This window comes from Lepidochelys kempii, chromosome 10 (genome assembly GCF_965140265.1).
Source record: "Lepidochelys kempii isolate rLepKem1 chromosome 10, rLepKem1.hap2, whole genome shotgun sequence".
In the NCBI taxonomy this organism is placed as follows: domain Eukaryota; kingdom Metazoa; phylum Chordata; order Testudines; family Cheloniidae; genus Lepidochelys; species Lepidochelys kempii.
In genome coordinates, this window is record NC_133265.1 from 69,135,870 (window position 1) to 69,365,722 (window position 229,853).

A 229,853-nucleotide genomic window follows, 5' to 3' on the forward strand; every position below is an offset into this window, starting at 1 on the left:
CTAATCTGACTAAACCAACAAGAACGTGGATTATATTACCCCTTCAAACGAATATCATTTAAAACCAAATCAGTGCTACTGCGGTACTATAGGAAAATCGAACCACACCAGAATCCGCTTGCTTACCCATTCATTCCAAGTACTCCATTCATCATGCCTCTGCTCGAAAATGATTAATAGTGGAATGTTCAAAAGCACTTAAGGGGCTTTGGGTTCCAACTCCCGTTGGTGCCTAATTCTCTTAGATGCTTTCAAAAATTCCACCCTAAATCCATTACTAACACTTCCTGAGCAAACAGTCCTCACATGCATAAATAAAAGTCCTGACGGAGGGAAGCCAAGAACACAAGCAAAGAACTTCCACTAACAGGAAAATACCTGTTGCAAGTTTCCTTTTCAGGCACTTCTATTTGTTAAGAATTATGTAACCCCATTAAGAAATGACAGTAGGTGATGTAATGCACTGAGCAAACATTTTTTGATGTGTGAATTTCGCACTCATGAGAGGTCCCCTATTGACACTTCTTCCCCAGAACAGCTATAAACCGGCAGTGGCAATGCAAGCTTCCCCTTCTCTATGCTGACTCACCAACATGCCCCAGCCCTCGCATGGGATGACCACCCAAGTGGTGAGAGGGTAATTCAGTCTGTATCCACTTCTTGTTTTCTCTGGTGGGCCAAAGGGCCAGGCAATGACAGTTGTGGTTGAGATGTTTGGACACTGGCTCACTGGGTACTGTACTGAGATCACCAAACTCATTTCACAAAGCCCGCTGAACAGCCATTTGATGGTCACGACTTTTGCTCATTATAATGCTGACCTGAACTGCTATAGCACTAGTGACTCAGAGATAGATATAAGTTTCTGTAACCCGCGATTACCAATCTCCCGAGCCATCTCATCCTCTTAGACAAAAATGAGCATCAAATGATTTTCGAAAAGTTCATGACTGCATTAACTCACTGCTCAGCTCCCTCGTGCCATCAATGCACAAACAAACTCTGAGCCTTGCTTAACCAATCTGTTCATAAAGAAAGTGAATAGACAATGGGAGACTGAAGTATGTATACACACAAAGGGCTGGATTAATTTCACACTGGTGCGGGGTCCCTTGCAATAGAAAGTCCTCTATGAAAGTTGCAGCAGCTTAAGGGGAACAAAAATAGAACAGGTTGAAAAATGTAGTTTTTGGCCAAAATTTATGTAAGGAAGACATGCTTAAGTCTTCTTGATCTAGGATTATGAAATGTGTTTCTATACTGAGCATTATAAAACTAAGATCTGATTTGTAAGCATGAATATCAAAGCTCCAGATGTAACATAGCATTCTGTTTGTGCCAGCAGGTATCCCAATTACTTATATAATGACATGAATTAATAACAGCTCATGACAGTTTTATTTTAATGAAATTTAAAAAGGCAGTTATTAGATATACATACACACAACTGATTCGGTAACTGTTAGTCATAAATATAGAACATTCAGAAGTACAAAATACACTTTATCCACAGCACAATTTCACAGCAATATAAACAGTTTAAACAGATAAGTAACCAAGTGCCTAACTTGACAACAGAAGCCATTTTTTTGGCATTTATTATTTTTAAAAAAGAGCACGACTCTAAGCAAACTGGTCCATATCTATGCAGCTGTCAACCCATGAAAATGTGCTCAAAGTTTGGAGCAGGAGGAGAGTGACCCCATAAACGTCATAGACTCATAGACTTTAAATCATGGTACGCCCTCCCTTTTTTTTCCCCCTCCTTTTCCCCATTTTGGAGGACCTTCTCCTCATGCACCTCCCTCTCCACCATTGGCAACAGTGAAAACTGGGGTTACAGCACAATCCCCTATACCCCAATTTGAGCACTGCTATGAAAATGAAAATATCTGACCTAAAAATTAACCCACTGGACACCTTGCAAACCAACCAACCGAAGAGCAACAGCATTATGACACTGATAAGGCATTAATGATTAAGTGGCTGTATTACTCTTGAAAAAGAGTATGCCTATGTATAAAAATATATGTTATAGCAATTGGGTAAATCCAACACTATATAACACTGTGCCAAAAGTAATTAGGAGTTAAAAAAGGCAGTACTGCAAGAAGTATTTACAGTTTCAGACTGGGCTTCAAGAAAAAGAAGGCAACAAAGCTAGTTATGGACACATCTGGTTAAAGTATAATTGTTGGCACTGTCATTAGTGCCTTTAACAAGTTATGCAATACAATCAATCCTGTAAAATACTTAATGTCAGGAAACAGGATTGATTATATGAACAAGTAAATACCTCAGCATATGAAAATGGTCCCAGTCTATAAGCTTACTCATTGAAGTAACTTCCTCAGCTTGTTACATTATCATTTGTAGCTTCTTGCACACTTGGTTTAAAAAGCAGAATGCTTCAGTTATGTATTTCCCACTGTTTTCAGAAACACTGTTTGCAATACAGTCTGGTCAGAAAACACAACTCTGCAGGTAGAAAAAAATCTGCATGTAAAATCTGCAAACTCTGGCAGCTGACCTACCACAGGCGTTATGTTAACTGCACAAATAAAAAGAGGACAGTTTTCAAATGCAGTTAGCAACTTCAGTCATTATACATGTAAGTTGTTTTATTACCATCAAGACACACAACAAAGATTATAGCTCCACTTATGCTAAAACAGCCTTTGCTGCCACAAGAATTAGAATGAGGAAGAGATTTCAAAAGAGTCAGCCAGGGGCATTGAGGCAGCACATACTGGACAGGAGCCCTAGGAGCACTATTCACTTGGTCTCAGGAATAAGGTTGCCAACCATAATGCTCTTTAAGAGCTCCCTTCTTGCTGGCGTGAAACTAACAGCACCCTCAGAAAAGATCACCCACATCTTCCCTTCCAACGCAGGGAAAGCAATGTAAAGATACTGTGTGGGGGATCAGCTGAAGGGGAGCTTAGGGAGAATGGAGAAACAGGGAGAAAGATAGGCTCAGGATATCAGAATATAAACAGGGGCATACTGTGGCCCAAAGTGAAGTGGATGAAAGCCTTGCACTCTTCTAGACTGGCCTTTAACACTACAGTAATTCCCTTTTATGGCCACAAGGATGGGGAGGAAGAAGACAAGAAACAGACCTTGCACTGATGCCTTGGGCACTAGTAATACTGTATTTTAAAAAAATAGACATGCTTGAATATCTTTTAACAAAGAACTTCAAACTGTACTACCAAATACTGACTGATAAGCCCACTTCTACACACCGATAGCATAAAAAGACAGTGATATGTAGAGAAACTTTTCTGGGCTGGAAAAAACAGGTTTTCATAAACACATTATTTTAGACTGAATTCAGGAACAACAAGTAAAGTATACATACACGCAGAGCAACCGGTCAGGTAGACTGCAACATAGGAACACCATTTTCCAATCCATTTTTCACTTTACAGAAATTCTCATTTTTATATTTTAAAAAATCCTGAATGTATCACATCCAGTGCAGTATATAAAGAGCTATAAATTGCTGGGCCACTCCCTTCTTCCCCCGTTGTTAGACCTGTCACAGAATCAGGATCATCCATCTCTCCTTTTACTATTATTCCCTTTCACCCAGATGTCTCAACTCACCCACACAGGCATCTTTTAGGGGGGTCAGTGAATTCCACGGACATGCTAACTACAGGGAGCAGAGCTTTTCTAGACTCACTCACTGATCAGTTCTTTGTCCATGCAGTGTGCGCGCAATGGGAGTGAAGGGTAGCAGGGGCAGCTTCAAGAGAATCAATATCCAGGTATTAAAATAAATATAGTTTAAGTGCATGGTTTCCTCAGCTAGCTGAGTATTCTCCTCATCCCCTGGGGCAGGGGAAGAGGTGCCCATTTTTAAAACAGGATGACTCTGCTGAGACAAGTACAGTCCAGAGATCTGAGGCCTCTGCAGTTCTTTATCTAGCTTTGAACTAGATTCAGTTTTCATTAAAAAATACAAGCAAAAGACACATATACACAAACCATCCCTCCAATGGCACGTAGGGCTAGGGACTGGCCCTGGAAAATGAAGCGAAGAGACAAATGGCAGGCGAGACTCTCACTAAACACTGAAGACCACTTACCCCACTCTGTGACCTGCCAGAAAGCAGAGTAGGGTGAGAAAAGCCCCAGTCACACGATTGGGGTTGGGAGCAGTGTGTCTGTGGCCTGCTAGCTTTGGTTTGCCAGCCTGTGGAAGTCTCTCTGGATGAGACCCACATGGTCAGAGCAGGCCATGAGTTAGGGAGATGGCTGCTCTCAATGGAGTCATCCACCCAAGGAACCCCCAGTGATTACCCACATAAGACAATGCTGACACAGTGCATGCCAATAGTCCTCCCTGCTGGAAGACACCTCTGAATTCAGAGGTAGCTTCAAGTAGCCAGGCAATGGCAGCATGTAGGTTGGCAATATGTAGAGACACTGGGCCTCTGGGTGTGTGGCCCTGGCTTCTTGTAGGTGTCCAGAGATTTGCATGGATCCCAGGGCATCCACAGGTTTAGGCAGCTGGACCCTCTTCCCCTTTTTCAAGGGGGCTGAGCTGCAACCTTCACAGGATTTCAAAGAAGCTCAGCAAGTGGGAATTTTGAGTTTCTTGTCCATGGGTGATTTTCCCCCCAAGCAGGGACTATTTGGCCCTAAATCTTCATTTTATATCAGATCTCTGTAACTCAACTAATGTGATAAAAGAAATAAAGGAACAGAAATTCTAGAAGTTTCTGATGGAGAAGCCAGGCAGCAAGACTCCGAGCCATGGAAAAGCATGCACCCTTCTGGACGGCCCGAGTCTCCAAAATGCCCAATGAACTGAAACCCTTATACAGCGGGTTTAAACAGAAGTAGGTGGATGCTCAGCAATTTAGCATGCAAGCAAAAATTCAAGTTAACACCACTGTGTTTTTGGCAGACAACGGCTTGACTGGCTGTTTCCTATTACAAATTAGTTTTAACAACATTGTTTGGCACATGAAACAAACTAGCTCACTTCTCTCAGTAAATGAGCCTTGATGATTCTGTTGTAACAGGGCACCTCTTTTAACTGTCAAAATGTAATGTTGCACAAGATATAACAAAGGGGTTCACAGACAGGAAATGCAACTGGTGCTGAAACAGTGTTCTTGATATGTTGTACAGTAATTTTATAAAAGATCTTTTGGGGGATGTAATAATAGACGGCAAAAAATAAAATAAAACCAGGTAGTGAGAAAATTAGAGACATATAGGTCTTACTTAATAAATTCAATGAAAAAAAGAACAACAGCTTGCGTAAGTAAATATATGGCATAAATCAGAATGACCAGAATTAACCAATTAGTGTTATTTCTAAGTAAAGTGATGCATAATCCTGCAATATCTAAGTTCTGCGATACATTATCACCCCTTTCGGTACACTCTGGACTGGACTCATTTCATATGTTAAAAAAAAAAACAAACCCTACCAATACAGGAAATCACATCATACAGCACAAGATATACATACAGTACTAAAATGTACACATATTCAAGTTTAACTGGGTTAAGAGAGGGGAAAAAAGGTGCTGAATCTTCTGGTCAGAGAGGACTATATTATGCTGTATAATCTCACATTCAAACTGACCTAAAATTCTCAAGAATCCAAGAAATCAGAATACTGAATCTGTTTTCAGAGAACGAAAGCTTATGCTCAAATAAATGTGTTAGTCTCTAAGGTGCCACAAGTCCTCCTTTTCTTTTTGCGGATACAGACTAACACGGCTGCTACTCTGAAACCTAAGATTAGAGCAAGACATTGAAACTGAACAGTAGACCCTGTAACTGGATGTCACCTTACCTTTTCTCTGTTAGTCTTTGTTACTTCATTATCTATTTTAAATTTACCATTCAAAGGGAGCATTAGGAATTGTTCACATTGAGATATTTAGGACTCAGAGATTTTTCACAATCAAGCAAAAGTTTTTCATCTCTGAGGTAGATGACAAGAAAATACAAAATGGATCTGTCAATGACCACCACCAAGTGGTGTAACTTCTTCTTCAGCACTCACACACCAGAAGGAAGAGAGATCAAACTCCTATTATCACTATCCAAAATATGAGAAACATGATTTCTTGTTAGTAGATTCTACGGTTATGCAATACAGGAAAAGCAGAACCAAAACCACACTGAAATGGTTTTGTTGAACTTCATTTCACTGGGTTTGTTTGTGTTGTAGATTACTCAGAAAATGGTGGAAACATGCCCAGATCGGCAAAATCTTCAATGTTGTAATTGCCAGTGCCCTGTGTTGGATCCCCCGGCATAGGCAGCATGTCCTGTATGAGGAAAATCAAAGTGAAGTGTTACTTTATATGCTATTGAGAGACAAACTTTTTTTTGGTTCATCTTTTTAGCTTAAGACCAGAAAAGGCCAAAGACTGGAAAAATAAAGTGAAATTCACCCCATGCAGATGGCTAGCCTGAGCCCTCTGCACTGTTTAAAGTCTCACATGTCCTCTTTCAAGGACTGAACCTGGACTTAAGCAGTGTGTAGGCTTTGTGCTGGCCTCTGCACAGGTCTGACTGTCCCCCATACTGCACATTCTTCACTGATCTAAACATACACCATTTGTTACAGAGGGTGGTTTGTGATAATATGCTAAGACACAGGATCAGCAACTGCTGAGAGACAATCATAGCACCTACTGCAAGGATGCCGTTGGGAGTAGCAGTTGCTTCCTTGTGGCTGTTGACAGCAACAAGTTAGACATTTCAAACCAAATCAGAGAGTACACACTAAGGCATGTGCTGCTCTGCCTTTCCTGGTGATGCTTCCTCAGCGTAGGTAGCATACATCCCTTCATGAAACCAAGACATGGCGGGTTTTAAAGTGTTGGTGGGTTCTATCTACATGTCTCAGTTATTCTTCAGTGTGCCATGAAGGAAAATCAACTAAGGGCCTTTATACAGATGATGGGAATGTGTGTTGTGGAACAGAAAGACATTCCGAGACCCTTCTGAGAAGGGCAGAGCACCCTCATCCCTCACTGACGTCAACTGCAGTTGCAGAAGCTCAACACTGCTAAGGAGGTGTTCAGCCCTCCACAGGCTCATCACCCTTCCGCCCTTCGTACAACCTAGGCAGCCAAGGAACTGATGAGCAAGCAGTGGCCATTAAGCATCATGTGATTTGTGTGTCTCTTAATATGACTCAGCCCCCTTTAATTTGGATCATGCCCCTTTTCTGACATGCTATGCTGGGAGCATTGGAGGGAGTCTCGCCATCAGAGTTCTGTTGTTATGTAGCTGGTACCAGCACACATTTGTGGAGGATCCACTTCCTCCTGAACAGCATGCTGTAAGCAGGGGCTACGTTTATTCTGACTGCACCTCTGCTGAAGAATCCTGGAGGTCTTTCCTCCAGGTCAGTGAGCCTCCTTGTATTTCAGAAAAGGGAGTGGAAGTCGATAGCATTTCTCTGGTATAAGAGGAGTTCATGATAACTGCTCCAAAATCTGCTGAGTCACAGGTGGTCCCTGCAGGAGGCATAGGGAGTACTGAACCTCCTTTTCCCAGTCAGGGACAAAGCCTGGGGAAGAGGTATCCCCTGTTGGGAAAACGATCATGCTGTCCTTTCAGCTCTTACAATAACAAGCTCTGGCAGAACTTGATTTTGTAGCAAGAGAGGGACCATAATAATACAAAATCTAAATAGCAAACAAGAAACATGATAACCTATTGGCTCAAAGCATCTGCCCTCAAGAGGGTGAACTACCCTCATCTAAGAGCAGCATAATGAGGATTTACTCCAGGAGAGGGCAAGCTTTAAATCTAACTGAGGACTTGCGGGATCCATTAGAGTGGAGATAGATGATGGGATGGACTGAAGAAGCACACTTCCCGCCTGCCTTGGCCAGCCCTGTGTTCCTGGTCAATGCTGCACATTTCTAATAAAAACATTTCCTGGTCAATGCTGCACTTGCCACCCGCGGGGCTCTTTCATCCCCCATTGCCACCCAGAGAAGGAGAAGTTGAAGCTGTCTTGTGCTGCTGAAATCTCCATCCCCTTTGGGGAACTTCTGCTGTTGAGGCCCTGCGCCAGAGATTACACTGGTGAAGACCTTGCAATGAATCTGGCCCTTTTCATTTACTTATGTCTTTCCCTTTTCCCTTGCATACAACTATCCACCCTCCTCTTTTGTTGGTTGGGTTCTTGATCTAATTTAAATGATAAACAGATTATAAAGGGCTAAAGGACCATATCAACTTGCTTGCTTGTAAAGTGCCATGCTCATCTACCATGAATAGTTATAACAGTAATTAATACTGCAAAATAACTAACATAACTGAAGATGATTATTTGCCACTCACATGGCTTCTCAATAGTTGGAGTATTTTAAAAAAAATCGTTAGTTAGTATCTTCTCTAAAGAAACAGCCTACTCTCCTCCCTGACTTTTCAAGCGGAATTAGACCGAAGTTTAACTGACTGGATTTATAGATCTGGACCAGGGTATGAGGAGGGACTTCTAGCCAGGACTGTCTACCTACTGATTTCTCCCTAAAATGCATAGCCCTTGTGCTGTGGAAGCAGGAAGGAGAAAACATTTCAAAACACAGAAGTTTTTGTGTTCTGGCAGAAAAAATGCTTTGAGTTCTAGCGAAGACTATCCTAATCCCAGCAAACATCACTATAAACACCAGGGCAGCATATCTCAAACTGAAGGTTGGTGCTTGTCATGCACAGTTTCCACACTGGGCATGATTGGCAAAGGTTGTTGTTTGGGTAAGAAGACTGACTTTCTTGTGACAACTGTAGACACAATGAATCTTTGACTCTACTCACTTGGAAGACTTCAGTCTGACTGGGCTGCTGGTGAGAATGCTGGTCACTGCTTTGCTGATTATGATGCTGGCTTTGCCACTGGGACCAGACCTCCGAAGGTCTCCCTTGGAATTGTCCACTGCTTTGGCCACTCTCAGCTGAAAGATTTAGATTTACACAGACAGTTCCTTTAAAAGGCACAGATATGTTTTTTGAGACTATTTCTAAGAACTCTGATGTTCAGAAGTAAATTTTATAGCACAGATACTCAGCAAGGACCAGTTCCGATGGGAGTGAAGTCAAGGGGAGTTTTGACACTGCTCTCAAGGGAACAAGATAGTGACCAAAGAGAGCAAGGTGAATTACTGTGGCTGCACCAATATGATAGGGACAACACGCTTACTTACAGTAAAGAACAAACTGAAATAATGAAGAGTGTAATGAAACCTAATCTGGCCACGCCAGGGTTTTCTCCAGTCCCGCCTCTCTTTAATAGTGAGGAAGTACCAGCCATTTCACTTAAAAACAGAATGACAAGATAGGCATTTTAATGCACTTCCTCTTTAATAAACTCTTGGAGCAAGAGCTGGACCAGAAGGAGCACTGTCATCTGATGGATTATATAATTCAAAGGCAGCATGTCAGCACCCCATTTACAAAATCTGTTGTTTCATGACCTTTTAAATAGTAAGATAAACAGGTGCCAGCCTTGCTGTCTTATTTAAGCGTAAAAGTCATGTGTTTAGAATACTGGTTGGTGAGCTGCTTTGTCCTCTGTTATTATAGGTATATAGCAGCTATTTACTTCATGCGGCTCTAGTCTCAGAACTGCAGAATTGCTCTGTTCACATGGTGCCAACGGTTCCCTAAGAGTGCGGGTCCACTTGGGTTTTGAAGGAATAAAGAGGTTTAATGTTAAGAAGACTAATGTTGTCAGAATGACCATTTCAGGATTATGGATCTCTCTGCTGGTACTTCAATTTATATCACATTCTGCATCTGTTAGCTACTTCACCTTTTACGAGTATGTTCATGGATTATGTTTACCAACTGAAGTCAACTGGATTTCTCTTTGTACTTTGGTAGGCAGAATTTAGCCCTAAATATATAAGATATCACCCAGAAGATTTTCCTTTTGCATTGGAACCAACAAACTGGCTGTTTGTGGACTCTCTTTCCAAGATTTTCATCTTTCATAATATTTTGGAGAGTTTCTGGCTGGTGCTGCCAAGCCAGGAAATGCAAAATTTATCATTATGCTATGGTGTTTGAACCACTGCTTGCGCTCCCACAGCACAGCACCATTGCTTTCCTTAGGCTGAGATAGGAAAGGGAAAGTGCATCTCCAGTGAATAGCTCCAGTGGATAGCTCATGTCTCAGTGAATAGCCCAATACACATATTTATTTTCAGTAGTGGGTGTTGCATGTCTTGTTCTGTGAATTAAAAATGTTTCTAGCACACCTGAGAACCATTTTTCCCAAAACACTTCCCTTTTATTGCTTCTGTTTTTGCCTTTTTTCCTTCAGACACACAAATCCAAAATTTGGGGGTCACTGGTAGATCAGGTTACTGCAGGTCAGAACCACTGGCCAACTTCCTAGCCATTACTGCAGAAGCACGCGGTTCTGCATGCCACGTTGCGTTAGACTCCTGACAACCACAAACCAAAATTTCCACACAGAAAAATGGAAAGAATGGCAAATGGAAGTAGCCAAAATGCCTGACTCCACAGTTTGTCATTGCTCCATAACGTACAAGATCGCAAACGCCGCCACTTTGACTCCAGTCTCTCTCTACTATCAGCTACAAACAGTAAGCAGTTTCCCAGAAGACTGATGAACTGCAATGGCATGCTTCTGTCACATCTGGGCTGGAGAATTACTACTCCCTTGCTGACTGTTACAAATAATTCAGCTGACTCAGAAATTCTGCAGTCACACTATTGGTCACAACAAAGTTCATTTAAGTTACCCCTTAAAAGAAAGCTGCACCAGTTTTGCTCAGTACGGTATGCCAAAATTTACTCAGTGAGGCAAATGAGCCTTCTGCTCAGCAAGACAGAGGTTGCCAGCAGAAGGTTCAGGCTGCTCCTTTCAGGAATAACTGTATTTATTAATAGAATTCAAACTGATGTAGATCAGGAAATATTTTCCACCAGATGAACAGTCATTGCCAAGTAGTTTGGGTCTCCAGTGCAGGTCTTATAAACAAACGTACAAAGCCCAGTGGAATAAACTCAACGAGAAGTTAGCCATTTTAGTGTACACATCCCGATGCACTGCTGCTGAGTCCAGGCAAGGCAGCATAATGCTAGTGAATGAGGCCTAAAGACTGAAAAGGGCTTGAAATGAAACTGGTCTAATTTCATTCACAATGTTGAGTGAAAAGCAAAGAGTGAGTAAATTAGCATTAAGGGCAAAAAGAAAAATTAGTGTTTTAACATTCCACCCGTGGTAGTGATGATAACCTAGGTAAGGGGAAGCAGCTATTCCTGCTTCCTGACATATCTGCAAGGGGTGGCCAAAGTTAAGTTCAGTGGAATACAAGCCATTATTTTTATTTTGTTCCTCCAACAGTCAGAACACGGTGCTGAGGAAACCGAGTGGAACTTTCTTTAAACTCACTGCATTAATGGCTTGATCCAAAGCCCACGGAAGTCAGTGGAAAGACCCCTTCACTGACTTCAGTAGGCTTTGGATCAGTTCCTAATGTAAACAAGGTACTGACTATGATCACCATGTGATTTTAAATCTTTTGCTTAGTGTGTATACAAAACTTTATATGACCTTGGCCAAGGATAGCTGAGTGCTCTTTCTTCACCTTTTGTTCCTGGCAGCCTACCTCACACTTCTGCAGCTGATTCACTGACTATCCTGAACTACCAGCATGTCACGCTGGCTTTAGGAATGTTGCTGTTACATTTGCTGGCTGTAGAATTCCTTAACTCAAGCCTCAGCATCCATCCAAATTTTATATTCTCTCTAATTGCCACAGCTGACTACATACATTCTTATAGGCAGATTACTATTGAGGTCACTGTTTTAGAGGTTTGTGCTGATGTATAGGTCGAAGGGAATAGGGAAGCGTTTGTATTTCATTATTTGTGCTCTCATTTCACTTATTGGATTTTTTTTTCTGTTCAAGCACTCCCTCAGGAACAGCTCATACTAATGGCATAACCTGAAGACACTGTGAACAGCACAATTATCCTGAACCATTCTACTTAACTATCTATGGAGTAATGTAAGCAACTGTGGAGTTTCACACACTCCAAGTATGATCATGATGAGGCTCAAGTCTGAGGGCTTCCAGCCACCAGTAAGTACGTCCGTAAAATTGGGACTGAACCCATGACCCTTGTGAAGGAAATAGCATAAATCAGTGAACAATAACATTGCTGGATAGCTCCCCAAAATATCAAAAAGTTGATTTTGCTGTGCTGTTGAGCAGTTCCAAAACACTCCTAAAGTTTTGCATGCTATAAATTTGTATGGGCACTGGCCCTTTCAAAGACACTGCTAATGCTACTCATGTTCCTGAAGTAGGATGTATAATGTGCACTTGGATTTTTTCAGATTTAATTTTTTACAAAGTATAAAATATATCTGAGGCCTCAGATTATCAGCATGCATGATTACAGGCTGCATTACCTTCTTAAAATTACAGATAGAGAGCCTTCCAGGCATTCCATAACAGGTAGCGTACTGTACAACAATGTAGTGAGTTTTGAGAAAGGATTGGCATTAATATCTTTATTCATTCTTTTTTATTTGTTTTTAAATATAAAGACACCAATTCTGCCTTCCATCTGTGTCATGCAACTCCACTCCACTGACTGTATATAACCATAGCTTTGGGAGATGACCAAATGTACAATAAAGTGCTTCTAATTCTCCATTATAATCAAAAAGAATCAAACTGCAACAGGTACAGAGAAGGGTTAGTAAAATGATCAGGGGATTGGAGAGTCATGATAGGAGACTAAAGGAGCTGGGCCTATTTAGCCTAGCAAAACGAAGGCTGAGAGGGGATACAACTGCTCTCTATAAATACATTGGAGTAAGCACCAAGCAGGGACAAGAGCTATCTCAGCTAAACAACAATGTTGGCACAAGAATAAAGAGGTCTACGCTGGCCATAAGTGAATTTCGGTAGAAATTAGAAGAAGGTTACTAATCATCAGAGTTGTGAGATTCTGGAACCATCTCCCAACAGGTGAGTGGGGGCAAGAAACCTAACTGGTTTTAAGATGGAGCTAGATCAGTTTATGAATGGGTTATATGATGCCGTTGCCTGTGAGGGTAGGGGGCTAGACTTGATGACCGAGGAGACTGCTTCCAGTTCTACGTTCTTAATTAGTAATTAAAACAACAACAAGAAATTGTTGTTATTGAAATAGAAAAGGCTGGTTTTTTTTGTTTTAATGAATCAACATCTGTCTCATGATGATATAATCCTGTCCAGGCAGAATTTGAGGTGCCCTTGCTATCCCTGTTCTCTAATACACATTCCAAAGCTATGGTCATAACTTAGCTCCTGAACATATCCCATAGGGCCAAGTCCTAATGTCTCTAACTCAATTCTTACCCATGCCTTACTCGGAGGGGAAAGAAATATACTGATTTAACTTGAAAGCTTGAAATCACTGGAGCATTGCCTGGGTAAATAGAAGTAATGAGTGAAGACATTAGGATTTGACCTTTAATAGATTACTATCTCCTGCGACAGTAAAAACAAGAAATGGACTATTGCCATGTTCTGCTTTAGACAGTAGCTGAGAAAATTCACATTAATATTAGTCTTAGTGAATGTAAAGTGTTCTGCTCAGAAACACACTGAAACACCCCCAGCTGTTTAAAAAGCGAATTGTTTAACCTCACAGTAGGAATAGCAAAGGTAATTGTCTGCGTGTGACTGAGAGTGAGGGTGACAGAGGTTATCTGCACAGAATGAGAAATGATTAAGTATCCTGGGAGAGGAGCAGTTGACACGGCAGTGACAGGACACAATTTCTCACATTCAGGTTGGCTTAAAAAAAGTCCCTGTTCTGGATTGTGCCATTTTGGGACTCTTCTGAGTCAGAGTAGAGTGGAGCTGAGCCACTCAAAAGGAAGTTTGGGAGGGATTCTACCTCAGGAAGGGAGTGCAGTGCATCCATCCTTTAGGATGCTGGAGGTGGAGCATGGAGGGAGGGGTCCCTGAACTCATCTCAGTCCATTGCGTCAAGTAGTAAGAAGCTTTGCTTCCTCTCTTTTGCCCTCTCGGCAATCCCTACACACCCACACAAGGGCAGAGACAATCTCAACCTTGGCATACATTCAGAATAGAGGAGCAGGTCCGAAGAATTAAAATACACTTAGCATTTCACTTTCATGTTCACTTGTGAGATACATAATCTGAAACCTACCAAACCCTGCACCTCTGTTTGCTAGGCTAGAGTAGGCATTTCCACTTGGGGAAGAAGTGGCTGGGCTAGAGAGAGGGCTGTACGATGATGGATCAGCTGGATAGGTATGACTGGTTCCAATTCCAAAGGGTGACGATTGAGTCTTGCCAGATTGTGATGGGATTTGCTGAGGTGAGGGGGAGAAAAAGAAGAAGTTATTTTCATTGCTGGCATAACAGCAGAGCAGCATGATAGACCCAAGTTTTAAAAGTGTAAAATCAACTGCTAAATAAAAACTGCCAATGAGATTAGGCATATTATCCCTGTCTCAGCCATATTCAATTTCCATCAACATGGATTTATGGCTATTTAAGTTAATGAAAGCAACAGATTATAACTGAAAATATAACAGCTCTCCTGATGATTAATATCCTCCATGCATTCAGAAAGAGAATCACTATTGTTCATTACCTGATGGTTTTCCCCCACCTCTATTAGGGCATAGAAACTAGGAGCAAAGATTAAAAACGTACAAAAATGAATCTTTATTTGCCAGATGCCCTGTTTTTAATACTACCCCAGTTATCTGAATGCCTTGTAGGATATACCTCATACCTTCAGATAATAGGGATTTTCAATAATTGGGAGAGCTGGCACAAGAGGCTTCCAAGTGAATATTCTGGATCTCCGCACAGGTTGGAAAGCCTGCTGGGTTTTCTCGCCTGATTTTAGAGTATGAAAACCAGCTTGCCCAATGGATACGTGAAACACAATGGATATGTTCTATCTTGCCTTAAGCAAGCAGTCAGCAATTGCATGAGAGACTTGGTGGGGATGCCCAGCACTACTACTGCAGGGGAAAAATAACCAAACTTTGCTTAAAGGGGATGGTTCAGCTAAATCAAGAACAATAACACTTTACACTTCTATAATGACTTCAAAGGATCTCAAAGTATGTTACAAATAATTAAATAGTACAACACCCCTGTGAGATAGTTAAAATGAGACAAGAAGTGGGTAAGTGTCTCGCTCAAAGTAACAAAATACACTAGCAGATAGCGCCAGTAATCAAACCCACTTACCAACAATGTAGTCCCTTTTCCCCTATCAACCAGCCCAGCAGCTCTACAGAAGACTGGTATTTAACAAGTTCTGCTGTTTGAAATTAAAAGCAGTAACTTCTCTAGATACATTTAATGGTGTGCATCTTATAGGCAATCAATGCACTGAAGTGCAGCTATTCTCTTATGCAAATGAGGGGGGGGGAAATAGATCCCAACAGGCAAACAACATGATGAAAATACAAGTCTTCAGTTTACTTACTAGCTAAGAAGTAACTTAGCTTTGAAGGTCCCCATTATGACAATGAAAGCAGTCTTCAGTAAGACTTTATTGATTTTTTTAAGATGGTAAAACACATTCTGAGTTCCCTAAATTTGTACTCTGGTGATGCAGACTTGACCAGGCTGATCGTTTAGGTTAAGGGGAGATGTCACATTTTTGATCAGTAATCATTAATGTCCTTTCTATTCAGCATACAAATGAAAATGTGTCAAAATATTATTTCAAGTTGATTTCTTTAGGATATGGAATAGATATGGCAGAGTAACTGATGCAAACTGAGGACTGGTCAGCCTGTGTGTGAAACTAGGAAACTAATATGGAAATAATTAAGCTGCTGGTAAAATGATTGAGTGCATACCTTAAAGTGCCTTTATAGACTATATAAGAAAATTGAATGCAAACAATTATTATTAAAATAGTATTAATACTAGTCTTATTTAAACAGATTAAAACAAGAGCATTTAATGATTGGGTTGCTACTCAGTACTTAACACACTGGCTTCTGCATCGTACTGTATTCAGATCACTTGTCATTCTCAGTATGTACTACAGGCTGTATATGGCAGAGTTGGGCAAATTGGTATGCCTGTATTTTAACTGGGAGTCTCCCAGCCTGCGTAAACAGACTCATGCTAGCTCCACTTGAGCTAGCATGCTAAAAACGGTGGTGTGGACTGTGGTTTGGGTGGCACGTTGGGCTCTCAAGCCCACCTGGCCCCTAGGTCTGAGTTCAGTGGCTAGCCCGAGTCTTTGTCTGAGTTGCAACATCCACACTACTATTTTTAGTGTGCTAGCTTGAGCAAAGATAGCGTGAGTTTGTCTACTTGGGCTGGGAGGCTTGCTCCCAGAGGTAGTGTAGACATGCCCGTTTAGGCCTCTGTCCAGCAGAAACTTAAAGCCCAAGCTTAACTGTGCATAGTCCTGTTGATTTCACTTAAAACACACATCTATACAGGAATGAGGATTAAACTGGGATTTCTGTGGGGGCCATGTATGTATACATAGGGTGACTAGATGTCCCAATTTTATCGGGACAGTCCTGATTTTTGGGGCTTTTTCTCATATAGGCACTTATTACCCCCTACCCCCGTCCTGATTTTTCACCCTTGTTGTCTGTCTGTATATATATATATATATATATATATATATATACACACACAAAAATATTTGCCCAAATAACCCTGTTTTTCCTTCAGAATTATGCAAAGGAGCATCCAACCTTGAGCTTTTTTATTTTGACCAGGTAAATCAGAAACGGAGGAACTGATTTCATTACCATTTTTTAAAAAAAATAACATAAAAGGTACATTTTACCAAATTTTAATCAAGGAGTTTGATTTGTTCTTTTGTAAAATCTGCTTAACTAGAATGCCCCTAAAAACTTCTTAATCAAACACACACCTGTCCTGGAAATGGTGGACGACTCCCTGTCCAGGTGACTTGACTCTGATTTAACTGACGAGAGATCTGTGTCAAATTTTGGCCTGTTGAAGAAGAGGACTGGATATCATTCACACCAGGCACATGTACCACAGATGAGCTAAAGGGGAAAGAACAGAAAATGGCTTGTAGGTGATAATACAATATTTATGACGCATAAATTGTATGCCAGATACTGAAATTTTGTTAATCAACCCATTAAGGCAAGTTATTCCAGACTGTCTGCATAAGGACTAAATGAAAATGACATGACTTCAGTATTAAAACTATCAGGTATTTTGAAATTCTAAAATATCAGACTGATTATGCAGACACAGTGCGCCAAATTCTTCTTAGTTAGATCCATGCAATCTCATCCAAAGGGCTTGCATGAATACAACCAAGGGGAGGATTTTAGAAAGATGTGTAATTAAATTATTTTCCATATTGGTTTGGCCCCCAATTCAGGAAAGTAGCTCTCCTCAGGACCACACTTAAGTATGTACTTAACTTTAAACATGTGCTTAAAGTCAGTGGTACTTAAGCACATGCTTAAATGCTGTCCTGAATCGAGGCTTCTGAAAGGATGCTGTTCATAAATATTCTTTAACCTGTTTCTTGTCAGTGTTGCATTCTTTCTGTAAAAAGAAGAAAATATGTGTTATGTAACAAAGATGTATGTTTGATTAGCTGCTTTTAATTCTTGTTTTCTCCCAGTGGTGCTAAAAGATATCACAGTTACAAATCAAACGAACTAGTGTTTTGAGCCCTGGAACAAAAAAGCAGAAAAATACAAATAGGAAAAAATGATTCCTAACAGAATTTATGTAAGTTACAATTTATTGTTTCCCAGATCTTGAAATATTTTAACCTTATAATGAAAATTATACTTTTTTTTGTTCAGTGTTCTTTGTATGGAAATCTTTGGACCTAGTGACTATACTAGCTATAAAACACATATTGATACATAAACTTAAATATACGTCCATGAATCCCAATATTTTATCTGAAAGAACATGTTCTGGATCTCATATATGGACTGCACTTCATAAGTGATTTGTTGTTGGGTTTTGCCCAGGGGTGGAAAGGGGGAGCCTCTGTAGTAATTTTTTATCTTTGCCTTTACTCTTTCTGTGTTAAATTATTGAATAATTTACAAAAACGAATAGATTGCTGTTATGGATTCATGTATGTCTGTATCAAACTACAACCTCCATTTTGCTTTTGTGAATGTCATTTTGATTATAAAACTGTTTTTTACTCCATCTTGGACTGGGATTCCAAGAAGTGTCTAACAATACAGAGCAATCAAGGGTTGTTTCCCATTCACATGCAAGCACCCTAAGACAATGAGTTAGCTGCAGCCAAAGGAATCAGTTCAACTAGATAAGCTGGTAACCACAAAGTCTCTGATAAGGGACTTGAAGTCACTGAGGAAAGTTACCTGACAAACAGGACTGCAGCTATTTTAGATGGGGAAAGGAGGGACAGGGAGCAGACCCAGGACCAGAAGGAGTCAAGGCTGAGTAGGATGAAGTGAGGAGGAATTCTGGATTCCCTGAAAAGATACCGACCAAATCGCAAAGGGCTCTTGGAGTGGTAGAGAAATTGAGGCAGGGATTTGTATGCTGGGTTTATTGTTTTTTTGTACATCTGAATATCTCTTGTGCTACCTCAATGTAACGTGTGTGTGTTTAGAAATTCCTTTGCAGAGTCTGTATTACTTGCTTTCGCTCTCATATAGTCCCTGAAGAGGGAAATAGGAAACCGGAGGGTTCACAGCTTCAGTGGATCTATAGACGCATGCAACTATTTGGGAGTCTGGTGCTAGTTTCTGGGCCTAAGCAACTATCCGATGGCGTCCCCACTGCCAAGAGGGGTGTCAGGCATGGGGTCTGCACCTGGAGTATGAGAGTAGAGGCCCAGAGCCATAGAGGCAGTGTGCCACAACTCTGCCCAGCCCCCAAAGGCCAAGAGCACGTGGGATATAAAAAAATAAGAATGGCCATACTGGGTCAGATCAATGGTCCATCTAGTCCAGTATCCTGTCTTCCAACAGTGGCCAATGCCAGGTGCTTCAAAGGAAATGAACAGAAGGCTAGGGGCAACCAGAGATTGTATCCTTGCCCATGTTAGCTAACAGCCATTGATGCACCTATCGTCCATGAAGTTATCTAATTCTTTTTTGAACCCCATTATAGTTTTGACCTTCACAACATCCCCTGGCTATGAGATTCACAGGTTGACTGCGTGTTGTGTGAAAAAGTACTTATTCACTTTCTCCACACCATTCATGATTGTATAGATCTCTATCATACCTCCCCTTACTTATCTCTATTCCATGCTGAAATGTCCCAGTCTTTGAAATCTCTCCTCATATGGAAGCTGTTCCATACCCTTAATCATTTTTGTTGCCTTTCTCTGTACCTTTTCCAATTCGAATATATCTTTTCTGAGATGGGGCAACAGAACTGCACCAGACTGCTATACTGGATCCAAAGTTGGGTGTCCCAGTAGGGGAGCTCATCAAGGCATTTGTCTTTGTGCCACTGGTTAGTGGGGCAGATTACAAGCTACAATGAAGCTACAGTTAAATTTCCAAGAAACCCAACAAAATAAAAACAACAAAACATGCCACACATCAAGATGGCTACTGACAATTTACATGTTGAAATATCATATAAGATCTAATTAAAGAAAACTTGTGATATCATTGCCAATTACAAGGTTAAGAACACATTGAATTCTATAAAATTATAGCATGTATTAAATTTCTAATTCATAGACCTCATAACCAACAGTTATTGCATTTGAATGGTTGTTCCTTCATTTAGACCAAAGTATTAACCTAACGACAAACTCATTTACAACAGCTACCTGCATGCATAGCTTGGGATTTCATTAAATAGAGTTCATTACAATATAGTTGCTCAAGACAGTTTCTCTTCGGTCACTTTAAGCACCAGGAGAACAAAGAGGAACAGATTAGCCTTCAAGCAGGTAGGCTTCATTAACAGCTAGGCCATTCAGTGAACAGTCATAAATCTTCTTTACTAAAACAGGACTAATACTAAAGTAAATCTAACCACAATGGCTACAGAAATCTCAAGGGTGTGCCAATTCCTAAACTTCAAGTAGTCTGTCAAACCTATAGTATCAGCTAGTAGACTAAAAAATATTTCAGAAGCTACTCACACACCCAAATTATACACGTTTGAAAATGACCTACAATAGGTCTTGCCTACAGTCTGATTCTTCCCGATGAACTTTTGTGTGGGAGCCAAGCTGACACAAAGGAAGAATGATTCACGCTGTACAGGAAATGTGTTAGCGTTACCTGTATTCTGCCTCCACAGAATCAAAATGTCATTCCCTTTCGTGTATGGAAGCTATTGGTGCTGCCCCAGGTACTGTACCTGAAAGCCTTTCCTGAATGCCCTGGCTGGAATGGGCTCCCCTGAGAGTAAAGCTGTTGGTTTCCTGCTGGGGACGCAGAGGCCATCATTTTTTTATCCGCTATAAAAAAAACAAACCATCAAAGAAACTCTTAGGAGAGGACGAAATAAATTAACAATCTGTTCACCAGAAAATAACATGTATACAAACTACATGGTGTGAGTAACATTCTCCTTTTTAATCCCTTATGGGAAGGCCCTATGGAACCCAGTATGGATGAAACCAATAGGGCTGTATGGAAATTAAACCAAGGTCAAAAGGTGCTTTCTATGGAATTTTTAAATCAGTCCATAGGATGTAATAATGAACTCTCTCTCTGCTACAGAATGCAACAGGTTGGCTTAAAAATTCTACAGAAAGGTAACCATTTTCTATTAATTCCATTAACTCTTTTCCAGAAGAGACTGAATTAATGTTAATGGAGGTTACACATTTGCCTTGGGAAGAGACTATATCCTTCTGGATGCAAACAGATATTTCTTTGTCATTCGGGCTTACTCAGTGTGGTCTAAGGTTACATCAGCATTGAAAAATCTGTTCCTGACTTGCAGAACTAACAAATCTGTAGTAACAGTGACTGGAGGCTTATTTCTTGTATGGGAGAGCTATTTTTATTATTTATTTTTTAAACAGTCTTCGAAAGAAAAGGCCTCCTCAGTTTTTTATAGCGGGGTGCACAGGTCTTGGATAATCTGCCGGGCGTGAGACAACACTACTATTGTTGTTAATATAGTATTAACTATTTGTATTGCTATAGCAGCTAAGACTAATTTGTGTTCGGCACTGTACAACCAGAACAAAAAGCTGTACCTTCCCCAAAGAGCTTACAATCTACTCCCCTCAGCAGTAGCGGGAATTATAGTCCTGGTTCTTCCAGGCACTATGGTGGAATTTTGCTCACAAATCAGGATGATCTGTAGCCCCTTAAATACAGATTAATCCCACTTTACTCAGTAGGAATTTTGTCTCTGTGAGGTCTGCAGATCAGATATGTAAGCAGTAATTTAAGGCAAAACTGAGTCTCTCGGGGACACAGTGAAGCTTACTTTCTTTACTCTGACAACAAACTGGCTTGAGCAGGCCACGATCTAGGCTGTGTCCCAATGGAATTAAAGATTAACATAATCATACAAAGGCACTGTAAATGAGACGCATACAGAGATGCCATTGACTTTTATATTCTGTTCTTACACTGTAAATAAACACATTTACTCTTGTGATCAGTCTCTTCATTTGCTAAAACAATGCAGGGCAAACATGGCCATTCACTTTTTTAATAGGAAGTTCTCTTGTGTAATTCTAACAGCTGACACACCAGGGATTGAACCAGGGACCTCCAGAACTAAAGGCATGAGCTGCTAAAGCCTGAGCTAAAAAATATCTCCCCGCCCCAGTGGGGAGATGTAAGAACTCATATCCTCTGCAGATCAGCACAGAGGCAGCCCTCTAACATACACACTCACCAGTAGATTTCTTAATAGTACCATGACTGGGATAAAGCATGAATCAACTTTGAATTTATATTTTGTTAACTATCTCGGCTGGTACTTTGAGAAGGAACAGAAGCTCTCTGCTCTGAGAATCCACTAAGAGATCTGAAAATCTCAGTAAACCTCCCCTCTGCAATGCTTGTTTATACAGCTACAACTGCCAAAGGTACTGGCAACCCTCAATTCCCCTTTAACAACGTAAAGGCCCTGCTCCACCTTTCCTCCTCCACCTCCTATCTTCCCTCATCACCTTTAAGTGCAAAAAACTGCTGATCTTTTCATGACTGTCTGCTGCCACACACCTCCGATAACGCTATAAACCAGGGAGGCCCCTCCTTTTCCTCTGATTTCACTTGATCCTCTCTTGGTGATCATCCTCTCTGTATTTAGAAAGAGTGGGTCAGATGGATCCCAGGATATGCTGCAGCAGCTCTGCAATATGAAGCTGCTCTAGATACTCTAGAACTGGCTGACCTCAGCCAGCTGGAGGATTCCCTCTCTGAAGGGGAATTCCTCAGGTGTCACAGAATTGCACAAGAGAGTGATACAGGGGATGGCCAAGGTATCCCTATGCTCCTGCTATCACCAGCTGCCAAAACAGCTTCTGGGGACCACTGGCAGAAGATGCAGTTAAAAGTAGCTTCCAGGTGCCAAGCTACTGAGGACTGGGAGTGGTTTAAACAGAAACTTTGCTCCCTCCTGAACTCTGCTGAGTACTCTAGTCACACCTCAGAATCCAGCCCTCCGCTTCTTGCCTTTTCCCCCTCTGCCTCTCAGCTCTTCCCTTATAGCACAGCAATAAACACACCCTTGCTGTCCACTGGTATTTTGCCAGGTGCCCTCTAGTCTGCTAGGCTCAAAATCCCCCTACTTTCTATCCCCATACCCTCACTAGTTACTCATTTACTCTTCCCCAACCAGGGCCTACACCCCCCTTCTTGACTCCTGCAATACCCAGACCGCCAGAGGCGCAGCACGCAGTGGCAGGGCACTGCCCCACCAAAGTAGGGAAGCCGACACAGCCTGTTTGTTTAATATATAACGTGAGAGTGAGAGAGAGAGAGAAAGGGAGAGAGACTAAATCCAAATCACAAACACAGCAAATCTCGGGCAGCCTGCTGCAGATTTGCGGCGTTCGTAATCTGGATTTAGCAGCAGGGCATTTTTCTCCTCCGCCTCTGTGGCGGATGTGCAGCCTGTGCAGCCAAGGCCTGGCCGGAGGTGAGGCAGCAGCGGTTCCCTGTGGCAACCGTAGAGTGCTCTCAAGTGCTGGGCTCTACCTGCACCATACAGACCATGCTGGTAAACCAGGTACCTTTTAGAGCACACCAGCAGGGTTTACATGGGGCAGCTGAGCGCAACACATTAGGGCACTCTACACCTTACACTTCTGGCCAACCCCTGGCACAGACTCCAGGGGCACAATGGACGGGAGGGGGGAGGGGGCGGAGAGAGAGGCAGGCCCTCCTTGGCCACAGTGGGAGCGAAGGGGGAGAGGTCTCACCTAGTCCCAGCCCCTCCAGGGGGCGGAGAGCATGGGGCAGGGAGAGGAAGAGATCCTACCATGAACTCTTACTCCTTCCACTGGAGAGGCCAGGATTGGCTAGGATCTCTCCCTCCCTTCCACTCCCCTCCTAGCAGAAATGGGACCTCTCCCCTTCCCCCCCACTGCTGCTGGGACCGGTGGGGGTGGCTCCATGGCAGATCAGCACAGAGGGAGCTGGGATGCGGCAACTGGGACCGGGCAGTGGAGATTGGGGCCAAAGCCACTGACAGCCTGGAGTAGAGTAGCCTGGACAGTGGAGCTTCCCACAGGAAGCAGGAGGGAAGCACAGGTAGGGGGAGGTAGGGACGGGATGGGACGTCTTTTCCCTGCTTCTCTCCACTGAGTGGGTAAATTGCTCACTAGCGATCAACGGTGGCACCACATTAAACAGTGCTGTATCTCAAAATGGCTACTGCTCAGAAGGCATGGATGGGTAAAGCATGAGGTCTTTTATTTTAATAAAACATGTAGCTGATGTAGTGCGACAGATGCAGGGCACCCAAAAATCCTGTGTTTGTCAGCGCTAAACTATTTTTATAAGCCAAACTGGAGAAAGAAGTCTAGTATCAGTACAAAGCAAGTGTCTGCAAGCAGCATGCAAGTTTGTCAATATTGTTTTTGGACACTTTAGCACACCTCTAACTGAGAGCCCTCCCTTTTTATCATTAAAAGGGTCGCTGATCATGGCTCCCATGAGATACTCACATAGGGAGCACATCCGAAAAAAAGCACAGCTTGTAAATTGATAAAAATGAAAAGTGAAATGGCATTTCCAAGAACACAACTCCTGAGCTCACCTCACAGCTTGCTACACCCTTAACCCTGACCTAGTCACACAAACAGTTCAGAGCTGTTTGAGTATTAGCCAATAAAGCAGCCAGAAAGCAAGATGTTCTCGCTTGGAAAACATTGTTCCGGTGTTTAGGGTTGGAGTCTTGCTACCTTCCAGCAGACCCCCTTTATGGCCCCAGATACTGACTTCACTCTAAGAGTAAACAGACAAGGATGAACAGGAATAGCATAAGTCTCAGCAACAAAGAGACAGAATATCAAGTCTATATTGAAGTTACAGTGACTTCACAGTTTGAAAAGGTCAAGCTGTACATAAGAAACTCATACAGTGAGGTCATCTCCTTATACCCCTGTAGTTAAACACAATGGGTCATTTCCTCCCTCACTCCAAGACACTTGCGCATTGATTTATTTAAAACAAAAATAAAACTTCTTCACTCTGGGGGAAGTGGGGAAGGTTAAGAACAGCGAACACTTAAAAAACAAACAAGGAAAAATATTACACCTAACATTATCTACAAAAATAGATTTTTTTTTTAAATTGTAAGCCAATATTACACAGTCTTCATAGCATTGCTACTCCAATCCGTCTCAATGAGCCACACTGTCATATACTGTCTGAGAAAGACGGTTACTTCCAATTTTAGAAGCTGGAAGATCTATTAAACGTGTTTACATCCTTTTATGAGTTGCATTGAGAAGTGTGCCTTTGAAAAAAGGTTTCAGATTAGCAGCCGTGTTAGTCTGTACTCGCAAAAAGAAAAGGAGGACTTGTGGCACCTTAGAGACTAACACATTTATTTGAGCATGAGCTTTCGTGAGCTACAGCTCACTTCATCGGATGCATAAAGTGGAAAGTACAGTGAGGAGATTTTATATATACACACAGACCATGAAAAAATATACATTGTAAGGAGAGTGATCACTTAAGATGAGCTATTACCAGCAGGAGAGTGGGGTGGGGGGAGAGAAAACCTTCTGATCTCAAAGTGAGTATCCTTCAACAAAAAAACTTTGAAAACAGACTCCAACGAGAGACTGCTGAATTGGAATTAATTTGCAAATTGGATACAATTAACTTAGGCTTGAATAGAGACTGGGAGTGGTTGAGTCATTATACTAAGTGAAACTATTTCCCCTTGTTTATTCTGCCACCCCCCCACACCCTCACTGTTCCTCAGACGTTTTTGTTAACTCCTGGAAATGTGCTGGAAATGGCCCACCTTGATTATCACTTCAAAAGGTTTTCTCTCCCCCCACCCCACTCTCCTGCTGGTAATAGCTCATCTTAAGTGATCACTCTCCTTACAATGTATATTTTTTCATGGTCTGTGTGTATATATAAAATCTCCTCACTGTACTTTCCACTTTATGCATCTGATGAAGTGAGCTGTAGCTCACGAAAGCTTATGCTCAAATAAATTGCTTAGTCTCAAAGGTGCCACAAGTACTCCTTTTCTTTTTGAAAAAAGGATGGCTACTTCAAAACTGCATGGGAAAGATGTGGCTACTAAGTGAGAATAGAGGGTGGCTTCTAAGTGGAGCTGGACAGTGTATCAGCCTGTCCTCAAATCTTCTGAGTTTCGTTCAGCTTCCTTTTTGGGGGAAATATCTATTTCCAACAAATTCTACGCATCGTTCTTTGAGACTCACCTGCCTAGTGACTTCTCTGCCACAATGCTTTTTTTTGTTCTTTCAAAACAGTTTAATATTATTAGGGCCCTTCATTTTCAGTTTTTATTTTATTTAATTTTCCCTGGGAATTTATCAGTGTTTATTATCACAACAACAAAAACAGGTGAAAATCAGTGCAAAAAACTGTTAATTTTTCTGGGTAAATATCTGGGTTTATTTTTGTGGATGGAAAGACAGGGAATTCTGTTCATCAATGTGGTTTTCTGCAGAACTAAAACAGAACCCAAAACACAATGCCACCTTTGAGTTTAAGAAAACAATACATCTCTAATCCCCAAATGAAACTTTTCATTTGAATAAATAAATAGTTTATTGCTGTAAACTTAGAACTATTCACCTATCATAGAATCATAGACTATCAGGGTTGGAAGGGACCTCAGGAGGTCATCTAGTCCAACCCCCTAATCAAAGCAGGACCAATCCCCAATTTTTGCCCCAGATCCCTAAATGGCCCCCTCAAGGATTGAACTCACAACCCTGGGTTTAGCAGGCCACTGCTCAAACCACTGAGCTATCCCTCCCCCCTATAAATATATTTACATTTAATATTTGGGCCGCACCGCTTGCAGCGCATACACTCAGCTTTATCCTTTTCTCCTGCTTTTGTCTTCTTAAAACTTTAGAATACTTTGTGTTCTGAAATGTATAGATTTGTGTTTTCTTCCCATTGTAGCGTGTCAAATCTTTAAACCATTACCTGCTAATATCTTGGAATGTGTATGTGGGTGGGCGTGAGATTCATCAGTACGTTCAGATGTGCACGTACTTCAGAACTTGCGTGCATGCCTGTTTGTTTATTGTGTGTATCTTGTAGACTAATACATAGCCTTCCTTTAACAGGCAGCTTTGTATATACACAGAGACTAATGTATTATCGTAATACACATATCTCATGCAACGGATTGTATTTTCCTAACCAAACAACGTTTTTAAAAAAATATATTTGAATGACAGAAAAGTAGAAAATCAGAAAAAAATGGAAAACTACTTTTTGTAAAACCCAGGAATTTTTCGGTAAAAATAGGTTTAAACTGGAAATGAAGGGGGGCTTGCATGTTACGTAATCGTACTTAAGGTCATGACTACAGCTTACAAAGACAGTATTAAAAATTAAATACCAGAGGCTCTCACTTACAAGCAGTTATTCCTGCAAACATCTCAGCAAACCTAGGATTCTGCTCCTGGGAGAAGATAGCGTCTGGCTTCTCCACTGGCTTTCCACCCTCATGAACGTTAGCTGGTATATTTGGAACAGGTACCTGTTGTTGACACATGCAAAGAATGTAATTCTCCCATTCCATATTTGACACAATGAGCTCAAGTATAGCCACAGTGTCTTTTTGTTTTGTTTAGATTCTTAATCACTTTGTGTTTCAAAGATCAGAGAAACCAGTAAAAAAACCAAAAACCAAAAACCACCCAGAGATATCACCTGAGATAAGTCATAGGAGGACAACCCATCTCTCTGATGTACTTCAAGCTCGGCTTGCTGTTGCTGAAGCTGTCTGCAAATTCGAGAGGAAATGACAAGAGTTACAAAAAATATAATTAAGAAACTGAGAAGGAGGCTTGGCTCGCTCCTTTAAATTCCCATAGCAAATGTAGCCGCTTTCAGAGTCTTTGTTGACAAGCCATTTCCTGCAAAGCCAAAATATTTTTAAAGATTTCTTACTGAGAAAACCTCAAAACACAGTACTGTTCTTGCTGAGCATAACAGGATCAACAATGCCTTGCACACCAAAACTTCCATTGACTTCCAAGGAGTTCTGGGCTGTATCCTGCATTCCTTACACACCCAACTTCTTCATAAATGTCATTTATTTTTAAAATGCCAATTAGACTTCTTTAATCTGCGAAGAGCAATACGCATGGCCTGTTCCTGGACTTGCTGAAGTCAATATTAAAGTGCCCACTGGCTTGAATGGGAGCAGCATCGGGCCCACAGCAATCAACAGGTGGGAAAATTATTTCCTCGTTTTATAATCTCGTAGATTCCTGTGCAGATTATGGCAATATTATGGCAAAATAATAATAATAAAATACTACTACTACTACTACTTATATAACTCTCATAGTTTGAGAACTACTGATGAAAAGCACGATTTCGCCCATAACAAGTATTTGGATTTGGTCTGAGGTGAAGGACCTGAGTAGTCTCAGGGCAGTTCTGTTTTAACCATTCGCCTCTTAAAGACGGGAGAGGAACATTTGTGAATGACACCAAATGTTGCAGGCTGAAAACCGTCCATAAATCAATACTGTTTCTACAGAGTATCAGCATTTATCTGATTTTTTTGGCTTCTGATGGCTTAAGACAATTAGAGGCAAATTTGGCTTGTACTAGTTCTGCTAATGGTTCCTTTCTGTCTCTTGGTCACATCTAGTGATGCTATTTATGGCATGAGGGGCTCAAAGGCAGCTGACCCATCCACTGTGGTCTAACCCTTACTATGACCTATACCCAGCGACCAGGGATATTTTTCACAGGAAGACAGACACCAAGGCTGTGAGATAGAGGTGACAGCAAGACCAGAATTGGATTGATAGGAAAGTAGGCCACCTGTAAATAAGATCCAGTGTTTTGGTGGTAGCATGCCCCTGGCCTCCTCCTGAAGAAGAATGAGGCTTCACAGACAGGAATTGCAAACCACTGGGCCTTTTTCCTCAAGCTGGAAGATATTACAGATGGATGGGGTAGTAGTGGTGGAAAAAAATGGGGTTCAAGATACCAGGGAGATGGACCTCAACTATCTGGATAAATTCTGGGCTATGGCCCAAAAAGTTAGATCCTTATCAAAACCATATTTTAAAGCTGTCCATTACTATCAAGAACTTGAATCAGAGATTCAAATCCCAAACAGCTGGAGACATACACTATATAATAAAGAATCATTTTTGTACCAAGTGGCGCAAACAGAAAAGGTATTTCCCAAGTATTCCTTGGACCATGGGTTTTCATTAATAGTTTATCAAATAGAAAATGAGTACGTCTAAAAAAATCCACTACTGTATGCAAAGGGATTATTTATTTAGTAAGCAAATATATGCTTTTCCAACAAAACTCCAGGAAGCAATTTAATCACTGAAAATATATGGGGAAATTTTTCCAAACACCATTCTTTGGACGATAAAAACCCATTAAATTGTGTTGTTAACGTGAAAGCTAATTCCATTGTTTCAAATGTTTTTATTACTGACTATATGGTGCGTGTGTCAATAAACAGTACTTTAGGTCTCTTCTATTAAGTATAAAGTGTGTTCTCTTGATTCAGCCATAGATACACAAATGAGTCAAACAAAATAGCATACTTAATTAGCTCTGTTTGTTTGCCAGCACTTGTCTAACCTGGAACTCCTCTGCCTGTCTCTATTTGAAGATACTCATCAGTAGCATTTGTTAACCTACACTACAGAATAAGTACCAGACTAGATCAATATTTGCTTACAAGGCAAACTGTACAAAATCCAACTAACTATAAAGAACAAATATTTAAATGCATCTTCTCTGCATTGCATTGTATTGTACTAAGTTCATTGAACTGTACTACTCAGTTCTAATTTAATTTTAAAAGTGGGTTGGGTTTCTCATTTTTAGCAAGTATTAATATGAAATGTGGTTTTAGCTCTTTAAGAAAATATGCAATGTTTCAGAGAACAGCCAAACTAGGCACAGTTGAATCTTGTTGTTGGGATTGGTTTAGATACTCTTTCACCTGCTGCCCTTTTGAATGGATGATTATTACATATAGATCCCTTTAGTCATTAGATTTCCAGATCAGATGTGTAACAATGGGACAAGCCAGGATGGTTTTGGAAAAATTCAATCCTCTTGTTTTGGTTTGCAAGTGAAAGCCAAAACTGACCCTGCTTTTGATTTTAGGATCCACGGCTTAGAGGAAGCCATGAAAGACGAATTTTCTGGTTCAAAAGATGATATCCTACACAGCAAGTGGAATACTGTCTGGGTCAACTGAGAATTCCCCAGGTAACTGCTAGAATTCCTGGCTCATGATGGGAGTCCCTGTGAAAACCTCTCACTGTGCTTATCTAACCAAATACTGGAATAAAAGACTCTATACAAGTTTCCTTTTGAAACTGGAAAATTTTCTAGTTGAATACCGGTGTCTCGCTGCATAAACTCTGGAGTCACCAACTTATTGTCCTGGCTTCAAATTGGTCAAGAAGAATTCAAACTTTAGAGTGGGCAGTTTTCTTGTTGGGGAGAAATGAGTAGATGCAGACTTGAGATATCACCCCTAGTCCATTTTTATTAGTAACAGATGGACATTGTCCCAGTTATTACTTTGAAAATAAGGTTTTGCTATCTTCACTATCATGGGATAGAATCTCACTGAAACAGCTGATTTCACAACTGGTCTACTCTACTGCACCTTAATCAGAGGCAGTAATCAACCAGAGCTGTCCATTGATTCAGCCAGAATTCTGCCTCTGGTAGCAACCTGCACCAGATCCTTCGGAGGACTGCAACTCTACCACTAGAATATTTCAAGACCAACAGAAGTCCTGGATTCATCAATACACACAATAATCCAATCAGGCTCATGAAAAATGAAAACATCAAGATCTCTAAAGGTTAGGAAACAACCCATTTCTTCTCTCTGTGCATACAAAATTAAGAAACTGTTCATCCATCTCAGGGTAGACGGGCTCATTCAAAGGCACCTCAACCTGTGTGTAAAATAAATGTTAGTCAATTTTTTCTGGAACTCGAAGAGGAAGATGATGTGGTGAGGTGACGTGTGGCGGTCTCCTTTTCAGCTGAACACAGTACAAATGCTAAACATTAAATACTTCATTTTGGATGATTATATCCAAAAGAAACCAAGCTAATTTTTTGGCAAGGTACTAAACACAGAAAAGAAGTTGGGAAAGTCAACTGCTTCAAGTTCCAAAACAATATTCTAAAAAACAACCATGACCACCACTGCCCTCTACAGTCCTCTTTGAAAAACAAACTGCATTCACTGGGAAACACAAAATGAAACCTTTCTAATAATAGAGATCACTGGCAGGCAAAACAGACTTCTCTGAATTCAATTGATAGCTATTTATCAACATATATCTATATATCAAATCAAACGTATTATCATAGCATCAGTCTCAGGTCAGAGTGCCTGTAAGATAAATACATGGTTTAAAACTAACACAGCTCAGTAAAATGAATATCAATTTTAAAATGAAAAAAAAAAAAAAGAAAAGAAAAAAAAGCCTCACAAGATAAACCCTTCCTCCAAGAGCTTTAAAATTATCACCCTAAAACAAATTCTAAAAATAAAACAACAAGGGTTAGAAATATACTATTTAAGCTAAGTCACACACTTTTTTCTTGTTTCTGTGGCTGAGTAGGCAAACAGGGCCACAGCACAGACCATCAAAACATTTTCACTGCATAACCAGTATTCTAGTTTTTAAGCTGGTGAGGTAAAAGGCATGTGAGCCAGGAATGGGGCTAATCACTTATTTTTCAGGTGACCACAGAGGTTTTAAGAAAGTAGAGCATGTATAAATCTTCAATCTGGCCAGACCTACATAGACAAAGACAATTATGTCTCACAATACTCGCATACCTCCTTGCCAGGTAAGCCATCTGCATAGTTTGAAAATGCAGAGTTGTAAAGGCCCTTTTAACCTATTATTATTCAACATTTCCAGATATTCTTTAAATGAGAAAGCCGGGGGGCATATTTGTTGCGTGGACAACTGCCATATCCAGTTGCGTAAAGATACAGACAGACAGACATAGAAAATAGGATTTTAAAAGGGATATTGTCGAAATATAGAATAGAATTAAACATATGTTTACCTGGTCCCTTGTCTCAAATAAATACTTGTGGCCAAATTTTTAAGCAATCTTGAGCCAATATACTATGGTGCTAGATGCATTATAAAATGTATACACAAATCAAAACCTGTTTCTGATTTTGCATACACAGTTGACTGCATCTGTAAAAGAGAATATGCACCCCCTGTGTCTTCAAGTAAATCAGCCTGTTGGGCCCAGTGTCCATTTGCAAATTAACCATCTGTGCATGCAAGAGATGAACCTCCACTGATTCAGTTACAATTAGACATGCAAAAAATGGGCATGCAAATCAGAGGCTAATTCTGAAAAGCTGCCCTTCAGAAGGTGAGCGTCATATACATACACAAATGGCAAGGGAGCAGAAGTCGGTAGAGCTGTGACTATTTACTCAAGCTGAGACTCTTCCCCAAAGTATCCAGAAAATAATATATCCATACACAGGTGAAGCATAGCAATAGCTAGTGAGCCATAACAGTAAGAATTGCACTGTGCATGTGTGTAGGAAGGAGAGAAGAAATGGGAAAAGAAAAAATAAGTCAGTTGAACAAAACCTAGATAGATGTTCTGTTCCTTCTAATCTAGTACTTAAATTTACAAGCTTTTTTTTTTTAAAAAAAACCCCAAACCAACAGACTTTTTTTTATTGTGTCACAGCTCTCCAAAGAAGGAGGGAAGGCAAAACATATTTAGCAATTTCATTTTGTATAAGAAATAACGTGGAAATACCATCTGTCGAACTAACAGCATCCAATCTCCTTATTAGGGAAACATCTCTGGTTTGTTTTTAAAACCAAGTAAGGATAGATATGACAGGATCCAGATACTAGCACAGTTTTATTCATCCCAGTCTGTGCTAGGGAGCCAAGGTATCTTGAAAAGGAAAATATGGCACAATAGTCAACACTACTTAATTTATAGGTCAAAATTTAGATCTCTGGACTCTGGAAATAAAAGCCAATTATTTCAGTTGGCATCCAGTTATCAGCAATTGTCTCTAATTTTGCACGCTTGTTTTTATGTATGCAAATGATTACGTGCAAAAGTATGGGTGTGCATCTTTTCCACCCCCATACATAAATATTTGGGTGTGCAAATGAGGCAGCTGAATAACCAGCTCCCTGATTTCAATAAACAAGATTTATTTGCTCCAAATGGGTAGAATGTCCTTTTTTTCAGGCACGGTTGATATGTTACCAATAAGGGTTTTAGTTGGCAACTAAAAAGAGACCTCAGAGCCAATTCTAACCATTTATTTTAAGTAGTGTTAGGTCAGTGCATAGCAGAACAGTGCATACCTCAATCTGTAAAAAAAAAAACCTTTTGCAGCCTGATCACAAACAACTTACACTGTTTGACATCGTTCTGAAGTTAGCTTACAATTTGGTACATTTATAGGACTTTGTATATTTTCACTGTAACTTATGTCCTCTTTTTTCACAGAGGAATTTATTTTTAAACAACATTATTTTTGCCCATAAATTTCCAGGACATTTGAACATCTGTTTATCTGTCTGGCACATCAGATTTTTGCTGACTTAAGTGAACATTATAGTTGTTTGTTAGGACACTACAAAAACAGTATTCTTTCCTGAACAATTCTTGTAAAGGTTACATCTTTCTGGTAATTCTTAGCAAACTAGATTTTTTCTTCTCAGCATGATTCCCAGGGCACTGTGGGAGTTTAACTCATAACCAAGTTACAAGCCTTATAAACTCTGGTGCATAGGCTAACAGGTAGGATATGCAAAAATGGGCATATTGAGGGTGAGGCTGGGTTTCAAGTGACCCTTAGTGTCCAAGTCTGTGTCATTGTCAAAACGCTCTCCTAAGCAACAAAATAGAATATAGGGTGATAGTTGAAACAGAGGAAGAACACTTACCATTTTTATAAAATGCAAAGCCAGAGGAGAGTTGGTTGTGATAGTGAAATTATCAGTGCCCATCTACATTAATTAAGTGCCTGTTTGAGATCTCCATAACACATTCTAACAGGACTGTAACATAGATCTCAACTTTCCCTTTGAGTTTTAAACTTGTTAAAAAAAACCCACCCAGCTTAGTCCAAAGCACTTTTTAAAATATCAGATTATTATTTTGTTGGGAAAAGATCCATAACAGAAGAAAACATCTCACATTAGCTTCTGCAGCTGCTGGCTCTGATAGTCTGTGTTATGAGGTTATGCGGTGAATTAGGCTGCACTGGATTCTTAGGAGAACTTCTTTGGAAGCAGCTCTACAATACCAGTTTGGGGATTAAACATCTTAAACCTCTCTCATGGGTATAGTCACAGCTTGTGCCCAGAATAATTTAGACTCACAGTTATTTGAGCACATGGCTCTAAAGGACCGGGGAGGCATTAAGATGCCAACCTAACATAAGCTGCTGATGTGAGCCTGCCAAAGAAAACAATCAAAGGAGCTGTTCATCTTTGTAACCTTTACCCCCAACACCAAGTAAGTGCCAGTCTTCTCCTACCATGGTCTGTTCAGGAGTTACTCTAGCAAACTGCCACTGGCTGCAAGGTCATAGGGATGAGTCAAGGAGAGGAGGAACAGGTCTAGGACATGTACACAGTTATAGCACACAAGAGGCAGGAAACTTGTTTATGTGAGCTTGCCATTCCTTTAAGCAACTCTGCAGCTTTCCCTTTGGGCTTATGAACTGGGCTAACTTTTCTCCAGTCTCACAACTGAATTGAACTGGATTTGGACTAGATACCAAGAGGTGAAAATCGCCAACCCTTATTATTAATTCTCTAAGCTATCCTGCTCTTGGCAGATATTGTGCTGCTGGAGGCCTTGTCCTAGCCTTCAATGGAGGCTGGATCAAGCCTGTTGGGCTTTTCTGATTTCATGAGTTATAGTTATTTGTTTTAATCTGTGCTGCACCCATATGCTAATGACACATAATATATGGCAATATATGTTAAAGAGAAACATTTATTTGTGAGAACTTGTATTGTAGACAACCCGACTATAGTTTGGGGGTAAGGATAAATGAATGCAACTGGAAATAAGCCACCACGAGAACCTGACCTTGAGTTTTTACATTGGTTTTAACTGCATGTTTTTAGATTAAATTCTTTAAAAAAAAAGCATTTCAAACTCCATGAAAAGCACATACTTAACGTTAGTGTTGGTGCAAATGATGTATTCAATCTCATCAGAATAAGGATTCTGAAAAGTGAAGCTGCTGGTCCTGATTAACATCCACTCCCGGTTTTTGGTACGAAAACGATACATCACTGACAGGACTTGGCCCTTCAGTTTAACAACCTAAAAAAGTTTTTGTAAAGGTTAGAGACAGCTGACTGATACCTGATGTAGAAACAAATAATACACCACCAATAACTAGTAGATTTCATACTGAAACTGTGCAAAGATACAGATGCAATTTGGATGTATTCTTTATATAAACCCAACAACCCAAATCCATTCTGTATTTTCAATTAGCCTCTAAGGACAAAACTGACATGTCCTGGATTACAAAATAATCTCTTCCAATTTACATATAAAGACCAATGGACTGTGTCTTTATCCCAATGGGAAGGCATTACAACAAGGCTACAACGTGGAACATATGTCAAAATATATTATGAGAGAAATAAAACCACAGCATCTTTTATCAGATGAATGTTTAGAAATAATCAGAAAACAAACTTTACAAAATGTACAAAACAAATGCCAAGAGAAAACATTAATTTTCATTAGGTTGTCTGACTACTTACAATTCCACTTGGCTGCATGGCTACCTGTTATATTTGCACTGCACCACTCACACTTTAGCATCACAGCTAAGCAAAAACTCTGAGGAAGGGATACTTAGGAAATGTAATTTGCTTTTCTTCAAACATGCTAGAACTCAGACACGCTTCCATTGCAATGTTTAAGATTTTCTGTCAGCCGTGGCATGCCAAAGCATCTGATTCTGAAGCACCTCTGTCTGAATGTGTGTCTATGGCCATTTAAATTCCTGAATGTCCACCTCCCATATCCCCCTGGGTAAAGTCTATCAATATATCCTTAGGCTACATCCTTTCTCCTTGGATGTTTTTAAAAGACAGCACAGTCAAAGCAGCTGGGAGCTCATACAACTGTTCATTACAGTCATGTCTTTTGATGTCTGGACAGTCAAGGCATATCTGCCTATCTTCGGGGTTGGAAGATTCTTTGTTCTCATGTTCACGTGTTCGGACACAATCTATCTATAGGCTCCAAACACATTATATAATCCCTCTTGCAATACCTATGAACATCACCACACAAATATAAGGTTCTTCAAAAATCTATTCCCTCTCTCAAGAAGCGCCCATTCTTATCTCAACATGTGAGGAAGTCACATGCGTAAATCCTTGAGCACCGAGAAAGAGCATACCACAGGGACTTATGAACACATAGCCACAGGGCCTTTGGTCACTTTTTAAGCTGGAAAATCAACTGAAGTCAACTGAACTTTAGGGCATTTTTAAGTCTCCTTTGTTCTGCTCATTAGCTGGGGCCGAGGATCTGGCTCTGCTCCTGTATTCCTTGTATAGCCAAATCTTCCGTTGGACTTTCTTTCACTCATTCTTAGCAGTGATAGTGAATGTTTTTAAATTTTGCCTATTTCTTATTATCTCTTTCCTGCATATAGGTAGGCAAAAAAAATATTAGTTTATTTCAGGTTTTGTCTCCATTGTACCATCATTTTTACAAAGAAAGAAAGAAAAAAAAAGTGGTATAGAACAGCACTGAATTTATGCAGCTTTTTAAACTCCCATATAACATAACAATTCTCCAATAAATGATTAAGAGCTTTGAAGAAATCCCAAGAGGAAGAATTCAAACACAGATCTCATGAATAAGCACTGGCAGGAAAATATTGGCCAGGATAAAGATGATGAAATTCCACAGTCACCCCACTAAACAGGTGAGACTATTTCCAGAGGGCGGAAAAAGAAACAAACGAGATTTGAATGCAGAAATAAAATGTACTCTTTAAACCTGCACAAAGTAATAGAAATAAAGCTGAGATTAGAAATCAGGAAGAACATTACAAAACTTTACCAAGAAAACCCTTGAGTAAGAAATCCAGCACTAAGAACAAAAACTACAGAGAGGAAAACGTTTAACTGAAGATCCAGAAAAAGACAGGAAGGACGTGACGGGGACAAGATAAAATAATCACAGAAAAGTGAAAGACAGAGACAAAAAAACACGAGGAGGTATAGGGTGAGCACACTGCCCTGACTGGTACTGCTGCAGGGAAAAATGTCTGTCTCTGGTGTGCTAGGCATGAACAACTGAGAGGAAAATATGTCTGCAACCGCTCGAAGAAGAAATATAGCTTCACTGGGTTTTGGTATGACTTGCATCTTATGACGAGACTTGGAAACAAACAAACAGGCAAAACAATAAATCAAGACAAAAGACATCTCTAAGACTGAATAATTGGCATGGTAATGTGCCAACAATTTCACAAGGAGGAGGGGTGGAAGACAGGCTATGCTTATAGTGGATCGACCACCATGAATACGTGCTCTATTATAATACAACTTAAGGCATTTGTGATGAAGACAGAGTAACAAGTTAATAGTTTGTAGGGCCTACATGCTTATATCTAAACCAGAATTGGGATGTTTGGTAATATAGGACCAAATTCTACCCTTGATTGCACAAGTTCCACTGAAGTCAGTGGTAGTTGTGTGTGTGTGTGTGTGTGTGTGTGTACTAAAGGAAGAATTTGTCACAAGAGTGGAACTTTGTCCTACAGGGGACACAATGAGGCTTTGATGATGAAACAACAGATGATCCCAGAATGGATCATCAGATCCCAGATCCCAACCCCATGAACTCTCTCGAAAGCTCGGATCTGGATCCAAATTTTTGGCTTGGGCCCATCTCTCAATGTGACATGTACAACTGACTTTTAAACAGAAATAAACTAGACAAATAAGGTCTAAAGCAGTGGTTCTCAACCAGGGGTCCGGGGCCCCCTGGGGGGCTGTGAGCAGGTTTCGGGGGGCCACCAAGCAGGGCTGGCATTAGACTCGCTAGGGCCCAGCGCAGAAAGCCAAAGCCCTACCACACAGGTCTGCAGCTTGGAGCTCTGAGCCCCACCACGTGGGACTGAAGTCAAAGCCTGGGCAACTTAGCTTTGCGATGCCCCCTGTGGCATGGGGCTCTGGCTTTTATATGCAGAAAAACAGTTGTTGTGGCAAAGCTAAGCTGTGGAATTTTTATAGCATGTTGGAGGCGGTGGGGGGGCGGGTGGGCGCGGGCGGCGGACTCAGAAAGGAAAAGGTTGAGAACCCCTGGTCTAAAGAACCTTTCCTCACATAGCTACACTGTGATCATGTTATGTCTTGTCCATTATCTGATGGTCTGGGTCTAATTCAGAAGAAATGTTATGTTTCTTGAGATCTGGCTAAGGCATTCAGCTGAAACTTACCTGGGCCACATGCAATTAGTTTCTGCTGTTTTACAGCAGGCTAGGTCATGTAATGCCTCAGGAAGGAAGGAGAAGATTCTGTGCAAATAAACGCTGCACTCCATAGCGGAATCCTAATCCTCACCCATTCGGATTGGTCTATTTATTAGTAGTCTGTAGCCTGACTTTGCTAACAGGAGTTATCCTGGAAGAAACCTGGTGTTTACTCCATGTAGCTGCTGACAAGCAGTTGCAGAGGAGAATTGCTCTAATCTGACCTTTTCAAAAAGTTCTATTTTAAATTGATCCACTGGATCCCAGGTTACATAGACAGAACATAAAGAAGAGACACAAGCTTCAGTAATGCCCAGAATAATAAAACCTATTCATCCTACTGAAAGTTCAGGGTTAATGTTTTACTTAAAACACATCCTTTTGTAGTTTCAATCCAATAAACCATATCCTTTTATCAACAAATGTTCTACCACCACACCCACTGTAAAGAATACAGAAATTGTGTTAGCGTCCATTCTGAACGTTTTCCTAGTGGATATTAGATAGCTGTCCTCTGGAACCTTCTGATACAGAACTCTATTTGTTGTTCTTGGCCTTGAGAACATATCATTCTGGCTTAATTTTCCCACCCTGATGAATGAATTTATCTTCTCAAGGAAGTAAAGGCTCTGAGATGGATTCTGGCAATCAACCAACAACTGCAAATCCCTCTGACTCTGCTATGCACCAACCTGCTTTTGACAGCATCAGCAATTTAAAAATGTCAACTTTACCGAGGATTTTAAACAAAGTTCACTGGAAATAATAGTTACCATTTTAATAAAAAAAATTCTTAAGGCCAAACTACCAATAACAAAACAAACTGTAATGATCTATTGCTCTGCGATCTGAAATAAGCAAATATTAACTTTGTAATAATATATAAAGCATGGAAGTCTTTGGTGGGAAAAACCTGAACTGTCTTAAAACAGTGCACACAAACACGATAACACAAGAAGATTCAAAGCTAATGTTTAACCTCTATCAAAAAACAAAAAGATTCTTCGGAAATGAAAACCATCTGGTGTACAGATAACTTGTTTAATTGTCTTTTAGTCATTGATGGAAATAGCCTGGATTGCATTGCTACTGTACTGAATATTCAAAGAAGGAATTCTCCACCGAAGATAGAGGCAAAATGATTTAGTGGATTGAACCTGGGATGCAAGGCCTATAACTCCACACTTTTAATCTCTGGCTCTTCCAACAGCTTGCTGTGTGAACCCGGAACAAGACACTTAGGTCTTGATCCATCAAAATACTTAAAACTAATGAATAACCATAAGCACATGGAGTCAATGGAGTCAATGACAGAACTCCCACTGACTTCAACAGTGCAGCATCAGGAGACCCTTTTGGCCTGATCTAACTCCCACTGAAGTCACTGAGTGCCTATTCATTAACTTCCATAGCAGCTGGATTGGGTGTCTCGGGATATGCTTACACTGCAGTCAAGATGTGCGGCTGTTTACAGTATGTGTAGACACACCCAAGATAGCTTTGATCTAGCTCGCTTGCTAAAAATAGCAGAGAAACTGCAGCAGCACAAGCAGCAGCATGGGCTAGCCATCCAAGTATGTACCCAGGGTCCTGGGCAGGCTTGTACTTGGGAGGCTAGCCCATGATGCTGTGACTTCTCAGCTGTTTTTAGCAAGCTCGCTAGATCAAAGCTAGCCCAGGTATATCTACACATGCTGCAATCACACTCCTGATTGCAGCACAGACATAATCTCTGAGTTGCAGATTTACAGTTTATAAAATGGGAATAATATTGTATGAATTATCTTCCTCATACAGGTTTTATGGGGTTTAATTAGTTTTGTGCCATGCTTTAAATAGATAATCATCTATATAAATCCACGGCTAACCTGAATCCAGACTGAGAACCTATTCCATATGTTGTGTGCCTTTTATTACTTTATTCTGTATTTAATTTCTTTAAATGATTTATACAGGGCCAAATTCATAGCTGGGTAAAACTGGGACTGTTCCACTGAAGTTTATGGAGTGGTGCCAATTTACACCAGTGGAGAATTTAGACCACAGGATCTATTACAGATGGGATTTTCAAAAGCACTCAGCGCTGGCCTGTGTGTATTCCCGTAGAAGTCAATGGTAACATTCCCAGTTGGGACCGGAGTTAGGCCAGCCCTGAGTGTATGTGACAATTCCTCTCTCTGGATGTGTGTGTGCCTGTATCTGATTTGCTGTTTTAATGTTTTCCTCTTAAATATTTGGTTTAAAAAAAAAAAACAAACACCACGGGAATGGAGCCGGTTTCAACTCAAAATACCATATTCTTGCTGAAGACAACCAACCCCTTGTGGTACCCATTGACGTCAGTGGGCTCTAGGCAGGCAAGTCCGGAGCCACACTATGGCTCTAAACATGCCCTGAATATTCATTTATATTTTAGAAATAAGAATGAAAAGAACATGTAAAACAATGCTATTTTTCTGAAAATATAGCACCTTGAAGATGTGTGTATAATCCAGTTTAAACTACTGGATTTACAGACATTAATATTAATAGGAATTACCCCATGAGATTCACCCTCAACTTGTAGATATCAGACCTGACCCCTGGTATTGAGAAATGTTAGGTTCTGCATAGAAACTAGAAAAAAAAAATGTAGGACAGTACCTGTTGGAAACTCTCTCTCAAATGGCTTTGATCTTCCGGATGGCAGAATTCTAAAATGTCTTTTCCCAGAAGATCCTAGGAAAGCACAATATAAAACTGTAAAAATACAAACCTGTGTGCTGATCCTACAAGGTTTTAGTTTAGAGAGTAATCCTTGCTCACACACACAGTCACATTACCTTCAATTGAACTACTCACCTGAGCGAGGGTTTGCAGGATTGGTGCCCTACATTGCCTTTAGGCTGTTGCAAAGACATATATCTTTCCTTTAAAAACAGTTTTAAGTGAATTTTTAATGCTTGTTAAAAGGTGCCAGGTTGATAGCCCTGAGGACACTGAAATCCTCTATTAATCCAGCTACATTCACTTTAATATACTGTTTTGTTTGATAAATTTACAGTAAAGCTAATTCAAATCAATATGAAAGTAAATTGATCAGATAAGGACAAAATGTCTTGCCTGCGAACAATTGTTTACATATGGAAACTATTTTCTTTGAGATTAAAAGATAACATGCTGTTATCTGTGAGAAAGCCATCACATAGAGATCATTTAGTATCCAATTATATTACCTTAATATTTATTCAAAGGAGCAGACATGAGCCTCAAGGAAAATAAGCTTCATAATGGAGGTCTGCTTGTTGTTCGATAAACTGGTAGAGAAGTTAAAATCGACAACTGTAACAATCTCTCAAAGCAGAATTTATATTGCTTTAAGAGAAATGTCTTAATTTGAAAAATAAAATTTGAAAGCTGCCTAGGATTTGAACCAGTTCAGTGCTAAAAACCAATAAATCCAAAAAGGATACAATGAAATCCCCTGTAATTAAGGGGAAAGCTCTTAATGCTAAGGACGTGTGCACAGTATGGCAAAATAAATGACACAACATCAGACTGTGATAAGGTATAGAATACAGACAGCTGGAGATCAGCTGAACTGTTGCATCTTTTGGAAGTTACGTTTTTATTTGCAAACACAGAGAGAGAATTTCCTTAATTAGTTCTCACCAATCTCTCAGTCTTAAAACTAGCAACTGACCTGTGGTTGGTAGCCAATCACACTGATACATCTTGGATCAACAAATGTGATTATTCCATCGGAGTTGTGTCTAGACAAGAACTCGGTAGGAACAGACATTCCATTCATGTCCATGCACACAGGTGAGCTAGTTACCTAGGACAAACAATCAGATAAATATTATTCGGAAAAGGAACAGTCACCATAAGTAGAGGTTGCTTTTTCATTTAAAACAACACAATCTGTTTATTGTCAACTATTTAAAGGGTTCATAAAGAAAACAAGGACACAAATAAAATGAAACTGAAATGGCTTCAGTCTAGTCCACAGCACAAAAACATCGCTCCATTACATGCACACTGGACTCACCGAACAATACGAAAACAAGCCCATCGAAGATGCCTCACAAAGAAGGTTCTAACAGCTAACTCAAGTAAGTTCCCAAAGAACTGTGACATAGGTCTCTCCCATTGGACTCTTAGGGTATGTCTACACTGCAAGAGGTGTGATTGTAGCACAGGTATTCCTCCCCATGCTACAATCACACCTTCACTTTCAGCACAGACATAACGTTAAGGGCATAATGCTAGCACAGCAGATATCACCGTTGAAAGAAAAACAGAGATTTTCTGTAAATTTTCATCAAGGTTCTTCAGAAAGAATGAAACATTTCCAGGTTCCTACTTGAGATCTATGCAGCCAGCCAAGTTAATCTACTTCTATCCATTTCTACATGGGCTAAGAGTGAGAAAAGTCTTTGCTTTGACTTTCTCTTTCATCCTAAACAACCAGGTCTGTCAAAGAGGCACAAGGCAATCTGTACAAAATCTCTTTTTGCTCTCTGCTCTGTAGCACAATAGCATCAAAACACCAGTTAATAGAGCAGGGAGGTGATTAGCTGTCACTTTATGGCTTACTGTTTGGAGTGCACAGTTCTAAAATTTGTACACCTTGATTTCTTTGTGATTAAACTTGTCCCCTGAGCCACTGCTTGCTTGATCTTGCCTTCACTCACAGAAGGCCTGCTGGCTATTCTCTTATGGAACAGATGTTTTGATGCTCCACAAGTTATTAATGGGATTTCTGGGCAAGAGTCTATTTTGGCAGCTGTAACATCTGCAAACTCCGTAATTTCCTTCTGTCCACCACTTAGGTATTTTATCTTTGAACGTAAGTGTGATTAAGTGAAAAATGTCATAGCAATGCCACAAAAATATTGCATCACACAGGAGACACTATTTGCAGAAGCGGTAACGTTTCCAGTATGATGCTCATCTGAACGGATATTGGTTTGGCAGCTACACTCCAATGACACTGTCATTCTGCCATTAAGAGTGAACAATGCCATCCTAACAGATGGGCATGAGTGAAGGCCAACAAGAAACCATGCATTAGGATCAAACGTTTTTACTAATGGCATGATTCCCAGACAGGAACATAAAAATGGCTTCCTTATTATGATTGAAAAGGTTCACCACTGCTACTCCAGCTCCAGATCAATACTCTGATCCACTAGGACTCCATTAGCAAGGGATGAAGGGAGGAAAAATACAGTACACATAGAATGCCTCAAATTTGGATGTTTTGATCAAATGAGATGTAAAATCTTATTTACACTACTTTCAATGGACTTCTGTGCATGGATCTGCCATATAATATTTCAGCAATATTAAGTGTTTGTGTGTGTAGTTATGCTTTGTAAAGCATTTAAGTACTTAGGCCCTCTTGACTGCATTAATTTTATTGTTTTCATACGAGCCTTTGCAACTACAGGTTTTCCAGCCAGTTAATTAGCCTTTTAAATCAGCAACTGGAGAAAATCTATTCACAACAATTTCCACCCCCTAATGTTTCCCTCGTCAGGTACCCAGGAAACTTCCAGAAATAATCATTTCTGCAGCCCATCCAACTCCACTTGACTGGGCACAGACACCATAGCCTTGTGCTTTTTGTGGCATGGTACAGACCCATATCTTCTAACCAGACCCTGTCAGAATCTGATATAAAACTGTACTACAACATTGACTAACATTTTCAGCAGCAGTGGATGTAATAAAGGAGCGTCTTTACCTGAAGCCTCCCTATTGCCACAAGGCAATATTTGCTACCTTGACCCACATCTGTATCTTCTTCTGGTATAGTCATTCCTAAAATAAACAACAACAACAACACCACCATTGTTACTGCTAGGAAAGGTGAAAAAACAGAATCACTTGCCTTTTTTCATAGATGGTTTCAATTTCACAAACAAAACTAGTCACTATCTTCTGGCTTCAGTTAGACAAAGGGAAACATACACAACAGCCGCTAGACTCTGATGCCGGCAATAATATTTTGAGTAATATTTCTTTTCAGGTTATTACTGCAAGATGTAATTTATGCATTTTTCTTTGGTATAGCATACACCAAATATCAGCTTTAAAAGAAAGGTACAATGTGGATTACACACCAACTTCAACATTTAGACTGGTCACTTGCCTCTGAATTAAATGGATTCGTTTCCTTTATTATAAAATATCCAGCATACTTTGTTATGCTAAAAGGAAACAGGAGATTGAAAAACATAGGGATTTCATTAAACTCTATTTGTTTTCAGTTTTTCAATGGGATTAACTATTACAGACGTGAATAAAATCAAAGCATACGGGTAGGCTATTTTCCACTCGTGTTACACAAACAGAAATGCTCTTTACATGAGTGTTGTTTAGATATTATTTGGTTAAGCCTTTAGTAAGTAGATTTCTCAATCTAAGTTTTGAGTTATCCACTTCCTGTGATACATTTTAGAAAAACTCTTCTATTGGTAACACAGTTGATTTATTTTAAACTATTTACAAGCTCTCTTCCCAATGTTTCTTGGCATTAAGACACAACAGAGAATGAATTACTTAAAAAGCAGTTTAATGTGTTAGTGAAGTTAATTGCAAAGTCAGCTACCAGTTATGAAGCAACGATCATGTTTAGAGATTATTATCCTCTGACATTTATACTTCCTAATACAAGTCAATCACACTGCAAGGAATCTTGAACTGTTTAGAGGAGAACCAGATATAGCTTTTTAAACATGATGCACATGGGATAAAAACCCTAAAACACTGGTAATTTTAGTGACGAGGTTTTCCAGATAAACTGTTCCTATAATAAGAAGTGTTATTTGATCACACAGTTTTTGAACATTACACAGTATTTTCCACTTTCCCACAGTTATAAGATATAGTAAACTATAAATGAATATGCAAGAAAATAATGAGCATTTTGTGCAATGTACTCAGTCGTCATCTTGTTCATTGCTCATAGCAAAGGTTACATTCCGAGGCCCAAATTCTGACTCTCAGATAATTATAATTAGCTCTGATTTCACCTGTAGATTTCAAAGGAACTTTACAGTAGAGAAAAAGATTTATTGTTCCCCTTCAACAGACGGTGAAAGTGAGGCAAAAGTGATTTGCCCAAAGTTACACAAGTTAAAGAGACAACGTGGGTGAGGTAATAATTTTTATTGGACCAACTTCTCTTGGTGAGAAGGAGAGCGCGACAGAACTGTGTAGCTCAAAAGCTTGTCTCTCTCACCAGCAGAAGTTGGTCCAATAAAAGACATGATCTCACCCACCTTGTGTCTCTAATACCCAGGAACGGACACGGCTACAGCACCTCATACAAGAAGTTGAAAGCAGAGCTGGGAATAGAACCCACATCTCCTACCCAATGTGGCGCCCTTCCTCTTAATGCATGCAAAGTTCCTAATTTGGCCCTTAACGAGCTTCTTTACATGTAAAGCTCTTTGATGTCCCTGCATAAAAGCCACACACTTCCTTTGGCCCATGCACAGTCCAAGCTAGTATATGAACTTAAGGGTAAATTTTAAAGGAATCACACATTAAATATAGAGTTTTAAAATACATGGAGTTCCATACTATTTTTCAAATAAATTGTTTAGTTTGCAGACTTGGAAAAGGTGATCCCTGGATAATTCAGGATTTGAGTCTCATTTTCACTAAGGATCCTTACACAACTCTGGCAAAGTAGAGAACTCTTAACGTGAACATAAATTACAGTTACACCTCCTTCAAGGCCCCTTTCCATTCTCGGAATTCAAAGGGGTCTTGATGTTAGTAAGAATCAGGCCCATAAAACAGTTAAGTTAAAAAGTAATACCTTTAGTAGAACAAATATGACTACCAACTATAACAAATATAATTACACTCTCTGTTCTATTACAACTACACATCCCATGCTGCGTAAAGAATATTTATCTCTGTACATAAATGAAAGACACTAACACACGAATGCATCAAGGATAAAATAAAGCACCAATACAGAAAGAACTACGGAGGCATGGTGTAGGGTTTTTGTTTTTGTTTTCACTGCTGTGTTTATGCACAGTGGAAGTCTTTCTCAAGTACTGAATTTAGTCGTCATCTGAAGGCATAAAGCAGCTTAAAAATACACACAGGGACAAAATCTGGCTACCTGTTGTGAAAATGGAGGTAACTGCATCGTGAAAAAGGAGGACCAAGCATATGTACTTAAAGCTTTGTACACTGACAAATAAAATTCTGGAATCAGGCTATTAGTTGAGGCCACGCTCCAAAAACATATAAAAATCCTTTGCATGTGCACACTGTATTTCCTCACAGATGCAAAAAGTAGTCCACCTGTGGATTGTGTGCAATCCGCAGAGATGTTAAGCACAATCCATTATCCTCTCCCCCATAATGCTGTGAACAATAATCTGAAAATAGAATTGTATACAGGAAAAACAAATGTAAAAGCCATGATGGACAAAGAAAGAAATATAAATAGCAAGAGGAGCTATTGGTCTCAACAATTATTATTAATACAACAATGTCACTTATTTTGAGCTGCATGCCCCCCCGCCAATACTTTTAAAAATATAATGAGGCACCTCTGCCTTGAGGTGTTTAGGGGATTAATTTTCAGAGATGCTGAGGACCCGCTTTTCCCCACTGACTTCAATGGGATTTAAGTGCGCTTAGCTCCTCTGACAACTTTTATTTTTGGCCTAAATATGTATTTAAGCTCTTAAATTTAGGCGTCAGGTTGGATAATGTTAGCTGAAGGGTCTCATTTTTATAATGGTGTTTTCAATCTAAAAACAACATTTTTAAGGTATTTTCCTTCAGTTTCACTGAGCTTTCTTACAGTTTCCTTAAAGACACAATATACCACAAAAGAAGGCAAAAGCTAAGCAGCTGGATGGTTTCCATTTCTCATAATCTTTTTGCTGATGTGTTCAATAACACTTTCCCTTTTTGGAACTTGGTTCAGGTCCACAACTGCCCAAATAAACCCAAAGCAACATAAACAATCTCCAGAATTAAACCTAGCAAAGAAATGCCATTCCTCACTGAGCTCAGGGTTGGCCAGGGGAGCTGTTGTTCCAAAATTCACTTTTTTTGTTTTTTGTTTGCGAGGTGGATTACATTAAGTCCATGCAACACAGTGGAAACTTTATTAGCTGGGTTATCCCACAAGACACACTATGCATAAAAATCTCACTGCCTGGAATTAATCAGTACATGACCCAGTGAATTGCTAACCCTTCCCAAAGCTTCTAGAGCAAAAAATATGCCAAAATGATTACCTGCTTGCCTGCTCAAAGTAATTTAGGTGCTATTATTGGAAGGATTCCATGCAGCCTATTTTTGTTCTGAATGGAAATTGTTTTCCATATTCTCTTGCTGATGGTTATAAAGATGCTATTTTACACTGCGGTGAATGTGCATAGGGGATCTGTACTTCCCCTATAATATATTCCCTATTAAATGTACTTAGATTTCATAAGGACAGGTAAACAAGATCTATGCACTGGTACTATCGTTACTTCATCTAACTCTTAACACAATGTGATTTGTTAGAATCTGCAGTTGCCTAAAAATTAGTAATTCCAAAAGCGTTCCAAAAATTTGTACCCAGGAGAAAGGCTATGAAACTGGCCTATTAATAACTTCAACAGAATAAAAACACATTATTCACATTCTTGCATGTAGCCAGTAGAAAACTTTATTTCTCAACACCAAAACATACGCTACTACTAATAAACAAATGTAGCACTACGTTTGTCCCGATTAACATCAACAGAGCTAAACATGAAAATGAACCACAAACAGAACACTGTGCAACCAGAGGCCATGTTTAATTTAACAGTATCACTGTGTGCTAACAAGCAGTTTCCCATAAGGTAAAGGCATGTGTTTAAGTGGACATAAGGAAGTGACTTTCTAAACAGTCCCTGATGAATTTCCAACTTGGTCCTAACAACAGAATGCCATTATCTCCTGTCCTTCTGCAACCCCTCAATCCTGTACTTCATGTGTATGTATAGGTGCAGAATAATGACTTTGTGGATTTTGTGGTTTCACTATATCAGGGGTTCTCAAACTTCGTTGTACCATGACCCCCTTCTGACAACAAAAATTACTACAGGACCCCAGGATGGGGGACCGAAGCCTGAGCCCGCTCACACCCTGCCACCCCAGAGGTGGGCCAAACCAAAGCCCCACCTCCCCAGGCCAGGGATCTAAAGCCAAAGGGCTTCAGCCTCAGACAGGGGGCCTGTAACCTGAGCCCTGCTGCCCAGGGCTGAAGCCCTCGGGCTTGGGCTTTGACCCTGGGCCTCAGCAAGTCTCAACCGGCCCTAGTGATCCCATTTTACCTGTCCTGACCCACAGTTTGAGAACTGCTGCAACTATATTAAACTGCAAAATAGATATTTTATGATTGTTCATAAAAGTGGAATTAAAACGTACATGATGTACCATTGCATGGCTACACATTATTTTATACCTCCATCAATTATTATTACCTGTACAGTACCATTCATGTGCATGGCACTTTAAAAGATCATAATACCTCTTGAATAGGTGTATGCAGGAATCTAAGTCCTCAAAAAATAAGGACCAAAAAAAATTTCAGTGGGTCTTAAAATGGGGGGGCGGGGGGAAGAAGTACTTGTAAAAAATTCCAAAGAAGAGGGAGTCATTTTTTTAATAAGCATTAACAATTACAGTGCTGTAAAGAGTATTCAAGCAACTATTTTTTGTTTTGTTAAAAGGAACAGTTTTGCACAAACTTTTTGATTCAGGCCAAAATTTTAAAATAACCTAACTACTCTGGCATTTTGTGGCTAAACACTTACTGTAAGTCTGACTTGGAAGACTAGAAATGAATCAATAATTGCAAGACAAAAAGCTAAAGACAAAACCAAAACAACTCCCCACAAAAAAATCACCCAAAAGAAATACAGAATTCTGTATTATTTGAAACTTTGTTTACTAGGATTTTCAATCTTCAAGTGCCCTAAGGTACCCATCTATTTGACCCTTCTGATGACAATGACTTCCCTGTAGTTTCCCTTTGGAAAAAACATTGGCCTTGGATTTGATTTATTCTTTGCAAAACCAGTAACATGCTGACATACTGTAGTTTCTCTCAACTAAATATTTCCATCCACTGCTATGTGATGAATAAAACTATTACGAAAACATCACGTGGACTGCATAAAACTCATTTCCTTCCAGGAATATGATGCTTTAATTGAAAAAAGGCAAATACTTGTTTTAAATTAAATTTTAAAATAACAGATTGGAAAAAAGTAGAATTGGTATATTTTGTACGTTTGGTTATTAGTTACAACACTTCTCATGCAATCAGAAGCACAGGTTCTTCTAGCCAGTTGGCAGCAGACAAAACAAATGTAGGATCAAAGTCTGGAATGGGCACTCAGCTAGTTTCAAATAGTGAGTCTTTTCCCCATATTGAAAATATTTTAGCACTGTATTTCATTGTTTAATAAAACATCATCACATACAATAAGCAAATAATATAACTCCCTGGAAGAGAGTCTGGATTTTCCAAAACCAACTTTTTCATTTAGTTTTTGACAAATGAATAGTTTTGAGAAATCCACCCCCTGTGCAGACAGTCTGCACAAGGCCAATATTCCACTTGCTCCTAAAAACAGATCCACATTTCCCCTACAGTTACTTACCCAGAAGCAAAGCCTGATGGCCAGGTTATGTACTTTGTGATCCTACCCAGTTTAGGGGTGGTGTGGTGCTGCATTGCCCCATGGGGAGCTCTAGTTAGGACTACCATGTTCCCCCCTACCCCCAGAGAGCACATGGAGTTTGCAAGCTGCTCCACACTTTGAGACTGTACAGCCTGCACCTCCTAATGTGCCTGGCCACCTTTCCAAGAGAGTGTGAAGAGGGTGGATGTAGGGCCATAGCTTTGCCTTCTCCTGGAAGTGCCCACATGCAAGGACTACGGAAGTCCCCAGCTCTTGTGTGGGGTACAGTGGGTACACCTCCTTTTCTCTTCCCACACCCATGTAAGGGCTAGGGACAGTCTGACCCTGAGAGAATATGTAAGTCTAACTGTTCTTTGAAAGTAAAAAAAAGATTTGGGGTCTGACAGAACATATAGGCACAAGAAGAATATAGTTATTTCATGTTGGAAATCAACACTTGAGGGTCAGTCCTGCAGTCCTTATTTAGATAAAACACCCCATTAACTTGAGCGGCGAGCTTTGCTCGAATGAAAACTGAAGAAGCAGGTCTCGTTATCAGAATTTCCTTTATACTTTACATGGTGTCAAGTATCAGGGGGTAGCCGTGTTAGTCTGTATCCACAAAAACAACAAGGAGTCCGGTGGCACCTTAAAGACTAACAGATTTATTTGAGCATAAGCTTTCATGGGTAAAAACCCCACTTCTTCAGATGCATGGAGTGAAAATTACAGATGCAGACATAAATATACTGGCACATGAAGAGAAGGGAGTTATCTCACAAGTCTGCTGACAGGGCCAATTCGATCAGGGTGGATACAGTCCTCTCCCAATAACAGATGAGGAGGTGTCAATCCCAGGAGAGGCAAAGCTGCTTTTGTAACAAGCTAGCCACTCCCGGTCCCTATTCAAGCCCAAATTAATGGTGTTAAATTTGCAAATGAATTTTAGTTCTTCTGTTTCTCTTTGAAGTCTGTTTTTGAAGTTTTTTTGTTCAAGTAGAGCTACTTTCTAATCTGTTATAGAATGTCCAGGAAGACTGAAGTGTTCTCCTACTGGCTTTTGCATGTTACTATTCTTGATGTCTGATTTGTGTCCATTTATTCTTTTACGTAGGGACTGTCCGGTTTGGCCAATGTACATGGCAGAGAGGAATTGCTGGCACATGATGGCATATATAACATTAGTAGATGTGAATGAGCCTCTGATGGTGTGGCTGATGTGGTTGGGTCCTCTGATGGCATCGCTACAGTAGATATGGGGACAGAGTAGGCAACAAGGTTTGCTACAGGGATTGGTTCCTGGTTTAGTGTTTCTGTGGTGTGGTGTATAGTTGCTGGTGAGTATTTGCTTCAGGTTGGGGGGGCTGCCTGTAAGCGAGGACTGGCCTGCCTCCCAAGGTCTGGGAGGGTGAGGGATCGTTTTCCAGGATAGGTTGTAGATTGTTGATAATGTGTTGGAGAGGTTTTAGCTGGGGGCTGTAAGTGATGGCCAGCAGTGTTCTGTTATTTTCCTTGTTGGGCCTGTCCTGTAGTAGGTAATTTCTAGGTACCCGTCTCGCTCTGTCAATGTGTTTCCTCTCTTCCCCAGGTGGGTATTGTAGTTTTAAGAATGCTTGATAAAGATCTTGTAGGTGTTTGTCTCTTCTGAGGGACTGGAGCAAATTCGGTTGTATCTTAGGGCTTGGCTGTAGACAATGGATTGTGTGATGTGTCCTGGATGGAAGCTGGAGGCATGTATAGCGGTCAGCAGGTTTCCGGTATAGGGTGGCCTACTTTTGTCATCTCCAACTTAAGGAATATTTTCAACACACAACTGAACAGTGCACTGAGCCACAGGAACCCTTCTACCAACACTACAAGAAGAAGAATTCTGCGTGGTCTCCTCCTGATGGTTGAAATGACAGACTGGACTTCTACATGGAGTGCTTCCGCAGGCGTGCACAGGCTGAATTGTGAACAAACAGCATCACTTGCCCCATAACCTCAGCAGTACAGAACACATTGTTGTTAGGTTACTTTAAGCCTTGTACTGCATTTGCCTGTATTTTGCTCCATTGACTCTGCTTTCATTCCATGTTACCACTGTGGTCCACTTCAATGAGCGTTTTTCACCAGTGTACGGTCTGCCGTGATGGGTGCCAATTAACCATCTTTACCACCCAAGTAACCCATTAAGCATGACTAGGTGTACTTCTCTGGGTATCCATTTTGCATATGACCATTTAATTCACTTGCATTTGAAAGTATCAGGAGAAAAACTCTAAAAATTGAACTTTGCTTAAAGTAAAAAAGTACATTTTGTTACAGGACTTATAACCTCTGTTTACTCTGTCTGGAGATAAAAATGACTGAAACATTTTGAGAGTTACAGTACACTAATTTAAATTGTATGAGCTTTAGCAATCTTATTACCAGCCGTTAGGAATGCAAAGAGGGACTTTTACACTTCTTTGTGGTTCCAAAGTACAGGCAGATGACATGTGGTCTGAATTATACTTGTCTGAAGGCTGATAAAATTCCAAAAGGATGCATCATTTTAATTTTTGTAGGTATCTCTCTCTCTCTGTGTGAGAGAGTGAGATAATTATATAACCTTTGAAAATATAAATCTGCACAGAATCAATAAGGAATATAAAGCTGCATGTTAAAATCTGCACAAACAAACAATGTACAGATTTAGTGTAATGGGATTTTTGGCACTCCTAATCCCTGGAGTAGCCTGAATAATGTTTGTGGTATACTCAGTCTATAACCACAAAAGGGCAAGACCTCTTGTTCAACAGGAATTGACATACTAAAAAGAATATTAAAATATTCAACTTCTGCAAATGCTAAGGCCAGTCAAACTATCCCTTCATGATGTTGGACTGGTCTCCATTTAGTCTCCCTTTGTGTTCAGACTCTTCCCATCTGTAAATATTCTCATTTGTAATACTGAATTACAGTAGGTGAGTTGTTTTTTCATTGCTGTTCAAAGTAGCATGTAAAGACTTATTTCCCAAAATCCCACATTCAAAACAAAATAACTTAATCAAGATGCAGAGATAGCAATATTCTCCACTCAGTAAATTACTTGTAAGTGAGTATACCGTTACCTAAACTGAAGCCAAAATTTTCAAACATGGGTGTCTAAAAATAGGCACTGGCTTTGGCCAGTTTTTCAGAGGTGCTGAGTACCTGCTGCTTCCACCGCTTCAATGAGAGCTGCAGGTCCTCAAAACCTCTGAAAATCAAGCCATTTTTATTTAGGCACCTAAGTTTGAAAATTGTGGACTACACTTCTGTAGTCATATGGTACCCTCATTCTGAGAGTGCAACTCTTGTAGATGACAGTTGATACTCTGCCAGTGTACATCAATGGCTGTCGTATGTGGAGAACCAGGGCAGTATATTGAAAGACTGAGGAGAATATGGATGCGCATTAAAAGTGACGCTGACTGACTTTCTGATTTACAGGAAAATGTACATGGACTAACCAGCTGAAATCAGTCAGAGTGTGATCAGTTTTTCTGTACCTCTCAGCAATGCTAACTTTAGAATATCATAATACAACCACATGCACTAGGGCATCACCTGCACATCACAGGGAGCAAATTTGGTCAGGTGTTTTATGGGTTCTTTCCACCTTCCTCTGAAACATCGAGTGTAGGAAACAGGGTACTGATGGCCCATTGGCCAGATCTGGTACGCCAAACCGAGCAAGTAAATAAATAGTAAATAAAAGTTGCACAGTCGAGTTGAACACAACGAGCTACCTGGCTGAGATTATCAGTTTATCAGACTGAGGCTGGGATTTTCAAAGGAGCCTGGGGGAGATAGGTACATAAATCACACTGCACTTAGGCTCCTAACTCCCTTTGTCTCCTTTGAAAATCCAGCCACAGATGTCTAACTAGCAAGTTGGTCAATAGATTCTAAAGATCAGTTTGGTCTTGTACATAGTACTATCTATATTGCCCTTAATGGAACTTTTACCTGCTGGTGGCCAGGCCTTGATATATCCAGTGCAGTGGACTACTGCATACTGTGCTTCTCCTTCTTTTACTGGGCCTAGGCCATTCCTATATGAGAATAAACAATACTATTAACAAAATGTTTGATAGCCAATAGAATTTTGTACTAGTACCAATTTTTAATACAAATTTACCAATTACACTAGTAATAATACTTAATACAGCTCTTACATAATGTTCAACAGCTCAAGTGCTGTATAAGCCATATCTAATTATAGGTAAGTATCATTTTACAGATGAGGTACACCCTAAGGAGTCAGTGACAGAGGCAGGATTAGAACTCAGTGATGAGCTCCCAATGCTGTGCTCACTCCACTCTGATGGGATCTCATGCTATTTGTGAAGCGTGAGTCAGATTCTGATATACAAAGACTTGTTCGGGTAAAACTGGGAAATTTAGCGCTAGTGAAATGGACAACTAGAAAAGTTCATTATGATATACTGTAGTGGCAACTGAAACAAACTCACCTGTATCTTTTTCGCATGGTGGTTATTCTGTTCAGAGGTAAATGATCCAAAGGGGCATTTCCACACCTAAAAACAAGCCAGCATTTGAAAGATAATATAAATGCCTGGGGAAAAAAATCCAATTTGAACCCCATTTAAGGATATATATTCAAGTAATATTGCGTTGGTTTTTGATTGCGTGTCTTAGAAAAGTATTTTCTGAGGGCTTGTCTACACTTACTAGGGGATTGACGTGCAGTGATCAATGCATCGGCAATCGATTTAGCGGGTCTAGTGAAGACACACTAAAATCGACCGCAGATCGCTCTCCGGTCGACTCCAGCACTCCACCTGAATGAAAAGCGCAAGGGGAGTCACTGGGAGAACGATCGGAGGTCGACATTGCATAGTGTGGACCCTGCGGTAAGTAGATCTAAGTACGTTGACTTCAGTTACATTATTCACATAGCAGAAGTTGTGTAACTTAGATCGATCTCCCCCCCTACTGTAAACAAGGCCTGAGAAGTTGCTACTACTATAACCCCCACATTGGTTTTTGTTTGTTTGTTTTACTTTTTAGTGCCCCAACTATTTTCAAGATGTAAATAATAAAACAAACACTAAGAAAACTACTGACTCACAAAAGAAAATCCTACAGTTAACATAAGGCTAAACAAGAAATACAAGAAGAAAACACAGCCCGAAGCAGAGAATCCCAGGATTGGTTTAAGCAGAAACGGGCTGCAGCAGATCACAAACACTTTAAAAACAAATACGAAAACTAGACAAACATACGATTTTGGCCCTCAGCTAAACCATCCAAAAATAATTCCAGCTTCCAGAGGATTTATTAGCACAGAGAATTCGCATACTATATACTTGTGTATTCACCAATTATTTATGTATTAGTCATTAGTCATTTGTATGTACACCCATATATAACAATGCTGACCCACATTTGGTATAACCCTTTCTATTGGAATATATGATAGATACATCAAATATCTACAAACCCTAAACTACTTATGTACTATCCATGTAATGTCACAGAAATTTGTATAAAGAAAAGGAGGACTTGTGACACCTTAGAGACTAACAAATTTATCTGAGCATTTGTTAGTCTCTAAGGTGCCACAAGTCCTCCTTTTCTTTTTGCAGATACAGACTAACATGGCTGCTACTCTGAAACCAGAAATTTGTACATATATATTGGCCCAATATCTGACTACCTGCTACTTGTGTTCCAAACAGAGCTAAGCAGAAAAAGATTCTCTCATCCCACAAAACTTTTTGAGATTTCAAAGTTTCTCCCTGTTCTGCATTGGGATGAAACTGACTTTTCAAAAATCTCAAACATCAAAGAGACACCCTCCTCTCTGCCAAGAATAGGCAATAGGCCAGTGGTTAGGTCACTCACCTTAGATGTGGGAGACCCCAGGACTTGAAGCTGGGTTTTAGATGTGAATGTTTTGAACACTGGGCTAGTGTGTCAACCTCTTTCTCTGGCCCAATGAATTATTTCATTACTTATACAGAATGGAACAGTTCCAACATGAAAGACAGGAAGATCCAATTGCCCGTTGGTTAGGGCGCTAACCTGGAATATGGGAGAGTCAGGTTCAATTCCCTGCTCCAAATCAGGCAGAGCAGGGTCTAGAACAGGGATCGGCAACCTTTGGCATGCGGCCCATTAGGCAAATCTGCTGCTGGGCTGGGACGGTTTGTTTACCTGCAGCGTCCACAGGTTCGGCAGATCGCAGCTCCCGCTGGCTGCAGTTCACCGTTCCAGCCCAATGGGGGCTGTGGGAAGCGGCGCAGGCCACGGGATGTGGACGCTGCAGGTAAACAAACCATCTCGGCCTGCTAGCCGATTTCCCTGGCGGGCGGCAAGCCAAAGGTTGCCGATCCCTAGTTTAGAACCTTGGTCTCCCACATCCCAGAGGAGTGTCCTAACTACTGGGATAGTAACTATTCTGGTCTGTGGCTGGCACCCTCTGCCTCTCCCTCTCCCCCTAACATTCCATCCTGGACTTGAGAAACTTGACAGAAGTTTTATCAAAACTAGAACATTCCTACAGAAAGCTTTGGTATTGATGAACTGGAATTTTCCAATGAAAAAACATTTTGTTGGAAAACTCCTGACCATATCTAGTTCCAGCTGACTTGTACTGAAGTCAGCTTTGACTACCTAATACCTGGCTAACAGCTATTAATGATACCAAGTAACTTTCTGTTTACAACTTTGATTTGCATACCAGAGTATATTTATTTGTATTTCCAATTATGAGTCTAACTGCATTTTAATCGTGCATCCATATGCAATTATCCCTTTGAAGCCAAATAAATGGTTTGAAAAGACAAAACTGAGTTTATTTTCATTAAAGAGGAGGAACTATATGGCAAAGAAAGAAGAAATCATGCAGCAAACATTGCAACCTCAAATAATTCACAATATTTGAGGATGTATTGGGGTTCAGGTACGAAGACTCCTTCCTCACTAAGATTTTTTACTAGTCACTGCCAGGAAGTAGGAAGAGAAAGAAATAGTAAAAAAAAAAGTTTAGAATTAGACACACAATGGGACTACACATGCGTGTAAGGTTACTCACACACATTAGTGTTTGCAGGATCAGGGCCTTATAAGTAACTGTGATTTGGATGGCTGTTTCGAAAAGCTGGGGAACAATTGTAAACTGGATATTAGGTCTGGCTCCTGTCTGATCAAAGACCTCATCACATGATCGGTAAACATGGGCCAGAAGATAAAGAGGTGCATCCTAAATGACTAACAGCAGACTGAATACTCTTACTGAGTCAATATTTGCCTGAATTAATGAATTTTATGTAGCTACAAATTAATAATAGAAGAAAATATTCTTGGAGTACATGAGAGGATATGGGTAGGATACTGGTTTCATGATTCCAAAGCACAAATGTAATTCCTGTTGCTTAGCCCTATAACCATGGGGCTAAGTTGCAGCTTGGAGCATTGTGGAGCACTGGGAGAAGCTGGTATGACAGTGCCTTAAAGGAAACACGCAGGGGTTTTGCTATACTGAAAGGAATGCTGGAACCTGCTCTTCCTCCTTGCTGAGCAGCCTCCTGTCCTATCACTCTGTTGCCATGCTGACATTTGCCCCTTGTTTGGACAGTGCTACCACCACAGCTAGAGTCTCCCTGTTGTGCTTCTCAATGCGAGTAGCCAAATTAGAGCTGCCGCCTCTGTAGATCAGCAGGGGTGCTAGTGTTTCTTCACCCCTCCGTAGGACCCATGTAAGGCCAGCCATAATATTGCCTAAAGTAAGTAAGCAACTGTTACATTTATACCACCACTACTATGACACTTCCAAAGCACCCTCAGATTGAAGGCTCTCAAGCAGCTTCACACACTTGAATTGATTAGATTTAATAATTATATTGAATTAGGATGTGTGTCACTTTGTGTGTTCAAAACATTATGCACATACAAATTAATCAGACAGGCTGGTCTTGGGCTTGATTTGACCTTCAAACCTTTTGGTTTGTTTGTGTTTTTGCATAATTTATTCTCAGCATACAAATTGGAAACAGGAAACAAATGCGACAGTGTGCTTGTCCCCCTCAAAGTCACATTGATGGACCTTTCACCACATTATATCTACTTAATGTTGCTATTACAACTATTCATTTCTCTTACAGGGACACCAAGAGGCCACATTCAGGATCAGGCTCCCTTGTGCAGGTGGCTCCTGTTAATCACTTTCTTGCATGTTATTTGGCAAACAAACATCAGAACAGTCACAGAAACTTACCAGAAGTTTGAAAATTGTGAAATAACTCCCACCTCCTCAGCCCCCCCCAGATCTAACGTTTACTCATGTATTTAGAATTAACTAGTTGATCACTGATTAATTCTCACATAGCTGGCTAACTCCATAACTAAATTCCTGCTCGTCTTCAACCTATTTTTAGTATTACTGGTTTGTTGGGGAAAAAAACAAAAAAAAAAATGACCCCACAGAGCCAAGTTTCCAGTCTACTTTTGAAGGCTTCTTTCCAGAAGCTTTGATTTAAATAATCAAATTTTAAGAGACAACGGCTTACACTCCAGTGGTTAAGATGGTCTGAGGCTCTCTGGAAAAGCGTACAATATAGCACACTAGTACAGCTATGATTTAATGACTTACTTGTTAATTACAGGCATTGCAGATTGCAAATTGATGCTAGATACAAAAGCAAGCACACTGGAAATGTCTAATCAGCATATGACAGTACATCTCAGATTTTTAAACGAGGTGACAAAATGGGCCAAAATCTTGAGGTCTGAGACGGGATAAGAGTATTGAAGGAATAGAGAATTGTGTACCTCATTCTGCAAATGAAGGAACGCCTTGATCCCATGCACATCCTCATTGAGGACTGCTGACCTTCCTTCTTTACTGTTCCGGTCTTCAAGTCCAAAATTCGCCCTAGAAAAACCAAGGAGAGCAATTCATGATTTTGCCTTTTGCTTGCTAAGAACTGACACAAATTAATTTTACATGGGCCCCAAAATCGCCACCCGATAGGTAAAAAATTCTGGAAATTATTAACACAATGTGAAAATGAACCAGCGATCTGGATAAGAAATGCTTCATATAGCATTAAGCAAGACCCTCTTCCCTCTAAGTTTTTTCAATGAGAACAGTAGCTTTCACTAATACAGGCTATATAATTTTAATAGAGAGGCTATTTTTTTAAAATCAACATTTTTTTTTGGTATAGTGTAGCAACAAACCTAGTTAGCGTAAAATAAGATGCAGCTCAGTTGGCATTAAAATGAATGGAAAACCTAGAATATAAAAAACTCTCCCCATAAATACACAATGACTTAGTTTGGAAATAAATTTATTCCCACAAATTAAGCCCTGAAATTACTGTCAGATATTTAGATTCACAGAATAATTTTATTCCCATGGGGAACAGGAATTAATTGAAGACATGCACATCCTTGAATGGGAGTAAAATCTTTACAAAACATTTTAAAATTGAATATTTTAAAAACAGAACTAAGTAGCAAAGAGAATTCCCTTTTGACTATCAAAGGTTTTTGGTGCTGTAGGAATGTTATTCTTACTAACCAAGGGCTGGACTGTGCCTTCACAGCCTTGAGCAAGGGGTGGTACATAAACCACACTAGCCCAGATGTACTCCTGGGAGGCATTGTTATTTGGAGACACCCCTCTAAGGCACAATTTCCTCTCAGTTCCTGCGGTGGTCACAGGGTGCAGGTCTGTGCTACCAGCAAGTTATGACACCATCTCCCCCAGCTCAGCTGTGCTGGCCAATGTGCTAGAGGGATTGGCAAAGGCTCAACCACTCTCCACAGTCCAGGTAGCTTGCAGAGGGATATAAGTGGGGATAGTCTCTCACTTCTCCATTCTTTCTGCACTGGCCTATTTTCCTAGGGCCCCCCCAAAATTAATAACTAAAGTTTAGAGGGGAAAAAATCATTATACAAGAGTCAAGTTGATTCACAGATGAAAAAACAATACATGAGAGTGCAGATAATTAATTTTAGATACTGTAGAGAACATGTGAATACGAGAACAATTTCCCATCCATTTCATCAGACAAATCAAGTTAAGCAACTTTAGGATTTTTTTGCCTTCATAGCAAAACACTTCCCTGTACACGAAAAGGAGGAGAAAAGTTGCTTTCAAGGAAAAGAATATTTTTTAAACTGAAATAGCCAATATAAATTCCTGCAGTGAAGCTTTTCGTAAAAACCAGGAATAAAAATGTTTTTCAAAAAAGTAATAGAAATATTTCTGCTTTTATCACTAAGCAGCATACCAAAAATATATAAGCACCCTCTACAGTACTGTTAGATAGCTACTAACTTTAAAATTGCCCATATGTGTTCCTTTGGCACTGAACGCTTTGACAAAGCATGCTACCTGAAAGTCACAATTTTAAGAGTAGCGTTTCACTTTGTAATGTCTTAAGAAGATGTGTCAGATAATATTTAATGGGCCATATAGTGCCCTGACTTACATCCCATGTAACCTCAGTGACACGCATGGGGAGTGAGTCAGAAAATTATTTTGAGCAATAGATATTATGACATAGCTCTCAAACAGTTTGTTTCAATTGTCACTCAAATGTTTATTAGCTTTTGCGTAGTTGGAACAATGTTTATTGTTACAGTTTATGAATAAATATATAATATTAAAATAAAGGGGAAGGGGGTGTTAATACTAATTAAACAGATAAAAGGCCAAGTTTTCCGCTGCGCTTCAACTAGTTTCCAGCATTGTGCTCATAAATATAGACTCTCTGGGGGCAAGAACTGTCTCCTACAGGACTGGGTCCTCTAGGGACTGCTGTAATACAAATAAAATAATCATCATTATAGCGATGTTAGAGCTGCAGAGTATGCATGACTGTAAACTGGGCAGATGCCTCCCTACCCAGCCTGCACATACCAATGTGTTTGTACACACAAGCAGTGGTGCAGGAACATCTGTGGACACAAGTTTAGAGGCTAGTTTTAAAAACATGAACCATGTAGCATTTGGAGCCCCCCGTGTACTATATATGTTGACAGTACTACACAGACACCATTAGTACAATTATAAGAGGGAGGTCCTGATTTCTAATGGTGCCAATTATGATACATGCATCTCAGATTGCCACTGATGTAAACCTAAGACTGTAAAAGAGGCTGGAAGATAGAATGATGTGTGTAGCAAAATGTATTTTTCAAGGGCACTAGAGGAAATAAAAACAGGCTTTCAGCCTTTATCTGCACTCCTAATGAGGTCTGGAAAGCCACAAAATGCTGATCTAATGCTGTATCACAATGTCTGTCATGATATTTTATCAGTGTGATGACACAGGACTGCATCAACACAACATCACCAGGTACCAATGCCACATTACAGCCTCATCCCCTTCTCTCTCACCACTCCATTCCTGACTACGTGGATTGCTCCATTCCTAACTTCATTGGGTTAAGAAATGAGGGTCCTGGCATTTTTTACATTGTTGGATCCAGTTGCTCGGCACTCCCCACTTCGTCTGGCACACACTTATCAGGCAGCTTGGATAGATCACCAGTCACTGTTGCTACACCTGGGAGCAAGTACCTATCAGAAGTATGAATCTCTCATAGTCACATGTAGGACTCTGAAGATCTGCTCATGGCTCGAGGATCAGTGACACAGACGGACATCTGCTTTATCATCTCCAGAACTACAGTTTGCTACAGCTGCTCAAGTGGTGGACCCTGGAGTATGCCAAATTACAATCAAGCACAGAGCAAATAAATCACAGCTGCATGCCATATGAGCAGCTAAGATCTATATCCTGATGATAATTCTGTCATAAGATCATAAAATATTCATCCCTCTGTGTGCTTCTGCATCCGTTACACTAATACCATTTCGCTGGTGATATATGTTCATTTAAAATCTCTCCACAGGAAACACATGTGCAAAACACATTTGATTCTGATGCCAGCAACAATATTCTGATTAATAAGAACATTTTGTGGAATAGTAATACAAATTACTGTAATATAATACTATACACATTATGTGCATCTTCTTTTTTTCTAGTATATTCCATAGATCAGTCCTAAGAGAAAAGGTCCAAAACAGGTAACACATCAACATTACCATCTGAATTACTGATCAGCTTTGGCAGTAAACTGATTATTTTGTGCGTAGTTTATTTTAGTTTTAAACTAAATCCTTCCCCTGCTCCAGATTTAGCAAGCACAGTGCCCACTTCCCAGCCACAACACTGCTCTGAATGACACTTGGGCCTCATCATCATTCTAGTATCTGCAGAGCTTAAATTATACTGTAGTTTGCTTTGCAGAGGAAGAATGAATGAAAAATTGAGCAGAATACCGAAAGGTGAACCACAATACAATCCAGGCTCCTGATGTCAGCTACTATTGCTGTTAGATGCTGCCAAAGTCAATAAGCATGATGAAGGACAGGGTTCAGAAGATTAATTATCTGTGTAAAATTAGAAAGAGCCATGCAAGGATCTCACCACTAATAAGAATGGCAAGTAACCAATCCAAAACAGTGATGATACAGGCCACAGACGCTCCTATACTGTGACAAATTTTCAATCAGGTTCTAAAAATGTTCCCATAATGATCACAGGTGCATCTGTATACAAGTACAAAAACCTGACCCTTGCATGTGCAAATGGGTATTTGTGTATGTAGCAGCTCATTTTCCATTTTGATACTCCAATCCTTTTTTCACAACAGAATATCTGAGATGGACCTACACCATAAAGTTCAGACCCAAGTCTGGAGTTTCTCAATGTTCATTGGGTTTCCAAGCTGGGATTTTGGCTCAAGCCTATCTTTATGAAATAGCTGCAGACCTTTCAAAAATTTGGCCCTCTGTGTTTAAAGATTGCATGCAAAATTTTATAAGCAGATAATCAGACACAACCTATGCTTTCTTACTTTTTTCCCATTCTTTCTTTGGTGAATTTGATTCCCCCTAGAGAGAGAGACAAGGTGGTTGAGGTAATATCTTTTATTAGACCAACTTCTGTTTGAGAGACAGATAAGATTCCCACTAGACAGCTAAACCTAATTTCTAATTCCATAGCAAGCTCTTTTCCTCTGTTTGATTCCTCACTCCTACAGTGTCTCTTCCTACAGGCAGTAATTTAAGGACAAAAAAGAATGGTATGGCAGGGTAGACAGTTACAGCTTTACTTCTTCAGGAATCCTCCCTACAGAGCGTCCTTCAAGTCCAGTTTCCTTCCAAATGCCCTTCTTCCCAAAGATAAAATTATCACCATCAGACAACATTATTTTCACAATGACCAACTTAGAGACTGGGGTCTGCTGCATGGCAGTGTAATACCCCTCTTGAGAAACAAAAGACCTCCTGTTCTCTAAGCCTGGAGAGATTTCGTTTGTACAATTGGCAAGGTACATAATGGGGCTTTCTACCTAACTCTGAAACATCAGGGATAGGCTGATGCAAGAGGCAGAATCTTGGACTTCATAGAACAATGGTCGGATCTGGTAGTAAATCTTACATTCCCTTGGACATCATCACTAACAGCAAATATCAAGCTTCACATAGTAGGCCACAGAGTCTCATTTTTAAAGGACAAAGTTAGCATTTTTACAATTAATCTCAGGCCCTTTATTTTCTAAATATTCTTTTTTTTCCCCTGTAAAGATAAAATAAATGACAAAATTAAAAGTTTGGTTTGGCCAACATAACAAAAGACGACTTTGTGCTCCTTGAAAATACTCCACATGCTGCTCAGGGAAGACAAATAGAACACAGGAATAGTGCACCAAAGGAATCCTTAAGAAAACCCACAACATCTTTATTGTGGTATAATAAAAAGGAGCAAACCAGGATAGGGATGCAGGAAAACAAGAGGAAATGATTAACAATGAAAGCAAACTAATGGTCAAGTGACTGATGCTATCTGATGTGGTTCCAAATATAAGCTGACCGCTGAATTTAAGGGTCACTGGACAAAAGACTATTCTACAATGATGCGAGTCATTAGAATTTTAATACTTTCAAAAGGTAACAGAGCCAATCTTACAGATTATGTGCATGGAGAGTAGTTTCAAATAAAACTTCTAGTTGCAACCCTACCATGCTAAACAGCAATGGTCAGAAATGAATTAATTATTATTATATTTGTATTGCAGTAGCACATTTGGCCCCAATCAAGGAGCAGGGCCTCACTGTGCTAGGCACTGTACAAACGATGCTCCCTGATCCAAAGAGTTTACCATCTAAGTAAATTCTTGGGAGAATTTCAAGAGCACGATACAAAATGAAGTGCACATTACAAAGTTATCTCTATTACGGTAGCTCAATCAAAGAACATGAAAGGTTTGGATGGAGACAACGTGATAGAAGAACTGCTTCTGTTCCACTGAAGTCCATGGGGAGCAGGATCAGACCTGTAACATGACAGTTACTCATTCTTGATTTTGAATAAGTGATCAATTAAGTTCCAGAAAGCTGAATTTGGGAGCATTGATGAGCAATCAGAACAGAACATTTTCTTTTAGTTGACTATATGCTAGTATGGAGAAATGTGACAGACATCAGAATTTAGATTTTAGCAATTTTAATTTGACTTTTGGTTACTTAATCCAAACTGTATTGAGGATTTCTGATATACACCAGTTAAGTTTATTTCTTCATTGACATATTTCATCGCCAGTTTACTTTTCAATTGTCATTCTATTCACACTCACCGACTAGTATTAAATATTAAAGGCCATATCTCAGCTAGTGGAAATTGCGATAACTCCATTGAAATCAACAGAGCTGTGATGATTTACACCAGTGGATCATATGGCCTGAAATGCATAAATACAATGTTTCAAACGGGTAGATCAAATGGTCTAAATCTGATTGATTCAGCTATAGCTGAATCAATCATCGGATATTAAGAAGCTAATTCTGACTCATCATCATCATTTTACTGCATTAATACAAAAATCAAAAGGAAAAAAAATGGGTGTTTACAAGTTACGCTCTTAAAATCATTCGTAAAGACCACCACACAGTTAAGACAGCTCGGCCAGGGCTTTAAGCTATATTAAGTTACTACAACAGGATATATTTACATCTTCCCCATGGATCCTCGGTTTTTCCAAATTGGCTTAAGAGTAATATATTCCTAACCTAAGTGGGAAGAAAAACAAACAAAAAAAAAAGCTCCCTCTTGAGCTGGTGTCCCCTTTTCTCTCTTTAATCTGTGACAAAACTACATGAATTCTTGATTATGTTTAAAATACATGGGCCGGGGGAACTGGGGGGGGGGCATGAAAAACACATTCAACACACACTACAATATGACAAGCTGAAGAGATAGAGAGAGCGCGCTAACCTTTTATGTTTGACTTCCTCACTGCAAACTTCTGCCACACACAACTTCTGCAAGATGAGAGTGGCATTCTTTGAAATATCCACTTTCCATTGATTCAGACATACCATGCACATGATATAGAGCTGCTAGTATTCTGTGCCTCACGTAATTGATATATCATGCAGAACAGATGGGCTTGATGGCTTTTGCATATTTAAATATTTATTTTGTATTATTATTTCTAGGAAACATTCACATTTTAAATTCAGAGAAAAAAAGAGGTTCTGGGTAGTACAATAGGTGCCGGTTCAAATTCTAGTTTAGATTATGAGTAAAATGAGTTTGATGGGACAGCCTCATCCCATGCTTGCATTTGGCCACCATAACCAGCATGAATACAATCCCTACTTCAGAAAAGACTCGAAATTGAACAGTGAAGGTGGTGAGGTGAGAGAGGGATGGGTTGATTCGGGTCAGCCCTGAAGTGTACTGGCAGAGGGGGAAGGAGGGTAGAACTTGACTGGCATAATGCCTGACTCCTGCCAATGCTATTAGTTTCTCATTTTCCCGAGAATTAAATGAGTACACAAATGAAAAAAGAAGATGAAAAATTATAGCTAGTGAAAAGTGTTAGATGAAAGGACCATAGCATTGTGTGTATAATATAAAAATGCTCATCCCAATAAATACAAATGCAAAATGAATCAACTTTCTTCAGATTTCTTGTAACAAATCCGTGACCACGAATGACTGCACAGTTGTCAAAGTACTGCAAGCCATGGCAACTCAGAACCACATGGGGGCAGCACAGATAGAGCTCAGATCCTTCTGCTTCAAAATCAGAGGTTCCTACTACATAAGTGAGACACTTCTTCAGCTGTGAGCAGTATAGGGCCTATGAAACAGCTTAACGGTTCTAGTTCTGTCCAGCAGACAGCAGTAACAGCACACAGTACATTACAAAATCATAAGTTCTCATTACACAGTGAGTTTCTATGACTGCAGATAATAGTTCCCAATAGCCTAACACATTATGATTTACAAAGAGTCCTGATGAATTATAGCCATCTCTGTACACAAATAGCACAAGTAAGAAATACACATGCTCATTACTTGATACATAAAGAATACAGGCTGTACTGTTGATTTAAATTTCTTCACAACTATAGATATGATATCTTAATGAATGAGTGGAGCAACTATAACCTGTTAGCTCCAAATAAGTGAAAAGAAATCTCACCTTATCAAACATCCACGCTATTAAATATGCTATTTAGAATGAGCATATACTCTGTACCAGTGTTTTTCAAACTGTGGGTCGTGACCCAGCACTGGGTCGTGGAATGTAAGGCACTGGGTCACAGCGGCTCTGGTCAGCACCGCCGACCGGGCCGTTAAAAGTCCCGTCATTGGTGCTGCCTGGCTAAGGCAGGCTAGTCCCTACCTGTTCCAACACTGCACTATGTCCCAGAAGCCGCCAGCAGCAGGTCTGGCTCCTGGGGGGCCCACGGAAGAGCTGCCTCTGCACCCCAGCTGCGCTACTGATCTGGAGCTGCCGGAGGTAAGCCTGCGCCCCAACCCTCTGCCCCAGCCCCGAGCCCCCCCTCAAACCCAGAGCCCCTTCCTGCACCCCAAACCCCTCATCCCCAGCCCCACCCCAGAGCCCTGACTCCCTCCTGCACCCCAACCCCCTGCCCCAGTCCTGAGCCCCCTCCCACACTCTGAATCCCTCATTCCCGGCCCCACCCCAAGCCCTCACTCCTGCGTCCCAACCCTCTGCCCCAGCCCTGAGCCCCTCCCACACCCCAAATCCCTCTGCCTCAGCTCCGTTGGGTCATGGGCATCAACAATTTTCTTTAACTGAGTCGCCAGAGAAAAAAGTTTGAAAACCACTGTTCTATACTGCACATTTTTCCTCTGTACTAATTAAAAATTCCTCAACTATCTATCACTACATGATGGACAATGTAAATGCAAGCCAGCAAAAGCTGGTTTTCTTCACTGGCTCAGTCCTCAGTGGAATTATTTTAAGCTCTGTATTGCTGTTAATGTTTACTGCATTTAACTGTGACAGATGTTGTATAAAAATTAATGTCATGCTATGACATTCTTACAACAGAATGAAGTGTGGATTCATATCAACACCAATTAAAAGCAAAAAAAAATAAAAAGTAATATGACTGAAATGTAGCGGTTTTTGTAAATTTTTCTTTCTTCTATTGGCAAGAGGAAGAGCTGAGCTGTGGTAAGGGAACTGTGAGGATTTTTTTAAGTGAAGTAAAACAGCCCATATTGCAGATGTTTTCCTCATTTAACTTCTTACAAAGCTCATAAGGCCAAAAGGTCTCCATTATGTCTGCCCTCATATTTGACTAATCAGTCTGCATCACGTAATTCTCCACAGTGTGGGGCAAACGTGCATCATCACAATGAAATTAAAAAGGAAACTATGTGGGCTTTTTGAGTCTTGCAACTGCGTTATTTTTAAAAGGCTAGTTTTACTTATCACACGTGAGCTTTGCTGCAGATAAAGCCTGTCAAAACTGAAAAGGCAACAAGTAAATGATTCAAATCACATGTTTAAAGCTAATTAGGTTACAAAATAACAAAAAGGAGAATAAAGATCTTTTAAGGGCAATTCTGCATTAATGTATACTCAAAACTCCCACTTATGTAATGATCATATCATTTATGTAGGAAGAACAAAAGCTACGCTAAGCACTATATTGGTGTGACCTTAAATAAGTCATTTAAACTCTCCAACGCTCAGTCCCCCATTTGTAAAAATGGGATAGTAATCCTTCCTTTTCCTTCTCTTTGTCTGTCGTGGCTATTTAACCTATGAACTCTTTGGGTCATGATCTGTAACTTACTAAAGGCTTGTACAGTGCTTAGCAAAAGATCTCCTGACCTCAGTATATATCTCTAGGTCAGTGGTGGGCAGACTGTGGCCCACCAGGGTAATCTGCTGGCGGGCCGCGAGACAGTTTGTTTACATAGACCGTCTGCAGGCATGGCTGCCCGCAGCTCCCAGTGGCCGGGGTTCGCCGTTCCTGGCCAATGGGAGCTGCGGGAAGCAGCATGGGTCGCAGGGACATGCCGGCCGCCGCTGCCCACAGCTCCCATTGGCCGGGAGCGGCAAACCGCAGCCACTGGGAGCTGTAGGCGGCCGTGCCAATGTAAACAAACTGTCTTGCAGCCCGCCAGCAGATTACCCTGATGGGCAGCGTGCGGCCCGCAGTTTTCCAACCACTGCTCTAGGTCCTACCACAATACAAATAAATAATAATAGGGGTTAATAATTCCATCTCCCTTATACAAAATGAGGTGGGCAGTTGTACTGTGTGTTCTGTTACAGCTTCCAGATGAATTTCAAGGAAAGTCCAAGTAGGAGAAAATTACAACTGCCCAGCCTGTAGGTGAGCAAGGCATGAATGACTGTAGGTCCACATTAGAGTAGACTTTCCAGAGCTGGAGATGGAACCCAAAACCCAGAGACGGAAACAGCTACTCCAAAATGCTTTCTCAACATGGAATTCCATGCTGGGAGAACACTCCGAAGTAACTTTATAAAAATACTGTAACTCACAGATTAAAACCTAAACCAAAGAACAAGATGTGAACCACACTCAGTTTTATGAACTGCATGGGCATTCCTACACCACCAAAATAAAATAAATAATAATAGTTTAATATGAATGCTACCAACCTCCATTAAAATTATCTGCCTGCTTAAAGATCTCTTGAGAAATACTGCTTCTAAATGAGCTCCAGTTTCCTGATGCTGCTCTTATTAGGTCGTCAAGATCATGTCACAAGTAATTTCCCTGGCTACAGGATTTTCACAGGTTTTAATTCTATTAAATAAAATAAAGTATAATCTGGTACCAGAATTTATCTGTGGTTTCTCTGTCAACATGAGCCAAGTTTAGATTTAACGACCTCTAATGATTTCCAAACTAATTGCTGGGGAACACCAAGCCACAATGAGGGAATGACCACGCTAGGAGGTTCTACTGTACAGTGGCATTCATTTTCCATCAAAAAAATTCAGAACAAGCTAAGTTTGACAGAGCATGCTGTAGAACAGGATGGTGAGAGGAGAATCTGCCATGAATGCTTACTGTTCTTTTAGCTCTGTCTTTGGCAGCTAAGAAGTAATTAGTAGTAATGGAGAGTTTCCACAATGATATGCTACACCGGCTCCATGCATAGAATTCCCTTTAAAGTGCATGCAAAGCAATTGTAGCACCAGGCGCTGCAGCATCAGACCCATAGAGGATGTTATTTCTGTTGTTTCCATTTAACGAACGTAAACTTCAGTATGCCCTTTCTAGTGCAAATCTCTTTTTAAAATGCCTCTGCATTACTGAAGTGTTATTACTCCCACTTTACCTGAAGGTTGATCTTACATGTGGTGAAAGATTGGACAGCTATAGTCAACTTTTCAGATGTGAAGTCTGTGGAAAATTTAATTGGACAGATAAGATAAAATGTTTTGGCCCTGATTCTACTCTCCCTTACACTGTAACTCAACTGATGTCAGTGGAATTACACTGGTGCAAGAGGAGAATCAGGCTCTGTTTTTTGTGTTATTCTTTCCCTATGAAACAGAGTTTTAAAAAAAAGCTTCTAAACTAATCCATAGAAAGTGTAAGGTCACAGTGTCTCCCCCTCAATCTTACTATCTGCCGTTTGTTGTCATAATGTAATGCTTCTAGCATGTGTTTCATTATTGTGAGAGTAGTCTCACTCTGTGCACTACAAGAGAGCTTAGCGGGTGGAATTTAGAAAGGGACTCCATTTCTTATGCAGCTTCTATTGAGCTTAGTTTGAAACAATCTCCCTTAATTAAAACACTGCTTGTTTTTCTAGTCTGCCTCCAGAGAGTTTTTATACTTCACATAGCATCATAGAAAGGTGGGGCTGGAAGGGATCTCGAGAGGTCATCTAATCTAGCCCCCTGAGCTGAGGCAGGACCAAGTACAGCTAAACCATCCCTGGCAGCTGTTTGTCTAACTTGTTCTTAAAAACCCACCAATCACAGGGATTCTACAACCTCCCTTCAAAGCCTATTCCAGAGTTTAAGTACCCTTATAAGTAGAAAGTGTTTCCTAAAATCTAACCTCAGTCTCCCTTGAAGCAGAGTAAGCTGATTACTTCTCATTTTCCATGTCCACTGATGGTAGGACAACGGATAACGTCCTCTTTATAAAAGCCCTTAACATAGTTGAAGACTTATCACATCCCCACTCAGACTTCTTTATTCAAGACTAAACATGCCTAATTCTTTCAACCCTTCCTCCTAGGTCAGGTTTTCTAAACCTTTTATCATTTTTTTTTGCTCTCCTCTGGATGCTCTCTAATTTGTCCACATATTTCTTAAAGTGTGGCATGCAAAACTGGACACAGTACTCCAGATGAGGCCTCACCAATGCCAAGTAGAGCAGTTATATACGATATGCCTGTTAATACACCCTAAAATGATATTAGCCTTTTTCAAAACTGCATCGCATTATTGGCTCATATTCAATTTGTGATCCACTATAACCCCATTAGATACAACTTCCCAGTTTCACAGCAGATCATTGATAACTACTCTCTGGGTACAGTTTTTCAACCAGTGGTACACCCACCTTATAGTAATTTCATCTAGACCTCATTTCCCTAGTTTGCCTATGAGGATGCCACATGGAAATGTGTAAAAAGCCATACTTAAATCAAGATATATCATGTCTACAGCTCACTCACCCCCATCCACTAGGCTAGTAACCCTGTTGAAGAAAGAATAAGATTGGTTTCGCATGATTTCTCCTTGATAAATCCATGTTGGCTACTATTTATCATGCTATTATCCAACAGGAACAAAGGAAAATATATAAATCTCAGAAGCCAGACATTGGGCAACACTGACTTGGCTTACCTGCCTGTGAAGGTACATGAGGGTGACTAAGAACTCTCCCCACCATGTGCCCCCGTGCAGGATCCCATGTAGGAGTTAATGGGTGTTACGTGCCTGCTATTTCAAGACCCCAAGCAGGTATTTGTGGGAGTTTAGGGGAAAGGAAGGGAGTGGATGGAGCCTTGCCTCTGCTATCCCAGCACACCGGCCAGTGGGGAGATAGGTGGTGGCGGGGACCAGCAGCAAATAACTACTCCTCTGGAACAAGAGGAGACTAGGGATGGAAAGGTGCCACACTGAGGCACCATTCCTTCGTGGGGCTGCTCCTGGGTCAGTGCACCAACAAGCCATCCCACACACTGAGCTTGTAGCATAATCAACATTGAGAAGGTACCAAACGGAAGTTAGTTTAAGAGAAAATTCCCCATTCCACAGGAAAGATCTCAAGTTCAACGTTCCACTTTCCCAATATCTGTGGAACACCCCTGGAGAGCAGTGAGCATACAGGGATTACAGAGGATTGAAGGCGAGTTCTGCCATAAGGAGCTGAGAGGAGAACTTTGACTGCTTTATCTGCAATGGGTTAATGAAAAGTGAACTCAGATAGACATTTCTATTAAGTATTCATGAAACATTAGAAGTTTATAAAAAGGAGGAAAAAGATTGCTGAACTATATATGTTTCATCATGCCATGAACACAGTAAAGCAAAACAAAGCAGTCTGAGTAAATATTTAACAGCAAAAGCTGAAATTGATCCTTTTAAACATCTGTGATAACAGACAAATAGATTGCAGTTTCCAAGTGGGAAATTTGCTGTGAATGTTACCAAGAAATAACAACCACATGATTCTTATGTTCACTTTTACATGAATACCTTCAACACCTTCTGAAAAATCATATTAAATACATTTGCTGGACACCTCAAATTATTAAACTGCAATGCGGCTCTCTCTGAGGACTCAGTTAAAGCTACTTCATCTAGCTACCTTTACATCCAAATGTCAGAATTAGCCAAGTGATTTTGAAAATGCAACTTATCATCATCATTTTTCCTTTCAGACTTCTAGCCCAATCGTGATATCATCTTGAACTGAAACCCATAGCAATGGGGATGACCACTACATTTGTGTAGGAGTTATTTAATGAACAGATTTATCCACAGCTAATTTGTTCCAACACGTGGAATTTTATTTTTCCAGCAACAGCCCCAGAGACGAGAGCAACACAAAATTCTCTTCAAACAAATTAATGAGATCAAACAATTCCTTCTTCCATACATTTAAATTACAATCATTTGAAAAGTCAATTATTGTGGGGTCTCTTTTCTCTTGGAGACCAGACTAGCTTCTTCTACATGGCAGTGATCACGTAGAACGTCCTCTTGGGTTACAAGGAAATTAGAAACTTTTCCTTTTTCAGACCTTTAAGTCTTCTTTCCTATACACCCAACACACACACAGCCAAATTCTATCCTCAGTTTCATCTCTGCAAGTTCATGGAGGTCAATGAGGCTACATGGCAGTAACTGAAGGCAGAATTTGGTTTACAGTGTGCGTGTTAGGCAGGACATATGGACAACTTACAGTTTGAGGCACAGAATATTCAAAAGCTTTCTTGTCCTGCTTGTTGCATCCTAGTCTGATCATAAAATTTGAGGCAGGTCTCACCTGTTAACTCTGCTGCTTGGACACCTGGGACAGCAAGCTGCTCTAGCTGAATCAATGCATGAACAGCACCTGAAAATATTTAGGTTTGAGCTTCATTTTTCTAATAGTTTCTGAAGGGATATCAAAGAGCACAGACTTCTTGTTTTATGCTCTTGCCTAACCATACACAATCTGCTGTTCTCATTCATCTGCTTGAGATCATCATGGAAAGTGACAATGCCTCATTTCTCTAGCCTAAACTTGAAAGCCTACCTCTGAGCATAGTGAATCTGGAAGGCACTAACTCTGATACCTGAAACTAAACAAAGATGCAAATTCAAAGGCGATCTGCACCATAGCAACTTTCCTGCTACAAGAACAAATAGTTCACAAAGCCATAGGCAACTTTTTTACTGGAACCGCAGCAATGGCAACTGGCGGGTGTGAATGGAAATTGTTGCTTTTAACATTCCTTTACTTATACAATATGCCACGAGGCTCATAAAACCCACGAGTTTGCTGAAAAACAGGTATCACATGCTGATTTGGTAGTGTCGCTAGAATGAGCCAAATCTCCCCCAGATTTCACACTTATAAATAGGATAGAATGTCTTGCCAGGATTGGACACTTCCACAGCAAAACCAGGCTGAAATATGAATCCTCAGTGTTCACAGTAATCACTTTTGTAATTGCCCTCTGAGAGAATGTGGCCACTGTGCATTCCAACACAGTCCGCATCCTGACCAAGTGGGGATGGCTTAGCGTGTCAACTTCTGCTCTTAAATATCTCAGTTCCCTGGAATCACAGGCTGGAATCCTGGCATGGCTGGCTCATCCCTTCATCTTTCCAAAGAAGATAAACTGAGTACCTACACGCATAGGGGTGTTTTGAATGAGAATTTAAGAGTTGAGGTTCTGACTGCTCTGCTTGGACATGAAAGAGTTCATGAAACTTTTCATAAGGGGAGTGTTTTTCTTTATGTAAGTTTCCCCTTCTCCTCCTCTTGGGTAGCCTGCAATTAACCGTTTAGCTGCCAGCATCCACTGCAGAGGTGGCTGCAGTTCACTGTTATTGTATAAAAATAGTTTATGAAGAATGATGGCTTTACTTTCAGGTAAAAAGCATTATGTAAATGTAAACTACTGTAACTTCCATTTTGCGATTAGTTACTGACAAAGTCTAGCTCTCCCTATCTGCCTGCTGGCCAATACTGTCATTAGGTCAGGCCAGCCACCCTGTGATAAGGATCTATGATCCAAGTAGAGAGATCTGGATTTGATTCAACTCTCCATCACTTCCCAGGCTGCAAAGCCTGAGAACCTTTCAAAGGTACATGGAGCCTCAGAGTTTCACAGTATACATAAAACAGTCACAGGATCGAAAAAGGAAATAAACCATTGTCCCTAGAAACAAGATTACAAGCTGCCAGCATTATACCACCTCTCTGGTACGGAACCAGCCCTGATAAACATGTACTCCATGGTACCAAATGCTACAGAAGAGATTCCCAAAGCAGCTTCAATACCGCTTTTGATTTAGCTGATTGTCTTACAATCTCTACAATAGCATGTTTATCTGACCAGAACAGAACTTGGTTCCTTTAAGGCGTTTCCCTAACATCAATGTGACACTTAAAAGCAGAAGGAAATCTAGAAAAGCCTTATCTTTGGCCACACCAGATAAAACCCAAAAGGGAGTCCATCTCTGGAGCCACTTCTAATTCCCATAACATTCAAAGAAGACATTCAAGGGCACCCACCATGTTGTACTTTCTAGTAGAAAACTTTTTGCTTCCTCTGAATTTTAAGCATTGGGGTTTCTTTTTAGCAGGCTAGTTTGTATTGCCAAAGAATCTGAGCCAATTCTAAACTGTCACTGGACCAAGAGAAGATCCCTTCCAGTTATGGTAGGAAACATCCTGTAAATTAAACTTTTTAAATTTTGTTTTCAGCGGATGTGTTCACTGACTTTCATTTTCATTCATGGATCATTATTTTTTATTACTATTGGCATGGTACCATGAGAGGGTAAACAAAATGGGATTTTCCAGCATGAACAAACAGCTTTCAAACAGCTTCAAGGGGGTCTCCAAATGTACTTCCCCACTTTGCCACAGGCAACTGAATAGGTGTCTCACCCAACTCTCCTTTAAGTAAGCAGGAATCTCTCCATTGACATCAGTGGAATTGGATCAAGTCAGAGTCTACAAACAGGAACATGCACAACATCCACATTCACACATTGTTGTTTGGGGAAAGGAAGATAGGTGTACAAAGCCAGAAGACAGAGCAGGAAAGATGACACTAAGTAGAAAAAGGAGCTGACAGAAAGTCCTGACACAAGTTTTCAGAAAAAAAGTATTTGATCTAAAGGAGAATATGTAGCATTGTTGTAGCCATGACGGTCCCCAGATATTTAGAGAGACAAGGTGGGTGAGGTAACATAACTGAAAGCTTAAACTTAAAATCTAAATAATGGCAAAATCAACAGAAGAATACTGTTTGCCAGAAGGCCAACAGAGAGGAGGTAAGGTAAAGTTTAAACTTTACAGAAGTTGATCTAATAAAAGATATTACCTCACTCACCTTTTCTCTCTAAAAGGGAATACTTATTCCTGAATTTCTCTCTCAGATGGTGTTATTTATGGTTATTTATTTATTTATTTCTCTCTCAGATGGTGTTATGTTGAGCACTGACCATGTGTTCAGTACCGTACAAAACATCTTCCCTACCACCTCTCTGTTGGCCTTCTAGCAAACAGTATTCTTCTGTTGATTTTGCCACTATTTAGCTTTTTTATTTTCACAATCTGACTCTGTCTACAACACCAGGACTGCCTACAGATGCACACGCAAGCCAGGTAACAGAATCATATTCAATTTCATGTCCAGTTGAAAAGGAATGCTTCTATTGAAGCCATCATCATATGGTAAACTTGCCATTTCAGAATCTGTAAGGCAGGTTCCCCAAGCCATACGTCTATCCCCCAAATAAACTTCCACAATACTAAAGAAATATTTTTGTGAAAAGCTTTCATAGAGAATATTTTCTTTAATTCTATAAAGGCACCTATCAGGTCACCTATAGCTAAAGAGTCTGTCATTGTTTTCGTTATGAAGCCCTACTTCTGGTTATAAAATTTAGCTATAAAAATTTGTGCCAAGATTAAACTTGGCACATGAGTTCTCTGAGCAAAAGTTAGCAACCAAATTCACTTAATCACTGTTAAATCATGAGTGCAAAAGTTTCTGGTTTTGATATTTTGTTTTCCTGCAACTCAAATCAATGATTCATAAAACGAAATATTTTAAACCATGAGCTTGATTTTGATACAACTCCACTGACCTTCACAAAGTTCTATTCCTGATTTACACTAATGAGAGATCAGAGTTAGCCTCATTCTGAAAGAATGGGGCCTACTCAGTTTTGGTGTATTCTCCCACCCACCTACCACCTTTTAAATAAAAACATTATATCAGCCTAATATTTAATTCCAGTTTCTGGATATCTGGATAGTATCATTTTTCTCTGTAGAACTGATATGTGCAAGATTGGATACACATCTGGTGTATGCAACCAGTTCAGGTGCTCACGATGGGAGTACACTCAATTTTATAGGTGTAGTTTTGAACACAAATATGGGAGAGACGGTCTTTTAGACAGGCTGTAAATTTAGCCCTAAAACAATTAAGTAGGATCTCAGACTGCCCTTGATTCACTTTGATATCACCTGGTAGTTTATGCTAATCTGATGCTGCAACAAACGGAGCTGCAAGTGTTGACGGGGAGGAGAATTCTTCCTTTAGTTTTTCTTGGAAAAGATGTTACTGAACATGAACAATAGCTACTTTGCATCTCAACTTTGCTATATACCAAACTGAGTGCTGATAAGTGAGTTACTTGGATTGAAAAGCATCATTCAAAACCTCCTTTTAAGTTAAAAGCAAGTGGAGTTTATATTAAAGTCTTGGCAGAACATTGGCACCCAGTGTATTTAAAAGTCTTGAATATTTTATAAAGGGGAACTGCCTCTTTTATGAAACATAATGCACAGCTCAGGATCTGATCTCCTAAAGTTAAAAAAAAAAAAAAACTTTAAGCACACAAATTTTATTTTTCAAAAACAAAATGCCATTATTAGTATTTTTCTGATTTTCTCTCCCCTTCTTCTCTCACAAGTTTGGAGCCAAATTTAGGAATAGGAATAGATGGCCAGGCTCCTCAGTCTACTCGTCCATACTTCCTCCAGCTATCCCCGTGAATCTCATATTGGAAGAATTGTGAGGCACAAACTTCAGTGCTCATTCTGCGATGCCAATGCACTGAACGTATCAGTTTGCATCCCTTTCAGACCAAATGACCAACAAGTGGAATATGGTTAGAGAAATTCCTCTCTATTAAAATGCCTCCAAAGAGGCAGTAACCTTTTATCTCCATATGGATATTTTTAGACAGTAATCCCTCTAGCTTTAAAGGACTTCAATGTGGCTTCTAGAGCAGGAGTGGGCAAACTACAGCCTGCGGGCCACTTCCGGCCAGTCAGACGTTTTTATTTGGCCCTCAAGCTCCCGCCAGGGAGTGGGGTCGGGGGCTTGCCCCACTCAGCCCGCCCGGCACCCCCCAGCCCCCGACTCACAATTCCCTTGATGAGCACCATCTTCTGGCACAGAGCCACACTGTGCAGGTGTGCCTTCACTGCGCTCTTTCCGGGATTGGAACCCCACCCCTACATGGCAGCCCCCCCCAAGCATCAGTGCGCCCAATCCCTTCCTGGTCTCCTACGCCCCCCCACCCCCAAAAGTCTTGAAACCACCCAGGGGCTGCACCCGTCCCAGCTAGGGTGCCACCTTGGTGTCACTGCCAGCAGGACCCCAAGGAATCCCTGATACCATCCCTGTAGAGCCCCTCTCCACACCACACCCCATGAACCCGCCCTCCCTCCACCTCGGTAACATCCCTTATAGAGCCCCCCCATGCTACACTCCATAGAGTCCCCCTCCCCCACCGGGCATTCATGGGCCGCCATACAATTTCCATACCAAATACAGCCCTCAGGCCAAAAAGTTTGTCCACCCCTGTGCTAGAGTCTCAGAGGATAAGAATCTCATCCCCCTTACAGACAATTTAACTGGCTAATTTAGGATTCCCCCTGCATTATTACAATAGCAAACAATCGCAGTGAGGATCTGGGTCCCATTACGCTATGTGCTATATGAACATACTACAAACGTAGTCCCTGATCCCACATCGGAATCAGATAGTACAGTCCCCTGCGTCCGTACAGTATCATCAACTACAACTCTCCAAGAGCACAGTTCTGACCAACTAGGTTTTAAATTAAGAGTCATTTTTCCTGTTTGGATACTTGTAAGAACAAAAAAGAAAAATTCTTTGATTATTCTCCTGAATTTCTTCCCTTCTCAGAATGTACTCACCCATCTAGCACATGTAAACACCTTCTTTAGGAGCACTGTTTGTCACTATCACATTTCAGTCCTCGCCTTTCCTAGCTCATCTTGATCCGTACTTTCTTGGTGCTACAATGTGTTATCAATTACCCTACAATAAACACGCAGACAACTGTTCCATCCCCAGACCCCCCCCCCCAAATCTCCATGGGTATGAAACAACATAGAAATCAACCATTTTCCCTTTAGCCAAAAATAGATACAGTACTCAACTAACTCTAGGAAAATGAAGTGCAAAAGGGGAAGATGACCCTCTTTACCTCTAGGACTTGTTTTTGCCTATTTAATTAGACACTTCTATTATGCCCATTGCTACTATATCTGTAGCAGCTCTAATACCATTACATTAATGAGCCTTTGCATATAGTTATGTGCCTACATGATCAGCAACAAGCCCACTGCCCTCCCATGGTTTGGAAGACTGTAAAATACCACCACTGACCTGACAAAGTGAGTCAAGGGCTGAGTAAGTGTGTGTTTCTAGTCACACTTATCTCTTCCATACCTGCCATCTCAACCACTGAGAAGAAGTCACTAGTCATCTAAAACATAGGTGGAAAGTCCCCACTTTTCTCTGCAACTTCATACCTTTAAACTGATGCAGGATCTAACTTAGACCAGGTTAAAAACTCAACACTACAGAAATCTCATGTCCTCTCTGTTTTCCCTAGTGACTCCTCACAAGATATTTGCTAGTCACATTTAGTGCTAACAGTACAGACTCCATGATGCACATGAGGGAGGCACAGGTACGCAAGGATGAGGCTGCGCTTGCCCTCACAGTAATGGAGAGAAGATGCAGCTGGGCAGATTGGATCCTGGTTTCAGAATCCCCTTCTGCTGGAAGGCACTTTCTGGCCAGGGACCAGGCTGATGTCCCAGATGTGAAGCCCAGCATAGTTTGGTTTGGGCCTTGGTTTTCTCCTCAGACTGTCACTGGCTTTCTGAGGAGTCTCGTCGTGTGTCGTGAACAGTAGGACAACTTCTTTGTATCACATTCACCGTCCTTCAGTGAAATCACTGCACATTTCTCCTCTTCGCATGGGATCAGGATGGAAGCTGCCTTTCACTACCTCTGGGCAGACAGCATCAATAGTTTAGGTCCATGGGATTGTGCATCCATGTCCCAGACTCACCCTCATTTATTTCATCTTTGGGTGCAGAAATGCGAGAAAGAGCTTACTCTCTCACTGTCTGTACACCGTACTTGCCAATGGTAGACCCAGAAATGCTCACAATGTGCAACAACCTCTCTGTGTCCAGGGATCACTAACAGTAGGGGCTAACTGGGAAAGTCAGAGCAATGTAATAATAATACTGAGCATTCATATCCTGGTGTCATGTACATACCAGAGGCTTACGCCATGTGATCTGATACAGGACAGTAAAAGTTGCTTCTGTGGAATTCTGTTGTGTCTGTTCCCAAACCTCAACAGGTGAAAAGGGTATTTTATAGGGATGAGGAAATGTACACTTAGAAGGGGGGAGAATATTAAAAATCGTAACTTTTCTAAATGGAACTTTCACCTGAAAAATCCCCTTGTTTCCCTGTGTGGCCCCTCTGCTCAACAGCTGGTGACCATGGAAGGATGTGGGATTTTCCTGCTGCCTGTGGTGAACCGTACTTTTAGAAGAAAAAATCAAACAAGCAGCTGACTGGCTTGCAGTTTGCTTCTCTTTCAAGCCTTGCATTGTTCTGTATAAAACAGTAATCTTGGAAAACAGAGTGTGGCTTAGGGACTGCCCAAATGGTTTGATAAATACTAGCTTGAGGCAAACACTTCTCTCCGTGGTTCTTTTAAAAAAAAAATAATTAATTCATTTACCTACACTATTTCATTACACTGATGTAGAAGTTACAACCTGCTGCTGAATTCAGCATGGCTCATGCTAGAGAAAGGGTGGTGTCTTACTGCGTAGATTAGGTGTGGTGCACTTTGGAATATATATGGCCACACTACTCAGAGAGGTTTCAGAGTAGCCGCCGTGTTAGTCTGTATTCGCAAAAAGAAAAGGAGGACTTGTGGCACCTTAGAGACTAACCAATTTATTTGAGCATGAGCTTTCATGAGCTACAGCTCACTTCATCGGATGAGCGAGATCAAGGGGCAATAAAATGGCTGCTGGAGCACTATAGCATGCCGTCTTACAAATGGATTGAAACTGATCTGACGGACTGAAAGGACTATACCTAATTTTAGTTTACGGTAGACTGCAGAATCAAACTACTTAACTTTAAAACTGAATTTCAAGAGTTTGTTTGTTGCTGTCTGTACTAACACTACAGTATGTAAATCTCACTAGTGGTGTCTTCTTTTAAAAAGAAAGACTCAAACTGCAGCATAAGAACATTTGACAAGGATTGTCACTTACTTTAGACTATTAGCAGTAGCATTAATTCTTTGTATTATCAGAGCTCCAAGGAACCCCAATCATGGACCAGGACCACACTGCGCTAATAGTCCCTGCCCCAAAGAGTTTATAATTTAAGTATACGACAAGAGACAGCAGATGGCTACAGACAGATGGGAATACAGGAAAACAATTAGACTAATCTTATACAAACTCTAGTTAAGATCCCAGAGACACCCTGAAAGATTGGGTTTTTTCTGAGATGCACATAAATGGTGTGTGCGCGTGTGACAGTACATGTCTAATGTGTACATGCAATTCCCAGCACTGCCCGTAAAAATCAGGCTGCTGAATGCATTTATGGCTGGAGAGATGTTTAACTGGCATATGAAGGGTGAAGTACTGGCTCTCTATAACGCTACACAGAAACCGGGTTCACAACGTCTCGACACACTTGTTCCCATGCACTCCTCTTGTCTGCACCAGCTTGTAACTGGCACTAGACTCGGTGCCTTCGGCACCTTCCCATGCCCAGCATGGCCCCTACACCACGGGGTGAGGCAGGAGGGGCTGGCGTAGGGACAACTATTCAGATTTTATACCAGCATAAAATTTCCTTGGACTTGGGGAATCCTCAGCTGTCCATTGAGGGCAGATTTAAATCCCTTTACGCTGATCTAGTCGCTCAAAGGGACTTTTTCAGGGAGAGGATTTGACCCCAAATGTTTTCAGTTTTTGAAGGTTTTTTTCTCTATGCAAAGGAAGGTTCAGCTAAAAAGCTGCACAAGTTTAAAACTGAATGAATATATTTAGAGTTGGATTTTCAAAAGTGCTCAACATTGATCTAACCTTGCTCCAGTCTGAACAGAGCTAAGCGCTTCTGAAGATCCACTCCTAAGCACTAAGTGAGTCTCTGGGATAATTGCTTCTTAAAAGGGAATGCTCTGTATTAAGTGCTATATGCAATGGGAGCGTGTATGCTATATTTTTATTAAACAAAGCACAAAGTTTTAGAGCTATGTGGATCTCAGCAGTTTGCCCAGGTTCTTCTCAACATTCTCTTGGTTTTGATCCATATGGATTTTCACAGTTGAGTTTTGCTTTGAGTTTCTGATTTGAATAAAGCAAATCTTTGCCAAAACCACATGACTCCAAAACCCCATGGAACCATGAATTTGGCACTCTTTTGAGATGGAAGCTGTAAATTGTGCCCAGGTTCACTTGAAACAGGGTCACAGGCTTTTCAGTTATGAAACACAGAAAAACTTTCAGCAAACAAGGTCAGAAGTTTGAGTTCCTAAGGAAGTGAAAACCATGTGAGTTTTGCCTTGTTTGGAGTTTTTGCACAGCTCTAGTATTTTTCTTTAGCCTGAGTATTCCTCAGATATACACATACTGCATGGCTAGACAAAAGGAACAAGCCTACACATTCTTTAAGTAATTCTGGTTTTCTACTTTACAAGTTTCAGTGAAAATGGGATTTAGCTCCATCTTGCTAGTTCTAATACAGCCTATGCCCTATTAACGAAGGTCACATCTCCGATTGGTGGTACTCAGCCTTGATGGCTTTACATGCCACAATTACAAGATAAAGATATGCATCTTTTAATTGAAAAGTAGAAAACCACAAAGTATGTTATAAATCACACACTAGCTAAGAGCAGCAAATGTCTTGTTAAAAAGCCACATGTGACTCTGAGCTGCCAAGCATTAAATCTTTTGCATATGTTTTTTCTTAACAGATCAAATGAAACTTTTAGAAAACACAGAAGTGTGGAAAATTATTTCAGGTTTCAAAATAGACACAGGCATAAAGAAAACACATATTTGTGAAGAAGATAAAAAGATCAGAGAGTAAGGAAGGAAAACAATGCAGAATCCACACCTGGGTAAGCCAGAGATGTGAAGGTACAGCTAAGTTAAGGAGGGGAGGGGGGCAGTGTCTACAAGCCAAACCTGAAGTCAAGTAAGTGGGGAGCAGATTCTAACACCACACATAAATGAATAAGCTCACCACCATCATTGCACAGCCAGCAAAACAATGGCAGCCTAATCTCACTGAATTGCCGTTATTCATAGATAAAAAAGGCTAAACTGACCTAGGCTTTAATCAGGATTTTGAACTTCAGCTGAGCTCAGAAGGGAACCATAATACAAGGAAGCACACATCAGACATATCTGACCTGTCATAGAGTTTTCAGATGTACACAGTTGCTCTCTCAGCTTTTCCACATCGTCTGGATGAACCTGCTCATAGAGCGTGCTGCCAAACCACTCTGACTGTGGCTGGTTCAGCACTGGAGTAACGGAATCCGATACGTAGATGACTCTCCCGGTCTCAGCTGCAACTACAAACAGGAACCCATCTGCAGCCTCAAGGATAAGATGTTTCAGTTCCTTGCAAAGACAGGATTTAATTAGAAGGCCACCAAGAAGAGAGAATTAAAGAATACATCTATCACCCTCAACTCAACACTTTTTTGTGATTTGAATGGCTGGTCAAATAATAAGTGAACCACATTTTCAATGTGGTACTGATATAACAATGCATCCCATTTTGCAATGAAACAAAAATTGTTAATCTTAGTAACTACAACAACATCTTTTATCTGATGAGCTCAATGCAGTTTAGAAAAATTAACTAAGCCTCGTAACTCCCCTCTGAAGTGGGTATCATAAAGAAAGGCACAGACATGGGAAATGACATGCGAAAGATAATACAGCAATTCCATCCTTATTGAAATGTTCTATAGGATTTAACAGAGATTAAAATCAACAGGATTCTTTTGAAGTGTAATATGATCTTTTAGCTATTATTCAAATCTGTAAAATCTCATAAGGAATGATATTCTTTTAATAGTTTTTTTTTAAACTTTCCAATAGAAATCTATAGCAAAGACATAATAAAAAAAATTATTGAAAGATTATTAATCTCTATTAAATTCTGTAGAACTTTTCCACATAGGAAAGGAGGGTCACTACTGACGTTTTCCATTCCCTGAATCATTTGAATGCTAAGGGCCAGTTTCCAAACAGCCTCTTTTTATGCACAGATCTCAGTGTTCCTGTTAAAGAGCACCTACCTTTTTTGTGTGCATAATGCTCACTGTTGCATGCACAACCTGGGCCGTTAGTCACCCAACAGCTTGACCGGTGTGTGCAATTTGTTCTTTGCACGTATCAAAAAAAAAATGTGTAGCAATTTTGGTGGAAGCAATCAGTTGTGCAAAAATGGTTGATGAGGAGTGAAAAACATGGCCCTATCTTTTATTTCTGTTTACTCAGACTCCCTTCTTAACACCCACCCAAATCTGTTGCAACTGAAACATGTTTAGCAACAAACGAGATTTCTCAAGCCAGTCTTTTTCACTGTCCACTTTATTGTTTTGATTAAATATTTTAGTCTCTTAAATAAGGATCTCTGGGTGCTGCTGCTTCAAACTTTTGCGACTATTACCGTGGAGACAGGTGCCTAAACAATGCACGTCTGTGCTAGATCCTGCTGCCCACCCACTGTACATCTCACATTTAATATCACACATTGACCTACAATGGAGCCTTAGATAGCAAGATACAGTTTAGGGACATTCCAAGCTCCATTGTGGGTTGGAGTGCACAAAATTGAACAGAAGGTGGATGGTACTGGGTGATAAGGAAGAGATCTTAATCTGGTAAACTGATACCATTGCCTTAAAGAGCTGTAACTGCTATCAGAAATACTGCTAATAAATTACATGCTTCTGCTGACATGTATCTTATTTTTCACCACAGTGTCAGTGTATCCATTTCTGAAACACAACTAAAAACAGGATGATTTTGTTAAAATGGCCCACCTGCCTCTATATTAGCTGCAACTTCTGAAGGATTTATGACCCCATTTTAAATCCAATATTAACACAGTTGGAAATAGAAAAAAATGTGTGAGCCATTCTGTAAGTCTCAAAATAAAAAATTAAAAATGATACAATGAAAAGTGACTAGTCTGCCCTAGAGAAGAGTAACTAGGTGGGTGAGGTGATATATTTTATTGGACCAACTTCTGTTGCTGAGAGAGAGAGAGAGAGAGAGAGAGAGAGACAAGCTTTCAAGCTTACACAGAGGTAAGACGACGAGTCAAGTGACAACATTTGCTGTCCCCCAGAAGCAAATTTAGAGAGATAAAAGTGTGACATTTCACTCCATATTCTTTATGAAAATATGCTTATGATAAGAAGACGACACAACTGAGATGTACCTTATGCAAGATGGATCTTGTAAGGTATCATTGGAAAGGTTATAATTTACAGAATGTGATTATCCAATGTGTATGCCTGTATCATTTCTGTATCTGAAGTTAGGAATTTTGACTATGTATCTGTATTTCAGTTATGCTACTTTGGGTCATGCCCACTGCTAACGCTTCAGGTGCAACAATGGAAAAGCCAGACAGGGCGGATGGCCCATCAGCGAGGACAATGGACTGTGAAAAGGCTTGGCTTTCCTGCGGGGCTCCATATTGCCACTGACTCATGGATGCTGTGATACTACAGGTTTCAGAGTAACAGCCGTGTTAGTCTGTATTCGCAAAAAGAAAAGGAGAACTTGTGGCACCTTAGAGACTAACCAATTTATTTGAGCATAAGCTTTCATGAGCTACAGGCATCCGATGAAGTGAGCTGTAGCTCACAAAAGCTCATGCTCAAATAAATTTGTTAGTCTCTAAGGTGCCACAAGTCCTCCTTTTCTTTTTGTGATACTACAGAGTTAGGTGGTCTTGTCACCTGATACTAAACATTACCTGGGAGTTCTTGTAAATTTCCACTGGAAGGGAGGGAGTGAGGGGGTCAAGTTTGGGAAACAAAGGATTCCCACCTTATGAAAATCCTATTTAAGGGTGGGGAGGAAAGCAAATGGGACTCCTCTCCACGGCCTGTCTGCCCAAGAAGAAAGACTGCTAAAGCCAATTGAAGGGAAGGCCAGGGTGGAGTCTAGACTGAGACAGGGGTCCAGTCTGAAAAGAAATATAACTGGAACTCTGAACCACAAACTTTGTAACCTGCCTAAAAGAACATTTAGGGTGAGAATTTACATTTTGTAACCTGTTTAAGTATATTGAGCTTAGCTTGCGTATTTTGCTTTACTTGGTCAGTAATCTGCTTTGTTCTGTTACCTCTTATATTCACTTAAAATTCACCTTTTGTAGTTAATAAACTTATTGCTTGTTTATAATATAACCCAGTTTATGTAATTTCTTACGGGGGGGGGGGGGGAGAATATCTCCCTCCACATTGAGGGAGGGAGAGAATTGCATAAAACCTTTGGGTTTGTCCCCCTTAAAGGGAGTGGGCACCAGAGTGTTGGGGCAAGCCCTTAAGGCTGAATCTTTCCAGAGCAGATCTCTGTCTCTCTGTCCAGCTGGCTGTGGCCCTGCCTGTGTGCTTGCCTGGAAGAGGCTTGTGAACGTAACCCAGTAAGACCAGGTAAAGGGGACCCAGGCTGGCAGAACAGGCTGTCTCAGTGGCACCCCAGCACATCAGGTGACACCCCAAAGCGGCCAAACCCATCACAAAAAGTACACAGAGATATGAGCATTGCAAGCTCAGCAGCTGCTGGTATTTGTCTAACAGAAATATGCATTGCTTCAAGCCATTCTTTACATATGTAAGAACTTTACTGTTAAGAGCAAAAGTGCGTCAGTTACAGCCCTCTGGGTTCAAAAGTACCAGCAGGCATGAGGACTTTCCAGTGGATAAGACTGAACCTGGGCTCCCTTGAAATACCAGTTACATCTTCTTCCCTATAGCCAAAAGAAAACTAAAGAGGAGTTTCATAAGTTCAGATCCAAGCTCTCCAGTTCTGAGTTTTTACAGTTGGGGGCTAGCCATATAGTTCAGATCCAAATCTGAATTTTCTCTAAATCTGTCTGTGTTCACACCTGGGATTGTGTGCCTCTCATTAATGAAGCAAGGAAAACAATGTGAAGAACCTACTGACCTCTCTATCCCACCTCTCAAAATAATAGGATTATTTAGTCCGGAAGAAATAACATTTATGAAGCAACTACCTGTTCCGTTAGGAAAGAAGGCTTATATGCCCCGTCAGTAGATTTATTTCCAGTGCCCCTCATAGACTTCATGTGCGAAACAGCCATACGCAGAATTGTCAGCTTGTCAGGTTTACGGGCCAATGCACTGCAGGTGGGCACCATGTCCGACAGCTCAGTGATATACTGTGTCATCTTATTTCTCCTGCGTCTTTCAATTTCACTGTGATTCTCCCTAAACATTTAAAGAAAGATCAAGCCAACAGAAAAAGCAAAGACAAGATCAGTACAGGAATTTTCATTTGGTATTATAAATAAATAATAAATAATAATAATAATAATACTTTGCACTTGTGTAGCATCTTTCATCTAAGGTGATCAAAGCGCTTTACAGATGTAAGCATTATTATCCCCCATTTTACAGGTGGGAAAACTGAGGCACGTGATAGTTAAATATGACTTGCCCAAGGTCACACAGTGAGTCAGTGGCAGAGCAGAGAAAAGAATCCAGATTTCTGAACTGCCAGTTCCTGGCTCTAACCCCCTAGAAATTCTACCTCAGTTGGTTTAGAGCACCAGACAGAAAAAGGAACGTGAGGTGCTGAGGGCTGTCAACTCCGGGGGAAGTCCCACCTTTCAAGAGATGTTCTGTACCTCATAGCATAAGGGCCTTAGTGAGGTGTTCCTTGTATTAATATAGATCCTGATCCAGCTCCTGATTAAATCAATGGGAGCCCCTCAATGGACTTCAGGTTCACAGTAAGCAACAGCTCTGACTAAAATTTTGTAATGGCGATATAGACCGCAATCTTGTAATCCTATGCAGCAGATCTCAACCTCTATGCTGCCGCCCGCTCCTAAGACCTCAGTAAGGTTATGTATGGATGCAGGGATCAGACTGCAAGATTGGGACCATATTTTGTATAACAAGTAAATACAATATCTAAACCAAATATTAAAGGTAAAGTAGGTCCTGACTTGCCAGACACTGAACAGGTAATTATATAAAAGAGAAAATAACTATGACAATAGTCAACCCTAATACAGTGCTTATTATCTTCAATGAGACTTACACAGATACCTAGAGCATCTTCACAATAACCCTGTTTCACAGAGGTTAAATAACTTGACTATAGCTACAAAGGAAGTCTGAGGAAGCCAAAGAAAGCTAGAGCTGGGATTAGAACTCCGGAGTTCCTGAATACTAATACTGTGCTCAAAAAACATTCAAAAGAAAACATTATCAGAAGCTTTGGTTTTACTTTGTCTTCCATGAGTGACAACATTTATAATTATAAAAGGCCACATCTTAAAGTTTTTACTCAGTCAAAACTATCATTAAAGTTCTTCGGAATTTTACCGGATAAATAGTTGAGTTAAAAATTGTGTAAAGACTTCAGGATTTAGGGTGTGATTTTCAAAGACGTCTAACAGAGTTAGATGTATAATTTCCATTCTTTGAAAACCCCAGCCTTAGCCTACAGACATTAATTTTCATGGCAAAACACTGTACTCAGTCCACCTATCAAATTAGGAAAAACAAGTATCCAGTAAATTAATTTTTTTCCCTCCACTTCACACTTCCCCATACCCTACAACAAAGAGGATCACTGACTCATTTAAATTTTATTTCCAAAGTTCTCAGCACATAACAATAAATATATTACTGATTTGGCCAGTTGCATTTCAGGGTTTTTCAATTACCAGCTGTCAATGCTGTATATAAATTAGGATCTGTGGGCCAGATCCTAAGCTAGTGCAAATCAAATAGCTTTATCTAAGTCAATGGAGTTGAACCAATTTACATCAGCTGAGGAACTAACCTACCGAACCCAGAAAATTACACTGCATCATAGAGGTGCATGTCTTTATTTTCTGACATGGCACCAGCATACTGTACCTGTAAAGCAGTAGCTACCTACAAGCATGCCCAGGACAGGTGTTTGCTACTTCAGATGTCAAAGCAGCTTCTTCCACTGATTTCAATGAGCTGTGTATGGAGTTTTCTTGAGGGATAACTGATTGATCCAACAAGATGTGAAATTGCAGATTACCACATGGAGAATCCAGTAATGTTGACAGGTACAACATGCAGTATTGGAAGAGATTAATTTATTCTGATTTAGCATAACTCAGGGCTGAATAATAAAGGAGTGACTCGTGGAAGTGGACTAAGCAAAGATCAGAATACTTTTCACCCACTTTTCACAACTAAGCTTTTTTTTAAATTTAGGGTCGGGATCCCAGTTGCAATATGTATCTCTTTGAAATACTCTAGCAAATAAGCAAGATCATAGAACACCTAGAAGAGTAGGAGTGCATTGGCTTGTGTTGCTTTAGAAGATGCATCATATGTGCAGGGTATCATATGTAGATATTACATGTTGGAGTCACTGTAACAGAATCAACACATTTTAGAGTTCTGTCTCCACATTCACAATTCCCACTGATATCAATAAGGACCTTATAAGTCAAGCTACGTTTCAGTCACGGGTATTTTTAGGAAAAGTCATGGACAGGTCACAGGCAGTAAACAAAAATTGACAGCCCGGGACCTGTCCATGACTTGTACTATATACCCCTAAACAAAACTTGGGCCGGGGAGCTGCAGGTGCTCTGGCGGGTTGGCCCAGGACCCCCGCTGGTGCTGTGGGGGAGGCGGGCGGCAGCACACAGCCTGGGATGCCTGCTGGTTTGGGGGGCGGAGGGGGAGTGGACTGCAGCGCGCAGCCCAGGACCCCTGTTGGTGCTGGAGGGAGGGTTGGCGGGGCTCGCAGACTCCCTACCAGCTCCACATGTCCCTGCAGCTCCTAGAGGGAGGGGTGGCTAGGGGGGCTCTGCACGCTGCTCCCACCACAAGTGCCAGCTCCACAGCTCCCATTGGCCGGGAACCACAGCCAATGGGAGCTTCAGGGGCAGCACCTGCGGGCGCTGGCAGTGCGCAGAGCCCTCTGGTCCCTCTGCCTAGGTGCTGCAGGGACATGCTGGTGGTAGCTGGAGACCCCTCCCTCCCCCCACCCCGGTAAGCGCCGCCCCATACCTCCACCTCCTGCCCCAACCACCTCCCACACACCCAAACTGCTGCTGCTGGCCTGAGCCACAGGCCACTGCAGAAGTCACGAAAGTCACGGAATCCATGAGTTCCATGACAGGCACGCAGCCTTACTTAGGAGTAAAGCATCAATGAGTAAACAATTCAAACAAGCGTATTGCAATGTCAGCCCTTAATGGTTCAACAAATTACAACCTCTCTCTTTTGTTAAGGTTACCATATACTTTGTTTATCACATTCTTCCTAATGAAGGACCTGTTTCAGATTCTCAACTGTCTGAGTGACATGGCGTAGCCATGTTGATCCCAGGATAATAGAGAGAGATTAGATATGAGAGCTCTGTGTAAACTCGAAAGCTTGTCTCTCTGACCAACAGAAGTTGGTCCAATAAAAGATATTACCTCACCCACTTTGTGTCTCTAATATCCTGGGACCGACATTGCTACAACCACACTGCATAGTTAAAAACAATCCCATACAGAGTAACCGACGGACAACAGGACCATTGCTGCATGAAAACAGTGACAAAATCCAACATTCCATGTTATTTATTATTTTAAAACTTTAAAATTATTACATTAATCCATAGGTCAGTAAAGGGTCTGCCAAAGAAATAAATCTGACACTGACCTGGAACTCACTAAAGTTGAGCTTAGTAGATAACAAGAGGGACCACAGATCCTGGCAACTTCATGAACAAGTTTAGAAGATGGGAGTCCTGGATTTAGAATTCCTAACTGGTTTTTAAAGAATGTTTTTGAGGGTATTAAAATCTGGCCATAAGGGGCTGATCCAAAGTCCCCAAAGTCAATAGTAGGTGGGAAGTCTCCTATTGACTTTAATGGGCTTTGGATCAGGCTCTAGATAAGTGAACCTTACCGATTTGTGATCAGTCGGAATGTTATCATATAAAATAAAAGAGGCAAAACGTATGTGATTTTCCTTGTTCCTACCTGGCCATCCTCCCTGAATCAGCAGTACTTTGATATTCTTCCCACCTGGAAACAAAATAACCAGCTCTCTAAGCTAAGGCACACAGACTGAGAACTTTTGGATACGACTATCCCCCTTCTTTTCTCTCAGCAGAGGATCTCTACAGAACACGCCTACCTTGCAAATTTTTCCTTATCACCAGAGATTTGATTATCATCATACCTGTAAACAAAATACGGTAAGTAAATTCAAAAGGCTTATGCAAAACTAGAAAGTCAATACAAAGCAGAAGGTGAAGACAACACTTGCAATTGCAAACTACTACAAATTACACCAAGAGAAGCATGATATTATGGGAATGACGGAACGGAAAGGAAAAGGGGACTCTGGTGAAACTTTCTGAATGACCAGGAACCAGTTGTTAAAAACTCTCTTTGTGTATTAATATGAAAAAGGTCAAAATATGACCCACTGGTTTCACTTAAAATATTAGAGCCTTTTTGTATATTGCTTGAGGAAGTTGTACAAAGTGCCATTAGTCTGTTACTAATAGTAACCCATGAAATATTCCTGGCTGCACAGCTGTAGTAGGGACATCTTCAGCAGGCTGCATCCACTAGCTATGGCACTCAGTAGAGGGCAGTGATGACATATAAATTGTGGAAAGACAGAGACATCCAAACACAGTTCATTATTTTATGGACACCTTTGTAAAAAGGTTTAATACAGACACTGCACACTCCACCAAATATTCTTTATGAGATTCTGGGCCAGATCATCAGCTGGCGTAAGTCAGTATATCTCCACTCAAGTCAATGGCGATCTGCCTCTCTGTATTAGAAATAACATACTGTGTTTGTTGCAAGTGTCTGTCTTTCACAAGGCATAGGTATCACCAATGACGTCTTCTGGATTGAATGTCAGACCTACTTCCTTGTGCATAGATCTCAGAAGGCTAAATATTATTACACCTGAGCCGATACTAACCTCCCTAGAGCGTGTATAATTTGTTGCATTCTAGTCGTTGCAGCCTACAGAGGACAGAAGCCTAAAACCTACTATACAAGCAGGAGTATTCATGGGTTACCACCGTGATTAATCAATCATACATAAATAGGAATCTTTTCTGTTTATTGCCTGAGCAATTTAAAAGTGCAAATCTTCTTTTCAGTTAATCCTATTCAAAGATTATTATATAAAAAGAGAATATTTCACTAATAAAATGTTGTTAATATGCTACAATGCTCTGTACACTTGCAAAGTTAACTTTCCACATAGACCCAAATATGCACATGCCAAAAAAAAAAAAAAGTTGTAAGAAAGAAAAATAACAGTTTAAAGTGGGTTGCATAAGATATCCTCCCAACTCCCACAGCCCTTTTAATTTTCTAGGCAAATGAAGGCATTAACACATGTGTCAGTGCATATCTATGTGCTTTCTATTCTGTTCCAGATGTAGCAAAGTTGCCTTCCACATCTGGTGCCCTTCTCATGCCCTCCAATAAAGTGGAATTCTGCTTTTGCATCAGAAGCAATAGCAAAAGAGTGTAGTGTCTTTCTCCACAGAGGTGGTGGTTAATGATCATGTGTGTAGCTATGACCCCTTGCTAAGGTCACTAGAAACTTCCCCTGCCTCCCAAAATCTGGTTATACTCATGAGTTATACACACAGGGCCAGCTCTTCAGTTGGTGTAAATGCACCAGTTTTATGTACAGTGCCTATTTAAAAAAAAAAAAAAATGATCTGGACAGATAAACTGAGGGTTGTATAGAGAAATAAAGCAAAACTGTATAGACGCCTACTAGGTGTGAGAGTTCTTAAAACAAGTATAGAGTTATGCTCAAGTGTCAAATACAGGCAATAAAACTTCTTATTTTCTCTTATATGAAAGGACTGAAATATGGTCAATCAGGTAGCAGGAATTTATAATAAATCACATCATGTTATGTATTATAAATTAAATTAGACTAAATATTTTGAGTGACATCCCAATGCAGCTGAAGTCAATGGGAGTTTCACTTCTGTCTTAAATGGAGCTAGGACTTCATCCTTTTTGTAGTGTTCTCCAAATAGCAGTCAGGGGCATGCAACATTACTTATAAATGTTACCTTTTTTCTCTCTCTCTTTTCTAAATATATATTCATCATTTGGAATCAGTATTTCCTAATGCGGACACGAAATAAAACAATATCTAAAAGAAGATCCTACTGTTGGAAATAAATCAAAATACCTGGTCCCAATTAATGTTTATTTTTTGAAAAGTTGAGACAAATAAACGAAAAACTATGGGTTGTGAAGAACTCAATAATAGCGCTAAATGCTTTTCTGAAAATAAAGAGCATTAGTTCTCAAGAAAAGCCATTTGATTTTCTATATTACAATTGCTGCTTTACCACGATAAGTACAAAGGCTCCACAGCTTATTTACTAGTGTCTTTAATCCTTTAAAGCTTTCATGGGAAGTACAGTATAAATAACAATCTTTTCTTTCTTTTTTTTTGAAAACTTAAAGGGTCACCATTAACTTGATTTTTTTTTTTTAAAGTGAGTTAAAAGTACTTGTAGGTAATAAATTTTCTCATGAGCCCTCCAGTGAGTTTTTTTCAGTCTTACAGTCACATTTCCTTTTTCAGGGAGTCATATTTAAATCCTCAAAATAGAGCTCAAGTAGGACTGAACTGGTGCGTTTTGCCTTAAGCCTTTCATCCTGTAGTCGCCATTCACGCCAATAATCTCAGGATCAGGCCCTTATTTTGTACTGACTACAGGATAAAATGCTACTTCCTCTATTTTACTTTGCCTTCTGGGATGTGGTCATGCCCTGAAAACATAAAGGAAAAGGATCGGCTCAATGGAGAGTGCCTGTGTCTCTAAATAGCATATGCTATTAGATGGAGACAAAGTAATATGTTGCACTTTCCCTCAAAAGAGTACAGAGTTAAGGTGCTAGAGCACTAAGAACAATTAATCACCAAATTCTGTCTTCAGATACCTGAGCACCTGAATTTAACATTAGATAAGAATTTGGCTCCAACAAAAATAAAAACAGGACCCCCACAGGGGCTTTTCAAAGGCTCTGGCAATGGGTGGTGTCATGCAAAGTGCATATGTAACACTATGCCTACAAAACCCTACATTTTCGCATGTGAACAGACATCTGCATGCACAAATCAGCTCAATATAATAATATTTTACTTCTGTAGCTGCTGCCAGAGGCACTTGAAGTCTGTGAAGTTCTTTAACACTCACATTTTTAAAATACCACTCAAAAAGGTGGATTGGGATATCCTTTCTGAGAACAGCACTAGCTAAACAGAGCTACTGTTGACCTTACTAGGTAAGTCATGACATGGTTTTAGAACTTGGTTCTAACACAATATCACTGTCAATATTAGGCAGGAAAACCATTCTAGAACCCTATTAATGACAACTGTGATTAAACATGGCTGTTATCATGGTTCCAACTGCAATGTGAGTAATAGTGGTGGGCTTCTGAGTACACACGGTGTGTCCCATATTTTTCTAATGGGAAACTGCAAACAATGTAACCAAAAGTGAAATGAAAGGTGAAGGATGGCAATGTCACTTAACTTTTGTTTTAACTTTATTGAAATATTATGTTACTCCTCAAGACACACACAATATTTAAAGGAAGATCTGGCAGAATATTTGAATCATCAATTAAAAAATCTGAACTATCATAAGCAATATAAAACTCATTCAACCAATAGGAAACTTATTTTCAGTGGCAGAAAGACAAATTCAGCAACCAAGAATAATGAGAGCTTATCTCTCAAAGTTGGAATATTGTAAGTAAAAGTCACAAATGTCCTTATCTGAAATTGTTTCTGTGATATATGTAACGTTTCATATGATGATGCAAAATGCATTCTGAGTGTCGTGAGCCGACAACTACAGTAAGCAGATTCATCTGCAAAAATTTGCTCATCAAAGAGTTCCTGCAGGGCTTGACACTCTGTGGGCTGAGATCTAGTGGATATCAACCTAGTTACTGGCTATTTTGTGCCAGGATGTGGTATGCCTAATTTGCTGACACAGAAGATGTTGCCAATGCAGTTCAACCCAACCCGTTAGCATTGGGAGACACCAACCACATTTCAGCCTATGTGACTGTGGTTTTGTCAATATTAGTAGTTTGCTAGTTGTCTTCCTGCATCGAAAAAGCCAATCATTTAGCCAGGTACTTATAAAAGCTCACCTTGAAAATTTGCTAGGACCCTCTCCATCTTCATCATCAAAGTCCATTCTGAAAAAGCAAAATTTTTGAATAAGTAATCGTTATTTAAGAAGCCAAGAGTTAAATTAAACATTCTGTCAACAAAAATCTGCACTGCTGCTATTTTCTTCTTAATTTTAAGTGAATGTAGTTCCTTTGAAGTGTGCTGGATTAGCAGCCCTCAGGCCTGATCCAAAGCCCACTGAAATCAATAGGAGTCTTTCCATGTATCTCAGTGACCTTCTTTGGGTCAGGCCGATATATAATGAAGTTCTCTGTTATCCACATAATACAGATGGGGGCAAAGTCATACAGACTTCCCCGCACTATCCCGCCCACATGCTTTTGCCCAGGTCTGGAGAATTCACATGTAACAGTGAGAGGGAGCAACAGGTCAATCTCTACATCTAATTGTTTCTTGGCCTCTGCTAAAATTGGCTGCCAATTAGTCCCAAATGATTGTAAATGTGGTGATTTTTGGACTTGTCCGTTAGAAACCAAGATCACCAACTCATTTCACACAGGACGTCAGTCAGCCCTTAGATGCTGATGACTTTCAATCACTACAGACCTAGATTTAAATGAATTAGTGACTTTTAGCCACTACAAAGCCATGTAATAACACTATTACTTAAAACAGACAGCATTTTTACATCTCTATATTTCTATACTTTATAAAGGTTGGCAAGCATTGCTATACCAGCTTTACTGATGGGGAACCTTTGGCATAACGAGACACTAAGTGTCTGATTCTGATTGCACAATGATTTTACTGATGTAACCTTATTTACTCTAATAATCAGACACGATTTAAAAAAATGTAAGTGAGATTTGATTCAGGCCCTAAGTGTCTTATCCACGGTAGGTATTCCATTATCATTCCTTTCAATTAACAAATCAGAGTTTTATTTTTTTTTAATCCTTTTTATTAGGCAACACAAACACTTCTAAGTTTTCTAAAATTTCCGACTGCAATAAGACTTAAGGAAATTCTGGATTCCATACGCCCTCAAGTTTTTTATGATCATAAATGCAATAAGCTATAGCTATGGCAAAAGAAAACTGCAAAGACAATTTAGGTCTTCATATTAAAAAATGTTTCACTGAATTAAAAAAAAGATTTTTTAAATTAAAACATATATTAAAGAATAGTACTACACTGAGTTCTGGGCACAGAATAACTTCTTTGAAACTAAAAACCAAAATATAAATGATCAACTACACAATGTAAGCGCCAGACTCCATCAGTGTATATTACTTTACTCCTTAATTTTTATATAAATGACCAGATGCCCTCTAAAAGATTTCTTTGGACGGTAGTAATCTATGTACAAATGGAACAAAAAAAGAAAATCATCACAAGAACTGAAAATCTCATTAGAAAAGACACATTAATACTTCCAGACGGTAAGAGAGATTATTCATTTCTAAAGGAAGTGGTCAGGAAAACCACTTTCCTAAAAGGTCTCATAGAAAAAAAAATGTGGTTTTGTATTTTGTTTGATTGAAGTCTGATTTCATCATCGATGTTTCCACTGCAAATCATGTTGCGCTCTTCTGCTCATTACCAAGTTCTGTTTCAGAATCACTTTCTATATGATCAACAAGGAATCCAGTGGCTACCCACAAAAGCTTATGCTCAAATAAATCTGTTAGTCTTTAAGGTGCCACCGGACTCCTTGTTGTTTTTGTGGATACAGACTAACACGGCTACCCCCTGATACTTTCTATATGATGAATGGCCTTTCAGTTGTATTTTTGTGGAGCAACAGTGACCTCCAGTGGCCAGCGAGGCTAGTTGTACAGAGATATGTATGGCTAATTCATGGCCAATCTACTCTTCCATAACAATGCTGTTTTCAGTAGGGGGCTCTCCAAATATTCTGAATTTGCTCAGACCAGCTGCATGGGAGATATTTCTAACAATGTACATGTTATCTTGTTGAAATTCTCCTGTGATCCTTGCCCCTGCAATTGATTGGGATAGCTCAGTGGTTTGAGCATTGGCCTGCTAATCCCAGGGTTGTGAGTTCAATCCTTGAGGGGGCCATTTAGGGATCTGGCAAAAATAAGGGATGGTACTTGGTCCTGCTGTGAAGGCAGGGGACGGGACTTGATGACCTTTCAAGGTCCCTTCCAGCTCTATGAGATAGATTTGGACACTTTCACCTACTTGGTGCCACTGAAGTCAAAAGTGCTCTTTACAGGCACAGGGGTCAATCTATGAAGATTCAATTGCAGGACCCTTGTCTATAAAGCAAATCCTTCCCTAACCTCACTGGCTACTGAAGCGCAATGGAGAGAGTCAAGAGTTTACTGCAGGTGCTACACATCCCCTGCCCTGAAGGAAACCAGCTGGGGAGACCTGGATCAGGGCTGGAGGATGCTTTACTGTGTAGCGCCTCCATCCTTCCCTGTGTGGAGAGGTATTAAAGGGGCTCTTTCCTTGATGGGGTTTGTCCAGATCCCAGCCAAAACACATGGGGTGGTGGGGGAGGGGAGTATTGAGAGCTGGATCTTCCCATGAGCATAACATCCCAGCTTTATTATGTTTGGTCCAGTTTATTATTATTGGAATATGCAACACTTGATAACAGTGTATTTAGGGCCTGGTCTTGCAGCCCTTACTCATGGGACTCATCCCAATGGAATAAGTGAAACTAGTCATGCAAGTATTTATCCAGCTAGATAGAGCTGAGTTTCTTAAACTGAAAACTCTTTGGAGTTAAGACTGCCAGTCAGTCATATGTACAGACAGCACCTACCACATTGTGTGGGCGACTGGAATGCAAATAGAAAATAAATCTAGACATTTATACCATGTGTATCTAAGTGCCTAGAACTGTTAAACAGGCTTTAACATACTGGACTTTAATATATACTTATCACTTTGTTAGGCTACACTGTAATTGCATTTTTATTACAAATGTAAAACAATGCTTTTTTTTAAAAATAAGGACTTAAACTAACTTCATAGAACACTTGTAAAAATGCTGCACAAAATTAATGTCAGCTCTGGTCTTTGTTTTTAAGACAAAAAAAAGGAAGAAGTGGAAAGTAGAGATATGTTAATTATACATGGAAAAACTCAGATCATCTTGAAAAAAAAACCAGTGGGTTTAAAAGTAAGAGATGCTAACTGGTTGCCTTCCACTAATATATATGGTTTAAAATGAGGCAGAACCCAGAAGGATGAGGAATCAGTTTTAACCTTTAGCATTACACAGCACAGCATGTAAAAAAATATTCCAACAAACTCACCTTACCCCAACAGATAAGATCCTCTATTCAGAAAGAGTAAATTGCATGTCAGCAATACCGCAGAAGTAACTTCCCAGAAGACAAATGACATCATTTCAGAAACAATACCTTTTGTCTTCACTTAAAATTCCCATTTTAAAAAGCAACTAAAAATATGCTATCCTGGGCTCTCATACTGAAGAGAGAAGAATAAATCTTGTTTTCTTCTTTCACACAGTATTCAGGTGTTGTGAAAAGGCCAGATAGTAATAATTATATTTATAAAGTGCCCCATGCAAAAGCTTCTTGGGTGCCATAAATAATATACGAATTATGAAATATGGTAACATTTTAAGTTAAAAACACGTTCAAGCAAGAAACAAAAAAGGAGATGGGGGCAGGTTGAGTGGGAAAGATGGGAGAAAATGGATTTTAGGTAATGTTTAAAAATTGGGGAGATGGTTTGAGGTAGCTATTCATGAGGGTGCAGGCAGAAAATGAGTTCCACACCCTAGGGCCCATCATAGCAAAGGCAAAAACACTTGCTGACCTAAGGCCAAAAATCAATGGAGCCCTAAAAGAAATAGATACCCAGCCAAAAAAAACCCAGAAGAGGCCTGAAATATAGCCAGTGCCTACACTGATAAGGGCTTTAAAAATCAGCATAAGCAACAAAAATAAATTTAAATAAGTCTACATACTCTTACTGCCCTCATCAATGGAATATCTTACGCATTTGTACCTTTTTTTCTTCCCCACAAAACGTTTGGCACAATCCACAGAGAGGAAAAACGTATTTCCTAGCTGCTGATGGAATGGAATCCTTACCTTGCAGAAACACCTTCTGGACAGACAATGAGCTTAACCTGGCACATATTTAAGCCTGTACAACAATTATTTTGCCAGAGTGCATCAGCAATTATAAGCAAAAAACAATTTTCAAAAAGATACCAAAGTTGGGAAAGAAAGCCATACTGCTGGCTGCATTCCTTTGTGTTTGATCAGAAGCATTCATTTCTAAAGTGCCCAAGGAGTTAAGTGTACAAAGATGCATCACCAGGGGAGTAAGGAAAGGACTAAATGCTTGTTACAGCTTTGTTCAAAGAGAAAGTACAATGCATTAGACACAGCAAGCAGACATACCAGGCATTCTTTCCCTGGAGGTCTGAATACATAGACTGAATAAAATGCTTTCTCTCCACCACCTTAGGGAGGGCTTTCTAATCTAGAACTAAGATTCACTGATACAAAAGTGCCCCTGTACAGCAGCAAACCTACACTATCTAATTCAGAGAATTTTTAAATTAAATACATTTTTAAATAACTCACTTTTACTACCACCCCCCCATCTCATTCTCCTGCATATAAAAGATACTTACAATGGTATATTTAAAACTCAGGACCACATCATTTTGATTTAACTTTCAAGTCAATATTTTGTATAACCAGCAAACTTCACATTTAGCAACATCAATGCTTGGCAGTCACTACTTAGTAATTAGTATTAGCAGCTGACCTGGCTGCTGCTCAGCAGTGAGATCATTTGTCTGGTCACGTAAGAGTCCAAGACTTAAAGTTAGACTCTTTGTAAAGTAGCCATTAAAAAGATGTTAAAGCTTTCTCTTTTTTTCATGGATTCCAAGGTCAGAAGGGACCACTGTGATTATCTAGTCTGACCTCCTGTAGATGCAAGCCATATGGAACTTCCCCAAAATAAGTCCTAAGAGCAGATCCTTTAGAAAAATATGCAATCTTGATTTTAAATTTGTTTTTAGCATAAGCTTAAAAAGGCTTTTGTGTTCAACAGTTTTAACACAAAATGTAGCTTTTTCAAAAGGGATAGTTCATGATTTAATAAGATCAACTGTATACAGTTAGTTCAGCATGTGGAAGCCCACTTCAGAGGTAAAGCAGACCAAAGGAACATATCACACCAGCGCTCCACACGCCTCATCTGGCTGCCAATTTAATTCCAGGTCTAAGACACGGTCCAGATCCTCCTGTTTTTATTCACATATGTAGTGGGACCAGCCGTCCTAGCTACTGTCTCTTGTATTCCCCTAGAAGACCATTAAAATTGACAGAACACTTTGGCTGGCAATCACAAGAGGAGAACTCACAGGAATTGGGTCAGGGTTCTCTCAGTGAATCCTCCTCAGTTGAACGATCTTTACTCTTGATGAGCCCGGTTATGGCCATATTTAGGGGCAAATGTAAGACAGACCCATCTGCGTGCGTATATGCCTTCCCCTAACAGAATAGTGAAATCTCCAGAAAAGCGATCTCCTGACCACCATCTGGATTTCATCTGCCTAAGAAAGCAGTTATTTCTAGGGAAGAAAGCGTTTTTCCCCTGTGAAACCCTGAGGTACTTCTACTCCAAGTTGAGGACACTCTGATATTACAATGAGAGAGGCCACAGAACTACATGTGATTAAAAAAAATATATATTGTCCTGCTTACGGACACAATGTGAGGAATAAGCAAAAATGGTCTGGATAAAATAAGAATTTCCTCTCCCCCAGCAAAACCTCCAGCCATGTTAAGAAAGGAAACTTGAACCAAACCTTTCTCAGATACTAAGACATTTTAACTTCTGGTTTCCAATCAGGCCCAGGATATGACAAGCCAAAATACCTTAAGAGAGGCTGTAGTTATGGTTTCTGCACCTACGGCAGAAAATGGAAATACTGTATTAGAAATTTAAGTAGAAAATATGTAGTTGGGAGATTCCAAGCCCAATTTTCAGACCGAGCAGGTTTGGATAAATTTCCTTATGCAACTAGAATCACATCTTGCTCCACTTATTCGCATGAGACCTCTCACTGAGACCAGTGGGATTACTCATCTGAGCAAATGTAATGTGCTTACATTGGTTTCAAGACCACATCCCTGAATTTTGGATGCTTAGCCAATCCATAACGCCGTAACCTTCTGAGGCTTGCCCATCACTAAAAATACACACACAGCAGCAAGTTCAGTCTTACAACATACATGGTGAAAAGAAAACCAAAACACAACTAGCCAGTGTTGTGACGCATATTAGTACATGTATGCATTTAATTTATGAATGCAAATTGTTTTCAGTTTCACCACTGATAAAATGAAATAACTTACCCAGAACGCCTCTTTCCTCCTCTAGCAGGCATGGATCCTGCCATTCTCACCTGTCCTGTTGCCATAGGTGCAACTGGCAATGTCACTGATCCAGGAATATCTGAAGCCATTTCTGTAATACAGAATGAAAATCATGTTATCCACTATGAAAGGTAATGATGTACAGAAGGCTCTTTTAAAAACACTCAGTGCAGAGTGATCTTTCCTTTTATTTCTAAAAGAAGACAAATTTATCCTTTGTGGTTTAAAAGGACTGTACAAATGATGGCAAATTCATTACACTCTTGCAATAGCTTCAGTTTTGTCAATAGATATCCTGAGTGCAATTGGAGAGAGAGACAATCACAGCATACACAGCTTCCTGTGTATTTCTTTTACGTATTAGCTCACTGTACTTTTGTTCCCTACTGTACAGAAGCTGCCAATGAAGCCTAGCAGTCTTTCACAACACCTAAAAAATACCCTGCGAGGAAGCATATCAATGCAGAACTACTGAAATTAATTAGGTGCTGGGGCATAATTTATCCAGATCAGGCAAAATTTTAAAATATATTTTAAATATATATATATATAAAAATATATATATATTTTAAATATATATATAGATCAATGCAATATTAAAAAGTATGACAAACCCTATATGCTGGTAATTGTGGGTAGCAATGAGGTCTAGTGGCTAGAGCAGGAGATTGGGCCTCAGGAGATGTTATTTACATTCTGGTAGCATTTAGAGACCCTAATCAGAATTCATATCCCAATATGCAAGGTGCTAGGAAGAGTTTACACTCTAGGCTCTTATTCACATCTCTGTCAGTGCCTCGGTGTGTGACGTCAGGCTAATCCGATCTCTATGCCATGCTTTTCCAATCTGTAAAATGGGGATATCAACACTCACCTTAGTAAAGTATGTTGAGATCACAGAACTAAAAGGCATTTTTATTATCCAAAGACAGCAACTGGATGGGAAACATTTTATTATACTTCAGAATGAAATACACTCTAGAAAAACAGAACAATGTAGTTCTTTCCCTTCTTTCTATCCCATAGATTAAGTATTTGTATGGACTTTGTGGAATCATTATATAGGATTTAAGAAATGAAAAGTCTCTCTCCCTCTAAAGCATAGAGATTTCACAGACCATTTGCTGTAGCATGTGGCTGAGATACTACCAACCAAAGATCACAATGTCTAGTGGTCACAAAACAAAAACCCAAAAATGTTTTGTTAAACTGTACAAGGATTGTGCAAACGGGATGTATATTATTACTATTCCCCTCCCCCAAAACAGCTGGTAGGCTGGAGCTTGTGGAAGGATGGAGAGGAATCTGCTGAGAGTGAGCACACATTAAGAGAAAAATAAAAGAGACTGGATGATAAAAAAAAAAAGTGTTCTTCACACACATACAGCATCTCATTACCCCGCCCCGCCCCGCCCCCGCCAATGCATTCTCCTCCAAACTTCAACCCTAAATATTAATTCCGGTATTTTAAAATGTTGTGGGGTTTGGTTTTTTTAAATATCATTTAGAACCACACATATCAGGGTTGGCAAAGGCATCTTTGGTCACCTGGTCCATCCCTGGCAGCAACATTTTTAAGGTCTTCAGTGGAAGTTTATTGATTAGGGGAACAGGGATTGAGGGTTGTTCCCATTTTTCATTACTCAGTGCCATAGCCACGATGTTCCGTAACAGAGTGAGAACCAAACCAGTAACTCTAGAGGTGAAACCAGGGGCTTCTAAGGAGGTGAGCATAAGGAAGGTGTCAGAGCTGCTATGCTGCCTCCACTCCACAAATGGATCCCATTAGACTGAGCAGCCTACACCAGCTTCAGGGACATGCCATAAGTCAACCCTAAAACAGAGAAGAATCTGGGCCTATGAAAGTTTCTTAACAGAAAACAAATTATTCGAGAAATCCCGTTATTTTTCTCAACAGACTAGCACAAAAACCCAACTGTGACAGGGAAGCAGAAACCCACTCTCTTTCAACAGCATTTTCTTTCATGTTTGGAGAGCACTTCATTCCTGACCTATTTTATTCAAATCCATTATTCAATAAATGTACATTTTGAGTCCCATTGTTTCCATTCACTGCTGCTAGGAATTTCTTCTAGCACATTTATTTTATTAGCTGAACTTCTTTTCAGCCAAGAAGCAACAGAGCAGAGAACGTAAAACAATATGCTTCAAAAATTCATTCAACGATTAAAACAAACAAAAAAAAAAGATGCGTCTACAGTGTCATAAGACAGACATAGTAGAGTTACACAAGAACGGAAACATAAAAGCTAAACTGCTATTTCTGAAAATAAGTTATCTTTGAAATATACTGACAATCACCTCACATTTGAAACATATAGCTGAAAGTCATCTTCAGTTGCTCTGCTGATTCGTTTGTTAAAGCAGCTTTTAAAACACTAATAAGTATGCTTTTACAGTGTGTTTCTCACTAAGAGAAACACTGAAATACACACCACTAAGAGGACTGCTCTTTTAACCAGCATGCAGCCCTAGAGCAAAAAGGAATATTTTAACAGAATTTCAAATAAATCCAAAAGTGTCCTTTATTATTTTTTAATACCAGAAAAGAAACATGAACACTCATTTGTGATGAGGCGTTTGTACAGCACTATTTTCCTTCGATACAAAATAAAGCACATACAGTACCTTCAAATGACGTGTTGAAGGTAAGAGGGTCAGAATGGACTCAGCACATTAGACCCCAAAAGAGTCTAAAATTTATAGAATAAGTATCATCTAATGAATGGTCTTTCTACTAACAAGAAAGGGGGTAGGGGGGATAGCTCAGTGGTTTGAGCATTGGCCTGCTAAACCCAGGGTTAAGAGCTCAATCCTTGAGGGGGCCATTTAGGGATCGGGGCAAAAATTGGGGATTGGTCCTGCTTTGAGTAGGGGGTTGGACTAGATGACCTCCTAAGGTCCCTTCCAACCCTGATATTCTATTAAATGCACTTGCCACTGCTCCAACAGTACATTCCACCCTTGACAGCATTCCAAACAGCTCACCTTGCTTATTCAAGGAGTCCCACTGACTATAGTGGATTACACATGTGAAAAAAATCAGCAGTAATTGCCCCTCATGAGTTGTTCCAAGCATTAACTTCACTGCTGAAGGGTCTCAGGATGCAAAGAGAAGAGCATTCAGCTTCAAAGCTAAGGTAGAATAATTCACAAGGAATTTAGTTTGTAGGGGCCTTCATTTTCTCCCATCCTAGGAAAGACTGTATGCAATCAGCCTTACAGTGCTTTCCACCAAGAAGCAAAAACTAATGGAAGACAGAAGATACAGAAGGGTAGATTCCTCAGCCCTTCAGATATTTTTAAACCTGACAACATTCAACCTAAAGAGGATCCCTCAGAATACAAAGTGGGAAGGGGTGATATAAGAGAAGGAAAATAGTGCTCATCACTTTTCACTGTCCTCTCCATCCGGCAGAAGTTTCCAAACAACCAGCAGATGTAGCTAGCAGACCCAAAGAGGAAGCGGACCTCGCTAAGAAGCAATTTGGATAACTTTGTCTCTTCTGGCACCTTAGAGACTAACCAATTTATTTGAGCATAAGCTTTCGTGAGCTACAGCTCACTTCATCAGATGTGAAGTGAGCTGTAGCTCACGAAAGCTTATGCTCAAATAAATTGGTTAGTCTCTAAGGTGCCACAAGTACTCCTTTTCTTTTTGCAAATATAGACTAACACGGCTGTTACTCTGAAATTTGTCTCTTCTGCCTATCACCACACAGGAATACATTCAGAAATGTGAGGCAAGGACAATCTACATGGCCTTGAAGTCTCCAGCATGGTGAACTTGTCCCACTCAGCTCAGGTGGTAGAAATTCATCAAGCAGCATGGCCTTTTGCGGGCATCTTGATCATCCGTTAATAATACATGATTTTAACCAAATGACTTTAAGGCATGATAGGTAGAGACCTGTATTTCAGGTCTTTGAAATGAACATCTATTTGTCCTTCTAAAGAGCTATGTACAATGGAGATTAACCCTAGCGGCTACCTTTTCATCCAAATATTAAATCCTTTCTAGGGGAAAGAAAAAAAAAAAAAAAGGAGAGATTTGGTTAGAAGTTAGGCACAATCATGGACTCGTTCATACAGAAGTCCAAAACCAGCTGAAAGAGGAATTCCTGAAGCACCTGAAACTTACATCCATCCAGGAAAAACAGTAAGAACAGAGCCTTGCTCACTAGGAAGATTAAATCTCCAACAAGACACACCAAAGAGCTACTTCCAGAGTCAACAGATTTCATGTAATTTTTCATGCATGTCCTCAAGAAACTATGAGCATGGAAAGCAAAAGCCCATCAAACCCCAGAAAGTCAATATACCAAAACTGAAAACTTAGAGGGGAGTTTCAGGCCCCTCATAAAAACAACTCAAATAAACCTGCTGTAGGGAACAGCTTGTGGACAGGATATGCTTGCATGCATAGCAATACAGCATTATACACACACAAAACATTGTGACCGTGACCCCGGACTTCACCATGGCTCTAGAATGCAGGATGCACCATAGCTTAAAGCAGCTCGTTGTCCAATACTCAATTCCTTCCCTAAATACCCATGGCGAGTTCTGCAGATCTTGAATTCTGGGGGACGGTAAGGTCTAGCTGTCCAGCTGTATAACAAATGCAGTGACGGTAGCACTTCTAAGGGCCGTGACTGGGATATCAAACACACCTCAGAGGGGAGCTTTCACTACCTAATGACAGCATCATTACTATACAGGGTTAACTAGGGTTAACACATCTAACAAGGGGGCACTACTACTGAGTCACAATATCCTGCGGAGCGAAGGCTACATTGCTGAGATCAGGTTCTCCCCCAAAAATATGCACTCCAGATTCTGACTGTGCAGAAAATCCACCCAGAATGTGGCCAGACTATACGTTATAGATTCCAGGGAGTCTGACTAGGAAACTGGTTCAGATTTGAACTCCTTTTCAAAGCAGTTATCTCCATCCTGACTTGCCAACAGTCACCCTGCAGGATCAGAGCCTCAATATAATTTCTCCTTCACATGCTAGAAAGCAGATCCTAGAGCTCCGTGGGGAGCAGGGTGATTAGAAGTTGGATGGATCAGAGAAGCAGAGGACAGAAACATGCAGCCTCACAGAATGAGGTACTTGTCTGTGGAAGTCACAGTCACAAGGAAAATGTGACTGGACAGCCTGCTTTCTCTGAGGCTGGACCTGCTGGCACTGAAGGACACCAGAGATGAAGCTAACAGGCTCAGAGAGGTCTACATAGTACTGTACTAAGGGAAACCTACAGACATAGAATAGAAATGATGTGACAAGCAGGCCACAAGAAGTACTGCTGCCAGGAGCCCTCTGCTGTATGGAAGAGGGAGTGCAGCAGAAAAAAAGGACACCAGAAAATCAGAAGGGGATACCCGCCAGTGATCTAAATTACATTAGTATAAACAGGGAGCAGCTCCATGGGGGTAAACTGAGTTATTTTGGTGTAATAAAATCAAAGCCTGAAAGTGCATGGGCAGTTATAGCATTGGTTGTTTGGTTGTGAAAAAAAAGGTTACCCATTTTTTTGGAACTGTTCATGTCCATTCCATTCTAGGACGCGGGCATTCTACTTAGATAGAATGAAGCCATTCCGTAAGTCAACACAGTTGTTCATTGCAGTGGCAGACAGGATGAAAGGCTGTCTAGTGTCTGCTCAGAGAATCTCGTCCTGGATTATGGCCTGCATCCGCTACCTCTATGAGCTGGCAAAGGTGCCCCCGCCGGCGATCATGATGGCACACTCAACTAGGGCATAGGCATCATTGGCAGCCTTCCTGGCATAGGTGCCAACCCCAGAGATCTGTCGGGCCGCTACCTGGTTGTCTGTCTACGTTTGCGTCGCATTACATGACGACTCAGCAAGTTCGAGACGATGCTGGCTTTGGCAGTAAGCAGACACTGGACAACCTTTCTCCTATCTGTCACTGCAACAAACAACTGTGTGGACTTACAAAACAGCTTTGGTCAATCTATGTAGAATGCCAGCACACTAGAATGGAATCAACATGAACAAGCACTCGAAGAAGAATGGAAGTGCTTGATGTGTGGTACTTGTCAATAAAGTGCCAGAAAAATACAGCTCTCAGGCTCATACACAACCACATACACTGTTGCTACTGTTAACTCAAACAGAAGTATTTAATCAGCACCGGATATTAAGAAATGAGCTGGGCTCTTACTTAGGTTGGGAAGACTCTTTTCTTTTGCAAACAAAAATAAGGGCATATCAAGCATACATAACCCTTACTTAAAAGTGTGAAGGAGTAATGGTCAAAGTGAAATTTGTAGATGAAGTTTGACCATAAATGTTGCCTAACATTGTGGACACAGTAGAGTGGAAAATATCTGTGCAAATACTTTAAATAGCTTTTTTTTACAAGAAAGTTTCTCAGTTGTAAACTATTTTTTAAAGGTAAGACATTTGCTTTTGCATTGCAAATCACAGGGTTACAAAAAATGGAGGAACAAGCTTATGCCCAGTAAGACCAATGGTATTCAGACCCATCTGAGTTAGCAGCAAAGCCAGAGAATAACTTATTGACACAGACAGCAATTACATAACTTCAATGGAAATCCGGACCCAGTTTCTGGGATAAAGAATGCTGAGACAGCTCAAATAATCTCAGACTTTCATTCCACCTGACCGCTCCACTTTTTCCCTCCTTCTTCCCACTCCCACCCCCTTCAGTCCGCTTCTTTCCTTTTTTGCCTGTTATCCCCACCTTTCTATTTAAATTGTTACCCCATCATGTCTGTGTAACATTGTCTGATTTTGTACTGTCTGGTCCTGCAGCTTTGTCAAGTTGTAAAGTTGTTTAACTACACAATTTTATTGGATATCCTGTGAAATGCATGGTAATTGGTAACATAGACAAGCTGTGAGTCATTTATACCTGTTTCTATTTTTTTTGTACTGTTTATTTCTTTATGAAAATTAATAAAAATTAATCACAAAAAAAGGAGAAAATTTACAGGGTATTTATTTCATTAACAGGGTACAAAAAGAAAAGTAATCCAAAAATCAGCCAAATAGCATCAAAATGTCTTACAAGTAGGATTCAAGAAAGCACTCATTTGGTAGGGAATAATCTCCAGTGACAGATTAGATTTCTCTTCTATCTCCATCATCCACGGGCCTGATCCCGCTACCTGTTCTCATGTTGACTTGTACATCAGTCCATGAGTAGTCCCGTGAATTCAAGAAGAACGGTACTATTCGATGTGAGTAAGGGTGACAGAATCTGCCTTGTGAGTCTGTGTCTAGAATTATATTCATGGCTGTAGGCCTCTTTGCTGCCACTTCCCCACTTACAGAATATGACAGCATTTCGTTGGTGTCGCATGTAGGTCATGCCAGAGTGCTTTGGAATCTTTTGAAATGAAGGACATTTTACAAATGTACATTACAAAAAAAAGTATCGATAAATTCCAGCTCCAAATAAAAGATGGTTTGTATTTGTTCTGGCCTTTATAATAAAGTTTTAGGTCTATGTAACTTAAGTTACATTTACTCCACAAAGTGAAACACAACATCAGGTAAAATCTGGTCTCAAGGTTTATTCTAAATAGATTTGTAAATATATGTATGTGATTTTTACAACAACCTGTTTCAATTCTTTGTACTGCTGAGTGTGATATCCTCCAACACAACAACTGAGGGGCTAAACCTCAGCAATCTTAGTGCAGTAAGATCACTGGATTGAACTGTAGGGGGGAAATATTGATTTTATTTTATTTTTAGTTGAATGTTACTTACCAGAGATTGGCCCCTAAGCCAAAATTTCAAATTCAAAACACCTCCCAAGCTTCTGAGTATTCAGACTCCAGATCTGGATTTGAATTTTGAAGCTTTATCTCAGCTCTACTACAGTACATGCTTACGGCTTTTAGACAGACACAGATTTCAGAGGAGCACAACTGACCAGTTGCACATCTTCACAGCGTGTGTCATCCAGCTGCGGGGGAGATTCTGCTACTGTAGTCAGAAACCTCTGCTTCTTGTGAAACTCCCAAAGGAACACGCTCTCTCCCATCTAGAATGGCCACTACCCAACATTACTTTCAGTCAGCGTATTACAGTCTTTGCTTCAGATCAAGACATGCATGATCTGCATAGGTAATGCTGGCCCCAATCCAAAGCCCACTGACATCAATAGCAATCCTTCCACTGACTTCAACGGGCTCTAAAACGCTTTAACTTCCAAATCTTGTGACAAGCGCAATATTTGCTAGTAAATATTAGGGGACCATTGAGGATGCTCTTTCCAGTATTCTTTAATCCTTTACGAGTCATTGTAATATGATAGGTTACATTAGAACTAAATATCAGTGCATGACTAAACCTGAGAGCAGAGGTGCTGGAACAATTTTTATAGTGGGGGTACTGAGAGCCAGTGAACCAAACTGTAAACCCTGGATATAATGGAAAACACTTCAAGCCAGGGGATATGGCAGCACCCCCAGCTCCAGCACCTATGCCTGAGAGATGCCAGTTATATAAATGTTACAGATTTGACTGCCAGTCCACAAACTGACTGAAATGGCAATCATCTCAGAGTAAATCTTAGTCTAAGGTTAACACACGTGCCCTGTCCCTTGAACAGAAGCCGATAAAAACGTTTTAGATGTTCCAAAAAGGTAAAGTCTAAAAACTTCTTTAGGTAATGGACAAATACAGTTGTCAAAATCATGAAGAATTAAGATATACAACCACTAACAGATCACAAAGGATTTTACCACCTAGTATAGGCACATTTAAGAGGAACAAAATAAAATCACATTTGTGAATTCAGAACTTTGCAGGTGAAAGCATAGCCACCATGAAGAATATTTCATAACACCTACAGTAAAATCTAATTATAAATTTAGTCACATCACTTTGGTATGTTAATTACAGAGAAAGAAAAAACCCAGATAAATTCCACACAGCAGTACAAATTTAAAATACAATTATTTTACAACCTTATTAATATTATTATACATACATACCATTAACAGGTAGGTTAAATAGACAACAGGTCAGAAAAATTTATCATTACATATTGCAAAAGCAGCAATAACCTTTAAATGCTCTTAACTCAGCACAATTATCATATCAAATAAGTCATAAATATAATAAATCCCACCTCTACAGAAGAATTTTTTTCCTGTGACCAAAACCTTCTTGAAAGAAATTTTATCCGCATCTGAGAAACATCAGAAACCTCTGGGAAGAAATGCAACTGCATTGGTATTCTGCTCAGAAAATGTCATCACAGATCTGTTTACCTTAACTGTGGACCATGATTCAGCCAGCAACAACCATCTTGCATACTGATCAACTTATTTGCAGCAAAATTACTAACATTTTCTAAATTAACCACATAGATTCTGGAAAATAGTTAATACTTTTAAAATTTTAAACTTTTTAAAAATTTTAAAAATTAAGTATATAATATGGACACTATTTTGTTACATTTTTCATTCCAGCAAGATGCATTGTACTTTATGGAGCTTCTCCTGTTATTCTATTGTGCATAATATGACATATTCTATTACATACAATTATCAAAGGGACATTTGAGGGAAGTTTAAAGTAAGAGCTTTACCATCTTTAGGATTCACAGGTGAATGTTAATTGCATATGAAAAATGTAAAACAATGCAAGTACGTACGTAATTCTTAATGGATCTGTTTTTACAGCATGTTTGGCAGTATGCGCGGTCCTGGAACCTTAATAAGAGTGCAGGAGAGCTGGAGTATCATTAGCGTAGTTCAGCAGCATCAGGAAACCCCAAAGAGTCCCTGCCCCCAAAAAGCTTTAGGCTATTTTTTGGGGTACATCAATTTTTGTGTATTCAACTTGAGACATATCAATAGGGCCTGATTTTCAGAGGGTGGGTAGAGGGTGTCTCAAACTGGGCACCCAAAAATGGTGGTACCCAAAAATAACTAATCTCTTGTGAAAATCTTGGCCTACAATTGTAATTTATCAAGTGAAAGGATACTCCGTTTTTGAGGCATGGATATGAAATACTACTTTTAAAATTAAAAACAAAACCCATATTATCAGATCATGAAGCTATTTACGTGGCAATTTCTGACCTTGGATAGGAACGTGCTATTCCAGCTGACTTCAATAAGTGTTATGGATATGTATCCGAGGGCAGAACCTGGCCCAATAAAAGCTCACTAATCTAGAATATTATAGGATACCAAATAAACAGTGTATCAGAGCCAAGTTCTACAATGAGAAACACAAACTTCACTTATGAAACAGCAATTTTAGATAAGAAACTGCTTTAATTGCTTCATAAAAGGACAGAGGAAGTTATAAATTTTATTATTCTACAACTATTACAGCAGACTGCCAAAAAACCATAAAAAATAATTATCTAACACTTAAAGTGTACATTAAGTAACTGTCCCAAAGGAAATTAAATATTTTAGTGCATTTTCAGAAAAGATGTTTGTAATGTAAACTGGGAAATTAGGTGCCAAATTTAATAAGATGGGTCTATGTGCAATTCTACACTTACATTAGCTCACACAATTTCCACAGTTGCACATACGTTTTTGTATGCAGCCTGAGGCCTCATTTTTCCCCACATTTGGCCCTAAAAATGCATCCTTTGTCTATGCAACAGTGACCTGTGCTAATAAACGTGCATACTGTAGGTTTCTCTAAGTGTACTACTTCTGCTTCCTGTGCAATTTGTAGCATGCTGTACTAAAGGCCATTCACAACTCTAAATAATTCTCTTTTCTAAACTGGGAACTATTTCTAATTTTTGTTTTAATTATAGTAATAGTCCAGAGTTTTCAAAACTACATAATTCAAGGCCAGGTCAATGCTAGAAACTTTTATCAATACAGTAACACTGGTTAAGTGTGTGATTTTTTGTAACACTTCTATACCAGCAAAAGCCCTACTGCAGACACAGTTAGACCAGCATAAAAGTGCCTCTAACCATGTAGCTTATTTCACTTGGGAACCTGATTTATACTGCCAAACATGCTCTAGTGCACCCCTGGCCCAAAAACACATTTTGCAGTGACAGTTTGATTCGGCCCACGGTAACAGCCATCAGTGCTGGTGACGAAATGAAAGGAGAGGGTGGTTTCTTTTCCCAGCTGATGAGTGAGAAACACCTGAGTAAACTGGGGAAGTTGCCAACCACAGAAGCTGAGCAGTATTACCAATGCCAGGAGTTTAAAAATCATGAGTCAGACCCCCCTCACCCACCTCCCACCAAAATAAATATGATCGTGTCCTAAAACTCATAGGATCTTTCAAAAGACTAAATCATGGTTTTGGGGGGCCATCTTCTGGTTTTTAAACTCCCTCTGTTCATCCCCAACATATCTGTGATGATTAAAGGCTGAACATTCAACCTTATTGCATACAAAATGTGCACACAAATATGTAGGCACCAGATTCTATAGGCTCCTGCTCCCTGGCTCCTCCCCACCTCCGCAGCGAATGGTTCATCGCTGATTCACCTTAATCGCTTCTTATTCCCATCCTTTTCTCCTCATTCCCATTTTTTTCATCCCTCTCTTCTTAGCATACTAACAGCTTCCAGCTTGGGAAAAGAGGCGCTTCTTGCATCACGCTCCAGCAGACACGTACAATGGGCATTGCCGACACCTTCCAACGAGCCACCCTCATGGTTAAAAGAGAATTTGCTTGGACTTCAATTGTTCAAAGGAGCAAAGGATAAAGAAGAATCCTTAGTGCTCTATTAACTTCAGTTCAACTGTGACACTAGACACAAGTGGAGGGTCTGGCCCCTGTTGTTTAAAAGATTCCATAAATTCCAGGGACAGATTTTCAAAGCCAATTTTGCAGCCTCTCTGCAAATTGGCCAGTGGTAAGAACCATGGGGTATGCCCCCAGAAGTCCCAGACATGGGGGAGTGCAGCATCAGTGAGGACACAGTAACTCGAGTAGAGCTACTCACACCTGGACTAGGCTAACCCAAGTGCTTAGACCCGCCTGATGCTGATTGCCCGAGATAACTCTGCATACTCTCAGTCTTAATTCTGAGTTTTGTTTTGTTTCCTGGAGAATGGGAGCAGTCCTTCAGAAAGGAGTGCAAAATGTGGATCACGGTTTTTGTACTTGGGTCGGAGCATAATGAAATTCAACAATCGAATAAGAGCCCAGGTTAGCTCTGCAGTGAAGACATACTCTGAGTGTCAAATATCTAGGCACAGTTACACTCACAAATGGGTAAATTGGATAGTCACATAGCTAACGGCCCAATCTGCATTCTCAAAAGTAAGGATTTCATGTGAAGTTCACTGGCCAATCTGCGGAGGCTTCAAAGTTGACATTGAAAATCTGTCCATGGAATTGATGGAATATCTAAACGGGGGCCAGACCCTCAACTTGGGCAAAGTGTCATAACTCAGCTGAAGTTAATAGAGCTATGATAATTTTCACCAGCTGAGGATCTAGGCCTAGGCCAGGGGTTCTCACAACAAATTTTTTGGTGGCCTCAAAGTGCGGCCACCAACTCTTGCTGGGGGGTTACGCTGACAATTTTTCTTAAAATACTTAATTTACTTTAGGAAAAAATATATATGCACAGACACATGTCCAAATTATTGTAATTTATTGAATCTGTGTTATTGAGTCTGCAAAAAAAAATAACATACAGCTGTCTCTCTTCTTTACTGGACCTAAACAGAATAGAAACAGAAATAAGGCGCTCTGCAGGTTATTGTCTTTTTTGTTGTTGTGTCTTTTCCTTTTTTTGGTTGCTTTTTTAAAACAGACTTGCTAGCTAAAAAGTCTGCTGCTGAGAAAAGTGATATTAACAAACATACAAATATCACTTTTCACAGCAGCAGACTTACTCAGTCCTGGCAAGCCCGGGGACAAATTAAGTCTTGGATGGGGAGGTCGGTAGGAGGGAAGTGGGGGACAGGGGGAAATGCATAATGAGCCAGCGGAGGCAGCGGGAGCCAGGGACAACGGGGGGTGAGCCCCACTGCTAGGGGTTGGAGTCCCGGGGCCAGAGCCTGCTGCCTGCTACACCAGGGCTGGAGCCCAACTCTACATCCCTAGGAAGGTGGGGAACTCATTAGCTGCCTCTTCCTCCAGCATTTGAGTCTCCAGAGGGGGCAGGGTCCAACCCCTGCTGGTGGCCCTTGGGGAGGGACCACTGCTTTGTCCCCCCAATCACTGCCCAGGAGTCTGTGGCTGCAAGAAAAGCCCCTGGTGGCCGCATTTGAGATGCGCAGGCCTAGGCCCTCACATAGCACAGAATATATTGCCATACATAGGTACAACAGCAATCTCTAGGGATGCATATTTTAATTTGTCCTTGTTTTGTTGTTTAGACATTCAAGATCATTTGATCAATTTTCCCCCGTTTAATAAGTATTAATCAAATGATTCTCCATCACAAAATTAGGCTTCCCACACAAAGCAGCGTTTCCATTTAAAAGAAATTATCATTCTCCCTCCCCCTATGATATTTTGAATGTGCTTAAAATAACAACATAAGTATAAGCTGTGCGCAAGAACAGCAAGAAAAAGTTTCTCTAAAAATTTTTTTTCGTAAATTTTACACACTCTATTAGAACTAACAAATGCAATATAGGATTGTTCCATCATTCATGCAGCACCATATCTGTAGAATCTCAATTTTATATGTAATTACTTTATCTATTAACATACAAATTGAAGCAATGTAACATACATCCAAACTATGCACATAAGCACAAAGAGGAAAACTAAGGAAGTGTAATGACTCTTCTTCAAACTTTCTCAAAGATAGATTGTGCTTAGTCCATTAACTCATCATTTAACGTTTTCATTTAGTTAGTTTGTTTAGTTTATTTTGGTTGGCATTCCACCAGAAATTCATGTACAGGAAATGTGTTTTCCTTTCTAAAATGGAACACTTAGTAGATGACATACAGCAAAACACCAGGAGGTAAAGTGGAAGTTGTAACACAAGAATATGTTAAAACTAGACATAATAATATTGCATTAGATTTTAAAAAATTACACACACACACACACACACAGAGTCCAGGGGCCACCATTATTTATTACTTGAAAATGATGTGAGTGAGATTCTTGTCTCTGTTCCCACCAGTACACAAACAGCCTCAGTGGAGTTACTCTGGATTTATACTTGTATAATAGAGTTCAGAGTCTGTCGCAGTGTGAGCAAAAAAATTATCTTATTGTACTTTGCTGAGATCCAGACTGTGCCCAAATCCTGTCGCATTTTCCTCCACAACATTTCTAAGATCTGACATTTTCTGTCTAGATAGCAAAATTCTCATCTAGGCTCTCTATCTCCAGTCTTACCTGCTGTAATTACTTGTTCTCCTTCCCCAAATCCCACCTTACTGTCTTGTTACATCGCTCCACCCTATTATATCATGTTTGAGATGACCTATAGACTCTTCTGGGAAATTGTCTCTTTTTATCCATTTGGGAGGATGCCTAGCAAAAGTTTGGGCTTTGTAACAAATAAGCAATTATAACTGTTCAACACTTTATTATTCACTATTACAGACTATTTTTTTAATCCACCCATCTTTAAATTATTTATTAAAAATCAATACTTCACTATTAACTTCAGTGTCACCATCATCAATCTCTGTCCTTTAACTTTACATCTTGGTCAGTAATAATTACTTTGGTCAACCAAAGTCGATTTAGATCTCTACCAAAAGTCAATTTTTAATCATTAGAATCCAGAGCCATACGGTTCATACAAAAGATTCAGCTGTCAATTTCCAAGAATTATTTTACAGTTGCCTTTAGAATATTTATGGTGCTATATTAAGAAAAAAATAAGCCAGATCAATATTATTCAGCACTGTTCCAAAGTTTAAATCACAGCAAGATGGCAAAGCATCCCATTCTGAGAGGTGCTGAGTGCCCTCGATTTCTAACAACTTCATAAAGCATAATAAATAGTAGTAAACAGACAATGAATTAAAGTTAATGGATACTAAATCAACTTAAAATGTTGACTGGGATTGATTTTAACCAACTGCAGCAAGACACCAGTAACTCAGCCTTCCTGGGTAGCCAAACCTTTTCATTGCTCCCCCAAGCTGTTATCTCCACCCATCAAGATACCAAAGTCATATGAAAGTTTTATTCCATGATTGGAGATGCAGTAGGTTCACAATCCCTGCCCATACTTTCTGTTAAGCCAACTGCATACAGTACAAACTTGTTTTCAAAACATCCTGATCGTGGAGTCAGAACAATTTTTCTAATTTTAACTTTCAGCTGGAGAATACTGCCAGCAGATTTCTGCTGATAATTATTCATGTTTTTAAATGAATTTCCTTTCATCGTTCCTGGCCTCCAACTATAATTGCTTTGCATAAGCACCCTTGCAGTCCAGTTTTACTGTTACAAATGTTCACAGAAAGTATAGTAGACACCAAGTTTTAAATTTGGCTCAATCACTAATTCATTCTGACAACCAAAAGATATCACGTGACTTACTTCATCAAATAGAACAGAATACACATAGTGAATACTGAACGTCAAATACTCAGAGGTATGCATCCGATGAAGTGAGCTGTAGCTCACGAAAGCTTATGCTCAAATAAATTGGTTAGTCTCTAAGGTGCCACAAGTACTCCTTTTCTTTTTGCGAATACAGACTAACACGGCTGTTACTCTGAGAGAAATACTGGTAATCCATAAAGCTAAACCATTTTCAAAATTTCATCGAACAACTGAACATATTGTTTTGATGAAATCATAATCAATTTGCAACTGATCAAGCAAAAAATTTAATAATTCTACCACTTAAATTATTCATTGCAAATAACTTACTTGCATCTTTCAAATGATTTTGTAAACTTATTCATTGTATCTGCATAATAAAAAAATCATGTTGCAGTAGGGATGTACAACTTTTAAGTTTCATTCAGAATATCATGCTGGGTTTATCAAATACTTAATTATCAGTATATTTAGGGTATCACTGGGCATGCTTAGTTAACCAGTGTCTAACGTATTCAAAAGTTACTGTATCATTAAACAGTATTTTACTGACTGCACTCGTGTCTGCAATCCTGCTTGGTCAGCAAGTAAGGGATATTTATTTAATGTTATGATACTGAACTGACCTTTTGTGTGTTTTCAAATCCCTATTCATCATCATAAGTCAAACTGAAGAGAAAATTAAAGTGCAGTTGCCAGAAAAGTCACTCAGTAAAAATGACCATATGAGAGTTCCTTATTGAGTCTCTCCCCCTGATTTCCAGTTTGAGGTTCCTTAGTCTACAAAGATTTCCCACGCCCTTCCCCGCGCTTTAAACTCCAGTTCTGCAAACTCAGCCTGCGTTCAAGACATTAAGTTGTGTCCTTTTGCCCCCTACATCACCACCAGTAAATAAAGACCCTCTAATTAGCATTTAGAGGGCATTTTTTTCTATTAATGAAGCAAGAAGCAGAAAAGAATCCAGCACTGAAAAAAATGCTTTAAAATAAACATTAACACTATCCATTGAATTTATATAAACATTGAATTCTATCAAGCCTAGGTAAAGTCTAGTCTACAGGCTGCAGGAAAGGGCTGGGAACCAGGAAATCATGGGTTCAGATATGACTGATGCTTGGACAAGTCACCTAAAAAGAGTATTTCATTATTGCCCCAAAACTGCAGTCGCTGGCATTTAGCAGTGGATTCTTTCAGTCAGACATCTAACTGGAGATTCCAAAACACTCCATTCTACAAAATTAAGTGCTCTAACATCTCACGTATTGACTCTTTTCAGAGTCTTTGTCAGTCATTCAAAATTATCGCAAAAAGGTCGAAGTTTTCTGCAGTTGAAAAGATTTGGCCAAAGGAAGATTATGATTTTTCTGCCCTTTGCTGCGCCAGTGACATTTATTATGCTGTTAAGAATGCTAGTCTCTCCCCCTTGCTGTCTGAGTATCACACCCTTTATGTCTATGAGTAAAGAGGAACAAATAAAAACCCATCCGTTTTTGGAAGTTCCGAAGGTAATTGCAGGGGTGGGGTGGTTTGTTTGTTTGTTTTATTTTTAGATTGTAAAAATCTTTCATTCCAACTGGTGCCCCAAAGAGAACACTTTCAGAATAAGACATGACGGAGAGCTTTATAAGTAAATACACAACTCAGCCAGCCTTGTTATAGGAGAATCTCCGGGGAAATATTCGTTTTACCAAGAATTTGCTACAAATGTTGAGAATCTCAAATCCTGCTTAACTTCATCACAAAGAACTGTTTCTGAACATTTACTCTGATCTAAATTAAAATAAAGTAAATTAAAAGTAAGCTTTCCTATGTTTTCAGAAGGAGGTTGTTACCCTTAGAGACCACTATTACTGCATTTTCCAGAATTACAATCACAGGGTTTCACTAGCAATTTACCATCGGAACCACTAAGCAGACATTCTTTCCCTGACTTTTTAAACAACTGAAGATCTAAAATAATGGAAGATTAAGGGAACACGGAAAGAGAAATATTCAGATTAAACATTATGTCACGTTCACTAGAAGCTGATTGTTCCCAGAAGTACACAGACAGTCTGTAGATGCTTTGAACTTGGAAGTGAAGAATGTTATTGAATAAAATTTTCTACAAACAAGCTAGATGTTTATATACAAGCCTTGACAAAATTGAATTTTTCATATTTATATCTGGAAGAGCAGCAAGACAGCCTTTACATACGTAAACATGAAGGAAACATGAAATCACACCAAATGTCAGATTTGGCTATCAAGTTCTAGCTAACAGCAGAATTCTCCATAACTACATACCAAAGGACCTGTAGTTTTCAGCTATATTTTATAAGAAAGAGCCATGGGAAGAAAATTAAGTGCCAACACCAAGAAGAAAGACTGCTTGACATGGGACCCTTTTCAGTGTTCATTTTATTTATTTGTAAAGACAGACTAAATAGCCTATTTCAAGGAGCAATCTTCTACAGTTTATACATCACACAACCACACCAAACAGAGTGGTTTTCCTTCCTCTAGTAAGCCATCCCATGCTTTCCACAATAAAGATGAACAAACTCTTGAAAGACGTGTGTGCCCTTTTTCGGTTTTTTAAGTGTGCATGTATTTTAAGTATTATTGAACCACTTGGTAAAGTTGTGTGTGTGTGTTCAATATTTCACCCTCACTTTAAAATCTAATTGTAACAACCCAATAACAGGTTGGAATGCTTTCAAAAGCAGTGAGCAGCTGACGGAATGAGTAGGCAGAGAGCGAGTTGCAAAACACATATTAAAACTAGAAAAGACATGGGAGCTCTAGCAGTTTAGTAGCGAAGGATCACTGGTGGTGTTCCCTTGCCTAGGTGTATATTTTGTTAAGACAATTAAAGGATATGTGTTTTGCCTTATCACTAACATATCTAGCATACAGAGTGATGAATGTGAATATGTTAAATGTAACAACTAACGTCCCCAGAATGAAGGATACTTGTTGCTTCCAGAGTAGCAGCTTTTAGTTTTACACCTACATCTTTTCTCCCTAAGCTCCAGCAAAAAACCGATAACCAATGAAAGATACAATTGGTGTCATGCTTTCACGGTTGTGATTCAAACATCAATCCTGCAACTGAGCTATTGGTTAACTGTAAGTACTTGGAGAAGGAAAACTTGTAGAACTTAATAACATACATAGAAGGCTAGCAAAGACTATTCAGAACAGACATGGATGGCTGAGTTTTGTTTGTGCCCTGAGCAACATTTCATGGTCTGGGAAGGATTCAGATGAGTTCACGTGTGAAAAGCAACACTGGTTTCCACATAGGAAAGATTCTAATCACTCTAAATATTAGCATGCTGTGGAAAAGGCTTCTTCATCTTATTGCTGAATATGGTTGAAACTATAAATAATTTTTATATCAATAATTTTGTTCTATCACTTTGGAAAAAAATGGATACACTGTTTGTTCCAGGTCCAGACTCTCTGACATCTCTCCCTTAAAAGTAAAGTTCAGCTTTGAAACTTCTCCACATCAACACCACCATTTATGTTGGTATAACTTATGTCACTTATGTCAGTGACATTTGTGAATAAGCCAACCCCCCCACATGATGTAAGTTATACCGACTTAAGCACTGGTGTGGACAGCGCCATGTCAGTGGGAAAGCTTCTCCTGCCACAGCTGCCAACGGTCATTGGAGATGGATTATTTAAGTCAACAGGAGAGCTCTCTCCCATCAGCTTAGAGCGGCTACACAAAAGAGTTTACAGCAGCGCTGCCTTAGACTACTATTTGTATTACTGTCATACCTAAAGGGCTCAACCAAAACAGGGTCCCACTAGGCTAAATTCTGTACCAGTGTAATGGGTTTGGAGAAGGCAATATGGTAACATCAGGTATAGCATTTCTTTCCCTTTTTTGTACCTCAGCTTACCTTTCTGCTGTGATAGAGACCAGAGCTAGGTCTGTTCAGGACTTCCATATAATGCAGAGTTAATCTGATAAAAGGAGAGTGGCACACAATCTCTAAAGAAAAATGTTCACTAAATCTATCTATATGAATACACTACAGTTCAGGGACTGGCAACCTTTGGCACGTGGCCCGCCACGGTAAGCACCCTGTTGGGCTGGGCCGGTTTGTTTACCTGCCACGTCCGCAGGTTCAGCCAATCGCGCCTCCCACTGGCCCCGGTTCACCGCTCCAGGCCAGTGCGGGTGGTGGGAAGCGGCGCAGGCCAAAGGTTGCTAATTGCTGTTATAGTTTATGACCCTTGAAACAACTGTGAATACTTTCAACACCAACTCTTTCAGTATTTCCTTCTCCCCTCAAACTATTAATACTTGTTACAATCAAGTTCAAATGCAAACTATAATTATGCACATGCATACATACATACATTCCCCCAGGACTCTTCTCTGGGAGGATTTACCCTTCTCAGTCTTGGCGGAATGGGGTCCTAACTCTCTGTAGGGCATGCAAACTCCTTAATGTCTGGGAAACTCAGATCCAACAACATCCTCTGAATTTTTCAAAATTATAGTATGTTTTCTCTACCATCACAAAACTGCGTCAATTTCAAAACCATTTCCATTTTTCATGCGCCAGTTGCAGAAGACTTAAAGGAGGGAACTATATTTCTTGATCTTAATGGGTTCTGAAACAACAAAGGCACACTCAAGGAATGAAAACTCAAAATTCAGCTGAGTTCATCTCATGTACATTTGCATGACTGGGATTTTAACAATGTCAAGGTGCAGCACTGCAAGTTACATGACTGTAAAATGAAATCCTGTATTTATTTGTTTTTCAGCTGAATGTTACAAATGGCAGCTGAAATGATAAAACAAAGAAAGAGGAAGTTAATTGGTTCTCATTATTAAAGCAAACTGAGATATCACTCAGAGTTCTCATATCGATACATTTTATATTAATCTCTCTCTCTCTTGCTATTACCATCACCACCACATGAGCAGTTGGGGCGGGGGGGGAAGGAGAGACAAAAGGCACTGAGGGTGAAGAAAAGCAGCTCTGTTTTGCTCCTACCTAGCACCTTTAACTTTGCCCATGTTTAGTCATTTGTACCCAGGATCCACCATTAAAAGCATGTGCCTCTACTATTTAAGCTAAAAGAGAAAAACTCAACAGCTGGTAGCAGTAATAGGCTATTATACTCTATGTCACCTAGCCACTAGAGCAGGCCACAGTACACTTGGCTAATGTGTTACACACCTCCTGACACTCTATACTAACTTAGAATACAAGTTCTGTTACTATAACACTTAATACTTTTAATAGCTCCTCCAAAAGTGTTGAACAGGTGTCCCCTGTACAGAGAAGCTATAATTCTATATTAGCTATTACTGTACATTGCCCAACACACATCTCTTTATTACAAAATGTTAGCGTATTCAAACAATTGGGCTGAACAGTGCTAATCTGTTGCTGAACAGTGCTAATTAGCTGAACAGTGCTAATCTGGGGCACATTCTCACAGCACCCAAAAGTCCCATGAAAGTCAGTGTAAGTTAGGGGTACGGAATCTAGTTTCCTATTGTCCACCTCAGTAGTTGCCATAGAACTCATGGAACATTTTCAAGGCGACACAGTCGGTCAAGAAATTTCAAGCACCATCACAAAGGTGCTCTCAAAAGTGAACTTTGTAAAACAACATCTTGGTGTCCAGGTTTACTGACTGTCAGCAGCACTCATCAGGCTGAAATTTATTTTCCTGGCCAGTCATACGGGTCAGCATCCACTGACTTCTGTGGTTACGGTTACATGTGTTACTGCTTAGTGTTTAGGAACTTAGACATTTTCCATTTCAAAACAAGATTTTTCTAGCTGACAGCACTTTAAGGTAAACCTGCTTTCTGACAATTAAGCAGTATTCTCACATTACCACCAATAACAAAGATCCTGTAGCATGCATGAAACAAAATAAAATCCAGCTCTTATTTCCACAGCTGTATCGGCTCTGCAGTGCTGAGAGGAGTAAAACTTGTTTTTGTCAGTAAACAAAACAAATGTGACTCAGAGGACACAAAGAGTACAGTTACAAGCAGTAGCTAAATGCCATTTTTATAGCTACTTTCATGACTGTAACCACTTTCCAGTGGTTACTGTTACATGCAGCAGCTAGTCAGTGGACTATACTGACCTCTGCCATGTGACAATGGTATGAGCTTTGTAACCCAGACTCATGTCAGGTGATTGGGGATAGAAAACAAAATACCAGTCTCTTACCAGCCTTCCTGTGTGCCACGACTTTATTACACTGCCCCTCTTCAGGATGGGGGTGTTGTACTGGATCACATAGTCAATGATATTTCACCCAGTTATTATTTCTTCTTATTTTATATTGCCATAATATCTGGAGGCCCTAATCCCAATTGTCATATGATCCGATCGTAAGAAGTTACTTTACTTCTCCCTGCATCCTGAAACAATTTGACCCTGATTTTTAAATATGGCCAGACCTCAGCCTCTGATTTTGCACCCAGATACAACAGTGGGTGCAACTTTACAAGCATACAGCACTACAAGTCCATTTTACTGCACTCAGACAGCTACCAATCTACCTAGACGGTAATATATCTAGGTGGTATAAAATGCACATGTAATTATTTGTGCCCCAAAACTGTGTTCCTAATTATTTCTGAGATCAAAATTGGATGCCATTTTTCGTCAACAGATTTTTCATTTATTGTCTATCCAATAGAAAGGGATTCTGGTTTTTTATCCTCCATAATACAACAGTGCAGTATTTTAGGCCTTTGCAGCATCTGTCATTTGTTGGCATGTCTCTTCCCATAAACTATTTGCATGTAACTGACAGTCAAAATCTACAGATACATTTTGAGTCTGCCCGTAAGCAAATATTACTGGTAAAGTGTAAAGGAACATTTAAACAAGCACATATACCAATAGCAAAGAAAAACAGACAAATTATAGGGTAATTAACATACAAATGACGATCCAGTTGTTAATTACTATCTGTTCCAGGCGTTCTGTATGAGCAACTTACCTTAAAAGCCTTACAATATGTATACAAGTAGAGTCAGCAATTAAACACTTCAACTCTCCTCTGGCTTTATTAGAGAAAGATGACAACTTCTGCATATGATTTTATTTGTTAGATGTGTTTGAAGTTTAGCTGAGGGAAGGACTGGCAGCACAAATCTGTAATTTAAAGTGCAAAGTTGTGACCTGTCCTTGAGCAAAACAGCAAAATGTATGTGTTCATGGAGTGCACATCTAACTTAATAGACGTTCCCAATCTTGAGCCAACTAATAAAAATAATACTCTGCACTTAAACAGTGCTTTCCATGGAAGGCAGTGTGGTTAGTGATTAGAACAAGAAAGCCTCACCTTCCCTTAGGGAAGGCTGCTGGCTCTACCTACTGAATAACTATGGGACTTTCTTAAATGCTGTCTTAGCACTTGAGAGAAGCAACAGTACAAAACTAGAATTTGTTTAAACAACAGTAATTGAGAAGCAAGAATGCTGCTGAGCCCAGTGCCAGAGTTAACTCTGACAGAGTGGCTGTACCAGATGGAAAGGAAATTGAGTAGTGAGGAGGAAAGTGAGACAAGAAGGAGAATGATCTGAACAAAAAGGCCAGGGGAACAGAAAAGAAAAGAAAGGGAAAAAGCAGACGAAAGAGAAGGAAGATGGGATTGCAGAAATAGGTTAATAAAAGGAGACCTTCCTAGACCTCCGGAATATGAAAACGTTTCAGCAGTACTAGATCTAGACCTACTTACAATGCAAAGGATTTTCCTTTGTATGCACTTTCTTTCTCAAAGAAACACTGGTTTCTCCTGGATTCAAAAAGGAGCTCGTAGATACCTGGAGATTATCTTTCAATGTATAATCTGAATACTGGCTGCCTTCAGCAATCCACACAGCTAGGAAACCCCTTCGTAATGATACTCTAATAGGTGGATCCTCTGCTGATGTAATTTACCCCAATTTCCACTGAGGATCTGGCCTTACAAGTCCCTGTTGATATTTAGAAGCAGACATTCCATTTGTTATAGATTGCTAGTCTGCTAGCTTTTCTAGTGTAATTTGTTGCACTTACATTTATTATTAGGAAAAAGAAAACAATTCCAAACTGCATAAGCAACACTGCACTGAGGACAAGGAGAATAGAACATATAGTGAGAGATAGGACCTGCACCACCGAGCATACAATCTAAATAAAAATTTAAAAAGATAGACAAAGAGGGAGAAAAAGGGAGTCACTTTACAGAGGTACAGAAAGATTCACTGACTTGCCAAGGGTCAGACAGGAAATCTTCCACAGAGCCAGGAATTAAACCCAGATCACCTAAGTTCCAGTCCAGTGACTTAAATACAAGATCGTCATTTCTCACCTTACTAGCATTGATTTTATTAGCATGCTAATTTTCATAAATTAGTGCTGAATTTATGTATTTACTATGCTCTTCACTTTGTAATTATTTAAATCTAAAAAGTTACCCACTACCACACACACCTTATCTTCACAAACCATTAAAGTAAAAAACGAGTTGAATTTGTCTTCATCATGACAAATAATGCCAGATCTGTCCTCCTAGCAACTGGCTACATCAATAACCTTATTTTGCATGTGACTGTTTTAGAACGACTGTTGTTCTTCCTTTTCTACCCAAACCTTACAATATTTTTCTTACTGAAATGAAAAATCAGCAATATCGTCTCTACAGCAAAAGTGTCTTTTTTATTAAGTGTAGTGAAACATTAAAGCTTGAAGCATCATTTGAAACTAACCATACTATTTTTCATTTGCATATTCAAACATATCCGAGATCAAAATTATATTCTGAAATTCATCGCTGACTTTAATTTAGAAATATCAGAAAAATATATGCTTTTAATATAAGTTATTACTTTGCAGACAGTTTTAAAATTAAACTGCATCACAGAATTGAGTCAAGAGATGCTGAAATAATACATTGTACTATGACTGAATTAAGAACCAATTGAGTAGTAGGAAAGCTATGAATATCACAGGAGAAAAATATCTTCAGTTTAACTAAGCCTGATATTAGCTAATGCATGCTGAGGATAAGGATCTCTGTTTTAACATTATCTTGGACACAATTTCTTTGCATCCCACATACTTTTAAAGCCCATTACAGTCTCCATCACTATAACACTCTGTTTATTCCCAAGGATGTTGTTAAATTGCTTTTGGAGTTTACTGACTAGTCTACACTACAGTCAGAGCAAAGGTGTTACTACTGTAGCAATAAAGTAGAGAGGTTCCAGGGCTTAAGTTCAAAGGTATTATATAGACTCAAAGATTTCTGAAGCCTAATACACTGGAGTAGGTTAAGCAAAAAAAGAAAAAAAAATCAACAATTTTTAAAGGCAAAATTAATGCTCATAAAAGATGCCAGACGGACAGCTTAAAAAAAAATCAACAGCCTCTGTACATCTACAGAAGAGGCAACAGCAGTAGATCAAAATCTAATGGATCATTAGGAGGGCTAATAATGAGATAGGATATATTATTTATCTCCATTTTATAGAGTAGGAATCAGAGGGTAAGTTGCCAAATGTCACACTCAATAAGCTATTGGCAGGAACAGAACCCAGATCTCCTGATACCCAGTCCAGTGCTTTAATCCCAAGTCCAGTCTTCCTCACTTTCAACACAGAACAGGTAAAACACTTATGTGGGTGACGTAATACTTTATTCACCACAGTTTCAGTCCTTGGCCTCTCTGCTGAGAATTCCAGTAACAGAGCTGGAGGGCTTGTCTAGACAAAGAGCGTGCAGCTCTGGGATGTCAATCTATCCAGCACTAGCCTGCCATGCACTAACTGAAGTGGACCAGGCTGCTCTGCACTAAAAGCTCCCAAGTGTGCTTTGAGCTACCCCACTTTGAGCATCAAGCACACACAAAGTTTTAGTGCTGAAAGTCCACATGGACAGCACAGCGGGGGGGGAGGGGGAGGTGGAAGGGATGATCCCTGGTACTCTGGCTGCTCCCCCTTCCTGCAGTGCAGCTACTTGGTCCCCACTCTACTCTCCCCCCACCCCCTCCCAGGGGCTGCGTTTGCACAGACGCCCAGGCTGTGTGCACTGTCAGGGTGATGAGTGGGAGCTAGCCTCAAAACTTCCCTGCAGCCTCCCGGAGATCCCTTATCCCTACTTCCCTGGGGGGTGCTGAAACACACTGCACCCCAAGCCCTGGGGATGCACTTCCCTGCTCCACAGCCAGCAGCAGCTAGGCGTGCGTGCTTCCTCTGATACCTTCATTTTATGATAAACTTCAAAACAAACAGACAAAAATAAATAAAAACCCAGCCAGACCAAAACACCTTAATTGAACATCCTGTTTAAAATATTAAGAACTGCAAAGTTTCATTTTAAGAGTTTGACAGCCCTGCCCCCTGATGTCCTAATTAGCCTCAGAAAAGGTGCACGTGGACATTTTCCTGCCACTGTGACTCAGCCTAGAGGTGGAGATCCCCAACTCTCAGATTAGATGATAGTTCAGTATAAAGCCTTCTCAAACTACAGTCATTCTAAGGAGACAGCCACCAAAGGAGCTAATTATGTGGTTTATGTACTCATGTGCTCCTTATGGCACCTGAGTCCCATCAAGAGCACTGCCACAGTTAGGAAACAAGGTGGGCAATAGAGTTTTCCCCACAGTGCACCACATTCCTAGGGCTAGAGGGTCGACATGAGGGAGGGGGGTGCTTTAGGCACTTTGAGATGCATTTACTTTGACTCAGATCTGTGCAGTGCAGTGCAGCGTGGACCCCAGAGACCTAGGTTCGAGCACGGGTCAGAAAATTCTTAAGTTGGGTTAAAATGCAATGTAGATGCTCAAGCCCAAGGTTCCCCAACATGGGTCAGCTGACTTGAGTCCCATTAACCCTAGGCTTACATGGCTGCGTAGACATACTCTTAGTTCATGGCAGGCTAGTGCAAGGTAGATTTACACCCCAGCATGCCATGCACTAACCTTCTGTCTAGACAAGCCCTTAGTGTTGACAACTCTCACAATTTTAATCATGAGTCTCATGATATTTGATGTTTTACTTGGAGCCCCAGCTCCTGGAAACAAGTGATTACACGAGAAACTGAGCTTTTTAAAAAAATAAATCATATTTAAGATTCTAGCCCTCATGGTTGAAAAGAAATTCAAAACATAACTCAGGTGTACCCTAAAGGATCAAAAACCAGAAGGCAAATAAAAAAAAACCCTCACATTATTATGTATTTATTTTTAATTTTATTATTTTAAGTCAATCTCGTGATGGGGGGCGGGGTGCCTGACTCATGAAGTTTTGAAAATTTATAAGGGGTAATATTGTGGTGCTAGCCTTGGTGGTGGCTTTGTACCATGGACATTTCGGCTCAGACCCTCAAAATGTACTGATTTCAAGCCACTAGGAATTGGCTTACTCAACACATTTCACACAGGATGACAAACAGGTTACAGCTTTCAGTCTCTACCAAACTGAGCTAGACTGGAACTGCAACTGAAATCTCCCGCGTGATCCAGGCCTCACTCCATCTCCAGAAAAAGCAAACATTGCATTACATAATTTACATTTTCACAGTATCTGGGCTGACAGCAAACATCAGTAGAACAGGAATTTAACTTCTGGTTAATTAGCAAAATTTTATTTGAAAGTAACAATGTGGACAAGCCAGTATACCAAAAACGTATACATTTAAAAAAGACCCAACAGATGCAGCACCAAGTTCAAACGTCACAGCAAGCACCATTTTATGAAAAGCCTGCTTCACTGCCACAATTTTTGGTTCTTAGGTCCCATTTAGCTTGTCTTCGTTTAATAAGCCAATCATATTTTAGCAGGAAATAAATTATCTTTCATTCTTCGTGACAATGCAGAAGAGCTTCCCACACACCTGCAGCCTGTTTCACAGCTTTAGATACTTCAGTTAGTCATCCAGACCATGACAAGCCAACAAAACACCTATAAGATAGGACCAGTTTTCCCTCTCCCATGGTAAAACCTGCAGGAGGGGGGGGGGGAAAAAAAAACCTGAGGTTTCAGAGTAACAGCCGTGTTAGTCTGTCTTTGCAAAAAGAAAAGGAGTACTTGTGGCACCTTAGAGACAAGTATTCCTTTTCTTTTTGCAAAAACCTGAGGATCCCCTAATGAAATTTCCCCCACATTGTTCTGTCAGTGGGGTGTATAGTTACACAGAGAAATACAGATAGCAGAATGAGCAGGTCTGGCTCCCAAGCTTCACAGGGTATGTCTACACTGCAATTAGACACCCAGGGCTGGCCTGTGTCAGATGACTTGAGCTCATGGGGTCCAGCTGCAGGGCCGCTTAATTGCAGTGTAACTGTTCCAGCTCAGGCTGCAGCCCGAGCTCTGGGACCCTCCCACCTCACAGGGTCCTAGAGTCTGAGCTCCAGCCCAAGCCTGGACATCTACACTGAAATTAAGCAGCGCCACAGCCCCAACCCAAGTCAGCTAGCATGATCCAGCCAGAAGTTTTTAATTGCCATGTAGACATACCCACAGAGCGTCCCTGGACAGTTAGTCCCATTCGAACTATAATCAAGGTTTCTTGGCCGCTGCTAATTCCAGCTGTGATACTGACAAGCCAGCTCAGGTTACGGCAATAGGCAAATTCGCTTGTGTGTGAATAGCAAAGAAATGTTAAGCATAGTAATTCACTCGAGTGTTAATTTAGTTCAAAGAAAATGTGACTCATATTGTCTTCACTTATCTATAACCTGTTGAATGCTATCACATTACCTTATGTATATCCATGTACTGAATTAACCGTAGATCAAACGTTTATGTTAGTATTAAGATGAGAATTTACTTGACATGTAAACTTCATGAAAACTAGTGGAATGTTAGTTGTATTGTTCTCACTTATCTGTTCCTCTTAATGGCAGGCATTTGCATGATGTATATCCTTGTAACTAAATAACCCTTAAATGCAGATGAAGCCTTGGGGGATGCAAATAAAGAAGAGGCTAACTTCAAAGCAAGTGGCCATTGGTGTAATAACTGGAGGTCAAAGATTCAAGATACATTCCTCGCTCACCGTCAACAAGGAAACCCACACATTGGTAAAAGCACTGACAGCTTGCTTTCTGTGTGGAAACACTACAAATATGGAGTCAGGGAACGATCCTGCATCCTGTTGTTTGGACACTCACAGGGAAGCGTTCCAGATGCAAGACAGAGATTCCCAAAGTTATTTTGCATAATTCTGAAAGACTTATGGAAAACCAGCAGATTACCACAGCTCTGCAATTATTTTGGACGTACAATACCTGTTAATGTATTTTACTTGCTTTAACCTCTCCATAATTCATTTTCTTAGCTACTAAACCGTTAGTTAGTTAATTAGAGAAATTGGCTGCCTGCGCTGTCTTTGGTGTGAGATCGAGAGTATCCACTGAGCTGGAGTAAGTGACTAACCCTTTGGGGCTGTGAGTAACCTAATGCAACGTGATATTTGGTATAGCAACCAGTATCACAAAGTCCAGTTTGTCAGGGTGGCAAGGTAGGCTAGAAACCTGAGGGGACTGTTTGTGACTCCATGGTAAGACTAATACAGTGATCCAAGAGGGCACACTTGTTACTGGCTTGGTGAAATCTAATCATTGAATATGCCACCAGTTTGGATGTCTGTCCTATTTTCTGACAGTTTAACGTGAGATTGGCATTCACAGTTGTGAGCCACTCCAGACACCATGACACCAGCACCTTCCTTAAGGGGGGTTCCCCACTACAAAAAAAAAGACCACATAAAAGCAAATATAGTGGCAGGCTGTATTCCTTTCCCAGATATCTTCTGTGGAAGAAGATCACACTCTGCATGGACACAAGGTTCTGTACTATTAGATCCCAATGTAGATTCCTGGCTAAGATCACATTTAAAAGTCAGATGTATCTATTATTACAGAACACCGAATGTTTCCTTTTCTGATGTTACATTCCCCATATCATGGTAATTTTCTTCCACTAAGCTAGAATTTGACTAATCTACAGCTACCATATAATATGTGTGGTGTAATGTCCTGCCTAAATTATCAGCTGTTATGAGAATAAAAAGCTATTCAAATTAGAAATTAGAATGATTAAAGGCTCTTAAATTAATGGCTCTATTGTCCTTCCATAACACAATGAGCCAGGTCATCAACTGGTCTATATTGGCACAGCTACCACTGATGTCAATGGAGCTGCCACCAATTTACACCACCTAAGGATCTGGCTCCAAACAAATACAGCCATAAAATCCTACCACTAAGGCTACCATAACACACTGCCAAATTTGCAATGGCTTTCATTTCAGTTTGTCTGCACTGCTTGGCAGTATACCTATAAACACATTTATTCTCTGTGGCTTGTATTATGTTACGGCTACAGTGGAAACCTTGGTAGCTCAAACATGGTGCTACAGCTCACTATCTTTGTGCCTCTAAAAAGACTTACTAGTCACAACCGTAACTTTCACACACTGAGAATTTGGGGGTGTAGTTTACAACGGGTGGCTGGTAAATGTGCCCCTCAGCTCAGGAGGTCTGTGCTTAGCTCATGAGTGAAAAGATGTCTGTCATCTCAGCATCATCAGTGGGGCATATTGGTTCATGTCACAAAACCACCACACAATTCTTCACACTTCAGGATGGCTGGCAGCCTCTGCTTAGGCAAATTAAATTTGATAGGTAATTGTAAACCTTCCTGGGAAGCAACGTACACCTTCATTATGTTTGCCTCCTGCCTGTCTCATTCCTAAAAATTAAATCCAGAATGCGTCCCAAAATGAACAAAGTATATTTCAAATTCCTATAGGTAACCATTAGTCACAGCATAGAGGTACAACACAAGGATCTCTACACCTATTATGGCCTACCTTGTGGCTACATAGGGTATGTATGTTAAGACAGGGCAGCCTCTCAGGCCTGACTCCACATCTACATGCCCCAGGAAACTTTGTGATCGTCACAGATAGGTCAGCATGGAGAGTATTGAAGAGGGAGCGGCCAAATATGCAGTAGCCCCAGCAAATGGTACAAGTAGCACGGAGAAGCTGTGGTCCCTATTATACTATGTAGCCTGATACAGTGGCTAGGAGGCAGGATGCAATCTTGCACCCTTGACCCTAAATTGGGGAAGGTGGATTTCAACTGCTCATTCTACTTCAGTTCACATACGCTAAAGCTCATTTACTCTGACTCTGTGTGGGTGAAGTGAATTTCACCTTTAACACATATGATATTGTAGGTTGGGAGCTAAATAACATTCACTTAATAACCTTTCATCAAATATTGATTTTCACTGACTATTTTCACTGGAATTCTGAAATTAAAAATTAATCTTAAGGAGTAAGGGCCTCAGTCTACTCTACTAACACATGAAACCAAACACTCACTGAGCCAAATTCATTGCTCACATAATTCCACTGAATTCAGTGTGAATATACACATGAATAAGAGTAGCATTCAGTCACAAGAATATGGACCAAATTCTTCCATTGTTAATCAAGCAGAACTCTTATTGTTTCCAACGAGTGTTTAACTAGATCACATTGAAGACGCAAGAATTTGGCCATATATTATTAAACTATCAAAAACTAGAATCACAACACTATATTTTTGTAAGCCTGCCACTCATTTGCTTGGAGCCCAATAGAATTTCAACTGCCCCATTACAATTTAGTTAAGGATTTTTTTAATTAAGCAAAGCACGCTTTTATAATATGCACACCGACACTTTGCATCCTGTATTAAAGCAATTTTGAGCATTCATTTAAACAATGCTGCGGGAAGGGCAGCCAGCACATCCCTCGGCCTGCGCCACTTACCCCAGCCCCCATTGGCCTGGGACGGCCGAACCTGCAGACGCTGCAGGTAAACAAACCGGCCCAGCCCACCAGCAGCTTTCCCTGGAGGGCCGCGTGCCAAAGGTTGCCGATCCCTGATCTACAGTAATGCTCCTAAGAATGAGCCCCACAAAAATCCAACACAGGAGATGTTTCTGAGTTCCTTCTATTGATAAAAACGGTTAAGAAATGTATGGCTACACTTGCACAGGAAAAAACAAACATACAAAAAAACCCACCCTCACACAAAAACCACCCACCACACACATTGGCCAAAATGTATGTCTTCAATATTTTGACTCCAAGCAAAAGTTTTACAGCTCAGTAATACATTCACCCTCCCAACTTTCCCCCCCCCCCTCTATATATAAAAACAGTAGAAATTCTGATATCCTTATCTATAGTATGGCTAAGGAAGGGCTGTTCAACAACACACAGTATTGCTCTTACATTGCATCTCATGTGAAATTCACTCATTTTGTATTACTCAAACCTATTTTCTCCTTATAACCCCATATTCTCTCTTTCCCCCCCAATTTGATTGTTTATGTTTATGTAGAATTTTGTCACCATTTACCCAAGAAAGTCAATGTAAGCATTCTGAGTTAGCTCTAGGTAGATGGGTTACTGGAAACTAACAAGATTCTCTTTAGAGGTACACAGTGCTGTATAGGAACCTCTATTTGTGAACCCCAAAACATTTTGAATGCAGGCAAGAACCCCTTTGAAAATCTTAAGACATAGTCTGGGGACCCCCTGGGGGCCACAGGTTGAGAGAACCACTGGTCTCGGAAACACTTTGGCTCAATGTTATTTTATGATCAAAATTAAAGGAGTGAAAATGGCTCTGTGCCTGAAACAGGCTCTGTTACATCCCTGAACTTTCCACCATTGTTATCCAGCAACAGTGAGCTCTTTTTTACAATTCTAGAGAGATAAGTGATCTCTCTCTCCATCCAGGGGAGTGACCTTGGAACCATATAAAACTCTGGAAACTTAGGGCCAAACGTATCCCTGGCCTTATTCCAAGTAAGTGAATGGCGATACACCCAGCGGAGAATTGGGTCCAAGAAGATGCCCACACGGGACCACACAGAAAGCTGGCCCTGCGCTGTTGGATCCCAGGCGAGAAGGGGGCGTGGGAGAGATGCTGAACCTCGGGACCTGGGATGGCTGGTCAGTGGTTACTCCTCCCCACATGACAATACGCCGCTCTCTTCCCTACCCCTGCGCGGCCGCTGCCCTCTCGGCGAACAACCCGCCCACCTAGCCCTGGGCAACCGGGGGCACCGCGCATCGGTAGCGCTCGGGCTCGGTGACAGCGGCCAGGCTGCTCCTCCTTCCCCCGAGTCCCTCTCCCAGCCCAGGGCCCGGCCAGGCTGCACCCGCGTCTGTGCGGGGCCGGGGGCGGGCGGAGGGGCCGCGGGGGCGGGCGGGGGGTGGCGCCGATGTCCTGCCGGGCAGGGGGCGGCCGCCGCTACTCACCGGGAGGGTTTACAGCCGCCGGCGTTGCCATCTTGTCTCGGAGGCGAATTAAGATAAATGCAAGCGGGGAGGGGGGGCGCAGATGGGGGGGGGCGATGCTCTAGGCAGCCCGGCCCGGCGCGGGAGGAGGAGGAGGAGCGAGCCCCGGGGCTGCCAGCCACACAAAGGGCCGGACGCGCAGCGCCCCGGGGACGGGGCGGCTCCTTGTTGCCTTGGCGCTCCGACTCCCTGCGCAAAGCGGACCTTGCAAGATGTCTGATGCTCCCGCTTCGCTTCTGCTCATGCTCCAACGCCCCGGGCGGCCGTAGCGAGCATGTGCCGGCCGCCCCGCACATGGGCGTTGGGACGGGGAAGCCGCTGCCCTCTGCCTGGGCCCCCGAGCCTGGCTCGCTCCCGGGCAGCGCGGCGCGGGGACGCCCGGCTCTACAGGTGTGGCCCAGGGGTGAAGGGACACCGCGCTGGGGCCGCTAGCCTCGGGCCCAGGCGGGGCTCAGCTGGCCGGCTTGGGGCCGCTTCCCCGGGGCCCATCCCTGACAAAGCAGCAGGTTGCTGCGCAGCCTGAGTCCGGTCTTTCCTTCTCTCCCTGCTTGGATGATTTGTTCTCTCCCTGGTGCTCCCTCCCTGGAACTGAAAAGCCAGTCATGGTGCGTGTGGCTAGATCTCCGAAAACATCCAGGCAATGGGCAGCGGCAGTCAGAAGAAAAGCTAATACTGTGCAGATCCATGAGAATTCCACCATGAGTTCAACAATTTCCATTCCACCATCAACCTCAGCCTGGACCAATCCACACAAGCGGTCCATTTCCTGGACACTACTGTGCTAATAAGCGATGGTCACATAGACACCACCCTATACCGGAAACCTACTGACCGCTATTCCTACCTACATGCCTCCAGGGTCAATCCAGGACACACCACACGATCCATTGTCTACAGCCAAGCTCTAAGATACAACCGCATTTGCTCCAATCCCTCAGACAGAGACAAACACCTCCAAGAGCTCTATCAAGGATTCGTAAAACTACAATACCCACCTGCTGAAGTGAAAAAACAGATTGACAGAGCCAGAAGAGTACCCAGAAGTCACCTACTACAGGACAGGCCCAACAAAGAAATTAACAGAACACCACTGGCCATCACGTTCAGCCCCCAGCTAAAATCTCTCCAGCGCATCATCAAAGATTTACAACCTATCCTGAAAAATGATCCTTCACTCTCACAGATCTTGGGAGACAGACCAGTCCTCGCTTACAGACAGCCCCACAACCTGAAGCAAATGCTCACCAGCAACCATACACCACACAACAGAACCACTAACCCAGGAACCTATCCTTGCAACAAACCCCATTGCCAACTGTGTCCCCATATCTATTCAGAGGACACCATCATAGGGCCTAATCACATCAGCCACGCTATCTGAGGCTCGTTCACCTGCACATCTACCAATGTGATATATGCCATCATGTGCCAGCAATGCCCCTCTGCCATGTACATTGGCCAAACCGGACAGTCTCTACGCAAAAGAATAAATGGACACAAATCTGACATCAGGAATCATAACATTCAAAAACTGATAGGAGAACACTTCAACCTCTCTGGCCACTCAGTAAAAGATTTAAGGGTGGCAATTTTGCAACAGAAAAGCTTCAAAAACAGACTCCAACGAGAAACTGCTGAGCTTGAATTAATATGCAAACTAGATACTATTAAATTGGGTTTGAATAGAGACTGGGAGTGGCTGGGTCATTACACATATTGAATCTATTTCCCTATGTTAAGTATCCTCCTCACACCTTCTTGTCAACTGTCTAAATGGGCCATCTTGATTATCACTACAAATTTTTTTTCTCCTGCTGATAATAGCTCATCTTAATTAATTAGCCTCTTACAGTTTGTATGGCAACTTCCACCTTCTCTGTATGTGTGTGTATATATATCTCTTCTTATGATATGTTCCATTCTATGCATCCAATGAAGTGAGCTGTAGCCCACGGAAGCTTATGCTCTAATAAATTTGTTAGTCTCTAAGGTGCCACAAGTACTCCTGTTCTTTTCATTAGAAAAGAGAATCACACAGAAAATATCATAATCTGTTACATAACGCCATGGTACCTATCCACCCTCCTCCCCTCCCCCAGGGTTGCCAACCTTCCAGGATTGTCCTAGAGTCTCCAGGAATGAAAGATTTTTTTAAATATTATGTCATGTGATGAAACCTCCAGGAATACTGCCAGAATTGGCAACCCTACCCCCACCTCGAATACTGCGTGCAGTTCTGGTTGCCCCATTTCAAAAAAGGATGCATTAGAATTGGAAAAGGTACAGTGAAGGGCACCAAAAATGATCGGAGGTATTTTCAGCTTGGAAAAGAGACGACTAAGAGGGCATATGATAGAGGCCTATAAAATCATGAATGGTATGGAGAAAATAAATAAGAAGTGTTATTGACTCCTTCACATAACACAAGAACCAAGGGTCATCCAATGAAATTATTAGGCAGCAGGTTTAAAACAAACTAAAGGCAATACTTCTTCATATAGCTCACTTGTGGAACTCATTGCCAGGGGATGATATGAAGGCCAAAATTATAATGGCTTTCAAAAAAGAATTAGAAAAGTTTATGGAGGATAGGTCCCTCAATGGCTATTAGCCAAGACTGTCAAGGATGCAACCCCATTCTCTGGGTGGCCTTGGCCTCTGACTTCCAGAAGCTAGGAGTGGACAACAGGGGATGGATCACTCGATGATTGCCTTTTTATTCCTTCTGAAGCACCTGGCACTGGTCACTGTCGGAAGGGACTAGATGGACTATTGGTCTGAACCAGTATGGCTGTTCTTATGTACAGTGCCTTAGTCTTTCCTTTCTCTCCCACTGATTGCGCAGTTACTCTTCTTTGAGTTTGCAATCCACAGAGCACCTTTCAGTTTCCACCTCTCATTTATGGTCCTTTAACATATTAGAGAAGAGTCTGTATTAGCTTTGCACATTTCAAAGCAGTGATGGAGCGTAATAGTGTGATAATTCTGTACAGAGAGCTGTAGCAGTCTATCTTATTCTTGTAGATTTGGCAGTTCTAGACACGTATACAGGGGTGTTAGGAGTTGCTATAATGCAGGGGTGGGCAAACCTTTTGGCCTGAGGGCCACATCTGGGTTTGGAAATTGTATGGCGGGCCATGAATGCTCACAAAATTGGGGGTTGGGGTGTGGGCTCAGGGGTGGGGCCAGAAATGAGGAGTACAGGGTGCGGGAGGGGGCTCCAGGCTGAGGAAGGGTGTTGGGGTGCAGGGGGTGAGGGCTCCAGCTGGGGTGCAGGCTCTGGGGTGGGGCTGGGGATGAGGGGTTGGGGTGCAGGAGGGTACTTTGGGCTGGGACTGAGGAGTTCAGAGGGTGGGAGGGGGATCAGGGCTGGGGCAGGGGGTTGGGGCACGGGAGGGGGTCAGAGGTGCAGGCTATGGGCAGCACTTACCTCAAGCAGCTCCCAGAAGCAGTGGCATGTCCTCCCTCCAGCTCCTACGTGGAAGCGCAGCCAGGCAGCTCTGCACGCTGCCCTGTCCGAAGGCACTTAGGGCTGGGGCAGCGTGCAAAGCTCCCTGGCTGCCCCTACACGTAGGAGCCGGAGTGGGAACATGCTGCTGCTTCCGGGAGCCATGTGGAGTGGGCCAAGCCCCTGATCCTGCTCCCTGGCTGGAGTGCCGGAGCGGGGCAAGCCCCGAACCCCGCTCCTCAGCGGGAGCTCGAGGGACAGATTAAAACATCTGGGGGGCCGGATGCAGACCCCAGGCCATAGTTTGCCCACCCCTGCTATAATATCTTAAGCATTTTTCAATTTGGGAGGGGGTGTTTGCACCTGGCTCCAGGAAGCTAATGTTGCTGACCCCTGCAAGTGATAATATTAGATTTAGGAGTAAATCATAGGTTTAGAGCAACCCCATTTTTTTGTGAATTGGTTACTATTTCTCAAGGAAGTGTCCAGATTCGAGGACGAAGGGGGTTATCTTCACTGACACAATGGGGGTTGGTTTCCCCTCCCCCCCATAGGATTTAAACTTCTCAAGTGGAGAGAAGGCAGATGTCGTTTTTATTTTGAGACAGCTAAGCTCGGTCAGCACTAACACCCCCACCCGCCCCCCGACCATGGTTGACCACACCTAGTTTACCTAGAGTGCCTTGTCTCCGCTGTGATTTTACAACAGGATAGCTTTTGCATGTTATTAATCCTATGGTAAAAACACACTATTTTTGATAGTCAAGACATAGCCCAGGTGATTAAATAACTTTAAAAGGTTAGAATAACTTTATGTATTATTCAGTATGTTATCTGAGCCACATGATTTCCTGATTCTTGAAAGTGTGTCTTTGATACCTGTGTGGTTATAGTTCTGCTGTCTGAAATGCCATCATGTGGATTGAGAAAATGAGAGGTATGGAAGAGGGAAGTGAGGGGAGGTGTGCAGAGGAGGTGTTTGGGGCTGTGGGAAAAGAGAGCTGCTATCTAACTTGTGCAAGAGATGCTGGCTGGCCTATGTAAAACAGAGAGAAAGATTCTCAATGTCCTGTATGAGAGTGAAAGGTAGAGATGGAGAAGGTGTGGGGGGGGGAGGGGGGGAAATCTATATTTAGTTTTAGTTTACTGTAAAGTAAAGAAGCAGGAGTTGTTTTTGGCTTCATTTCTTTAACACATATCTAAAGGTTTCTTTAACCCCAGGTTCAAGCTTTGTTTCAATAATTTACAGGATTTAATAGTGAGATATAAGATGCTTTGTTTTAAATGTTCAATACATAGTGTTTAAAAGGAGCAATGTACCTTGTAAAGAGGTACTGTAAAGGCAATAGCATTGCTTCCACGTGCTTAACTATATTATTTTTATTTTGTGGATTAAGATGGAGGAGACGGTGCCTTGAATGGAAATATATTAAATACAAAAATCTTCCTTAAAAGTAACATTAAGGATCACATTTAAACCCACAAAAGCTTTAAGAATTCAGAAGCTGAATCTGCCATTCTATAGTCTAAGCAGAACATTCACATGAATTACATACTACTCTGCCAGAACCAGTCTTACACACTACCCACATTCTCAAACATAAATAAGTGGATCCAGGAACATTAGACAGCCTTATTCTTATTTTCCTTGATCTTGTGCATTCAACTATTATTCTGCACATTGATGGATTGCAATTTCCTTTGTTGTTTTTCAAGTTTAAAAAGGTGCCATATCTTTTATCCTTTGTAACAGAAATGTTTGACATAGGCTACAGGATAACAGAAGTTATATATATATATAAATTGCCAAAATGTGTGTATCACACTTAATAAGCAAAATCACATTAAAATAATCGGTTCAGGGGTTCCAGCAAGATCGTAGCTTTCTGATAAGAAAGGGGCATCCTCACCTTACAGAGTACAACTCATACATGCCCTACTATCCAAAAGACATCTGTGATTTCCTCAGTAATGTCCAAATTTATAACTGTTTCTAGTATCATGGTTCATCATTCAAGAAGATTGGCATATATTATATTTGTTTCTATTGATAGTAATCAGAGTAAGAAGCTTGTATGCAGCTGAAGGGTATGAATCCTTTTCAGATTGTTAATTTTCCTCCATGTTTTCAGTTTTAAAATCAGCTGTATGGTCAGAGACTGAGATGTGACCTGGATTTTTATTTTTAGTTAGACCCATTGTCTCCATGGTTGTACAGCAATTCTTCAAATATTTCTTGGTTTAATCTTAAACATAGAAACACAGTCAGAACAGAAGGAAAATGAACAAAGGAAATGGAGGTTCAGTAGCACATGCTTAAAAAAATGGATTCAAACTTTTTGCCAAAAGCTGAAACAAACAGTCACAAGGACTCAAATGCAAATTTAGTTTTTCAAAGTTGGCAAGTATTCCCATAATTTTTAAAAATGTATTTCATGTTATAGAGAGATAAAGCGGGTGTATATTCAGACCCTGTTGTGAACATATAATCCCACAAAAGCAAAGAAGTTCAGAATAGACACCAAAACTCAGGCTTTAACTCATTCTGTTGTGCATATGGTATGTGTAATATCCAGGTACAACGGGATGACTTTTGTCCAAAAATTTCAGAAGTGAGTAGTGATTTGGGGCCCCTACCTTGAGATGCCTTAGAGCAGCCTGGTTTTCACAGGGTGTTGTCTGAAATCGGGCACTGAGAAAATGAGGCATCCAAAACCACCAGTCACTTTCTGAAAATCTTGGCCAGTCTTTACTTTTATTCTTCCCATAGTATGAGTTTTATTGTGTAGAACAAATCAATTCTTGACTCTTCAAGAAGAAAATATGATGGGAAAGCAATAGCTATCCAACATATAAAGGAAACCTACACAATTTTCTCCTAGACCCATAGTCTGACACTCAGTTTTATTTTCACATTTGTTCCTTGTACAACCTGTAAGAATTGCTGATCCTATTTGTGGTGTACACCCTGCATCCCCTGCCCCATATACAGTTCTAAATGAGTTTAAGGTGATCGCTAAAGGCTCAGGTCTTTCTGCTGTTGTTACTAGTGGAGTGATTTTGCCTGGAGAGGTTTTTCTTTTTTTGAGGTGGGTGGGCGACAGACATTCTCCTGCTTCTGTGAGACCATCCTCCTTCTCTGCAGTGCACAGACAATCCAGGAAGTTTTTGGAGAATGCTGGAGGAGGGGCCCTGCTCCTCTTGACCTGCTGCTCACAAACAAGGAAGAATTGGTAGGGGAAATAGAAGTGGGTGGCAACCTGAGCAGTAGTGATCATAAGATGGTAGAGTTCAGGATCCTGACAAAAGGAAGAAAGGGGAGCAACAGACTATGAGCCCTGGACTTCAGAAAAGCAGACTTTGACACCCTCAGGGAACTAATGGGCAGGATCCCCTGGGAGGCTAATATGGCGGGGGGCAAGGAGTCCAGGAGAGATGGCTGTATTTTAAAGAAGGCTTATTGAGGGTGCAGGAACAAACCATCCCGATGTGCAAAAAGAAAGAATAGCAAATATGGCAAGCGACCAGCTTGGCTTAACAAAGAAATCTTCAGTGAGCTTAAACACAAAAAGGAAGCTTACAAGAAGTGGAAACTTGGAGAGATGACTAGGGAGGAGTATAAATATATTGCTCAAGCATGCAGGGGTGTAATCAGGAAGGCCAAGGCACAATTGGAGTTGCAGCTAGCAAGGATGTGAAGGGTAACAAGAAGGGTTTCTACAGGTATGTTAGCAACAAAAAGAAGGTCAGGGAAAGTGTGGGACCCTTACTGAATGGGGGAGGCAACCTAGTGACAGATGATGTGGAAAAAGCTGAAGTACTCAATGCTTTTTTTGGGGGGGGGCTCGGTTTTCACAGACAAGGTCAGCTCCCAAACTGCTCCACTGGGCAGCACAGTATGTGGAGGAGGTGAGCAACCCCCAGTGGTGAAAGAATAGGTTAAGGACTATTTAGAAAAGCTGTACATGCATAAGTCCATGGGGCCAGATCTAATGCACCAGAGGGGACTGAAAGAGTTGGCTGATGTGATTGCAGAGCCATTGGCAATTATCTTTGAAAATTCATGGCAATTGGGGGAGGTCCCAGATGATTGGAAAAAAGCAAATATAGTGCCCATCTTTTAAAAAGGAAAGGAGGAGAACCTGGGGAACTACAGACTGGTCAGCCTCACCTCAGTCCCTGGAAAAATCATAGAGCAGGTCCTCAAGGAATCCATTTTGAAGCACTTGGAGGAGAGGAAGGTGATCAGGAGCAGTCAACATGGATTCACCAAAGGCAAGTCATGCCTGACCAACCTGATTGCCTTCTATGATTAGATAACTGGCTCTGTGGATACGGGGAAAGCCATGGATGTGATGCATCTTGACTTTAGCAAAGCTTTTGGTATGGTCTCCTACAGTATTCTTGCCAGCAAGTTAAAAAAGTATGGATTGGATGAATGGACTATAAAGTGGATAGAAAGCAGGCTGGATAGTCAGGCTCAACGGGTAATGATCAACAGCTCGATGTCTAGCTGGCAGCTGGTATCAAGCTGAGTGCCCCGGGGGTCAGTCCTGGGGCCAGTTTTGTTCAATATCTTCATTAATTATTTGGATGATGGGATGGATTGCACCCTCAGCAAGTTTGCGGATGACGCTAAGCTGGGGGAGAGGTAGATATGCTGGAGGGTAGGGATAGGGCTCAGAGTGACCTAGACAAATTGGAGGATTGGGCTAAAATAAATCTGATTAGGTTCAACAAGGACAAATGCAGAGTCCTACACTTAGGACGGAAGAATCCTATGCACTGCTACAGGCTGGGGACCAACTGCTAAGCAGCAGTTCTGCAGAAAAGGACCCAGGAATTACAGTGGACGAGAAGCTGGATATGAATCAACAGTGTGCCCTTGTTGCCAAGAAGGCTAACGGCATATTGGGCTGTATTAGTAGGACCATTGCCAGCAGATCAAGGGAAGTGATTATTCCCCTCTATTCGGCACTGGTGAGGCCACATCTGGTGAGGCCCAGTTTTGGGCCCCCCCACTACAGAAAAGATGTGGATAAATTGGAGAGAGTCTAGCAGACTACAGCAGCCAGCAGGGCAACAAAAATTATTAGAGGGCTGGGACACATGACTTATGAGGAGAGGCTGATGGAACTGGGCTTATTTAATCTGCAGAAGAGAAAAAATGAGGGGGGATTTGATAGCAGCCTTCAATTACCTGAAGCGGGGTTCCAAAGAGGATGGAGCTCAGCTGTTCTCAGTGTTGGCAGATTACAGAACAAGAAGCAATGGTCTCAAGTTGCAGTGGGTGAGGTCCAGGTTGGATATTAGGAAAAAATATTTCACTAGGAGGGTGGTGAAGCACTGGAATGGGTTACTTAGGCAGGTGGTGGAATTTCCATCCTTAGAGGTTTTTAAAGCCCTGGCTAGGGTGCAGGTTGGGGTTGGTTTTGCTTTGAGCAGGGGTTGGACTAGATGACCTCCTGAGGTCTCTTCCAACCCTAATCTTCTATGATTCTCACCCATTCCTGAAGTGTCCCAATATAAGTTCGTTTCTTCTAATTCCCTTGAGAAAGGACCTCAATACTTACTTTGGCCTCTTCTTGTCTCTTATTGTACGGTAAAGTCTGCGCTAGTCTACACTAGAAGTGCTATATCTGCGCATCTGCACCAATGCAGCTGTGCGACTACAGTGCTTCTGGTGAAGATGCTCTATGCTGACAGGAGAGCGCTCTCCTGTCAGCATAATAAATCCACCTCTGCAAAAGGTGGTAGTTAGGTCGTCAGGAGAAGCTCTTCCACTAACAGCGCTGTCCACACCAGTGCTTAGGTCAGTGTAACTACATTGCTCAGGGGGGTGGCTTATTTCCACCCCTGAATGACAAATTATACAAAAGTAAGTAGTAGTGTAGATCTGGCTTTAGACTGTCTCCTGTTCTGCACTGCAGCAATCATCTGCCGGCCTCTGAAACCCACTAGTCCTCTCTCCTCCTGACTTCTCTCCAGATAAAGTCTTCCCAGACTCCCTTATTTTCCACAGGCTCCTCCAATGTCTCCTCCTTGAACAACCACCCCCTTTCCTTTTCCAAGTTTCGTCTTTAGTCAATTCCAGTCTTATCCCAAGAGTCCCTTCTCACCTTTACTCTGCCTCTGGTCTCTCCTCTCTCTCTAACCCCAAACTCGCCCTAATTCTCTTTCCCAAAATGCCTCTCTCCCATCTCCAAATTCGTCCATTTTCTTTACCTTTTCCCTCTCACAGCTGCCTCCAAATGCTTGTATCCCCATCATCCCATTACCTGTCCTTACCGCTCAGGCTCTCTGGGCAAAGCTGCCCAAGATGCCATAGGCACAAATAAAGGCAGGCTGTCACCCTTATTAGTGCACCTTCCATTGTGCTTGTTGCCCTGATAGCTGTGCCAGATTTTCCTAAATGCTCAGCTCCCAGGGAATGATGATGGAGAGGGGTGCTGTGGTTCTTCATGCCAAGAGCTGCGTGCTGCGCACTTTGGAAAATCTGGTCACAGATGTAAATCTCAAACTGGAAAGAGAAAGAAAAGAGAGAATGATTATGCCAAATGTTGTCAATTACTGCATTCGCTTGCAGCGGTGCACCCCATTGGCATTTTTTTTTTTAATTTTTCATGTTCTGGGAGTATTACCAGCTTCAAACATTCAGAAATCATGAGTCAGGCCACCAAAATCATGAGATTTCAAAAATTACACACTTGGTGGGGTGGGGGGAGGGTATTTGCTTTCTGGTCCTTTAGGGTGTATGTAGATCAAGCTTTTTTCAAGCTTTTCTTTGCAAACGTGGAGGCTAAAAACTTGCTTTAAAAAAAAAAAGGAAGTCTGAGGGTCTCATGTAATCACACAGCTCCAGGAGCTGGGGCTTTAAATAAAACACCAAATATCACAAGACCAGTGATAAATCACAAGAGTTGACAACACTGACTAGCACAGTAACTAGCAAAACATGAAATAATTCTATCAGAGAGACTTTAAACCAGCCTTCCAGCCCCCAAAAGTGATTTAAACCCCTTCAAATTGCAACATTCAGTTGTCACATGATACAAAACAACTACACTAGCTTCAGGCCCTTACTCAGGAGAGCAGTCCTTTTGACTGGAACTATGCACAGTCAAAGGCTGCAGGATCAGTCCCTTCCTTTGCTGAATGAGTAGTCAAACAGTTCAGCCATTAAGATGCAAATTGGCATAAAGATAAGAAGGCATGGAGACTACGTTTCCTCATTTCCTGCAGATAGTTTTGTCAGAGAGACATTAAAATGTTCCAGCCTGAGAAAGTGCTTCCCGTAGAAATTTCAGTCTACTGATGGTTTATTAAGATTTTACTTGAGAGGGTTTTTTAAAATATTGCCTTTTACAGTGGCTGTCACTTGCTGCCACAGAGGTATGGTTGCACTGCAGAAATTCCTAATTTGTAAATGTCTCACTCCACTGAAAGTAAAGGTGAACTGGATTTAATTTACTTCAATTCAAAAATGGTTTTTGCTAATTAGCATGGTGAATTATGTGATGATGGCTTATCTTCATACAGCTTAATTATGGGGAATGATAGAAAAATATTTAGTTGTAGCTATAGATCGTCTTGATTACAGGACTTCTAAAACCATATCTTAGTGGGAAAGCATCCTATTAAGGACCTAGTTCTGTTTAAGGAGATTAGGCGCCCAGTTCTCTCATTTTCCTTTGAAAATCCCATGCATAAGCACAAGTAACTCTACTCATGGAAGCAATCCCATTAACTCAATGGAGCTACTCCCATGTGTAAATTACACCCATGCTTAAGTGTCTGTGGGATTAGTCTATAATAGTGTAATTTAAATATAATGCCATACTTCTAATAAAAATATTATGCATTACAACAGTGCCTTCTTTCAGAGTAGCAGCTGTGTTAGTCTGAAGATCTCAAAACATTTTACCAACATTCGTGGAATAAGCCTCACAACACTTTTGTCAGATGTGTATTATCATCCCCATTTTGCAGACAGGGAAGTTGCCAAAAAAGACACCAGAATTATTTGACAACACTTTATCCTATCTTACTGTACATGCATGTACAATAGACCTAAGGTCAGAGATTAGTAAACCAGTGAAGCCATTCATGTGTGTTGCTCTGTCCTTGCATAATATTCCATGAGATTTCTGACCGTCCTGGAAAGAGCACATTAAAAGAGCTTGTACTGTTCGTATGTTTGATACTCTACCCCATGTAAATAAGGCCTGAATATAAGGAATAGAACTGGTCTGTCAAATAAAAAAATTGTAGTGTGCTTGAGGTTTGCTGCAATTTACATACAATAATGCAAAAACAAGAGTCTAAAAATCTTTTGCTGGCAAAAGCATTGACGACTTGTTGAATTTAGTTTAAGAGGCAATTGTTCATCCACTTTTAGGTGGCTTAAGAAATTAGATTTGTTTTCTTGCCCCCTCCCCCCCCCCCCGCCTTAATGGGTAGCATCAATGGAAATATTTTTTCATCAGTTTGTGTGTGTGTATAGTGAAATTGACCGTAGCAGCATTGGCACCCGCCTCTCTGGCCAATACGTGCCTGCAATCACTCAGTTTTAAACAGAGGCGGCACCCACCTCTTGTGAGTGCCCCCCCAGCCAATGGTTGTTTGGCAGGTCTTTAGTGACTCAGCCCTCCAGCCAAGTCACACACACTGTCCCCCGCTTCCAGGTATACAGTTTCTAGTTCCTTCTCATGGCCCTGGCATGGGGCCATAGCACCATGGCTTCCCCCCTGGAGACACTGCCTTCTTTAACAGCCCAACAGGGGCCCATTTGGGTACCCTCAGTTGGTGTCCTTTTGGTAGCCCTCCCTGGGTTCAGTCTTCACCCAGACCAGCAGGGCCCATCACTGTACCCTCGCCCAGTCTGGCTAGGTTCTGGGCTCAGCCTGCCTGCTCTGACCTGTCCATGGTTCTGCTGCTCTTCTAGCCAGTCAGAAACCCAGTTCTCCCTCCTCAAGCTCCAAGCAGCAACTGATTGCTCTGCCTCTGCTGCTCCTTTTTATATGGCCCTTCTGGACCCTGACTGGTTGCTCCAGAAGCCCCTCTGATTGGCTGCTCCCCTTTAGCCCCACTTTAGGCTGCCTGGAGGACTTCTCCCCTCCTCTTTTCTGGAGCAGGGGGAGGCAGGGCCACAAGACCTCCAGCAGAGGGCCTCCACATCTAGTCTACCCTATCACATCAACATTTACCAGTAAAAATCTAATCCTTCCAAGCCGTCCCATAACTATCACTCCTAAAAATTCAGTTTTAAAATAGCATCATTTGAACTGAAAACCCCCTTTTATATGCAACCCCCTTTACTCTAAAAATGCCATGTCTATCATTCCATTTGAATAAATGAGTTTCTGCTGTTTCATGATCAGGACAGCTACAACAGAGACAACAGATGCAAGTTTTCCATTCAAATACTATAAAACATGAAGTGTCATGGTACCATAGGACCTTAAGTTCCAAGGAATGTTAGGAAATTAACCTTGATTGGAGCAAAGGCAAATTAGAGGGAAAGGTAAAGACTCATGTACCATATTAAAATGGAATTCTATTTCAAACCTTTGAAAAATGGTAACATGGGGCTGCATATTCAGTATCTCTCAATGCTTTTCAGTTAAAAAAATACTACAGGTTATGTTTTAGTCAAACTGCCGGCCCAGCAAATTCAGTTTGGAATCTGAAAGTCAGCCTGGATTCTTTTGGACTCACACATGACCAACAGTAGACAGCCTGGCCAAGTTTTTCAAAGAGGCAAAGGTTTTTGGGAGCTCAACATGAGACACCTTAAAGAGGCCTGATATTCACATGGAGGGTATGAAGAACCTTCTGAAAATCAGACCACATAACAAGGTATGTCAAGCTGGGCACACAGAAGTTGAGGTACCCCAAAAAATCACTAGACCATTTTGAAAATCTTGTCCCTGTCTGCAGTCAGGGCTAAGGGCCTGATTCAACTCCTACTGAAATCAATGGCCAGACTCCCATTAGCTTCAGTGGTGCAGGACTGAGCTTATAGTTAACAATTCTGTAGAGAGTACTTGCAACTTAAGTCATAATAAAACCCATTTGACTCACTAGTTCTGCAATACTAAGAGGAGTAACAACTTAAGTCAGCTGACGTATAACTCTGAATACAAAAAGGGAGGCCTATTAAGAATGAAAGTACCATTTGTATATGGTCACTGCACAGAGTGGAACTGCACTAACATTTTACAGATTTCCCTTTTTTCTCTCCATTACCTCCTGTCATGCTGTCTGGAGTGGCTCATGACCATGAGTGCCAACCTCAGGGCAGACTGTCAAGAAGCAGGGCAGATACTTCACACTGGTAGTATGTTCTATAATTAGATTTCACCAACTCAGAAACAAATGTGAACTCCTGAAGCACTATAGCCAGTATTACTATGTAGTCACATACAATCCCCTTGGGCATTACAGTCTATCTTGTCACCCAGGCAAGCTGGATTTAGTGTTAGTTGGTTACTATACACTGAAGATCACAAAATATTCAGGTTGCTCCCATTTCCAAGAGACCAGTCACTTATCCCAGGTCAATCACAGACCCCTTAGATCACACACCAAAGACAGTACTTGTAGGCAATTGCATAGTAAATTATCTAAGGATTTATTAACTGAGACGAAATGAGAGTTATTACAAGGTTAAAGCAGGCAGAGATAGACTAACTCATTTGTGGTTTCAAAAGGTGACAGAATTGTAGTAATCTGTTAGCTCTGAATGTCTTTTAGGGCTAGCCCAAGTTGACCCTGGGGATCTCTCCTTCCGTTTCATAGCTACAGCCCCATGAGAGTCCAAACTGCAAAAAGATAAAAAATAGCTGATGAACATTTTCAGTTCCTTCTTCCAGAATTCAAGCTGATGGGATGAGCTCTTTTGCATGTAGCCTCTTCATGGATGTGATGGGGCAATTAAAATCTTTGTATTGTGATGTCCCACAGTGGCCCATTTAGTTTTGATAGGCCTTCGTGATAGGCAGGAGATGATCCCTCCTGACTAGGTTCATGGTCTCAGAACAAACATTTTTTACAATTACAAAGCAAAAATGCGATAAAGATATTATAAGTGAAATTAATGCATGCAGCAACTTACAAGTAAGTCTAAACACAAAACCACATTATTGTAAGTCCAATACCCATCTTAATCCTACTAACACACCGGTGAAACAGACTGGTTTCCAGCAATGAGTTCGTCCATGTTTGTCTGAAGCCTAAAGCCTTGGCAAGAGCTGGCACCAGTTCTGCCAGCGTCATGTCTGCTTTTTCAGAGACTGACTATAGCAAAATGTGAATATTTACATAGTTGTGACATCTCCACATCTTGAGAAAACTATTTTATTTACTAGTTCTCGTTTTCTTGGCTTACAAGCATATTTCCATAAGTCAATCTGTCTGTAACCCACAAAAGACGGATTTTTGTTTGACATAATAAAACCAACCATAGACTGGAACAGTTTTACATTTATGGCAATGCCATTTGAAAAGCATTATTTTATTCTGATATATTAAAAAAAATACCACTGCCAAGGTACAGGAGGATTTTGCTCAGTTGAAATGAGAATTTATGAAGAACACTAATGAATTTTATAGACAATTTGATTTGCATAGTTTTCTTTATCTCTTCAGAGAGATTTGCTGGGCATCATAACTGCAATAAGACTAAAACGGTTGAACAATCTCTTGGATTTAAAAGTACCGAAACAACCACAATCCTAGGTGATGTGAAAGGCAATTCTCTCTTTAAAAAGGAAAGAAGTTATGATGAGTCTGAGTCATGCTACACCATTCAGTTTAACACAGAGCACATGATAAAAGAGCAAGAATGGGAAGAAAGGAGCTGTCTAATAACCTCTCTTTTAATCAAATATGTTCACTCTTTCTTTTTTTAAAAACACAGTTCCACAAGGTAGTGAGTTCAAAAGAATCCTAAAACAGAACAGAACACATCCACTTAATTGTCTAATAATTGTTGATAAGTTTATGGTTGATTCTACAGGCAATGATTAAGAGGCTATGCAGATTCTTAGCAGACCCTTACATTTATGAGCTTGCACACAATATTGTAATTGCTTCTTTGCCAGTTTCATTTCTGAAGTTGACGAAATGTGCATGTGTAACCATGGCTTAATGACCATATAGTACATGTTTAATTATGTTCAAAAATATAATCTCTAAATGTTGGAATTTCATTTCATAATTCGTTTTTATGTGCTTTAAATGGACTATCTCCAGTCATACGCTTTATGGTTCTTTCATCTCCATTTACAAAATAAGAACCACCATCTTGAATATTTTAATAGCTGGACATATGGTCATAGATAATGTTTTCTTCTTTATTTAAATCTCCAGATAGCCTCGAGACAGTTTTTTTTAATTTATAAACATGGCCACGTATACAAATTATGTTAGCTAAGTTCAAAGCTAAAACCTTCTTTGTATTAGTTCAGTCTCACACTAATTAAACTTTAACTTTTACCTAAATTAGATCATGCATTGCTCTTACTGGAATGCACAACTCAGCATAATGATTTTAAAGCTCTTAGTGTGATGACTCACAGTCTCTCTAGAGTTTGCTGGTTTGTATCATTACCTTTGGGAATAAGAGAAAGATCCCGTGAATGATGTATCAGCATTAATCTGCGTGACAAAGAAAGAGTCAGCAATCACTACATAAAATGCCCTGCTCTCGGAATTTAGATTCACCACGTTCACACATTTTGAATTTGCTTTTTGAGAGCATTCATAGGTAAAAAAGGTTTGTTCATACAGATCTCTGTGGAAAAAGAATGAGGCAAAATTATGTGACCAAATTTGCTTTGGGTGGAAGTGGAAGTAGTAGTAGGCTTCTCTCTTTTCCCATTGATTTCCCCTCCAAAAGATTGTTGCTTCTTTGCACAGATGACTATTATGGTGTGCTACCATAGGTAAAGTATTGCCAGGTGTGGATGAGTGACAATGAAGATGTGCAGGTTAGCGCTCTCCCTTGCTATCTATTGGCACATGGGACAACATGTCTTTTTGGAAGATCCCACTCTTCCTCCACTGCTGCATCTCTTCCTCACGGTGGGTGAAACTCACCTCTGAGCGGGGAGTCCATAGAAGGCCTATTTGCTGTTTAAGTCCCAATTAAGCCCTCAAATTGGGCTTTGAGCGGTGCATAGGCTTTTTGTAGAACCTCTTCACAGCCATGAATTTCACCCTTTGTGTGTTGACGACTGGTGAAAGCAGCTACAAAGAGAACAGGAGAAAAGTGGTGAATAATTCCCCAGGCCAAAGCCATGAAAGGAGACACTGATGAGGATTCAGTTGTACTCCTCCCAGCCTGGAAAACATGTGCATTCCTGTCACAATTGCCATGCATCAGTTGATATGCTGAATGGTGATGTGAGAGAGAAAATTGGAGCCCAGTATTCTGGCTAGGCAACTGAGCCCTTCTGCACTGGAATGGTGCAACCTGAAGAAGAGCTCTGTGTAAGCTTGTATCGTTCACCAATAGAAGTTGGTCCAAATAAAGATGTTACCTCACCCATCTTGTCCTATATACTCCATGACTCTTTTCTAGGTTACCTGAGGTGTCCAGGATGAATCATTGTCACATGCTTACAGCATAAGAGAGCCTTGTCTGTGACCACCAGGGGAAAACCTTCCCTGACTACCAGCTGCTGACAACACAAGCCCTCTACTCTGTGCTCCACAAGGCCCGCACACGCTCTCTCTCTGCTCTGCAGGCTGGCAATTTACACATCCCACTTTGTTACACTCCGGTATCCAGTCCTTTATCTCCTGGACATCTTCCATGTACACCAGTCCACTGCCTCCAGGGAAGCAATGCACCCCAATGCACTGATTTAATCTCAGTTCAACACTTTTTAGTTTCTTTAGCACAAGGCACTAGACAGATTTATAGTAAATTGAAATTGAAGATTATTAAAATAGAGCTTGAGATAGAGATTCAAATAAAAGCAAATGTAAGGGTTTGGAAATAGAAGGTTACAGGTAAAAGAAAGACACAAACTACAGTCTATACTTATTAACTAGTTACCTTATTAGACAGGAAAGTATCTCTCCCCAAAAGATTTTTTCTTGCAGCACTTGTCCAATCCAAAGAGCAGGGATCCACTTTTCATGAGACCTCCCCACCCCCACTGGTGGAGAGTCTCCTCTTGTAACGAACAACAACTTGAGCCATTTATTCTGCTTTTAAAACAACAAGCCATTGTTTTTTAGTTCAGGGGCCCCCTCCTTCAGAGAGCCCTCCTGGGGTTCGCTTGTCTGAGGGTATGTCTACACTACGAAATTAGGTCAAATTTATAGAAGTTGGTTTTGTAGAAAGCGTTTTTATACAGTCGATTGTGCATGTCCCCACACAAATGCTCTAAGTGCATGTAGTCGGCAGAGTGTGTCCACAGTACTGAGGCAACCATCGACTTCGGAAGCATTGCACTTTGGGTAGCTATCCCACAGTTCCCGCAGTCTCCACCGCCCATTTGAATTCTGGGTAGAAATCCCAGTGCCTGATGGGGCTAAAACATTGTCGCAGGTGGTTCTGAGTACATATCGTCAGGCCCCCCTTCCCTCCCTCCCTCCATGAAAGCGAGGGCAGAAAATCGTTTTGCGCCTTTTTTCTTGAGTTACCTGTGCAGACGCCATACCATGGCAAGCATGGAGCCCGCTCAGCTAACCATCACCATATGTCTCCCGGGTGCTGGCAGACGTGATACTGCATTGCTACACAGCAACAGTTTATTGCCTTTTGGCAGCAGACAGTGCAGTATGACTGGTAGCCGTCATCGATGTAGTCCAGGGTGCTCTTTTAACCAACCTCGATGAGGTCAGGGGCACCTGGGCAAACATGGGAGTGACTCAGCCAGGTCATTTCCCTTTTAAGTTTCGTTTCATGGCAATTCAGTCCTACTGGCAGTGCACTGTCTTTTAATCTGCAGCCAGCAGAAGATAATGGCCAGCAGTCATACTGCACTGTCTTCCGCCAAGCACCCAGAAGATGATGATGGCTAGCGGTCATACTGCACAGTCTGCTGCCAGCAAGATGTATAAAGATAGATGAAGTGGCTCAAAACAAGAAATAGACCAGATTTGTTTTGTATTCATTTTCTCCTCCCTCCCTCCCTCTGTGAAATCAACGGCCTGCTAAACCCAGTTTTGAGTTCTATCCTTGAGGGGGCCATTCAGTTTCTTGCAAAGCCACCCCCTTTGTTGATTTTAATTCCCTGTAAGCCAACCCTGTAAGCCGTGTCGTCAGTAGCCCCTCCCTCCGTCAGGGCAATGGCAGACAATCGTTCCGCGCCTTTTTTCTGTGCAGACGCCATATCACGGCAAGCATGGAGCCCGCTCAGATCACTTTGGCAATTAGGAGCACATTAAACACCATGCGTATTATCCAGCAGTATATGCAGCACCAGAACCTGGCAAAGCGATACCGGGTGAGTAGGCGACGTCAGCATGGTGACGTGAGTGATGAGGACATGGACACAGACTTCTCTCAAAGCACGGGCCCTGACAATGTGGGCATCATGTTGCTAATGGGGCAGGTTCATGCTGTGGAATGCTGATTCTGGGCTCGGGAAACAAGCACAGACTGGTGGGACCACATAGTGTTGCAGGTCTGGGACGATTCCCAGTGGTTGCGAAACTTTCGCATGCGTAAGGGCACTTTCATGGAACTTTGTGACTTGCTTTCCCCTGCCCTGAGGCATAAGAATACCAAGATGAGAGCAGCCCTCACAGTTGAGAAGTGAGTGGCAATAGCCCTGTGAAAGCTTGCAATGCCAGACAGCTACCAGTCAGTCGGGAATCAATTTGGAGTGGGCAAATCTACTGTAGGGGCTGCTGTGATGCAAGTAGCCAACGCAATCAAAGATCTGCTGATATCAAGGGTAGTGACCCTGGGAAATGTGCAGGTCCTAGTGGATGGCTTTGCTGCAATGGGATTCCCTAACTGTGGTGGGGCCATAGACGGAACCCATATCCCTATCTTGGCACCAGAGCACCAAGCCGGCGAGTACATAAACCGCAAGGGATACTTTTCAATAGTGCTGCAAGCACTAGTGGATCACAAGGGACGTTTCACCAACATCAATGTGGGATGGCCAGGAAAGGTACATGACGCTCACATCTTCAGGAACTCTGGTCTGTTTCAAAAGCTGCAAGAAGGGACTTTATTCCCAGACCAGAAAATAAACGTTGGGGATGTTGAAATGCCTATAGTTATCCTTGGGCACCCAGCCTACCCCTTAATGCCATGGCTTCTGAAGCCATACACAGGCAGCCTGGACAGTAGTCAGGAGCTGTTTAACTACAGGCTGAGCAAGTGCAGAATGGTGGTAGAATGTGCATTTGGACGTTTAAAAGCACGTTGGTGCAGTTTACTGACTCAGTTAGACCTCAACAAAACCAATATTCCCACTGTTATTACTGCTTGCTGTGCACTCCACAATATCTGTGAGAGTAAAGGGGACACGTTTATGGCGGGATGGGAGGTTGAGGCAAATTGCCTGGCTGCTGGTTTCGCATAGCCAGACACCAGGGTGGTTAGAAGAGCACAGGAGGGCGCGGTGCGCATCAGTGAAGCTTTGAAAACCAGTTTAATGACTGGACAGGCTACGGTGTGAAAGTTCGGTTTGTTTCTCCTTGATGAAACCCCCCACCCCTTGCTTCACTCTACTTCCTTGTAAGCTAAACACCCTCCCCTCCTCCCTTCGATCACCGCTTCAAGAGGCAATAAAGTCATTGTTGCTTCACATTCATGCATTCTTTATTCATTCATCACACAAATAGGGGGATAACTACCAAGGTAGCCCAGGAGGGGTGATGGAGGAGAGAAGGACAAGGTCACACAGCACTTTAAAAGTTTAAAACTTTAAAACTTATTGAATGCCAGCCTTCTGTTGCTTGGGCAATCCTCTGGGGTGGAGTGGCAGGAGGCCCCCCCACCGCATTCTTGGGCATCTGGGTGAGGAGGCTGTGGAACTTGGGGAGGAGGGCGGTTGGTTACACGGCTGCTGTAGCGGCAGTCTGTGCTCCTGCTGCCTTTCCTGCAGCTCAACCATATGCTGGAGCATATTGGTTTGATCCTCCAGCTGCCTCAGCATTGAATCCTGGCTCCTCTCATCACACTGCCGCCACCTTTCAGCTTCAGCCCTCTCTTCAGCCCGCCACCTCTCCTCCTGGTCATTTTGTGCTTTCCTGCACTCTGACATTGTCTGCCTCCATGCATTTGTCTGTGCTCTGTCAGTGTGGGAGGACAGCATGAGCTCAGAGAACATTTCCTCATGAGTGCGTTTTTTTCGCCTTCTAATCTTCCCTAGCCTCTGGGAAGGAGAAGATCCTGTGATCCTTGAAACACATGCAGCTGGTGGAGAAAAAAAAAAGAGACAGTGGTATTTAAAAAGACATTTTCTAGAACAGTGGCTACACTCTTTCATGGTAAACCTTGCTGTTAACATTACATACATAGCACATGTGCTTTCGTTCCAAGGTCGCATTTTGCCTCCCCCCACCACGTGGCTAGCCCCTCAACCCTCACCATGGCTAACAGCGGGGAACATTTCTGTTCAGCCATAGGCAAACAGCCCAGCAGGAACGGGCACCTCTGAATGTCCCCTTAAGAAAAGCACCCTATTTCAACCAGGTGACCATGAATATCACTCTCCTGAGGATAACACAGAGAGATAAAGAACGGATGTTGTTTGAACGCCAGCAAACATACACTGCAATGCTTTGTTCTGCAGTGATTCCCGAGTACGTGCTACTGGCCTAGTGTGGTAAAGTGTCCTACCATGGTGGACGGAATAAGGCTGCCCTCCCCAGAAACCTTTTGCAAAGGCTTTGGGAGTACATCTAGGAGAGCCGCAAATGCCAGGGCAAATTAATCATTAAACATGCTTGCTTTTACACCATGTATAGTATTTTAAAAAGATAAACTCACCAGAGGTCCCTTCTCCGCCTGGCGGGTCCAGGAGGCAGCCTTGGGTGGGTTCGGGGGGTACTGGCTCCAGGTCCAGGGTGAGAAACAGTTCCTGGCTGTCGGGAAAACCGGTTTCTCCACTTGCTTGTTGTGAGCTATCTTCCTCGTCCCCAAAACCTGCTTCTGTGTTGCCTCCATCTCCACTGAAGGAGTCAAACAACACGGCTGGGGTAGTGGTGGCTGAACCCCCTAAAATGGCATGCAGCTCATCATAGAAGTGGCATGTTTGGGGCTCTGACCCGGAGCGGCCGTTTGCCTCTCTGGTAGGCTTGCCTCAGCTCCTTAAGTTTCACGCGGCATTGCTTCGGATCCCTGTTATGGCCTCTGTCCTTCATGCCCTGGGAGATTTTGACAAATGTTTTGGCATTTTGAAAACTGGAACAGAGTTCTGATAGCACGGATTCCTCTCCCCATACAGCGATCCGATCCAGTACCTCCCGTTCGGTCCATGCTGGAGCTCTTTTGTGATTCTGGGACTCCATGGTCACCTCTGCTGATGAGCTCTGCATGGTCACCTCTGCTGATGAGCTCTGGCCAGCGTGGCAAGCTGCAGGTGACCATGCAAACAGGAAATTGAAATTCAAAAGTTTGTGGGCCTTTTCCTGTCTACCTGGCCAGTCCATCTAAGTTGAGAGTGCTGTCCAGAGCAGTCACAACAGAGCACTCTGGGATAGCTCCCGGAAGCCAATACTGTCTAATTGCATCCACAGTATCCCAAATTCGACCCGGCAAGGCCGATTTAAGTGCTAATCCACTTGTCAGGGGTGGAGTAAGGAAATTGATTTTAAGAGCCCTTTAAGTCGAAAAAAAGGGCTTCATCGCATGGATGGGTGCAGGTTTACATCGATTTAATGCTGCTAAATTCAACCTAAACTCCTAGTTTAGACCAGGGAGAAGGCTCAGTTAAAGCTCAACCTGGACTGACAGTAAACAAAGTGCTGTCTCCATGGATGTCCATTGTTCTCAGCATTGATTGTTAGCCCTGAGACCCCCACTTCACTTCAGGTGACAAGTCTCATTTCAACAGCTTTGCAACCTAATATTCTAGCTTTTAGATATTTCATAAACTATTGCTCAGACAAACATCTCAAAATAACCATTTCAGTTAGAGCCCACACACAACCCCCTTCGGTATAATATCGAGTAAATGGGCAGACACAGATATAATTTACCTGCCAGAGAGCATACCTATGTCACGTGCTCCTGTGCTGGAATTACAGCGCTAGTATTTGTGCCAATGACCGCTGTCAATGGAGACAGGTGATGAAAGATTGCAGACTGCAGCATTGGATAAATGCCACTAGGACAGAGGTGGGTAAACTATGGCCCGTGGGACCATGCTGTGCAGCCCCTGAGCTCCTGGCTGGGGAGGCTAGTCCCCAGCCCCTCCCCCACAGCCTGAGCGCACCGCGCTGCCAGCGCTCTGGCCCGCCGCTGTTGCCCGGCAGCGTGGTGGTGTGGCTCGCTCCGGCATGGTAAAGGGGCGGGGAGGTCCCAGGGTGGCAGTCAGGGAACATGGGGCGGCTGGATGGGTTGAGGGAGCAGGCAGGGGATAGGGGGAAGTTGGATGGGGCAGAGGTTTTGGGGGGGCAGTCAGGGGATGGGGAACGGGGGGGTGGATAGGGGTTGGTCAGGGGACAAGGAGCAGGGGGGTTGGATGAGTCAGGGATTCTGAAGGGGTAGTCAGGGGGCAGGAAGTGGGAGGGGGCAGATAGGGAGTGTGGGCCAGGCTGTTGGGGGAGGCACAGCCTTTCCTACGTGTTCCTCCATATAGTTTTGCAACCCCGATGTGGCCCTCAGGCCACAAAGTTTGCCTACCCTTGCACTAGGAGATACCTGAAATATTGCCATGCAGTGCTTAAACAACAGCACAGCACCACAGAGAAGTTTCTGAAATGGTTCTATACGCACTTAATCCCTTTCTACATTTGCAGTTAAATCACATCCAGCTCTAGTTTAGGGCATCCATTGTTGACACCTCTTGTCTGCAACAGGTAGCATCCCCAGAGAAGACAAGGATTTACAATTTTGCTTGATTTTGAACTAAAATTATAATTGGCCCAGATTGAAAAGGTTAATGAAATCTTTCAGGCAAGCCTGGACACACCTTTGGGTTTGTAATGCAACCTGAAAATCATCAAGTTTCCACATAGTTTCAGCTTTCGTCACAAAAATTTCACATAGCTCTAAAATTCACAGGCAATGGCAGAAGCACCAGAGGGGCACTAAACCACCCAAAAAAGTATTTTATTAGGGTCTCTTCCCAACTCTGCTGCTGGCCTGCTGGGTGACCTTGAACAAGTCACTTCACCTCTTTACCTTGGTTTCCCCATCTCTAAAATGGGGCTAATGATACTTGACGGGCTTCATAATGTGCTTTGAGATTGACAGATAAAAAAATGCTCTATTAGAGCTAGGTATTATTATTATAGTCAGTACTGCTATAATAACCAGTGTACCCTTCTCATTCCCACTATGCCAAGAGTTCCCAAATTAAGGGTCACGACCCCAAGTGGGGTTGCACCATCAAGGATGAGTTGTGGCATGCAAAGTCATGCTGTGCAGAGGATGCCATTTAGTAGAGCAAAATGATGTGTTCCGTGCAGTGAGACCTCACTCGTATGGTGCATGCGAGAGCAGGCTATGTGGAAGACGCCATTTTAAAATGGCATCTGCCATGCTGTCTGGGGTTGCAGGAAGCAATAAATCAGAAAATGAGGTCATGCAGGTGAAAGGTTTGGGAACTGCTGCACTAAACATAACCACCAGGATTCTCCCAGGGGAATATGGGAGTTAGGGACTTAACTCATTGAAAATCCCATCCTGAAATGAGAGTTGGGTAGCTAATGAATGCCACTGCACACGACATTTCCCCAGTGAATCAGTGAAGAAAAATGAACACCCCTTGAAATCTTTTGATAGGACAATCCTCTCCCCTCCCCAGAGCAGCCCTGGTTACAGGGTAACAAGGAAGATTAGCGTCGGGGGGGGGGGGGAGGAGTGTCCCATGACCATATTGTCAAGAAAAATATTTTGACACAATAAGAGACCTTCTCACCATTATCACGTGGTCTATGGCCAGCATTAAATATTAAGAAGGACTGGTGAGAATATGATCCTGTATTAATAGGATATGAATTCAGAGACACACGCTAGTAAAATGCCCAAATGGAAGGCAACTTACCCTTATCTTCTGCTACACAAAATAAAAGCAAAACAGCCACTACCTGTGTAATTACCAGTTTGTTGAGGACACAACTCAAGGTCATATTGATTGGGTCAGGTCAATCATTGCCTGGCACCATACAGCCAGATGCAAAACCGTACACCAACAATGCCTACACCAGGTAATACTACCATTAAACTATTATTTAAAAAACAACAGACACACATTTCTTAAAGTACCAATGTTACCTCTAGAGCAGTGGTTCCCAAACTTGTTCTGCCGCTTGTGCAGGGAAAGCCCCTGGCGGGCCGGGCCGGTTTGTTTACCTGCCGCGTTCGCAGGTTCAGCCGATCGCGGCTCCCAGTGGCCACGGTTCGCTGCTCCAGGCCAATAGGGGCTGCTGGAAGCGGCGCGGGCTGAGGAACGTACTGGCTGCCGCTTCCAGCGGCCCCCATTGGCCTGGAGCAGCGAACCGCGGCCACTAAGAGCTGCAATCAGCAGAACCTGCAGACGCGGCAGGTAAACAAACTGGCCCGGCCCGCCAGGGGCTTTCCCTGCACAAGCAGAACAAGTTTGGGAACCACTGGTCTAGAGTATATATAATGTGTATTGTGACAGTAAGCATAGCATAACTCTGAATTTCCTGATTTCTTGGATCATGGCCAAAGCACCAAATTTTGGTCCCTTTGAAGTCAATGGGACCAGGATTTAACAACACAATTCAATGTTTTTAAGGTCCACTTCTTTAGTAAGAGCCTCCCCGTCTTGCCATGGAATAAGAGTAGAGGAGAAAAATTGAGAGAGTTATGTGAATTTTTTTCTGTGACTAATAAATTTGCCAAAAAGGCAGTTTTGGGGCAACTGAAACTATTCATGAATTAGAGTTGAATTCAGCAAATAGTTTCAGCTGCATTTAAAAAAAAAAGGAATTTTTTGGAAACATTTTAAACTGTTTCAACATTTTCAGAAACAAACCATTTTGACATTTCATTTAAAAACACACTTCAAAATGTCATTGCCAACTGACATTCATTTAGAAATGTCATTTTTCATTCAGTGCAGACAAAATGTCTTTTTGTTTAGGTGAGAACAAAAGTTCTTTTCAGTTTAAAATAAGCAAATTTTTTTCTGATTTTTCAGCTTGGCCATTAACCAAATCCTTAATTTTTCCACTCAGCTCTAGCGGTAGCATTAGCTTTTGTTTACTCCCAACCTTCAGAACAAAACAAACATAAAATGTGGTTTTACAAACTGAATTTTTGTAGAATTTTTTTCTGTAGGAAATTACAAGTTTTTGGCTTACTCTGATTCAAAACAAAAACATTTTGAAATGTCAGAATTTTCCATAGTACAAAAATTCTATTTTCTGACCAACTCTACTTCAATAGGTGTGAGCTGCTCCAGTAATCTCAGTGGGTTAAAAATGTTGACATTTGATTTGTAATTATTAGGTTTCAGAATTAACTGAGTCACAGCTGATTATTTTAGCAGATGCAACCAGCTAATACGCTTAACTCACAATCCCAAATAGCATAACCATTTGCCCAAAGCTCCAGCTTCCATGGGACAACTTTGCAATAATTTTTTTTGTAATGATGACAAATAAGTGTAACTCAGTAAAAATTGAAAGAGCGGAGTCAGTATAAAAAACCAAAAATAAAATCAAACTAAATACACCCATTATTTATGTATTGTGCAATTCACCTGCATTTACTAAGGGTCTTCCTTTTAAAATTTAAATTAAGCTGCCATAGAATTTCCTGTCTATTACACAAGGTTGCCACAGAACTGCTACAGAATTTAGGTTGAGCTTGCTGCAGAGAACAGGGAGCCCTGACTATATATAGCACTTCCAATTTCCAAGCTTGGGACCAGTCATCCAGTCTTTACGCTTCTAAACTGAAATTAATAGGCAATTTCCCTGAATAAGGAATGTAGCAGTGAATCCTTAAAAAGCATATGGCAAAAATTTTAGCAGCCAAGTCCCTTTTGTCCAGTCTGTTTTTAAGAGTGTATGAATACCTTTAAAAAGCTTTTGATATATTCTAGCTGTTAGCTGTAATTATTTATGGGATTTTTATCTTGTTTCAGCTGTTTTTTGGTTGTATGTTTTAATGTTTTCTGGTTTTAATGTTGTTGTTTGTGCAGTGACTGGAACAACAGACCATTAAAATAACATTTATTATTCTCTTCTCTTATTTTGTTATTGTTATTTTTGGAAGATATCAGGCCTCTTTTATGCAGTCTCTTTGAATAGAAACAAACAACACTGTTTTCCTGGGAAAGTTAGAGCTTTTGTTTTAAACCAGCATGAACGGCCTGTTTGGTTATTATAATGTTCCTGATCTCGAACATTAGTTTTTCAGGTTTCAGAGTAGCAGCCGTGTTAGTCTGTATCCCCAAAAAGAAAAGGAGGACTTGTGGCACCTTAGAGACTAACAAATTTATTTGAGCATCGGATTCGTTCTTGTGCTTTTTCAGGGAGTTTCTTGAGCAAATGGTGTAGTTTTTCAGTTTCCAAAGACAGTATGCTACTTAGGACCATGTAATTAAAAGCAGCACATTACATATAGCACCTTATCAGAAAGGTCCATTTTCACAAGAAAAATGGTTTCTCTAAAAGAGTACACCCCAGCTTTCATTTGGCATAATTAAAACAAATGCCATTGTTCTAGTGTTCTTTAAATTACATTTATTAAACTGTATGTCACAGTGTGGGAGCCAATTTTCTTTAATGTCACAAGGGATACATCTGATATAATTGTATTTAATATTTTAGTGGATAGTACAGAGGCTGAGGTTAGGCAAGCTTGTTGTAAATTAAAAATCTAAGTTGAGCTCAGTGAATCAACCTGTTTTGGCAAGAATCATTCTTATTTTTTTATATTTGTTTTATATGTGTTTTATATTCTTTTCTATCTTAATTACATTTCAAAGTGCTGCTCTCTAATTCCAGGGGTTAGTGTCAGTTTTTAAATCAGTGCCCTACAACAACGCAGACCAATAAAATGTGAATAATCCATTTGATCCCATGACTCTCATTCATCAAAAACAGGAGGTGTTCTTATGGAACTCATTGTATATGTATAGTTTATGTGCAGGATCACTTGTACTTAATTACAGAGACAGCAGTATTTAGACTAAGGGCACTGGAGGTTAGTTTAATCGTAAATGACAGATACAGTGGGCCAGATTCTGCCACCATTACTCATTCTGAGTTGTAATTTACTCTGAGCTGACTCACTGAAATCAACTACTTGGGAAGAAAGAAAGATTCTACTCAACATGTATCAGAATCTAGAGTGCATCATTAAATACTATTTCAAAACTATTTGGTACTAGTCCTCACAGACAGGTCTCAAAGCAACTGACGTGAACTTCTACAGCTCATGTAACACAAAAATTTTCCATTAAAAATAAAGTGCAAAGGGGTGTGATGTGCCAAATTATAGCATTGCTACCTGAGGAATGTCACTCACAGATTTCATACCATTGTATCAAAATCAAATAACAAATCTAGGCAAACGTATTAAAGCCCAAGCCCCTTCTTCATGTCAAATCGATGAGACTGCTCATGTAAGAAAGGGCTACAGGATCAGTCCCTTGGGATCAACAGAAGTTCCCAAAATGAGGCCTCTGTCCTCTAAATCATTATACAACGGAATTGTGTGATCCTTCCTGCTCCAGAGGCATATCCTACTGTCGGTGCAGAGCCCACAACACTAGATTACTTTGTGGATTTCTATATCAAAAGAGGGAGCAATGAAAGGATAGGGCATTGGACAGCCCATTCCATTCTATGTTTTTTGTTCATTTTTGCTGACAGCTCTTGCCTACTAAGCCAAGGCAGTTCACCATACAATCAACCCTGGAGCCTCAGGAAATTCAACAGGCCAGAGTCCGCTTCCTTGCATCACCATACCTGGGTGTTTGGACGTGACTGGCATAGAGAGGATGTAATCTTTTAATTATGCAAGTAGTCTTTATTCATGTGAGTAGTCCCATTGATTGTAATGGGATTATTTCTGTGAATAAGGATGACTCACTAGTAAAGGTTGCAGGATCAGGCACATAATTTGCTTTTAGACTTCCATGGCAGGGCAGCATTTCTGTAGTGTAAGCCAGCCTGAGGCAGAACCTATCAATGGTTGCAGCCAACCAGAGACTGCATGACTTGAAAAGCTGTGAGTGCCTTTGTCTGTAGAGTGCCCATATGCTTTAAACACTACCAGGTCATTGCATTAAAAGATGCAGTGATGGAGTCTCAGGGGGAAATTTGCTGCCTATTAAAGTCAATGGCAAACTTCCAACGTCTACAATGAGGCCAGGGTTTCAGCACTAGAGGGTCAGTGCATTTAGTGATGGGAAGATGAGGGCAGCTGTATGTCCACTTGCTATACCCCCACCTCTCAGCAGGTAGACCCAAGCTCTTGACAAGAATGAAAGATGATTTAAGTTGCAGTCTTGGACAAATTACCTTGAAACACCCAAATACATAGCAATGCATTCTGTGTATCTAGGCACAGACTAGATCAAATAATACAGAGAGTAGCAAATGGACATTAAATTGCCTGCAAAGAACATTCTGATATGCCAGAAGAGCGATAATAATAGGAAGATAATATTTTCATTCCTTGAAAATCCTGTTGCTCCTTTTTCAGTTTCAGGCATGCTAACTTTTTCAAAGCAGTGATTTTAAAGAACAAATGGATTATAAAAGTGTCTAATATACATAGGGCGGTGCTCCAATTCATTTTGAAAACTGCCATTTTAGTTTCTATTCTAAAAAGGAGGGATATGCTTTGCACTTCTTATAATAAATGCTTGGTGTGGTTCATAATACTATGTGGGGAAAAAAGGAAAATCTGTATTTTCTGAATGGTGAGCAAATACTAAGACTTTCAGAATTATGATTTTGAAGCAACTCCTCCATAGGAGGAATAAGTATGAATTTAATGTAAATTAGAATTAGCATACTGATATATAAATTAAAACACAGGGAATGACTAAATATTGTATAACCTACAGATATGAGCCAAGATAGAAAGGAGTTGAACAAAAAGAAATACCACCAATGCTACTACACTGTATAAAATCTGTTCCTTCCTTGCTTAAATATATTTTCATCTAACTTCCCATGTCATCAGCACTCCTATTTTGATAAATGGTCATGCAGTACTCTAGTCATCAGTGAAGTCCTATTATTTCAATGCATATCGAGGTCCTCCTTATTGAAAATGAAAGGAGGATGAACTAGGGGCCTGATCCTGAAACTATTACTTGCATGAGTAATTCTTAGTTTTGTGAATAGTCCCATCAGCTTCAATGGGATTTCTCACAAGAGTAGGGGCTGCAGAGTCAGCCCCTAGAGAGTTTTACCTTATCTCGTGTGGGAGGTCAAGCGCTGGGGCACTAGAGATGGATTTGAGACACCAACCTTCTCGTCCTGGTTCTGCCATGGACCAGTCATATGACCCGGGGCAGGTCACTTCACCTTTCTCTGCTCTGCCTCCCCTACCATCTTTGTCTTGTCTATTTAGACTAAGCCTTTCAGGGAAGGGGACTCTCTCAGATATCTATCTATCTATCACCCCCCCCCCCAAAGCACTACATTCATACAATAAATGAAGGGTACTCATTTTCTTTTGAAGCCTGTTTGATTTATAACTAAAGAGTGGGCTTCTTATAGGCCTTAAGTTATCAGAAAAAAAGGTAGCATGCTCTATAGCATAAGATACAGATTGATTAGTAATAAATTATAGAATACTTGACGTCTTTCACCCAGAGAGATCCCAAAGTGTACACCTGAAAATGTATATAGATACTACAAAGAAGGTTTTCTTCATTCGTCAGTGAAATGCAACACCCTCCAGAATGAAATAGTTACTGATGTAGGTAGTTTGAAATGAAAAAAAGAAATAATTGTATGACTTATCAGGAACATGCTTAGGCCCAGATTACACAATCTATGGATGCAACTCTCACTGAAATCAAAGGCAAGTTGGGTCCATAGACTAAGGGCAGTATTTGACACTATCTGTATAAGAGGCTTTCAAGGACAGACTGTTAAACTGGGGTCTTGGAAATTTGTCCCTGAAATAAAGGATCTAAGCATCAATTTGGACATCAACCCTATGGGGCAAATTCAGCTCAGGTGAAAAGCAGGTGCAAATCATTAAAGTTACCCCACAGCTGAATTTGATTGTGTTGGTAGAGTTTCAATTAAATGAAAAAGAAAAAACCTCCAAACAATCAGCAACTTGAGTACAATTAAATCTTGAGCTTTGGCTTGGTCATCCACATCCCACACACTTACAGTGGATAAATAATGAAGTTTGTTATTAAGAATTTTGTAAGCCAGAGATCCCCAAGTATGAGGAATGCAAAGACAGTGGAAATGTTATATTATTGTATTTGGCAAAAATAGAACATATCTGCTCAGACAAGAATTTGGCTTGGATGTAGGCACATTTGTTGACTTTGTACAGCTCTTTGAGGCCCATGGAGTTATATCTGATCAGAATTTCCAGAAATGCCATTAAAAAAAAACCAAACTAATAAACTCAGTGGGTTATGAAATAACGCTGGATGGCAGAAGCAAAACACAAAGATAAAATATATATCTTGTTTATTTTATTAGACCAGGTGTGATTCAGATGTTACTGGAGAGTTACATGTTTGGAGACAAGAAAACAATGAAAGGCGACACGGAGACATTGTTTTCCTTTCCTGGGGGTTGTATCAGAGCAGTTGGGAAGAAGTAAAATGAGATTCTGGATTCTGAAAATACTGCAAGCAGCTGGAATTGATTTCTCTCGCTGTGGGTCACATTTTTAAGGGGTGTCAGTAGCAATACAAAATACATTTAGGGTTTGTTATTCTTACAGTGCTGGCAGAAAGAGATAGGTCTGGTAAAAAGACTTTTTCAAAGAATCACTGGAGATCAACAGACATATATAGCTGTTTTAGCCTCAGCAATAGCTGGATACTAAAAGTTATGGGCCAAACTGGAAGCTTTTATAAATCCTCCCCACATTTTCTAAGAATTGGGGTTCCAGCTACGATCAATGAGATTTTCCAAAATCAAAACCATATCCAAGCCTCCTTGGTCCACCTCTGTTCGATCCTCTGACAATGCAGAGTGTATCGTCTCTATTGAATAAACTCCATTTCCTAGATGAGAAAAGTGGGTAGGGCATCTTAAATACCATCTGGTAGAGCTGAGTTGTGGGGAAAGATTACCATGAAATTCAGTGTACCAGATAAATCTATTTAACTATCAGTCCATCCAACCAGGTACTTCCATAGCCCTCATCACATTATGATCTGAATATTTCTAAGATTGTTTAAATATCACTGATAGTGAAAACATGGCAAACTACGTATTTCACTCACAGCCTTATTTTACTGGCTGTGGGCTGGACGTGACTCCCTTTGACTTTAGTGGGTTGAGCCTTTGTTGAAAATGTTGCATGTGTTTATTTTTAGTTGCTTGTTTCCTCAGAAGATAGTTTCTTTTGTGGTGGGTTCAAACTATTCATTAGGTTTGAAAACCAAAACTTATGCACAGTTTGGTGACATGGAGTATAAATAGAAGGAGAAAAAAACACAGGAAATCATGAGAAGGGTCAAAAACCAAGACAACAGGAAACTTAAAAGTCACAAATGAAGGAGCATGGATTAACTTTATCAGAACCAATCACAGTGCTCTTAAGATCTCACCCCTTTCAATTGGTGTACACTAGCACTGCAAAACCAGTATTAATTCTGTGGTCTGGCTGGTATGATCCATACACAGCCCCTCCATCCTCTATGCAGATTATCTTTTGCCTGGAGCAGACATTTCCAGGGTATAGTGGTATTTAGGACTATGGCTGGGTCAGGGTATTAAAGCACTAAAACACAAAGATCATGATCCAGTCTCCAGTCCCTACCCACACATTGAACATATGTGGAGGGCTTTCAGAGCAGCTCCTCAGGGGGTATTGTGCAGTGCCAAGATCACTAATTTCATCTTTCAAATCCCCCTTGAAGACTTACTTCTTCCAAGAAGTCCACAAATCACTGCCAGCAAGGATGTCATCATTACTTGGAATTGGAATCAGAGCTCTAAGATCTACCCTTCCTCTGGGTCTCTCAGTGCAGTCACAGTGTCTGATCTGTGCTGTCTGTTTAAATTGTAAACTCCTTTGGGCAGGGATTGGGTTTTCCTCTGTTCTGCACAGGGCTAAGAATGTTGCTGGCACTTAAAGAATCACTGAGAACTGCATCAGTGATATTAAACTTGAAGTGGAAAAAGGGTATATACCATTTTGAAATTTACCTTGGGGAGGGGGGAGGAAAGAGGCGTTCTGCTGGAATTTTTAAACCTCTGTTGCATCCATTCGCCAACATGTCTGAAAAACAAATCTATAAATTACACTGGTGCTTAGAGGTATGTTTAATATATACCCATACACCATGCATAATCAGACAGTTCCCTGTATTATAATAGGAGGGAAAGTTACTGATTGTCATGTTGTGTGGTACTTAGTTAAAATGAATTTGAGAATGATTTGGAAGGCTGGATCGTGAGTTGACACAGACTGGTGCTGAGAGTATGCCTACAGTACATAAGCACACATTCATTTTGATGAGGAGAGCGGGAAAGGATTCAACTACAAGATAAGAGTCTAATAGCTAATGCTCAGCAAACTGAATTACAATAAAAGTCCCTTGAGAGAACTCAAGGAATCCATACAAATGTTATTTTTATTCTAATATTCTCCAATTATTCCATTTGGGGTGATGACCTTTTGCCATGTGTTAAACTAGAGAACCATATTTAGACCATATTGTTCTGTCTATACAGAATCCAATGCTAAAGTGTCTTTTGAATTACCTCTGTTCTGCCTCAGGCTACACCTTATGCATTGAGGAGGGTGTTTCCTTTCAGAAAACTTCACATTTTCCTGAAAATGTGGCTTAGAAATGCAGAACTCCAAAAGCAATAATTGACTGCTCAACTCAATCCCATTTGATAAAGCCATTATTATTATTAACGTTTATATAGCACCTAGAGGCCAACTAGCTGGGGGCATTGTGCTAGGCACTGTACAAATGGTCCCTGCCCCAAAGAACTTACAGTGTAAAAGACAAGACATAACAGATAAATGAGACAAACAAGGGGAACAGGGTGGGAAGTGGGGTAATAGGACATATGCAATTTTCTTAATCAATCAGGAGAGTAGGTTCCAAAATGCTTATTTATAAAAGGGTTTTGTTACTTCAAAGATGTATGCATCACTCCAAACATAAACCGTCACCCTACATACTATGTGCCTGTGCTTACTGCTGGTGTCTCAGTAAGGTGAAGTCTTAAGTAGGAAATTTTATCACATTTGAACATGATTGTGAAGAGCTGAGATAGCTGACACAATGCTAACTGCAACTGACCAAGCAGTATGGTGTGGAGAAAGCAAGCTCCGATCACCTAACTTCTTGAATAATGAATAGGAAACTGATGGGATCCTCTGTCCCTTGTGCTGGAATAGCCATTGATTTCAGCAGGAGCAGGCCCTGGCCTCTTAGATGGTAAGCTCACAGAGGCAGGGGGCTGGGTTCCCCCCTCCATGTTAAATAAATGACAGCATTAACACCACCTTTTGCTTTCCATGAAAGGCAGTTTTGGGTCACAGTACAAATAAGATCTTAAATAGCTGCATTTATTTACAGTTGCATGATGACATGTCTGAAGCCTAGTGGGAACTTATGTCTGTGTTTTCCATCTGTGGCAAGGCTTTTAAAGTGTTTTTAAAAAAAAAAGGACTTCCTTTGACAGATGAATCCTCGTGAGTAAAAATTAATAAAAATTAGTTCAATGCTGGACCAGTCTTGATCACTTGGGAATATAACATACAAAACTAGTCATCCCAAAAATGTTATTCTTCTCTAGGGAATGGAGCTTTTTGTTTGTTGTAATGAAGTGTTATAATTGAAGTCAGTTTTGGTGGTGTGTAACTTTTCTAGAGCTAAGAAACCAAAGTTTTATTATGAGGCTTAGTGTTTGAGAAATCTTCATACCATGTAGCAAATGAGTGACAACTCAAGATTCTTCTCTTTGGAAAATATACATTGTTACTCTTTTCAATCCCTTCTCTTCCTTGAAAGTCCATTCAATGGTTTTCATTACTAAAATGTATGGGCATATGGATTTTTTTTTTTGGCAGTTGTAATAGTGACGAGTTCTCTACCTATATGTACTGGTGCTTCTGATCTTTGCCTATTACCTGATGATTTCTTTGGAAGCAATGGATATGTTGGCAGAAACATTTAGTCACAGTGGATGCCTTAAGTTAATTTACTTTATCTCTAGGCAAGAGTGATCTCATTAAGATCTAGAAATGGAAATAGGTCTAGACATTTTCCTACATCTATAAAACCAGTATCTGTGAAATCCTGATGGGCAATCTACTGGGCAAACAGTCTCTCGTAGGACTTCATTGTCTGAATAGGTCTCGCCCTCCACTTCACCTATTATGTTTAAGTGATTTTGATGTTTGTAAGTGAGAAGCTATTTGCACTGGGTAAATCCAGGCATAGATCAGTATCTGTGCCAGCACTCCTCAGTCTAGTTCTTATTGGAGACAGTCAATCATGCCACATTGTGCCTTGATTTCATGGCACAGACAAATAGGGACTGTCAGGGTTCCTTCCCCACTCTGAACTCTAGGTTACAGATGTGGGGACCCGCATGAAAGACCCCCTAAGCTTATTCTTACCAGCTTAGGTTAAAAACTTCCCCAAGGTACAAACTTTGCCTTGTCCTTGAACCCTATGCTGCCACCACCAAATGTTTTAAACAAAGAACAGGGAAAGAGACCATTTGGAGACGTCTTCCCCCCAAAATATCCTCCCCAAGCCCTACACCCCCTTTCCTGGGGAGGCTTGAGAAGAATATCCTAACCAATTGGTTACAAAATCATCAAAGACCCAAACCCCTGGATCTTGGAACAATGGAAAAATCAGTCAGGTTCTTAAAAGAAAGGTTTAATTAAAAAAAAAAAGAAAGGTAAAAATCATCTCTGTAAAAATCGGGATGGAAAATACGTTACAGGGTATTCAGATTCAAAACACAGAGGATCCCCCTTTGGGCAAAACCTTAAAGTTACAGAAAACAGGAGTAAACCTCCCTCTTAACACAGGGAAAATTCACATAAAACAAAAGATAAACTAATCCGCCTTGCCTGGCTTACTTATACTGGTTGCAATATTGGAGACTTGGATTAGGATGGGTTGGAGAAGGTGGATTTCTGTCTGGCCCCTCTCAGTCCCAAGAGAGAGCAACCACGTAAACAAAGAGCACAACAAAAGCCTTCCCCCGAAGATCTGAAAGTATCTTTCCCCCTTATTGGTCCTTTGGGTCAGGTGCCAGACAGGTTAGCTGAGCTTCTTAACCCTTTACAGGTAACAGGATGTTGCCTCTGGCCAGGAGGGATTTTATAGCACTGTATATAGAAAGGTGGTTACCATTCCCTTTATATTTATGACAGGGACCCAAAAGAAACCAAAAAGCACCCTATTCACAATTTGATCCTAGTGCTAATGATGTTTGTGAAGTGCTCAGATACCAAAGCAAAGCAATTAGGGGAATTTAAGTACCTATACAGATAGAGGCTTGTAGAAATAACAGGTTCTGGGCTAGATCAGGGCATGACCTACTCTTCTTTGATATCTACTAGAAAACTTGGAGGACAATCTTTATAAATGATTGGTATCTAAAAGAATTCTTTTAATTATGGTTATGACTCCATGTCTGCCATGGAGCTTGTGGAAGTCACGGATTCTGTGACTTTCCCCAACCTCCATGACTTCTGCAGGGTCCGGTGTGGCTGACTCCAGGGGTCAGCTGCTCAGGCGGTCCCTAGCTGGCCAGCCGGAGCAGTCACAGTTAACAGCCCCTGGCAGCTGGTACCTCTGGCCCTGGGCACCCCACCCAGCAGCGCCCCCCCCCACGCCCTTTCAGCACCCACACCCCCAAAAGTTAATCATAGGTATTTTTAGTAAAAGTCATGGACAGGTCATGGGCCGTGAATTTTTGTTTAGTGCCTGTGACCTGTCCATGACTTTTACTAAAAATACCCATGACTAATTCATAGACTTAATTATGGTGTGTGTGTGTGTGTATATATATATATATATACACACACACACACACACACACACACACACACACACCACACTTTATTAAAGCGAATGTTAAAAAAAGGATGTAATACATAGGTTGAGAAAAAAGTGTCTGTACAGTTGGGTATAGTACTTAGATTATCCACAAATACAGAGTTTGTTTTTAAAAGTCATAAGATATATATAGTGCATAATCAGCAATAACCCAAATTAAGGTGAATAAATTTAACAATACAGTTTATATATTAGAATCCGAATACTAGGGTACATCTCTCATGAAAAGCTATACAGGGAGTTGGTTGTAGAAAGCAAATACAGCAACGAGTGTAGACTGTCCCTCAGTAATTGAGCATTTAGGGTAGATTGTCCATTTGGAAAATACAATCCATGAGGAAACTATTTCAGTTACTTTCCCCACTGCACTTCTCATTGGCTCTCCAACTCATCCCTCCTGGTATTGCCAATGTCTGGTGATGCGTTGTATGTAGATGTCCCTCAACCACCTGATAGTTTCCGACACCATGAGTTGCCACATCAGCCAAGTATACACTGACCAATTCCGCATTCTCTCAACACTCGCTCGTTACCATACTGCAATACCACTTAGTGCCAGCTTCCATAGGAAGAAGACACCTGTGAAGTAACAAGTGTTGTGGAGTCCCACCCAAAGCCCAAGGTTTATTTCCCTAGTTCAAATTCAAGTCCACTGGAACTAGAACCTCCCCACATAGTCTGTTGCAGAATGACTAGAAGATCATTGTACTTATTTTCTCTCTCTTCCTCTAAATCCTAGACTGAATGAAGGTGTGGTGCCTGCCCAGGTTAATTATCTCAGGGAGGACCGTGAGACATCAGTCCTCATTTCCATTTGCACTAGGGCTTCTTTACACTAGTCTAGTAGCTGTGTAAATAGACTTTAGGGCAAATATGATTGAGACCCTCTTTCACCATGTATTCCCAGACTATCTTTTTTAATTAGAAAAAAAAATCTAGTTTCCTTCATGCCGAACTAAACAGAATGAGAATAAATAAAAGCCCACCTTTATTTCTTATTTATAGGCACTTTACACCATCCCTTGCTCCAAAGGGCATAGCTACCCTCTTTATACAACAGAAAAGGTTGAAAGGAACATATCCTTTAAAGCTATTTTCCCTTCATTATCTGGATTACAACAGTGCATCTGCCTCCGACACAGAAATCCAGGAGCATCCAGGGAAGGAAGGCAACATCTGTCCTCCACCATAAACCCTCCCATCTGGCATGATGGCCCAATTCACATTCCAGGCCCATAGTTCTCATCTTGGTTTTTCTCAGTTATAAAATGTCTTGTGATGCTGAGTAAGAAACACAATCTGGAGGTTATACACAGATGATCCGGTTTAAAACTGCTATCCCTCATTCCAAGAGTTACACAAGTACCACAAGTTATGCACTGTTACTTGAGTGGTGTTCCAAGGAACACAGTGGCATGTTTTGAAGCAAGCATGTTTTTAAACCATGCACACCCATTATCCACTATTTTTATGATCCTTCCTGGGATGGGGTCAACTTCATATCTTAATAAATTCTAGCTAATTTGTTCTGTTTCCTTACCTGATCTTATTTCCCAGCCATCTTGAAACAAAACTTTCTAGCTACTTATTTAACTTGCAGTATTAAAACCCTAATCACATCTAGCCAGTAACTCCATGATGTATTCTGACATCAGCTGATAAACAACAGCCAGACCTCCTAATGGGTGGAAACAGAAGTCAACAAGCTTTGATCTCCTCTGAGAGCATATTTGAAATAAAAGAAAGATCCTCCTTTCTTCCCCACTTCTAACTAGACCTTTGTGCAATTGCCAGAGTCACCGACCTTCAAGAAAATGACTGACTTCCTCTTGAGCGTGACAATGCTACTGCTAAATTGACTACATGGGTTGTTGCATAGCAACAAGAGGCATTTCTTCCCTTGAGAACTGAATTTGACTTTTGTGCATTGCTCTCTGCCCCTGCCATTTTGGAATGATAAAGACCAGAATCAAACCAGTTGTCTCCTGTAGCAACACTGAGCCATCAAGATAAGCACACCAGGTCATTTTTAAGCACCCGATAGATTTTCCAAGGCATCCTTAGCACAAAACTACCATCACAACTGTCAGCTACAGTGGCAGTCTTAGCAGAGAACGAATGGACATGAAAGCTGAACTCCCCACTCGTACGTAGAGGTGGGTGGTTGGTTTCAGAGGGGTAGCCACGTTAGTCTGTATCAGCAAAAACAACGAGGAGTCTTTGTGGCCCCTTAGAGACTAACAAATTTATTTGGGCATAAGCTTTTGTGGGCTATAACCCACTTCATCAGATGCATGGAGTGGAAAATACAGTAGGTAGGTATAAATATACAGCATATGAAAAGATGGGAGTTGCCTTACCAAGTGGGGGGTTAGTGCTAACTAGGCCAATTCAATTAGAGTGGATGTGGCCCATTTCCAACAGTTGACAAGAAGGGGTGAATATTAACAGAGGGAAAATTACTTTTTTGCCAGCAATGCCCCTCTGCCATGTACATTGGCCAAACCGGACAGTCTCTATGCAAAAGACTAAATGGACACAAATCAGAAAACAAGAATTGTAACATTCAAAAACCAGTAGGCGAGCACTTCAATCTCCCTGGACACTGAACAACAGACTTAAAAGTGGCCATTCTTCAACAAAAAAACTTCAAAACCAGACTTCAACGAAAAACTGCAGAACTGGAATTAAATTTGTAAACTTGACACCATCAAATTAGACTCTGAATAAAGACTGGAAGTGGCTGGGTCAGTACAAAAAATAATTTTCCCTCTGTTGATGCTCACACCTTCTTGGGAATGAGACTCATCCACCATGATTGAATTGGCTACGTTAGCACTACAAAAAGTAATTTCCCATCTGTTGTCCTTTGTATCCGGGTTCAAGAACTCAAAAAGTCATGCAGCCTGTAATCAAAGGAAAGGTTGAATGCTCCTGGTCTATCATAATTTGACTTAGTGCTGGTGGGGACCTGAATCACCCGACTCAGTCAACCAAGGCCTAAGTCAGCTGTTACAGTATCATTCCAGCACAACACTCACTTAAAAAAAAGCCATCAACACTTCGATCCACCCACGCACTCTCCCGTCCATTCCGATGGTTTTAATTTGTTTTGCTTTCCCCTTGTAGTCAGACTCAGTGTTTTGAAGCACACAGATGTGAATTGCCATCTGCATTTTTTGTTTTCTTATTAAAATAATATCAGTTTCTTTGCCCAGACTTGAATCTTTGGTCTGTAGCTGACGTTTCCCCTCGTAATTCCTCTTCAGGATTGGGTTTTCAGACTGATAACTGTTGCATTTTGCACACATGCAAATCTGATCTCATACAAACAGGTGAATACTTCATTTCTGTAGTAGGCTTCCCTTTGGGACACAGTGACAAACAGATTTTTTCAGAATTAGGAGCCTTTCATAAAACACACACTAAAGAATTCCATTTCCAACACAGGTTTTCTAAAGGTCTAGGAAAAGAAAGGACTGCAGCTCCATTTGAAAGCTATTATCGAAACAGGAGTACTTTCAGTTTGGGAAACAGATTAATTAATTGGAGATGGATGGTCTTGTGATCAGTGCACCGGACAGAGACTCAAAAGCTTCCAGCTCTGCCACAGACTCTTCCAGGATATGTTTACACTGCAATAAAAAACCCCACAACTGACTTCGGCTCACAGGGCTCAGGCTAAGGGGCTGTTTACTTGCAGTGTACACATCCAGGCAAGGGCTGGAACCCAGGCTGTAGGACCCAGTGAGGTGGGAGGTTGCTAGAGTTCAGGTTGCAGCCCAAGCCAGAATGTCGACACCATAATTAAACAGTCCCTTAGCATGAGCCCAAATCAGCTGGCACGGGCCAGCCACAGGTGTCTAATTGAAGGGTAGATGTACGCCCAGTGACTTTGGGCAAATCATTTAGGACCTCATCTAAAACCCACTGAAATGACTACAATTGACTTCAGTGAGCTTTGTATCTCTAATTCTCAAGTCCCCATGTGTAAAATGGGAGGGATAATCCTGGCTTTCTTCCAGCCTTTTGTCTGTCTTCAGCTCTGCTGCAAGCTCTTCTGGGCAGGAGCACTCTCTTGCCATGTTTATGTACAGTGCCTAGCACAGGGGAGTTCTGATCTTGGTTGGGGCTGCTCAGTGCTACGGTTATAAAAATGATGGTAATAGAGCAAGCAACCAGAGAAAGGCCTAAGCAATCTTTTCTAAAGTGAATTCACGCTTTAAGGAATAATAGTTCCTTGATAAGACCTTTATATATGTCTTTTTGACTTTGATTAACAAATAGATATGCAATACAAATAGATACAGGGACGAGTTCACTTTTCCTATGGACAGGAAGTTTGCTATGTATGGTACTCTTCATATTTCATGACTGGAGTCACTTACAGCCCTGTCCTGCTTCCCAGACATCCAGGTTAAAATTCAAAAAAGTTTTGTTGCAGTTTTCAAATGCAATATGCATTCCAGCTCATTTGTAAGAGATCTTCAACTAAATCACCATGGACAATGTTGCTCCTTAGGGACTCTGATAATTCCCTACCTGGCAACACTGCACTCAGTCAAGTATTTAATCTGTAATACAATAAATATCACATTTTGGGACAGATCAATAATTAGATGTGGAAGGGAAGGGGGGTGGGGGGGGGCTGCAGGGACATGGATGTGATGCGAAGTGGCTGGGGGAGCTGGAGAGGAATCTGAACATCTTTGCGAATAGTCCTGAAAGACCTGGCATTGGCTTTTAGTAATGGGTTATTTTCACCACCAAAACCTAAAGATACCCCCCAGGATATCAGAATCTCATTGAGATTAGACCATCATCTAGTCAACTGTTTCGCTTGTCTAACCTCCAGAGGAGCATGCCAGCTTGGGTACTGTGTTCACCTATGTGCATCTGAGGGCTTTGAGTGTGGATTATAGGGAGGGTTGGGCAAAGGTACACAGCATAACCTGCAGCGAGTCAGGACTGTAGGTATACCCTCTCACAGGATGATGGCCCCTTTAGGAGGGAACAGGGGCCAGCACAGCTGGACTGATTCCTTACTGCATGGTCTTAAGGGGAGGTGCCTGGGCCTTATAAAAGCAGGAATCAGGCAAAGGGCAGACAGTGGTTTCCTGTGTACCTCTCTCTCAGCCCAGAGAAATAAGGGAAAGGATTATCTAAGGAGCTGCTGAAAGAGACCTGAAGAAAATAGCTAGAAGAGCTGCCGTGAGCAGGATTTACTCAGATCTCCTACAAGGACCTTGACCAGGGAAGGTGCTTGAGCCTGAAAACCAGGGAGAATAGGCTCCAGGGGAATAGAAAAGACTCAAGCGGAGAGCGGAGCTTGCCAAAGCAGAGAAGAGTTGCAGAGATGAGACTGTGGCAGCAAGGAGGAAGATTGAGCATTGTGACGTGTTTTGGGTCAATAAGAGAGACACTTGGACAAGGAACATTATTAGAAAAAAAAATCAAAGCCTGTGTGGCATTTAAAGGAGCCCCATGAAAGGAGAGATACAGACTGGGCTGCTGCAGAACCATACCTGGCCAACAGGGGCCACTACAGGGCAAGGTGTCCACCTATACATACCATAATACTGAATGCTTCTTCTGCCAGAACTGTGCCCTCTTTGGCGTGTTTTATAGCATCAAGCCCCCTGCATGCTTAACACATGATAATTGTATTAAGTAAACTTAAAGTTTCAGGTAAAGGCCCCAGTGTTGATACTGTTCTGTATACAGCTCAAAAGATACACTGCTTTGTGATGTTTCCCATCCCCATCCACCATTTGAGTGCAGAAAAAAAAATAGTCCCCCCACACTGAGGTGGGCTCACATCATTTTATAAAGACCCAATAACAGTGGCAAACATACCATTTGCCGAATTTCCCTGTCTAAAATGCTTCAGTGCGCAAATTAGTATACTGGGGTGGTTCTGATGTATAAGATGGTGACTCAATCTTTAGTCTTTATATAGGTGAGAATGCAAAGAATTGTAAACAATATTAAAACAAAAATCTCAGAGTTGAGAAGGACACAAAGCTACATTCCCGGGACAGTGCCACAAAAATCCCAGAAGGACAGGAAAAAGCTTAAGTGCTGCTGATTGACATACTGTGGCTCTACCTTACAGATAGGCTGTGCAGCTGTTAGATGCCTGCCCTTGACTGCCCTTTCAGGATTCAGTTAATAGGCCTGTAAAGTTGATTAATCCTCCTGGCTTGGGTGGGTGGGTTTTTCTGGTGCTACCTGAATGGATACTCACCTCCGGGAATTCTCTGACAGCAATGAGACTGTTAAAACCTATACACTTGACAATTTAAAGTCATTCCTGTTTTTGAAGGGGTCTTCATGCCACAGTCACTTCTTGATCAACTCTCCAACATCCACAGAACTCTGAATAATGATTGGAAATAAGGGATTCCTTTTAACAGGTTTATTCTTAAAAACTATCACTGCTATTAAATATTGGGACAGCTACGTGGGCAAAGCATCCCACTTTCACCACAAGGGCTACAATTTATTTGACGACACAAATTTACCACAAGCAGTTACGGACAATTAGCTCTAGCAGGTCACAAGAGGCCCTGCTAATGAGCAGAGCAGAGATGAAATGGGTTCTTTATCCCTAAGAGGTTCCCTCGAAGGCCGGAGTTGAAGTTACTGGCAGAACAATGCAAGGAAAAACGCTACAGAGTCCACAATTTTTGCTGAAGTTAGCTAGGGAGATGAACAGTTGCACTGCCCTCATGATGCGCCCCAAACATTTCATAGCCACATGTGTCTCACTGGAAGGAAGTCAAGACTGCCTTAAGGACAAGTTTTTTGATGCTAGTACCTGTTCTCTTCTCCAGCTTATTATTGTTGTTCATTATTTCTATTATTGTAGAACATCCCAACCCCACTGAAAGATCAGATCCAACTGCTCTAGGCACTGTACAAGCAAGTAAAATGGTGTCTGAAAGTTTAATTTGCAATGTTAATCCCAGAAGTTTTAAATTCTCGCTTCCCCCCTCCCCCTCAAATATACCATTCCCATGTAGATATTATAAAGTGTCAAATCTAGGAACCCCCTGGGCTTGTACTTCCCAGTATTAAAAAGGTTGGAATGAAATAACTTAATGCTCACTCAAAATCCTACAAATCTGGGCTAATGCATTTTAAATGTAAACCCCAAATCTCTCTGAAACATTGTGTTATGTTCCTTTATGCCTTCTATTGTGACACAGGATGCATCCAAATTGCTCTGTAACAGACAACAAGACAGCATGAAGGCTGCCACAGCCCCTTTTGCCTTTAAAATTGTATGGATGCAGTGGGTATTGCTACAAAACCCTCTTAGCTGGTCTAGAAAGCTGCGCCTCTTCATTCTTTCGTTACGAAGACCCAGTGGATTGCTTACTTAGCACACACCAGAGGCTATAGATAGGGCAAGCAGCCACTGCAGCCAGAAAGCCCCAGTACAGAACAAATGCCATTACCCTCAACATGCAGATACTTTGGAGCTGAATTGTGCAGAAGAGAGAAACCGTCCAGGTGACAAAACCATGAGTGGCTGAGAAGAACAGCCACTGCCACTCAGCTGAAAAAGCAATGCAGTAAGTGACTCTGATATTGCAGCAGGCACGGCCGGTTTCCTCCGATTAGTTAGGAATTGAAGATCCGCAGCTTTTTTTTTTTTGAGAGAGAGCGAGAGAGAGAGAGTCTACAGTCCAGGAGCAGCGTCAGAGTTCTGTGAATGTCTCATAGTTCTCTTAATTCACAAACCGAGACGACCAAATTTAACTGATATGCATACATCTTACATGGTGTGTGTGTGTATATTGCAGAGGAGGAGCGTTTGCTGTATGGTTCTGGGCTGAACTAGTACTGTTAGCTTTGTCATGCTTTTCTATAGTCATTTTGACAGTGATTAATGGAGGGATGTCACTTAACATGATAGTGCACACCTCTATATTACATTATACATTGTAATTTATATGCTGGGATGCAGGTTATTTTCCATGCTCTCACTTTAATGTTTAGATTTAGAGGGACTTTGACTGGCAAGTGTTAAGTTGTTTGTTGCAACTATCAATGTGAATGGACACAATAATTTTGATTTGAGTGGAGAGGTCTAGTTTGTGATAAAATACTTAAGATAATTGGTCTAAGTAGCAGCTGATATTTGTTGGTAAATACTTGCAAGCAGTACTGAGTCATACTGTATCTTTGTTTTTATAAATTCAGATGTTCTTCTGATCCCACATTCTGCAGTAAGAGACTGTGTAATTTATAACATGTAGCTGAGTGATAACATGATTTGAAGTTTAGTTTATAATGAGACAGAATTTGTTTCTCATTTTGCAAGTATTAGAAGAGGAGGAGTTTGGGTTATAATCATAGGCCTTCACTAGAAACTCAGTTAATCTTTAGAGGCAGATTCAACTGCACATCTTAAAATTTGTTAATTTAGGGCTAATTCTGAGTTGCATTTATTCTGTATTTTGTGGGGTTCTGGCTGTAGATATATTCGAATCTGGCTATTGCGGTCACCACTGCCATTTTGGGTTGTGAAAAAAAGTTTAACAAATATAAAAGGCATCATTTTAAAGAGTTAAAGTGTTATCAATTAATTCTAGTTAGGGATTCTCCAAACCATTGAGTCAAACGTTAACGTTAAGCAGCTGTGAGGTCTTGTTAAAAAAGCCACTAAATTTAAACACTTAACTTTGGTCTAAGAGTTATTGTCTGAACTACTGGAAAATGAAGTTCCTCAGAATGTAAAAGAGAAAGGTATCTGGTTCATTTACTTCATCATGTTAGTTCTGTAAAAATTTCAGTGTAAACCACTGTTTACTGGGAATTATAGTGTTCCAATGACGTGACTGAAGTAAAATTTTTGTTGAAATATTTTGTGCATGGATATTGTTTTAAGCATAGATGTTTTAGCCTTAAGCAAAAATGAAGAAATTAAGAAATACATTGAAATTACAATTGAGGGGTATCAGGCTTTTCTTCTCAGATGTAATGTACATAAATCTTACTGTTCTCTCCCCCCCCACACACACTTAAGTAGGCGTACAGCTGGTTTTTAGATCTGCTCCCTCTGAGAAAGCAATCTAGAGAATTTTCTCCTTCCAGTCTAGGTGGCCTGTGACATATGGTACAGTCAGGCTAAAGTCATTAAGATGACTAATTAATAAGTTAAAGTTATTCCTCAGTAATAGTACAAGAACTGTCAAGAGGGACAAATCTGCAATTAGAAGGGACTGCATCTAAAGCTACTTCTCCACTTCCCTGCCCCCTTCTGTTTACAGAACTTGATAGTGCTTCCAGCCCCTCTTGTCTAAGGCCCTGAGTCAAAGCCCACCAGAGTCTTTCAACTAATGTGTTTTGGATCAGGGCCTTTGTTACTTTGAGATCCTGTTATAGAAAATGAGTCCATAATCTCTGCATAGTTGCCCAGCAATGAACCTGGAACATTAGAGGGTTAAATAGCTAAAGGCCTTGAATGTGCCTTATAAAATCTTAGTATCGGTTAACTATCCTGTATGAACAGTAGTTATTTCATCTATAGTGAGAATGCATTTAAGCACACCCAGCCTTGACACTATCACCAGACTCATTTTGTGGTGAACTTTGCTGAAAGTGAGACAGTTTTCCAAATGTTTTCCCTAGAAACAAAATTTGGGAGTGGGAAGACGAGAAAATGCAAATAAGAGCTGATATTGGGAAGATACTATATTTGTAGTGACAGTCACGGGAGGACATTGGATTCAAGTAACAATTACATGGAAGCGTGAAAACTGCTGAGGGTCTTTAAGTGTCGTGAACTGTGAATTTAGAAGAGTTTTTCAGTGGTGATTGTTCAAAGTGGAAATAAATTAATTGACATGTTAAATGTGAAATCCAATTAATCTGCCGTGTAGAATAAGAATATTGAGTGTAAGTGCTTTAATTTCTGCTTTGCATCCTTTAAGCACAACTTTAAGGGCAAACTTAGCAAAAGCCCTGACTCATAGGCTGAATTAACTTTATCCCATTTACAACTTTTACATTGGAGAAAGATACAAAGGAATGTTTCCCAGGTTTAACTTTCATAATAGTTAGTTGTAGTAATTGATCAGCATCATTTAAATCACTAATCAACATCATTTAAGGTAATCAAGTCACAGTAACTTTTTGAAGGATATTTTCCTGTAGCTATATCCCTTTACCACTTGTTTCATTTGCAGATACACTGAAATAGATGCTCACATACAACATGAAATGTGACAGCACCATCCTGTGGTTGGTGAACCAAATATCTGAACCAAAACCTCTGCTACAAAAAGAACACACCAAAGAGCATACAGCAGTTGGATCTATATGCTCAATAATTTCAAAGTGCAATTTAAAGGAGACATGTCCCATTTGCACCTGAAGCCAATGGCACAGAAAATGCAATAAAAATATATAATAGTCAGCATATTGTCAAGGGACATACTTGACTATATTCTAACAGTTTTTAATAGCATTTTTAGTAGAGCTGTCATTCTTCATTCCTGCAAGGATGAAGAATATTTGACAGTAATATGCCCTAAAACATAGCACACATTTTCCAACAAAATAAAAAAAGGTGACAAACAGATTTCTTCCCCCTCCCCCGCCCCATTCTGTTATTCAAAGCTTCTGGATAGTTTAACTGTCTCGATACTCTTAAATGTGTAAAATTATTCTCATTTATGAAAGAAAATGACTTGGAACTTTCATTATTCTAGCCTGCTGTGATCCAGGGGTGATTTCAAATCAGACCCCTCCAGTGTATTTCGCAAAACATTTTCAAATACTGGAGCCAGTGCTTCAAGCATCATTTAGGAAGAAATGTAATTAAATATCAAAGGTAATTGTTTGATACTCCATATTAGCTACTGTTCACAACAAATGCGTTCCTCTCCCCTGCATTGATGGGCAATATTTTTAGATAGCTGAAACACTGGATTTCACACACACAAAGAGTCCCCAGACCTACAGTGCAGGAAGAACAGTGCACGAAGAACAGTGCACTATATCTGAGGAGGTTAAAAGGGTAAGATAGCAACGTTTAGGAAGTGCTCTGACTGAGCTGATTTGTGCAGTTTTTTTTTTTAAAAAACAAATTTACTCCTCCTTCCTAATGCAAGCATTAACATAGCTATAATGTAATGTATATACATCACTGCAACTGGAAGTGAGCCAAATGATACTAGCAGGACCAGAGTCAGGATCTTTCCCAATGACATACTCTGGGGCAACCAGGGCAGAGGAAACGAAACCACTAGATCAGAGGCATAGTGGAAAAAGAAAAGCAGTTTGACTCCAGTCCTTTTCAACTAATTTGTACACGTTTGCCAAGTGACAATTGCCACAAGGATAGTGTGGAATCAAACAGGTTAATAATTGGTGGGTTGGGAAGGGAGCTGATCTCATGTAGTGAAAAAGTTACAGAATTACAAACCCCTAGCATTCAAACTCAAATCAGATAGTCTTAATCACATGATTTTAAAAAATACATTTTCATTTTTTATTTGCCTTCTGGTTTTTGAATCCATAGGATTTGTTTTCAAGCTTTTCTCCACAAGCCGGAAGTCTAGAAAATTACTTTAATTTTTTTTTAAATCACCACCCAAAAACATGACTCCAGAAGCTGGGGCTTTAAAAAAAGCCACCATCTATCCCAAGACTCATAATAAAATTATGAAACCTGGAAATGTAGAGTGAGATGATCCCTGTATTAAACAATTCACATTTACAGAAGTTTAAAGAGTCTCCCTTTTGCAGCTTTGCCTTCAAGTCTTTTAGCAATGCAAGAATCTCCTGTGATAAGAAACTATAGAATTTTCCTCTCTGCTTCTCGAGCCATCAGCTAATCCTATTTCAGGATCAGGACTGAAGTCGGCTATTGAGTTCACCTTATCAGAAGTTGTAATGACCTGCTCAACAAAGAACAGATAGTGGTAGTATTTGGTCCTTATCTAAAATCTATTTTGTTACAGGATTCTTTTGCTACTTTTTAAAAGATCTCTTTCCTCTTCTCCTTTCCCCAACCACTTAGTTTTTTCCTTCAGTGTGTTGACCAGACATCATTATCACCAGCTGTTCAGCTTACCTCTGCATTATGTGATCTACTCAGGCCACTTGCCCTCTATCATATCATAGATATTACAGCATCAACGATGAGAGAGACAAGGAGGGCGAGGTAATTCTTTTATTGGACCAACTTCTGTTCGTGATATTAAATAAAATGAAGATTACCTCATCTGTTCATCTCTCTAATACCCTGGGACTGACACAGCTACAACTACACTAGATTAATGACTGTCACTGGGTATGACAGTGTCTATATATTTTGGGAAGAAGCAGATTCTCATTTGCAAAGAGCACCTGCCTTCAAATCATGTTCTCAATGCTGAAATTTGTGTAGCAAGTTTTTTAAAGAAAAAAATGTTTGGAGAACAGCAACAGATTAATAAGCACAGTCCTGCAGTTAAGAAGTTTCTTACTAATTACTGCTATAAAGGAGTTTATTCTCAGCACTGTGTGACCATAGGGCTTGATCCAAAGTCCACTGATGGCAATGGAGAGATTCCCATTGACTTTGGATCAGATCTTAGAGTTCCATTAAAAGTATATTGAGAACTTTTTTTTTTAAGCAACTAGGAGCCATTTTCATCTACAGAAATTATGCTGATTGTGGCTTGATCCGGTTGGGAAGCCAGACGTGATATAGAATCTGATCTTGCAAACCCTTACAGTCATAAGTAGTCCTTATTCACAAGTATCTCTGTTGACAAGAGTGGCCCTATTTGCAAGGCAATGTAACATTTGCAGAATACAGGTCATAGTGGGCTAAGATGTTATGTGGCATCCTAAATTTCCAGTGTTATTAGGACTATCAATGATTCAGTTTAAGCCTACTAAAGAAAAGGCACAGTACAAGCTCAGGACATTCTGTTAAAGTTCTTAATTTTTAAATTGATCTAACAACATATGACTTTAAATGTCCTGTCTGTGGACATTTCGTGTACCATTGCTGCACAGTTAGGGACTTCGAATGAACTGTCCTCTAGACAGCCTTAGCTCTCTCACATTGAAGGCCACTGAAATCAGCCAGCAAGGGCATCTTTCTTTTATTAGCAAAATCTCAGTGTTTAAAGTTTCAGGGGGTAAGCACATAGTGTCTCCTAAAAGTAAAGAGGCATTTTTAAATCAGAAAGGAAATAAAGCTGCATCTGTTTAAAATAAACAAAAATGTTTTTCAGTCAGGAATTGCCAAAAGGTAATTACTACTTTATAAAAGGAAAAGCTACATGTCACCTTAATGGATTCCAGCTGGATGTGTTTGTCTCTCATGAAGAAAGCAGCTGACTATTACAGCAGGCAGATCAGGAGAAGAGTGACATTTGTGCACCACTTCATCCCAAGTCTCCATGGCAGACCACAAAGTAGTCAGAGGAAAGGCTGATACCTCAATACCATTTGTTACCTTTCTGGCCTCCAATGTTTCAGGGGCTAGGGTAGTCTTGCTCTATTCTCCCCGAGTGTGTTGAAAAATGGCTGTGAGGTGGTGTTCTGTATAAAGTCTACAGGGAACATGACCACCATGAAAATCCATCCACAAAAAACAAGAGCTAGAATGATAACATCTTGCAGTTTTTTCATCCTAATCTTTCCTGCAGTTAATCCTTCAACTAGAAATGAGCCAGGATTAAACCACCTGGGTTGCATGGGTCCGTGTTAGATAGATATATATAAAAATAATGTGTGTGTGTGTGTAACACACAGGCTCAATCTCAGCATTTCCTTTGGCTGTACAGAGAAAAAGCTATGCTACAGAGACAGCTGAGGATTCCCCCTGATCCAAAGAAACTGTCAAGTTATGCAAAGCTAGTGTTACTGGCTCTACACCATCCATTCCCTCATCCACAAAATAGCAGGGGGCTATCAGGCATGCAAGCCGACAGAGTAAGATACACAAAGCTCTTCTAAATCCTTGGCAGGTGGCTTGCCTGCCTGCAGCTAGGGCGACTTTCAGCAACCCCCAAGCTGTTCTAAGTTCCAGCCACTTTTTCTCACATATCTTCTCAGCTGTGCAAAGGGAACATTCATTGTAGGGGGGAAAAAGAAAAAAAAAAACAACCAAAAACAAAACCCCGCCCCCCCCAAGCTCCTGGGTGAAATCTGGCTCAACTGAAGACAGCAGAAGAGCTGGTTAGAATGAAGTGAGCAGCTGTCTATTAAAAAAATGCAGCCTTTGCAATGACAGGACTGGTCACTGAAAGTTTGTTTTGGAAGGAAAAAAAATTCAGACAATGTTGAAACATCCTGTTTTGACTTGTCATTCAAAGTGACTTTCAAAATTTTTACAATTTTGAGTTGTAAGATATAAGGTACCTTATACCTCTTTGAGGTTAATAGTTTCCTATCAGATTTACAAAAAACATGGCTTTAATGGAAGAGTGGATTCCAAGACTACAGAATTTCTGTGTTTGAAATATCTGGATCTGTCACAGGTGTATGAGCCAAAGTCTGGTTGCTCTATTTACCACTTTTAACAACTTTATCTATCTGTAGATAGAAAGAGGAGCTACCTGACCTATGGGTACACATTGTTATGTCACTCCAGTGCTCTGGGCTCAGAATTAAGGTTTATAATATAAAAACATAGGCCAAATTCTTCCCTTATAACATCCCCAATACTCCATTGGTGTCAATAGGGTCACATGGTTATATCAGAGGGCAGTATTGGGCTGCATTTTACTTCAAATGCATGTTGGTTACAGGTTAAAAATCAACAGCCAAATAGAGGAAAAGCTTCCCCCTTTCCTCCCCCGACCCCAAAAAATCTATGCATGAGATCTTCCTGCACTGAGAGTCTGACTATAGAGCTTATTCTGGTAAAAAGCTTTCCTTCACATCCACACATGTATTCTTGTGGTTATGCATTATGTGAATCTTTATTTACTCTGTACAATAGATGGAAATACTTACCTTTGCCCTAAATCACTCTAACAAGGCTCTATTGTCCACTTTGCGTGCTGAATGAGATACTAAGCCCAGTTTTGTAATACACCTTCCAATGAAGCTGGGGCCTCCTAGTACACTTTGAAACCTTGGCCATTCGGAAACTCACTCTCCAGGAAGCTGCTGCAGAATCCATTCATATTCTGGCAGTAGCAAAGCAATTTAAACAAGCAGATTTGGCAGCTAAAGGGGAGGTTTTTGTGGTGTCAACATCTTGCTAAAATTGAAGATTGAAAGAGATCTGGCAAGGCTTATGAAGAAGTAATCTTAAATCTCCTATTTCCCATAGCCAACCTAGCTTAAAGAATTCTTTGAAAGGTTCCCCATACTCAGAAGTCACATGGGTAGATGAGTAACTCACAGCATTGCCTTTGCTCTAAGTTACTGCACAATACTCTCTCTCTAGTTGTAGACAATTTATTGAACCGTGATTTTTTTCACTGCTTTGTGACTGATTTCCGCATTCCCCACTACTGCCCAACAAAGCTAATGAGACTTCAAACAACATAGCGTACGGAAAATTAATGTGGGTAGCTTTGGAGGGGTTGAAAAGGAAGCAACTATGCCTGCTATTAGGTTATGCAAATAAAAACGAGTAATGCTAGCCATCATACCTCAGAACATGGCCTCAGGATGGGGAAGTGAACTATTACTTTGCTAATATTTTTGATATTTGCAGCCGAATTTTCCCCAGCAGATTTCCAGCTTGCACCAAGGAAATATTGCCTCAAGTTTACAGATACTCTTATTTATAAGTGGACATCTATTTGTAGCTTAAACAAGCACCAGCAAAGCGTGAATGCCCAACGCTGCTCACAATTAATTACAGAGAAGCAAATTACATTGGCACTGTAGGCAAGATTGTAAGTTGGTAACAATGGGATATTCAAGGAAATTGAAACCGTATAGTTAAAGTCACGTTTGCTTATTTGCATAGGGACTGGCATTTTTTCCTTCTTTGGCGGTGTAATTTATCATATGCATGTTTTGACACCTGGGGCCAAATTCAGAGGTCACTTAATTGACAGCATAGCTGCATGTTGGTAAGAAGGGCAGAAGGAGGTGTAGTAAGATGAGCAAAAACCAAGAAACTAGTAGATCCCCTCAGCTTACCTAACATTACCTTACGTTCTCCCTATTATTGCTACAATGCTTCCTGCACTCAATGTACAAGTTACACATATTGACACTGACTTATCAATGTCTACAGTAATTTAGGCCACCATTTACATCATTTCTGAATGAGGCCGTTGGCATTTTCTATTTTATTGTGGCATTCCAATAATGGCCCACGGAACCACATGACAATTGGAGGATATCCAAGCCTGTGCTGATCTCAATTAATGAAATAATACAACAAGGATTATATGTACATTTCCCATGGAGCAACTGACCTTGCTTTAGGGATCAAGGATTCCTCAAAATGGTTTAGCAGCAGCTGGAAAAAAAGTCTCCTGACATTAAAGGTTGATCAGTGTTACAAAAGAGCAACTGATCGATCACACAATAGACAAACTCCAGAAAATTCTGCTTCTCAGAAATAGGGACACCATTTATATAGTAGCATTCACAAAGCTGCTGTTATTCATTATGAACTTGAACTTCAATTTTCACAATTGAACATAAACACTAAACAATATGACATTCCCCCTAAACTGTACTGATTTCCTGAAACTGGTACAGAACACAGAAGTACAATATATGAATCACACTCTGCTTATTAGCCTAATTTGAAAGGACTCTGTGTGTGTGTCCATTCACCTTTGTTTGGTTAAAATAAAAGTTTGACCTCTGACCATAAATCAAAGCTTAAACCTCACAGCTTGTATGTTCCCATATTAACATTTGAGACAGACGTTCTAGTTAAACTTGTCAGCAGTTCTATTTACATACATCATTTTCTAGAGTTTGTTCTCATACTGGCTGCATCTGAAACTTGAGGTCTCAGATTCCAGTTTATACATTTATATATATATTTTTAAGATCATGTAAATCTCCAACAATTAGCTATTGTTTTGTAACATACAAAAACATACAAAAATAATCCTGAAAGCCAAGCCACAATTGTCACCTTGTGATGGCATTGTGGCTAGGAAAGAGACAGGAGCGGGACAAACTGCTCCAAAACCTTCTTCTGGTCAAACATCACATGCAATTTATTTAGTGTTCTTCCCATGCAATTTATTTAGTGTTCTTACAAACTTGTACAGCTCTGTATATACATACACTCCTTAGCTCACACTCCTTCGCTCAATCAGCCAAGGAAGAGGGGAGACAGATGGTATCTTTCTCCCTGGGAGGTCTTTCCTGGCTTTGACTTCCAAAAGCCTGCCAGTCTCTCCTTGCCTCCTGAGCACTTCCTTCCTGTGCCTTTTCTACTTTCTGGACCAATTAGCCTTTTGGGCTCTCCTCAACCCAATATATCAACTGGGCACAGCTTTTCTTCTCAGGTTTATTCTGGGGAGATTACTTGATGATCCAGTCATCCGAATGCTGGTATAACGTTAGTTATTTCAGGTGTGACACTGTTGGTATAACTGCTGTTGCCCAACACTGTCACACCTGAAATAACTAACGTTTCTTTAGTTAAAGAAGTCTACTTTACGTTCAATAAAAACAAAATGGAAATATTCAATGCTCAGGTAGGAAAGTTTCAAACCAGACATCCAACTAGCCAAGCTGAAAGTGAAAATTAGTTTTATTGCGCATCTAATTGGACATGCAGTTGCTATGGTCACAAAGGAGACTATGACCCTTGAAACTTTCATAGAAATGTAGGGCTGGAAGGGACCTCAAGAAGTCAAGTCCAGCCCCCTGAGCCGAGGCAGGACCAAGTAATAAACCTAGACCATCCATGACAGGTGTTTGACAAACTTGTTCTTAAAAGCTTCCAGTGATGGTGATTTCACAACTTCTCCCGGAAGCCTATTCTAAGGCTTAACTATCCTTATTGTTAGAAAAATTGTTAATATCTAACCTGAATCTCCCTTGCTGCAAATCAAGCCCATTACTTTCCTCTGAAGCCAGCCCTTCTAGCTCATTTAGTTATTTTTCCAGCTTCTCAGTACTCCCCTCTTTCCCATTAAGGAAGTTACCATTAAAAAGACTCATGACTGTTGAGATGAGTTATGCACCTTATCATTTATGCATTAATGGCTATAGCGATCACCCACCTACTCTGTATTCTCACCACAGGGATTATTAACCCTGGCAAGATAGCAATTAGTATGTATCAACAAACTGACTTATGTTACTGAGCAATTTGACAGACTAGCTGCACTTGGGTTTTCTTCAGCAATGGTCACAGCATCGATTTATAGAAAGACTTGTATAAGTATATATTTATGGCTAAGTTTTGTGGCAATATCAAGCTGGCTTCCATTTTTGTGCTCCCATTTCTGCATGTGTAACTCAGCCTATAAATGCACCTGTTTTATGCAAGCACAACCCTCATTTGCATGCACAGTTCAGACAGATGGTTACCCCACGACCTGATCTGGGTACATAAATGAGTTTTGCAACTGTAGAACATCTGCATAGTGAACTTTGCATGTACAAAGAGTTGTATGAAGAAAAATGAAGGCCAGAACTGAAAATCTGACCTGTAATGATGTATCCTCTAAAAGGCACCATATGATAACATTGCTGGAGGTCAGTCTGGTTCACATGCTGTGTGCGGCAAGCTCCCGCGGGCTCTGCTATTAAAAAGAGCTTAAACTCTGTACCCATGTCTGTGCCTGATTTGTTTCCACATGACCCTAAAAGTGACTTATCTATTCATGAACAAGAGTAAGTCACCTCATTTTGCTTGAATATTTTAAAGGCCTGTCTGTACTGCAGAGTTAACGTGAGTATTGCTCTACCTCAAATCTCATTCATATACCAAAACCTTTAACTGAAGTGTATTGGTGTTTTTAATTCAAATTGGCTGGTCCCTCAGGTGATATAGGCCAGGGGTTACCAAACTTTTTCTTTCTGAGGCCCTTCCCTACATGCTATCAACACTCCACGGCTAAGCTATGACATGGGTTTTTCTGCATATAAAAGCCAGGGCCAGCGTAAAGGGGTAGCAAGCAGGGCAATGGCCCAGGGCCCCACATCACGGGATGACCACCAAGCTAAGTTGCTCAGGCTTTGGCTTCAGCCCTGGGTGGTGGGCCCCTGGCTGCAGTTCTGCACAGCAGTGCTTTGGCTTTCTGCCCTGGGCCCTACAAGTCTAACACCAGCCATGTTTGGTGGACCCCCTGAAACCCAGACCCCTGATTGAGAACCACTGATATAGGCTACAGCTCAAGTCAGCACAACTCATCAGCGGCTAAGACTGCTCTGTGTAGCTGGAATGTTATGCCTCAGAGTGGCTGCTCTCATTCAAGCTAGGCTAACTTAATGTGTTATTAAAGATCAATTTGTTGGTAGGAAAATATAGGATTGGGGTTCATTGGATGTCAGTGGGAAATGTAATGCAAATATAAGCATGTAATACTCAGGAGGAGTTGGAAAGTTTCAGGTAAGAGATGACCAAGTTTTATTTCTGGTTTCTTATAGCCTGTCATATCTGTTTTCTTTTTAAAAAAATTAATCTTTTAAAAAAAATGTGTGGGAAGGGATTTACAGAAAGAAACTGATCAGAGTTTCTTTACCATGTATAGTGTCCAAACATACTTTGAAAGTATTCCATCCTCAAACAGTTACAACTAATAATCAAACAATTATATTGATGGGGATAGGGAGAAGACCCTAGTAATTCACGTATCTGATCAATTAATGTTCAATATTACCCTAGTACTTATTTTTTGAATAAGACACCACATTTTAGAAATTCACATAAAGAATGTTATAATGCAACGGAAGACCAAAGCTGATAATCATGAAATATAGAGTGAGAGTGACATAGAAACGGTATCAAGCTAGGGCTTGACCCAGCACTATATTGTGTAATTTAGAGATTTTTTGAAAGGGTTTATGAAGTTTTATCAATGACAAGGGGGCAGGGAAAGGGAAATGTAAGACCTCCAGATTTAAATGCACAAAACTGTACATCTTACCCTGTAGGGACTGGGCTACAACCTGAAACCCCCCTTTTTTGAATTTCCGCCTTTTAAATTGGTACGGTTGGTTACTCAAGGACTTCTGGGTTTTCCTTTAGGTAGATCATTTGGTTCTGGAGGCCCTGTATTAGTGCATCAAATTAATTAAAACTAAGACAAAAGACATTTTAGCAGACTTCAAAAAAAAGAACCATTTTGTAAAATTACCCAATCCTGTTTTGCAACTGTAATACAAATGTAATAGTGAAATACAGGAGTCTAGCTGGGATAGCTATTGATTGGATAAATTTGAGGAACTTCTTTGTCACTCAGTCCATTGGTTTTATATTCACAGATTCTAAGGCCAGAGGAGATTACTGCAGTCATCTGGCCTGACCTCCTGTATAACACAGGCCATAGGACTTCCCTGAATTCATTCCTGTTTGACCTAGAGCAAATCTTAGAAAAAAGATCCAATCTTGATAGAAAATCTGCCACTGTCAACTTTTAACTCCCAATCTTTGGAAAGTTGTTCCAATGGTTAGTTACTTTTGCTGTTAAAAATTTACACTTTTTTCCAATCTGAATTTTGTATTCTAATTCTATGATCCTAACACAAGGGAAACCAGACTAATAAGGCAATTAAAAAGAGAAACTCAGTTTGGGCTAGACCTTCTAGACAATCAGTGGGGGTTTCCTCCCCCCCAAAGTAAAGTGCTTTTTGTACACAAGACATGTCAATCGGCTCATTCAGATGAAGAGCTCTTTGCTCCTTGTGCACTATGTACATGAAAGTGCATCATCTTGGCTCATGGCATATCAATCAGATATTATCTATGCTCTGTACAGAACTGTTAGATGCTGTGCCAAAACAAACCCTTTTACAAACTGGACATGATCAGAGTTCTGACAGCTTGATTCCCAACAGTATATTGACAAGCTACTAATCTATTTGAAGACAGAATGTAATTGCACAATTAATTTTTTGAATCAAGCACCACACTTTCAATAGTCTGCTGAAGTAGCAAAGAAAAAACCAGACAGTCTGAAGCACAGGTCTGGAATCAGAGCTCCTTTCCGCAGTCTGAAACAGTAGCTCTAACTGCACATTTGATATAGACTCCAGGTGCTTACAGCATAATCCTCATAGGAGACAACAGAATATCTGTACACATTCACAGAGTGCATCAGCAGCAAGGAAGCAACTTGCAAGCGTGGACAAGAGTCCAGACTCTGTCGCCCTTGGTGCAGAGTGGAGGGGGGGAAAAAAAAAAGAAGTGGTGTTAACCCATCTTTGTGCCCACCCCACCCGCAACTGAGCACTAATGCCAGAGGCTGGGCTGGCAGCTATTAGAGCAGCTTGAGGCTGCTTGTCTTCACTCCAGCCACAGCCCCACAAGGGCTGTTTTAGCAGCCAGGGATCATAGAGAAAGATGTCCCAGCCATGCTTCCTTTCTCCCGAGCCATGTCCCACACGCCAGGGGCGGGAAGGGAGAGTGGTGCATAAGTCAATATGGTGGCTCAATGTCAACCACAGATTCCTTAATGCCTGGGGAATCTGCAAGGTGCTGAATCTGTCCCCACAGAAAGCAATCAGAGAATTGACTTAGGGCCAGATCTTAGCCCTTGCTCTGATGGCACAAAGCAATGTTTTAGTTGCTTGGGCAGTTTTCACAGGAAATTCTTCATTGCTCTCTATCATCTGACTAGATAGAAGACAGAGTCAGTGTCCTCTGAAAGGCAGCAGCAGTTCCTAGACTGGTAGTGCAATGCCACCAGATTAGCATTTGCAATGCTATGGTTTTGAACTTCCCTTTGGGAATCTTAGATATATCCTGCAGACCTCCAAGAGTCCACAGACCACAGGTTGAAAACCATTGCTATAGTATAATCACTATATATATATAATGCGTGTGAGTGTGTGTGAGAGAGAATTTGGCTTCTATTCTTTTTGGCATAGTAATGTGATCTTGCTCTTTAACACACAGTTAATCAATTTGGGGGAGGGAGGGAGGAGTGGCCAAGAAGAAATCACACATTAATCTAGACAGTCTCTCTGTGACTAGATTAACAGCATCATCCCATTTTACAGCTGGGAAAATGGAGGCAGACAGAGATGAAAGTACTGGTCCAAAGTCACACCAATTTTGTGACAGAGCTGGGAATAGAATCCAGATCCTCTGCCTCCTAATCCTGTTCTTTCACCCCCAAGGCCACTGTCTCCCATGCTCATGTTGTCATTAACTAAAGGACTGACATGGAAAAATTATGTTGCTCCAAGGAGTTGTACCCATAGAGTACTTTTAAATTCATGCTACATTTTAAATCAGTTACAGTGGAAGATTTCAGAGATTGATCTGAAGTTATTTTTCTGGTCCTTATACATAAGCGCGTCACAGCATAATCATCCAATACAAATCTACGGCATCAAAGCTCATTTCACACTATGGATTTGTGACTGCAGATCTGCATGCCTATCTTGCACACAGTGTGACTGCACAGCCAGGTGCTTGTACATGCAAATACCAACTAGCTCTTACATAGTGCTTTAGAAAGTGACCCAGTAAGACAGATCATTGCCATTACTGTAAATTACCGCAGTTGTGGCATTACATGCTTCCTTTTTTAAAAGCTTGGCTCTCACTCCTTTTTTATTAGTTCCAGACATTGCTCTGTGGAGCTGGAAAGGTTTTGTGGGGGAAGAGATGGTGGTTGCGTATCCTGACTAGGCCGAGATTTCCTTTTGGAGGTTGTGTGGCCAGGAACACTGCTATTATTTAGTACAACAAGGCTTTAATGTACAGATTTAACAGATGGGAAACAGACATAAAAAGATTAGGAATGCATGTGTTGAAAGAAAAAAGAAAAAAAGAAGAGTGCAAGTCTACACAAACCCAGGACCCTTCTTGACTGAGCCCTCTACTCAAACCATTAGCTCATACAGACTTTCACCAGATCTTTCTTAACATGCAAGAGAGAATATTTGCAATCTGATGTGTTACACACCTGCAGAGTCAGAGGCCAGAGGGGTCATTTATTCTCAAATACTTATCAGGTTCCTTCATCCCAGCCAGCGCCGTCAAGTAAATGCAATGCATTTCCCTTTTATTACAAATGGGCCAAAGCCTTTCAAAGTCATCTGGCTTCTTTCTGAAGGAGAACGCAATCCATCCCACTGGGAGACAGCTGAAAATATGGTTTATCCAGATACTAACTGGATCCTCACCAACAGGATGCTTTTGTGCAGTAGTCTCTATGGGACTGTATAGAAGGGTTGTCTGGAAATGATGTGGCCCAATTTTCTGTGGTGCTGAGCACTTGGTAAGTTCCCCTGTCTGCATCTCTGAAACAGAGCATCTCAGACCATAGTGATTATCATGGCAACTTAAAGTGCGTTTGCCCGAACAGATACCAGACAGGAAATAGTAATGAAATTCTTGTGTCTCCCACTGCCAAAGCACCATCAGACTTAGCTAACAAACAGCTAAGAGATGACCAGCCAATATAAGAGGGGACAAAGAATAGCTAGACGATTCTCTACGGGGTTTTGCCTGACACAAAGTATCTGCTCTCTAATAATTTCCTAAAATAGCCATTTATGTCAGATATCCCATTTTGGGGGACTCTTGCTTCTGTTTCTAGTCTGCAATGCCCCTTTTCCTCTCATTCTTTAGACCAGTAGAGAATTTATACCTTTAACTAATAGATTGTTTTGCCCGATGTTTGTTTGGTTTGCCCTTGTGACAAGTCTGTAGCACTTGTCTGTGCATCTGGGCTTTTTGGCTATTCTTTTGTACTGGGAATTTTTGCACAGGGCTTAGATACTGGTTCTGGGTGTCATATAGTTTATATTGATAAAAATGTATAGTATTGCCCTGATTCTCAGGCATGCCTGTATTGAAATATAGTACGGTATAAATGCTTATGTATCTTACACGGTCAGCCACCACAAAGCCATAGTGTCTTTGCACTGTGAAATCCTTGCAGATTTGTTCCAGATTAAGAGCATTATATACACACATACACTTCATAAATGTAGCTTTTTAAAGGTAAAAATGCAACAAATTTGCCTCCTGGGAGAAATGCACTTTGTGTCAGAGAATTTGGGCTTTCATCCACCCAGACAGATTTTTCACAGGAAGGAAAAGGTGCTCTGCCCATAAAACATACTTTGCATTTCTGTAAAATTATTTGAAGCGTGAGAGGAAAACACACATCTTGCTTTTTTTCTTTTCCAGCTTTGCCTGCAGGGAGAAATTTCCACATAGTTCCGCTTACAGTTCTCCGAGCACTGATTAATTGGTAAAACGTCACAAAATGAGGACAACCAATACTTGCCTCATTCTGTAAAGTTTAAATAGGATGGAGCAGTGGTTTTCAACCTCATTGGCAGACACCTGCTCGGGGTCACATAATAGCTGCACAGCATTTACAAGCCTTGGTTTAAAGGCCAAATCCATTTATTTCTCTAGGACTTCCTGTATTGCCACTCAATATGTTTAAAGGCTAAGTGTACATTGAGGGTTATCAGCCTTCCTTTCCTGAAAATATGTATTCTGCATTAAGACATCATTAGAGGATGGCTATTCAAATCCATCTAATCTCTAGGCATCAGGTCTATGACTTTGCAGTTTGATAGCACCACACAAGAGGATCTCAAAGCCCTATACAAAAGGCACAGAAGTTAAGCCCTACAAGTATTAACATTAAAAAACAACACAGTAACAGCCAGTATTGCTGCAGAAACATATGGTCACATTCATGCTGGAAAGAGATACATTGCACGGTTCCCCCAGTCTGACCTATGCAGAAGGCCACTTCTTCCTGGGGCTGGGAGGGACTGGTGTGTCTACCATTGTTCATCAATGAGCCCTTTGGCCACTTCAGGACAATATAACGAGTCCAAGCCAGCCCTCCTCAGCTGGAAGGACGGTGACATTAATGGAATTAAGTACAAAAATTAAAATATTTAGGGCTCCCTTATAGGTGTGAGGCACCCTGAGAAAAATATTTTTTTGGAACTCAGTCTCTGCTTGGCCTGTCTTTGTCCCTCTAAATGCACATTACAATACCCCCCCCCCCCCCGCCTTCCCTCCCTCAACCTACCTTACCAACATACCTTCCAAATTGTCTTTTGGGGTAGAGGGTAAATCATGAGTGCTCATATCCCACTCCATACATTACTGCTGATCCATGATTTTCATTATTATTTTGCTTTACTTTGTGAGGCTTCTAGACATTTTCAGGCTCATTGTGAAGCAGAAGTTTGACCAGGAGTTATCTAGTGGTGAACTAAAGCTTGGAAGATGGGAGATGCTTGTTCTCCAGAGTTTGAGATTCCAGCAATCAGCTTTTTAGCTCTAATCAGTAGATCTTCCTAACTCAGCAACATTCTCAGGCTACTCAAAATGGCCCACCTTGATTATCACTACAAAAAGGTCTGTCCCCCACCCTGCTCTCCTGCTGGTAATAGCTCACCTTACCTGATCACTGTCATTACAGTGTGTATGGTAACACCCATTGTTTCATCTCCCCACTGTATTTTCCCCTGAATGCATCCAGTGAAGTGAGCTGTAGCTCACGAAAGCTTATGCTCAAATAAATTTGTTAATCTCTAAGGTGCCACAAGTCCTCCTTTTCTTTTTGCGGATACAGACTAACATGGCTGCTACTCTGAAACCTGAGATCTAATGTAATTACCAGTAACTCCTGGAATCTTTGCTCCGTTGTTGGGCTAAACAACATTTAGCTAACAGTGCCAAGTGCTTCATAAGTGAACAAAAGAGGATCAGCTATTTGATCCATTTAAGGGGTGGGGGGTACTCACTAAATTGCAACAACCAAATTATTTTAAAAATATCTTGAATCATCTTCCAAATAAAGATTATGTGACCAAAGTTTCTCAACATTAAAAGTCAGAAAAATGTTGGTACAATACAAGCCTTTAATGCTTTCTCCAGGCTGATTTATGTGTTCATCAGCTCTTTGGGCAATCACAAACGATCTCTTTAATCTTCAAAGGAACTATCAACTGCTAGTAATTTATTATATAGATTTGTTAAAACAAATGTTCTGAGGAACACTTCTCTCTTGTTCATATACAAATGATTTCAAAAGCAGATTAACTCATGAAAATGTGATTACTCAAACTGATCTGAAGCTTTTTGAAGCACCAGTGTATGAATTAGTTCTGACTGGAGAAAGGGACAAAAAATTAAGAAAAGTTAAAAACCAACCAACCAACCCACCCACCCAGAGACACCTTACTTTATGCTACAGGTAGACAACAAAAAGAAAAGGAGTACTTGTGGCACCTTAGAGACTAAAATTTATTTGAGTAATCAGGATCACAGGGTGTCTATGCTACTAAAATAGAGTATTGACTTCCTCCTGAAAGAATTTTAAGCATAAAAAGGACAATTAGGTTTTTTTTTAAATGGAGGCAGCAATTAAAGAATTGCTTTCTAGTAGGGCTGTCAATTAATCGCAGTTAAGTCACGCGATTAGCTCAAAAAAATTTATCGCGATTAAAAAAAAAGAATCACGATTAATTGCACTGTTAAACAATAGAATACCAATTGAAATTTATTACATATTTTGGAGGTTTTCTACATTTTCAAATATAATCTATTTCAATTACAGCATAGCATACGAAGCGTACAGTGCTCACTTTATATTATTTTTATTACAAATATTTGCAATGTAAAAATGATAAAATAGTATTTTTCAATTCACCTCATACAAGTACTACAGTGCAATCTCAAGATCATGAAAGTTGAACCTACAAATGTAGAATTATGTAAAAAAAAAAACAAAAAAAACCCCTGCATTCAAAAATAAAACAATGTAAAACTTTAGAGCTTACAAGTCCACCCAGTCCTACTTCTTGTTCAGCCAATCAAGTTTGTTTACATTTGCAGAAGATAATGCTGCTGGCTTATTGTTTACAATGTCACCTGAAAGTGAGAACAGGCATTTGCATGGCACTGTTGTAGCTGGCGTCTCAAGTGCCAGATGCACTAAAGATTTATACGCCCCTTCATGCTTCAACCACCATTCCAGAGGACAGGCGTCCATGCTGATGATGGGTTCTGCTTGAAAATGATCTAAAGCAGTGCAGAACAACGCATGTTCATTTTCACTATCTGAGTCAGATGCCACCAGCAGAAGGTTGATTTGCTTTTTTGGTTGTTTGGGTTCTGTAGTTTCCGCATTGGAGTGTTGCTCTTTTAAGACTTCTGAAAGCATGCTCCACACCTTGTCCCTCTCAGATTTTGGAAGGCACTTCAGATTCTTAAATCTTGGGTCGAGTGCTGTAACTATTTTTAGAAACCTCACATTGGTACCTTCTTTGCATTTTGTCAAATTTGCAGTGAAAGTTGTCGTTCGTTTTAAGAACACATGTGCTGGGTCACCCTCAGAGACTGCTATAACATGAAATATATGGCAGAATGCAGGTAAACAGAGCAGGAGACACAGAATTCTCCCCCCAAGGAGTTCAGTCACAAATTTAATTAATGCATTTTTTTTTAAAATGAGCATCATCAGCTTGGAAGCATGTCCTCTGGAATGATGGCCGAAGCATAGGGTGACCAGATGTCCCATTAAGTATCGGGACAGTCCCTATTTTAACCCTTTGTCCTGCATCCCGATTGATGTACGATTGGGACCGCATTTGTCCCGATATTCAGGTAAGGAGGCGAGAAGGCAGGAGGTGCCAACTCCGTGGGTGTTCTGGGGCTGGAGAACCCATGGGAAAAAATTAGCGGGTGCTCTGCACCCACCAGCAGCCAAGATCCCCCCTCCTCGCCTCCTTCTCCCCCCACCCCCAAGCGCACCACATCCCTGCTCCTCCCTCTCCCTCCCAGCACTTCCACCCCTGCCGCCGAACAGCTCTTTGGCAGCACTTAGGACTTTCCGGGAGGGAGGGGAAGGAGTGGTGATGTGGTGCACTCAGGGGAGGAAGTGGAGAAGAGGCATGAGCATGGACTTGGGGGAAGGAGGTGTAATGGGAGAAGGAAGAGGCAGTGGGGCGGACACTGGGCAGAGGGGAAGTTGGCACTGTAGACAGTGAAAAGGCGACCAGTGAGCCAGTGGCGGGCAGGGAGGGTGAAGAGGTGAGCGATGGGCCAGCAACAGGCAGGGGGTGTGAGGAGGCAAGCAGTGGGTAGGGGACTGAGGAGGGATGCAGCAAGCCAGCAGTGGGCCGGGGGATGAAGAAGGAATGGTGGCGGGGGGGGGGGGGGGAGGGTGAGACCTGGGGCAGAGCCTTGGAGGAGCAGGGATGGACTGTGGGCAGGACTGATGTCACCCCAATGTGTCCTGATATTTTACTGTTGTGATCTGGTCACCCTACCGAAGCATGAAGAGGCATATGAACATTTAGCGCACCCGGCACACAAATATCTTACAACACCAGCTATAACAGTGCCATGCAAACACCTGTTTTCACTTTCAGGTGGCACTGTAATTAAGAAGTGGGCAGCAGTATCCCCCATAAACGTAAACAAACTTGTTTCTCTTAGCAATTGGCTGAGCAAGAAATAGGACTGAGTGGACTTGTAGGCGCTAAAGTTTTGTTTTTGAGGGCATTGTTTTGTTTTTGAGGGCAGTTATGTAACACAAAAAACCCTACATTTGTAAGTTGCATTTTCGTGGTCAAGAGACTGCAGTACAGTACTTGTATGAGGTGAACTGAAAAATACTATTTCTTTTGTTTTTTACAGTGCAAACACTTGTAATCAAAATATAAAGTGAGCACTGTACACTTTGTATTCTGCATTGTAATTGAAATAAATATATTTGAAAATGTAGAAATCATCCAAAATATTTAAATTATATTGTATTCTATTATTGTTTAACAGTGCAATTAATTTTTTTAATTGTTTGACAACCCTACTTTCTAGGCACCGAAAAGTTAGTCTGGATCCAACCACAGTATTTCACTTCCATTAAATACTTACTATCTCGGATTATAAAGTTGAATTATTAGGAATATTATGGTAGGATTAAGTGTCCAGTCACCTATTTTATAGATCTGAAGTTTAAATTAGTGGTGAATTCATTTGACATGCATCTGGGAACAAAAACTGAGAAAAGAGATCAACTATTTGAGCAATTTTTATATTAGCTGATGAGATTACAGTTACTTAAAAAGTTCAGGGGCAGGACTGGCCCTGGGGTTTAGCATCAACTGAGAATCTGAATTTGAGTGTTGAGTCCAGTCTCTAATTCTATGGCCCAGCAGAGGTTAGAAGCATTAAAGGAGACAACACACTGAGTCCCTAGCCAGAGGAGCAAATTGTGATACACATGAGAAACCCCTTTGAGTGGATGGTGGCACTGATGCACTCAGGAGGAGCTGTATCTAATCCTCTTTGGTTGATATCATGGGATCTTTGAGGGGGAAAATAAATAAAAACAGGGGAAAAAACATTTCCTGAACTGGGACAAAGTCAAAAACCTCAATTTTCACAAAATAAAAATTTTAAAAAAAAATTCAGAACATCCTTTTTTTAAAAAACTGTAATTGGCTTCCATTTCAAAACAGTTATTTAGAGAAAACTTTGCAGTGAAACATGAACAATTTCAAACGTCTTTAAAAAAAATTGAGCCAAAACATATGGAAACTGACCCTTTTCTGCAAAGAAATTTATTTTCAACTAATTGGTGTTTTCCAATGAAAAATGTTTTTGGGAGTGGGTGGGGAAAAAAAAAATGTCCAGCCAGCTCTAAAAGGCAGCCGAGGAAATGCAGCAGATTCCAGAGACCTATTAACTTATAACTTTATCTTTCGCTCTGGAGGAAACATTGTTTACAAAAATACATCAAGAATTTTGGATTTAAATAAAATCCCCATTTTTGTACCAGGGATGTTCTTTTGGGGAAAAGTTGGATATGAATAAAAATGGAGTTTCTCCTTTAAATCAGGGGGATCCGGACCGAATGCCCCCTCAGTCTCTTGCTACAGAGAGTCCCTGCAGTGTAATGGAAATCGGTAACATTCACTGTGCATGTGCAAAGGAGGTTTTTTGTTTGTTTTGCAGGCGATCTTGGTGACAATAGAACTGCTTCCAGGTCTGCGTGGAAGTGAATCTGATTAGCGTCTGCATGCAGGTAAAGCCATTGTGAGCACCAACGAAACTTTAGGTACATTCACAACTGGGACTTAGACCCACTTTACTGGAATGCTAACATACGATTGAAAGCCTCATATCTGGAAGGTATGCATGCAATTGTATTTATGAAATCCAACATGGTTTCCCTGTCCTCCCCTCCCTGTACACTGCCTATATTTTATTACAAGAAATGAGAGAAAATTTTCTGTTAAACAGGGAAGAGAGCGCTGGGTACGAAGGGCAGTTAGGAATTTGGCTGATGGACTAATGACACCGGGGAGCTTAGGGGATGTGCGTGCACCCACTAGGACAGATTGCTTCTGTTGCTTGGGGATTGTTGCAAAATGGGTCTTTCACCAGGCCTGAATATGATCTGCATGTAATTGGGTATTCCGTTAAGCAGAGTTACTTCTGATCAAAAGCCTCTGTAAGTGACACAGTCCATTTCCAGCTGGAGGCTGAGCAAACCATCTTGGATAAAATTAAGAACGGCCCTTAATCTTCATCAAAAACCAGAAACAAGCCATTCTGAAGTACAATCAAACGTTTTCATACACTCTTGGATGTTCTGGATGCAGCCAAATTAAGGGCTCTAAAAGCTCTCAGAGGAAGGCAGGGAGAATTCCACACACTGTTATCAGTCATGTAAATACAGAATCTTAGATTAATATACTGTGGGTCTCATTCCTGTTGGGAACACTGAGGCATGGCCACTAGGTAACTCGAGGGGATGGAAGACCACGAGTGTCGATGAAGCCCCCTCGCACTAGGCCCAGGTGTCCTTGGCCCCCCCTCCTGCCTGGAGGCATTCGCAGCATCTCTGCGTACTAGGCCCAAGTGTCCTTGGCCCCCCCGCCTGGAGGCGCACACAGCAGTTATGCTAAGAATCTGCAACAGTATGTTGCAGAGTCAGACTGCCTGAAACTAAGCAAGGCCAAACAGGGGAGATATGGAAGACCAATGCTGAATAAAGCAGCTTTATGTATAGTTTAACAAATGATACAGAGAATCAGGGAACTAGCTGGGAACTGGATTGGCTGGCTATATGGATACTTGGGGCAGCTTGCTATTGGATAAGTATGCTGAGAAAAAGGATGTATAAAAGCCTGTGTAACTTCCTGCTCTGTTGTGCAGGATTTGAGATTTTATTCTCCCTGTACCTTTTTGCAGCTGCAAATAAACTTTTCTGCTTCTCCACCCCGTTGTGATTATTGGGTGTAGCACACCGGGTAACGAACCAACTCAAGCTGTTGTTCAGCCTCTCGGCACTGGGTGCCGGCAACATTCCCCTCACTGAGGCCAGCATGTATTCAGAGTAACTCCACTGGAGTCAGTAAAGCTACACACCAGAGTAAGAGCAGTAGAAATAGAAGATAAACTGACCTTGTATCTAGTCTCAACCTTTATCTTTTGCTTGACTCCTGTCAGCATCCCTTCTCCTTGCTTCATTAGAATAGAATATAGGTGTTTTATGTGCTTGGTGACTGCCCAGAAAGATACAGCTCAAGCCCCAAGCATCTGTTCTGGCTACACCACAGTCCAGATATCTCCCTGAGCCATCCCCCTAAATTGCTCTCACAGCAGACTCTCCAGCCAGCTCTCAGCAGTGAGCAGAGTCTAGAAGAAAACAGAGGCAGAGCTATGAAGAATTCTATATACCTCACTTGACATGAGGGTGAGGCAAGCCCAGCAGGCAGCCAAATGAAAATGTCAGATTTCTTCCTTGCTGCAGCTATTTAAGAGCCATTTATTAAAATGAAAGAAATTAAGACTAAAAATAAAACAGCTGAAAGAAACCCATAACAGCTCATTGGGTGTTGATAAATCTCACACACGCAGTGCTTCCAGCTGCCAACAAGATGGAAATTCATGTTTAGATTTCTATGAAAACACTAATTAACCACAGTAGGCACTGTTAATGTTTATGCAATCCACCTGTAATGCATTCTTACTGGGGTAGGTCGTTACCATATCAACTTTATTAGGCCTCAAGTAGCACTTATTTCAAATGATTAATTTTTCTTGCCTGGATGAGAATGAGCATTGTTCAGATGCAACTCTTGCTGCACTGTGGGGGTGAGGCTGTTTAAAAGCTGATAGAGAAATTTCATTAATACTGTTTCCTCTGTGTGCTTGTCTGTAAGACATTAGGTCATTATACAAAAAATGCCATCTCAATTGTGGCAGTCCTCTAAGGAAGAGCAAGCTGGGGAATATCTTGCCTTCAATGAAAATAAAAGCAAAACTAAGCACCTTTGGCCAGATTCTCACCTGGTGTAAGTCAGCATTGCTCCCAATATCTTGCTCCTAGAGCCACACTCTGACATTGATTTCGTTTGACCAGATGATTTCTGTGACTCCTTATTTTGCCTGATGCAGCAGTGTGACAACGGCTTATTGTGTTGCACCTTGAAAAGGTACTGCACAGAACTTGCAGCCTGAAGCCACCATCACCTTCCCACCCGCAGGCTGCAACAGGCAAGAGCTGTGCCCTCCCAATTCAGGGCTGCTCTCCAACTCCTGGCATAACAGACAGGGCCCCAGTCTGGTCAAAGCTGGGGACCTGTTTGCAAAGCTCATTTATCCTTGGGTTTGAGGGCAGTTAACGGAGCACAGATCTTATTGTATGGGGTGAGGAGTTCCATTGGAATTCATGGAATTTGATTCATAAGGAAGTTATTTGTTTTCTGGATTTCCCTTTCATTTGTTCAGTGTTTTCAACCAAACAGTCAGACAATGACTGACTAGGTATAGTCATATACTGCAATTCAAAGGCTAGTGTTTCATAGACGTGCAGACTGTTTTACTGATTTCCCTCCCCTAGCCGCCCCCCCCCCCATGTGTGCCCACTGTTAGCCGGTTGGCTGTATCCCTAAATTATAGCCAGACATCCACCAATCTGATTGTCTAACACCCGTTCTATTTCTATACTGTCCGCTGGAAAGGGCTAATCTCAATATCATTGAGTTTGCCTGACAGATTTCAGAGAGCCAGACTGGGGCCCATAAGGTATCCCTGTATCACCTGCAGTAAGGGTAGCCAGCACAGGGAACAGTGTAGAGAAAAGAAAGAACAGCCTCCATGGGGCTGCTACATCCCTTTCCATGCATGTAGCAGTTAGTGGGTGGGACATTCTCCCCCCAGTCCTACATGCTGGGGAAAGTAGTCTATCATATATAGGGCTTGTACAAGGATCGTCCCCCTGGAAGAGAGGGAAAGCAAGAAGCAGATTGTCACAAGTGCACAAAACCATGACGAGCCCCAAATTTGAACCAATCCAAGTTTGTACATTTCTGTATTCCCAAATCACATTAACTGTTACTCTCAGCCTATGGTGTGTTCTCTTTTGAAACTGGAGAGTTATATTCTCTGGGGTTGAAAGTCACCCTAGTGCAATGAGCCACACCAAGCCCCATTCATCACTGAAGCCCTCAATCAAGGCTATCTTTAAAAATTCAGCTGTTTAGAAGCTATTAATTTTACTCTAGGTTAGTTGTATACTACACTATGGTGTTTACATTTGTATACCAAAACACTTTGAAGTTGATCTATTCTCTCTAGTTATTCTCTTATCTTCTAGTTTTTAAGGTACTCAGATGTTCATGAATTAGGACACTGCTGAGTTTTCATTAGGCTTTTTTTTTTTTATTAAGTTTTGTTCTGTCCTTTTCTTGCCCTAGGTTCTCTTAGCTGGCATAGTTCACACCCACATCCATTTTGCTGCTGTAATTGAGAGCACATCCTGTGAAGTCTACCCTAATCAAGCAGGCCTCCTCTCGTGGATCAGTACACTAGCTATAGTCTTTGGATTGGCATCAAACGTGGCCCCAGGGAAGCTCACAGTGAGTTTGAGTACATGTCTGCCATTTTACTACAACATAATTATGGGGAGTTTCACTTTGGACATGAGTTGACCCACATGAAGGAGCCAGAAAACACGTTTAGTTCACTAAAGTCTCAGTTAATCCTGTACATAGTCAAGGAGCCTGTTGCTGCAGATCCTGTATGATACCTGCAATGGTTATTAAGCCCCAATTCAGAAAAGCAGTCGAGCATATGCTTAAACGGTATTTAAACATGGGCTGAAGTGCTTTGCTGAATTGGGGCCTAAATGGAAGGGCTGATGCCACTTCTCTTCCCCTGGCAATGATATAGAAGATGGTAGTTACTGTGTATTGTAAGTTGGCAGTCTGATTCAAATAGGAAAAAGCAGGGGCAGCAGCAGGATACCAATAGCAGCAATGATAAGTCTGATGTTTCCACATCAGCACAGAGCTCAACCAAGGGAGCGGAATTCAGAAAACTGAACATTTGTATCATTTTTAGGATTTCAATGAACGTAGCTGTCTGCTGAATGCTTTGACTAGTGGAGTCAGTGAAATACATTGGTCATGAGACTTTGCTTTTTCCATGTTTGTATTATAGAATAAATCTATTAACTGATAAAAGAGAAATAAAAAAACATAAAACAGTCATGTAAAGCTTAGTTTCCTGCTAAGGAACAGTAGGAGACAAGACTGATTTCATGGACTAGAGAGTTCATCAGCAATAGAAAACAGGCAAGTGAGAGATAGTAGAACAAATGAGCTTATTAAGACCCTGATCCTGCAACAGTATTGCTAGTCCAAAAGAAATCACTAATCATTAGTCAGGCCCCATAACTCCTGAGATTGGCAGAACAGCAGGAAACTTCAAAAAAGTTGGGTGTTTTGTTTTTTTTTTTAATTTGCCTTCTGGTTTTTGTACCTTTAAGATGCATTCAGGTCACGTTTTCAAGCTTTTCTCTGCAACTCCGAGGTCTAGAAGCTTTTTTTTTTTTTTTTTTAAAGGGAAGCTGGAATTCCAACAGTCAGAGGATTTCAAGGGCTGGTGTGTTTAAAAAAAAAAAAAATTAAAAAAAAATAAAGCTCCAAATATCATGAGACTAGTGATAACATTGTGAGAACTGACAACTGCAACAGGGTTCACTTACCACCAGGGCACCTCCTCATGGTGATTCTGGGGATTAGCTCCTTCCACATCCGATACCCCCTTCTGCTGCTCATTCACAAGCCCTGCAACTTCTCTTCTGCAACTCAGGGTGCTCCTTCTTGATGCCTCAGCTGCTCCCTCTTCATGGCTTACTGCTCCAGCCAGGTCATTGTGTGTCTTCTCCCCAGGGTACCAAAGGATCGCTGGATCAACTGTACAGTTACCTTTCTAGGCTATCCTATAGTTGAAGACTAGTGCCACTTTTCTCTATGGCAGATAAGAAAACTCAGGCCTGCCCACTACTCTGGGTTCCAACACAGGGACCCTCTGTTCAGCAGCCACAGTCTGCTCACTCCCAGACTCTGTTATTATTTCCCTATGCTCCTTCCTACTCTTCTTCTCCAGCTCCCTGTAGCTAGTTCACTCCACTCAGGTTCTTGACAGAGTCACATGCTCACCTAGGGAGTGACTACAGAACATCCCCTTGCTGGCTTTCTAGCAGCCCAATGGGCTCATCTGAACTTCATCTTCTATTAGGGCTCACCTAGTCAGCCTGATTCTCCTACAGGTGCAGCCTATTAGTTGGGAAGGGGCTAATTAACCTATTTTAACCCTTTCAGGTGAAGTGCGGCGTGAACACCCAATCCCAGGAACACTGAAAATGTAAATCAGGGGCTATATTTAAAGTGTGCAACCAAGTCTGTGAGTTACCTCTTTTTAAGCATAGCAACAACTGAAGACTCAGGTTCAAAATTGTGATCTGTAGTCTTTATTGCACATTCAAATTTCCACCTTAATAGCAATTCTTACCATAACTATCACTATCCGTTATACTGAAGTGCTATATGAAAATATACCCTGTCCTTTGATATCTCTGCAGTTTGTCTTTTCATCTCTGCAGGATATTTGGATTACTTCTGCTCATCTCTTAACTTCATCTGAATTTTGCCATGTCCTAAAATAGATACTTCATTAACTTATTGCTCTACTTGCATCAGGTCTTAGGGACATATCACATGTGGGATAAGGGTATAATGTGTTCCTTAATTCTCAAACCCCTCCCCCCATCCTAAAATAATTTTCTCATTTCCCCCATACCTCCTGGAGTACAATCATTAGACCTTCAGTGATAGCATTGCACGGGGTCGTAGAACTTCCAGTAGAAATGGATGGCTGTCTTGTCACAATACCTGCTATAATAATAACCAAAATAGGCAGAGATAGTCCAGCCATTAGGAGAGTGAATGGTACTGGTCTGTGTGTTCGTTACTCAATAATTAGCAATACTTGTGGATTCCCCCACCACAAGTATTGCATATGCTGCTTGTACTGTTTAGTCTTGATCACATGAATATTTAGCAGCTTTTCATGCTTGAGAACCATGGCACAAATCTTGCTCATCATCACTTGACAACATCAGCGTCACTGAGTATTTCATGCCCTGGTCTCACACCTGCCACTATTTGCAATTGTACTCATCAGCTCCAATGTACATTTTATGTCATATTGCTGAGTTAACCCTTCTGTTCTGTTCAGATGCAGAGTGTTTTTATGTAAGGGCGGGGGCTGTTCCTGTGGTATCTGGATCCTTTAGCTGTTTACTGTCATAGGCCCCATTTGGGTCACTTCCCCTCTGATTATGGTGGCCATCACACGATGATTATGGCAGCAATCTCTTAGTTAAATACATGGGGATGGTGTTCAGAAGGGGTATTTACTGGGTGTTACTAGATGAAGAAATCAATCAACTGTCCCTGTACAGCAGCTATGTAATGGTGCTGTCTTGTTGATAACGCCTTTCATTCACACTACTGTCTGTCTCCTGCCTGATTCCAATGGCAATTTAGGGCCTGGTCCTGAGAGTTGTTTAGCACCCTTACGGGGAGGAGAAACAGGTTGGTGACATCAGGCTGCCTTAGCCAATCCCTTTGTGTTGTTTGGATCCTTGGTAGTAATAATGCAGTTTCTACACTGCCAGTTTTCTGTAATGCCCCAGCAACTCCAGAAACCAGCAGTGCACAACACTGTCAAATACCTTCTGCTAACTAATCTATCATGTCATTCAGATGAGCACAAACAGCAGACAGGCACACTCCTGTATGGCTGGATTTACAAGAGGATTTTTCCCTTTTGGCAGTGTGAATGGCTGGAATAATGTGGGTAATTGGTCAAGCCATGGGTTAGCAGGGTGACTTGCAATGCTGGGCCATTCCTCCAAGGACTAAGGTCTGAAGCACTTCCTTTGACTGATCTGAGACATAAGTCACTAAGGATCAGGCAAATCAGAGGACCATCTGTTGTGTAGGGATGAATTAATGCGGAGAGCAGAGGGAAGGGAGCCATGTGATTATGTGATCCATGCAGAACTCATTTATGACATTGAGAATAGAACTGGTGGGAAAATAGCTGGGGGTGGAGGGAGTTGGGTGTTCCCTGCAGAAAATGCAGGGTAAAATATTTCAGCCCAAATCAGAAAAAATGCAATTAAAACTGGCACCATGGGTCCTCATGGGAGTTGTATTTCAGGTACCTTATGCTCACATTCTTCTCTGTGGATGTAGCACTCTGGCTCCACTACCTCTCCCATGATACACCACTTGCTGCCCCTGTGGGGAGCAGAGGGGGTGCATCTAGACATGGTGCATGGCTGGAGATGTAGTTCAGACAGAGAGCCCAGCCCATGGAGGAGAACAGGAGCATAAGGCATGCGAACTATAACTCCCATGAGACACCACAACACCCTTTTAGATAGAATGTGTCTTTTATAAAATATCAACATTTTCTGTGTAATGTTAATACTTTTCATGAGAAGTTCCATTTAGTCAAAAAACAATTTTCTGTCAAAAAACAGTTTCAATGGATAATTTCCCACCAGCCCTAGCTGCGAATCCATATGTGGGAATCTGTAACAGGATAACAACATTGGAGAGAAAAATCAAGTCCAAGCTAGCTGGTCACTTAAACCTCCGATTCCAGACAGCTTCCCCATTCAGGACAGCTCTTAACTTTACCTGCTTGAAGTCTAAGGGTTGTCAACTTGAGCTTAAGTGCTCTCCTGAATTGGGCCCTTAGTCCCAATTCAAATGCTCTCAATTCTGATGCCTTTGGATGTTAGCTCAAGAGCAGAGCGAGGCTCAGCTATCCTCTACCACCACTAGTACTGCCTTGGAAAGTCTGAATAGCACAGTTCTAGAATTACTGTCCTACACCAGATTTTTGGAGCGTGAAGGTGATAAGGCTTCATTGCTCAGAACATTTCACCGTGGCTTAGTCTACATTAGAAAGTTTTACCAGTAAAATGTTACTGGTCTCACCACAGGCTTCCCTGCATCCACACTCAGATCTGAGTCCTGCGAACAAAAGCCTGAAATTTTGCTGGTAAAATTAAACCAGTCTTCAGACGGTATGATTCTACTGGCAGGATGCCTGTGTGGACACAGCAGTACCTGAATGGACAAATACAGTCCTCCAGCAACAAACCCACAATGCAACAGTTCCTGCAGCAGTGACCTCTCTGGTCAAAGTTTTTAACTCTGCTGCCCCGGGGTCACAGTGACTGAAATCTGCCCCCCTGTAAAGCATGTTCTGGAAATACCTCTTTCCCCGCCTGCCACCTTTACAACCACAGCTGAGCAAGCATGGCTCCAGCTGAATCATATGCTGCCGCCTGTCGGGGAAAGGCGCTGCCCAGGCACAGCTGTGGACTTCCCACAGGAACAAAGATCTAGCTGTTGACATTGCAAAGAAGATGCAGACGCTGGGTTACAACAGGGACAAGAACCAACGGTGGGCAAAGGGGAAGAAGCTGTGGCAGGTTTACCAGGAGCAAAGGAGGACAACAGAAAGTCTGGCACTGCTCCCAACAGCTACCGCTATTATAAAGAGTTCGGTGCCACACTGAGTCGGGATTGCACCCTGGACCTGCAGGCTGAGGAGAAGCTGAATGAGGAGAGGGATGTGGAATATGCAGGCCCAACCAAGAACCAGGGGCCCTTGGAGACCCAACTGAACCCAAAGAGAGAACTCAACACTGGGGAAGGGGCCTGAGGTAGGTGTAATTTCCTGTCCGCCCCTTCCCCCCCAGTAATGCACAACATACTTTCTTCAGAGCTTCTGAAACTTCAGTCTCCTCCCTTTTTCCTCTCCCCCTCTCAAAATGGCAGTGGACTCTGCAAGGAACAAAGGAATTCTGTTTTAAAGTAGCTGGTTTATTTTAAGAGCATGAACTGGCAGTAACATGCAAACCTTTTGCCAGTACTTTTGCTTCCATTCAAAGTACACACTTCTTCCTGCAATGCTTGTGGGTAACCAAATCATATGCACTCCATAGAAAAACTAAAAAAAACCCCAATTGCATTGATTGTAAGCTCAATGCAAACCAATAAGTGACAATTCAAACTACATGATTTTGTAGAAAATGCTTTGTAAACGGATTGTTTTCAGGTGTTCAAGACCAGAACATGTTACCTGCAGGCTGTGATTAGATGCAGGAAAGTGGTAGAAACAGTGTGTGGTTAACTGGTGGGGAGCTGGCTTGGACTGGCTCACATTGCTATCTGGCAGTCATAGGGGCCCTCTGCCACTTGTGGAAGTGCCCATTTATCTGTGCCCACACAGCTTTCTGGCCCTCTGGGACAATTTCACTGAACTTTTCACTCAAGTAGAATGTGATCTTTGCTCAGACATTTCTCCTGCCAGAGTAGGGCACCTTCCCCACCACTCTGTACAGACCTCTCAGGGGATCATTGCTATAAAGATGCTGTCAGTATGAAGAGCTCCAGGCAACCATGTCCCTTTCATTTCAGAGCCAATGAACAATACGGAAGACTGCTTTGAATACACCTTCTCTGACCTGCACCTTGCACCCAAAGCAGCTAGAACCTTGCACTTTCTTTTTTAATAGCAGCCAAATGTGAATGCACTCTGCCAAAATACCTGTGTTGGCAGGAGTATTCTGGGAGAACTTTCGGCAGTAAAACTTTCCAATGTAGGCAGAACCTGTCTGTAGGCATATTCTACTGCATTAGTGCCTGGTTCCCACCCAAACCACCACGCTTATTCTAGCTCCAGTTTCTTTCCCCCAGTTGAAGTGTTTTTGAATGTTATTGAACAATAAGGAACTGTTTAGGGCTAATAGATGACTAGTTCCAAAGTTGCAGAAGATGTTTAAAGACCGAATCAGTATTCTTGTTCTTTTCCAGCAGACGCCCTCACCTCCTTCATCCACCAGCCTGACCAAGGGTGGATGTCAAGGGAAATCTCTCCCACCGCTCATTCTGTAAGTCGAATCAGTTTCCCTCCTTTAGGGCTCCAGTATATATCAATTGCATTAAGAGCTAAAGAATTTGCAAGCTACGGCAACTGGCCAGCAAACACTGTTCTGTGCTCAAGCCCACTTTACTCACAAATTTGGATAATGGGGGTTGAGAGTCTCTTAGATGATATAGTGCGTCAACCCTGTGCTAGTCACACCATTCTGAGCAGTGCGGTTGTTGATGCACCGTGAGTTTAAAAGTCACACTGCCCCCCTGGAAAGCATTAACTGGCAATACTGCCATTATTGCCAGTAACTCCTAAAATTGCTGCAGCTGAAAGAGAAATGTATAGGAAAAAAGTTTGGTTTTTTTACTATTTTTCCCTTTGTTTGCTTTGCGTGAGTGATAGCACTTTGACTATAGACAGTTTCCCTAACAGTTATCTGGGTCTTTTACAGAGTAACAGTGAAAAGTAAACTATTTTAAAAACAAGAGACTGTAGGGACAGGTGGGGTAATTTGATTTTTTTTTTAACAGCAAACAATGGATTAGATTTCAAGTTGATGGTGCCCCTTTAACACTGTTTTCCTGGTTAAAAAAAAAATAAAACCAGCCACTCTTTATTAGCCTCTCAGGAGCAAACAGTAATGAGATAATTTAACAAACATGGGCATCGCCGCAGAAGAGCCAGACCCAGGTTCTATATCCCTCTTTGCCGGCTGACCCATAACATTTCCAGCCTTTCTTACCCACCAGAATGCAATCCTGCCCATTGAAGTCAATGGGAGTTTTGCCATTGACAACAAAATGCTATTTTCCCCATGCTTCATGATGCATATCAACTGTCCTGCTGTTTGACGGCATGATTGTTTTGCAGGTGTATGATGATGGTAGCAGTAAGCACAAACCCAGATGAGGAGAGATGCAAACAATGGAGGCGCCAACACCAGAGCTTGCATATGTTGATGTGGACAAAGGACTAACATTAGCATGTTTTGTCTTCCTTTGCCTTTTCTTGATCGTCATGATTATTCGCTGTGCAAAAGTCATCATGGACCCTTACAGCGCCATCCCAACTTCCACATGGGAGGAGCAGCACCTGGATGACTGAAAGGGACACTGCAGGAAGCTTTCACAGCACAATCTGGAAGACCTTTTCATTCAGAGAAGGTGAATGTATATTAAACCGAAATACAGAGTGGTGCAAATACCTCTGACAGCATATTGGTTACATTTTCTTGCATAGCAGGTTGTAGACATCATTGTGTCCCTATCTGATGGTACAGCCTATTTCTGTTATAACCTTCACATATTAACAAGAGAAATTACGATGTAACTTGAATAGCACAAAAGCTTTCTAGGCAATAAGGCTCCCTTAAAGCTTCTAATATAAACCTCAACCTGGCATTCTTCTTCCTTAAGGAATATTGTCTGTGTTGTTTCCAATAAATAAGGGGATGGGTAGCTATCAGTACTTGGAAAAGCAATAAGGGCATTTGATCTTTCTTTGACAATGGGTTGCTTACAATATGTTTGTCAGTTATTTTTGTGCGGTTCTTAAGGCTATGAAAATGCCAGACCTTATAGGTGTGCATAGTCTAAGACTATGTAAAATGCCACCAAGGTCTCCTGGGAATTTCTGCCCCTGGGATGTCAGGGAATGTAAGTCCTAAAAAGGTATATACGGTGGAGTAGAGAGATGTGCACAAACTTATTCTTGGCCAACTGAGTTCTAGGCACACACTTCCCCTACAGTATTTTAGAAATGTACTTCCAAGGGTCACGATTATGAAATACACAAAACTTGTGACAATTTTCAAATGATCAGCTGTACAATTGCTCCCATCTTTTTATTTACAGTTGTTAGGAGTCAGCCTTGCTGCTACCCATCTGGGTTGCACAAGATTAAAGGAGCAAAGGCAAGAGAAGAAGAGACATATCTCAGAACTAGCTACTCTAGATAAGATGGGGTTATATTTTTCTACTGGTCAGTAAGAAAGAAGAGTATTTAGCAACAAATTATAACGTGCATTCTGCCATGGCAAAATTAAGTACTTTTAATAGAAGAACTTTTCACAAAATTGTAATATAAATATCTGCCCAATTTCCCCCGTTAACCATTCACTAATTATTGCAGATAAGGAGGAGAAAGGGATTCAAAGAGCTCCCAGATTATAGTGTGCAGTTTTGAGGTTTGGAGGGAAAGGAATTCCCTTCAAATATAAATCCTAGGTTCTGTATTCCCTGAAGACTTTCAATCCTGTCTCTATTGCAAAAATTCACCCACAGCTGCTTTCCTGCAGTGACTACAGGTTTTGTTCAAGGGAGTCCAAGGAACTACTGGAGTAATAAGGAGTTTACCCTACAGGAGTCGTCCTGCAGATGCTAGGTCTCAACTAGAGCAGTCATGGGTGCATCCGTGAAGAACCAGTTTCCACCAAACCTGGAGGTATCCAGCTACTCACACACAGAGGGGGGTATTTGCCCCCTATATTCCCAACTCCGTGACCATGCTGCCAGGTGCCTTTCTTTGATAAGGTTGCCTCCATGTTGTAGGATGCATTGTATAAGAAGGGGGGTATCCAATGGTTGGAGCAAGGAAGTAGGAATCAGGGTTCCTTGGTTTCTAGTCTCAGCTCTGTCACAGACATGCTACATGACCAGGCAAGTCACTTCATTTCTCTGTGCCTCACTTTACTCATCTGTAAACTGAGCCACCATAATATCTGCCTGCCTCCCACTGAGCTCTGAAGCTTAATCAATATCAGAAAAGCACTTGGAGATCCATAAATAAGAAGCACTGCATATAGGTATAAAGTATTAATTTATTGTAATTATTTGTGAAGTTGGAATAAAGGGATTGGTTGAGATTCATTATAGGGTAGGTTAAATTCCCCCATTTCAGAGGAACCCCATAAGATGCTCTTCACCATTTAGCCCCTGCCTTAAGGACCAGATTCTGCTGTTCTTACTCCTGGTTGTTAGCACCTTGCTCAATTAATAATCCTGTTGGTTTCAGAAGGATTCTTTGTGGAGTAAGATGCTATTCCACATGACTAAGGGCATCCAAACCTGGCTCTAAGAGGTGTGGAGAGTATTGTGCAGAACTTCTGCACTGGGATGAATTTCACCCTCTGTTCATTTCTGGTGTTCATTTGGGAGAAAGGAGTTTACTATAGATGCTAGGATCTACCTGGATAGTGCAGCTCTCTTCCCAGCTACCTGACCTGGTTGAATTACCCATTGCCAGTAATTTAGCTGACAAGTTTAGCTCTTGTTTCTGTTGGCCAGTTGTGGATTTTTACAATGTGAACGTTATTCAACATAGTGTGTGCAAACAAATTGCTGTCTATTTTGTTCCTGGCTGGGGCACTACGAGTATCTCTTTACACTATATGAGTTATTGCCTCGGTCACATGGTATTGTTTCTGCTCCCTGACTGGGTGGCTCAATTTTGTCACCCGTAGTCACGTTGACTACTATCTTACACTGAGTTTACTGGGGCTACTTACAGAGTCCAACAAGAGTAAGGGGAACAGAATCAGTCTCTTGATTGGCAAGAGTCACTTTTTTGTTCGCGAGTTATCTGCACGCCTAACTGCTCAGCCAATCGACAGTGCAAATGAGGCTTGTGATAGCCATTTTCAGTGTGAACACTCTGACGAATGTTTATCTGCACCTATGATACTTCGGCTTACCATAGGGTCACAAACAGAACCCCAATCCAGCAAAACACGTAACCACCTTAGAGCTGCTGTTTAGGAATTCAACACAAGGGACGCTATCTATGGATATGTCTATTTTCTACTAATAATGCATTTCTGTTTCAGCTGTAACCTCCCTGATTCATCCTTCTGTTGGTAAAAGGCGAAATCCTCATGCTTAGGCTTTCCATAAGCATCTACCCAGTCATCTAAGACCTTTCCATTTGAAGTTCATATCTACACACAGCTATTTCATTTCTTCACTGATCATGCAAACATGATCTGATTTCTATGCATCCCAGTCTGCTGCCACCTCACTCGCATAACCCCCAGGTTTCTTTGGGGCTATCTGTAAAAGGGAATGCTAGCTTCTGTGTCAAAAGCAAAAACACTCCTTATTTCTTGCCTTCTGAGTGTCAACTTGGCAATTTCTCACCTGTCTTTTAATCAGCACACATTATTCTAATGCACACATAATCCTGATCCTGCAATCCCAACGTCACATAACTTCCCTTGAAGTCAATAGAAGTTTTGTGTTAGAAACAGCTGCAGCATTGAGCATAGATAGTAATTTAAACTGCATGTAACAAGTGCCTCGGCTACTTTGTTTTATTTTAAATAATTATTCTCTACTTACAATCAGCAAACCTACTCATCTTGTAGTGAATGTGTTTATCTAATACAATAAATGGCCTCAACACAGAACTTGTTCTTGTTTTTTAAAAGTAAGGCCATCTTGGTTCTCTCCTGGTCTTCACAATCCATTCTGCTGGTCTCTACTATCTGAATTGTTCATTGGACTGTAAAGGACTAGATTGTAACTTTATCCTCTACCAAGAGTAAGAGGTGGCAAGTAGAGCAGAGACTCAGTCACAATTCTCTGCCTCTTTTGTCCAAGAGAAGAGTAAGTTGCTTCACTCCTTTTCATAGAGCAGCTTCACCCCCACAGCTACTATGGCTGGCAAATGGGAGCGCCTCCCACTGTCTCCATCCTTCTTTTCCAGCTTACTGACAGCCCAGTGTGTCAGACAAGTAGCCAGTGCTCTCCTCACCACTCTGGAGTCATAATCTGAGCAGGGCCAAGCCAGGGGAGTCGGAGGGAACCAATTCCCTTTTAGCCCCTGTGTATGTGAGTAAGGGCTGTGGCAATCTAGCCCGAAGAGAGGTGTCCCCGTGGTGGAATTATGGGGGAAAATTTTGTGGGCCAGATTTTCAAAGCTGGGGTGAACTGGAGCACAGTTGTTCTCGCTGCTCCTACAAAATCCACCTTTATGCATGTAGCTCGCCCACGTAATCACTGTGTCTGCACTAACAAGTGGCCAGTTGCATGTATGTGCCTGTCCTGGTGCAACTGCTCCACTAGTCTTTGAAGATCTGGCCCTTTGTACCTTGATCCTTTGCAATTTTAACCCTATTGCATAACGGGGGAGGTGTGTGGACAAGGATTCTAGGCAGGTGCAAACTCAATTAATGGATCATCTAAAATAATCACGGTACAGAGATTCTTTTTTGTTCCCCTAGTTTCATTTAGCAAAATCAATTTGGCACCAATGAAACCTGCAACTATGACCACTTTGTTTTACACTGGCAGGATTACAGCTGCAGGACTTCTAGAATTCCCTGAGTAAATCTGTCACTGCTCTTTAATAACTATACAAGAAACAGGAGGTTCACAGCACATAACAGGCAGCTACAAATCCTTGCCTCTGAAATGGTCCCACCAAGAATGTGTGAAGTCCTGAAAGCTTTGGTTAAAAAAAATTAATGTTTGCACGATGGTCTGGCTTCACAGGCTTAACAAGGGGAGAAGATCACGGAACCCAGTCAAACGGTGGGCCTTTAACGTTTCAACGTGCAAGAGAAATTGAATAAAACAATGCATTTGTGAGCTGTGGAACCTCTGGCTTTTCTAAACCTACCTGCCTTTCTCAAGCAACAGCAGTGACGGGGTAAGATCATCATTTTATGCAGCCACTTCCAGATGGCCTGTTCACCAGATACATAGAGGAGATCTCAGAGATACTGGCCTCTAAGTGTTCATAAGTATGGGCTGGAGTGTTCCTGCATAAAGGGACATGGAAGGCGGCAGCTCTAGACAGAGCCCCTTCTCCCTATGCTGGGGTGGGAGAGTAATTACTACCATCCCCCTTTCCCTAGCACAATACAGGGTTCACACACATGGAGCAGTGTGGGGATTGGAGTTAGAGCAGGGGAGTGGCCACTCTCTGTAGTGCTGCTCCCTGTAGACTCTATATGGAAACCATGAGGAAGCTAATTCTGTCCCAAGAGGTCCTATGACCTCTAGGTTTGGAGGCCAAACTTTCCCAGGCAGCCATTCTGATGTCCCTTCTCTGATCAGCTGTGTAAAAGGGGTGCTGAGCTGACCTGATGTTAAACCTTGGCTCATGAGATACCATGTCATGTAGCCTGTCCTAATGATTATTCTGCAGCACTATGGTATAGATGCCTAAGCCCCTGCAATTGTTTACTTTGGACTGAACTTGTAGTGTGTAACGTTTGAAAACAAGGAACATTTTGGGGGGAAAATATTGATGCACATTTAACATCCACTGAAACACATCGGCTTGGGCTGGTATGTGCTCCATGCGACCTGCCCAACAACAGTATTTCATGCTATTTTCACCCTGGAGAGGAAACCCCTTGAAAGTACTTTCTTGCAGCTTGGTGACAAACAGGTAAATTCTTTCCTGTTGTAAATGAACCCTGTTCCGAAAGACACAATGGAATTATAAAAAGAAAAGGAGTACTTGTGGCACCTTAGAGACTAACCAATTTATTTGAGCATGAGCTTTCGTGAGCTACAGCTCACTTCATCAGATGTTTACCGTGGAAACTGCAGCAGACTTTATATACACACAGAAATCATGAAACAATACCTCCTCCCACCCCACTGTCCTGCTGGTAATAGCTTATCTAAAGTGATCAACAGGTGGGCCATTTCCAGCACAAATCCAGGTTTTCTCACCCTCCACCCTGGGGGGGGTGGAGGGTGAGAAAACCTGGATTTGTGCTGGAAATGGCCCACCTGTTGATCACTTTAGATAAGCTATTACCAGCAGGACAGTGGGGTGGGAGGAGGTATTGTTTCATGATTTCTGTGTGTATATAAAGTCTGCTGCAGTTTCCACGGTAAACATCTGATGAAGTGAGCTGTAGCTCACGAAAGCTCATGCTCAAATAAATTGGTTAGTCTCTAAGGTGCCACAAGTACTCCTTTTCTTTTTGCGAATACAGACTAACACGGCTGTTCCTCTGAAACCTGTCAATGGAATTATACTTGTTTATACCCGCAGTGAATCTGCAGGGAACTGGAGCGGGAAATATGTGGCTGAGTTTGCAACAAAGACTCTTAAAGAGAAAAAACAGTAAGATTTATAACCATATTCTAGCAAGAAACAGAGGTTTGAATCCTCTGAGTTCTCATAACAGGCTCTATAGCTCTGAGCTAAAGATCAGAGCTTGAGTGAACAACCTGAGTCACTCTAAATGCATTTATGAGAGAAGTAACTAACCCTGAATTTACAGAACAGAGACCTTGTCCAATGCTAACTTACAGCTTTTCCTGAAAGAAACAGAGGGATGTGCATGATGCCAGCTAGGGAATTACAACAGCAGCACATTCCTGCTGACTCAGTGTGGGTCTGAGAGGGTAACTCAGTCCCCCACTGCTTGAGGCCAATGAGCAAGGCTAGCTCAGGAGCTGCAAGCTTTGGTGAGGAGAATGTGTGCTTGCGCTCTGGCCATCCAGATGCCATAAGAGAGTCTTGATTCATGCACATTGCGTGCTGCGTAGGTTGAAGTCTCTATCGTCCTGAGAAAGGGAGATGAAGCAGGTGGCATCGAAGCATCTGCTACCTGTATTATATATGACATAAATGCAAGGGGAGGAGAGGAGCTGTCCAGTTGCATCTCACACTGGTCTGACTTTTAACATGAACATGGTAAATGGACTTTGCAAACACTGCAGAGCCAGGACAACGTATTTAATCTGTTTAGTGGCCTCTGGTGCCCATTAAAAATGGTGGGGCTGCAAGAGGGGTAGAGGCACCAGTGACCATGCAAGACATCCCTAGCTTTAGTTTTAAGAGACTGATAAGTCTATGAGCAGGATTATCTGACGAGGCTGCCTGTGATAGCAGGGGACTGGAGTCAATGGCCCAAGAGGTCCCTTCCAGTCCTAGGTAGCCCTCTACTTTGCCTTGTGGAGCAGAACTGAAATAGCTTCACAAAAGCCTGTATTCCTGGCTCTGAGCCGCCACCCTCTGCTGCCTGCAGTCCATATGTCATCAGTCAGGTGTAGCACAGCTTCCAGCAGCAGGAGCAACTTCACCAGGAGCTCTCCAGTGGCAGCAGGCGGTACTGCACCCTGCAGTACGTCAGCCACACAACATGGATGTGATGTGACTGGCGGGGCTTAGCTCCATTGTTCTGGAAGGATTAGCTGCCCCTACAGCTTTGCGCTCGAGCTGATCACACATAGATTAAACCCCACACACCTTTTTACAGCTCTGTCCTGCTTCCTTGGAGGCACTAGGCCCAATTCTGACATCACCTACACCAGTTTTACACTGGCATAATTTCACTTGAATTCAATTCACTCCTGATTTAGAAATGCGTTGAATCAAAATCAAGCCAGCTATCTATACAAAAAGCCCCATTTCAGCTGATTTCTGGAGAGTTATCTCTGGTGTGGAGATCCTGGTCACGTAGACTTTGGAATTTAAATTAATCATTTTTTCTGTCACTCAGTCTGGAGTGGTTCACAACTGTGAGTGCTGACTTCAGGGCAAACTGTCAAAACTGGTGGTGTGTTCTATAATTAGATTTCACCAACCTAGTAACAAATGTGAACTCCTGGATCACTGTAACAGTCTTACCATGGAGTCACACACAGTCCTCTTGGGCATTCCAGTCTATCTTGCCACCCAGGTGAGCTGGATTTAGTGATAGTTGGTTATTGTATTACAAGAAAGAATATAACAGAGTCAGGTTGCTTCCAGACCCAAGAGACCAGTCACTTACCCCAGGTCTATCTGAACCTCACAACTCACCCCACAGACAATGATGGTAGCCAATCCTCGTAGTAAACTAACTAAGGATTTATTAACTAGGATAAAGCAGAGAGAGAGTTAATTACAGGTTACAGCAGACAAACATATATCCACAAATGAGTTATAGTCTATGGTTCCAAAAGGTGACAGAGTTGTAGCAATCTGTCAGCACTCAATGTCTTTTGGGGCTAACCTAGGTTGACCCTGGGGATCTCTGCTTCTGTTACATAGCTCCAGCCCTGTGAGAGTCCAAACAGCCAGAGAGAGAGAGAGATCCAGTTTCTCCTTGTCTGGTATTATTATCCCTTCCACTTCGTAGTCCAAACTGATGGGATGCATGTGACACTGCACCCCATATTCTTCATCGTGATATTATTATATGATATGATTTAGCATACTTATGATGTGTTTTATGCAAGACAGCTCATGTGAGGTGTCATTGGAAAAGTTATGATTTGGTGAATATGATTATCTTATATGTATGCAAGTATCATTTTTGTATCTAAAGTTAGGAATATTGACTATGTATCTGTATTTCAATTGTGCTTACACTGTGTGACACCCACAACTAGCCTTTCTGGTACAACCATGAAAAAGCCAGACAGTGCTGATGGCCCATCAACAAATACAACGAACCCTGGAAGAATTTAACATTCCTGTGAACATTCCAGACAGCCTGTAAGTAATGGCTGCTATGACTCTACAAGGACATGTGACCAGGCCACCTGATTCTGGACTCCATCTTGGGATGTCAGTATTTTTCCACAAACCAATCTGGGAACCAAGTTTTGAAACAAAGGGTTCCTGCCATATGCTAAAGCTATATAAGGCAGGGAGTGACATCATCTGTTGTTTTTCACTCCTCACAGAAGAAGACTCCTGGAAACACCTGAGGAACAAAGACTGAACTGGGGGAAGTGCTGGACCCAGGCTAAAGGGATGTCTAGCCTGTGTATGAAAGATCTGGGAATTCCAAGCTGCAAAGAAAACATGGCCTTTGCCTTAAGAATCTACAAGTCTGCCTGTACCATAAGTTTGGATATGAATAGCAGATTCTTACCCTATCTATCTAGTATATTAAGCTTAGGTTGCATTTTTGTTTATTTGCTAGGTAATCTGCTTTGATCTGTTTGCTATCACTTATAATCGCTTAAAATCTATCTTTTGTAGTTAATAAATTTATTTTGTGTTTTACTCTAAACCAGTGAGTTTGGAGTGAAGTACGTGGGAATCTTAGTTCAGAGAGGCTGTTGCATATTCCTCTCCACACTGGGGGGGAGGAGAACTGGATAATAAATTCATACTGGTTGGGGTTTGGACCAGGGCAGGATGGTACTGCTCTGGAGTCGTAGGCTGGAAATCTGGGGATTATTTTGGCTGTAGTCTCTCTATTGTTAGTTCACATGTGGTAGCTAGTCAGAGCACCTGCATGTAACTGCAGCTGGGTGTGTCCTTACCTGCATGTATGCAGGTGGAAATGTAAGACCGGGAGCATATCTGCAGCTTATCACAGCAGCACAGTGTGAGAGGGAGCGCAGGCTGGTGGGTCAGAGGGCTCAGTGGTACCCCAGTTCCTGGTGGCACCCCGGCGGGAACCCGTCACAATATGTTCACACGTAGATCTCTCCTTCCTGGAGGGAGTTAGGAATGCAGTTAACAGGGCATCTGTCCTTTGATGCTACACAGTTCCTCGTCTGCCTTTAACTGGCCATCTTGTATGCAGGACGAGCACTTTACCTTAATTAATGCTTCTTGCTCTGTATGTATAAATATCTTCTTATTATATGTTCCATTCTATGCATCCAATGAAGTGGGCTGTAGCCCATGAAAGCTTATGCTCAAATAAATATGTAAGTCTCTAAGGTGCCACAAGTATCCCTGTTCTTTTTGCTGATGCAGACTAACATGGCTGCTACTCTGAAACCTACAATTACAGAGGTTTACAGTGCAAACACTCAAAATACAACATTATACCATGGGCTATAGTGGTTAAAAATGAGATCAACACAGATCTTACAAGCATTTAATAAAGTCTAAACACTAAACACATTCTTACCAACTTAACATCTAATAGCTATTTTGATAATGCTAACATTCTAGGGTTGCCAGTTTTGATTGGATGTATTTCCTGTAGGTTTCATCTCATGACATAATTAATTATTCCTGGAGATTCCAGGACAATCCTGGAGGGTAGGCAACCCTATAACACACAGCTAAGCAAGACTGGTTTCCAGCTATGCACTTGTGTTTGGTGAGGGCCTTGGCATGAGCTGGCACCAGGTCTGCCAGCATCACATGGACGTCTTTGATCTCGCTAGCTCCATTTTGAAGCCATGCTCCCAACTGCTTCTCTCTGCTCCCTCTAGATTTTGCTCCTCTGCTCTGTTACAGCTCCTGACACCATCAGCTGAGCACCACCAGCAGCCGTAAATGTGTTTCATCTACAAACAGCATGGCCAGGTCCTCAAAGGGATTTAGGAGCCCAGCTCCCACTGAAATCAGGATCTGAGCTCAAATAAATACATTAGAGGACTAGCTCATATTGTTTGTTCTTGACAAGGCATTTTACTTACACAGCAAATCAATTAATATGAAGTGCATAACAGAGGCAAAAACAGAAGGAAGAGGACTGCATTTCTCACTCCCAAAATGGGCTGACAACTGAAAATCGAGAATCTGGTTGACTGGGGACAGTTGGAATGGAACACGTTGTGACAGCATACTTCATCATCTCCTTTCAAAGGAAGCCACGTGATCTTAGGCAACATCAGAATGACAAAATGCAGCTCTATTTTAATCAATAAGCATCAAGCTTGTGGCTGGGTATATCCAGAGAGCTTATTCATAAATTAATTGCATGGTGCTACTTGGCTAGGTACAGAGGCATTTGAGACAGCATGTTCACACACATGTTCCTAAACTAGCCGCAGTTGTTATGTAAGATTTAAGCTAACATAATGGGGAGGAGAACCTCAAAGAAGTAAGAACGGTCACTTCTGTAGGTTACCAGAGCAGTCCATTTCCCCAAGCTATAAATCTGGCTTTTGGGCCTTCAAGGAAGGCTAGGGACCAGATAGGCAGGGAGTAGTACTAAGGTATTGTGGATTATTGGGATTTGAAGAACTCCAGCTTTTGTTAAAGGGGAAGTTAAATTTATTGGATATGAGATAGACAAAAAATTATCCGCGCAGGAAACTTAAAATGCGGAGAGGCTCATTCTTTTTGCCTAAGCAACTCTTCCTAGGGTGGCAGCTTCATAGTTCTTTGTTTCTGATGTAAATACATTTCAGCATTAAAAGTTGACGGGAAACCAACTGTGTGTTGAATTCAGCCAAAAATGAGTGATGTCCCTCGAAAGGAGGAGCATCTGAGTGGTATGTATGGATTATATCCAATCTGTAATTTAAAGTAATGGTAGGGCAGCCCAGAGCCCAGCATGGGTACTCTTAGGTGAGGTTTGATACATCTAAATACACAGGTTAACTTTAAACCACTATGTATTTCTTGGTGAAACTACAAATTATATTCTACCTTCCCACCAAGCAGCAATGCAGTTAACATCCTAAACAGAACAATTAGTTTAACCTAACATATATGCTTCTGGCTTGGAATTGAAAGCCAGGATCAATGTAAATTTGATCTACCAATTTCTCCTGAAGTTCCATTTAATGAGGTCACTAATTCTACTCTGAACAATTATTGAAAACCATTTCATGACCAGACATTGTGGGCTTGGCTAATTAAGGAGTTATGAGCTGTGTGCATGTGTTTTATGGAGGTGTTTGCAGAGAGAGCCCTGGAAAGAGAGATCATCGGCATCTATAAGCTAACAAAGAAAGAAAATTTAACTTATTTCTCCAGGGTTCAGCAATGATTGCTCACAGATTCAGCAGAAATCCATACTTAACCTCTCAGACCTTTAATTGTATGAACTGACAATGTGCACATCAGAGTTCTGTCATGATCTTGACAACCACCAGCATGTGTGGCCTGGAAGCATAGACCTCATCAAGTTCTAAAAGCCTGACTGTGAAGCATAAAGAAGCTCAGGGTAGGAATTAAGACTGATCATTTACCTTCTTGATGCATGTTTCCTTTACATCTTTTCCTCGCTGGTGCACAAAGCACAAAGTTTCACCTCACTTACAATCTACTTACTTACAAAATCAGACATAAAAATACAAAAGCGTCACAGCACACTAATACTGAAAAATTGCTGACTTTCTTATTTTTACCATATAATTATAAAATAAATCCATTGGAATATAAATATTGTACTTACATTTCCGTGTATAGTATCTAGAGCAGTATAAACAAGTCATTGTCTGTATGCAATTTTAGTTTGTACTAACTTTGCTAGTGCTTTTTCTGTAGCCTGTTGTAAAACTAGGCAACTATCTACATGACCTCTGCGTACCCCCGGTTCAGAACCACTGCTTTATGAGATGAGTAAAGCAAAACTGGACACAGTCAAGACCAGCATGTGCCATCGATTTATACCATGGCAGTCTAATGCTGTCAGTGTAATGCACTATTACTTTCATTTAAAAATGTCTCTAGTGATTTTTAAACTATTTTTATTTAGTTGTCCTAGTAGCACCTGTAAACCAAAATCAGGACTCCACTGTGCTAGGCACTTGCATGCATGCATAGTAAGAGATTTACCATTTATATAGATAAGCCAAAGGGTGGGAGGAGAAGCAGAGTGGTGAAGTAAATTGTCCAAGGTGACAGAGCAGGTCACTGGGCAGCCCAGGATTCCTGAGTCTCTTTCCCACTGGACCAGGCTCTCCTAGCAATAATATGAACCTGTGGGGGTGCAATGAAACAGCTCTTGACAGAAACAAAGCCTCTCTTTCTTAATAACGCTTAACATCATTTTGTTTTTTGCCCTTCACTGTGTATTGAGAAGATGACATCACTCAGCTGTCCACAGAGATGCCAAGTACTTTCTCCTGCCTGTGTTTGAAATCTGCACTCTATGCGCCAGATCTGATCTCATTTACATGGGTGTTACTCCATTTTGACGCTTGTGCAGAGGAGATCAGAATCTGGCCCCATGTGGCCGATGAAGCCTTGCTCAGATGGTACTGGATGCAAGCCTGAATAGTGGATGCATTTTTTATAATGTTCTTATATATAGTGGGTGAAATCCTGGCCCCGGTGAAATCAGTGGGAGTTTTGTCTTTGATATCAGTGGGACAGGGATTTCATCCTGTACATCTGAAGCCATCATCCTCCCTCTGGTGGAGAAGTTATAAATGACAGTACTGCTGGTTTTCCATAAGGGCTATACTAGGAGCGGGATTGGCATGGACTGGCATGTTGAACTGGATCCTGCATGAGTTCCATTCAAAGAACCCCTCAAACTTCAGGGGGTGTTCAGGTCTTGAGGGCTTATACCAACAGAATGGAGCAGTTTAAAACATTGAAACACCAGACTCCATGCCCTGATAGTCACTTAACCTTTCCCGCAGCCTGCTCTCCCGCTAGCTATTGAAGCAGAAAGCGCACTTTCCATTTGTCATGCTGGGGACAACTGCACAGATGAGATTTCTCTTTTAAAAAGAAGTTCACCTCCTGGGAATGGTGGCTGCCGTTAGTTCTGCAGGAAATAAGAACACAACACAAAAGATTTATAGGTTCCCAATAAACACATCTGTCTTCTAAGACCATTGCAGCAATGCTACTACCTGAATGAAAAATGTAATTCGCATGTGTACATCAAGATCAGAGCCCATTAATAACAACGTGCTGGGCTGGCTGGCCATCAGCAGCTGTTGTCAATATAGATTTTACCCTGCCTTTTCAGAAAATACCTTTTCCTTCAGCATACAAGAAACTCGAGTAAGACCATAGCATCATGGTGTCCATACAACAGTAATGCTCTTAGGCCAATGAAACATTCCCCACCTCTTAGGCAATGTTTAACATTATAGGATGAAATGCTGGCTCCGTTGACTTCAGTGGCGTCAGGATTTCAGCCACACTTGATAAAGAACTAATTGCATAGGACTGCAGAAGAGACGGATGCTAGCACTAGAAGAGAGAGGAAATCATGTGTTAAGGCATGGGACCAGAGCTCAGGAGATCTGTGGGCTATTCCCCACTCTGCACTGACTCCCTGCATGACCTTGAGCCAGTCACTTGCGCTCTGTGCCTCAGTTCTGTGTATGTAACAGCCCAGGGGTCTTGGGAGGATAATTCCATAACGACTGCAAGGCACTCAGCTGTCCGATGGGTTACACATAGGTACTAGTGGGAGAGGTTAACCAAGAATATCTGAATTGGTAATACTGGACCACATGTTCGCTGATGGTGATTATCAAGGAGAGCAGGTTGCTAGGTGTCCCTAAGGAAGAACTGTGAGCAATTTCCTCTGTTCAGGCGCTGAGCTTCTAGGAGCGCACCATGCGCATAGGAGGTTGGGAGTGGAGTGGGGCTAGGTGTCACCTCTTCAGAGTAGCTCCTCAGTGCCCCACTGAGTTATTCCGGCTGGGCACTGGGGAGACGATTCACCTTTCAGTGAGGTGTGGCGACAACCACAGCCCAAACAAAAGAAAACAGGTCGCACCTGTGGTGCAGGTATGTCCTATATCCAGCATCAAACTCAGACGTTAGTCTGAACCTGGGCATCTCACAGGAGCACTCCGCATTGGACAGGATGGAGCCCTTCATCAGCTTCTTACCATTGCAGCTGCTGGGGTAACATGAGCCATTGTTTGGAGAAACCTGGGGAGCAGGATAACAAGGATGACATTCCTAAGCACAATGTAGATGAGGTGGAGGGTGTTTTCTGGATGTACTTTGGTGTCACCTGGCTGGCTGAAAGCACAAAGGACAACTGAGAAAGTGAACAGGGGAGTGTTATCAACGTCTTCACATAACACAAGAACCAGGGATCAACTCAATGAAATTAATAGGCAGCAGGTTTAAAACAAACAAAAGGAAGGACTTCTCCTAACGCTGGTCAACCTGTGGAACTTGTTGCCGGGGAATGTTGTGAAGGCCAAAAATATAACTGGTTTTAAAAAAAGAGCTAGATAAGGTCATAGAGAATAAGTCCATCAATGGCTATTAGCCAAGATGCTCATGGATGCAACCTCATGTTCTGGGTGTCCTTAAATCTCTGACTGCCAGAAGCCAGATTGGACTGGATGAAAGGGTATGGATCACTCAGAACTGCCCAGTTCTGTTCATTCCCTCTGATGCATCTGGCACTGGCCACTGTTGGAAGACAGGATATGGGCTAGATGTACCATTGTTCTTCTTCGTACCGACCCAGTATGGCCATTCTTATGTTCACCGTTGGTATTACCCCTACACTCGGGAAAACTGGAACACAGCCCTGAGCACAGGCTGAACTGCAAGGAGACACTCATGGTAAAAGGCAACCTTTCTCGAGTAACACAGCATGAGACTAAAACCGAGGCCTTCCCCACTTGTGGGAATTAATGAGCTCATGGGCTTTTCCACAGGAATTGAGGCATTGACTTTTGATGTCCTGACAATTGTCTATGACCTACCCCCTCCCCAAGTTCCAGCAGAGAGTGATCTGCACCTGTGGATCCCTGCTGTGGATTGACCCTACTGTGGCTGGAGATTGTTCCTTGCATGTCATTCTTTCTCTTTCTTCTTTACCCTATGGAAGCCCTCTACAAGGCTGGGGAGGAAATAGGAGCAGGAGGTCTCTGCCAGAAACTCCACTTCCTCAAATCTGCACAGCAACATAGCGTACATTTCTACAGAGTCTACAGTCACTTAGTTAGCTCTCGCTTTGCCAGCTCACATCCCGCAGTGAGGACAGGGGCACAAGTGTCACATGCAAACTTATTCACCTCACTGTTGACCTTTCCCAGATCTATAATATATCTATTATAGTGTACTTTCAGGGCACTCAGCTATAAACCTCCTCTACTGAAAACAGACCATTTATTACAGATCTGTTCTCCCCCCCTCAGCCAGTTTCTTACCCAGGACAAAACATTCTCTCTCAGCCCAATCACTCCTTAGATTCCTGAAGAGCCTCATGCCAGGGACTTGAACGAAGAGGGTTTGAAAAGTTTAAGAAGTTATTGTGACGGTGCCCCCCATGTGCTTATGAATGTATATATGACATAACTGGAATATGCTTTATGTTACATATGCCATGTAACATATCTCTGAAAAGGTTATGATCTACTGAATCTATTCATCCTATTTATATTCATGTATCATTTTTGTATTCAAAGTTATGAATATTGGCTGTGTACTTGCTTGATTTTTAAGTAGCCTTAGTTAAGGATTTGGTCAGTTTCTTGAGAAAGGAATGTACAAATTAAGTGCCCAATCGAGAAGCACTTAATGCACAATGGATCTTGAAAGGCTCCAATCCACATAAGAAATCTACATGAGGATGTTCAAGGCAACATGCAAACAGTGGCTGCTGCCTGTGAAAACTGAGTCATGCATGGACATGTGACTTGCCCAAGTGACTCTCAAACTCCATCTTGGAGCTGGACTTTGCATAGCAGAGAGGAGGGGATCTCCAGCCACAAGAGAAAGTCTATTTAAGCCCATTGGAGACCCCTCCCTTTGGTCTTCAGCTGGCTAAAACGATAGCTTCTCCACCCACAAGGATATCTGAAGGAAACTGGAACAAAGGACAGTAACTACAGGGGGTGTGAGTGATTGCTGAACCCAGACTAGAAGGAGACTAGTCTGTAAAAGGAAGCTTACTGGAATTCCTCTGAGGGTGAGGTTTTTATCTGTGTTCAGTTTTCTTACTGTATTAGACATAGACTTGTGTGTTCTATTTTATTTTGCTTGGTAATTCACTTTATTCTGTCTGTTATTACTTGGAACCACTTAAATCCTACTTTCTGTATTTAATAAAATAACTTCTTACTTATTAATTAACCCAGAGTGTGTATTAATACCTGGGGGGGGGAGAGGGGAGAACAGCTGTGCATCTCTCTCTATCAGTGTTATAGAGGGCAAACAATTTATGAATTTACCCTGTATAAGCTTTATACAAGGTAAAACCGACTTGGGGTTTGGACCCCATTGGGAGTTGGGTATCTGAGTGTTAAAGACAGGAACACTTCTTAAGCTGCTTTCAGTTTATGCCTACAGCTGTTAGGGGATTTGGTTCAGACCAGGGTCTGGGTTTGCAGCAGGCTACGGGGTCTGGCTCAAACCAGGCAGGGCACTGAAGTCCCAAGCTGGGAGGGCAGGGAAAGCAGGAACAGAAGTAGTCTTGGCACATCAGTTGGCAACCCCCAGGGGGTTTCTGTGATCCAACCCGTCACAGTTATATCTACTGCTGACTCCCATAAAGAATTCCAGCAGCTTAGAGAGGCATATTTTTCCAGTACAGAAGCTGGGCTGGTTCATCACCATATTATAGCAGACTCAGTTAGGTGTTTTATACCTAGATTTAATTGTTTTTCAGCTAATTTACCTGCTACTGAAGCAAAGCTTATTGGTCTGTAATTCCCAGGATCAACCTTAGCAATTAAAAAAATAATTAATATGACACTGGCTGAGCTCTAGGTCTCTGCTAGAATAGCTGATTTAAATGGTAAATCATGTGGGTCTGATTCTGTGCTGAGCTTCTGGGATGTGCAGCCTGAGGTACTAGGGCAAAGATCGCTTTTATGTCTGGATTTCGGGAGCAGCCCCCAGCATAAATTAGAGCCACCCTGGGCGCTGTTTTCATTTATGGCAGCCTCATTGAAGGCTGCCTGTGAACTGCTCTGCAGCCCAGTGTCCATGGCAGTATGCTCTATGGACATGTCTTCTACTG

The 229,853-nt window shown here is 41.2% G+C and overlaps 2 protein-coding genes across 6 annotated transcripts; one reads left to right on the forward strand and one right to left on the reverse strand.

Annotated features, from left to right (window-relative positions):
- Positions 1 to 1,386: 1,386 nt before the first annotated feature.
- Positions 1,387 to 134,214, reverse strand: ARNT2 (aryl hydrocarbon receptor nuclear translocator 2). 4 transcript variants are annotated; one of them, XM_073304108.1, is made up of 20 exons: positions 120,628 to 120,700; positions 101,192 to 101,303; positions 94,817 to 94,864; positions 86,633 to 86,846; positions 82,773 to 82,986; positions 58,709 to 58,811; positions 54,385 to 54,450; positions 53,879 to 53,964; positions 43,942 to 44,018; positions 41,893 to 42,027; positions 40,854 to 40,928; positions 34,872 to 35,023; positions 27,356 to 27,428; positions 27,059 to 27,182; positions 20,361 to 20,460; positions 17,556 to 17,582; positions 16,927 to 17,065; positions 14,203 to 14,368; positions 8,815 to 8,951; positions 1,387 to 6,305 (listed from the first exon to the last, which is right to left on the reverse strand). In XM_073304108.1, the coding sequence occupies exons 2-20, from the start codon at positions 101,299 to 101,301 to the stop codon at positions 6,207 to 6,209; spliced, it is 2,145 nt and encodes a 714-aa protein (XP_073160209.1). In that variant the 5' UTR covers positions 101,302 to 101,303; positions 120,628 to 120,700; the 3' UTR covers positions 1,387 to 6,206. The 4 variants fall into 4 exon arrangements, with proteins under 4 accessions (XP_073160209.1, XP_073160208.1, XP_073160211.1 ...); XM_073304107.1 differs by lacking the exons at positions 17,556 to 17,582; positions 120,628 to 120,700 and adding an exon at positions 134,035 to 134,214; XM_073304110.1 differs by lacking the exons at positions 1,387 to 6,305; positions 8,815 to 8,951; positions 14,203 to 14,368; positions 120,628 to 120,700 and adding an exon at positions 134,035 to 134,214 and having other exon boundaries at positions 16,940 to 17,065; positions 17,456 to 17,582.
- A 45,402-nt stretch (positions 134,215 to 179,616) lies between these two features.
- On the forward strand, positions 179,617 to 221,926 carry CTXND1 (cortexin domain containing 1). 2 transcript variants are annotated; one of them, XR_012154039.1, is made up of 6 exons: positions 179,617 to 179,670; positions 200,993 to 201,169; positions 211,237 to 211,313; positions 212,168 to 212,460; positions 216,787 to 216,943; positions 220,936 to 221,926. XR_012154039.1 is itself a non-coding variant. In XM_073304120.1 (4 exons), the coding sequence occupies exon 4, from the start codon at positions 212,213 to 212,215 to the stop codon at positions 212,399 to 212,401; it is 189 nt and encodes a 62-aa protein (XP_073160221.1). In that variant the 5' UTR covers positions 179,617 to 179,670; positions 200,993 to 201,169; positions 211,237 to 211,313; positions 212,168 to 212,212; the 3' UTR covers positions 212,402 to 215,763. The 2 variants fall into 2 exon arrangements, 1 of the variants encoding a protein (XP_073160221.1); XM_073304120.1 differs by lacking the exons at positions 216,787 to 216,943; positions 220,936 to 221,926 and having other exon boundaries at positions 212,168 to 215,763.
- The last annotated feature ends 7,927 nt before the right edge of the window (positions 221,927 to 229,853 follow it).

Excerpts from the sequence above, each read along its gene's own strand:
- ARNT2 (XM_073304107.1), bottom strand. The coding sequence starts at position 134,065 with ATGGCAACGCCGGCGGCTGTAAACCCTCCCG. Across the intron at positions 94,865-101,191 it reads GGAGGAAAGAGGCGTTCTGG|AATGGACTTTGATGATGAAG; the intron begins GTAAGTTATTTC and ends TTGCTTTTTCAG. Across the intron at positions 27,429-34,871 it reads TGCACCAACACTAACGTTAA|ACAGCTTCAGCAACAGCAAG; the intron begins GTATGTGCTTTT and ends TCGAATTTGCAG.
- CTXND1 (XM_073304120.1), top strand. The coding sequence starts at position 212,213 with ATGCAAACAATGGAGGCGCCAACACCAGAGCTTGCATATGTTGATGTG.